Source organism: Leptinotarsa decemlineata, unplaced genomic scaffold, assembly GCF_025532065.1.
Source record: "Leptinotarsa decemlineata unplaced genomic scaffold, Ldec_3_MD MMD2_tig00000882_RagTag_RagTag, whole genome shotgun sequence".
Classification (NCBI taxonomy): Eukaryota; Metazoa; Arthropoda; class Insecta; order Coleoptera; family Chrysomelidae; genus Leptinotarsa; species Leptinotarsa decemlineata.
In genome coordinates this window covers 8698191-8969587 of record NW_027412556.1, presented here as the reverse complement: position 1 = coordinate 8969587, position 271397 = coordinate 8698191, and the positions used below count along the sequence as shown (strand labels likewise).

Genomic DNA, 271397 nt, shown 5'->3' with positions numbered 1-271397 from the left:
AGCTGTACAGGTATTCAATAAATTAATGAGTGGTTTCATAGAAAGGAATGGAAGTTTTAATCGAATTTCAGATATAAAAAGAAGTTTTTTTAAGAAAAAAAACACTACATAAGTACTACAGGAGAATCTTCCAGGCGCTCTGAATGCGGCTTGTGCGAAACAAGTGATCCACATTGAATTTGAATTGCTGGAGATTAAATCCGTTTGGAAAAACGTTCCCAGGAAGTTTATTCCACATAAACGCAGGTCTCCAAATAAAAGAGTTCCTAAACAGTGAAGTTCGAGGTGTTTTGAGTTGAACCTCTGAACGATGAGCGGCCATAGTCCGTCGTGTATTTCTGATATGTACCGCTCTTGGTGAAATCAAATGTACCAAGTCACTTGAACACCTGCCGTGAGGGTTTCTATAGACGAGAGACAAATCTTCAACCTTTTGTCGATGTTCCAGACTATCAAGGTAGCAAGTGATATTCGTGTCTCCAATCAGGTGGATGGCTCTCTTCTGGGTGAAATCTAGCAGTTTCAGGGTATGCTTAGGGGCAGAGCTCCATACATGACAAAAATACTCCAAAGGACTGATCTGAGCTTTATAAAACACCAAAATTTATTGAGATGTGTACAGTTTTCTGGTTCAGAACAGTGTTTCAAGCTTTTGGGAAGCAGCCTTTGCAATTCCAGTGACATGTTTGGGTGTATAATTAAAAAAATCTATTTATTATCAGTGCGAGTATTTCATATTTTTGTTACACACCTTATACATAAAACTATAAGAAATCTCTTGAGATTTGTAATATCAAATCAAACAACAACAAGAAATCATAATTTAGCATGTGAGAAATATATAACTGGTTATCAATTTTACTCGAATTTATTATTAGAAAATGGTGAACAGTTTAAGTACACTTGGAACACATGATTTCTTCAATTATATGATCAGAATGTTATAAACAGGGAATGAACTTGTTTTCCAAAAATTATATCAGTAATTTCTAGGTACTCTGCAATGAGTACATAAATTCACAAATTTTAAAGTCATTCCTTTTGGAAAAACAGCACAATTCTATGAAAAAATGCACCATGATCATACATCGACAATATATTTATGATCAGTTCAAAATATGATATATACACTCTTGTATTTCTGATCATACAGTAAAAAAAAGGATGTAGGTCATTTAACAATTGAAAAAATATACAGGAAAACCACAGATCACTAATATTTATCTAATACTCGTGAAACCACGATCATTCAATCATTTATGCTTAATTTTATCACCGATACAATGGTTTTGACGCCAACTTTAGTGGTCTCTCCATGTCCACTTCATGTCAGTTCAGAATCTCTCAGGAAAAGAGGGATTGTTGAATTAATTAAATTTCGCCCAAATCGTTTTCAATCGCTTCATTCACAATGGATTGAATGTCACTGGAGTAACTCATTTGGAATATCAGGCAAAACAAATATATCACTGTTCCTTCAAAATGAGATTTTATATAAACTCAAAATAGGTGAGATTGTCACCTATAGAGTGCAATAGTTTTTTCACAAAGTCGGAATTCATTTGATTTTTTGAGCAATCACTTCGTTGTTTGAGAGATAGTTTGAAATCCAACTTTCGACCCTGATTCGATTTCCCAACGTCTCTGAGCTTCACGATCTACCTACATAAAGCTTCGATTTTGAATAACCCCCGAGACAAAAAATTGTTGTTTCAGATCTGGAGATCTTGGAGGCCAATCTATCGTTCGCAAGCCAATCGCATGGTTGTAGCATTGTAGGAATTTTGCGCGTGGTTGTCTGGGCTGACGCCTCTCTCAGTATTGTGACGCCTGATGATGCAATTGTATAGCGAAACACATGTCGCAGTTTTGTAAACTATCAAGTGGAAATGTCACATTGAATTATTTTGCGTTAATACGTTATGATGGATTTTCATCAAGTATCGGTCCGTTCTACCATATTTCTCGGGAAATTTGCTTCGACAAATGAGCTTATCAAATGACAATTTCATTTGCCATTCAGAAATTCTTCAGATCTAATGATCGTGCAAAATCTGAAACTCGCGAGATTTTCCTTTACGCTTTCGTTCCCAGAATCGGAGAACATGAAACTAGGGAATCCTTTGATTCAATTCTGGCCTGAATTACGTTACTTGTTGCATCTGAAAAGCACTATGTTGTCTTGGCAACGGGTCTTTAGAGCCGGGGTTTAGAGTGACCCAGTCACGTCGCCTCGCCTGCTTTTCACATCATTAACTTCGGAAACGTATCCGAGATTAATTGTTCTCGCTCGTCATGTTATTGTATTTGACGATAATAGAAATCCATAATGTCCCACAATAATTACATTAATAATGCCTTCGATTGTGACTGTTCCAACCAAACAATTCAGTGGTCTCACGTAAAATTAATGAACTCTCCAGAAGTTGAATCACAAAGTTATGGAAAATAAATGAAATAGTTCACTTGAGAAGAAGCATTTTCCTCCATTCATTCGAATTCATATCGAAGAGAAAATTAACATTTTGGGTTACGTTTGGTCCAAAATGAGTGGGTCTATTCGACCCTCCATCGCAACCCGCAAGGGTTTATTGTGGCTCACACCTATTTACACTCGACCAAATGAGTCCTAACGACGCCAATTAGTTTGTATGGTGAGGAGTCTTTCAGGTCTGCCGAACTCTAAAAACCTGATTCGGCCCCAGCGGGGCAGGCACGAAGTATGTGCTTTGCTGTTTGGAATTTCCCAAACAGAACCGACACACACACACTGTCTTCTGACAGTCCGAGTCTGACAGTGACCTGTTGGAAGGCCTGTTAGACATCGTAGTTCATCCCTACTGTAGTCCAACAACTGTTTGGTATCAAGCTTTGAAGGGTGAATAAACGCCTTGGAGTAAGCCAATCCTGGAAGACTCTGCCAGAAGTCCATTAATCTTCTCGCCATCCAGGTGTTCAATCTGTGTTTGGCAAATCCTAAAGCGATGCCAATGATAGGTTCTGGTCCGATGAAGCTGCTTGCAAAGCTCCCTTTGCAAAGGAGTTGACAACCTCATCGCCTTCCAGGCCAGTATAGCGAGAAATCCAGACCAGAGACAATCTGTTGAGTCTTCCTCTCGAGGAGAGTCTTTTTTGGCGATTTGCTACCAATTTAGATGTTGCTCGGTAGGAGCCAAGAGCTTCCAACGCCGCTTGACTTTCCTAGAATATTTTTATTGACTTGTGTGTGAGGTTGGATTCTTCTAATCTCTCCGCACACAATTCATTAGCGTAAATTTTCGCCATAAATACAGTCGCATAGGTTCCTAGGCAGGTTAATATATCTGTCCTGGGTCTGCGACTGAAAACACCTGCACCGGAACCGGTAGGTGTTTTTGATCCATCTGTGAACCAACAACTATCTGCTCTTAATATTTCTTTTCCCGGAGGATCCAACCCTTTCTACTCGGGAGCAGTACTTTATAAGGCAGTTCGTAGTTGACAGTTGAAGTCAGAGGTCATTTCCAGAATGCTGTGACTTCCAGTGTCAACCAACAGTCTGTTGCACGCTGCATTTTGGGCATTCACTGATTAAATTTCAGTTTCTTTGTTGGGAACCTTAAGTAAATTCACTTTACTTATAGATGATAATTTGTTTGGTATAAAATAACTCTAAACCTGAGAGAATACATCACTCTCGCCACTGAGCAACGCCTACTCCTCTCATTATATCCAGAAACTATTAGCATTGAATAGGTACGGCGAGGCAGGTTATTGTTTCAATTTTGAACCTTAAAGAGTATCATCCAACTCAGGTCTTAGATTTCTGGAATATATGAAAGACAATTGATAGTATCTTCAATACCTCAGTCTACTCAATGGGGGATAATTATATTCCCGACTAGGAGAAGCCTGAATCCATCAATAATTTGTCCCAGTCTGCACCTACCAACATAATGCGGCATTACGAAATTTTTAATACTATTTCTGGCACTTCTGAGGTATTGACGTGATATCAGTATTGTCTTTCGCTCCATAGGATATCTTCAACGTCGTTGAGAATAAGAGGTGCTAAATTTATTGTAACTTGCCCCCTCAGAGAGATATAAACTGATGAGCCTCATGTAGTCCTTCTGGAATACCAAAGTGAGGTCAAAGGCGTCGAAAAATTTTCCGATCGGGGTGAGTCGAATATCTCACATATTCGGGTGAATCAAGATTCACTATTCAAACTTCAAACTATGAGACTCTTCGAGCCTTGCCCTAAATTGGCAGAAATATCAGCTGTACGAAAGTAGAAGGCTATCCTTATTGGTTCACCTCATCTTCCCAAGTTCCACGATTCTCAGATCTAGTAATCACTGACTCCAGAGTTGAGGGGAGTATTTTCGACCGAATGAATTGGTGTTTCGTGTGTGAGTCTTCACAAGTAACCCCGGAACGAGTAAATGAATAAATCATATACACAAACAAAGTTTGAATTTCAATTCAACCCAAGTCTGACTCGACCTTACCTGGACACCAATCGACCTAAAAACAATTGCTCAAAATCAGTCGCCAAGCTGAATGTACCTTGAATCCAATCCAACCTGAACCCTAAGCATCCATTTCGTTTCCACAGTTGAAATTTTCTTTCATGAACTCAACATGTAACGTCATGTGTCGTGTAACTTTTTCAATGTGCTTCATCAGGGATTTTCATGGAAAAGTTATTGTCTGATTTCTGGATGAGGAAATCAAAATATGAATATAAAACAACAAATGCTCAAAATCGGTCGCTAAGCTCAATCTGAATAAAATTCCAATGATTGGAAATCGATTCCGCAGTTGTATCGCCAACAGCATTTTCATGAATAACTTCAGTGAAGAATCCTGCACTGACACCTGTCGGATATAATTCAAGGCTCTTTGTGGTATCAGCCAGTTTTCTGATAGGTGTCAGTCCATCAACCTACAGTGTAGGTGAGTAGAGACTGGCCTGAACGAATTGTTCTTGTAGATAATTTGATTTATAGCCAGTCTTCAAGTACGCCCACTTACTTCATGATATGAGTTTGGATACCTCGTTCACAGGTAGATGGGGCGATGACAAACATGTTGTTTGTGTTCGATTCAGCCTAGTTCGAAGAATGGTGCTCTGAAGAAATTCGATATTCAAATATGAAAAATCATCGATTTTATGTTAATGATAGACATAACCTTGCACTGACGAGTGGCCAAACAGCCCGAAACCGGTCTGCAAGTGTGTTCCAATAATTGAATCTTCAGTGAAGAAACCTGCACTGAAACCTGTCGGATATGATCCAACGCCCTTCGCGGTATTAGCCAGGGGAGTAGTTGTTTTCTGATAGGTTCCAATCCATTAACCTACAGTGTAGGTAAGTGAAGACTGGCCTGAATGAATTGTTTTCGTAGATAATCTAATCAATCATCTCATTCTCACAGTTGAGATTTTCTTTCATAGGCTTAACGTATAATATCAAAACTCGTTATGACATTTTAAGTGTTTGTCATCGGAATTGTCACGATAGACTTTTTGCCCTATTTTTATGGAGAACTGAAAATTATAAATATCGATGAAATCGGTCGTGAGCACTAAAGTGAATGTTGGGCAATTTTTCTTCCAGTTAGTATTTAGAAGAAATTCCTTCGTGTAACCCTGACATCTCCCGTGGGTTGGGCTACTTATCGGGCGCGTACCCAGATGGCGGATAGAGGAACGGCCAGGGGATAGGAGGCCCTATCCGGGAAGCCAATGTGGCCTTACGGACGGGGTCGCCGGACTCCTGTACAGTGGCAAAAATAATTAGAGTGAGGGGAACTGAAACCCCCCAAAAGCGTTTGCAAAACATGCCACCGTGGACCAGCCTACCCAAGCTAAGGTGTAAGGAATCGTGCCGACAGCTGAATGGCCGCAGGGTGATATGAGGTCACGAACGATCCCTTTGGGGAATTGGGTAAAAACTCATTGTAATCAGTCTACCTCTGGTAGACTGCGGGGCTCTGCTAGAGGTGACCAACTCTTCCCTTGCTACTCGTGGGAACACACATGAATGAAACAACACAAAAACAGAAACAACAAAAACCAATCCCGAGGCTGGACAGAAATGATCACCTCAATCTTAGGCGGTGACTGGGAATGAATAGAAATATCCATCCCAATCTACCGCTTAGAATGAGGCTGGACATAGCAGATCACCTCCAACAGCAAGGGCACTTCCTGCAGCGTGTGCCAAGAGCTCCGCCTTGAATAAAGGCAAGGAACCGGCTGCCCCTGGAGAAAAGCTCCCTCACTTGTGCACCTCCACGGAGGGAACCCCAAGAAGGTTGAAAAACTCGCGCAACGACATTAATATCGCTGCACCTTCCAAAACATTCGTGGAGGCAACCGTGAGACACCTCAAGGTTGCTTAAGAGAGTGTGTGTTCGGCGAGTCTTGGCCTGCACCTGCCAATATAAAGGAGATATCTCCTAGTGACCTGTTCACCTTCTTGGAAAGGACAGGATGGACGATGGTCTAGGAGGACAACTCCTCGGGAGAATGTACAGTGGGTCACATGTGGCCTAAGTGCTGTGAGTCTACACTCACCCTCCCTACTCTACAGATACAGAACGCTGACATCTCTGTAAAGATTTTTTGTTGCCGTATCAAATTTTTGTTTTTCCTTTCTTCAGCAGCTTTCCACTTTCTTTCCAATGATGGAGAAGTAGAAAGCCTGAAAGATTTTTTCTGAAATGAATTAGTTACGTGTTAGGAATCACACGTTGAAAGGTGAGACCTCGTTAGTCTTCAGCTCGCACAAGTTTCTCAACTTCTGAGAGTTGTCGTTCGTATGGGGGCGACAGCTGATTAACGTTAAAACAGATTTTAAACAGATATTCTATATCGCTGAGTGTAAATGAACAGTTCAAGAGTCATATGAATACCTAGTTTTTCATATATCTCTATTTACATTTCTGAATAACTCCTATATTGTTAAAACGTCTCGTAACGTCGCCATGTCTCCAATGAGAAAACCTCTGTCACTAAGTTGTCATTAAATTTTTGACAGTGATGTGCCAAAGAAATAACTCGAAATTATGGTTGTGAAAATTTTCTGTTTTTAAAATACTACTAACCATGGGAAAATTCCTATCCGTTTACTTCGCCTTCGCTGCTATTTCAATGAACGTTCATATTTTCAGAGAAAATCAAGTTACTGGACCGGGGCCGCTGATATCAACTTACATATTTTTATTTGCCTTCGTTTTGTTATTGTGGGATCTCACCCTTTATCCCAAATCACTGCGGACGCTTGGAACCATAACACAATTCGCCATCGAGGTGAGTCGTTAAATTCGTATATTTCTCCATTAAGTATAGATTAATGGGCTTGTTTCATACTATTGAAAATAATACTGGTTTTCTTATAGACTGATCTAGTTAGGGATATAGTATACGTATCGAGCCTAATCGGTCCCAATACCTCTTTATATTTGCAGAAATAAGAAAACTTCGAGAAGCAAGAGTTTAAATTGGCCGCGTGTCTGTTGACCAATAAAATTGATCGTGTCTACAGGGGTGTTGCCAAGTGTCAATTATTTTAACAAAAATACGAAGTTATGAAACATTACAAAGAGTACATTGTCTCATACATTCGAGACAGATAGCTGACCGAGTGGCAATATGACTAGTATATAACGTTGAATTTCTTATTTTTGGTGGGTGGCATGAATGCATAATTGATTTATTTTATTAGAGTTCATGAGCCTTCGAGAACCATTTAAAAATATAGCTGGTTAAATTCTATTTAGAACCATGGTTTTCGAGTACATTTTATTTCATATGGAGAATTTTTTCATGAATTTAAACTTTAACGGGTTCATATACACTTCCATTATTAAAATTTCTGTGATATCAACAGGAAAATGTCTACTGCCGGAGATATTTCAAAAATAACGTTTTTATTGCGTTTTGTGTTATTTGTACCCCATGTATAATTAATTCTCCCTTCCAATGCATTTCTTACACTTTCTTTTTAGACTTAGTTGTCGGAAGTGAGTGTAATTTTACTTTGAATCACGAATTAATCAGAAACTGTGTATACTGAATTTTACAATTTGGTAATGTTTATTATTTGTAGTGTTCCCATTGGTCAATCGAACAAGAAGCGGGACTAAGCCCATGACGTCACGGGCCTAGAAATTCCGAAGTTCAATAATTAACTACGGGAAAACAACGCTATTTGGAGATCTGAAACAAAGTACACTATTTTTCAATTTGAAATTACTACCAAATGAACTGTAAACCAAAAATCATAAAACAATCCCATTATTGGGCAAATCGTTACAAAATATCAACAGTGAAATATTATTGATTCGTTTGTACCATTTGGCTACCCCGATTCACCAAACTGATAATTCATTACAAACCTTTTTGGGAACGAAACTTTCGGATTTCACATCACCATTTTTATAGTTCATATGTGGAGAACTTCAGAAGGAAGAAAAAAGGAAATTATCGCAATGCATTTGGTACAACAAAATGATTAGATGTCTTGAACAACTGATACCACTTTGGGGACTCGCTTCAACATAAAATCTGGTCAGGCTAGAGTCCAAACAGAAGGGATGAATATCAGGGCAGTTCTCTTAGTTTCTTTTGGCTGGCTGTTTGCACCAAATGCCCCAAAAAAAGTTTGGAGCATTTGATGCAATACACCCATGTACTTCAAGATATTTTTGGGGACTTTTTTGGCCTTCCTATTTCCACAAACTTTCACGACTCTTATGGTGATTCCTATCCGATTCCATATCTTGTATCTATACCTGGTGACGTTTTCAGAACCATCGGATTCACTCTGAGAGAATTACATGTCGATTTTATTTCTTTAGTTTAACAAAAAACTTGAAATGGGTTAATTTGAGAGATATCGAAACTTGACTTTGACATATTTGAGAAAAACTCATTATTACAGTTTATTGTATCAAAATCAAATTAACTCTCTAAATGTTTGTTTTCTTTTTCAATATTCTTTCTCCATATTTTATTGATTTTCTACCAGAATAAGAGAGAGATACTAAAGTCATAAATAATCACCTTCGCTATTGGCTTGGGTTGGAATATATATATGGTTTTCCAATAGTGACTTTCGAACTTTGACAATTGATAACAGACATCTTGTTGAAGCTGCATGTCTCAAATAAATCTGCTATATCCGTCACCATTGACGGATATAGCAGGACTATTCATGGTGGATGAATTTGAATCCACTGGGTCAGTGTAAATGGTCGACGAAACGCAAAATCTGCCGAAAACATCGTCGCTGTATGTGAGAATCCGAGGCAGTTGTTTACATCTCGCTCACAAGAACTCGGCCATTGACATACCACAACTTGGGTAATTTTGCATCGTGATATGGACCTGCACCCGTACAAAATTCAACTGATCCAGGAACTGAAGGTAAACGACTATAAACAACAAAGTGTTTTCGCTAAATGGGCTCTAGAGCAGTTGGAAACTGACACTAATTTTCATTGAAAAATCATTATCAGCGATGAGGCCCATTTCTGGGTGAATTGGTACACTAACAAACAGAATTATCGAATTTGGGACGCTACCAATCCACGTAAGATCCAAGAGCGTCCACTGTTTGGTTTGAATCTTTCTTTGAGAACGACGTTGGATAGACCATCTTTGTCAATGGTCTATGATTACCAACTTCTTTTGGCCTGAATTGAATGATCTGGATACCAACAGAACGACGCTACGTGCCACACAACTCGTGCCACATTGAATATTCAGCACAAGCGATTTGAGGGCATGTTCATCTCACGTGTAGGTGATGTGAACTGACCATCGAGATCGATTTGGCCCCGTTAGGCTTTTCCTTGTGGGGTTTTCTGAGTCACAGGTGTATGCCAGTAAGTCATTTGAACGATGTTATATCCCATACATAATGGCATCAATATTATAAATATGATGGAATCGGCCGATACTTGATGAAAATCCATAACTAACGTATTCTAAAAACTCTTTATTGTGTGTTTTTCACTAGATAGTTTTACAAAAACGCAACGCCATACAATGGCTTTCTCGGGCATGTCTTAATAACTAATTCTATACCTTATTCTACAATTTGAGGTACCTGAATTTCAAGTAACTGAATTTTTACCTAAGTTTGTAATGAATTTAATTACCTGAGCTTATGTTCCGTTTTCCACATTTGAAAAAATATTCAGTAACGGAGAGTTATTTAATTCTAATTGACCATTCAGTAAATTACCCGAATTCCTGAATCTATTGATTTCTAAACATTCTAGAAGATTGAGTTTCAAACTCTTCTCTCCTAAATGTAACACATCGTATTCCTGATTGAACTCATGTCCTTCTACTAATAGGTGGTTTGCAAATGTGGAATTGGTCTTTCTATTTATAAAACTGCTTCTATGCTCTTCAATTCTTTGGGAAAATGTTCTTCCAGTTTGGCCAATATACAGTTTCGGACAAGAGCCACAAGTCAGCTTATATACTCCTGATCTATCCAACAACGAAGTTTTGTCTTTATTGTTTTTAATAAATTCACTTAGATTATTATTCGTTCTGTAAGCCACGTTTACGCCTTCTTTCTTCAAAAAACGGGCGATATTCCTGGTTGGTTCACTCAAATATGCCAATGTCCTATAACTGACGTTATCGCATCTTGCATATGGGTAGACCAAGTCCATGGCTTGCTTTTGAAGTTTTTTCGTAAGAATAGGGTTTATAAAATCTACTTTATATCCGTTATTAACCGCGATTTGAGTGTCTCTTAGACAAAAACCACGTGAATCCACTGATAAAACAGGAAATTGTAGATTCACTCCCCATTTGTCTATCTCAAAATTATTTCCAGTTTGACGAAAAATTCTATTCATGCAATGAAGAACTAATAATGGGAAACCCTTTGAGTCCCTTGCTGGCGGAAATTTTCATGGATAACATAGAGTATGAAATCCATAATAATCAGTTAGTTAACAGTTTTTTGTACTGGTACAGATACGTAGATGATATCTTAGTATGTTTTACTGGTACCGATAGGCAATTAGGCAAGTTCGTTGAATATGCCAATTCCATCCACCCGTCAATAAAATTCACCACGGATAGGGAGGTAAATAATTCAATAAATTACCTTGACTTAACCATTACGAAAAATAACAATAAACATGAATTTGCAATTTTTCACAAACCATCGTACACAGACATTATCATACATAATTCCTCCACACACCCTTACCAACATAAAGTTGCTGCATTCAATAGTATGCTTCACAGATTATTGAATATTCCACTGTCTGATAAGGAGTTCCAGAAAGAGCTGAATTTGATCAAACAAATCGCGGTTAATAACGGATACAAAGTAGATATTATAAACGCTATTCTTACGAAAAAACTTCAAAAGCAAGCCATGGACTTGGTCTACCCATATTCAAGATGCGATAACGTCAGTTATAGGCATATTTGGGTGAACCAACCAGGAATATCGCCCGTTTTTTGAAGAAAGAAGGCGTAAACGTGGCTTACAGAACGAATAATAATCTAAGTAAATTTATTAAAAACAATAAAGACAAAACTTCTTTGTTGGATAGATCAGGAGTATTTAAGCTGACTTGTGGCTCTTGACCAAAACTGTATATTGGCCAAACTGGAAGAACATTTTCCCAAAGAATTAAAGAGCATAGAAGCAGTTTTATAAATAGAAAGACCAATTCCACATTTGCAAACCACCTATTAGCAGAAGGACATGAGTTCAATCAGGAATACGATGCGTTACATTTAGAAGAGAAGAGTTCGAAACTCAATCTTCTAGAATGTTTAGAAATCAATAGATTCAGGAATTCGGGTAATTTACTGAATGATCAATTAGAATCAAATAACTCTCCGTTACTGAATATTTTTTCAAATGTGGAAAACGGAACATAAGCTCAGGTAATTGAATTCATTACAAACTTAGGTAAAAAATCAGGTACTTGAAATTCAGGTACCTCAAATTGTAGAATAAGGTATTATAACATTCAATGTGTAGAATTAGTTATTAAGACACGCCCGAGGAAGCCATTGTATGGCGAAACACGTGTTGCGTTTTTGTAAAACTATCTAGTGAAAATCACACAATAAAGTGTTTTTAGAATACGTTCAATATTATATCTCTCACACACACACTTTGTTTTATTCAGATGAATTTAGACCCTATATTAGGACCTATATATTGTTGGTTATGATTCAAAACGTTTGGTTCTATATTAACATTCCCACCTTCTTGTTACAGTTCCTCATTGCCACCTTCTTGACAGAATCTATCATGATTGACTTCTGGTTTCCCTTGGAGACAGTGGCGATGGATATCTTACCAAAGTCCGCAGATTTTATCGATGATATGTTAAACACTGGAGAATGGAGATGCGAAAGTCTTTGTGAAGTGTTGAGAGGGCAGGCCTTAGGTTATCTTGTTAGCTATTTGCTCAGTATGTCTTTCCTACTATCGGTGCTCCATGCGACGAGAGTGATTGATTTGAGGGCACTTGGGTAAGTATAACTGGACCAGCAGACCAGTTAATATGGAGAAAGTACAAGAACTCGAATACAAATGACCTGAAAACGTACTTGTGAATCAGTACTTTCCGTAAAGATTAACGAGGCCCCTTTAACGTACCCATTTAGAAAATCATTGCTTTGGGTTTTCCAGTAATAGTTTTCACCAAACATCTTCCACATACGCTTCTATTACATGCACCACACTTTTATTATATGCGTTTATGCGTTTATTATGTGTACATATATCATGTGTATTTCTTTTATTTGTTTTGTTTTTCAGTGAAGGTCCTAGTTGCTTCTTTGCCGACATATCTTTCCGATTCAAGAAATTCTGGAGGAAATTCTGGAGACGATTGGGATTCGGCAATAAAAATGGAAGTAGCGAAATACTTGGAGATACCGATGATAACGATGATGAGCCAAGCGACAGTAGAAGATCAATCATAACTTTCAGCCAAAAGAACAAGACTAGAGTCAAAAAAACTGGTCGGCGTGGAAAACGTGAAACCTACGTCAAACGTAAGGCGTCTGTGTCTAGAGATCGCAGCAGAAGAGGTAGTCGAGCAACTTGTTCATGCCCCCCTACAAATGATCCTCCAGTTTATTCAAAATTTTCATGTAACATTCTATGAAAACATTCATTGTGAATGGGTACTGTGTGACACGTGTCTTTGGAAATGGTGTTTATAAATTCATTGTTCCGATACCATTATCGTTTCATTTGATGATTATAAAATCCTGAAATACATGTAATGCCAATTTTGAAAAATTACACTTTCAAAAACTTAAATTGTATCACTTAATCTTCTCAATAGTTGAAAATATCTTTGGCAGAGCTTTCTGTAGATATTAGAATTGAAAATGTATAGATGAACAAGCACAGTTTTGTATTTATACTCCTTATTCCAATATACAATGTGTCCTAGGATGGGCCAGAAAATTTCTATATTATCTCCAACTCGCTTTAACAAAGCAATATATTGCTTTGCTGATGACAGCATACTTGTCCATTCCAGGACATCGGCTGAGGATGCATATCTTCACCGGCAGCAGGAGATTGCCTATGCTAATGAGGATTTAGAAGTGATTTCGAATTGGAGTGAAAGTAACCAAGGTCAGTTTGATGCCACAAAAAACCCAGGCATCGGTTTTTTCCGAAAAGATAAATGTCTCTGAACCGGTTATAATAATCTCAAGACAAACAATTCCGCTTTCTACTTCGATGAGTTTATTGGGCTTTAACTGGAAACCAATATGTCTTGGCACAATCATGTTATTTTAGCACCTCAACATGAGTTTTGATCCCCAAATGATCATCTTCGAGAGAAAAATTAAACTTCCACTTGAAGATGATCATTTAGTGACCGAAACGTGTCGAAGTGTTGAAATAACGGTTTGGTGTTGGGATGAAACTCCAGTAATAACGTGAGTAAATGCGACACCCAACTCGCGGACAACTTTCTCATGTCTAAATGTTAATGAAATATGTGACAAACACGTTCTTTTCACATGTTCGTAACCTCTGCTATGTCTAACTTTTATTTAATATTTATTCAGCGATCACCTAGCACCAATTGATAAACTTTGGCGATGTTTTCGTACATAATATCGTTAGAGGTCTGTAAAAATGAAAATGCTTCTAACATTCATTTCAATGGATTCGATTTCAGAACAACGGAAATTGACCACTTCATGATATTCCACGTCCCGTAGGTGACTCTCAATGTGTCAAAATTAAAGTGTCAGTCAAATATGTTTCAAATCATCAGTTCAAAAACAAATCATGGGAAAATTACTAGCAGTAGCACTAGCACTCATATTGGTATGTAATGGTCAACAAATATTTCGAGAAACTGTTCCAATCGAGGCAGGTCCATTGCTATCTCTTTACACATTCATGGCTGCCATATTCCTATTGCTGTACGATTTGAGATTGTATCCCACATCTTTGAGGAAATTGGACGGATTTGGACAAACTTTTATAGAGGTAAGTATTGGATTTTTCAACTTGAAGAGATTCACTTTCAAAAAATCCCATTTGAAGATTCGAAAAACTTTCTCGATTTAGGTTTACTAACGCCTCTACTTCACTGTCTGTTGTAATTGAAATAATGAAATATATGTATCACTTAAAAATTTCCAGACCATATAGTTCAGCTTCTTTTTGATAAAAATGTTACCAAAAACAACCAACAGTGAGTAAAATCAACTTTATCTTTGACACTACATTGGTACGACCAATCAGCCTTACATCCTTCCTGTTGAAAGGACTAGAGAGGATACTGGACGGACACATCAGGAGGGTGGCATTATATTCATCCTCCCTGAATAACCACCGTGATGCTTATCAAACCGGCAAATCGACAGAATTAGCAATAAACAATCTTCTAGAGAAAATCTCTCAATCCCTTGACAAGAAGGAGATTGCGGAGTCCGTATTCCATGATATTGAAGGAGCATTTGACAATTCACTACCTAAATCTATATAGGATCATCTCTGGCTAGGAAAGGTATAGAATCGACCATAACTGGCTAGATATATGCCATGCTGGTAAACAGAACTGCAACCACGACTCCTCAAGGCGAGCCCTTAGGTTCAGGGTCAACAGAGGCTGCCCTCAAGGTGGGGTACTATATCCCCTTTTGTGGCCGCTCCTGATGTATAGTGTGCTTGATGCCCTCGACAGAAGAAAAGTAGATTTGCAAGCTTATGTAGATGACCTCGTCATCTTGGCAAGGTCCACGTCGAGAAGAGTAGCTCGTAATAGCATCCAAAGCACGTTGGACGTTGTTCACAGTTGGGGCCTGAGGTAGCAGATGTCTGTCAACTTGTGATAATCCTATTCACCAGGAGAAGAACATTGGACGATCTAACATCACTTTCCCTCAATGGTAAGGTCATTCCATTTGGAACGGAGGTGGAATATCTTGGCATTGTCCTTGATGAAAAAACTCACCTGGAACGCTGACTTGGAAAAAGTTTTACACAAAGCCAGACTGTCTCTATCGACATGTTGAAGGATTTGTGATAAAACTTGTGGTTAAGGTCCCAAACAAATTCATTGGATTTATGTGATTATTATCAGATCAATGATCAGGTATGATGCAATTGCCTGGTGGCCGAAGGCTTTACAGAAAACGGCCCAGGCGAAGGTCTCTGGCTTACATCAGTCCCACACCGCCATGGAGGTCCTTCTAGATCTACCTCCCCTCCATATTTTTCTGGAGAGAGATGCTAGATGGACTGCATATAGACTTGTGCACATTGCCAATTGCACAAATCAATTTAATGCAGAGTGCAACAGAGTGTTGGTTGGCACTGGAAGTCACAGAATTCTGGAAATGACCTCTGACTTTATGCCTCTAACTGTCAACTACGAACTGGTTCACAGATGGATCAAAAACACCTTCCGCTTCCGGTGCAGGTGTATTCAGTTGCAGACCTAGGACAGAGATATCAACCTGCCTAGGAACCTGTGCGACTGTATATCAAGCGGAAATTCACGCTCTTGAATTGTGTGCGTAGAGATTGGAAGAATCCAACCTCATACACAAGGCAATACAAATATTCTCGGGTAGTCAAGGGACTTTGGAAACTCTTGTCCCCCACCGAGCAACGTCTAAATTGGTAGCAAATTGCCAAAAACGATTCTCTTCGATAGGAAGGCTCAACAGGTTGTCTCTGTTCTGGATTCTTGGCCATACTGGCCTGGAAGGCAATGAGGCTGCTACCTCCTTTGCAAAGGAGGGTGCTGCAAGCAGCTTCATCAAACCAGAACCTTTCTGCTACTACTACAGAGAAATAAGCTCATACAAAACTGATAAATTTCAAGGCAACAGTTTTGTGAAAATTTCTGATCTCAGCAGCCGTTTTTATCATAACTAAAAATCTTTCCGGAAATATGGCACAAAATTATGAAGTGTGGACGGAAAACCATATACTTGGTTACGCTTGCTATCAGGCTCACTTGAACAAAATAGAAATCGTACTTTCAAACATAGATATATGATATATACGAGGTCTGTTAAAAAAATAAGGAAAATTTTCATTTTTCTCATAAAATATGTATTTCTTGATCGATCTCAATTTTGACCTTTTCAAAATAGTTTCCCTCACATATAACACACTTAGCGTTTTTCCAACGCTCGAAGCAGTTCTGATATGCACTTTTAGTATGTCCATGAGCTCTGCCAGCGATGAGGTTTCTATCTTCTTAATCGTCGCACGTTCTTGCATGAGTTTTCCAGACTAGGGAGCATAAAAAAGTCGCAGGGGACCAAATCTGGTGAATAAGGTGGCTGCGCGTGATTACACCTTCTCAGCCTTCTGTGAAAAGCTTGTTGTACCACTTTTAAACATTTCTCTGACTCAGAGTACAATCACCGTATGCAACTATCAACATATCTAGTGTTTTTGAGCACTCAATTCCATTTTTTTCTCAAAATTTAATGTAAATTCTTTGATCCATTTTTTCGATAGCAGAAAATCTCCGAATACGCAAAACACCTCCACCTTTTATGCCTCTTACCAACAAACTAAACATCCTAAACAGCTGAAACTGTGAACATATGTTTAAGACGAGTGTACCAACAAAAACAATAAAAAATCGCTAATCGAATATACGTAGCCCGTAAAATTCAAACATTCACCAATTTTTTAACAAATCTCGCATGTTTATATATGTTTATTTCGCGTTATAAACCAGTATGGACATGTTATTGTTCCACTAGTATTAGAATTACTGAAATCAGTTATCAAATATAAATCAAAATTATTATTAATTCATTTCTGTTTATTGTATATATTTATTATTTTTAATAATCAAATCTATGTGTCTATTGGAGACAATAAATATTATTATCATTACTCAATTCAATCATATTTCATGAGGCCGCATAGCTTTATCGGTTCGCAGTCCCACGTATAATGTTAGAATTTAATAACCAAAGCATATATTGCTTATATTGCCATACCCGAATATATACCAAAATCTATGCTGTCATCATACTACAACATTATAACATTTCAGTTCTTGGTATCAGCATTTCTGATGGAAAATATCATGTTGGATTTTTGGATCCCACTTATAGCTACGATAACCCAAGAAATGCTACCAAACTTCGCAGATTTTCTTGACGAAACCATGTTAGACAAAGACTGGAATTGCGCTGACTTTTGCGACTTCATCAAAAGTGACACCTTCGCAACTGTGATTAGCTACGTACTGAGCATATTCTTCCTGATAGCCGTCCTTCATGCCATTAGAGCGATCGATTTGAGAGCATTTGAGTAAGTTCATAATCTGAAAGAAGATTATCCCATAACAATTTTCTAGATCACAGTAATGCAGAAATAAGTTATGCCGTTGATAAAATTGCAACCCACTGAATTTTTACAAGATCTATATTTTTATCGTGAAAAACAATCCTCCCACTCTATTATATCTTCAGTAGATAGCTGGAGATATTTTAATTGGCTTTCAAATTCAATGACCTCGTAGTATTACCCTATAATATAACCCTATAATATAACCCTATATTATAACCCTGAATATAACAATAAATGTTATATTCGTGGTCGTACTCACAGTTACTGAGATATTGATTTAGAAAACATTTCACTTTGTCACTGAAAAAATCTCCAGGATTTTTTCCACGATGAAATAAGGGTTAGATAAAGAACTCCACCAACTACCTACTAAACGTCTATTAGTCCTAATATTAGTTCATAAGCAATTGGAAGTTTAACTCAAACACTAGCTTCAGATTATTTTCTGTATGCTTGAAAAATGTGAAGTTATTCACAGCCATTTTGATCTCCTAATGGAAATAATAGTCATAGAGTTCATGAAATTTGAGAAAATAGTGAAAACAGTATTATTTCACCTTAATAAGATTTTCAACTTCTTGTTACAAAAAATAAGTGGGTCAGGAATCACATGTTGAAAGGTAAGATCTCCTCAATGCTTACCTCGCAGATGCTTTGACTTTGGTTTACGGGAAAATCCATATGCAACCGCTCAACTTTCAAGATTAAAGTCAGACATGGTTCAAATAGTTTTGTTTTTGTGTCACCCGAAGATATATTGATATTATTTGATTGAACCTTCATAAAAGATTTTCTGGCGTTGAACACACTAGTTGATTTATGTTGATAAAATTCTGGAAAATAACGTACTTTTGTTTCGATTGCAGAGACGGGCCAGGCTGCTTTTTTGGTGACATCTTCTTCAGGGTAAAAAGGTTCTTCAGGAGAAAGCTTAGATCTTTAGGATTTGGAGTTAGAAAAAGAGTCAAAATACGAGAGAGTATTGATAAGAAAAATGGAAAAAATAAAAGCAATAATGTGGCTAACCTGAGCAAAAATAAAGATCCTTGCCTTGGAGACGATAAACTGGATGAATATGATAGGCCAGATAACGAAGTTAATGACAATTATCAGATGGGTGACAATGATTCGTGTGGGGATTTCAGTGAATTTGACATGGCGAACGATTTGTGAAAAGTAGTCTTCTAAAATAAAAATATGGGTGAATGTGTAGGTTTTCCATTGATTGTGAAGTGAATAAAATCTCATGCGGCTCTAATTTTTCTATTACTGAACCTTTTCCTCAAACCCGAAATATCTACATATAGGAACCTTTCAAGGCTTCATTTCAGGCTTTCCCTTGGTGGATTATGAAATATTAACATTCATGGGATCAAATGAAAAAGCAATATCTACATATCTACGGTATCAAATGTTCTTCAAAAGTGTCGTGGAAGCTAAACTATCTGGAAGTGATACCAGATCCCACGCTGGCGTGGAACCAACATCCAGAAATGTTTAAAAGAAAGGCGAAGACGCACCTACGGCAAGACATAGGAGCTCAAACCAGACATGATGTATTGGATCTACAATATATGATGGTTAAACCCTGATTAACATATGAATCTATTATCTGGTGGCCAAAGATGAAACAATGTTTGGAAATAATAGAAACAATAAAACCACTCCTATAGCTGCATTGGAGATACTCTTGAATATTTATATAATACTTTACATCTTGTAATGATTGGTAAAGCAAGAGTGGGCCCACTGGCCAAACTTATTCCATGAAAAAGTTATTAAACATATCTTACATATGATTTTTATTCAACAATATGCTATGTCGATATTAGTTAGTATGAAAAAAAACTCCTTCTGGTGACACTCTTTGCAGAGATCACCACCGTAGTTGTGGCTTGTGGCACAGATTACTATTCTGTGGTGGTGGTGATATGTCAACTGTCACGTATTCATATTTCATATAACCTCCTCATGTTTTCATTTTAAACACGTAAACAAATTTTTAAAAAAATAAATTCTTCCTGAATCTGACACAAAAAGATATTACCTCTACAGCAAGCATGTGTAAAGGTTTCATTCTGTTATGTATTCTATTTTTAATAAGTTCAAGCAGTTTAACTGCCCATGAACATTCTCATGAGGGACATTCTCATGAACCGCCTTCCTACAAGTATTCAAAAGAAGCAAATAAAAATTCAGATTCACACCACCACCATAGGGAAGTTCCGGTAAAAGAAAAACAGGTTGCATTAACCACTCAAGAATTATGGCTACATGCAATGGGATCAACTTTGCTAATAAGTGCTGCCCCTTTCCTAATCCTCTTTTGTGTTCCCCTGGATAACACAGTTAGTAGCCAACCTTTGTTAAAGATTTTGTTGGCCTTTGCATCAGGAGGTTTGCTGGGTGATGCCTTTCTTCACTTAATTCCCCATGCAGCTATGGCTGTGAGTGACCACAGTCATTCTCATGCCCATACACACAGTCACGAATCTGGCGATCATGCACATGATATGTCTGTTGGACTCTGGGTTTTGGCTGGCATAGTGGTTTTTTTGGTAGTTGAAAAATGTGTGAGAATTATAAAAGGCAGTCACGGTCATTCACATGAAAAATCGTCAAAGGAAAAGGCTGATACTACTAAGAATGGTAAAAGTAAAGGCGAGAAGGGCAAGAAAAAGATTGAAGGGGAGGACAAAGAAATCAAGGTTGCTGGGTATTTGAATTTAGCTGCAGATTTCAGTCACAATTTCACTGACGGACTAGCTATTGGATCGTCCTATTTAGCTGGGAATACTATTGGTAATATCACCTTGTCCATTATGTATAAGAAATGAAACAATTTTACTGTTGAATATGAGAAAGTACTGTTTTATTTGGCATTAAACTCATGTGAATATCATGATCAATGTGAAAAATTAAGCATGGCTCAACATATAATCCAAATCTTATATTTCTTATATTATTGTTTTTCTGTGGTGATTATTATACCTCAATTGTAATTTTCAAGTAGTATCTCTCTTGCGTACAAGCAATCAATTGCTTCTCTGATCACATATGTTTATTCTACTGGAGTTATTTGATGTTTAATTGACTTTCGTTAATTCTTTGTTGAATGATTATGATCAGTATCATTATTAAGGAAAAGTCAATTTGCTCATATTATTGAATTCATATTGTTTTTTTGTTTTAGAACTATTTCTTATTAGGAGTAACTTTCACTTACCTGTTTTTTATTTTGGGTATGGTGAATATTCATTTCTGGGACGTACTCTGGTTTTTAAAAAATGTTTCAAATTCAAGTTCAATGTAATAATATCAAAATTTCTAGAATATTCTATAAATGAATATATATTTATAATTCATCTATCATAACTAAAGTACAATGAACTTTCTAATGTATGAAAGTAATTATGAAGACTGTATCAAAGAGAGGTACTACATATAAGAAAATAAATGTCTCGAAATAAAATTACGAATCTTCATCTCTCGTGTCGTATCTATACAGTAGGTAAAAAATTGTATTGGAATAAATAAATGAAATAACAATTATTGGTATATCACTCTCATCTATTTCACAGGTCTTATTTCTCTCGTATATGTTACATGTGGTTAAAAATTTCAACTTCATAATCATTTTCAGGAATTGTGACAACTATAACAATACTTTTACATGAAGTGCCACATGAAATTGGAGATTTTGCCATTTTACTTCAGTCCGGTGTTTCAAGAAAAAATGCCATGCTTCTTCAACTTACAACTGCTCTAGGAGCTGTAGCAGGTGAGTTATGATAAAGCTTATGACTCTTTTCTGGATAAAATTCAGCAGCCTAGTATACTTTCTAGTTCAAAATAGAATCTGACATCATTATGTCTGTTTCTGCCACATACCTATTTAGAAAAATATGATATCTGAATTTTTTTAGCTTTCAATTCTTATTTATAGTATTATATAAAGACATACGTATATGCTTTATCAATTAACCTAACTTGGTGCGAACATATTATACCCACATGCAAATTTGACAACAGTCAGATCTACCTCATCCGCAAAACGTTCTCCCATCTATCATATTCAAGTTCAATAAAGCTCTACAAAACCTACGTTCGTCTAATTATGGAGTATGCAGTTTCGGTGTGGTGTCCTGTTCTGGTGCATGATAAGAACTTTTTGGAAAATGTCCAACTGATAGCTTTTGACCAACGTCGACTCCGTGGGGACTTCATCATATCTTTCCATATAGCCAAGTATAATTATGCTAATCAGAAAAAACTTTTTGTTTTCAATAATGACTCGCGGTTACGTGGTCACACATTCAAATTAAATGCTAAAAAACATGCTTTCAAAGAACATTGAACTAAAAAGTTAAAAATTTTTTTTTTAAATAAGCTTAAAACAATAACGAACAAAAAATACTAGTATTATTGGGAAAAAAGCAACGGGCGCTTGATATACAAAAAATATGGCACTGAGCACCCACGCTTACAAACAAACAAACATAACATAAGATATTTATTCACCTTTAAAAATTTTCACAGAAAATAGTATGTTACAGTAGTCACACAACTGTTTTTTGTTTAGGTACATCACAAACTACAAAAAATATTTAATAATAAAAAAATATGTTAGTATATGAAAAATTCGATATTTACATATATAAAATCGGTCACATTTATACATATATAAGCAGTTATCACAAAATATGTAGTCCACACTCTTGATTTGCAAAAATATTAAGTATTTAGACCCATGAATGAACTATCATATTGTGGATTCAGCAGCATTGATTGTTTCAGTTGGTATTATAATTTTTTAGTTGTGTAATACTTCCATTCCACTGGTATTTGGTTGTACAGTTTCATTGGCAAATATTCAGTTTGTATTTTTGTTTTTTCCTTATTTACTTTTCACATTCTATATTGATTTTTATTTGTGTATCATGTCCATGAAGATCTGTTCCCGAAATATATTTATCTTTATTTTGATGTATCCATAGAATTGCCTCCATTATATATATACAAGGTAATGTCAAGATTTTCATTTCAATAAAAATTGGCTTGGCGTGAGCTCTGTTGCCCAAATTGGCCATGGTTCTTATAATCTTCATTTGGCTCACCAGTAGTTGACGACAAGCCGGGCTTGTTCCCTACAACAGAACCCCATATACAAGATGGCAATGTACTATCCCATAGTAAACAGTCTTCAATACTTCACTAGATAGTACTTCCCTGAGATTTCTCAAAACAAATATAGCCTTGGATAGCTTTTTTGAGTTTCATTTATATGCATTTTCCAATTCAGTTGAGCATCAACATGAAAACCCATTAGCTCAACTGTTGTTTCATCATCAAGCGCTTGCCTACTTTTCGTGAAAGTGATGTTCTTTGTTTTATTTTTGTTTAGGGACATACATACATACAGGTGAAGCTAATAAAAGCGTGTTGATTAATCAAAAAAAAAGACATTCGCCACAAGGCAGGTGAACTGTATTTTCGAAACACGGAATACTTACCCAACGATGTTGTGAATTCGTTTCTATGCATATATTAATTATTTTTCTTTCTTTTTGCATGCATTTCATTAACTTGTTGACCTCTTTAGTTTTTAAGCTTCTATAGGACTCTGTGCTCAGCCTTTATTTACATGTAATAATAATAATAATGTTTGTATCTACAGACATTAGAAAATATTGTAAATTGAATTGAATCAGAACCAAAAGCTTCGTGGACTTGAGCTGGTTCGGTATTTGTCTAAAGCACCTTATAAGGTCACAGGAACAGTTAGGATTAGATCAAATAACGTTTCAACTTATATAAAGTCATCCCAGGGCACCACAAGTTGAAACAATATTTGAAATATCAGACATATTGTTGAAAATTGTTTCATCTTGTAAGACCCTGATGATGACTTCATGAAAGTCTCAGCGTCGGCCAAAAACGATAGTGAATTGGCTTAATCCAATCCCAATTGTTCCTCTGAACGTTAAATTCGTTGAGGTTTTAAAACAGCACTCAACTGAAAGCCCTTTTTTTTAATACGAGTGTAAATAAAATATTTCATTCAACATATAAATTTGCTGTTTAAGTTCCTATTCATCTAAGAGAAACCTTGAATCTATAATACTAGCATTTATTTCAGGAACTGCGTTATCTCTTCTTGCCCAAAACAGTTCAGGAGCCATGGCGGCGTCTTGGATCTTGCCTTTCACTGCTGGAGGATTTATATACATAGCTCTTGTATCTGTGATTCCTGAACTTCTCGATGAAGAAAAACCTAGTATTGTTCAAACTTTTCTACAAGTGGCTGCTATGCTAGCAGGAGTGGGAATGATGGTGGTGATCGCCGAATATGAATGAGTTTTCAATAAGTAATTTAATTCAGACTGAAATATAGACAATTTTGAAATATATTTATTTTTTGGTCAAGAATAATAATTTTATGGTCACCTCAGAATCTTTATAATGGACTACTTTAGTAATGATACACATATACTCTTACTGTTGTGATCTTCAAACAAATAAGTCATTATTTTGTCATTATTTGCTGTTACTTGTGAGTGTAAAAATTAGAAAATTATTTTTCTCGCTGCAGGATGAAAAGTTCACTTTTCGTCGTCTGTATGCCTCATTCTCTCCCGGTTAGATAACACTAACTTTTCCTCTCGGAAACCTAGCAACGAAATGTTTATCAAACTGTCTATGACAACTTGAAATGCGCGACGACAGTTACATTTTCAATCTGTGATTGAAAAACGCTGAATCAACGAAAGGATCGACTTTTCACCCGCCTTCGGCTTGGGCGACAAAGTTTCCCGGACGAGAATCCCGTACTTTTTTCCCTAGGTGGTTAAAATGCATGAATTGGGCTTCAAATTGCTTCTGCGTCAACCATATTCTACAGATCTGGCCCCTAGCAACCTTTTCCTGTTCTCTTGACAAAATTTCACGGGCGAGAAAGACGTACTTTTCTCCCTAGGTGCGTATTTTTAAATCGGAGAATTCAGCGGTCATACGTTCATTTTTATAGTACGATTTGTCCTTAGCCTCAAAATAAGCCTCAGTTTCAACAGTTACCTCTTCATCGGCGCTAAATTTCTTTACAGCAAGCATTTTTTTGAGTTCTGAGAACGGGAAAATGTCGCTTGAGGCCAGATCTGGAGAATATGGTGGATGCGGAAGCAATTTGAAGCCCAATTCATGCAATTTTGCCATTATCTTCATTGTGCATAAGTTTTTTTTTTTATTTACCAAAGAAATATTACATGTTCTCAACAAAGTGATCATCGAATTCAAAGTATTATCAATGTTAACCTCTAAGAATTTAGTTGTATCTTTTTGTTTGAGACAGGATCATCCCTAAGTAATATATTTGACAGTTCACATAAAAAAAAGACATGTCTTTTCTATGTCGAGTGTCAAGAGATTTGCATCACACCAGTTCTTAACTTTCATTAAATCAGTGACAATTTCTGATCAGTCTTTGGGAACTTTATTGTGCCAAAACAGAGTTGTATCATCTGCGAAGAGAGTAAAATTTCCAGAGGTAACTTCCTTTATATACAGTAGAAATAGGATGAGGCCCAAAACCGACCTTTGCGGAACACCTGAATTTTCTGTTATTTAACATGAAGGATGTTGTAGTTTTCACTAACTATTTTCGATTTCCTATGTTAGATTTAAACCATTCAAAAGCTGAGTTATCAAAACCATATTTATGAGGCTTCTGCAGTAGAACAGCATGGTTTACACAATGAAAGGCTTTTGACAGGTCACTGCTGCAGAGGCCTTACCTTTATTTATTTTTTCATGAAATACTTTGGCTTTGATAATATGTCGTGCTCATTCATTGAATCCTTTCTGAATGATAGAACGCAACGTGTCGTCATGGAAGACATAAAATCGTCTGAACTTGGGGTAGGTCATGGCGCACCCCAGGGATCAGTATTAGCTCCCCTTCTTTTCACTATATACACTTCAGATTTCTCTAAGGTCTTGAAAAAATTTCAAATTCAAACATATGCAGATGACACAAACTTATATTTTTTAGTGATAGAATCGAGAATATTATGAACCAACAAAGTTATTTGAATGAAGATATAAAAAAATTAATTGAAATATCCAAGGATGATTCACTCACTATCAATCCTACCAAATCAACAGCCATAATATTTGGAAGTGATAAAGCTCGTCAGAGGGCCATAGACAATATATAATAATGATAATAAATGAATTTATTGACAGCTGAAATAACATGATACAATATGGAGAAAAACAAAATACAAATTTGTCAATAGGATACAAGATTGAACAGAGTTCATTCTATCTCTTGCACCTTACAAAAAAAAAAGAAAAAGATGAAAAACAAAAAAAAAAGAAAAAAAAAGGACCTAAAATTAAATTGGAATTGTAATAGCGGGTACAACATTTAATTCATGAGGCGGATATCGATACAAACATAAGGATACTACAAATATTTTAGCTATGACCTACAAGAGCCAATATGTCATAGAGTATATTCGGGTATTATTGATCTTTCAGAAGGTATTTTTTCAGGCAGTACTTGAAACTGGAAACAGATTTCGACCGAAAGGAAGGTGGTACGTTGTTATAGAATTCAGCTATCGTATATGTAAGTGACCTTTTGAATAGTTCTATGGAGTGTCTAACAACATGGATCATTTAGCGCCTGATGTTCACATTATGAACATCAGTTCGATAAGTTATTTTGTTATAGAGGTAGGGAGGTGTTCTATTGACAATAACTTTATGAAATATTGTCGAAGAATGAAGAATCGGCCTATCGTACATTTTCAGCTACCTAGCTTTTTTGAGTGTATGAGAAATCGGTTCTCTTATATATCTTTACAACTTGATGATCAGTTGGTGATATATAGTGATTCGATAAAATTTTAGGTTTGATAATTGATCACAATTTCAAATTTATAAAACATGTAAGTAATCTTATAGGACACTACATTCAATACTGAGAAAATTATATTCCAATGGGCATTACCTTAATAAAAAAATTGAAATCACATTATGTGATTCACTTATATTATCGATATTTAACTATTGTGATATTGTTTATGGTCATGTCTTGATTATCTGGCCCGCTCTAGAATACAGAGAGTTCAAAATGCGTGTACTCGGTTCATCTGTAATATCAAATATAGGGAGAATGTGACACCTCATATTAATGACATCGGATGGCTGAAAATGCATAATAGACGAGAGTTGCATCAAGTTTATTTCCTTTTCAAATTATTTTTTAATAAAATACCAGAAGATTTAATGAAAAAGCTCACTCCACGTCTTCAAATTCATAACAGATACCTTAGGACAGTTACCACCCTTACCATACCCAAACATTTCACTGTTTTTTATGAAAAATCATTCACATATCAGGCTGCTACCACTTTCAATATATATCATAAATATATAATACCACAACCATGTTTATCGTTCAAAAAGAAAATTTGGAAGATATTCGAAAAACAGTGATCACAACAATCTGTAAGACAATTCATCTATCAATAATTTTCGTTTATTTTTTTTTTGTTGTAACTATATATATGTATCAATTTGTAAATGTACAAAATACTGGTTGAGTGGAAGAGTAGCGTAAGCTAAACTCCGCCAGTATAAATAAAGACAATTTATTATTATTATTATATGGAGAAAAGAAAATATTGTTTCGCTTACATATTTTTCTTGAAAAGCACTCAACAAGGAAGAAGACTGAAAGAGAGACGAAATACATGTAATACTCCACAAATGTTTCTACTGGGTTGGTTCTTTATTTTGATAACTGATTATTTACAACTGACTAGAAATTCATAATAGTCATAAAATAACTTTACACAAGACAATTTATTGATACTACCCTACTTTGGACTAGATTTTCACCATTTACCTGGGTATCACTTGCCCAAATTGAGTTTTATTTGATCAAAACAATAGTTTGCCTGTTCTATAGATTCATTATTTTCATGTTTTCTTCCTGAAACAAAGCTTCATTAAATATACAGATATGACAAAGGAAATCACAGGAGAATGCAATACCAGTATAATTACATAGTTTTATACTCATATTTTGCCAATAACAGTAGAATTCAAAGAACGCAAACAGATAATAGAACAGTAGGATAGTAAAAGTCGTTGAAGAACAACTCCTCATATAAAAGTCCCTTCATCTAATAGAATACGTCATTATTCTTGTCGAGAAAAGATGAGATGAACCGATTTAGTCGTAGCCCAGTCGAGTACCACTAATGAAATCTATGGCAGACTGAAATGAATGTATTGGGTTACAAAAGACACGGTTTTGGATGAAATGCATCAGTTGTGCTGGTGCAGCTACATCAGACTGAGCAGGATCAAGAACCAATTTTTTTTTCAAGACACAACACAAGCACTACAGGAAAATCCTTATGGCGCTCTAAGAGCGGTTCCTGTGCGAAAAAAGAGATTCACGTTGGATTTGAACCGCTGGAGATTAAATTCATTTGGAAAAACGTTCTCAGGAAGTTTAATCCACATGAATGCAGTTCAACAAATGAAAGAGTTCTTGGTGGAATTAAGATTACATTACATTAAGATTACAAGTGATGTTTGTGTCTCCAATCAGGCGGATGGCTCTTTTCTGGATGGAATCCAGCAGCTTCAGAGTATGCTTAGAGGCGAAGCTCCATACATGAGAACAATATTCCAAAGAAGGTCTGATCTGAGCTTCATAAAATATCAAAAGTTGTTGGGTTTTGTACAGTTTTCTGGTTAGGAACAGTGTTCCAAGCTTCTGAGAAGAAGAGATGAAATGCTTGTTCTTGTTCTGAACCAATTCCAGTATTACAAACAAATACTGAAATCACTGTCCAATTTACTACCGGAACCATTGCAAATGTTACTTATGAGGTTGGGAGGTACTCAGTGTTGGAAGGATTCCATAGTGTGACATTTCAAAAAAAATCAATTTGCCCAAAAATATTTTAAATTTTTGAAAAATAAAGATTTTGGGTTTCAACTTCTCTATCTATACAAAAAAAAGTGGAAATCTTCCAAAGAAAGGAAGAAAGAAATTCATTTCAAACATTGAAAGTTTGAATGAGAATATATAAAGTTTTTACCCTCATTGCGAAACACAAAAATGAAACTGGCGATTTGAAGATTTCGATGAATACAAGTAATATAGAGACTTGATAATTACCTAAATGCCAAGCTTCCTTGCAGAATTTTTCAGCCTCTCCCAAAATCCCTTTATGCAACAAAACAAGTCCAAGATTTGCATGGACTACTCCTAGATGAGTTTTGTCGTCAAGGTTTTCTCCTATGGATATGGCTTCTTTCAAATATTTCACTGCATTTTCATTATCTTCTGCTCGAAAGCTTGTGATGCCCAAATCGTTCAGTAACAAAACAATCTGTTCATTTTCTCGTCCATTAACTTCTCTACAGATTCTGTGTGCCTCTGTTAGGAATCTCAATGAGTTAGCTACTTCTCCCTTATCTAATAGAAACTGTGCATACCAATCATTGATGACACCATATAAAATGTTCGCATCTATGCTGTCATTTCTCTGCCTGTCAATTTGTTCAAGACACCATTTATATCCGATTTCCGCCTTCTCAATATTAGCTTTCAACTGACATATACGGGCAAGTTTTAGGCTTATGTGAATGACCTTAAATTGAGGTAACGTTATGGAGTTTGTTCAGGTGATTTAACAATTGAACTCTTCACAAATATTACAATTTCATAAAGTGACCGACTCAATGATAAAAATTTGGAAAATAGGCGTAAACAGGCAAACTTTCACTTGCGAATTTTACTTTGAAATCAAGGAAAGCAGCAGGTGATTTTCACTTAGCTGTATCATAAAAACTGCTAAAAAAAAAGGAATATTCATTTGAAATACACACCTCAAGATTTTCATGTTTCATGCCTTTGCTCAATAACATTTGTAATACACTTACAAACAATTTTTCAGCTTTATCTAACTCATGCTGATCAAAAGCTAAATTTGCCATCAAATCATAGCAATAAAGAATACCTTGCTCATTTTGCTGTTGTTGGGCCAATCGAAGAGCAAGATGAAGCAATTGTTCAGATTTTTGGAACTGCTCCCTTTGTTTACATAACACAGCTCTCTTCAAAGTCATTATCAATTCAGAATCTTCATTTTCATCTTCCTTTGTAAATCCAAGCCAAGTTAGTAAACTCAAAGCTATTGCTATATTGGTAGGAATCTTGACAAAATTTGAATTTTTGATGAATCTAGATTCTTTTAAAGGAACTACAGTATTCCAAGCAAAAGTTTTCCAAAAAATATTTCTTGGAGGAACCGGAGAATGTGAGTAATATGATGATATAGATCTAGCAACGAACCGACAAAAGTTATTCATTTTATTGTTATTGGAGTTGATTCTCAACTTCAAATTTAACTTACAATTCAAATCATCTCTAGGTTTTAAAATGAAATTTCAGAAAAAATAAATACAACTGTCATCAACTGTCAACGTCAAGTCCTATCACAGAATTGAAAAGTATTCTGTGCTCCAACACCTTTATATCTATTCACAGAACTATAGAACTATAACTTAGATACAGTTCTGTGTATCTATTACAGTTTACAAACTAAAAGGTTTGTTTGTTTTTGAGAATGCAGTGTTGACGATGGAGGGGATTTTTGAAAGTACTCAAAATAGTTCATGGTTCTTGGCCGCGCTGTTCTATAAGGTGTTCTGTGATAGTTTTGTGATACATATTATATCATCTCAATATCATCAACTCAATAATAATCCTTCAGTGCCTGGTGAAAAAGTACATATTACTAACCTATCAGAATATTTGTGGCAATATACCTGCGCACTACAGATAACTCGTTACTCGTTAGTACTTTTCCAAATTTTTTTTTCAAAACAGTTATAGGAAGCAGTTCCACTATCGAGAGATATTTGTATGCAACCTCATCAAACATCGAAATGCAAAAATGTTTGCTTTCAAACGTATGCTGTCATTCTCATTAATCGACTATAAAACATCTATTATGAGTTATTTATGGATGAGATTGAAAGAAAAAGTTGCAGAATGAATATTATCTATGATGGCCGTTGATGGAGCATACGCATACACCCATCATCATAACCACCACCACTTCTTGTTTTGGAACATCTTTTGAAGACAGCTTTGAAATTATTTCGATGTTTGACAGATCTGAAGTCACCGAAGAATTATTTTAACCAATTTTGAGTTTTCACAAATTTATGAATTGAAGGGGTTATATTTTTAGGAGTGATTAATTTCCCACAAAACAAATTTATGATTTTGATGAGTTTCTAGGCATTGCAGACACGACTATTGAGCCATATTTTGGTGTGAAATTGTTTCAGTTTGATTGGAAACATTTAATTTTCTCATTGGAATAGGTAATGACGTCATATTTGTTAAATATTTCCATCTCCTAAGGATATTTCAAATGAAAGAGGTAGAAGGGAGAACTGCCATTTACATTACTCTTACAATTTTATTCATAAATAAATCATTAGGGAGGTTATGTAGTCTTTTGGTGAGGAACATGACACATGACATACTTTCAAAAGCAAACAATTTTGAAATTTGATGACGTTGATACAAAAGCATGATTGAAATAGTTTCAAAATCACCCTATCGAGAAAATATGGCTTGGTAATATGACATTTGTCAAGTGTCAAATATCAAAGTACAAATTGAAAATTACCAAGCAATTTTTTGGCTAGGTACGGTTTACTAATATTTCCAAAATTAATTAGATATTAAAATGTCTGCAAGATACGATAGGGCTATAACCGTTTTTTCACCAGATGGACATCTTCTGCAAGTTGAATATGCACAAGAAGCCGTCCGAAAAGGATCTACTGCGGTAAGTTAGAAACAAGAAACAATCCTAACCTGTTCAGGAATGACTATCACTTTAATGAATAAAACATAATTTTTTCGCAGGTTGGTGTTAGGGGAGCCAATTCTGTCGTACTTGGAGTCGAAAAAAAATCGGTAGCAAAGCTTCAAGAAGAAAGAACTGTGAGAAAAATATGTCTATTAGATGAGCATGTAGTTATGGCCTTTGCAGGGTTGACCGCCGACGCCAGAATACTGATCAATCGAGCGCAAATCGAGTGTCAAAGTCACAAATTAACCGTCGAGGATCCTGTTACATTAGAATATATAACACGTTATATAGCATCGTTGAAACAGAAGTATACTCAGAGTAATGGCAAGAGACCTTTTGGTATCTCTTGTCTTATCGGTGGCTTTGATTATGATGGCAAACCACATCTTTACCAGACAGAGCCGTCAGGTATTTACTACGAGTGGAAAGCAAATGCTACTGGTCGATCTGCAAAAACAGTAAGAGAGTTTCTGGAAAAGTTTTATACTCCCGAAGAGGTAGCTACAGAGAAAGGCACTGTGAAGTTAGCTATACGTGCACTATTGGAGGTGGTCCAATCTGGGCAGAAAAATTTAGAAATTGCTGTGATGCGGCATGGAGAACCCTTGGAAATGTTGGATGGAGAGACTATCGAAAAATACGTAACTGAGATAGAGAAAGAAAAGGAGGAAGAAGCCGAGAAAAAGAAAGCTAAGAAATGAATTGTCATTAAGCGCTATTATATTTCTCAATTTTTTAAAATTAATTACACTTATTTCTAAAATAAATTCAAGTAAGAGTATTTTCAATTGTCACAGAGGTGAATGTTTGCATACAATTGGTGGATTTGTTTTGGTTAAAATCCTTAACGAAATATATTCATACTATTTGAAAAAGGAATATTTTCAAGCGAGATTAGGTTTCAAATACAGAGTTTAGGAATTGAAGGGGTTATATTTTTAGGAGTGATTAATTTTTGGGAAAGAAAGTTTTTGGCTTTCTACTACTCCATCTTGATACAAAAAAAAAGGGGATGAGGGAATCTTCCAGTATATATCAGTGAGGGTGACAGTGTTCCATTTAAGTGCAATTTATTACCATTCATTCAAAGTAGAAGTCATGTGAATGATATCTGATTTTTATCCCACAAAGAATGTTTGGAATACAAACTGAGTAGAGAAAAGTATCTTCTGTATAATTCAGTGTTCATGTAAAAGTATTCGATTCGAAAGAAATTTTTTCTTTTGTGTGATTCAATGTTTATATGAAAGTAGCTGTTTCAGGAGGACTTTCTTTCAGTTTGTGTCTGGAAGTTACTTCTTTGCATGATATACATGCAAAGAAGGCTTTTAAATTCTCCAACAATACTCAAAAAATGTGAAATTCGCAAAAACTAAATGGAAAAGAAATGAAAATATATCAATAAAAAGTCTTCACAAAGATATGAAGGAAGAAAGATCCACATGAAACTACAGTGAACATTGAATTACTTAAAAAGTTTCTTATTCAATTTGTGCAAATACAGAAACAGTACAGTGTAATATATGAAAGATATTGATGTGAAATTTCACTTACAAAATCTAGGTGATTTTCCTGAACTTTCTCAAAAAATGCTTTAGTCACTCTCTTCTTTGATTTATGTAAAGAATTTGACATTAGACCACTGTCCGCTTTTTGAATATTTTCACCACGTTGGTGTTGGAGATTGCAAATAAATAGTCATGTTGGAAAATGTCAAAAGTGAAGAAAAAATGGTTAAAGTTGTGGTACCTCAAGGATCAATACTGGGTCCAATACTGTTCACTATCTTTGTCAATGACATTCATTAATCATGCAGGTGACACAACAATAGTAATATCTGATGGAAATTTGGACAAAACAGTACACACTGCCAGCAATGTCGCGTATGACTGGTGTAATACTATTGATCAATGTCTCAATATAGAAAAAACAAAATTCACTTTTCTTATTCCGAGAAATACTACATATTAACATATATATTGATGTTGGTTTATTATGGTCTGCTAAAGTCGAATATGCTACACGGCTTGATATTTTAGGAAGGCCCAACTCATATTGACCAAATATTTATCATTCAAAAAAATGGTCAGATGTATTAAAGGGGTGGACCAAAGAACATCATGAAGGCAAATATTCGTTGAATATAAGCATTCTTTCTTTAAATTGAAATAAAACAAAGTGTGTGTGAGATATCATTGGAAATTTTTTTATCGTTTGAAAGACCTATTGATACCATTATGTGTGGAATACAACATCGTTTAAATGTACGCCACGACTTCGATGGATGAAGGGCGTCCAATTTTCCATGACTCTGAGGCATAATTCAGGCTGAATTTGACCGATGGCATGAGCATGAGGACTGCTGTGGTTTGTGGCTCATTTGTATATACCTGAGACTTGGGAAAACCTCACCACAAAAAAAGTCAAACGGTCGATAGTTTACATCACTTCCAAGTGAGATAACCATACCCTCAAATCGATCATTCAGAATATCCAATGTAGCATGGCACGTAGCGCCTTCCTTTCGAAACCAAATTTTGGTGTCCAGATCATCCAATTCATGCCGAAAGAAGTTGGCAATCATCGACAATTGTCAGTGATGGCCTGGCCAACGTCTTTTTCAAAGAAACATGGACCATAAGGAGAACCTCCGTGTTACTAACTCCAATCTCCAAATGAAATATCCGAAACATTTTTATGATATCCCCCTTTATCTCAAAGAATTCATAATGTTAGATGAAGCTTAGTATATTGTAATTTCAGTGGTGGTAGTACTGGAATACTATTTGTATGTCTTGCTGCTATTCAGGTATATGTAAAGGTAAAATATACAAACAGGTATATATCTGTATACCTGAATTTTGAATATATAAATGAACAAAATTACTGAAAACAATAATCGTTGATTAGAGTTGTGCCTGGAAGGTTAAAGTGTGTAAGCTGATCAGTCTTGATTGAATCTTATCTCGAAGTTTTGATTGTGAATATACAGATTCGAACATGGAAGTAACTCTCATCCAAAAGGTAGTAAATGAGCTACAGTGTCCAACCTGCTCTGGTCAGATGGTCCCGCCACTGATGCAATGTGTCCTAGGACATCACTGTTGTAACAAGTGTTTCTCAGATAATAAATATTGCCAGAAGTGTCAATTCCCGATGGGAAACAGGAGGAACTATTCGTTGGAAAAGCTATGTTTCTCTTACTCTTTGAAATGCTCCTTTGCTCCCGATGGATGTTCATTCACAGGCACTTGCATTATTGTTGCAGAACACGAGAGAAGTTGCGAAGTTTTTCAAAAACGGCAACGAAATTCTGCTATATTATCTGGGGAAGCTATTCGTCCCATTGGGGGTAAGTTAATATTTCTATGATGTGTATTTTCACACAAATTTTCGTATAGGAGAATGTTCTTTTCGACTTTTTATGTACAAATACTAAAATTGAGTTATTGGTCATTTACAGATTCCAACGGACAATCTTTGGTAGAAGCCCTTTTTGCGATATTAGAATGCCCGGTTTGTTTATCGGTGATTTTACCACCTATAGGAGAGTGTTCTAACGGTCATCAGCTTTGCCACGACTGTTTTCAGAGAGTGGACCACTGCCCCATATGCAGAATACCGAATACTTATGTCATAAATATTATGCTGGGAAATATTTTTGAAATGATGGTGATATCTTGTAGAAATGCCGGCGGAGGTTGTGAAATCCGGGGAAGTGCCCCATCTGTCCTAAGACACGAGAAATCTTGTGATTATGTAGTGAAGTTTTGTCCACTCAGGGTGGATGGGATTTGCAAGTGGCAGGGTGCGATGCGTCATTTGCTAGAGCACTGCAGAAATACGCACTCTGACAGGCTTACCTTGGGAACCGAGTATTATTGTATTTCTGATAAATTCGAAACCGAACTTTCGTATCGTCTATTCTACATTGATGGTATTATGTTCAAATTTGGGTGGTACGTTCGTGATGGAGTTTATAGATTTTCTGTGAATACATTTGGATATGTGGGGATTGAAAATCGATATTCTTACAAAATTTCAATTTTTCATCGTACTGCCAATTATTTCGTATTATTTCCGAAAAAAGTATGTGCTGATCTAGAGGATGGTGATGATAAATTTTTGACTAGAGATTACATACAGATGTCACAGGAAGCGTTAGTTGATTGTCTCAGCGAGTGTGGTGAGATCACTTATATCGTCAGGATTTACCATGAAATGTAGAAGAAGATCATCATGCGCTTTCATTCAATAATGTTTTATTATCTGCACCTTCAAATATAGGTATCAAATATTTGTCATTAGGTATAGTTATTATAGTTATATTTAGTTATTATAGTTATTGTTTCAAATAAACGTTGCTGTTGAATATTTGTCTGATTTTTTACTCCGAAAATTGACAAAAATGGTGAGTCTAGTAAACAAAAGGGTGTTGACAAATATAGTGAGTGCTTGGCTTATGTCTGATGATACAAATATCGTGTTATACATATTAAAAAATTTGCTGCCATCCTATAAAGATAACATTGACATTGTTGTAAATTATGCTCTAAAGCAGGGGTCTCCAAACTTTGAAGCCTTCGGGACATAATGATTTTGTCAGTATGTTCCAAGGGCCAATTTCTGCCCTCAACTATATTTCTAGACTAGGATAGTCGCAAAGTGCGTGACCTAAGCAAACTTATGCTTTTTTTGCATTTCAATTATTATTGTGTATTGTGACACTTAACGACATCTAGTGGCGAGTAGTGGTACTATGCACTATCATTTTCAGCTACCCGCTAGGTGGCATTAGGCGTAATTAAATATTTGGATTTACCGCGTTGGTTCGAAAAAGTTCTGGTTCTAGCTAGTGTATTCCAATCACCTCGAGATGGCAATAATAATTGCATATAAAAAAATCGACAGTGAATGCAGAACGTTCCAAGACAAATGGAACTTTCAGTATTTTGTGATTGAGTCCAATAATAAGGCGCTATACTTAATTTGTAATGAAACCATAGCTGTTCTCAAAGACTATAACATTAAACGACACTATGAATCGAAAGATCTTCAAAGTTTGCGGAAGGAAAAATTTGAAGCTTTGAAACGCGGACTCAAATCGCAGCAATCTCTTTGTTTACCAAAGCGAATACTGAACAAGAGTCTGCAACTCGCGCCAGCTTTCGTGTGGCTCTTGAAATCGGAAAACGTGGCAAACCATTCACCGATGGAGAAATGATAAAAGAATGCTTTATTGCAGTAGCCGAAGAAATATGCCCCGAAAAAGTAAATTTTTTTAAAAGTGTCAGTTTGTCAGCAAACACCGTGGCTCGGAGGGTGCAAGACATCGCAGAAAATATATCATCTCAACTGTCTGACAAAAATGGACATCATGAGTGGTTTTCTCTAGCATTGGAAGAATCAACGGATGTGTCAGATACTACTCAGGTGTTGATTTTTATTCGCGGAGTAGATAAAAGCTATGAAGTGTATGAAGAACTTCTTGATATTGATAGTATTCACGGCACAACTGGGGCAGATATTTTTAAGGGAGTTGAAAATGCCAATGATAAAAAGAACCTTCGATGGAGAAATTTGAAATCTATGACAACTGATGGAGGCAAAAATATGTATGGTAAAAATAAAGGAGTGGTTGCACTTGTGTCAAAGGCTGTAGAAAATGATGGTGATTCAAAACCATCAGTCTTACATTGTATCATTCATCAACAGTCCTTGTGCGGAAAATGTTTGGATATGCCTTAAGTTCTAAAACCAGTCATATCAGTTGTTAACTTCATCAGATCCACTGGGCTGAATCACCGACAATTTCGCGAGTTTATTCAACAGATTGGAGAAAATGATTTACCGTATCATACTGCCGTACGCTGGCTTAGTTGCGGAAAAGTCCTTAAGCGCTTTTTTGAACTTCGAGAAGAGATCGAAATTTTTTTAAATGAGAAGCACCGCCCTTTTGCCAATTTAGAAAATAGTTAATGGATTTGGAAGTTAGCCTTCTATGTCGATTTGACAAATCATATGAACGAACTGAATTTGAGATTGTAGGGAGAAAATCAGCTTCTCCCTGATTTATACACCAATATCAAATCTTTCAGGCAGAAAATAATACTATTTCAATCGCAATTACGTAAAAAATGTTTGACACATTTTGAAACATGTGAAATATTCAGCCACACTACAAAGACTAAATTTCCCGTCAATTTTGCAATCGAAACTTTGTGTTTTGAAGATAAATTTTGATACTCGTTTTTCAGATTTTGATGTCATTGCGAATGAAATTAAGCTTTTTCAAAATCCTTCTGATTATGAAATTGAAACCCTGGCTCCGGAAGTCCAAATGGAAATTATTGATTTACGGTGCAGTGATATGCTTGAGAACAAATTCATCTTTGTTGGAATTTTATAAGAGTCTTCCACTGGAACAATTTGATAATTTGCATAAATTTACTCGTGGGTTGTTTTCTGTTTTTGGTACTACTTACTTGTGTGAGAAAATGTTTTCCAAGATGAAGTACACAAAGAATGTTTACAGATCTCAATTAACCGATGAGCATCTTAAATCTCTTTTGATAATTGGTACAAGTAAAATTGATGCACAACTACGAAGTATTGTCGGTGGAAAATCACATTTACATAAATCTCATCAGTGTTTTTGTTTTACTGTGATTCATTTCAATTATTTGTTAGTTATTAATATGCTTAAACTCAGATACTTAAGTTTTCTTTGTCATCATTTCTGTCGTTAAGTTTTGCAAGTAAATAAAACCGAGTAATTATCATTCTGTGTTTTCTTCTCCAACTTATCACAGCAATAGTAACAACAATTAGGTAATAATTGGCTGTAGCGGGCCAGATTGATGACAGTAAATCATTGGGTGTCGCGGGCCGGATTGATACACTGGCGGGCCGGATTTGGCCCGCGGGCCGTAGTTTGGAGACCCCTGCTCTAAAGAAAGTAACGCCGGTCGACACTGGTAGCCATAAACCAATCGTGACGTAGCTAAGAGCGCGCCAATGTACGATGTTCCCTGCCACTCTAGAAGCAGCGAGAATAATGCTACCGATTTTGATGGAACTTCGGCGAAATTTTCACTGCATTCGATTACGATATATAAATGCTAGATACATCGGTACATATTAACTATGAACTGAAAATGAATAAGTTGGCGGCAGTACTACTGTAATAGATGGACGCCTATACTAATGATCTATTCAAACTGGTTTTGAATGAATTTGGTGTTTGTCCAGTGAATTCAAACATATGTTACAATATTCATTGCATAATCTAACAAAACGTGACAAAGTAGCTACTTATAATAACCATAATTTGTGGCGATGGTAGGAAACTTGGAATAATTCAGTTTCTAATAGGTCTGTTTGGAACTTTAAAGTAAATAGAATGAAACCATGAAGGACAATCTATTACTCTTGATAGTATCTTATAGAGAGTAATCAAGTCAGATCTTGTTCTATTACTTTCCAAGCTGGTAGTATTCAAATTTTGCATAACTTGCGTATTATCGTATCCACCAAATCGCAGATTCATTTTGAATGCTATACACCTCAGAAATTTTCTATGCACCTTTTCCATTTGATCGATGTGAGTTCGATAATATGGTGACCACACTGGTGAGGCGTATTGAATAGGTAACCGAATATCCCAATGGTAGATATAATGTTCTAAAAGCCATAACAGATAGGATTTAAGTATTTCTATAAATAAAACCCAATAATTGAAAAGACTTACTGACTACGGAGTCAATATGTTGTGTAAAATTTAATTGATGATCAAATATGACCCCTAAATCGCAAATTTCAAAAACCCGTTTAAAGCTTGTCTCCCACTTGTCCGTCAGAGCACGGCCCATCCCGTCAAAATAAGGATAGAATTGGAACAATGAAAATGAATGGACCTCAGAGTAATAATAAGACATAGAGTTGCTTTGTCTATATCAACACAATACATGTATTTTGAAACGGGTATCGTACTATCCTTTTCTGTACAACTTGAGGGGGGTGGCAAGTAATGAGGGGTTATGGAGAGTTTGTTTAGATTTGAAGTAAGTTGGACCATAAAACAGTGGCAGTTGGTTTAATTGATAATCGCAGGGGTATTATATATTTATAAAATAAATCATATCATGTGAAAATGTATTCTGTTTAAATAGTTCCTACAGGAAATCTGATTTATTATTAATGATTATGGAAATGAGGCCAGTTTTTCAACCACCTACCAGATTTTCATTCATGTATGGCTTTATAGTAAAGCGCGTGGTTTACTGGGTTGAAATTAAATTATTTCAAATGAACTAATTCATAACAATGATAAAAGTTAATTTTAAAAGTAATGAACTTTGCTTCGAATGAAGAAATTTGTGATTTATTCTCAGATTTGCTGAACAAGCGGTAAGGTTTGTGAGGTCTGATATAAAGAATTTTCGATTAGAAATCATGAATATTTATAATTACGATTGACGTTTGGTATTATGTGATTTCATTCAAAATTGGTATCTAGAGGTCTTTGTGGACCGATATTCATGCTGACAAATTCTATAATTACGAAAAATCATTAATGTGATTGGAAAAACTGTATTCAAAAATGAAAAAGATGTTTTTCATATGTGTGCCACAGGTCATATTCATTCTGTGATCAACAGAGTAAAAAGCTTTCTGCTCAATGTTCAGTTTGTATACTAAATAGTTATTCTTGTTCAATCGGTGTTAAATCTGTTATTGCTCACTCAACAACTAACTTACGTCACACAAAGAATATTATTTTCGTTTTGGTTTTTCTTTCTTTCCACGAGGCTCTCGCGTTGCATACAGACAATATTCAAAAAGAAATGACGGTTGTCATTTTTTTAACATTTTTTAATTGGGATATGGCAAATAATGAAATAATAAAAACATAGGGTCAAAAACAACTTTATTTAAAAACTTTAAAAATATCTCCTTTCATAATGTCGGTCCACAAAGACCCCTAGATACCAATTTTGAATGAAATCATGATTTCTAATCGAGAATTCTTTATATGGGACCTCCAAACCGTACCGCTTGTATATCAAATCTGAGAATAAATCACAAATTTCTTCATATGATTTTATGAAGCAAAGTTCATTGATTTTGAAATTGACATGTATTATTGTTATGAATTAGTTCATACGAAATAATTTAATTTCAACCCAGTAAACTACGCACTTCATTGTAAAGCTATACATAAATAAAAATCTTGTAGGTGGTAGAAAAACTGGCCTCATTTATATAATCGTTAATAATAAATCAGATTTCCTGTAGGAACTATTTGAACAGAATACTTTTTTACCTGAAATGATTTATTTTATAAATATATACTATTCCTCCGATTATCAACTAAACCAACCGCCACTGTTTTATGGTCCAACTCACTTCCCGTAAACAAACAAAGTTATGCTGCCTTCAATGTAAGGATGCAAAAGGCCTCTCTATTGTCTTTTGTTACTCTGAGGAATGGACAAACGCCTGGGGTCATACGGAAATACTGAAAAAATTTCTCCTCGTCTTCTTTCAGATCGTTGAAAATGCCCTGTTTTGAATAATGGGATGGACCCACAGCATTCTTTTATGTGACTATTTTCTTCTACATTCAATAATGCGGCTACTATAATGACGTCTTCTTTAATCATGTTAAAGAGCCCGCAACTCATGTTTTAAGGATTAAAGTGTAAATTGAAGTTTATTATTTGTAAAAAAAGTTAAAAAAAAAAGTAGTGAGTTAAAATAATCAGAAAAAAATTTGTATACTCCATTATAATTATGTAATCTGTGCGAAAAGGAACAACAAAACGATGTTGTTATGGAGTATGTAAAAGTGATACAGGATACAAATCATTCAAAACAATTTAACTATAAAACTATTTTATAAATTTTCCAAAGCCTTGTCTTGAATATCGCAAAAAAATAATCAAATCATCAAGCAAATTACATATTAAAGCATGTGCAAAATATGCGAAATGTGAATTATAGGTGAAAAAATGTGAAATAAAGTTATTAATAATTTTATGCACTCCTTTTTTTAAAAGTCAATTCCAAATATTGTCTTTCTCTTCTGGCCCGCCCTCAATTCTTTTTCAAAAATAACTTATTTTGTTACCTCCAACGCGAAGCAAAATACCAAGAATTAGTTCATTCTGCGAGATCACAGTAAGCTGTACCTCTGTCTAAACAAGTTGTGAAAAAGATTGTGAAATAATAATAACCTCTCAAATTCCTCCTTGGTTATTCGACTGGAATGTAACATTGAAAGAAAATAAGAAAAAACAAAACAATGTTCATTCGATGCGACCCAACAATATCGTGTTTTTAGTGGAATATTTTTCCATCGTATAACCATCTGCATATGGCTTATGTCTGATGAAACAAATAACATGTTATACATATCAAGGAAATGCTACCATCCTGAATATAATAGTATTTTCTTTGATATTGTTGTAAATCATGCCTTAAAGAAAATAACGCCGGCCGCCACTGGTAGCCATAAACCAATCGTGACATAGGTAAGAGCGCGCGAATGTACGATGTTCCCTGCCGCTCTAGAAGCAGCGAGAATAATGCTATCGATTTCGATGGAACTTCGGCGAAATTTCTACTGCATTCGATTACGATATATAGACATTCGAATAGTTGAAGGTTTAGTTGAAGTGTATATTGTATTTGAAGTGAAATGAAGTTAAGTTTGATTATTCAGTGCAGTCAATTATTGGTAAACCCACGGGGGAAAACGTAATATTTGGCGTCGAAAGTGATATAATGGACCGTTTTATGGAGGAAACAAGGAGTGTCAATTACGACATGATAGTGAATTACTACTGAATATTCAGAAAAAGTAGGAAAAAGACCATCAGATGAACCTTCATTTATTGGAAGATTTAAAATCTTACCAAATGAGGAGAACCTCAGTGTTACCAACTCCACCTAAAATATCCGAAACATTTTCATAATATCTTCCTCTACTTCAAAGAATTGATAATTTTAGATGAAGGTGATGTAAGTATGTTGTAATTTTAATGTTGGTACTACTGCAATACTGACTGTAGGTATGTGTTTATGTAACATATACCTAACTAGGTACATAAATACCTAGATTTTGGATATATATGAACAAATTTACAGAAAACATTTATCGTTGAGTGGTGTTATGCCTGGAAGGTTAGGTGTGTGAGCTGACCAGTCTTAAGTGAACCTAATCTCGAGGTTTTGATCATGATATAGGGAATTAACAACCTATATAAAACTATTTTCACTCTGAATTTTTATTTTATATATTGTTTCGCTTTTAACATGGAGGCTACTCCTATCCAAAAGCTCGTAAATGTGCTACAGTGTCCAACCTGCTCTGGTCAGATGGTGCCGCCACTGATGCAATGTGCCCTAGGACATCACTGTTGTAACAAATGTTTCTCAGATAATGAATATTGCCAGAAGTGTCAATTCCCGATGGGAAACAGGAGGAACTATTCGTTGGAAAAGCTATGTTTTTCTCACTCTTTGAAATGCTCCTTTGCTCCCGATGGATGTTCATTCACAGACACTTGCATTATTGTTGCGGAACACGAGAGAAGTTGCGAAGTTTTTCAAAAACGACAACAAAATTCTGCTTCATCATCTGAAGAACCTATTCGTCCCATTGGGGGTAAGTTATTTTTATAGTATTTGGTTGATTTTTATCATTGAGTTGAAGAGATATATCAATTCAATGAAATAAATGGTGGCATCTATCAGATTAGATTTATGGAAGGTGGATTTGAATCGATTCAGCCATTGACAGTAAATAGGTTAATCTACATTTATGATGTACAGTGTCATCCCCAAAATATGCGCCATATGGGAAACTAATTTATTATTGATAAATGATTTGATATTATTGGATATTAAGTTTTTGCAACAATACTATATAATTTCGAGTAATTTTCGGTGGTAACCAAAAATAACTTTGCAGCAAAAACTTTCAATATTAATTTAATTTTCAAAAAAAATTACCGTGGTTAACACGATAGTTGTGTAATTTGTAATATGACAGGCTTTCATCCTGAACCGTCGTTTACAGGATGCTGTCTATTTATCGTTTTAGCAAAAGTTTGTTTCTCGTTGTTTCCAACAGTAAAAGAATAATATTCACTTAGATGGCCGTCTTTAGTCATGTCACACAATGAAATATTTGAAGGCTCCTCGTATATTACGTGTGTTGTACTGTATTTTGTTGGTGCATGTTTAGTTCCAGGGGACGCACAAACTTTTATTAAGAATAACTTTTTGTCGAAAAACCCTTAATAAATAAGTTTCCCATATTGTGCATGCTTTGGGCCGAGAATACCTAGCACAGAGAAGCGACAAAGGCGGTTATTTTGTGTCCCATTTTCGTAGACTTGGTTGTCTCCACGTCATTCTCGGGCTTAGTTGTCTCCATTAGTCTGTGAGCACTGAGCAAACATAATGAGGTAGGTAGTTAGTTACAAAAGGTACCTACCTAACTCGGTATATATTAAATTTATGCTATTTAAGCAGGAGTTTTCAGAACATAATTAGTTTTGAAGAATCCATCGTGAGAGAAACAGTAGTTGTGTGTTTTTGAATCGACACTGGTCGAAAATCTTCGAGTGAGATTCTACGAGTCAACCTGATATCAACATAAAACTAGATTTTGTGTGTATTTATAAGAAGTGAAAATCGAAATGCCTGGTTACTATTGTGTTTTCTAATATAGGTCTGCATGTTGATAGCATTGTGATAGCTCTAACTTTTATGAATTGTCAAAGTTATTAGGGATCACGTTAGAAGATTCTGAATTTGAACTCGGTGGTTAAAAAATTGTTTATATTTTTGATCCAAGTCATTTGATAAAAGCCATTAGAAACAATTTTTTAAAACATTAATTTCATTTTGAAGGCAAAAGTACATCTTGGTCTTTTGTGCGCTCTTTTAATGAGCAAGACATAGGGCAATGTTATAGATTCGCACCAAATCTTACCAAATCACAAATCAATCACAAAAATCTTGAAATTTTCAATTCAGAGGACAGAAATGTCACATATCGAGTCAGAAAATGTTGGATTATTTCCATGAATAGTGTAAATAAAATATGAAATAAGCTTTCCAAATTAAATTATAAATATTCAAAAACGAGACCACTCAATTCAGATTTTTTTGGTACTGTAAGACAACAATGCGGAAATAATGTTAATCCGACCCCCTAACAATTTCAAAGGGCATTTCGGAGGTTGTTTTGCCAAAATTATTTTCATTCCAATCATATGAATTGTAAGAATGATTTAGATGATTTATTAGTCAGTATACAATCCACAAACTTAAATGATATATTTATATCAGATGAGGATCACTTTTCTCCAGCCCTTCCGGATTATGATTGTAAAAATGAAGATGTATGTACTTAGAATTCATTCATTTACGTTTGTGGATACATTTAAAAAAAAGCTCTTCAAGTTCATACATGTTATGTGTGTCACTCTTTCAGCACGAAGTGCAGGACTTTGGTTGTAAATCGTCTGTTGAGCTATTTTAAAACTTATACTACGGAAAAAACATGTTTGGATATTTGCGCTCACCACTAGATGAATTCATTAATTTTATATATCAGTTGGAATGTTTATGTAACAATCGATTTACAAAAATTTCTACTGGGGGTGCAGTTTCGAATATATTGTTCAGCCTAATGAAAGAAGTAGATTTTCTTCATACTTGTGAAAATTTTCCAAAAATGTACATAATTAAGCTATTCATAGGAATGAAACTTTTTTATAGTATCAAATATACTAATTAAAATATCAATAATACCAAAGGTAAAACTGTAAGAAGGAAACTTGAGATTCTGTCACATTTTTAAATTAAGAGGTTTTGGTAAAATATCATGTTTCATTATTTTTTCATTCGGAACCATACTTATTTAGAACCCTCAGATTGTATTGATGTTGTTGATGAAAGTTTAAGTTGAGATTACATAAAATAACAATAGTCACTTCTATTCATCCTTAGTGGAATTATTTATTTCAGAGGATATAAAGTGATTATATAATATAGGCATTATTCTATTATCTTAACTTTATTTTAATTTTCTATCTAATGAATTGTATTTACAAAATAAAGTAATTTGATTTATTTCTTAAAAGCCAATTCATCATAAATAATAATAAATTGGCAACATAGTTGAATATTCTCTATTAATCCTGCGAAAGTTGTTCAATTAGCAATATAAAAATTGAATGGAGTAAGATGCCCTTCACACTATAATTTTATATTTCACAGTGAGCCCACGTACTATACTAGAACGTAAGAGTGTGTATTTTTATTAGTGTATATCGCTGAGAGGTCATTTTTCTCAGTGAACCAGGTTGATTATCACTCAAAATCTTCGGTTCGGAGTTGGGACACCGAACATCAAAGGATTCGACGTTAATGTCGCTTCTCTGTGGTAGGTATTCTCGGCTTTGAGGATGACACTGTATAATTGCATACACGTTTTCATGTTGGAGAATTTTTTAATCTATTTTTTTGTACAAATACTAATTGAGTTATTGGTCATTCACAGATTCCAACGGACAATCTTTGGTAGAAGCCCTTTTTGCGATATTAGAATGCCCGGTGTGTTTATCGGTAATTTTACCACCTATAGGAGAGTGTTCTAACGGTCATCAGCTCTGCTATGACTGTTTTCAGCGAGTGGACCACTGCCCCATATGCAGAATACCGAATACTTATGTCATAAATATTATGCTGGGAAATATCTTTGAAATGATGGTGATATCTTGCAGAAATGCCGGCGGAGGTTGTGAAATCCGGGGAAGTGCCCCATCTGTCCTAAGACACGAGAAATCTTGTGATTACGTAGTGAAGTTTTGTCCACTCAGGGTGGATGGGATTTGCAAGTGGCAGGGTGCGATGTGTCATTTGCTAGAGCACTGCAGGAATACGCACTCCGAGAGGCTTATCTTAAAAAGCGAGTATACGTGTATTTCTCAAAAATTCGAAGACCAATTTGCGTATCACAATCTGTTCTACATTGATGGTGTTTGGTTCAGGTTTGGGTGGTACGCTTGTGACGGTGTTTATAGATTTTCCGTAAATTCTTTCGGGTATGTGGGAAATGAAAATCGGTATTCGTACGAAATAAAAATTTTTCACCGTACTGCTAAATATTTGCTAACGAGGTTGGTAGCTCAATGTGTTGATCTAGAGGATGGTGACATTTCATTTTTGAATAGACAATGCATAGCTATGTCAGGAGGACGGTTGGTAAATTATTTCAAAGAGTGTGGTGAAATCACTTATGTCGTTAGAATAATCGACCACAGAATGTAAAAGTATACGGTCATGAACAGCTTAGATACTGTTTATAGTTTATATCACTTTGCAGTTTTTGTTGACTCCGCAAATAGTAATTATTAAACAAAAGTTTGTTTTGTAACGTGCTCATCGGGAGAAAACTTTTTCAACCCCAATTTTGCAGCAACTCATTATTTACATTTCACATTTATGTCATTTTTTTATGTAAATCCTATTATAAAATATTGTATGTAAAATAGTCTCTATGTATATTGCAATAATAAACAGTTTGATCACAGTTGAAATCCAGTGTTGTTATTTTGGAAACTAGTGCTACAAATGACTATTTTCTTCTTTCTATTCGTGATAGAAATTACATCCTACTTTTTACTTGTTTACTATTAATGACATCAATCATTCAACTAATCTAAAGGATGAGACATACATACAATGTGTCCGCAAAGTATGGAATAAATTTGATATTTCCAAAACCAAAAGTGATCCATAATAATGTAATCATCGGTATTTATTTTTAAATGCAACACCCTGTATTTGGTGTCAGTTTTAGATAATCCGTAAAGAGCTGATTCCGAAAACGTGTGATACTTGAGGTCTAACGGACAAAATTTGAAAGATGTTGGCTAAGAAAATAAATTTTATTGATAAGTAATAAAAGTAGAAAATAATTGATATGGCATACCTTCAAAATCGAACTTCTACAGAAATTAAACGGCGATGATCCAAATAGAAGAACAGAATTTAGTGAAGCTATGATGGATAACTATCACCGAGACCGTCTCCTTGTAAAAAATATGTTCTATTTCTGATGAAGCCACTTTAACATTAAATGGTGGGGTCAACCGTCAGAATTGTAGGTACTAGGTCAAAGAAAACTCCCACTGGATGCGTGAGCAGCATATACAATACTCGCAAAAGATAAATGTATGGGCTGGCTTTGTAAGAAACAGGATCATCGGACCTTACTTTTTCGACGGTACTTTAAACGGGACAATATACCTTCAGTTTTTAAGGGGATATTTTGTACTTACTCTAATTCATTTATTCCCCAGTAGAATTAATCCTGGAAGTTTTGATGTTCGAAGGTATCTCGACCAAATGTTTACGAACCGATGGATTGGTAGAGATGGATGAATTGAATGGCCAGCGAGGTCGCCAGACTTAAATCCGTTGGACTACTATATGTGGGATCATCTGAAGAATGTTGTTTATAAAAACGAAACCAGCAAATATTCAAGAATTGTATTGGAACAGAATAAACAATATAAACATCCATAAACAAGGTTCAACAAGAATTTATTCAACGTTTTGGTTACTGTCAAATACAGCAAGGACTACAATTCGAACATTTGAAATAAAGTCATGTTTATTAGTGGATTACTTTCCCATTGGTAAATTAATCATTAGAAAAAATAAAGAATAATTTCTATTTTTATTAGATATCAAAAAAGTATTATAACATTTTGGAATCAGCTCGTTACGGATTATCTGAAACTGATACGAAATACAGGGTGTTGCATTTAAAAAAATTACCGATGACGTCATCATATTAATATGGATCATCTTGTATGATGAAATTTTGTTGTGAAATGTAGAATATTAAAATTGAAAATAGACGTGTTTCAATGTTGATGTTCGATTTCATCTATTTTCAAGTACTTTCTAGTCTAGAAAATCCGATGAAAACTTTGAAAAACATTTCGAAACATCGACTCAGCCAGTTTGCCACCCTGTGAAGCAGAATTGCTCCAACATTTATTAAGGGTTCGTTATGTGACTAAGCTAGGGAGAAATGCGCACTGAAAACATCCGACATCTTTATCTCCAGTTGCTTCCGCTTTGACCATCAACGATGATAAATATGTTATTATTCAAAGTAAGTATTGAATAGAAAAACTGTATTATTATATAACGAACAGATGTTACAGATGATAGAATATTGGAAGACAATGACAATCCCCAAGACAATGATTCAAATAATTCTGACTGTGAGAGGGAAGATGATGATGATGATTTTTGAACCTTCCATGATATAGTTTTTATTCCATTCTTTCCAATTTATGCTTATTTGAATTATATTTTCATTTTTATGTTGAAATTTTTTCATTCCAACATGTATTCACAAGAACAAGTGTTAGTAATACATTTTTGCAATTATTTCCTGTCTCATTCTTGAAATTTTCTGTTATACACTAGCAAATACGTTGCCGTCGCTTTCTATCTCTCTTGCACTTCAAACTGTCTCTCTCTAACCACAAGCATTATACCGCAATACTTTTCATTACTTTTTTATTTATATTCTATACTTAATAATTGAATTAACGTCTGGCAAATTGATTTTAGATTATTTTATGTTTGCAGATCATAATATAAAAATTACAGACATTCAAAAACACTTTGAGTTTTTTATAAAAAAAAAATAAAAAATCGCGTATGGCACGTAATCAACAACAATAAAAATGCCTGACAATATAAAATTGATGTCTGGTGGATCTATCTAAAGACAAAAAAATAAAAAGTACGCTTTAAATTTTTTTTTTAAAGTTAAGGATTTTTACCTATGCAGGTAAGATGCGCATTAATAAACGCAACCACTACCGCCAGCCAGATAGCCGGACTCTAACCGAAAGAGCAAGAAAGACAGCATATCAAAAAACAAACTGTTCTAAAATTCTTGTTTTCCAAACGTTGCTAGCTCCTGTACTACTACGCCACAATAATCGAAGAAGGCAGTGAGCTGCAACTAGACATTTGATCGTACTTGGCGTTCTTTTTTGGTCTTGACTATTCTGGGCTCTTCCATTGGAACGATTGCAACTTTGCAACTTTTCTGATAGTAATTCGACGATTCTCTGGCGTCTTCTCGACCTTCTGTGAAAAGATTGAACTACTTGTAAACATTTTTGTCACTCAGAGTACAATCACCGTATGCCACTGTCAATGTTTCAAATTTTTTGAGTACCCAATTCAACTTTTCACATGAAATTTGATGCGGATTCTTTAATCCATTGTTTTTCGATAGCAGAGCACCCAAAACACCTTCAACTCTTATGTCTTTCACCAAAAACTAAACATGCTATACAGCTGAAACTGTGAATATATGTCCCAGGCAAGGGTACCAACATAAAAAAATAATAAAATCGCTAATCGAATGTACATAGCGTGCGAAATTTGAATATCCATCTTGCTTTTCTACAGACCTCGTACACTGTAAATAAAATATTTTTAAAAAGTGGATTCTGTGTCCCGCAACTTTATTTTACAGGCTGAACTGAAAAGTTTGTCTTCACCTGTACAAAGTTCTCTATCCATCATTTCCAGATTTGGAATTTTATTTAATTTTCATAAACATGCTGAAAAACATATTTTGTATTGGTATATCGCATTGAAATTCACGGTCATAATTTCCTTCTTATCATTTCCTTTACAAAACAATCTAGTATTATCTTCATGTCTTCCAGACACTATACCACAGATATGTCAATTTTACTCTCGATAAGGAAGGAAAACGGGATCTTCTGTGGAAAACCACAATCTCTCATCGAAATCATCACTTCCCATTCAAAGTATAAGAAATGAATTCCTGTTCACGTAATCTGTATTTCGAGTAAGTCGCTTGAATCGGTTGTTTCTTCAGCGAAAAAGGTGAATACGTTTTTTTATTAATTATACGTAGCTACTTACTGATATTTTGAAAAATATTTGTACCTTGGAATTTTTCCAGTATTAAATAATAATTACTATAAGAATCAACATAATATTATTTCGATACTTGAACAATAATAATCTTCCAAAAAATCAATTCCATTCACCAAAACCTAAAACTCAATATTCAATTCACAAAAATTAAAAACAAACATGATTTCGCAATTTATCACAAATTAACCCATACAGACACAATTATACAGCGTGATTTTTCTGAAAATTTCACCTCTCACATTTCCTTACCTGTTCTATCGATCTAAAATATTTTCAGCATTGCGGCGTTGCCACATCCATCAAAAAGTCCTAGCAACTTAATTTTTTTAAATGGAACACCCCATATATTATTACTTTTTCGTTAATAATGTCCTATACCTATCTCTATCTGTTTTCGAGATAAAAAATAAATTGTGATAAATATGGTCCAAAATATAGCCTTAATTGAAATTCAGTACATCAGTACTCTCAATTCATGAAAAGTTGATATTTTGAGTAGTATTTTTCGTTCGTTATTGTTTTGAGCTTATTAAAAAAATTATGTTTACCTTTTTAGTTCGATGTTCTTCAAAAGCGTGTTTTTTAGTTTTCTTAAAATATGTTTATTTATTTGTAATGCTACCTCCCAGACTATTATTTTAAATGATAAGTGTCCGTCGATACTTTTTTTGTTAAATATAAACTTAATTTGCCATTTTTGCAAAACAAGTTGAAAAGATCTGTTTTTTGGGACATGAGTGGGTTAGAAAGGTGTTGAAATTACGTAAGTTTCACCCGTACAAAACACAAATTCTTCAAGAACTAGACGATGATGATTCAGACCGACGAACTGAGTTTTGTGAACTCGTGACTGAAAGAATTTGCGTTGAACCGAGAATGTTAAAAAATATTTGTTTCAGTGATGAATGTTCTTTTATGCTGAATGGTAATGAGAATTAACAAACTGAGTGATGCGAACCCGCATCGATTCAGAGAAGGTCACACTCAATATCCTGAAAAACTGAATGTTTGGGCAGGAATATTGAGCGATGCTATAATTGGTCCCTTGTTCATACCAGTCAATTTAAGTGGCGACATTTATCTCGATATGCTGGAAAACACCATCGAAACTCTAATTGTGCATGAATTAGAGAACCAAAGGGATGACCAAGGCAACCTAGCTGTGCTCCATCAACGAGATGGAGCACTTCTTCACTATGCAGCTTCAGTTAGGCACTGGTTGGATACTAATTACCCGAACAAATGGATTGGAAGGAGAGATCCCATTGAGTGGCCACCGAGGTCACCAGACTTGGCGCCACCTGCCTTTTTTCTATGGGGTCACCTCAAGTCAGTTGTTTATATAACTCAACCTGCGTCACTTGGGGAATTGCGAGAAAGAATTACGCAAGCATGTCGCGCCATTACTAGAACAAAATTTACCAAAGTTCATGCAGAATTTGAAAATAGGCTGTATTATTGTTTACAAAACTACGGAACCCACTTTGAAGATTTACTCAAGTGACATTTTTAATGAATTTGCAGTTCAACATAAACCTCATTAAATATCCATTTGAGCCAAAGTTTTACATTCATTGCTTCACCTTGTACAATTATTATTTATACCTTTGGATATCATTTTTTACAATCTTTTCAATTATGTATCACAAGTAGGGGTTTGCAATTTAAACTTTTTGTTTTTTGGTGGGTGGGGCCTAGGGGGTTGATGGGGGAGAGTTCTCTTTCATGTCACTTTAGTTCTCGCTTACTATCTTAGGAACAGTTTCAAGCATTTTTCAATATCAGCTTTCGTTCGTGACATATATCCCATTGTAAGTTTTAAAATTGACACACTGTATATATAACAACTCAAACGACACTCTTCAACATAAACAAGCAGAATTATATATTTTTTTTACATATAGTCAGTGGGCATACTTGAAGACTGGCTATAAATTAAATCATCTTAAGGAACAATTTGTTCTGGCCACTCTCAAATCTCTACACTATAGGTTAATGGACTGACACCTATCAGAAAACATCTACTCCTCTGGCTGATACCACGAAAGTCATTGGATTATATCCGACAGATGTCAGGATTCTTCACTGAAGTTGTTCCTGCATATGCTGTTGGCGATACAATTGCCGCAATAGATTTTCAATTATTAGAATATACTTGCAGACCTGTTTCAGACTGTTTGACTCCTCGTCAGTGCAAGGTAGTGTCTATCATCAACATAAAGTCGATGACTTCTGATAATTGAAAATCGGTTTCCTTCAGAGTATCATTCCTCGAACTAGGCTGAAGCGGACAATGAACGACAGGTTTGTCATCGCCCCATATGCCTGTGAAGGAGGTAACCAACCACATATCCGTGGTGTTAGACAGGGGAGTAGTGCTTTTCTGATATGTGTCAGTCCATTAACTTACAGTGTAGGGAGTTGAGACTGTTTTAGGCGTTGGAGCAGAATTATAGACTTATTAGTATCCCTATGCCAATATATAATTTTAATAAAGAACTGTCATATTGAAGGTAATGCTAACACTTTCAAAGCACTGACACACGACCGGCAGATAGTAGACTAATAATTAAATAGACAATCAACATAGCATATACGACTGATAACTGGCTCGTGTCACATTTTAGCTTATAGACACATCAGCAAACAATATATAGCATATACCACTGACAACACCTTCGGTAGACCACAATTTCAACATCGACAATGACAACAATTCGGGTGTTTACAAACTGAAATGTGGCTCGTGCCATATGAACCAAATGCTGAATGCCACATGTGCTAAAATGTGGCTCGTGTCACATTTTAGCTTGTAGACACATCAGCAAACAATATATAGCATATACCACTGATAACACCTTCGGTAGACAACAATTTCAACATCGACAATGACAACAATTCGGGTGTCTACAAGCTGAAATGTGGCTCGTGCCACATGAGCCAAATTCTGAATTCCACATGTGCTAAAATGTGGCTCATGCCACATTTGCTCATGCTTGTAGACACAACAGCGAACATAATATAGTTTATACGACCGATGACACCTTGGGTAGACATGAGAAAAACAACAATTTTAACGTCGACAAGGACAACAATTCGGTGCCACATGAGACAAATGCTGAATGCCACATATGCTTGAATGTAACTCGTGCCACATTTTAGTGTCTACAAGCAAAATTGTGGCTCCTGCCACATGTACCTGGTGGTATAACTACCTGTTCAACAATTAATAATCTCTATTAAATGAGGTCAATATTGTGTACTTTTGGGCGTCGTCAATCTCAGCCCCAGCTTAGGTATTGCCTGTTTTCAAATCGACTATCTCGACCCTAATATATATAAATTATACATATCTACCTTATTCCATTGCTTATGCCTTATCAGTATCATTCGTCTCCAAGGAAACAATAACACAAACGGATAAATATGTAGCATTTCTGTGATGTATGAAGATGGTGAAATAGAACGCCAAAACTTTCTTTTTTCAAAACTACCCTTCACTAATAATATGCCCCTCTTAATTTGAATATTATTGATATTTTCGAAAAATATTGATAATATCTGATTTCCTGTTTTTTTTCAGCATGTCTACGACAAAGAAAAATCTGCTACTGTTGTACGATCATCCCAAAGAATCAATACTCTCCACTAGAGGTCCTGAGAATGTTCAGTTTGATGTTCCAAATTCTTATTTGGTGAGTTAACCCAAAAAAAATATTTGAATTCAGAAATCCACTGCAACATTCTCAATGCCCATTTTCCATTTGTATTTTGAGGATCAGAAATTGAGTACAAACAAATTCAGTGTTCCTTTTGTTCGTTTGCGTTTGAAATTTCTGGCAAATTGTTGTTTGCCAGTAGTGTCAGTCTGGCAGTTGTGCATGCCAGTAGTTGTCAGTGTTACAGTCGTTAGTTGGTTAATGTATATCAGAAAAAATGATTCGTTCAACAGAAACACAAAAAATAACAAATCCAGAGATGATTTGTTATAAATATTATAAATATACGGGCACAAATGAACGTTGTTCTCCATAAACTAAAGCAAATTCAAATCCAAGATAGAGTGGATGTGAACATTGACATGCCCTACGCACGTGATATTGAAAATCCCAAGAATTGGCCAGGGTCGTATTCAGAACCAACATCTTGTTGATCGCAAATGCTATATCATATTTAGGAAAACTTTTTTATAATAACGAGTGAAATGCATAAGTTTTGCAGTTTAACGGGAGAAATGCAGATAATATGTGTAATATGAAAAGATTTTCATTGGATTTTTCACAGCGCACTCAAGCATTATATAAAAAGAGACATAATTATTTCTTTATTGATAATTTTTATTTTATGCAAAATCAAAAGGAATATTAATCAAAATTATTCAACCGGATGAATCTGTCTCTTCATCAGTAGTGTAATCCTCACCAATCTGAATTATCAGTGGCTCGATTTGTGCCTCTATTATGTTATCAAGCTTCCATATCTTTGTCTCGACTTCCGATATCACATGCCGAACACACTTCTCCCATTTTTCTGCTGTGACTCTTTTCAAAGCCTCATCAAAAAGTACTTTGAGATCTACAAATTTGAACGTGGTGTAATGCTGAGCTACAAAATTCTTCACATCCGCCCATATCAACTCGATGGGATTGAGCTCGCAGTGGTATGGAGGCAGGCGAAGGACAATTTTGTTTTGGCCTGCTGCCATCTCATCGACTATATATTTACTGTCTCCTCCATAACACAATTTCCTCTCTATCCAATAATAAATTATTGCGCCCTCGTTTTTCCCATACAAAATTCATATGTTTCAATACTCTATGGAATGTTGACCGCTTAAAACTTGACAATAAAACATCTTCATTTATTTCTGTGAGTACTTTGTCTATCGTGGGTATTTCATTTCTGAAAAAGTACTCATGCACTTTCCTCCTGATTGCATGTTTATCAGCATCATCTATTGATTTTTTAATGGTTTGACGATTCTGATTACAACCCTGTGCTGGTACCGAACTCGTGCCAAGAAGGCGAATTCACCAATGAACGCTGCTCTTTCCATCTGACACTGGGCGATCACGTGAACATCACGCTTCGGTTTTGTTTTGTTTAACTCTATCTTGGATTTGGATAGACTTTCGTTAAAATCAACAGGATTTTGGTTTTTCGTTAATCACTTCTTTCATACATGCAATATTGCCAGATCTCTTTAAGGATTTTCCTACAGTGCTTGTGTATTCATAAAAGATATACACTCTATAGACTATCTATAAAACGGATATAAATATCACGAATGTCCTAGACCTTTGAAAAAAAAACCGCGAATTGATAATTTGCTTTTATTAGCTTCATGTAACTTTCAAGCTCGGGATCTGTATTTGACAAAATTATTGACATTATTGCTTGATCTATTCGCGGGCCGATGGCGCTGTACAACCTTATCGATATATTGACTTTATTGCTTGATTTATTCTCGGGCAGATGGCGCTGTACGTAAACTCCTTGATATGATTCACTTAACATGTATTTCTCCATTTGAAAAAAGTATTTTTAAAAAGATTAAAAAACACGTGTTTTTTAGTTTTGTTAACTACATTTGTTCATTTCGAATAGCTAATATCTCCTAATTTTCAATAGAAATATATGTATAGAGAATTCCATCAATCATATCGAAATATCAATATTAAATCAATTTAGATTTGAAGAAAATATAAATTGAGAATTTATTCAAACAATTTCAATTTCAAAATTTTAATATTTTGTTTTTGGAAAAATTATTGCATTGAATTCTTGTCAATGAGAAAATGGAGAAAAAATTCTGGAAAGTTTGGTTGATTTTTAGAAACTGAAATATACTGCGATGTAAACCTTTCAAACCTCATTAATTACTTACTACTTTTATTTTCAGAATGATGAGTACAAGAATATTAGTGTACAAATAGCAAATAAATTTGGGGAAGATGCTTCAGAAAAAGTAACAGTGAATGAAATTTCTCTTCCGCCATTTGGAGAAATTCTTTCCTTTCCAAGAGATGAGAACTTCTCTCTCTTCATTCCCAGGCATAGGCGCTTGGCTGGAAAACTAATTGATATTTTTCTAGGTAAGGAAAATTCCAGTTCGAGTTCAATTTTCGAAAAAATTATGAAAATTAAATATTGGGCCAAAATAGTGTCGTATCTTTCTTATGAAATGTTCCTTATTATGTATTATATAAGTTACATGAAATTAAAATCAAATTCATCTAATGGATATGTATGGATATAAAAAAAAATTGTTAGTGCTTGCAATTTTTTTTATATAAATAGTACTGATTTTGTAGAGGTTTCGTCTGAAAGTTGGAATGAAATATCATCTGAGTAATGTAGAAGGATGGAAATATATGAGGTTTTTCAAATATCATTTTTATTGCGTTCTTCTGAATTGACTTGACAGATTTCATTATTATTTCATTTTAGGAATGAGGGACGTCGACGAACTTCTTTCCGTTGCAGTTTTTGCTCGAGAACATGTGAACCCACTTCTATTCAACTACGCATTTTCCGTTGCTCTTCTGCATAGACCAGACACGCAAGATCTAGACGTTCCATCGGTAATCCAATCTTTTCCAGACAAATACGTTGACAGCAAGGTGTTTGGACGAGCAAGAGAGATAGCTACTACCATCCCGGAAACGTCTAGAGTGAGAATTACTATTTTTATACGCCACTTGGCATGTAGTTTATTTTTTGGCGTGATGGGGGGCGATGATAAGTCATGCAATCTTTCACTATATTAGTGCATCAAAAACGCAACATTCAGTTCTTCGCTTCATCTTCATAGAGTCGTGTATGACGAAGAGATATTTATTCACTTGAAATATATTTTCCTGAAACCATTAGTTGGCCAATCGATATTAATGTAAAAAGAGCTCCTCGACGAGTTTTCCTCTCATGGTTTCTGGACTCTCTCTTTGGATTGTACTCGTTGGACCAACTCGCGACCAATGATACTATCTTGACTGTCTACTCTGAAAGATGACAGATGAGTCTACTGATTCTTCTCAAGCAGCTCCTCACTTCTTAGAGAGGATCCTCGTAGATACCAGGTCATTATGTCGACTCTACAGAATGAATCTTGAACAAAGGGATGTCGATGCGAAAACAGAAAAAGGAGTTCTGAAATATGACAGATGACTCTACTCATTCTTCTCAAGCGGCTTCTCACTTCTTAGAGAGGATCCTCGTAGATGCCAGGTCATTATGTCGAGTCTACAGACTCAATTTCGAACGAAGAGATATTGTTGGGAAAACAAACTTGCATTCAAATGATAACTGAATTGCCAAATTACATAACAAGCTTGTCAGTGGTGGGTACCAAAAATATATCATTCGTTATTCAAACAGTTGAATAGGATATATGTATAGTGATCATGTCAAATACATATACTAGGTAGAGATAGAATTTTGAAACTTACAGAATTGGTTTTTAGCCGATAAGTAAGATCAAAAGTTGCATGAAAGCCCCAAAAGGTAGAATGAACAAGACTATGTTTTCTAATAAAAAAAAATCCCTCGAATCCATATACCTTCGGCAAGAGAAATCCAGTTCTCAAATATTTCATATTGGCCTCTTATCGATATTCCAGGATATCTAGACTGTTTGTTTCAGTCTTAACCAGACCTGTGAATTTTGTTATTTAACCCAACAGTGATATTCTAGGAGTTGCTAAGGTAGTAGTTGCTGTACACATTTCTAGTTCGGAAGATCATTTTAAGTTTCTGAGATTGACTTTGTTGATCCAGTGGCTTGATTGACAAATTGTACCAATTCGATATCCAATATATTAATCAATGCAGGTAACGGAATTGTTCATCCTAACATATACGTTTCTGTTACATTCACCATCTGAGAGAAAATTGATGTCCCTTTCTTAGCATTAAACTCTCATCACTCCATATTCGATTCATTATCTTTCAGTGGTAATGCCAGGTTCTGTTTTTAACCATTCTATTGTGCCCAAAGCCTTGGTTTCTTTCAGCTACTCTTTATTGAATCCTTCGGGTTCCAGATATCCTTGGGTTTTAGGTATGGTCTCCTTGTTTTTTCTGATTTCCTTATATTTTGTGTTTTTTTCTTCATATTTCATCCATATCGCTACGCTTCAGTTTATATTGCTTCTTTCACACTGATTCTTTTTTTCGCTATTACTACCATATTATGTGCATACGCAATTATTTGGCTATTATATAGGAACATATTTTTATGCCCTCATGTTATCTTCTGTTGAACACATGTGGTCATTTTTGACAGGTACCCATTGAAGTGCCAAAGGATTACACAGCATCAGACCTAGAGATTGAGCATCGATTGGCTTACTTCAGGGAAGATATCGGCGTCAATCTCCATCATTGGCATTGGCATCTAGTCTATCCAATCGAAGGACCTCTTCAAATTGTCGACAAAAATCGAAGGGGAGAGTTGTTTTATTATATGCACCAACAGATCATTGCAAGGTAAATATTATTTTCAGTATAAGGAATACACAAAGCGACTCGTAGAAAGTAATTCAAAATAACCTCCTTATAATTTCTCAGATACAAATAACTCAGTTGATGATATCTCAGCGGTAAGATCTCAGTGGGAAAAAGTTAAGGATAAACAATTCTCGTGGCTATTCTCAATATGCGACTATCTTTGTCAGGCAAATAAGTGATATTACTGTGTGGCTTGCGAAGTAAGTCACCTGTGACGTACTTCTGAGAAATGCCATGACTTCCTGACATACCAAACAGTCAAACACTCGGGAGACGTTATTCTGATTCTCTCAGGTCTATCGAGAACCTCTGGAATATCCTCTATGGCAGGCAGGAAGGCTAGAGCTGAATCGTTTTCTGAACTGCTCAAGAGGTATTTGTCACCTCTCTACTTTGCTGCTCGAAGATCCTGTGCAGGGCATATTCATAAAATATCCTGCTCTAGGAAAGAAGGTGAGTCTCTCAGGATCAAGTTTTGGTAAACTGAGAAGCTCTTGCTCGAGGAAAGTTGGGGTATCTTATTCGAAGTCCACCTTTTCTGTAGACTCTAGGACGAACTCTTTGGTTACTTCATGGTACATTGAGGGTCCCACGAGTTGTTAGGAAAAATAGGTCCATTATGGCAGACTTCTGCATTAGCATGTGATCGCACGGTATGTCAAAGGTTCCGTGAGATGGCAGAGTAATACGCCCTTCGAGCAAAGATAAACATACCATTTATTATACACTGTTTGGAACCTTTGATGTAGTAATGAATATTACTGGAGATTTTCCCAACACCAAACCGTTATTTTAACACCTCGATATGTGTTTCGATCACCAAATGATCATCTTCAAGGTTAAAGGCCTCAGAAATATCAAGCGCAACAGCTCTTGACTCTCCATGTTTTTCAATTGCGTTAACCCGAATGCAAGGTTGCCAGTCGATCTTTGTTTCCGGAAGCTATATTGATGATGGCTCAAGATGTTGAAGCCTTTCAAATATTTGAGAATATGGTGGTTTACACAGTTACAATTTTATCGGTATTTTTGAGCTATAGGAAATACATATAGGATAGTTCTTTACTTTTCGTGATGATTAGTCATTGTGAAAGAATTGAGTTATCACAAAATATCACCATCAATAAAACGTCTGGCTAATTTAGTCATTATTGTTGATTCCACAGGTTCCACCCAAAATAGTATAACTAAAAAAGGGCCTACTAATGTGAATTTAATAAGAAAAATTGAATTCGTTCTTATTCATGCGTCTGTTTTACTGTTAAGTTTCACAGTATCGATTCTGTTCACAGATATAACTTTGAACGTTTCTGCAACCAAATGAAGCGCGTGGAAAGATTCCTCGATTTCGATGAACCGATCAAGGAAGCCTACTTTCCCAAACTTGATAGCTTGGTAGCTAGTCGCAATTGGCCTGCTAGAGTTGCCAACCAACGTCTCCAGAATTTAAGAAGGGAAGTTGATCAAATATATCTTGATATAGACGAAATGAAAAGGTGGAGAGACAGAATATTTGACGCTATTCATTCCGGTGTTGTAAAAGGGGTAAGTAGGCGAAAAGAGAATAGGATAAAAGTGGAGGTAGATCAAACTACTATATTATTACGTTTTCCTCGTGGGTTTGACAAAAATTGACCACACTACAATCAAACCCAACTTTATTTCACTACTATATAACACAAAAGCTTCATCAGCTCACTTCGTACCAAACTTCCAACTAGAATTCCCCCATCTGCCTGTTGGTAGTATTTATATACTCTGTTGGAAGTCTCTGGAAGCCGACAGGAATTTTCAGGGGATGATCAACAACAATATATAGATTCCAGCAAAGTAACTTGTTGAAATTATCTTTAGATGTAGGTGTGTGTATGTTTGGCTTAGATGTAGGTGAAATGGCAAATTGTGAATAAGCAAAATTTGGGAGCATATTACACATTCTGTGTTTTTTCTGAAATGCACTTTTTTTTTAAGATTTACATATCTGCATAATGTATCGCTATTCTCTCCACGAATCGGAGTACTTTTTCATCGACGTAGAGTTTCATATTATATCTTCAGTTAATGATATATTGAATCTGTAATAAGAAGCTATAATGAAGTTAATGATGAACTACAGAGCCATAGAAAATCAAAAACCCTCAAGTTCGAAGAGTGAATAATTTTTGAAAGATATCTTTAGTGTAGGATTCATAGTTTCTTGCAACAGCAAAAGTATTTAATCTTCCACAGTATGCAAAATAAGCATAGCTAAGTCAGTAGAGAAACTGATAGGGTGTAAATGAGGGCAAACTGAAAAGTTTATCCCAAAAAGTTACTGCATGATATAAACAACAGAGGAGTCCAATTCATCAGTAACTCGATGTATTCACAAATTTTGTCTACAAGTGAAATAAATTATTGGAATATGTCAATATTCAACTTTTTCAAAACGGCTAACGTTTCGGAAAGCCAAAAAAATCACTTGTGAGAAGCACATCAAAACAGGTATATTTCCTTTGAGAAACGTCAAAAGGAGTAAAGGTCCAGATGTCACATTCGATAGTTCACATTGTCTACATCAAGATGCATATAATATTCTTAGTTTATTCTCTTGGAGCCTTTCTCAATGTCGAATACTGTTTCAAAAACTCTCGGCCTACGACACTCTTGATGAAGAAATAATAAAGAGATCCAAAAAAGAACAAAACAGAGTCTTTATACTGTACTATGAAAAAAAAAAAACGAAAATCGTGACTATACACTCTGCCACAAAATTATAGCATCATCTATATAATTGGTAATATTTCTTTGAGATATGGTTTATATGAAACATTGCTTTTTTACAATTCAGAAAAAAAAATAACGAAAACAGGGTTTTTATTCAATTGAATTTGTCAAGTAGATACACTAGGAGCAAACTGTGGAAGAGTGGGATGCTTTGCCTCCTATGAACTTTGTAACATCCTGATAATGTTGTGGTATGTTCCAAATCAATTTTCTCAAATAATTGTCATACAAATTTTGCCATTCTACAGTCACCAGCCGTAAGGCGTCAGAGTTTCATTTCTTAACTTTCTGTAATGGTAATCCCAGAAATGTTCAATTGGGTTCAACTCTGAACTGCATGTTGGCCAGTCTGAAACTGGGATGTCAACCTCCTGCGAGTACTCCGTAAAGACTCCTGCATTTTTGTCATTCATTCTGGGCATAGTCGTTCAAAAAATATTTGTATTGATGGAGTCTAAATATGATCCTTTGGTTTCGAAAAGAAAACACAGATTTCAATAGAAAAATTATTGATTCTCTTTTCATTTCCTATCAACCAACAGAAACGTTACGTGAAATAACTGTAACTGATTCATATTGATCATTCTAGGAGAACAGAAATGACATAATCCTAACTGAGAATGAAGGAATTGACATCTTGGGAAACCTGCTAGAATCAACGATTTTGTCAGTGAATAGAGCTTACTATGGCGATTTGCACAATATGGGGCATACAATCGTTTCTTACATTCATGATCCAGATGCCAGACATTTGGTGAGTATCGAACGCTTTGAACATGCCCCTCAGTTGATTGTTAATGGCAATAATTATCATTTGATCGAAAAAAAACTTTTTGATATTTGTATATAACTAATAATCTTCAATATGTATGGAAAAGAACGGTATTCAATGCTTCTGAATTAACTCATTTGAATATTATTCGGTTTCTTGAAGAACCTCTGCTTTCTAGGAATCATTTGGTGTTATTGGAGATTCCACCACTTCTATGAGAGATCCTTGGTTCTATTGCTGGCATGCGTATATGGATGACATCTTTCAGAATTTCAAATCTACTCTACCCAGATATACGGTGGAACAGGTGAGAATAATTTATTTAGCATCCAAGCTCAAAAATTGATGACTAGTCATAACCCAACATTCACAAATTGATGTATAAAGCTTCGACCAAAACTCACTGCAAATACTTTGATCACTGGGAAATAATTTATGGAATACATTAGAAAATTGGTATTGAAATATTAGGGTGGCGATGGAAGAATTGTGTGGCTATTGATGGAGATCACGTTGATGAATAAGGCCAATTTTGAACAAAAATACGTTTTCTTTCTTAGGCCCGGGACTGTAAGTGAAGTAAAACCACAAATTGAATGAAATTACTTTGGTATGATACAAGTAAAAAAGGTGGTGAGGAATCAATATTGGTCCAATAAGATAGTTATGAATATTTATAAAATTATGGTAATTGATGACTCATTGATAAGAATTGGTTGAGGGAAAGCGTAATGGTACATTGACCTACCCTGTCAAGTTTGAATAGATATAGATCAACAATATTGATTAATTGATTGATAATTTGTTTATTGTTTAAGAATGAAAGTTTTGTTGTATTTGCTGTGAAATATAAATGTATAAAATGTAAATGATTAAAATGAAATATGAACTAAATATACATACATATGCAAAGGTTACATGATAGGAACTAGAACAACGAATAAAAATATGTTTGTCACACACAGTACAATCGCAATTTCCACACATTCTAAATTACAGGGCATCGTCAAAATATTTTTGTAGGTCATAATAGGCTTCATCACTTGATTTTTGTACATTTCTCTCTGAATATGATGAAAGGAGTCTCTTTGATTTCATTGGGAAGTTTATTGTATATCCTAGTTTCATTATATATCAACGAGTTTTGAACCAAATATGTTTTTGAAATTGGTAGATTTAGTTCATTTGACAGCTTTGTGTGGTATGTGGCTGTAGCTGCAGATTCAAAGTTCTCTCTATTTTTATGTATAATTGACACGGTTTCCAATATAAATATTGAACATAAATCATGCCATTTCGCTTTACATAAGTACCTGATAGCCCTTTTCTGCAAGACAAAAACCGACTGCATAAGTTATTTACTGCAAACACCCCAAAAGGGTATACCATACCTTAGATGAGAGTCTATTAAGGCATAGTACACTACTTTTGCTGCAGCAAACCTCAGTCGTTTGAGATGTTTCTCAGTGCGAAACATCCGGATGCCAATTTTTTGCAATATGCTGAGAGTATTTTGAATTTTCATCTAAATAAATTACGAAAAATTAGAGTTATTTTTTATTGTGTTATTGTCTAGGGGATATCAGTATATTATACTTGAATGTTAATACATTTGTTTTGCTGGTATTCAATGCTAAAAGATGCAATTCTTCACTTTTTTCATCTGTTTCTGTTTAAAATATGCTTTTTCCGTTAACCAACGGTCGCACCCCTACGAACGACAACCCTCAGAAATCGAAACTTGTGCGAGCTGAGGATTAACGAGCTCCTACCTTTTAACGGTTCATTCCTTGTCATGCCATACTGATGTGGTGTCGTCAGCAAATAAGGTAAAGCTTTGTATAATCGATATATTGGTCAAATTATTAATGTATAACAGAAACAGTATAGGACCTAACACAGAGCCTATATGTACTCCACAACTTATCTCTCCAACGTCCGAGTTAGATGACGTTCTTACAAATTGTTTTCTATCAGAAAGGTATGAACTAATCCAAATATGACTGTTGTCATATTTGAATCTGATACATTCAAAAGCTTTGGATAAGTCACAAAGCACTGCCGCAATATAATGGGATATTTCACCCCCCTTTTAAATTTATCAAACAGGAAGAACTATTAGTAAATAGAAGTAAGTAGAAAATATTAATGCAACATTTCCAAACTATAAAGTTCAATCATGACTATAGTGTATTATATCTTCATAGATGTCATGAAAACGGTCAGATATATCCACTTTCAATTCCATGAATTCCTAATGAAAAACTAGTAGCTTGAATCGATTGATATTATCGATGTTTCCTCTTACAATCGTTCGAACATTTTCAACATATGAATTCCATTTCATTGCCATTTTACTTGAATTGCTGGTAGAAAATAGTATCTCCATTTGAATTACTTAATTCATTTTGATTCCTTCTGTTTTTGTTGTTGGAATTTAACTGACCCTTCATTATTTATTTCTCATACTGTTAAACACTGAAAGTTCTAACTCATAAGATTTAAGATTTCTCTTATTCGAACTCCTTATTTTTCCAGATTCTGAAATAATCTAAGGAACAGGTATACTTTTTCCAAATAATACCACCAGACTTGTCAAGTGAATATGTTCAAATTGGTCTTACAATTTTTTCAGTTGTTCCTCCAAATTTTTATCCTCATCATCGATAACCTGTCTATTCACCACAATACACCAATATACGAGTACTTTTCTTTGCAGCTGGACTATCCTGGAATCACTGTTGAAAGCGTGCAAGTTGAAACTGAAGGTAGTCCAGATAATGTTTTTGAAACATTCTGGCAACAGTCAGACGTCGATTTGTCCAGAGGAATGGATTTCCAACCTAGAGGGGCAATTCTTGTTAGATTTACTCATCTTCAACACACAAACTTCTCATATAAAATTACTGTTAACAATCAAACTACTGAAAACCGAGAGGGAACTTGTAGAATATTCCTTGCACCCAAGTATGATGAGAGGGGAAATCCATGGTTATTCCGAGACCAGAAGACGATGTTCATTGAACTGGACAAATTCAAAGTAACATGTGAGTATGGTATTGATTCAAAATAAAAACGACAACCATTAGTAGATGAGCTACAACATTATTTTCTGGTGGTGGTAACTTCCACTGGTGATGATAGGTAACAGGTAGTAATGTCCACTCAGCAGTAGTTATTAATAATATAGTTCTATCACATCTGAAGTACACCGTCTTTAGGTTGAGTGAAAGAGACCGCTTGTTCAGCTCAGAAATGAGCTGGAAGAAGAGCTAACTTTGTCTTCTCATGGATACTTGTATGTATTCTCATTTCAAATTTTCACCTGAATCTTTACTACCCATAAATAATAGTGATTGTTATTATCACTATTGTTACTATCATATATTAGTCTCAACTGAGATAGAAGGGTATCCAGCACAAATCCATTTTTGTAGTAAGAAAACAACTGAAGCCAGAAAAGTTAGGAGTGCCAAACGAGTTTACTTTCTTTTTTTGTCTGGTTCCAAAATAGTTTCCAGGAAATATTTCAAAGTGAACCTCGAACCGTTAGTCTATTGAACACTTTTCATGAAACTGTAACAAGTATTTATAGACTTTTGAACAGAACAGGGTGAACTGAAAGTTTATACTCCATATATGCTAGCAATATTAAAAAATTGTTCAATAATTTAGCCCATTGAAGTAAATAACTTATTTATAGCATTCTGGTTTGAACAAGTGTTTCACAATTATCAGAAGCTCACATTTTCATGTTGTTTGTGTCGAATAAATCCTTTTTTCCCAGGCTGACCCTATTGAATGTATTTTTCGAAGTACGAATGATGAAAACAAATGAACTAGGACAAGTTGACATTTGCGAAAAGTGAAATTTCATTTGAGAAAAATCTATCTCACGTACAGATAAGTCCAACCTCAGGTGACATCATAAAAAGACAACTCGGTTTTGAACATCGCGAAAAGCGACACTAAATACATTTTTCATGGTGCAACTCGGATTATTTGAATACTGATGAGTAAGGATAATCTGAAATGAAACTGCTAGAAATTTGAATTGACCAATCAGATTTGCTGATAATACAGAATAAAAATAATCTTCTCTGTGAACCTGCTCACGTAATTTACTTGGAAAAGCAAGGCTAGAGAAGAGTGAAACGAAGACAATCTGTTTCAAATGCAGATGAAACTTTGCAAAAAAACAACTCACTAACTGAAGAATAGCGAGAAATAAAAAAAATCACATATGTCACATCAAAATTATTCAATACTAGCGATTTCTAGCATCATAAATTGATTCCGACGAGTTGCTGAATATGAACGGAACCAGTAGAAATACTCCACCAGCTTTGATTCTAGATAATAGGTCTCATGCATATTTTTTTCTAATTCTTCTAATCGATAATATAATGCATACAAATACTGGAAACATGAGATAGATGCCAAAAACATGAGTAATTAGTCAGAAAAAAAAATTATAAAATTGTATACCAAATATTGAACATTCAAACGGTCGACCATTTGGCGGGAATATGTGACGTCAAAGTACATGTCAACAAAGCGATCCAAAGCACAGAGAAGTAAACATAGTTGATTCTATATTATATTAATTGATAATTTCAAAAAATTAAAGATGTAAAGTAGTGGAAAATCAGTTTATAAGTACTGCATAGTTCCAAAGTGCAACAATACAACGAAAACTGCTCCTCAAAAAGTATTTTTTCTTGTGCCGAGGAATGCAAACATTCGATTAAAGTGGTGTAAAGCTATAAAAAGGGACGAATTTAAGAACCCGAAACTGTCTGAAACGAGCTGCTTATACTGTTGTGAAGATCACTTTGATGTAAGTATTTTTATATTTAAATTGGTATATTTATTTTCAGTGTCATAGTCTAAAACACTAATAAACATATTCACTTCTCGAATTTGAAACTTTTCTGACTGCTGTTATTCTTCATTTTCAGGTTGAAAAGGATACAGAGTACTTCATTCAGTACCAAATAATGAATAAACAACAAGGGGAACCTGTTACATTACGTCTACGTGAAGGTATTGTGCCCCACAAATTTCAGTGTCAGAAAGTAAATAGGCCAAAACCTGTGAGAGAGGCTACTCTCAAAAGACAAAGACTTATGTTGCTTCAAGAGATTCTATCAGAAGCCGCTCCCAGAGAAGTTATGGAAGAAACTAATTTATGTGTAGGCCCTGTGGATACAGCAGATTGAACAATCACCAGAAAAATAAATTATTGTGAAGCTGGTCCTAGTTCATCTTCACACGACGTTTTCTCAACAGAAAAAAAAGCCTTGCTTGTGACAGAGCCATTCAAGTTAACACAATAAAGCCAACGACAATGAAATATAGAAGCAAAGGTGTCACTGTTGGTCCTAAGACAAAAAATGTAGCATTATCACCGTTTCTAGTACCAGTTGAAAACACATCAACTTCACCTATTAAAACCGCCCAGATTGCCGGTATGAAAAGGAAGTTATTCCCAGATACAAAACCAACAGACCTTTTATCTATTACATCGCAATCTTCATCAACCTCTAGTGAGTATGAACAAGAAACTACTTCTTCCGAAGCGAGTTGGTCTCAAGATAACAAGGACAGACAATTTCAAAATGTAATGCGTAGTGCAACATTGACCGCTGTGGAAAAAGAGCCTTAAATGATTGTTTGAAGGTGATTGACAATGTTTCGTGATGAATTTCACTAGTTCGGACTTCCATTGTCTACTATATAAAATGATTTGAAATCCCTGAAACAAGTAAAAAGGAATAATTAAAAAAATAATAGCTGAAGATAACAATTATATTAAGCAAACAATAAACCTGAAATGAAATGATAGTGAAATAACCTAAAAGTAAAAATATAATAATTGAATAAATAAAAATTAAAGGAGTGACAAAAAAAATAATGAAAAAGTGTAGAGAGTCCAAGTCACATTAGTTCACGACGTTTCGATTGTTGGTTTCTACAATCGTCTTCGGGTGATGACTGACCCAGTCATTTTTATTTGAGGTTATGTACACTTTCTCAATGTTAGTAAGCAAATAACTAGAAAACTGAACGAAAAGCTGAAATTAAAGACACTTATACACAATGATTATTCAAGTATCTTGCAGCTTTGACGCCTCTAATCTCAGCTGAAGTGAAATCGGGATGATTTGCGAAAAAACTTGTCATCATGAAGACATCTATTCTTGGCCAATTGTCAGATTATGCCATGACAAATCCAGCTTCAGTCATTGTATTTATTTTCTGGGACGTTCACAGTAATGATGAAATGATAATAGCCAAATAACTGCTTGCAAAACTCTAATCTGGTATCAAAATAGATTAAAAAAAAAATTAAAATGAGCTATTTTATATTACATGCATATGACCTATTGTTTTAGTGCTTTGTTTTGGTTGTAAAACATATTGCACATGAGTAACTGGAGAATTCAAAGATATTGGTTAAGTCTGATGTACAAGTGTTAACATTTTTTTGAAATGAATTCCTCAATCATTGAGTGTTTTACCTTTATTCATATCGAACAATTCATTGTTTCAGTGTGGAAGGGGTCAAATACCATCTTCAGGAGATCAATAGAGTCATCTGTTACGATACCCTTCGAGAAGACTTTCCGTAATGTAGATGCTGGCAGACCGGCTGGTGGCAACGCGTTGGACCAATTCAACTTCTGTGGATGTGGTTGGCCTCAGCATATGTTGCTGCCCAAAGGATCTATTTCCCCATTCGAATGCCAATTATTCGTTATGATATCTGACTATGCAGGAGACAAAGTAAGTGGAATATGCAGCTATTTGTCTAAATATTTGGGAGCTGATATTATCTCTTAGTGTTTCAATTAAATATAATATGAAAGTTGCATTCTTTGAGAATAATAGTTTCTCACTGAAAAATTTAGGGATTTGCCATACTTAGGTGCGTTGATTTTCATCCATGAAAGCTGAAGCAGAAGAACTGTGTGTTAACAATTTTGGACAACGATAGAAGCTTTCTGATTGAAGAGAGATATTTTTGATGGTAACTTCACCACTCTCACTCCTCATGGAGGCTGACAATCACTTTGGACTTTCTTAATAACATGAAGGGTGGAATATGATGTTTTGAAATTCCTGAAAGTTCTTTCAGCATTTCAATAATGAATAAGAAAAACTGTGAAACAGGAACTGTGACAACAGTTCTGGACAACGAAAATACTAGTTAATTTTTAATTGAAGGGAGGTATTTTTTGTTATAGATCCCTCATTTCTACCCCAACATAGGGTCGAAATCATTATACTTATTTAAAACATCATATGCTACCCTTCATGTTATTCTAAAGAAGTATAATGATTTCCACCCTATGCTGGGGTAGAAATGAGGGAGCTATTAAAAAAAAATACCTCCCTTCAGTTAAAAATTAACTAGTATTTTCGTTGTCCAAAACTGTTGTCACAGTTCCTGTTTCACAGTTCCTCTTATTCTTTATTGAAATACTGAAATCATTGAAATCATTTTGTAGTAGTCTTTGGAGCTCAAAATCTCACCTGTTGATTTGTAAAAATTACATACGTATATTTTGATTTTTTCACGTACTTACTTCAGGTTAAAACACATGCAATGGGAAAGATAACGTTTGAAATGTTCTGGCATGTTTCGTTTCACATTTGGAGTGATTTTGCGGTCCTCGTCGACAGTTTTTTGGTGGAAGTCTTCTAGATTCGCTGGTTGTGTTTCATAGATTTCACTTTTTAGTTATACACAAAAAGTCAAGAGGTGCTGAATCTGGTAATTGTAGAGAGAGAGAGAGAGAGCACTTTGAGTTTCTGACTGTAAAAAAGCGAAAAATGGTAAGAGTGTATCTCTCAACTTCATTTACAACTTCAGATTTGGAAAAAGATCAACAAATATTAGAAACAAAACATGCTTACTGCAGAAGACAAGTATTTACAAAATTCTTAATTTTCCAATGAAGATGGCTTTGGAGTCTGTTAATTTTTTTCAAATACATTTTCTCGCTATTGGCAATCCGCTAGAGTCGGTATGATAAGAACAAATGGGTTTTTGTGGTGATTTAGAACCATTTATCCATATCAATTTCGCATAATTTCGCGTGATTTTTTTCATTGCTTAATAAAAACGCCACTTCAGTAGATCATCCTGGCTTTGTGCATTTCACAGGTCATTTCTAATGCACTTAATATACATCCTTAGGCAGATACACTACGAATACACCATGAATGCCTTTGATGTACGATTGCTTGAGGCGAGAGCTCCGCTTGTGTTCCTTTATCCTGAAGTTGAAGCTGTGTTTGGTAGGTCCAATGTAAACTAAGCCAGAAGAACAGGAATTTTTGTAAAAACTGGCAGATGTCAGATGTGTTCCTTGTTGTTGGCTAGTCTGCTAGTCTTCCGTAGTTGATAAGTTGGCTTGTAATTGGTATTGATGTTATGGCGTTCAAACATTTTTTTGAAGGTTGAAGGTTACCAGTCACATCTCTTATTTTTTTTTGAAATGCAAATAATAATCAATCATTATTTGGCGAAACTTTGTTCAACCCATAGCTTTTCATTTTCTTTCAGATCGAACAATCCATTGAAGGACAGTGCAATGATGCTGGTAGCTACTGCGGCATCAAAGATAAACTATATCCAGATCGTCGATCAATGGGATATCCGTTCGACAGACAACCTAGAAATGGCGTCGATACTCTCCAGCAATTCCTGACTCCTAATATGAGAGTTCAAGACGTCTCCATACGATTCAGTAACAGAACGGAACCACCAAAGGCGAGAAATTAATTTTCGAAATGTAGAAACTCTCACAATTGCTTTTGTTCAAGAAATAAATTCATTGCTCCTGCTTTCAATGTGTTGCTTTCGTTCAAGAAATAAAGTCATTGCTTCTGCTTTCAATCAGTTGTTTTGTTTGTTTGCGATAATATGGAATGCTGATGATTTGAACGTTCTACTTGACGCTCATTTCCAGTGGAACTTGAATGCTCTCTTTTTTTGTGGAGGCTCCCACATTTTCCTTCAGAGAAATGGAGAAGTAAAAACCAAAATCTTCCTCTTCCCAATCCCGAGAATATACCCCTTTCAATTCAAACAGCTCGATACACTCAACCCAGCGGTTCTCCAACTTATTTAACTCGACTCAAAATATGTTATTTCCTCCGTAGCGACAATAACCTCTTGATTCGACTCAAATTTCTGACCGGCGAGAGACTTTTCCAAGTTTGGAAACAAAAAGACGTCGCACAGGGTCAAATTTGAAGGATATGGTGGATAGAGCAGCAGTTTGTAGTCCAGTTTGACCAATATGGCATGGCGTCGGTGGAGATGTGAACCGATGTGTTGTGTTGGTGAAAGAGCACTTTTTTTTCGCCAAATAGGGTCTTTTTCGCAATTTGGCGTCGAGTCGGCCCAATAAATCCCCATTTTTCTATCATTTCTCATTTTTCTGTTTCAATCGGGACTTGTTGATGCTAACTGAATTTTTAAGTGTCTTTGTCCACTTTAGAAAAGTTCATCCAGTATTCTTCCTCATATAATCCTGTCAGATGAGTCACATTGCGGATATCTTGTATGTATATGTGTAGTATTGGGGCAACATGATCTAATGAAAACTCTTCTCGGCACTTGATGAAGGGGCGTGATTTTTATATTGACTCACCCTTGTATCGTTACCCCTTTTTAATCACATTTGTCCTCGTCCAGTATTCCCATGCTATTAATTTCACTCTCCAGCTAAAACACGTTCCAAATAAGAGTGACATTCAAAAACCGGCTGTCTTTATTGTGAATTTGATATGAAAGAAGTGTGGCCGAGTTTGTTCCTATTATAGATTCACAGAGCTTCAAAGGGAGCAGTTTCGCTTTAGGATAGATTGTGTGCAAATTTTTGGGTTTGTGTATATGTTCGAAATTTTTGAGAAAATTACTGACCCTCATCGATTATTATAATCGATTGCATCATTGACTTTCTCGTTACTACGAATATGTACAACAAAAATCTCAAAAGTGTTTCTGTGGGTGATTTTGAATTGCAGAGGCTGCTTCCCAAAAGCTTGAAACACTGTTCCGAACCAGACAACTGTACACACCTCAGCAAATTTGGATGATTCATGAAGCTCAGATTATAGACGTTCTTTGGAGTATTGTTTTTCTGTATGGAGCTAGCCCCTAAGCATACCTTGAAGCTGCTGGATTCCACGTCACATCACTTGCACCCTTGATTGAATATATGTTTAAAATATGTTCAAAATATGTTTTTCCGTTAATCAGCTGTCGCTCCCATACGAACGACAACTCTCAGAAGTTGAGACACTTGTGCGAGCTAAGGACTAACGAAGTCTTACCTTTTAACGTGTGATTCGTAACACGGTTGACAGTTTGGAACATCGAAGAAAGGTTGGAAATTTGTCTTTCTTTTACATATACTTCCACGGAAAATGTTCAAATCACTTGGCACATTTCATTCCACCAAGAGAGGTACATATCAGCCTCGAACTTAACTGTTAAAGTACTCTTCCATTAGGAGAAATACGTTTATGTGAAATGAACTTTCCGAGAACGTTTTTCCCAATGGATTTATTTCAGCGATTAAAACACAATGTGAATCGCTGCTTTCGCATGGAAACCGCTTTCAAAGGGCCTTATGGATTTTCCTGTAGTGCTTGTGTTTTGTCCTTGAAAAAAAGTGTTTCGAAATACGAAAATGTGTTTATAAAAACGGGCACATCATGAAAATCAAAGGTTTAACAATGAACTGAAACTATACTGTCCAGGATGAACAGATGCTATGTGGCCCAACTGTCAGCTCTTCTTTCAGAAGAACTTTTGCTCTCCAAAAAGCTCATTGCAGGAGGTAGACTCCACTGCACACAAAACTGCTGAAATTTTCTGAAGTTGCTTTCAGATCTTCAGCAGATTGAGATGAACACTTGATACATTGCCCTGAGGCAACAATAAGGTATTTCCGATCAAAAAATGTCCTGTGGTCGATGTTTTGAGGGTAAAAGAATCACTGGAAAGAGTATCAAGAAGATGGGAGTTCAAAATTTATTCTGTGTGAGTAAAAACTGAGAATGCTTGCATAAAACATTTCAGTATCTCTATTCAGGATGATAATCATACAATTTTACGATATGCATTTCATCCAAGACGCATTTCACCAAAGTCACCAAAGTGATAAAGACTAGTTTTTTCGTTCAATAATCTGGCTGTAAAATGAAGGTCATCTTGAAAAACAACTTCTATGCAGCATTTCGTCGTTTGGTTAAGATTGTAGTATTATTGAAAGGCATATATATGTGAAGCTAACCTAGAATCACTCTTATGTATTGTAATACGGTCTTTCAAACGACTTGATGTTTGCCCAATGTGAGGTTGTACTAATCAGATTGACACATAATAGGAGCTTTATCTCTACCTTCGGAAAACTTGAATTTATAGTGAGAATAGTTTCATTTAAAAGTAATCGTTTTAAACAGAAGAACAAGTTTTGGTGTAAGATCTGCAATATATGATAAAGAAATGAAATAAATCAAGTTTGAAGTCGTATCACCCAAATTATTAGTTATGTTATTATTATTTGTTAATATATTATTCTTCAAGGAATATAATTCATTAACTAATAAAATCCCTTGGCATCCTGAAATCAATATGCTTGGTTTCAATCCAACATAGATATTACTATCCTAAACAAAAGTAATTTTGACAAAGCTAGTAAAATTTGGCGAAGGATCACGTGATACGCTGTTCAAGATTCTTAAGCCGATAACGGGGGATTTACCTCCAAGTAGGCTGAGACCAACGATTTGACATACAGGATTGCTTACTTGATCGCCACGTTGAAAAGCGCCGAGCAGATGTGACTGTAACACTGGTGACATAAGACTGTGTGTTATTTTAACATTTTTTGAGACTTATTTTCAGACAGTATTACATTGTTTTTGTATATATTGATTACATTTTTATTTAAATATACCAATTAGGTTTCTGAAACATTGAGTTTGTTATTATGAAAGTCGTATTTTTTGTGCGTTTGGACATTATTTAAACTGGTGTAACGAGTAGACGCCATATAATTTTTTTTTGACTCTTTAGAATATATTGCTGAATAGTTTGCTAAAAAGCGTAAAAATGATCTACCTGGTTTGGGCGATTATACTTATAAAATAAAAGCAGATCATAATTATAATATACCTTCTTGGATCCAGCAACTTTCTTTGTGAGGTCTTATTAAACCCACAGATAATTAGTTAGAAAAAATTAAAATGTGGAACAAGCTTTCCGAAAAACATTATTTAAATGGATTTAGAAAAGGGCCAGGAGTTGTAAAAACTCTTTTAAAAAAAATTGCAAAAAGGGAAGATTTTCCTATAAATATTATATTTGAATTTTGCAAACCGAGAACAATTATCAGAATGAAATATAATAACTTAAAGGCCTACGAAAATAGGTCACTTGGAAGAAAAAATTCTGATAATTGAAAAAAAATCGAAAATTAAATAAAGTAATACATTAGTCCTTCAAATTTATTTTTCTACATTCATGCAAAAAAAATAATTCAAATATATCAAGTGGATAAAGTAGTTCCTTTTGGCTCTAATATAGTATTATAATATATTAAATTGAAGATTCATCAATTTCATCATTTATGGAACAAAGTTTAAGTTAAATTATTCTAACTAAATTTCTCATTTTCTTAATAAAAAATAAAAACCGTATCATGTATTTTCTGTCAGATGAATAAAAAAAGTTGTTACACTTATAAACAATTTATTACTCATACATATTTTTAATTATCAAGCGTTTATTATAAAAGATGGAACAAAAGTTCATTACAGAATTTTTGTGAGAGTATAATAAGAGAGAATAATAAGAAACTGATGAAACCTCTTACTTTTAAAAAGGCATCCACAAAAGAAAATTTTTTACTTTGTATTAATCCATTTATGTTAATTATTCAATCCTATATAAAAATAATATTTTAATAAGTGATTTTAATGAAATTTGTTTATTTTAATTTAAAAGTGCAGTACCGAATCAATCCAGAGTTACCACTGTTACGTCACGAAATTACGTGACGTATCTAACAAAATCGCAAAAGTAAGCAATCCTGTATGTCCATAATCGTTGGGCTGTGACCAGGTATTATTTTGACACAGTAGTGTTGGATTTTATGGAACCTTTTTTTATGAAGAAAATAGAATTCCAACTTTCTATTTGTAACACTTTTATTTGTAAATAACGTTACTGCAGTTTCGTCCTATAAGGACATTTTTAAAGCTATACATTTATTTGTGACGTTAGTTACAAATGAAAGTAGTAAAAACATAGAAAGTTTCAATTCCCTTTTCTTCATTCTGATTTTCTACCACGTAGTAACGGCTACATCCATCAATTTACTTTTTTATAAAGACAAAACAAGGTGGAATTGCAAGATTGTTGAAGACATTGATTCAACAAGAAAAGCTTTTATTCTTGCTAGAAAAAAAAACTAGCAATATTCATGAATATCTTCAACTCTCTGAGTTTACTCGTTTTCTCCAGATATCTGGGAGATTTTCCACTGGATTTAGAATCCTAATTGTCGTCTGAATTCAGCATTGAAGGCTCAAGTGATTTTTGTGTATTCACCAATTGTTTTCTATCCTCGCCTCAAGTATGAAATCAACAAAATTTCATAAATTTATTTTTGGGAAAGAAGCTGTGCGCTATCAAATATATAATCATGTCGGAGCACATATGCCAAGGGTCGTATTCGGGCGTGTCCGAACTGCCCAGGTCTGATAATGTTGTTAATATTTTTATTCGTCCTAAAAAAAGTTTTATTGTTCATACTCTCATATGTTTCAGTTATTTTTTGATCAAAGAAGGAGTCCAAAAGTACTACTTTGGAGAAAATGGTATTCTTATGCTTTTGCTATTCAGAATTGCATCACAAAATTATTTATTCTTTCTGTTTATTCGGGAGGATCACAAAGTGACATCTAGTTCTATAATTCCAAACTTTTGAATGGAGAAAAACATATTTGCATACTGACAAACACACAAGTGAAGTACACTCGTCTCCTGAAGAAACAAACTTGGTTGATGAAACATCGTCGAGAAGAGTTTGGAGTTCTGGTGTTTGGAAACTGTACGTGTTTTGGATTCGATTATTCGTTCATTTTGAGTTTGCAATAATACGAAGATGACAGATTTTCCTTCTAACATTTTCAATTCATCAACATTGATAAAGATTATTCATTGATGACCGCTACAACAGCAGCGGGTCATATTTGAGTTACGGGTGTACTGAGATACATAACGACCTTGTTTTGATCAATATCTAAGAACTCCGATGGTCAGACATGAGGATAGTCATTGATATATAATGAAAAGAGGGTTGGAGACAATATGGATCCCTGAGGAACACCAGCGTTGATGATAAATGTATTCGAAAGATATCCATCGACAGCCTCTTGCAGAAAACGTTTTTTCAGGAAGCTGGAGAGCCATACACTGAAATGATCCGAAAAGCCATAACATCGAAGTTAGGCTAACAAAACCTCATGCCACACACGGTCAAAAGCCTTAGAAAAATATCAAGGGCAATATCTACTGAATCCCATTTCTGTGATCATCTTATCACGAAAGTAATTGTTTAAATTGCAGACAACTTAGGAAATTATCAATTTTACCGAAAAGAGTAATGGGTCCTTCTATGTATCTAATTCATTGTAAATTAGAGAAATTGGTTGTACAACATTCGACCACTGCCTAACAACCCACATTTTATTCTCTCCAATCGCAACTCCAGCCGAGAGAAAAGAAATTTTCATGGAATTATATATTACGATTTAATATAATTACCTTCGACGGCTATATAACGCTGGGGGCCAGATGTAGATGATATGGGGGTTGTGTATGCAATTTGAAGCCTAATTCATGCCAATTTGCCATCGTTTTCATTGACTTGTTACACGGTATATTGTCTTGTGAAGGGTGATTTCGTCCTTCAAACGCTCTAATAATGCTATGTAATAGTCGCTGTTGATGGTTTCTTTCTTTTCAAGATGGTCAATGAATGTTGTATCATGCACTTACCAAAATACTGATACCAGAACCTTGCCAGCTGACTGTTGCGTCTTTGCACGCTTTGGAGCCGGTTCACCACGTGCAGAGAAATCAGATGTCGACCATACCGAGTTTTTCAAACGATAGTTTTCTTATTGTATTGTTTTTTTGCTAAAAAGCAGTGCTTTATTAACACACGAAATTATTTTCAAACTACAAAAGTTGCTTCACTCGAAATATTTTATCGCACAAGCTAATAGTTCGACAGTTGTGGAATGTAAATATGTTTTTTGAAGGCTAAAGCTCCGTGTCCACTAGCAATTAAACTTGCTAGATTTGCTCTCGCAAGAAGTGACTTGCGCGGTGTGTACATGGCCTCCTCAGAGCGATATTGCACCAAATTTATTTGTATGCATACGACTTGCAACCTGCTGAGAGCTTGTTGTACAGGTGTACTCTCAGACATTTCATTTGATCAGTTTAATGGGAAAGCAAACTGTCAATTTGTTGTACATAGAGGGCGCTAAGTGTTTGTCATCAAAAGATACATTGGTTATATGGGAACATTTGTGATTTTTCGTTTTTATTCAGAGACATGGGTCGTTGTGATTCTTTCGGGTGCAAAGAAATGGGAGTTTATAAGTTTCCTGAAGATACTGATATGAGAAGAAAATAAGAAAAATCTTTCAGGACAGTAAAGTTCAAATGTACTGATCATTCTAGGTTATGTGGTAAACATTTCAAAGATTCTGATTTTGAGACTACTCCAAAGACAACTGGTGAGTAGCATTCATTCTACTTACTTATATGTGATATTCATTTCATAAAATTTTATAGGATTTTTCACTCCAAATGAAAGTTTTTGAAAAATCAGCTGTGCCTTCCATATTTCGCTGTACTTCGAATTCTACCAGTCCACAGATGTTGAAATTAGAAAAAAGGAATGTTAATGTGATTGAAGCCAGCTAGTACTGAATCATCTGAAATTTTTGAAGATAAAGATAACCAGCTTCCTCTCAATGGTTAGTATCCAATAAATGAAAGTTACTTCTTTGCATGATCTACACATCCATGTATAGAGTTACTTATTTTCAAATTGATTACTTCCTTCCTTTCTATGGAAGATTCTCTCATCCATTTTTTTGTATCAGATGGAGTAGTAGAAAGCCAAAAACTTTCTTTCCCAATGAATTTATTATATTGACTGCTCAACCACCATATTCCATTTGATTTTCAGATATAAATTATCTAGACCTCCAACACGAAATTGCCTCAGAAGTTACTTTCCACCCCGAGGAAGATAATCCTGATAAGGAAAGCCACCTAATCAGCCAGTCCACACAAACACCAACTTTATTCAGATTATTTTCCAATGATGAATTTCTAATGAACAAAAAATCTGTTCTTTATCATACAGGTCTCTCTTGAGGGATATTCTCGAAATTGAAATGTCTATCATAAGCCTTAAATTTACCTTAAAACTTTCATGTTTTTGAGGTTAGAATAATGTTCATTGATTATTAGTGAAAAAAACACAGAATATGTGTTTTTTTTTCATTAATATATTTCTTGGGAGCAAATTGGATGCAAAAAACTGTCTTTATAATGAGAAAGTTGTTCAAATATGCAAAATTATGAACCTTTCCACTATATCAGCTTTCTTTCCTCCTAGGGTTGCACCTCTCCTCTGCAACTCCTCCTTCAACTGAGCGATACGCCATGTAGAATACATCTTGAATTACAAGCAATTTAAATAAGAAACTTTCAAATAAATCAATAAATAACGGTGGAAACTTTGACAGCTAATGACCAATGTGACAAACACTCAGCGCACTCTGCCGGATGAGTTTCCCGTAATCATCCACATTTCAAGACTGTTCCGAAAGTTTTCTGCAAGTAAATAATTATGGCGAAACGTGATTGGAAAAGAGAAGATATAACCCTTCTCATTGACAACTTTGAATTATATCCGGGATTGTGGAATGTACAATCCAAAGAATTAAAGGATAGAATAAAAAAACAAAATGCCTTACAAAGCTTGGCGGATATCTTTGAAACTACTACGTCGGAAATACAGAGGATGTTACACAACTTGAGAACACAATTGAATCAAGAGTGTAGGAAAATACAAAAAAAGAAAAGTAGACAAGGAACTAGTGAAGTATATAAGAGCACTTGGGAAGTTTTCGACTCATTGAAATTTATAATCGATGCAAATTCACGAAGTGATACAGAGGATAATCTGGTAAGTTCAAAAGTCAAGTTTATTTAGAGTTTTACTGTACTCTGCAGAAGTCATGTATATAGAATTATTTTGTTATATGAATTTATATTGCCATGGTACTTTATCTTCGGATCATATGAAATAATCCTTGAATTCTTCACATACACTTTTCGCATTAGCTGTGAAATTGTGATAGTTGTTATTATGAAGTGACAACATATTGTTTACTGAAAGACCCTCTTCGTGCCACTCGTCATTTGTAATTCTTCCATCGTCAGCTTCCACATCAAACATTCTTGCAGGTGCATATTTCGCTTTCGACAGTTTGCGCGACCTCAGAAAATTATGAAGAATGCATATAGCCGTAACACATTTTTTAACCGTGCTTGAATCGAGCTGAATAGGTTTTTTTAGTACTCGGAAATGGTGTGCCATATTACCAAACACATTTTCAATATCCCTTCGTGCACGAGGGAGTCCGTAGTTGAATACACGGTTTGGTCCAGGTTGATTTCTAAACGGATATGGTTTGAGCAAATACGTTTTCATTGCAAATGCATCGTCAGCTACAAGAACAAACGGTGATGAATTTTTTCTACCAGGCTATTGCCTTGAGGGAGGCAAATTGATGCTGTTACTTTCTAATGCTGTGGATAGAGAACAATTGTTGTAAACTCCTCCATCCGACACTTTGCCATTGCAACCGACATTCACATAAGTTAATTCGTATGTTGCATCAGCCACTGCCATTAATACTATACTATGTGTATCTTTATAGCTGAAATAGTGACTTCCACTACAGGGTGGAGCTTGAATAACAATATGTTTTCCATCTGTGGCTCCTATGCAGTTTGGATAGTTCTAAATATCTTCAAACTCTGTGGCAATATGAATCCACTCTGCTTGAGAATTTGGCACATATAAAATACGAAGTATAACTAAATTATTTATTTCAGACTAAAAATACAGAGACTTCAGAGACAGAGCAGCAACAATCATCAGAAACGGGAGAGAATATCGGTAAAGAATTATCAAAAATGGAACCGAATTGTTCAAAAATAAGCCTTAAAAGAAAAAGTAAGGAGTCTGAAGAGGATGCTATTTTAGCTAAAGCTATGACAGGGTTGGATAGACCTTTAGATAACATTCAAATCTTTGGAGACTATGTAGCTTCAGAGCTCCGTTTCCTGCCTTCAGAGTATCTTAAAAAAATGAAAATTGTGATACATAGAGATATTTTACATATTGCAGGATTAGGTAATCAGAACGACTCTGGTCCTTCAACACCAGTTTCTCTCCCTCTCCAGCTTCCTATGAGAGTACAAGCTCTTCACATTCATTGCACATAATGCGCTAAAAAGCGCAGTGTTAATGATGAACGCTCCTCTGGGCTAATAGCTAGCCGCATTTTGATATCCTTCTTGGTAATTCGAAAAATTTTTGAGCTGCTTTGGATCTTCAGTTCTCAATTCGGCAAGTAACTGTTTGTATATACCTAAACTGGTTCTACGTTGAATCCACTTTCTAACCCAACATTTTCTCCTTTTACCGTTTCCCTTCCTTTTTTTCGTTGCAGCTATTTTCTGCTGCGTCAACATTTTCTCACTAGGTACTCAACAATTATGTGTACACGGGATCGAAAATAGTCAGAGCTGATTTACTTGCTAGAGTGATTTGCTAGATTAAATTTTCAAACAGTTGAAATTTAATGTAGACAGGCCAGCAAAAACTATCGCAACTTACTTGCAAGTGGACACGAAGCTTAAGGTTAACTAGAAATCAAATGTATTTGTATGCGCCATCTGTGTGTTAGCCAACGAACTGTTTAGACCATCTGACACATTCAACGAAGTTACTCGTGCAATTGACCTCATCCCCGATCGTTCTGGCAAAGGGATGTTCATCTCGAGACGGGGGAAACAGCGACACAACTCGCAACCACGTGCTCCCTACGGATGCAGCTGCTTGCTCACCTCTTTTTTTTGCTATACAAACGATAAAGCCCACCAAACTTGCTTTTCCTAAAGCCACCAATTCAAGACGAGCATCCCTCACTTAGGAACTTTTATGCTTATCGGCCACGTGCGACTGAATTAGCGCCATTTATCGTTGATGTCAAGGTTATAAATCCGTTTAAATGAAGAGAAGGTTTTATCGTGATTTCTCTTTGTAGAGACTATTCTCATTTAATTATATCCTGTTTCCCGATAGTGAAAAGTGGTAAATGCTCATCATAAATGCAAAACGCTAATATTTTGCTCCAAGAAATTTTGTGATTTCGTTATGATTTGCCACAGCTTGTACAGGCGGGTTTATAATACTTTACCGGGTCTACCCTATTTTTCTATCGCAGAGAGGCTGCAAACTGAATATTTTATGTGAGTTTGAGTAGTATTATTGGCTGCTATGTTTATGTACATTTATTCATAAACCATTATTATTGTTACAACATTTTGATTTAAACTATTCACACAATGATAAATAGGTGTCATTTTTCGAGAAGAATTTACGTATAAGTAAAAATAATGGTGTGTTATCAACAGATATATCCGATGAATCTTCGTCGAATATTATGATTGAAGGTTCAACAATCTTTTCAACTAAATGATCTAATTATCACAAGTTTACATGTTCTTTTATAGCCTGTTCAGTATATTTTTGCCAATTTTTCGAAATCGACATTTTTCAAGGACTCCTTGAAAATTATTTTGACTTCTTTCATTTCAAATGTCGCGTAAACTCTTGCAACGAAATCTTTTACTTGAGGCCGAATGAGTTCAATGGGATTAAGTTCGTTATGATAAGTGGACAGACGCAAAATAATAATACACGTCTGCAACATAAAGCTGTCTGAATGTTATCAACTGAGTAAGGTGTTGTATTGAGGCGTTCTGAAAACTAAAAAATTACTCAAAAATTCCAGAACGTCAGGTTATTTTGCAAAACGCAAAATTGTATGATAAAAAAGGAGTTTTTGGGCTAACTTCAAGAACTGAATGAATGCTTCAAAAGAAGCCTTGAAGCAGTTCTGCTCCATAATGATGATTTCAATGCCTCCATTCCTATCGCGTACACCTCAAGGAAACCTACAAGAACCTGCAATTGATTATTTGCAAATCAAAATATGAAGACAAAGGTTAGCAAGTGTGCAGTGATTTGAAAATCTTGGGCATATTGCTTGGACAACAATCTGGGTTTACTAAATTCCCTCACTTTTTGTATCTGTGGGATAGAAGAGACCAAGAAAATCATTAGACCAAAAAGTGTTGGCCTCCGATGGAGCTTAACGTTGGCGAAAAGAACATCCTGCATGAAACTTTGGTACCTCCTCATAAAGTTCTCCCTCCACCACTTCACATAAAGCTGGGATTGATAGAAAGGATTTGTATCGCTCTTCAACATGGTAATGCTGCTTCGGTCCTTGGAACTATTCGTGCTTCACATAATTTTGATGAGATCATGCATTGCCCTTTTTACAGTACGGAACTAAAATTTCTTCGAAACAAGCCGAGATATGTTGATATTTATCAGTTTCCTATCAAGGTTAATTCGCTAGTGGTTGATCTACCTTCTTTTTTTTCAATGCAGTCAATAGACAGGTCATTCTTGCCCTTCAAATATGAGTTGCAGTCCTCATGATTCTGGTATCAGTGGAAGAGCTTCATGGAGCAAGAGTCGAATCGAACCCATATACGAAACCCTCCATCACTTGGAAGGATCGATTGCAGCTTGAGAAATTGTTCTGATGCAGATTCTGAAAAACATGTTTTTCCTTACGAATCAGTAGAGAGTTGTCCTGGAAATCTTGAGGAGAAAATTGGATTAGATAATTCAGGAAACACTTGCTACATAAATAGCATTTTACAAGAGTTGTTCATGACGAAAAATTTCAAGAACGAGGTTTTAACGATGAACGAGAACGAGAATGTTTCCTAGTTATTCACCAAACTCATACACTTCTTCATGCAGTTGCAGTTTCGTAAGAATGTATCATCTTTCCTCCCAATCGACTTCCTGGAATCTTTGAAGTCTACTAGATACTCGTTAGGACAACAAAAAAAAGGTTCCGAATTCTTGGGGTTCTTGTTGAATACTCTTCGTGAGCAAAAAATTAGCAGCATCAATACTCCTGACCGCTCTGGATTTATTGATTCCGTACAGTCTATCTCGTCCTGTGTTTGTGAATCTACCATTGGAAAAAACACCACTTGTTTAATTTGTAGTGAATGTTCAGGAGGTAGTTAAAACGGATGTCATTTTCTGGAACTTCAACTAGCGTTTTCTAATATGACTAATAACCAATTCGTGCAAGCTTATTGTTAAATTATCTGAAAGTGGAACTATTAACAGGTGATGATCGACTGTACTGCCAAACATGCACCAAACTAACTGACTACAGTGTAGCACCAGGCACCAGTCCATCTAATAATGACACTGATGATTTTCAAACATGACTCAACCTCTGACGGAAGCACCAAACTCTCACGAAGGTTCGAAATAGATGAACATTTCAATCTAGCAGACCACTTCGTGAAATATGAAACTGGTTTAAATTTGACGATAGTCATGTCACTAAATGTTCTGGCGATGTTTTATGAAAGACATTGGCAGATAAAGATCTTCAGATGATGTGGTGCTGCAGGTTTTTCCGGGGTTTCCTGCAGCTGAAAAAGTAAATGCGCCACTGGAATCAATGAAGTCGCCCCGGAGCGACTTCATTGATTCCAGTGGCGTTGTTGTTGTTTAATAATGTCATGATTTGTATTACTTTCTTGATGAGTATAAAATTACATTTATGTTAAAGAGATGGAAAAATTGCTTCAGATATTAGGTTTCAAAGTTTCCAGGCCTCTCAGAGGCAAAGTTGAAGGACAGTGTTTTCGTTGGACCAGATATCAGATGGCTTATGACTGATCCACAATGCATCCGAACTATGACGGTTCCTCAAAGAGAATGGTGGGTTGCCTTCAAAGAGGTGACAGAGAAATGTTAAGACAATTAAAAAAGACCCTTACTACAAACAAATCGTCAAAAGAATGTTAGAAGCATTTTGAGCTTTAGATTGCCTAATGAGTTTAAACATACATTTCATACATTTTCTTCATTCCAACCTCGACCACTTTCCGGAAAATTTAGGAAATGCGAGTGGAGAGCAAGGTGAATGATTTCACCAAGATATTCAGGAGATGGAAAAAAGATACCAGGGAAGATGGGGGCGTCTCAATGATGGCAGACTACTGTTGAACGCTTCAGAAAGACCTTCCACGTGCTTCCAACAAACGAAAACATGCCGAATGTTGTCTCACTGGGAAAAAGGAATATGTTAAGTATTTACTACTGGATTTATTTTTGTTTCGCAGTTCTAAATATACATTTTTTTATCTTTCATATTTTATTTTAAAATGATAACTTGTTCAACGTAGATACCTACATGATCAGAAAATGTGACGTTCTGTGACAAAATGTAAAGCATTTTTGGATTCAGCACACCCACACACCACACCACATCCACACACCTGAAATACGCAAAAAACAAAACAGCTCTCAACTTTTTTCTCACTGACTTGTGTAATATTTGGTATTGTGGAATACATATCCATAAAAACGAGCTGGAAGATACCAAATACATCATTTTTTTATCCAGTTTCATCAAATGGTACGTCTTTTTATCGAAACCACTGAATTATATCCGCTTTCTCCATTGGTATTCTTTGAACTTTCCTGGAATTATAACTTGCATGTTATTCATAATAATCACAGGGTTGGGTGGAATAAGGTCTAACATTTGCTCAAAATATTTTTCAAACACATCGCCGTCAAATCCTTTATGGTAATCGCTCATGGTAAACCTTCAATACATCCAATGTGGATGATAATCACTCGTTTTACTTATCCACAATGCGACTTCAATCCGGGAGACCAGGTTTCTGAAAACGCTTTGAAGTAAACAATGTTGAGTTGCCACATTTTTCCAACGGTATACTTTTCGTTAAGTCAAGTTTTGTCCATGAGTTTGCAATCTTTCACAAACCATCTTATGAGGACATCGTCCTCACACCGTCGTCCTCACCGACACAGAAAAATTAATAAGAGTCGTAGAATATTGGCATACTTTGAGGAACTCCCAAAAACATCGCTTGTTTTCTGAAAAAGAAAGAATCAGAAGTGACTCACAAAAAGAATAATAATTCAAGAAAATTCATTTGAAACAGTGAAGACAAAACGTCAGTGTCGAATAGATTAGACGAGTGGTCGTTGCCCAAAACTCTATATTGGTCAAACGGGTCAAACGGTAGAAACATTTACTGATTTTGGACTTCGAAAACTCCAAACCACCTGAAGCAAACTTGTTCGCTATTTGAGTCAAGCAACGTTGGTCGTGGCTATCATTCAGATACGTATCTGGTTTCCAAATGGACTTTTGTTGCAACATTCTTGATAATTCTAGAAGATATAGTACGTTGAAAGATGAGACTTCGTTAATCCTTGAATCACACAATATTCAATATTTGGGCGTTGCTCTTTGTAGAGGGATGATAGCTGGAATGGAGAAAACAACATTCCAAACATAGTCTTCAGAATTTGAGGCTTGCAGTGATTATTTTATACATCGGAAAGTGATCAGTGACAATCACTGAGAACATAATTATCGTTGGATGTGTTCTGTGGAGTTTTTGTTGGTACTGAAAGTGAGCACTGATAGATTTGATTCATTTTGAGATCAAGAGATTGTGGCAAATCAGAAGCAACCAATTTTCTCAGCTACTCAGAGCAGATCCAAAAAATGAAACAGTTTTATTCGAGGATAACAATAATGAAGAAGTGGATCAAAAATTCATTTGTATAATCCAAAGAATAGCAATTTGAAGCAACTTCTGTCATTTCGAGAAAGGCCAAAGTATGGAAGGTAGTCAAAATTATTGGGAATGATTCGTCTGACCCGCATATTACGTTTTCCATTGATACAATTACGTATCGTCTGGTCACTTGATGAATAAATATTTATAATGATATGTTTATTGAAAGTAAACGTATACATAAAAGGGCTTCAAAGAACTTCAAAGAGAACATAATAACCATATTATTGGAGTGAGAAGTCCTATTCATAACAATTAGTACCTACTCTGACTCTTGATAATGTTCATTGTCCTCTGTCTTCAACATTTCGGACTCCAAAACCGCGTTTAATAATTCCAAAAGATTCTGATAATCATATTCATGACTATTCAAATATGTTGTATGAGACAATAATTTTTGCACAAAAAAACCGAGTATATAAGGGATATGAATATGATATGGCAATTATAGTTTGAAAAGAAAGAATTTCTAGATAATAGTGCCAAATCAGAACTATATTGAAGTTGTTTGTTCTCTCAAACAGCAGTTAATTCATGTCTTACCTCGTTCTACTTGTAGGAAAGTTTTTGATAATGAAAATCGCCAAGTAATCATGTATACAATGACAAACCATTATTATTTGATTGAATCTCTATATTATTCATTTGTATGCTTTTTCCTACAAATAGTCCGGTCAAATTAGACTAAAGAATGTGAAGGTACATAAATTTACAACAAGCTGCAAATGCGTGTAATTGTTCAAAACATAGTTGAAAATAGGATTTTGGAATTCCGAATGATTGCGATGCCTGGAAAAAAATGTATTCGAGGTTAAAGGTCAAAAATCTCGAAAAAAATTGTATTTTCGCGATTTTCAGGAAAACAGTGAATTTAATCATAAAATAACCTGAGACAAAAATTGTAGATCATAAAATTCTTTACAAAAAATGTATCGGTACTTTTTTTCTTAGAGTCACCGTTTCTGAGATACGAAAGGTCAAAAAGTTGTAAAAGTTGTTATCGTCATTAAATGCATGCATAAGTATGCCACGTATATACATCTCTGAAGTTGTAATTTAAGTGAAAATATTTTCCTATTGGTATACATAAGTATAAATATAAGAATATCAGGTAGAATGAAATCCAATCCCTTAATTTGTACGCTAGTGTAACCTTGAGCCAACATCTATTTTCTTGCTGAAGCCAGGAAAAGTTCAAAGTCAAACCGAAATATATTCGTCAAAAAGTTCTTCTACTTTTGCAAAGAGTCAAAATCATGTACTATCTTTACACGCAATAACTGGCTGCATTTTACAGGAGAGGTAAAGCAACAGTCTTTAAAATGTTTGAAAAACAAGATTTAGTTCAATGTGCTGAAATTTTCAAAAAAAGTAATTCGACTCAACAAAAAATTATCACCAACGGGATTCAGTTTCTTCTTTCTATGTACAAAGCTCCAAAAAAAAACACTTGCTTAGATAAGTATCGATATGCATGTTTCGTAAAAAACACTAAAAATAAGAAACAGGTGCAATTAGTTTGTCTTCCTCCAACCTCAGTTGCTGCTCATCAACATCTTTTTCGGGTATATTACCAAGTTCAAGTGTGGCTTGGTTATCAGCTAGACCCAAAAGACTGGGGTTGGAAATTGGTCGACAATGCATTAGAACCTATTCAGACTTTACTCCCACCTGCGCCGGAAAAACTGCTGAACACAATTGTTTGCAACTGTAAAAAGGGATGCAGCGCTAAATGTGATTGTAAAAAGCTCGGACTGTTGTGTTCTCTGGCATGTACACATTGTCAAGGCCAGTCATGTTCTAATGCTGAATCACCAATAGTGGAGGATTCATTTGATACCACCGAGGAAACATGCGATACATTACTCTTGACGCAGTTTACCTACACCCAGGATGAACATCAAGAAGAAGAAGAAGACCAAGAAGAAGATCGACAAGAAGAAGTATTTGAAGGTTATGACTCAGATGAATAAATTTTTACATTTTTTAAATTTCAATCGCTTCTATTTCCAACCCTTCCTAATATATTTTATTATGCAAGCTTTCAATTTGACAGAATCACAACAGACATGTGGAATATGCCTACTGGGGAAACCACGTTAAAAAAAAAGCGCTAAGTACACTACCTCATAGGTGGCGTGGAAACGTGTGCATATAATAACGATTACAACTTTTACAACTTTTTGACTCGTCGTATCTCAGAAACGGTGGCTCTAAGAAAAAAAAGTATCGATATATTTTTTGTAGAGAATTTCATGATCTACAATTTTCATTTACGGTTATTTTATGATAAAACTCACCGTTTTCCTGAAAATCGCGAAAACCATTTTTTTTTGAGATTTTTGACATTGACCTCGAATAAATTTTTTTCCAGGCATCGCGATCATTCGAAATTTCAAATTCTTATTTTTAACTATGTTTTGAATAATTACACGCGTTTGCAGCTTGTTGTAAATGTATGTACCTTCCAATGTCTAGATTGACCGGATTAAAAATAACAGCGAGTTTTTATAAAATTTGATAAGATTGAATTGAATCTGAAGTGAAATGAATCTAATGAAAACAGCACAAACAGATCGAAAAATAGAGATATAGGTTTTCACTTCCCATTTTAACATACACAACAAAATTCAGAAATCAATCAGAACATGGGATAATACCGATGATCAAATGATCCGGTTATAAAATACCTGAATCCCGTCGAACACACGTCGTTGCCTATGGTCTTTTACCTCGGTCAGTAGAATTTTGTACGGCTGCAGGCCTTAGTCACGATGCAAAATTTGCCAAGTTGCTGTCTACGAAATACCAAGTTCTTGTGAGCGACGCGAAAACGACTTGTTTGGATTCTCCTGCACACTCCCACAGACAGCAGCAATGGCGATGTTTTCGGCAGTTCAGTACTTCAAACTGTGGTGATATGGTCAGGTTAGGTAAGGTTAGGTCCGAAGTGAGTGGGTTCATTCGACCTTCCACCGCAACCCGCAAGTGTTTATTGTGGCTCACACCTATTCACACTCGACCAAATGATTCCATCTTCTTAACGAAGCCGATTAGTTTGTATGGTGAGTGGTATTTAAGGTCAGATGGTAAGAGATGGTACGGCTCTGCCGAACTACTTTGTGCCTGCCGGGGCAGGCACAAAGTATGTGCTCTTCTGTTTCATGATTTCCTAAACAAAGGCGATACACTGTCTTCCGAGTCCGAGTCTCTGCATATGATGATTCAAATGACAGTGACATGTAAGAAGGTCTGTTAGATATCATAGTTCATCCCTACTGTAGTCCAACAACTGTTTGGTATCAAGCTTTGAAGGGTGAATAAACGCCTTGGAATGGGCCAATCCTGGAATATTTTGCTAGAAGTCCATAAATCTTCTTGCCAAGCAATGCCAATGACAGGTTCTGGTCCAATAAAGCTGCTTGCAGCACCCTCGTTTGTAAGGGAGTCAGCAGCCTCATTGCCTTTCAGGCAATGAGACCAGGCAGACCAGAGATGAGGTCATCCTATCGAAAAGAGTCGTTTTTGGCAATGTGTTACCAATTTAGACGTTGCTCGGTAAGAGCCAATAACTTCCAACGCCGCTTGACTGTCCGAGAATATTTTTATTGACTTGTGTATGAGGTTGGATTCTTCCATTTTCTCCGAACACAATTTAATAGCGTAAATTTCCGCTTGAAATACAGTCGCATAGGTTCCTAGGCAGGTTGATATCTCTGTCTTGGGTCTGCGACTGAAAACACCTCTACCAGTACCGGAAGGTGTGTGAATCAACAACTATCTGCTCTTAATATTTCCTTCTCTCGGAGGATCCAGTTCTCTCTACTCTCTCTACTCGGGAACAGTATTTTATAAGGCAGTTCGTAGTTGACAGTTGGAAACATAAAGTCAAAGGTCATTTCCAGAATGCTGTGACTTCCAGTGTTAACCAATAGTCTGTTGCACTCTACATTAAATTGATTTGTGCAATTGGCAATGTACACAAGTTTATATGCAGTCCATCTAGCCTCTCTTTCCAGAAAAATGTGGAGAGGAGGTAGATCTAGAAGGATCTCCATGGCCGCTGACGGTGTGGTACTGATGGTACGACTTATGGCCAGACAAGTCTGTCTCTGTAAGCCAAAGAGCTCCGCTTGGGCCGTTTTCTGTGAAGCCTTCGGCCACCAGTCAATTGCTCCATAAGTGATCATTGGTCTGAAAATCATCTCATAAATCAAATGGATTTGTTTGTGTGGTGATATTAGATCATGTTCAAATCAGAGGCGTTGAGGTGATTTTTAAAATATATGAGGAGAATTATGCTTTCAATAGTGGGATTATTCTATTGTAGACATGCAGCTGTCACTGCAAGGTAAATAGTTGAAAATCAGAGCGAAAAAGGTGACTACATTCAACTCAAGCAGCGGTTGATACTGAAGTCAAATTTCAAACGAGGCTTTAGTTAAAAAAATCCTTTATGATGCTGACTTCATTGCTCGCACTGTATGAGGCAGTACTAAAAGATATCGAAGTCGGTAGATTATCATTGACAAAGGCACAATTGAGACATTATCCGAGCCGTTGATCTCATATCTCATCTTGATGTGGCTGTTTTAATATCGTCAGCGTAAATTTCTCCGGTTGAGCGCCATCCATGATAAACAAAACTCGATGACAGGCATCTCTTTGATCGAGATCGCAGCATGCGGAAACTACAACGTTCACGCTTATATCAAGTAGTAAACACGGGAAGGCGCAGAAACGGTCTGCGCACGCTATTAGACCATCGAGCGGGCTTTGAAAATGAAGGGCTCGATGCGCACAGCGCAATCCGACCGGTGATCAGTGTTTCTAATGAAACTAGTAGAGTTAGTGGGTGATTTTTATAAAACGTCGGGTACACGTGATTTTTTACGCGCTTTGTGAGTGTTAAAACGGGATCCCTTGCTCTGGATGTATGCCTCGCTGGAAGCTTTTGCGAATTATAAGGGTGAGTGACCCGCATCCACCATGTTTTTATCGTGTTGGGAGGTTTTTGAAGTTTTGCTTGTTTGTTTACGTTTTGCTATGGGTACTTGTTTGAAGCAGATTCAAATCAGAAACCTTGAAAGATGATGCAGGAGTGGTAAGGGATGACAGAAACTATTCTTTTTTTGCTGTTGACAGTTGAAACCGGTGTTAGTATGGGTGTTATGTGTTCAGCTCGGGTTCTATAGTTACAAAAAACATTCATGATGAAGTTCTCAGGAAATGAATGAGCTCTACATCTTTTCCAAGGGGAAATATGAAAATTCGGAGTAGTGTTCATATTTTTTCGTGATTCACTGTATTTAATTTATGCTCGAACAATTTTATGTAAAATTCGATAATCAGTGAAAAAAAATATGTTAGGGAATTATTTGTCTCTTGTTTTTGTCAAACATTTCATAACTTTTCCATCAATACCCTTCTGTTTAAAGAAATAGATGTAAATTCAATATTTAGTGTTATATTTGACTCATCTGTCAAAATATGTTATCGTTGTAAATAATTTTCGAACTGTTTATCAAAAATAATTGTTTATCTGAAAATATCTACCTACTAAACTGTTGTTAAAATACCTTGAATATCTCTGAAAAGTGGATGGAGGGTACAGTTGTGATGCATTTGTGAATTGAAAAGGATCAATTGCAATTGAGAAGTCAGGAATTGTTAGTTTCAATTATTTGAATTTGTTTGAAACAGATTCGATTCAAATATAATACAGGAGGTGGTGGGAGAAACTGCTAGTTTTTCACTGTTGTTGTATTAAATCGATGTTAATAGGTGGGGTTCAAATCATTAGGAAATGGATGAGACCTGCTTCTGGCAAACTGAAAATGAAAATTCAATTTTCACACATAGTAATTGATTTCACACTTTTGTTACTTTTTACTGCACTCATTCAAGTAGTTTATGCAGAAAAAAATTATGTTCAGTGTTCAGTTCGATGTTATGCAAAAACGAGAGATTTTGATACTCTTTACGATAACATTTCCACGAAACAAAACATTTCTCTTCCATCGGCACCTTTTACAGAATATGTCAAACATCTACTATAATATCTCACCTCGAATCTGACTCATCTGGAAAAATATGTTATTGTTGCTGAAATTTGCGAAATGATGTAAATGGTGTAACAAATGAAAATCCGAATGTGCATTTGCAGATTTGAAAGGGTCAGTTGTGATGCAAATTAGTTACTTTTTATCTATCAAGCTCATTTACAGGTATCTATCAAGCCATGCTTCAATGGTGAAGACTACTGAGGGTTTCTGTTTTTGTGTTTGATAGAAGAAGGATTGAATTATTTAGATTTTACTTTTAAATATGTTAAATTACAGAAGTAGGAACTCAAATTACTAGATAATAATCTATAAAACAATTCGAGTAGGTATAAAATTTCTTTTGTGTCGATCATAAATGGCATTCTTCATTTTTGCCCTGAAAGTATGAGCCTTTGAAATTAAAAAGAAAACCATTTCAAGCTGACACTGTAGATATAATTAGAATTGTTTATTTTAACATCACGAAACAAGTTACTTAACTTTTTTTATTTTCAATTGGAGCTTCAGAATGAAATCTGAACATTCTCTGTTGATTTAGAATTCATGCGTCAAAGAACTGAGTAGGTATTCTGTTGAAAAACACCCCAGGAAAGTTTTTTCAAAATTCCAATATTCATTTCGCGTCAAATACCTGGTAAATATTTCGGGATGTTTCAGCGGTGTTTGCTTCAATTTGAATTCATACAAGAAAATTGTCCGAAAATCGCTCAACAACATCATATAGTAATAAGCTGAAAAGAAGCAAAAAAATGAAATTTGGAAAAAAAAATGAAGAGCATCAATGCATAGAGAACAACATTTTTTATCGAACAGTACAAACCTCGATACGGTAGAATAAATATTTATTGAGATATGAAGCTACAAAAACACATGACACTGAAACGGAAAACGTTTTTAAAACATCAAATCATATAGATACTGAATATTACTGGAGTTTTCCCAGCACTAGACCTTTCGAAGATGAAAACTTGGTGATCGAAACACGAGTCGAGTTGTTAAAATAATGGTTTGGTGTTGGGAAAAAACTTCAACAACTTCAGTGCATTTCAAATTTATACTGTTTCTATTTGTGATTCTTCGATACATCACTAAATTCCTTCCTCGTCTCTGATGAATTCGCGAGTGAAAAAATGATAATTCCCAGCTACCAACTGCAACCCTTTCACATTTGACAATCAAATTGCGAGGGTGGGGAGTTTTGAAGCGAAGGGAAGGACTACATATAAGCTTCGCATGTGATCTAACCATGCATCTATAAGTGCTTGTGTCTGGATCGATGTTGGGTCCTAATGATAATGAGGGTCGTGAAGAAGTCCAAAAATAGAAACATTTCAGAAAATAACTGATAATGAAATCCATGGAGTTAACTTCGAGTTTTTGTCCTTTTTTGTGGTATACATATATTTTTTTCACTACTAACCTGAGAAATTGCTATTATTAACTCCATTCCCCTAATGAGAATTAATATTTCTCACCCTTGGTAAATAATGATAATAAAAAACACCTAGGTAAATAATGAGAACAATTTTAAAGATATTCACAGAAACTTTTGTCAATTTATTTATCAACTAGAAGTAGGAAATTGAACATTGGAAATATGCTTGAAAATTATTTGAAATTATAATTAATTGTACAATTGTAACAAATCATGTGTATTCCAGCATTTCCTGTATCAATGGAACTGACATTTGGACCAAGTAAATTCAATTCTGTGTTACAAGCAATCCTCGTATTTTGAACGCATTCATTACCTTTTTCCACGAAATTATCTTCAACATGGACGTTTTATAAAACAGCATCTTGACTTTCAGAAGAAGTTATATTTGAAGCTTTATTGGGTAAATTACATTCATGCACTAATTTGGCGATTCTCTTTTTATCAGCTATTGATTCCTCAATATATCCTTCAGCCACTGCAGCCGACTTTCACCCACCGTGCCGTTTCAGGCTTAGTAAGTCTCCTCCGTTTTCTGCGAGAAGTGTTGCCGAGCTACGTCTAAGAGAATGACTAGTATAACACTCAGGATTTTCTAATTTGAGATAATTAGCCACGACATATGGTACTTTACTAATAATATTGTGCCCAATATTTTGTTTAATATGTTTACCTTTATGATATAAAATAAATAGTTCTGTAATGTCAGTTGGCCTATTAGCTAAGTATTTTTCAATAACATTAACCCATTGTAGCTCAACAATAACAAACTTCCTTGAAGTTCTGTTCTTTGAATTGGGAATATTTATTATGATAATATCATCGAAAACATGTAAATCATCTAGGAGTATATTGCATAATTCATCTGTTCTGAAGGCACCGGCAACACCAATTACCATAGAGGATCTTAGAGGAATAAGTATCCTACCCATGCTTTCCAAGATTCTAGAAAGATCCATTGAAGTACAGATAAGACAGCATTTAGCCGACCACTCACTATTGCCTGTTGTTCAATCTGGCTTTCGTAAAGGCTACAGCTGTACGACAGCCTTACTTAATATAGTCGATGATATCATTGCCTCAATGGATAAAGGTCTGTGTGCAATATTGGTACTGCTGGATTTCAGCAGAGCATTTGACACTATCAACTTCAAATTACTGCTTAATATTTTGCAATATATAGGTTTTTCAGAATCGGCTGTTGGCCTTATACAAAATTATTTAGACAATCGTAAACAGTGTGTAAAAATTGAATCAAAGCAGTCCGAATATATGACATTGAACTCGGGGGTGCCTCAAGGTTCAATCCTGGGCCCTTTACTTTTTTCTGTGTATACCATCAATTTAATAAAATCTTTAGAACAATGTAATATTCATGTCTATGCTGATTATACACAGATTTATCACACTTTTCCTCCGCAGTTAGCAGATGATGCTTCTGAAATAATTAATAGGGAACTGGCGACGTTCATTAATTTTGCTTCTGAACATTGTTTACTAATAAATTGCGCTAAATCTAAAGTAATGTTATTTGGTTCTATGTATAATCGGGCTAGATTTCAGTATCCTATTAATATAGAAATTAATAATGAGTTGATCCCTGTTGTTGAAGAAGCTAAAAATCTAGGCATTATCATAGAGGCAGACCTAAGATTCGAAAAACATGTTAATCAATTGATTCGACTGGTATATGGTTCACTAAAGCTGATTTATGGAAACAGGCATTTAATTCCTCGAAAAATCAAAATGAAACTGTGCAAAACATTAGTTTCATCACATTTTAATTTCGCTGACTCTGTCTATGGTCCAAACTTAACAACTATTTGCAAAAATAAAATTCAAAAAGTGCAGAATTCCTGTTTGAGGCTAATAAACGGCGTGAGGAAAAATCAGAGAATATCACATAAATTAATTGAGATTGGATGGTTGAATATGGAAAATAGAAGAGTTCATCATGCGGTCACTTTATATTACAAAATTATTCTATCTAAAATTCCTTCATATTTGTACAACAAAATATCTTTCAGGACAGACATACATAATTTAAATCTACGATTTAAAGGATTATTATCCCCACCTAAATTCAAAACTGAAATGTTCAGACGATCTTTCACCTACCAAATTTATAATTTATATAATTCCGTTCGTGAAAGTTAGAAGAACCTCAGTATTACTTGCTTCAGATCAGAATATAAAAATAATTTATTCAAAACACAAGTCTAGATACCCCTCTGCCCCGCTGCCAAACCAACAAACATAACGATTTTCGTCACTTATCACTCATTTCTCTCATTGTCTATTTGTCAATTACATGTACAAACGCATATGAATTCTTCGACGCACTGTATTAGGGTTAAGTGGAAGAACATTTTCGTAGTAAAACTATCGTTTGTCTGCAGAAAATGAACTTCGCCTTTTATTTTCAGAAATGTTTTTATTTTTTTTTGCATACAATGTTAAAATCTATATGTATATTATTTGAAAATAATAAAGACCTTTATTATTATTATTATAATATCCTACATATCATTTCATTAAAAAATTAAACACAATCTAACAATAAAAAAGTACCTATACCTTTTTTGATGAATATTCGTCATCAAGAGTTTCAACTATAAATTTGTCAATTTCTTCCTTTGTAAATACTTTTGATTTCTTAGGTTTATAATTACTGTTTTTTCCGTTTTAAAAATGCTACAAGCTTGAAAAACTTTGAAATGTCAATATTTTCTTTTATTGCAAGTGTCGATTTTAGCATGGAATAATTTGCTCACAATGTCGATACCTTTTTGCCTTCAGATTTCTCTTTGAAATACGGTAATAAAACTTTTTCTGTTACTTTACCAACTTTCCTTTCTTCACACCATGTTTTTACTTGGTTATATGCATTCATGTACAGTCTCTTTGATTTTTCTGGCAATAAATCACTACTTGTACTAGCTGCCACCACTCTAACTCCAGGCGGGGTACACATCATCTCTAAATCATCGTCACTTGAATTTTCACCCATTTTTCAATTAATTATATTGACGTTTTACTTATATAGATCTTTTGATTTCTTCAAAATGACATCTAAATTTGAATTAAAACCGCATTTGGCAAACTGACAGCAATAAAAATCATTGTAGGTACAGTGTTTGGTTGTCGTGGAAACGCCGGGAAACGTTTTCATGGCCTAAGTAGATGTTGCGCGCTTATCATCGACATCGCGTATTCAACATGGAAACTGTACCGTTTCAATTTGACATTCAACAATTCATAGCTGCCTTGGGTTATCATATAACCAAGGAATTTTTTTCTCACTACAATGCAGAATTGAGAAATTCTAAGTTCTGAACATACAGAAGCGATGAGAGAAGTGGAACATTGAAATATATCAAAAATGCAATGAGATATTTCCTAGATTCCTATCAAAATTTGACACATGCCAAATTTTTACATAAATAAAGCCAGTCTGATAGAAACATGCTCCACTCTACTTGATATTCCGATATATTCAACAAATTGTTAGAAAATCACTAATGCCAAAATTAAAATTGTTAATACCGCGGCTGAGAAAGCTATTATTTACCTCGCACATTATATCCTGAGGCGCGTAGCGCCGAGGGATATAAAAATGCTTGGTAAATAATAGCTCACTTTTCACCCTAGGTATATAATATACTATTATGTATTGGCCGAACGAATTCAATCATTCAATATTCGTTAATAATAAATGAAAATGAATGTTCATTCATTCAGCTATATTCCGAAGACTCCTGAAAGATAATGTAATATGATAATAACAATATTACTTATACGAATAAAGTATTTTAGTTTCAAATATTCGTCAACTTTGAATATATGTAACATTGTATTCAAATATATTAGAAAATACCACTTAAAGAACAATCTGTGCGCCATAGTTTTTCGAATCTAAATACTTCTTCGTTACAGGTACTTGGAGTAGAGGTAAATTTAGATGAATGAGCCCTTTCCTAGATACGTTTCCCCTTTTCACACTGATCCTAATAAACGATAATGAAACCGCTTCCAATTAGAGCTCGTACCTGGCCGGGATTTTTATCGTCCATTACGAGGATTTTAATTAATTTTCACGTTCAACATGTAGATGTTGGAGTTTTTATAGGGAAATTCTGGGATTTATTGAACAAATGGTAGACTTAATTGGATTGAAAAACGCTGTGATAGTTGAACCTTTGGTTCTATGGATTCAAATTATTGAAAGACGCTTTTGACTTTCCAATTTGTGTTAGTCGAGTTGCACAATTGATATTTCTCTGTATTCGCACGAACAATTGTCGTTTGATAGAATATTTTTGAAATGAACCTTTTTTTCTGATTTTTTACATTTTTTTCCGTCTGCTTTTTAAATCAGTTTTTCAGAAGGGAGTTTTTTCAACGGTTTATCTTTCTCGAAAAACTGAAGTGAATTTTTTGTCAGACAATCCAACATCACCTAAAACTATCCTTTTACGTGTTGTAAAATAACACATAGGTATTTCTTACCTGCTTGCGTACCTGCTAAAATCTCCTTACAAAAATATATTGAAATTGTTAAGTATCAAAAACGTTCTTTTCTAGTACAGGTACTGAAGCAGGTACCTTCACCATCTGTTGAGGATGAATACGTTTGCTTATAGACCTGTTTCAATACACAAATTGATAATTGAGCTGAGTATTATATAAATTTGTTTCGTTTTTTTCTTATTCAGTATAGAATTTTTTCATTCTGCCAGGAATCTCATTGTTTATTTTCGAAGAACAAAAAATATATTGGGGAAGAGTGACTTTCAATAAGGGAAAAAATAATTTTCCACATATACCAGAAGTATATGTAATAACACTTTCATCAGATATTGCCAAGTTAGCAACATCTATTCAGATCCATTCTTCTTCAGCAAACTGTATTTCTGTCTGATCTGATGACTTTCCACGTTCAAAGAGAGCGCTCTTTATTGCCATGAGAATTTTTTTAGAATCTTGAAGGAAGAAATTAATGAATTATCTGTTAATAAAAAACATTTTTGATAAGGAGCTTTCAGTAACATGCTCTAAAAAGAAGAAAATAAATTGCGAATTAATTCTGACCGACCAAGTGATTACATTACACAATATTACGCTGTCCGAAAAATGAAGTGAATTTTAATTTTTCTCAAAATATATTTGTATATTTATTAATTTCTATTTTGCCCCCTTCAGAGTACTCCGCCTCAGATATAATACAGAGGAAAGAGTCGCATACACAGGAAAAACTCGCGTGGAGCCAAATCAGGTGAATGAGCCACCGCATTCACCTGATTTGGTGCATGATTACGGTGTTTTGTCCGAAAAATTACGAACAAGCAGTGAAAAGTGAGCAGTTTCATTATCGTGGTGAAAAAGCCATGTCAGTACTCCTTATTGACCATACGAGCATGTGACAAGAAATTCTGTTACTCTACGCTACAGTAATCGAAGAAAACAGTATAACCTTGACATTTGCTCATGCGGCGGTTTTTCTAGTCAAAATTTTGCAATTTTCGAAAAAACTTCGCTGCCATATGCCAACCGAGATGCCGACATCCTCAGCAACTCCTGTGATAGCCACTAGACGAGTCTCCATAATGATTTTCTTCACTTTCTCAACAATTTCATCGTTTGTTGATGTGCTGGTGAGAAGCTTGTGTCACTTGTAAATATTTTTCCGACTGAAAGTACAATCACCATATGCCACTGTCAACATTTCAAGTGTCTTTGAGTACCCGATTCCATTTTTACATAAAATTGATGCGAATTCTTTGATCATTTTTTGTCGATAGCAGAACATCGCCGAACATGCAAAACACTCCTGGTAGTCAGGTGGTTCAACGTGGGTGCTTTGTTCACTCACTGGAATTGACTGCCGTGTTGGTCGGTGCTTCAAGACCCAGTCTGAACGATCGATTTTGCTAAACAGCTAAACTAAACATGCTAAACAGCTGAAACAGAATTATAGGGAATTCCTTGACGGAACAACAACTACTTTCTTTGTATCACTCTCAGGTTGCATCCAATTAATATGACATATGCATGTGGGGTTACTCTACATTGGCATCTGAAAAATTCATAGTACAAGATACTGCGAATAGTAGCTGGAGTAAACAGCACTTTTTCTTGTAGGAGTGTATTCAGGCAGTTTAGGGTTATGGCTCTTGTAAGTCTTTATATTTTTGAATTGTCTCTATATATTTTTAAGAATAAAGATAAGTTCTTGCGGAATTCAAAAGTCCATGATGTGAATACGAGGCAAAAATAAAATTTTCATATTCCGTACTGCAAGTACAAAATTTCATCAGACTTGCATCTGTGATGGCAAAAATAATTTATAAATATACAGGGTGTAACTAAATAAGTGTCAAACATCTGAGGAGTGGATTCCTCATCGAAAAAAAGATAGGATCTTTCATATGAAGAAATTTCATTGGAGCATCCTTCTTAAGATACAGCCCCTTAAAGAGGGTACATAAAATTTGTATAACAATTTTTTTCACAAGCACTAAAGAAGTTACAATACTGAAATTAACCTGACGTTTTGTACTACCAAAAAACACTTAGCCAGTTATTTATTTGGTTTACCCCATGTCTCTTGGGTTTTTTGCCCAAAATAAACCAGTTCTCAGCAAAAAATTATAAATGCGAAAATACGAAACTAATCAATCTAGTAAGTCGCTATTAGCGATAGTGACAATTGAATTGGTATGACGCTGTCAGTTTGTGAAAATTCGAAATTGAATTAATACTAATTGTGTGTTGTTGTTCTATTCTTAATTTGTTACTTCAATAATTCACTTGTTATTAAAATGGCATACACAAATAAGGAAATGGCTTATATGCATTACGTTTACGGTCTGTCGCAGGGGAAGTTTCTAGAAGGTATGCTGAAATGTATCCTCAACGGCAGCATCCTTCACATAGAATATTTGCTCGACTTCATCAACGATTACGAGAATATGGTTCATTCAACAAAAGAACGCAGGATTGTGGTCGCCATCGAGAAGTACTAACACCACAGCTTGAGGAAGCAGTACTTGATTTGATTGAATAACAACCTACCTACTACCAGTACTAGAAAGATTGCTTTCCAGCTAAATGTTGATCATATTACGGTATTTCGAATTTCAAAGGAACAAATCTTATACCCTTACCATCTGTAACGAGTACAGGCACTGTTACCGCGAGACTTTCCGAACCGTCTTGAATTTTGCAATTGGATGCTGGAAATGGTTAGAAGAAATCGTGACTTTCTGAAGACGATAGAATTCACAGACGAATGTAATTTTTCTCGGGACCAGATTATTAATTTTCATAATTACCACATATGGGCTGATGAAAACCCTCACGCTATTCTCGAAACTAACCATCAAGAACAGTGTGGCTCGGTGTTATTGGGGATGATTTAATTGGGCCTCATTTTCTTCCTCCTTGATTTAATGGAGAGGCATACGTTCAATTTTTAAGAGAAGTGCATCCAGTACTGCTGGAGGAAGTTCCTTTGGGCGTCAGAAGGGATATGTTTTTTATGCATGATGGGGCTTCCGCCCATTTTAGTCGAGTAGCACGTCAGCATTTAACTGAAACATATACAAAACAGTGGATAGGTCGAGGAGGACCATAGAACTGGCCCGCTCGATCCCCGGATCTCAATCGTCTCGATTTCTCTATTTGGGACCACTTACAGCATTTGGTTTATCCTACTCCTGTTCGCGATGTAGAGGACTTAAGAAACCGCATCATCGATGCGTACAGGGTAATCAGAGAGACTCCAGGAATATTTGAGCGAATACGTGGCTCAATGCGCCGACGTCTAGATGCATGCGTAATGTCTGAAGGTAGACATATTGAACATTTACTATGATTTCTACATGTTGTGTGTTTTGTTATTAATAAATTAGTTTTGTTTATCACCCTTTAATCGTTTAATGCAGGTACTGTCTACAAAATAACAATAAATCCAGTTCGCATTTATGACGATGTATCTCTGTAGTTGTTCGTAAAATATGCATTTTTAAATGGTAAACAAATAATAAGACAGAAAGTTACATTGGAAATAAATTTTAGGGGTTGCGTTTTCCACCCCTTACAACCATGGAGTAAACCAAATAAATTACTGGTTAAGTGTCTTTTTGGTAGTACAAAACGTCAGGTTAATTTCAATATTGTCACATTTTCAGTGCTTGTGAAAAAATTGTTATACAAATTTAATGTACCATCTTTAAGGGGCTGTATCTTAACAAGGGATGCTTCAATGAAGTTTCTTTATATGAAAGGTCCTATCTTTTTTTCGATGAGGAATCACCTCCTAAAATGTTTTACACTTATTCAGTTACAAAAATATATAAAGGAGGCACGCAAATTCAATGAATTTAGTAGAGAGCTGAAAATATTCTTAATTCAAAGATGTTTTTATACTTTAGCCGAGTTTTTTTCTTTTTTAATGTATGACGTTTGTAAATGTATGTTTACGATTCTTCAATACTTTTTACTTATTTTGTATTTGATCTCTTATTATTTCATTTCATTTTCATAATCATTTGTATGAGTTAATTATATACACATAATATATGTACCTACATCAATTGTCCTCGAACTTATGATTATATGTGTGAAATTTGACGATTCCTATACAATAGATTCCTCAAGCATACACTGTTTATGCGTGAGGAGGCAATTGTATAGCGAAACACGTGTCGCGGTTTTTGTAAAACCCTTTTTAGTGAAAATCATACAATAAATTCTAATAATTAGATTTTTCAATATGGATTTTCATCAAGTATCGGTCAGTTCTATTCAATGATTCTCATACATGTATTATATCTTTCCAATGAAAAAAAATTACTACCTAATATTATTATTATGTACGCATGAATATACGTAGCTCACGAAATTTGTATATTCACCTGATTTTTTGAGCGGCCCACTATTGATGACGTACTAATAGTCGATTTTCAAATGGTGAGCAGTAAATGATCCCTCAAAACAAGTAACTCCATGACGTGCTACCTTTTTAGTCATAAATGAATGTAAATTATTGTTAAGTTTTCCCCTCGCCTCCGACCTAAATGTTTGTCTGTCTCCACGTGATGAACTTAAGAATTTACCGAACGGTTTCTCATTCGTTTTTCACCAAAGAATGAAGTGATCAAGGTAATTCAGTAATGTTTCGTGCAAATTGGGAAATTGGTTGCTACCTGTGCGAAGCCCAGGAGCTTCCATCGATGCAAAACTGAACATTTCGTGTACTTCATATATGCCCTTTACACCACACAACTGATAATAATACCTCAGGAATGTTTACTAAATCGAAACTATCGCGCGACAAAATAGATTTAAGTAGCCTCACACATCGATGCGACACGCGTGATGAAGAAAGGTTGTTAGAAATCACACGTTAAAAGGTAAGACCTCGTTAGTCCTTAGCTCGCACAAGTTTCTCAACTTCTGAGAGCTGTCGTTCGTATGGGGGCGACAGCTGATTAATGGAAAAACAGATTTTTTTTAATTGCGTTGCTTTTTTTCGGTTGTTTTTTGTCATGTGTTTTCTTCAGTTAGATAGGTAGTTGTTTATTGCGAAATTGAATTTGATAGTTAGTGAATGTCATCATACATCGTAACAAATAAAAAAAAGCAATCCACCTCCAACATTCAAATAAAAAACAAAAACAGTGAGCCAGTAACAAGCTTAGATCAAAAATTAAATATTTTCAGTGATTACTTTGCCAGCATAGGTTCTGATATGACTGAAGAAATAGACAAAGTTGGATCTCTAGCTAACAATTTCCTCAAAGACCAAACCATACAATCAACACTATTTTTGAAGCCAGTAACGCAAAACGAAGTAATTGAAATGATATCAAAACTCAAAAACTGCTGTTCACCAGGTCCCGATGGCATATCCTCATTATACATAAAAAATATACATAAATAACTGATAGAGCTACTAGTACACACCATCAACTTAACTTATTGACAAGGAAAACTACCACATCAGTGGAAAGACTCATCGGTGACTCCTATTCATAAAGCCGGCAAACGCGATTGTGTAGAAAATTATAGGCCCCCATCTCTGTTATAAATAATTTTGCGAAAATTTTTGAATTTACACTTGAAAAAAGATTGATGAATTTCTTTTGTGAAAATCATGTAATATCACAAAGTCAATTTGGTTTCATAGCAAACTCTAGTACTGAAAGTGCTGTATTAGATATGATTGAAAATATAGTAATGGCATTGGATAGCTCTCAAAAATGTTTGACGATTTTTTTGGACCTTGCCAAAGCTTTCGATACCGTAGCACATGACAAGCTTCTGAATAAATTATACACATACGGTATACGGGGACCAACTCTACTTTTACTGAAAGACTACTTAACTAATAGAGTACAAAAAATAAAAATCGATAACCAACTCAGTAATTCTACGGAAGTCAAAATAGGAGTTCCCCAAGGAAGAGTACTAGGACCAATTCTGTTTCTTATTTATATAAACAGTTTAAGTACGATACAAAACTTCAAAGGGCATCTCATATCATATGCAGATGACACGGCTATTGTTATTACAGGGGACTCATGGGAAAATGTATACAAGGATTCACAGAAGGTATCAAGCGATGTAAGGCTATGGTTAAATTATAACCTTCCAAGTCTGAATGTTAGTAAAACAAAATTTCTAACTTTCTCTTCACTACAAAATGATTAGCCGGAAAAAAATACTCTGAGTATACATCAAACAGGGTGTGAAACACAAAATTGCTCTTGTCCATTGATAGAAAGGTTGATAAATATAAACTATTCAGGTATTATAATAGATCAGCATCTGAGATGGGACGCCCACTACACTGAATGTAATTTTCAACTGATACACACTCTTCTATGACTCTATAACTTATTACTTATTGTTTCTTATTTTCTCTTCCCCATTATCCTACCAACCTAACTAATATAAAATAATTCTTATGATAAATTTCAAATTCATCTACTCAATATTATCAATATTATCATTATTATTTTTCGAAACTCGCACTGTAAAAAAAAGTAAATTAAGATACCCAAATGGAAGAATGGGACATTACGATACAAGCATTCATTACTTAGGTATGTTTGATGTTTCCTTCGTGTTTACGATGTATTTTTTATAGTAGATATTGTACCAAACAAAATATGGAATAAATCAAATCAAATCATTATCATTAGTTACAAGCTGATGCGAAACTATAACAGAATAAAAGGTGTCAGGTGAAGCAAAAAAAACTTCTAAATTCCAACATTAGAAATTCAGAACCATCCTGGATGTTAATGCACATATAAATTTATTCAGCACTCATTTCCAGAACATCATTATCTGTCAGTTGTCGATTAAGATATTTCATCGGCAAGAAAATAACTAGCCTCCCTCTGCGAAAGCTATATTTATCTTCATAATATTTATAGCATTATACCATATGTTTTCACATTCGGCCAAATGAAAGTTGCAAAAAATGTTTGGGTTAATTTTCCAGTTTGTTTCATGATCTATGTGAACTCGGTTATCCAAATATTTCGACGACATTGAATTTGGAAATATCGTGGGAAACTACTGAGAAATGGGAAGTAGATTGTGATATTTTCAAGGGTTCTGTATACAATAAAGTAAAATAAATAGTTGAATAAATATGTGTCATATACAATCTATTGATCACTTGATATACCATTGAACTTCGTATCTCCTCGAAATTAATAAATGTTTTTGTTGAGTTGTTATACTCTGTGTCCGTAAAATAAAAGTGATAAATGTTTAATATGAATACAAAACACTAACAGACATTGGCACCGTAAATTGAAAATATGACAGGTACGTATACCTATAGAACAGCCACTTAAATATGATTTATTGCTCCGCTGCTTGAGGAAATAGACTATAGTGTTTTATCAGCTTGTAACCAATAATAATAGTAACATTTACCCGAAGAATAACAATTTCAATTTCAAAATAGGTGAGTACCTATCTGCCTGAAGACAACACAAAACAAAAATGCAACCTTCACCTTCAAAATGATTCGTTGCTTGAAACAAAACAAACGCAGTTGCAAATTTTCTTCATCATGCCGTCGCCATCGGTTTGTGACGCCGCTTGAATTCATTTTATCATGTTTAATTTTGCGATAACTCCCGATATATTTTTTTACATTGACTGGTGTGAAATGCAGTCATAATGTGCTCGAAATATTTAAGGTAACTAACGTATTGAATTTGATAAGAATTAATATTGTATCCATCTAAACTGGTATTCAATTACCACATAATACGTGGGCATTTTCAAGAATGTAGTGTAGTGATGTTCATCACTAGCCGAACTTTATATTGGTTTTCAGTTGAAAAAAATATCGTTTGATATAGACTTAACAGATGTGGAAGAGAAGGGATTAATAGGGATCAGTATTAAATACTTTTAAGTGAAATTTATTATGCCCAAAGAAATATGAGAATATAAATAGTGTTTGATATATGAAGCGAAGAAGAAAGGAAAATATTCGAAAGAACAACTGTTGTTCGACCAGATATCAAATTGAAACTACCACATGTGTATTATATTGTGACTTGAAGATCTGTATGAGTGGTTATGAAAAACCAAAGGAACTTATAAAATTATATAAATATTTCCACATAAGAGTCAAGATGAAAACATAAATTATGCTTGAGTTATAAAATTCCTTTTTCATACCTAGACTCCAATATGTTTTAGAAAACCAACGTTATTTCAATAATACGGCGATAGTGTCATTTTAAGTTATTGTCAAATAGGGCCCATTGGCACAAAAAAATCGTTTTAGGTTATAGGTACTTACTCTCTACTTCAGTGTCGAATAGATCGGGAATATAAAAGTTGACTTGTAGTTCTTGACCAAAAACGCCGGACAAACGGAAAAACCTTTTTCCGGAAGAATGAAAGAGCATATAAATAGTTTTTGGAATGGGAAGACAAATTCAACATTTGCGAATCATCTTACACATTGATAGTATTTGAGTTATTTCGAAAATTATTTCTTTTGTATTTCCGTAAAAACCACGTGGAAACGTGGGTTTATTTCATTCGTGAAAAGTATCTACTATCAGGAAACACTTAGAAGGTGTAGAACTCAAATCCAAATTTAAATGATTGTTTTGAAAACGAGGACACCAGGAAAGCTCCGAGTGAAAGTTATATTCTCATTTCAGAAAAAATAAACCATGAAATTTCAATTTACTTTCATTCCGTTGCACATTTATTAATTTTCTATTCCAGGTAAAGTACTTTGCGATAAAGTTTATAATACAGTGTTTGGATTTATGTAGGTGTAATTGGAAACCTATTTTGAATAGCGTATTTGACGCCATAGCATTGGTAATCATATAGTTTTGCGGCAAAAATTAGTTATGATCAATTACAACAGCTAGTTCATAATAATATGTTCAAAGTTGTAAAGTTTTCACTTTCGATTTCATGTTTGGTATCAGTTAGTCTATTTACTGTTGTTAGTGAACACCACAAATGTGACTGAGAAGGTACCTAGATTTGAATTTTTTTTCTATGATAACCAGATTATTTCAATTTCCAATCACGTCATCAGTGGAGTGTTCTCAATCATCATGTGAGTTTTTACGAGGATTCCACTACTGGGAAGAGAACTTTTATACATCCATACGCTAAGAGGCTTCGTTTTTAAACTTTTTCAAAATTTTGTCATACTCTCCGTGCATTTTTGAAGGTATCAAGTTCAAACCTGGCACCATACTTTCTTTCATTAACGACTGATAAACGGCTATAAAAATATTAAACTTCCTATAGGTTCTTGATTCCGTTTTTTTCACGACGTCAAAGGCAACTCAAACAAAAAACACAGACTACTGTGAAAAAAATTGTTTTATATGGAGTTTAGATTCTTGAATTTTCTCCTAATATTCAGTGACGAATAGAACGAAGTTATTGGGAAACATAGTATTTTTAATTCAGACTTCATGACAAACGAAATTACCTACAAGAACAAACTAAACTTATAGAAATGATTGGAAAGTGATTTTTCAACAAATTTTGAAAAGTAAAAATGAAAGAAATAGCAAAAATAATTCAATTTGGATGTCTTGTCACTGAATTGCATATTCTTTCACACATTTCGGAGGTATTTTTTTTAATTTCTGGCTTTCTACTTTTCCTGCTTCAAACAAAATAAAACGTGGGAATTTTCTAAAGAAAGAAAGAATTCTATACAAAGATAAATTGGCGAATGTAGCTGGGGTAGGAGATCATCAAATACAAGTGGTAAAAACATGGAAAGTTTTATTTCTCATTTTTTTCTATACAAAGATGTGTATACACATTTTTGTGTAGACACATCGTTGTTTAAACTTCATACAAAGTTGGGCATACACTTCTTTTCTTCTTTGGAAGATTTCAACTTTTTTTGTATGGAGAAATTTATATTGGACAAACCGGGAAAACTTTTTCCAAAAGGGTAAAATACAATAGAAGTACTTTTTAGAATGGAAAGACCAGGTCAACATTTTCGAATCATTTTTCGACAAAGAGGCTCGAGTTTAATCACGATTATGACCTACTGCATTTGGAAGAGAAAGATTCAAAACTCACCCTTTTGGAATGTTCAGAAATCAAAAGATGTAAAAATTCGGGAATTTTGCCTGATGATTCGAAATATTTGAATAGTTGAAAAAATGATATTTAGGAAATATTAATTTATATTTTGCACATACGAGTATTTGACTCCCTTGTCTGGTATAATTAAATGAATGTTATTCAGAATGTTCAACTTCACACTTGCTGACTAATATTCAAATTTCTCCAAAAAGATGAATGTCTCCAAACCGGATATAATGTCAGTAGAATCAATGGGGAATGTTCCTCAATTTGGGTTATTACAGCAAATGCAAGTTTGAACAAGTTTAAACAAAATAAAACGAAAATTATCTTTATAAATCAACAATTAAGGCAAAATATAAATTATAGTTCAATACCACCTCCACAAGCCACATAAACAACAGTTGTTTTGTTATTTATTTATATAGAGGAAGATAGGTTAGGTGCACAAAATGTCATATGTCACAGAATGTCTTGGAACTCGGAACATAAGTGAACAGAACAGCACGGCTCTGAAATATGTCATCTTTGTTTGTCTCATACAGGAAACAGATTCATTGTCCTTTATTAGCTATAACTATAACTATAATAGAAACGAATCCCTTCAAATGTTGAATGCATTATTTCATTCCTATTCTTTAAGTATATGAATAATTTTTCAAAGAAAAAGGTTGAAATGATAAGTTTAAAATGCGTTGTTTTAGAGCTCTTTTATGAGAACTACTTGATTTTCGTCAGGAGGAACATTCCCCATTCCGCTTTCTGCTTCGATAAGTTTTTTGGGGGTTGAAACGGATACCAATCAATATGTCTTGGCACCATCATGTCCCTGGTATTGCAAACGCTGCTTCCCAAAAACTTGGAACACTGTTCCGAACCAGAAAACTGTACACACCTCAGCAACTTCTGTTTTTTCATAAAGCTCAGATCAGACCTTCTTTAGAGTTAGGTTAGGTCCAAAGTGAGTGGGTCTATTCGACCCTCCACCGCATCCCGCAATGGTTCATTGTGGCTCACACCTATTCACATTTGACCCAATGAACCCAGCTTCTTAACGAAGCCGATTAGTTTGTATAGTGAATGGTTTCTCAAGTCAGATGGTGAGATTACGGTTCTGCCGAACTCTAAAAACTTGATTCGGTCCCCAGCGGGGCAGGCACAAAGTATGTGCTCTGCTGTTTCATCATTTCCCAAACAGAAATGGCACACACTATCTTCCGACAGTCCGAGTTTCTGCATATGATGATTCAAATGATAAGAAGGCCTGTTAGACATATCATAGTTCATCCCTACTGTAGTCCAACAATTGTTTGGTATTGAGCTTCGAAGTGTGAATAAACGCCTTGGAGTGAGCCAATCCTGGAAGATTCTGCCAGAAGTCCATAAATCTTCTTGCCATCCAGGTGTTTAGGCAAAGCCTAAAGCGATGCCAATGACAGGTTCTGGTCCAATGAAGCTTCTTGCAGAACCCTCCTTTGCAAGGAAGTCAGCATCAGCCTCATTGTCTTCTAGGCCAGTATGGCTAGGAATCCAGACCAGAGGCAATCTGTTAAGTCTTCCTATAGAGAAGAGTCGTTTTTGGCAATTTGCTACCAATTTAGACGTTGTTCCGTAGAAGCCAAGTTCTTTAGAGTACTGTCCTCATAAATGGAGCTCCGCCCCTAAGCATATCCTCAAGCTGCTAGATTCCATCCAGAAAAGAGCTATTCGCTTGATTGGAGACAGAGTGTTCAGTTGACTTGGCACATTTGATTCCACCAAGAGCGATACATATCACAAATGCATGACGGATTGTGGCTGCTCATCGTTTGAGGTTCAACCCAGTACATCTCCAACTTCACTGTTCACGAACTTCTTCATTCAGCGATTCAAATCCAATGTGAATCGCTACTTTCGCAAAGACACTGCTCTTAGAATGCCTTAAGGACTTTCGTGTAGTGCTTGTGTTTCATCCTCAAAAAAATATGGAGCACATTTTTCATTTTCTCCCGAGTAGGTCATTGACTTACTCAACCCTAAAGATCTGATTCATTGGACACTTTGATAATTAATGAATGTGTCGATTGTGAAGATTAGTTGCAAACTGTGTTATCTTGTATACATTTTCATAACAAATCAAACGAGGTTGTTTAATGTTTACATGTAGACCGAATCATGTTACGCGAAGGAAGTAAAACCCGATACGCTTCAATTAGATGATGACTTGTTTCAGATATTCTACGAAAATGTATGTGACATTGGTACATCTGTCAGGTATATTTTTTATTCAGTTCATTGCCACTCATCCTGACCATGTTATTATATTGGAAAACAAAGATATCACAGAAAGTGTGTTGAAGATTATTTGGGTAACTACCTACACAGAATCAGGAAATAATATGACAGAGTATTGATAAAACTAGCAGAAAACTCGGCGCAAATATACATCAGCAAAACAATTGAATGCACTGCAGAAATATGATTCATTACATCATTATAACCTTCAACGTGGACAGTATATAATAAATATATTGAAAGGGTTATATTTCAGGAGAGATCAGTCACTCGTCCTTCGAACACTATTCGCAATAGTATTTTTCTCTCAATTTTCCAGGATTTGTGGAGTTATTGCCATGCAAGCCCTCATTAGTGTTGCAATTAGTCAATATTGCCAAAAGTTGAGCCAAATACCTTGTTTCTAATGAAGCCCCATGAAAACATAAACCGTGGATTACCGGCAATATTAAAATTATGATGAGAGAACGCGATAAAAAACTTAAAAATTCAAACGAACCAAGAACATTCGCGATTTTGAAGACTACAAATACTTTAGAAATTTCACTAATAAATCAGTAGAGAGGGAGAAAAAAGCCTATTTGAATTTTCACATAAGCAGGCATACTAATAATGCATGGGACACCTTAAAAAAACTCAACATATATTATAAGAAAAAGAAGAACGGTATTCCAGATCATCTTTCAGATGTGAATGACATAAACGATTTTTTCCTAAACTCAGTTCCCACTGCCGGTAAAGGCTCGGACTTTGAACAGTCCCACACAGCACTAGATATTCATGGAATATTCCCTGTATATCATAAAACGAATATATACATGCTTTTAGAATATTCATAGAATATGCTTGAATGCATATGGCAGGATTATTCCCGAAAGAATGTGCATAGAATGTCTATAAATGGATTATTCTCCCTTGAATATTCTAAAAATATTGTTGATTGAATATACCATATGGTATATTCTTAGAATATATCCCCACGATATATTTTGGAATATTCTATACAATGGAATTTTGAATTATCTTATAATAAGGTATTCAAATAATTCAATATTATTAAAAACAAAAATATTTGAAGATCTTAATCGAATGCATAACCTAATGTATATAACCCTGATAGTGTTAACCAGCCTTTGAACTCAACGCGAAGATTCTGGATGAATGGCTCCAACAGCAACTGTTGGAAACGACAAAAAATTTGAATGGGCCAATAAATGAACCAATTGCATCAATAAATTGGTTAATTCTCATCCTATTTGTCTTTTTGTATTTAAAATTATTTAATTACAAAGCGAAAAATCCTGGAAACAGAGAAATGGGGAAGTGAAGAATTGGAGTAAACGTTTCTCATTGGTCAATTGAAGTGTAGCGCGCGACAGTCGAATAAGCTCTGTGAAAGCGACTGTCCCTTAATGCATGGTACATTTGCGTTAAATTCGACATTTGATTCAACATGGCGGTTGACGTGGCAGGTTCGTGTGTGTAATGCATGGTGTGTTGGTGTTATTATCAAAGTATAATTCTGTCACGTTCAGTGTACCATTTATAATTTGGGGTTGTCCAATTTGCAGTAGGTACAGCGAATAGTTTGATTTTGGATCTTCAAACAGGAGAGTTGGATATATTCAGTCTTCAAGAAAAGTAAGTAAAATGCAATAGTATCGATAATAAAGTCATGGTGATTAACATACTATACCTCATTTTAGGTTCGAGGAGAGTTGGTGTGTGGGATTTGTTGGATTGACTAAGTACATGTTTGAACTAGAGTGATTTCAGTTGTGTATCTTCAATAGAGAAAAGTAAGTGAATAACACATTCTTTTTTATCATTTGTTTTCATAATTTTTATCACTCGTTTTCAAGATAGTATCAATTTGCCCAAAAGGAAACAGAGTGGTACTTGGTACAGGCAGGTGCGCCAAGGAACTGAAAACGTAGTGAGTACTTTTCAACAAGACAATGCAAGATGCTCTCCAAATCATAAAATGTTGTAAATGTTTATGAGTAACCTATGCGAAAAATATCTATTTGATTTTTAGTCCAGTTTTATTGTGCCACTTTCAAATAGTGATAATGAACGTTAATGTACATTTTGTTCCAGGTATTACTATTGAAACACTGGCTGATGCATTGTTGGACAAATATAAGGAAAACTATTCTGGTGAGCAAAGTTTGGATAACTTTAAGTAAGTGAAATTCATTGAAGAACCCATCATACCACTCATTTTAAATACTTCATTTGTGGGTTTATTTTTTTCAAGTGAGAAACCTAACCCAACCTATTTCTTGATGTAATACACTTTTTCTTTTTTAAAGAAATGATATATTTATTATTTTTTAATTAGTGCTGATGAATTCACAGAGTTGTTATTTTAGTATACATTTGTTTGAGAGTAGGAACATCCTAATTTGAATACATTTCTAATATTTGTAATATGACAGTATTCAGGAATATTCTATTCAGTGAATAAATATTTTGAATTAGATTTTTTTATTTTTAATATTGGTTGAAACGTCAAATATTTCAGTGTATATTGTTTTTAAAATATATTTGTTTATGAATATTATGTGTTTTATTACTTGTGTGAATCTTGTATCAAAATGCAATATATACATGCCTAATAGCGGTTACTCGTCACATTCTTGGAATATTCCAAATATTTCTAGAATATTCATAAAATATATATATATATATATATATATATACACAATAGAGAAACACCATAGAATATTCTTTATATTCCTACAATAAACTAAGAATATCCTGAATATTTTATGAATATTCCTCGGGTTCTATTTCTGGAATATTCTTAATAGAATATACCTTAGATATTCTAAGAATATTCCCAAGGAATATTCTTAAAATATATCAAAGATTCGCCAGGAGCACTTCCAGGGAATATTCTCCAGAAGATATATATATATATATATATATATATAATATATATATATATATATATATATATATATATATATATATATATATATATATATATATATATATATATCCATGGCATATTCATAGCATATTACAATATCCTTAAATGTATATTCATGAAATATACCTGGAATATCTATTGCTATGTGGGGTATTACAATGGTCGACTTGTTGGTCCCGATGTAAGTTGGAGTTTTAGCAGAATCGAGAATAACGACATTTTCAAGTATTTACTGGCAGTAAAGACAACGGCTGCAGGTGCTGACGGTCTCAACATAAAATTCATCATATTATGTTGTCCATTCATAATTGAATATATCTCTCACCTCTTGAACTTCTGCATTGAATATTCAGTATATCCAACTCAGTGGAAATTGACTAATGTGATCCCATTACCGAAATGTGAGGTGGTCAGTGAGCTCAAAGACCTGAGACCAATCAGTATTTTACCCGTTGTCTCAAAATTATTAGGAAGAAGTATAAAAGATCAACTTGTGGAATTCTTGGAAACATATAATATTTTGCCGGATACTCAATCTGGATTCAGAAAAGGACATAGCTGCGCGACAGCCCTTCTGAATGTGACAGATCGTATCTTCCAGGCAACTGACTCGGGAATGATTACTGTTCTAGTTCTCTTAGACTATTCGAAAGCTTTCGATACTCTAAATCATTCTGCGCTGAAACATATTCTGAAATATATTGGACTCTCAGAAGAATCTGTTTTGTTTTTTGATAGCTATCTAAGTGGTCGAAAGCAACGAGTTGTACTCAATACTAGGATTTCTCAAACAAGATAACTGACATGTGGGGTTCCACAGGGATCCATTTTTGGACCAATTCTCTATGTAATTTTCACAGCATTTTTCAAAAATGTTGTCTCGCATTGTTATCTACAAATGTATGCGGATGATACTCTGGTGAAGTATTCCTTCCACCCATCAGACATAATGAATGGTTGTCAGAAAATCAACGAAGACTTTGATAGAATTTTCAAAATATCCAAAGATCATTCTCTCTCATTGAATCCATACAAATCTAAGGCAATGCTGTTCGGGAGGCGAAATGACAGACTTCTTCACCAAAAAAATGTTTGTGTTACTATCAATAACATTTCTGTACAGTTTTGTGATGTGGTGAAGAATCTTGGGCTCTGGATAGATTACTCCTTACGATTCGAAAAGCATATATCGGAATGCATTCGTAAAAGTATCTGGAAACTGAAAATTTTGTTTGGATCTCGAGCCACTTTGAATTTGAATCTTAAAAAATGCTTTGCGAGTCTCTAGTTCTTTCTACTTTTACTTATTGCGATACAGTCTTGCGTAGCTCTTACCTTACGGCAACATCTACGCAAAAAATCCAGAAAATCCAAAACTATTGTCTCCGTTTCATCTATGGCATTCGTAGGCGTCAACCTATCAGTGAAAAGTTACGAGAAGCCAGGTGGCTAAATATGAAATCTCGGCGAAAACTTCACTGCTCCACCTTATATCACAAAATAATCACTACCCAAACTCCCTCCTACCTTTATAGAAAGATACTGTTCCGCAATGACGTTCACAATCTTGATATAAGATCAAAAGGTACTATAACACCACCAATCCATAAATCATCATTGTTTGAGAGAAGTTTTTCCTATAATATATCGACTACTTACAATGCTATTCGGAATGATTTCAAGAATATGAAACTCTCCTCCTTTCCAAAAAATTTGTTTGACTTTATGAAATCCTCTAATATCTAGAAAGCGGTTATTTGAATCAGCACATATATCTATAGTTTCACTCAATTTTCATTAGTTATCTGCGATCTTTCGTTCTTTTCTTCTGTTTGTTCAAAGGTTGAGTGAAATACCATCTTTGTGCACTCCAGGTGCTCAAGATGAACTCCGCCTTTTCAGTTTGCATAGGAAATGTTGTAGCGTATTTGATAGTTTTCATTTTATTTTGTAATCCTGTGTTCTACTGAATAAAGAATATCATTATTATTATTATGAAATGAACAGAAGAGTCAGGTCAGGTAAACGTGTTGGCTATTTAATAGGACCATCCTTTCCTATCCATCGTACCGGCAAATTTAAGCACTCTCATGATTTTTTCTCCACTATTTTGATTTGTTAGAAAACATCGGAAACAAACATCTATGTTTCATAAAAATTGATCGATTTCCGGTATTTTCATGACAGAATATGTATCGCTCACACCAGATGTGATAAAAATACCAGTATCACTTTCAACAAATGAAATATTGGAATTGGTTCATGAAAATCGTGACATACTGTATACTTTCAGACTGTCCTACATAAAGCATTCCATTTGATCAATTTACTTCGACCTAACCTTTGAGCCTTCATGTGACCGCCGTGATGACTAATATTTACTCATACGTTCGGTAGGTACGTGAAATTGTTATTTTTTCAAATAGAACATTGACGTTGACAGGTGCAGGTTAACAACGAATGAAATTATGCACCGAGCGTAATGCAAACTTCCTCAACAATTACCGATCTGGGCGAATGACGCTCGCTAATTGAGCGTGACGATGTGAATGGTTAGGAAATTATTGCGACGAACTGCTTTTATATATTCTACGGTTATTTTATCAATTCAAATTTTCAACTGGGAACGTGGGGTTGATTGATAAGGTATGGAGTAGGTTAAGGAAGGTTTGGGGTAGGTAAAATTAACTTAATGGGGAGATATATCAAGTATTCCATTCAATGCTCCACCACACTTAGTATATGTATTAAGAAGTCAATATTTTTACCATATTCAACGGTATCACTTATTTGTGAGATTTTCATTAAACAATTCACAAGCCCAATACTTCGTGGATTTTTAAATTTTCCACAGACCACCTTATACAGACACGAAATGGGAAACATCTGTGTATCGAAAACCCACTTACACAGGACGGTATCTGAACCAGGAATCCAACCACCATCAATCGACTAAGAGAGGTATCATCAAGACTCTACTAGACTCTGCTTTCGGGCTCTGTAATACAAAGGAAGGCATCGAAAAGGAACTAGGTATCATCGAAAATGACCTTTAAAGGAATGGTTACTCCAAAGGGATGGTGCAACAGACTTTAGCTAGAAGACAGCAAGAGTCTCACAAGGAAGAGAAGCCGCCACAACCAGTACTTGTACTTCCCTACAAGATTGGTTTCAAGTATAACATCAGAAGCTGCTTTAGATCTGGGAACACTATCCGTAGCAGCCTCACAAAAACCAGGCCACCAAACGCGGACTGCGATTCCAAGAATTGCATTTAACCGATACCCTGCGAGTGCGGAGAATCATACATTGGTGAAACTAAGAGGCCATTGAAAGTTCGAATTTCCGAGCATAAGAAACACACACAGCGAGGATAAACTAGCAAATCAGGAATAGCAGACCACGTTTGAACTCATCAATATAACATCAAGTGGGCTCAAGCTGAAATCATCCACAAGGAAGAACACTGGTTTAGGAGAAAATTCAAAGAAGTCGCATATATGTTGTTTAACAACCAACACGACCAACTCCCTCCAAACGGTCAGCTTCCGCTAAAACCGATGAAGCGAAAAGAGGGAAGAGGTGATAGGGGAAAGCACTCGAATGACCTATAAATAGTCAGATCTCGAAGGAATACGTCCAGTTATCACCCGAAGACGATTGTGGATACTAACAGCATCAAACAAATCGCTATCGACAACGGTTATAAGGTAGATATTATCGACTTCATTCTGCAAAAACAAGCCATGGACCAGGTCTACCCAACTTCAAGAAACGATAGCGTCCATTGTCGTAATTTGGTGAACCCACTAATAGTATCGCTCGTTTTTTTAAGTAAATCTTTGGATGTGGCTTACAGAACAGATAACGATTTCAGTAAATTCATTATGAATATTAAAGACAAAACTTCTGATAAATGTGATAGATAGATCAGGATTCTGGAGTATATAAGCTGACTTGTGGCTCATGCCTATAACTTTATATTGGCCAAACGGGGAGATTATTTTCCCAGAGTTTTGGAGAGGATAGAAGTGGTTTCTTGAATGGAAAGATCAATTCTACATTTACAAACTATCTTTCAGCAGAAAGACATGAGTTGAATCACGACAATGAGAGAAGTTTGAAACTCAGTCTGTTGGAATATTTAGAAATAGATTTGGAGAATTCGGATCATTTACTGTATGACCAAATATAATTGAATAACTCCGTTACTGAGTTTGTGAACTTTTTTTCTTATGTTAACGTTAATTGATTCATTCTTAAACTCAGGAAGATATCTTCAACATTAATTGTTGAAATCAATAGGTAAAATAAGGGTGTAAAAATATATATGAGGCATTGAATATGTGGATTTTAGTTACTAGACAAGCATAAACAAGCTATTGCATAGCGAAACACGTTTTCATTACACGTTGAACTGTGTAATAAAAATCTCATAATAAATTGTTTCTTGAATACGCATCATAATACTTATTTTACTATTTAAACAATCCTAATTTGCGCAGATAATTCCGACCGGGCCGCAACACCTGCGATAATGTCTGCCGCAGTAGCAGACGAAACTTCAGACATGAAAACTTCCGGACCACGGCTTATGGAAAATTTGTTAGACACCATGACCTGATTCGTTCGGTATTTTATTATTTATCGCAACTGCCTGAACCTTGATAATTGAATCATTCAGTATCGAATGCAAGTAACATCTATTTACAGTAATTCTATCGCCTGCAATTGTAATCTCTTCGGGGAGTACATGGTCTACTCGTAAATTCGCTCGGTAATAATGAACCGCTATTGTATTTTCCGGTCGCACCGGAAACGTGCCTGTTTCCTGAACCAGAGACGCTAACACTTGGCATACCTACCTACTATTTGATATTCTGTGAACAGATAGATTAGAAATTCTAGCGCATCGCGAAGGACAATCGTCCGACGTATATTAGTTGATTAAATGATTGTCTATGACTGCTTATACCTCGTATATACGACGTGGAAGTACTTTTATGGAGTATATAATAATAATAATAATAATAATAATAATAATAATAATAATATGTTTATTTGTCAATTGTTCACATGCTAATTTACATCGATTATATTATATATAATATACAAATAAATACAAATAAACACCAACACAGAACATCGCGAAAGCAGAGCTTGTATGCGATGAAACTGCCAAAATTTTCGATTGAAAAATATACGTATTTTATGAAATAAACTATAGCAACAAACAAAAAAGAAATACAGAAGAAATAATCTAGACAGTAAATAAAACTTTTGTATGTAGTAGTTGATAAAAATAATAATAAACAAAAAGAACTACAAACCATTGCAAACAACAGGATTTGCCAATACAAAAAAAAGAACAACATACTATGTTACTAGGATGTCAGGCTCTTAGTAACAAATTAATTTGATGTCGTTCGTCCAAAACGAATTTTTTAAATTTTTTAAAATGTTCTGCCTGTCGAATGGACTCCGAGAGTATATTATAGGCTCGACTAGCTGAATGCAAATGACTTCGACGACCAATTGTTTTGAGTGTCAGTTCTGTTTTGATCAATTTTTTTACTTTATTTCTAGTGTTATGTACGTGGTCTATATAATCGTGACGTTTATGTTTATATTGAAAATACACTAACTGTATGTAGTACAACTGACTAATATCAAATATTTTAGCCTCTTGATAAAGAAGGTTTGTAGGATACAACATGTCTCTTTTAAATATTATTTTTAGGAATCTTTTTTGTAGAGTCTCAAGTTTGGACTCTACATGTTATGTGTGCATCATTAAAGATCTCCATCAGAATCATAAACGAAATTTCTCTGTGTTACAGAATCTTGTGAATATTGATAGAAAAATAACCTCTATTATAACAATTTTCAATTGAAGGTGATTCATTAGCAACGTCGCACTTGAAGTGACCAAGAAAGATTTACAAAATAATTATTATGTTCCTTTTATATAGAAAGAGAACTACAAAGTACACAAATAATTACCTATTGTATGCTTATGAAGTGTCATAATTCATTGACTCGTCCGAAGAGGAATTCCCAGGCACACTTAAATCTATTATTATTTGGTCGAAAACAGTGTCTATCATCCCGTCCAATCTCCACATTTTCTCTTCTTTCTTGATCACATGGGCTACAGCATTAGCCCAATCTTCTTTCCGTATCCGTTTCATTGCGGGTCCTATTGAACGTTGGACATCATAAATTTTATATGTCACGTTTTCACGAGCCATGTTACCCTTAATTTGAGCCCAGAATAATTCTATCGGGTTTAACTCGCAATGGTAAGGAGGAAGTATCAAAATGGTGATGTCTTCAGCACGAGCTATTGTATCCACCACATGCTGGCGATATTTGTCATGATGCTGTTTAATGACACTCATAAGCTCGGCCTTAACCATGTCCTCGGAAAATGGAATTCCTTTTTGTCCTAACCAACTCTGCATGACTGCTTTTCTGGTGGTCATAGTTGGCAGCTGTGCTACTAATCGGCTGTGATTAGAAACGTTATCCATTACTATTACCGAATTTGGCTCGACTCGTGAATGAAGGGATTCAAACCATCCTTCAAAGTGTAAGGCGTCCATGTCTTCGTGATAATCTCCCGTTTTTTTGATAAAAAAATTAGTGCACTATCGTCTAAAAAGCCACTCTCGCTACCTAAATGGACGACAATTTTTAGTCGTTGCCCTTTGCCCGTGGGTCTGCGTAACCCTGTTGATAAACCGTCCACAAATGCTTGACGATAACTAGTTACAGTAGTATCTTGCCAGATCTTAGATACTGTGTGACCAGCATTCACCCACGTTTCGTCCAGATAATAAATCTTTTTGTGAGCAGAACGCATTTCTCTAATAGAGCGAAGATATCTCCATTGCGAAAAGACTATATCTTCTCTTTTTATTAAGACAGATTTACGGGATCGTTTGGCATATATAAATTTTTGATGTTCTTTTATTATTTTCCTTAACTTCTCTTTGGTCATTTTTGGGATGAGATCATTATCCATTACTTTTGTCCTAATGGATTCGAGGGTTGGCGCTTCATTCTCAAAAAAGAAAGAATGAATGGTATAGCGTAAAAAAAAATTCTGGTACTCGTCCAATTCGATTTTTTTTCTACCACAACAATGTACTTTTGGAGCTTTCACTGAACACTGGACTACAGCTTCCACGGTACGGAGTGTATTTTTTTAATTTTCGTACACTCTACAGACAATCTGTTTTTCTTCTAACTACATAAACTTCCACTTTCTTTGTAAATTACTTGGAGCTGCTACGGCATCCATCTTAATACTATAAAATTAATAAAATTCAATCATATTATTCAGCTATTTGTCAGTTGTTTACTTACTTCAAAAACTATTTTAAATTTGATTTATTTTGAAAAACAATTTATTGTGAGATTTTCACTAGAACAGATTAACAAATCCGCAACACGTGTTTCGCTGCACAGTAGCTTTTTCGAGCGTGTTCACTAACAAACTGAATTCTACATACCATACAAAAAAATAGTTTAGATATTGAAAATAAATCATAAAAGTTCACGAAACAAAAGTGAAACAATATTTTCCACTCCCTATTTGCGCTTCAAATCGAATTTACGTATGAATGGATCCAACTTTTATAGTGAATGGACAGATGTTTGCCAGCGACCCTTGCTGGTCGATGTTTCTGGTGTGTAGAGTCATATGCTGGTAGCGCTGGAACACATCAAGTGATGCAGTTAATGGGAGTAACGAACTGAGAACTGCCATTAGACGCTTTTATCATCCAGCGTGTGCCACATGGATCTTCCGTTAATGTCAGTGATAAAATTTGCTTTTACAATATAATATTATGTACATCAATTTAAAAAATTATTTTTGTTTTCAGTTAAAAAAAAACTTATAGAATACGAGGGTTGCCTTTTATGTTTCGGGATTTGGAAACTCTATTGTTGCAATCTGGCAACTGATAGCTCTATCGTATAGCTGGACATTTTTGAGCTTATACGTACTTAGAACGTTTTGACATACATGCGCTATTTGTGGTGTTTACAGCAACTTAAAAGATTCATCTCGGCTCAAAAATGGAATTAAATCGTGAACATTTTCGTGCGATTATTTTTTACAACTTTCGACGTGGATTAACTTAGCAACAGTGCATGGATGAACTTAATTCAATTTTCGGCGATGAAGCTCCATCAAGGACCAGTTTTTATCGATGGTATGGTGTATTCAATCTCAAGACGAATTTCGTGAAAGTCATCCAAAATCAGTTGTTCTTCCGAAAACCATTGATGATGCGCTCGAACTGATATTGCAAGATCGTCATGTGACCTATGGTGAGATTGAGACAACCTTAGGCATCAGTGGGACCAGCATACATTCAATATTGCATAACCATTTGACTGTCAAAAAAATTTGTTCGCTTTGGATCCCACACAATTTGTCAATCACTCAAAAAAAGGTTCGAGTCTATTGGTCGAAGGAAATGCTCATTAAATACGATCGCGGTGCTTCGAAATACGTCTATAACATCGTGACAGGTGATGAATCGTGAATTTACGCGTATGAGCCCGAAAGTAAACAGCAGTCGACTGTATGGGTGTTTCAGGCCAAATCCAACGAAAATTGTTCGCGCACGAAGCACTTCCAAGCAAATGGTCCCTGATTTTTTCGGAAAAACTGGACATGTCGCAACCGTACCACTAGAACAACGCAGAACAGTCAGTTCTGTGTGATACACAACCATTGGTTTGTCAGTTGTCTTCCAAGAAATCAGGAAAACCAAACGACGAAGACACATCGGCTCAAACAACTGCATTTTTGAGCACCCAAAACATCGATTTGATGAGTCATCCGCCGTATAGTCCTGATTTGACACCGAATGACTTGTTTTTATTCCCGCACGTAAAAAACAAACTGAGAGGTCAACGTTTCTCGACACCTAAAGAAGCTGTTGCTGCATTCAGAATGCATGTTTTGGAGATATCTCAATAAGAGTGGCAGAAGTGCTTCGACAATTGGTTCAAATGCATGCAAAAGAGTATAGATCTTCATGAGAAATATTTTGAAAAACAATAAAGTGATTCAAGATGATTAATATTGATTTTTGTTCTATAATTCCGAATTGTAGAAGGCAACCCCCGTATAAATGCAACGTTCAAACTCAGCCAGATTCAACAAGAAGAATCTTGAGCGACAAAAGTGTTCAACCTGAAATGAAACGGGTAGCAAATTGTAACACTGTTTTCTTATGAATGCAGGGATTTCAGGCTCTTCTTCTATCTAGTTAACATTTCAAGTTGCAGAGAGATTTTTTCAAGGACAGAACACAAGCAATTACAGGAAAATCCCTAAGGTACCTTTGCGAAAGTAGTGCTGGAGATTGAATTCATTTGGAAAAACGATCTCAGGAAGTTTATCACTCATGCAGACAGTCCTCTAAATGAAAGAGTTCTTGAACAGTGAAGTTCGAGGTATACTGATATGATCCTTAACACGATGAGCAGCTACAGATCGTCGCGTATTTCTGATATATACCGCTCTTGGTGGAATCAAATGTGCCAAGTCACTTGAATACCTCCCGTGGAAGTATGTATAAAGGAGATACAAATCTTCAACCTCTCTTCGATGTTCCAGACTATCAAGGCTGCAAGTGATGTTCGTGTCTGCAATCAGGTGGATGGCTCTTTTCTGGGAGTAATCCAGCAGCTTCAGGATATGCTCAGCTCCATGGCGCTGAAGAAATATCTGGCGATGACCAGCAAAAATCTATGCCTAACAGTAGGATTTCTGACTGACCACTGTCAGCTAAGAAAACACCTCCATGATATAGGGCTAGTGGACACACCTCTATGCAGGATGTGTGAACAGGAAGATGAAACTGTCGGGCATGTCCTATACTAGTGTCCGACGTTATCGTCAATAAGAGAGTGTGTTCGGCGAGTCTTGGCCTACACCTGCCGATATAAAGGAGATGTCTACTAGTGACCTGTCTACCTTCCTGGAAAGGACAGGATGGACGATGACCTAGGAGGACAACTCCTCGGGAGGATGTTTAATGGGTCACCCTCCCTACTCTACAGATACATATGCTCATCTCCATATGCGTAACTTCATTCATGATCTCAATGAAACAAGAAATGTTGCTCAGGTGTGTACAGTTTTCTGGTTCAGAACAGTGTTCCAAGCTTTTGAGAAGCAGCTTTAGCAATTCCAGAGATGAATCATTCTCTCACTTGGTTCGAAAACTTGATGACTGACTTTTTAGTTTTCTTCATATCTCATGAAAGACGTAATGCGTAGTTTTAACAGTATAGTAACAGTTATCCATATGAATTAACGAGTAATATAATCTTCGATAAAAACATTGGAAGTAGGGAATATTAATTCATGAAACAAACGTTTGTTTCATGTCGTTTTGTATTGGTGTTGTGTCGGAAGTTTATCCGTTGCAATATTATTTTTTTCAATATGTATCTAATATGTCTGATGGTTTTTAAAATAGTAGTATTATCAACACGAAGAAGCTCCTTTGGGATCCCTGAAAAAGAATTTATTCGAAAAATCGGCAAGAAAACAATTGTTTCTTTTTTTCAAGAAAACATTGATCGTGTTACCCAGATCACTAAACTAGTTAACTGAATATGAATTAATTTTTCCATTTCTCTCATCTCTTTACAACTGCACATCGTTTGTCTCATGAAACAATTATAAAAATTGGAGTGAAATGTTAATATATCTTTCGTTTTTCAGGTCTTCTTTCGAATTCTACGGGTTCAGGTAAGCTATTCGTTATTTCAATCAAAATTACTAGTTTTTTGTCTAGTATGAATCCCTATTTCATTAGTTCGTACGTCCACTGTGCAATACGTTATGATATGATTTGAAATCTCAATACGTTATGATATGATTTGAAATCTCTGAAATATCAAATTAAAATTGAAATTGAAAAAAATAGCTGAAAATATCAATCATATTAGGCAAAATACCCTGAAAAGAAATCAGTCATCACCCGAAGGCTATTGTGGATACTAACAATCGAAACGTCGTGAAGCAATATAATTATTTTCAGCTATTCTTTTCAATTCGAATTTTCATTTGTTATTTCATACATTTCAAATCATATCATATTAGACAATGGATTCGGCCATTACTTGATGAAGATCCATAGTACTTTCATAAACTACACCTTACGTACGTAAGGTGTAGTTTATGAAATTACATATGATTTGTGTTTAACTCTGGTTGAAGAGTTACCACTATAGTAGGTAATTGATTTTTTCGTGGAGGAATACTTTGCATTTTTATTCTAGACGGTTATTATCTATATCTGATACAATTAACTAAAATCGTCAGGGTATGCTGTGTATATTTCATTTCCTAAAACATTCTCTACATCATTAACGTAGGGTATGAAGGGGATAGGACCTAAAATTGACCCCTGTGGCACTTCCATTTCGAGTTTGAGTTTTTCTTATGTTTTTTCAGTGTCACATCATTCCATTTATGTTTTATGCTCACATACTGAGTTCTATTATGTAAAAAACTTGAAATCCATTGAAGTGTAACCCTCCTGACTCCGTATATCTCTCATTTCAGTAATGATTTGTCATGATTGACTCAACAAATGATTTTATAGACAAAAAAACTGTGAGGCTACAACCGTGTGCGAGGTCATCCACCCAGTGATTGTACGATTGTACTGCTGCAAATATCCAGACAGGGTAGAAATGAATAGCCCACTATAGTCGCTACCATTTCAAAGTTGTCAGTTTAATCGTTTTATCGTGTATAATCTGATTTTACCTGGCATTCGATTCAATTCTTCAGAACCTTTAGAAATCGATCAATGATTGAAATATAACAACAGTATGCTTTTCTCCAAAATTCAGGGAGATCGTGACGCGAAATGTCGAATCTTTATGTTGAACAGGCTCTTATTTAGAAATCAGATCGGAATTTTAAAGCGAATTGTGCATTCTCCTTCAATACATCTGTAAAGTCATGGAAAATTTATCCTTTCCCAGTTTTTTATATCCCGTGGCTTTCATCGAACCACTAAAATAATTGGGAAATTTTGTTGCCGCTCTGGGAATTGTAATTTCCACTGATTGTATCTTCTCATGGGGTTGGAAAGCCAGGGAACTTATTTGACGACATCCCAGCAGGTTACTCTTGATTTTCAATTTTTTCCTAATTGAAGTGGATATTGACTTTTGAATGTTGTTGTGAAATCAGATTTAATATGTGTGATTGAGGACTTGTTTATTTTGTGGCAATTCGTGATCACTTTATTGAAAGGACACCACTAGTTAATTTTAGATGAAAATATTAAACTAGAAGAATGTTATTGTGAATTCAGGAGTTTATTGTACTTTAGTTTCAACCAAATAATCCTTTCAAGGCGTTATATTTGAAATTTTTATTCAATTCTGGTAACCCGTTTCCAAATTGTTTTATATCAAACACGATATATCGTTTTTTATATCAGCAATAAATGTAGTACCGTGCACATGATACGGTTGTTGAAGAATCTGGTTTCCATATAAAACTTCTTTACTATATACAAGTATAGGAACATGAACCTAATATTTATTCATGTGCACGGTCACACATTTTGTAATGATTGTAATAAAACGCTCTTGATAATACGTCGGATACATAAACCAGATATCTACACAATGTGGCGGTAACTGCCATGTGTGTTCCGATACTACTATATTATTGTTTATCATATTTTATTAATTTCTTAGTACAGTAAGTAATGATATGAGCAAAACTTTATACGTAGAATATTATTTGTTTGAAATTCTGGATGAAATTTTTGTTGTCTCACTGACAGGATAGATTAAATTAATGCGCAGAAACCAAATTTGAATTAATTATTCAATAAGCCAATAAACTGTTGGTGGGCCATCGTCTTTAAGGTTCTTCCACTGCCAAAAAGCATAGACATAATTCCCTAATTTCCCGTCCATTAATTTTTCATCACACAGGGTGTATTATAAGGGAATGGACTGGCCCAACTGCTTAAGCAACTGTTCTAGCGACAAGTGAGGTGAGGACAGGAGAGGAGGGGAGTGTACTGGGGGTAGTAGAGAAGGTGAAGTGGACTGGGTTGGACTATAGTCGAGTGGAGTGGATTGGAGTAGAGTAAAGTGAAGTAGAGTGGAGTGGATTGAAGGGAGTAAATAGAAGTTAGGTGAAGTGGACTGGATTGGACTGAGTGGATTGGACTGGAGTGGATTGGAATGAAGTGAGGTAGAGTGGAATGGAGTAGAGTGTGATGGAGTGAAGTAGAGATAAGTTAGGTGGAGTGTACTGGGTTAGACTGAGTGTATTGGACCGGAGTGGATTGAAGTGTAGTGTAGTGGAGTGGACTGTTGTGACGTAGAGTGGTGGGGAGTGGAATGGAGAGAAGTGGAGTGGGGTGGAGTGGAATTAAGTAGAATGTAGTGGAGTGAAGTAGGTATACGTTGGGTGAAGTGGATTGGGTTGGACTATGGTTGAGAGGAGTGGATTGAATCGGAGTGGAGTAGAAAGAAATTAGGAGAAGTGGGCTGGGTTGGAATGAGTGGATTGGACTTGAGTGGATAGGAGTGGGATGGATTGTGGTGAAGTGGAGCGGAGGGGAATGAAGTGGAGTGGAGAGGAGTGGAGAGGAGTGGAGTGGAGTGGAATGGAGTAGAGTGTAGTGAAGTCAAGTAGAGTGTGGTGAAGTGAAGTAGAGATAAGTTAGGGGAAGTGGACTGGGTTGGACTATAGTTGAGAGTAGTGGTTTGGAATGGAGTAGAGAGAAGTAAGGTGAAGTGGACTGGGTTGGACTATAGTTGAGTGAAGTGAAGTAGAGTGGAGTGGGGTGAAGGGAGTAGAGAGAAGTTAGGTGATGTGGACTGGGTTGGACTGAGTGGATTGTACTGGAGTGAACTGAAGTGAAGTGAAGTGGATGGTAGTGTAGTCGAGTGGAATGTGGTGAAGTGGAGTAGAGAGGAGTGAAGAGGATAGTATTGGAGTGGAGAGGAATGTAGAGGAGTGGAATGAAGAAGAGTGTAGTGGAGTGGAGTAGACATAAATTCGGTGAAGTGGACTGGTTTGGACTATAGTTGAATAAAGTGGATTGAAGTGTGGTGGAGTGGGCTGAAGGGAGTGGAGGGAAGTTCGGTGGAGTAGACTGGGTTGGACTGGAGTGGATTGGGGTGGAGTGGGGTGGATTGTAGTGGACTGCAGAGAAACGGTAAGGAGCGAAATGGAACGGACCGAACTAGACTGAACAAAAAATAGTGAAACATGTATGGAGGGAGGGTTTTGTGAACTGTCAAAAGAAAACTTTTCAGTAAAGTGTTATTGGAATATGTTGAATGATACATTTTTATCAAGTCGGTTCCATCGCATATCTTTCATTCGTTTCAAATAGTTAATGAAATGAAATCATAACATTAGGAAGTATTCATAAGAAAAGTTGATTTTTTGCAAATTTCGTTCATTTCATTTTCAAACCCTTTCTAAACACCTCATTATCAGACTACTTCAAGAAATCTATTGCCGTAGATCCTGTTTGGCAAGTAATCAAACTGAAGTTGTAATACTGAAAGGTTTTGTATATGAAAAACGGGTAGTTACATTGTGTTATGAAAAATATGTAAATACGCTGAATCTTGGGTATATGACACATTTGAAATTTCTCTCTGATTTTGTGAAGAATTTAAAAATTGAATAATAGTCAGATGAAAATTCGAAACGTTTTTGAATAGGTATTATAAAATATTTCAACCTCAGCAGGCGCGGTCACAACGAAAGGTTAGAGGGAGGGTGGTTATAATAGTAAAATTAAAACTCAACTGCTTCATACGTATCTCAATTTCAGTTTTTATTTAATGATTTGATTATTTAGGTGTAATCCAGAATTTTTCAGTTTTCCAAAGTTAAATTCCTTCTGGGCTATTCAGCAGTATCAATGGAAATTAATATCGAATTGAAACTGTAAAAACAAAATAATTCACCAGTCTCACAAACACGTGTCAAATTTTCCGAACAGCAAATCCCTGCGATTTATTCCTAAACGTTCTTCCGTCCTGTAGATGGAGCTGGAGCTAGTGCTGATATTGATCCCTCGAATCTGCCAGATTACTGTAACGAGGGATGGAGAAGCGATCTGCAACCGCTGACAGTTATCCCCCGAATCGGGATATGATAATCCCAGTTCCCACGATCTGCCACGTGTCGTCATTGATCCCACGTTTTGTTCTCCCCCGTCAGAGGACGCCGCTTGCACGCTCTCCAGAGCTTACTGTGATCCTGAACCACGAAAGTTGAGATAAAGCACAGGGTAATTTTTCACACTAACTTGATTTCTGCTGCCTCTGACGTTTTGTTTGTGTTTCACATTCCAAGTGATAAGTGCCGTGAGTTGGTATTTTTCATAATAAAAGTAATGGTTTCGTTGCGCCATCAGTTGTGAATGCGACACACAATGGATTATATTCGAGGATTTGTCTTCTGAATTACCTTTTATGTGCCTTTTATAAGGACACGTTGAAACAGTGAACATGGCAAAGAATAAAAAAATGTGTTGATTGTATTTCAAATATCTTCATTTGACATTAGAGAGAAAATGTAGTCGTCTAATAAATGGAACAACAATATTAGGGCTCCTACAATCGAATTTGATTGATGACTTGTTTATTTTTTGTAAATTCATGTTCACTGAGGATACACTATAAAAAATACAAAAACACACTTTTGTTTTATATAGTTTTATATTTTTTGATTAGTTTCGGTCGTTACATCATTTTCAAAACTAACTAGTTTTCAAAACTAACTAGTTTTTAAAATGGTGTAATGACCGAAACAAGTCAAAAAATAAATATCATGAAAAATAGACAAAAGTGTGTTTTTATAGTTTTTATAGTGTATCCTCCGGAAAAATAATAAATAATAGAAGAAAAATCTGTTCAAAAATTGGTTTTGCAATAATGATGCCTTTGCTAGAAAAAAAACCACAAATGAAACAAAATAAAGGTCATAACCAGAACTACATCTATATCAATGAAAAGTATTATGAAGTTTTTTGGCATTCCTGCATTCAACTTATATCTTTTGATGTACAGTTGAAATTACAATGTCAATACAATGAATTAGTTACGAACACCAATTTTTCAAAAGTTTCTCAATTTGTAGACCTAGAAAAAAAGAAACTTATGAACCTATTCGAATTCTATTTGTCAAAACGAAAACAGGAACTCATCCAGAGGCTCAAATAATATTTAACTAATATTTAGCTATGTATTTTTTTAAGGACAAAACACAAGCACAGGCCAATCCTCAGAGCGGTGCCTGTGCGAAAGTATAGCGATTCACATAGGATTTGAATCGCTGGAGAATAAATTCATTTGGATAACGTTCTCAGGAAATTTATTCCACATACACGCAGTTCTTCAGATGAAAGAGTTCTTAAGCAGTGAAGTTCGAGGTGTACTGAATTGAACCTCAAACGATGAGCAGTTCACAGTTCGTCGCCTCCCGTGAAAGTATCTTTGACAACTCTCCAACCTTTCTTCGATGTTCCAGGCTATCAAGGTTGCACGTGATGTTCGCGTCTCCAATCAGGCGTATGGCTCATTTCCGGCTGGAATTCAGCAACTTCAGGGTATGTTTGGGGGCAGAGCTCCATACATGAGAACAATACTCCAAAAAAATTCTGATCTGAGCTTTATAAAACATCAACAGTTGCTGAGGTGTGAAAAGTTTTCTGATTCGGAACAGTGTTCCAAGCTTTTGGCAAGCAGCCTTGGAATTCCAGCAACATGATTATGCCAAGACATATTGGTGTCCATTTTAACCCCCAACAAACTAATCGAAGCAGAAAGCGGAATTACCTAACCTGACATAGTTCGGAGACATTTATTTTCTTGGAGAAAACCGATGCCTGGGTTTTTGTGGCATTGAATTGAACCTGGTTACTTCCGCCCCTCATTCGAAATCACTAGATCCTCACTAAGATATGCAACCCCCTGCTGCCGGTAAAGATGTGCCTCCGTAGCTGATGTGCTGGAATCCAAATGGAATGACGAGACAAGTGTGCTGTTGTCAGCAAAGCAGTATATTGGATTTTTGTTTTTTTCTAAAGACTCGTTGAAATTCAATAAAAAGAGGGTTGGAGACAATATGGCTCCCTGGGAACACCAGCGTTGATGGTGAAAGTATTCAAGAGGTATCCACCGACGGCCACTTGCAGGGAACGTCCTTTCAGGAAGCCATACACAGAAATGATCCGACAAGCCATAACATCGAAATTTGGCCAGAAAACCCACATGCCACACATGGTCAAAGGCCTTAGAAATATCAAGCGCAACAGCTTTTGATTCTCCATGTTTCCCGATTGCGATATTCCAAATATGGGTAACATACGATAGAACGTCGTATGTTTCCAAAAACCATATTGATGATCGCCCAAGATGTTGAAGCCCTCCATATATTCGAGGATATGGTAGTTTACGACTTTCTCCATGATTTTTGATATCACTAATAGAAAAGCGTGAAAATGTTTCTTGTCCTCTTTAGGAATAGGCTGAACGCGAGTATATAATTGAGACAATATTTAATTGTGATCAAAATGCAACTCAAATGACGCTCCTTCTTCAGAACTGCCGATTTCCAGAAATCCTTGCCAACTCATATACATTTGACACTGTCCTGAATACTTTTCTTTCATCGCAGTGACTCTTCTAAAATGTGTGACGTGTAAAATCTTTCATAAAATTCCAACATTGATTCTAGTTATTCTAATTGTATATATGAGTTTTTTTGTCATGAAAGTTGAACATCCAAAGAAGGATAACAAAGTGAATACAAACTATAGGTATAGAAGTTAATGCGTTGGATACAACAGGAACAAGGACCAGAGCACCAGCCCGGGTGTTGCGACCGTAACCACGTCGCCTTTGAAAATATCTACCGCAGCAGTAGACGAAACGTCAGGCATACAAATTTGCAGACCACGGCCAAAAACCCGGAAAATAGCCTTCATATATATTTGAGAAATATATACCTGGTACCGACGAACAATGGATCAAAAATTCTTCCTCAATTCATGAAGTTGAAATCCGCAGGAATTTCCACGACTAGTGATTGTAATAAGTCCTGCAAGAAAACATGAAGAATTGTGTAGGTTCTTCCACTAGGCGTTATCTTTTTTAAATTAAGATGAAACGTGATGTGTGTGAGATATCATCGAATGTAGGCTTTCACGTCTGGCGTCAATATTTTGGTTGGTTTCCAGCTTTTGTCACGGTCTTCTTTTGCCAGTTCACATCACCTCCACGTTAGATGACCATGCTCTCTTATCGCTCGTGTGTGACACGTAGCCCGTAATGTTGAAACCACATGTCTCTGGTGTTCAGATAATCCACAGTAGGCCAAAAGTAGTTGGTAATCATCAACCTATGGTGCTCGCCGTTAACAGGGATGGCCTGGCCAACATTCTTCTTAAAGAAATATGGAGCATTGACGCCGCTAGCCCAAAATCCACGACACACAGTGACTTTTTCAGGATGCATTGGACGCTGTTGGATCTCACGTGGATAGGTTTCGTCCCAAATTCGACAATTTTGTTTGTTCACGTACCTACGAGGTCCGGCTATTGAATAACGAGACTGCGCGCCTAGAGGGTGCCCTGGAGGGGTGGGTAAAAAAAGGAGAAGTGCGTTGGGTATCTGGCAATATTTTCTATTCACGTGCCAAAAACGTTTTCACACTATTATAGTATTTTGTGTGACAAAAAACAGGAGCAACGTATCAATATCAAATTTCTCGTTAAATTGAAAAAACTCTGACTGAGTGCTATAAATTGTTGCAAGAGGTCTATGGGGACAATATAAATCAAGTGCGCGTGTTTTTGAGTGGTATAAGCGCTTCAGTGAGGAATGAGAGAGCACTGAAGATGACCAGCGCCTAGGTCGCCCTGTCACTGTTTCAATTCCGGAAACAGTTACCAAAATCAACCACATTGTGCGTGCATATCGTAGAATGATCATTCGGATCATTGCCGAGGCTGTAAACGCCGATAAAGAAACGGTTAGAAAAATTTTACACGAGGAATCACATAACAAAAGTCTGTGCGAAGTTGGTGTCAAAAAACCTGACTCCTGACCAAAAGCTCTTGCGTAATCAGATGTGCACAGATTTCCTTGAAAGGTTAGAAGAAAATCCCGGATTGATGATAAACATTAGGGGAGACCTGGGCAAAATGAAGTTCGGGGCAGCACGGGAACTAAGCTTGTGTGCGTGAATAGTAATCGTGTTCGGAGCGGCGACAGCGCCATTTGCACGAACTTCACTCTCCGCTAGTGTGTCCAAGCAGAGCGAACAGGTTAGAACTCGTTTTTGCGTTGCAGAGAGAAAAAAGTGATATTGCAAGTGTTTTACGCGATATTTGATTCGAAAACTGATGTACAGACATGTAAGTACCTGTGTTAATGTATTATTTCAATCCCGAGCTTATTATAGTAGTCCAAAACATTAAATTCAAACCAGATTTTTTCGCCGGTAAAGTTTGAGGTTAGAATTGCGTCATCTTTTTTACCTACGTGTGGATCGGGGCAAGATGACCGGAGCATAATGGGATAATCAAGACTGATAATCAAGTGACTGAAAAAGGTAAAAAACAAATAAAGAAACCTGGAAAAAAGACTGCAAAGAAGATTGAAGAGACAACTGACAAGGAAAACCTGCAGAAAAAGCGTCAAACCAAAAGGTGCAAAAAAGAAACTGAATCGGAAGATAGTTCATCCCAAGAAGGGGATGATGACTGAGCTTGCATCTATTGTGGGTACTTATACTCAGATTCAACCGAAGGTTGGGTCATCTGCGGCGTGTGCCACGGTTGGGCGCATAATTCATGTGCCGGAGTAGATGAGGAAGATGAAGAGGCACATATTTGTGAACGCTGTCTACCCAATTAAAAAGCGTACTCGTTTTGCCCCACAGCGTTTCCCATCTTACCCCAGTTATGGGGCAAAACGGGAAATTTGCCGAGTTTATTTTTTCATTATTTGCCAAAAAAAGTTCTGTGATTTAGCATGCTACAACGTTCAATTACAAGAGAGAAATGTATAACGGTTACCTCTTTTCTCAAAGAATGTTATTAAAGAGTTTAATTTTCCTTGTATAACGAGTTTTGTCTCAGCTATCTCATCTTGCCCCAGTCTCCTCTATTACTTGTGACGAAATGTGGATTTTTCAATACGATGTTGAAACAAAGCGGCAATCGATGCATTGGAAGACACCTGAATCGCCCAAAATCAAAAAAGCATGGATGTCCAAATCTAAATTCAAGGCAATGTTGATCGTTTTTTCAACATTAACGGGATCGTGATGACTGAATAGGTTCCAGAGGTCAGACTGTCAACTCGACTATTCATTCGTCAGTTTTGCACTAGCACAATGCACCTGCCCATAACGCACTATCTGTGAAGCGTTATTTGGTCGATAAACCCACTCCAGTGCTCTAACACGTGCCATACTCGCCAGATTTGGCATCGTGCGACTTTTCTGTTTCTGAAGATGAAATCTGATTTAAAAAGGACCCGATTTTAGTCAATGCAAGTGGTAAAACAAAAAATGGCAGAGCTCCTAAAAGCCTTCACCAAAGAAGACTTCTAGCGCTGTTTCGATCAATGGAAAAAGCGTACGAAAAGGTGTGTGGCGAGAGGAGGGAAGTTTATTGAAGGGAAGCATTCCAACGTAGAATATTTTTTTTTATTCTTTCTAATTTTTTGATCTTTCGATGAAAATTTGGTACGTTGCAGTTCCGACGCAGAATTCGCCAAGTCGTGATCTGCGAAAGGACGAGTTCTTGTGAGCGACGCGAAATCCACTGCCTCGGATTCTCCTGCACACTCTCACAGACAGCGGCGATGTTTCCGGCAGATTTTTCGTATCGTTGTCGCAAGGGTATTAATTAATCGTTTACTGAACCAGAGGACGCAAATTCATCCACCACATTGCGAATAGTCCTCCCGGTAGGTCGATTATAACGACTGTAAAATTGGCGAAGTGCGCGCTGATTTGGCCAAATAGACTGAATAAATGACAACTAATTTGACAGATGAAGCTTCAACAAAATGACTCTTATCAATTGTCAAAGTTAGGAAGTCTCTATTCGAAGACCCTATATAACTACGAAATTAAACTGAACAATCTGCACGCAGGAAATTATCATTGACTGTTTCAATTCACAGAAATCAATCCCCATTCGCAGATTCATAAATTGCGAAGTTGCGAGATTCTGGTGGTTGCTCTCCGTTGGCTATTTAATTAAGGCCTTCCACGCTGTGATGATTGATGTGGTGGTGTTCTGTTGTTTCCAGAGGTTGCGTGGACCTGGATTGTTCGTTGCTAGGCATAATCACTGGATTATACGCCGGGGTGAAGGACAATGGTCAAGACTCATCAAAGCTCTTTGTTGAGCATGTGGTCAGTTCTGTTTGAGATTTTCTTTGAACAGCTTGATACAAAATTTCGTAAATATAAACCTTTATTCTATTTTCTTTGCTGTTCTGTACCAAACATGGACAAAAATATAATATATCATGAAATGTGATATGAAAGGTGAGGAATTTGAACAGTTTTTCGTTAAAGTTGTTATATTTTGATAAAGTATCATTAGTTCAGAAAAATTTCTAGGACAGCTTATTTGAATTGCAGGATTTTTTACTTTTCCCCAAAATTTTCGAAAGGCATTGGTGATATTCTCTCTATAGTAGTATTTCGCCTAATGGTTTTGTAAAAGAAATTCATTTGAAAATTTTGAATCCGCTCTTTATGGTAATATCAGGTAGTCTCCAGATTGATTCTTCCACTCTTTGATTTGCATCATTCTTCGAAGAAATTTCTGGAACTATGAAGTGCTTTCCAACTTGAGATTGGTCTAACAAACCGAAACCAGTCGTAACAAATAATAAAGTTAGTAGAGATTTGACAAACTTATTTTTTCATCCTATATTCAATATGAGTTTCTACAAAATGAATCGGTCGTCAATCACAATTATTTCAATTAAAACCTATTACGGCACTGTCCGAAACATATACGAATGAAAAAATACGAATTGAGTACAAAAGAAGTCGGCTCACAGAGACAGGCTTAACTGGCCATCAGTGGTGCCATCAGTATCACACCGTCAGCGGCCATGGAGGTCCTTCTGGATCTACCTCCTCTCCACATTTTTCTGAGATCAGAGGCTAGATGGACTACATATAGAATTGTGCACATTGCCATTTACACAAATCAATTTAATGCAGTGTGCAATGGACTGTTGGTTGACACTGGAAGTCACAGCATTCTGGAAATGACCTCTGACGTTATGCCTCCAAACTACGTTATGCCTCCAACTACGAACTGTCTTATAAAGTACTGTTTCCGAGTAGAGAGGACTGGATCCTCTGGGAGAAGGACATATTAAGAGCAGATTGTTGGTTCACAACTGGATCAAAAACAGCTTTGGGTTCTGGTGTTTTCAGTCGCAGACCCAGGACAGAGATATCAACCTGCCTAGGAACCTATGCGACTATATTTCATGCGGAAATTCAAGCTATTGAATTGTGAGCGGAGAGATTGGAAGAATCCAACCTCATACACAAGTCAAAAAAATATTCTCGGACAGTCAAGCGACGTTGAAAGCTCTTGGCTCCTATCGAGCAACGTCTAAATTGGTAGCAACTTGCCAAAAACGACTCTTCTCGATAGACAGTATGTGTTGGCTCTGTTTGGAAAACGATGAAATAACAGAGCACACACTTTGTGCCTGCTCCGCTGGAGACCGAATCGAGTATTTAGATTTCGGCAGAGCCGTACTGTTACCATTTGATCTGAAAGATCCACTCACCATACAAAACTAATCAGCTTCGTTAAGAAGCTGGGTTTATTTGGTCGAGCCACATTGATCCAATGCGGGTTGTGGTGGAGAGTCGAATAGATCTACTCACTTCCGACCTAACCTAAACTAACATAAGAAGTCTTTATACAGATATCGTAAATACTATCAAAGCTATACTATCCTTACATTAAAAAAAAAACAAAGTGTGTGGGAGATATCATCGAAATTTGTATTAGTTTGACAGACCTATTGATGTCATGACGTGTGGAATATTTCATCGTTCAAATGTCCTACAGGGCTTCTGTGGGTGGAGCGCATCCAAAACGTCCGATTTTCCATGACACTGTCGCAAAAATCAGTGTGAATTGGACCGATGGCATGGGTTATGTTGGCTTCGAGGACCGCGATTGTTTATGGCTTATTCACAAATACCTGCGACTCAAGAAAACCCTACAAAAAAATGTCTAACGGGGTCAAATCGCACTACTTCGGTGGCCAGGTCACATCACCTCCTCGTGAGATGATCATGCGCAATGTGGTATTTAAAAATTTTTCCTATCAAAATAATTGCTGAGAAACCGTTTCGAAGGCCAAAATCTGTCTCCGTCTTCAGAAATGGACAAGAATTTCAAATATATTTGCAATTACTCCTTTGCTGATTATTTATTTCTCAACTTCTTCGACTGATGTCGAGGGAGTTTTTATATTATTTATATTGATACTTATTTAAAAAAGGATTTGAAGTTTCAATATCCTCCAATTATAATATGAGAGGGCTTTCAATAACAGATTGTGCTATCATCTTCATGGCTCTAGTAAGACTGAACGTTTTATCTTCTTGTTTGTTCTTTTATACGGTTAGATTGCCTCAGTGAATTTGTTGATGCTTCATTATTTAGGGTTTAGACAAGTATTCTTCTTCCCCTTCCATCTCATTAGATTTGCATGTACTTGGGTAACATCGGGTAATATTCTTTGTGTTGGGGTTTCTTTAAGTTCATTGTTTTTGAGAATGTGTATTGTCTTATGGAGTATATTGAATGTTAGGTCTTGTTGTGTTTTGATTTGTATTTGTTCTTCGATAAGTGTGAATAATAGTGAATATGTGAATAATAACGAAGTAACTGCCATGTTACTCTTGGACTACAGTAAAACATTCGATACATTAGACCGCAATATTCTGTGTAGGAAAATATCATTTTTCGGATTTAGTGAAAGGACTGTATATCTATTGAAAAGTTACCTCAGAAATCGGACCCAGTCAGTAGGTCTGGATGCTTTACCGGTTGACATCACGGCTCTATCCTTGGCCCATTCTGTTCTCTCTATATATTGTATATCTGACTTCCATAAAATAATTGAACATTGCACAGTTCATCTTTATTAGGTGACACTCAGTTATATTATCGATTTCCTCCAAGAAACTGGCAGGTGGCAATGGAAAAAATAACAGCGATCTACAAAAGTTACTGGATCTATCTATAGCCCATAACCTGAAATTGAATTCTAAAAAATCTCAGCTGATAGCTTTTGGGCTGAAGCACAAAAGGTGGAAAATTGAAGGAGGAATTGAAATTAAACTTGGACAAGACTTACTACAAATAATTACAGAAAGCAAGAACTAGGGTTGAAGCTGAAACTTTTCGAAACCCTCATATTGTCTAGATTAGCATACTGCGATATAATCTACGGACCTGTTTTGATAAAATTTGATATAAATCGCTTACAAAAAGGACAAAACAATTGCATTCGTCTTTCTTATGGTGTGAGAAAATTCGACCATATATCCCCCAAGTTTGAGGAGTCAGGTTGGTTACCGATTGCTGAAACCTGGCAGGTCCACCTACTCGTCAATACACATAAATTCCTCATTTACAAAAAGCCAAATTATATTTATGAAAGATATAAAATTTTCAAATCTCAGAATAATTCGAAGACACGAAACCGTCACACTTTTATTATTCCAAAACTCGACAGCCTGCTTTTCTAGTAGTTTTATTTCCAACTCTATCAAACAATATAACGTTCTGCCCAGTGAATTTAGACACTACTTCATATATAATTTCAAGAAAAACTTGAAAATATATCTGAAGTCGTCTGGATAGATAATATATTCAAGGTATGCCTTGCTCATATGGTTTTCCCTTTTTCTCACTTTTTTATATGTTTTACTATATATTTTACCTTATTGAAGCTGAATAGATTTTTAATATTTACTTTGAAATTTATATCCTTTGTTTTTATTCGTTTCACAAAGATTCACGAACTACTCACTTACCAATGTATACTAGGTAGTTATTTTTATATTTCTATACAACACATGCTCTCCCTTAGGTTAAGTTGTAAAACAGTCTCGGCTGAACTTCACCCTTCCATTGATTTTTTGTCTTTACTTCTTGTTCATAAACAATGTTTGTCAATGAATAAAGCCCATTTATTATCATTATTAATTATGGTTTTTCAATTTATGGATGTTCAGGTTTTCCCGGATGTTAAAAAAAATATATATATATTTCATATTAGAATCTCATGCGACTTATGACAGGGCCCCCATCTGGTGTCTAGGACCTCTATACTCATCATGCGAGACATCATCCTGGTAGGTCATACAGATCCCCTTATTTTTCGACTAAGGCCACTTGACCTAAGGGAAGCAAAGGTCAGATGATTCGATGCTTTCAATTTTGCACAAGCATCGGCTCATCTTGTTGCATTGATAATAACACTATGTAATTTACATTTCGATTATGCTTCCTATGCACGCCCCTGATTTACCTCCTGTTCTGCGGTTGGTAATGTGTCAGGATATACTTTGACGTTCTGTGATCACCGGTCGTTTATCGAGCCATATCATAGAAAAACATTGACACGTGATACTTATGGGAACTGTTTACATTTCATGCCAATAAAGTAAGCTCACACATTTTTTAACAAGTTTTATATTTCATTTTTTGAGGTGCGACCGGTTTGTCAATAAGCGACAGGGAAAACGGGGTTGTTGATGAACCGAAGTCGGGTTTCTGATGGGATGATCAAATAACGCTCTGGAAAGACTAATGTCTAGGAGCACACTGATGATTTTTTCCTCTATTTCATATTTTGGTTGACATGAAAGGGAGACAGCGCCATATTCAGGAAACAGCATCAATTGAACGGAACTTGAGCATTAATGAAGCTCCTATTTTCTTCATTTCGATGGGGGAATGTTTCTTACTGCTCTGAATTAACCCGTGAACAAACGAAACCAGTTTTTTATAGCTACCCTCACAGCGATCTTGAGTCAAAAACTTCGCTTCCTTCCCAAATTATTCTTCATCAACCACTGATGATATGATTTGAATATTTGCACAGATCTAACTCTAAAACAGAACATTACATTGGAACTGTTCATTGCCATTGCGTGACCAATTTGTATTGATGAAGTATTCGATGCTCATTTCGTTTAATTTTAGGACGTTGATTTGTGAAACGTGCGGACGGGCGTTGTCGTGGAGTAAGATCAGACATCTTCTGTTTTGACCCGTGCTGAATGCTGCTGATGCAATTTTCGGTACATTCCATCGATTTTCTCACAATAGAACTCTGCTAGGATGGTTTGGCTCGGTTGCAGGAAGTTATAATGAATGACACCAGCCGCTGTCCACCATAGAGTAACTATTGTCTTTTTTTGGTGGGTTTTTGCCTTTGGGAAGTGCCTGGGTGGCTCATCGGTGTTCAACCACTGTCCTGAACGTCTCCGGTTATCACAGAGGATCGATCCACTTCTCATCACACGTGACGATCCGACCTGAAAAAGAATCGTTTTGGTTGTGCAAAAGCAAAGAAAAACAATCCTGGAAACGTGACAATTTCTGTCGATCGTTCAAATCGTGGGGTACCTATTTATCGAGCTTTTGGACCTTTCCAATAGGTGTTGATCCATCAAAAACCATGCACCATTTGTGATGGATCAGTCTCCACCAGGGTCCTCAAATCCGCGTCCTGGGTTACTGTAGTTCGACCACTACGAGGCTCATCTTCGTGGCTAAAATCTCCAGTACGAAATTTCGCAAACCAACGTCAAACAGTGGGTTCATTATTGTCAAACGCCTGGTTAATTTTTTGGGCTGTTTCGGCAGCCCGAATTCTTAGAGAATTTGAATTCTAAAAGGAAAATTGGCTAAAAATCGCTTGTCGACTTCATAGAGTAACAAGCTGAAAAAAGAAAAAAATTTAAATTTGGAAAAAAGTAAACAGCATCAATGTATACAGGGTGTTTCAAATTCGATCCTCACCATTGGGATCTCGAAAACTATGAGAGATACGAAGATGGTTGAATTAGGGAAAAGTTGCACATTTACTTGACTAACAATATGTCGTTGAGAAAGTTCTGAAATTCCGAGTATATCTGGAGATATCCGGAAAAACACAAATTTCGGAAAATGGTTTTTATTTTTTTCTGGTTTGATTTTTCGAAGGAATCGAAAATAAATTGCACTTCCACATTGCCACTTTTCCCTGCTACATAATGGTGTTTGTTATCCTACGTTTCGTCTTCCGGCCACCATCATCCACTTTGATTTTTCCCATGGGCGCTACATTGGATCCTTTCTGTTTTGAATATAACCAGATTTACCTTTTGCAATGATGTATCATGAGTTATCTTTTTTTTTTGAAAAATTGGAGATATTGAAATAAAATAATTCTTATCATAATAGGCTTTGACTTTGATGTTTCTAAATTTGACTTTCAATTTGTTACACTTAATTACATTTTGTTATTGCACAAGTTTTAAATTTTTTTTATTTTTCATTTCCATTCAATGAAGCGTTTCACATTTTGGGACAATTTCTCTAATAATATATCATTTTCAATTTTTTTTATAAAATTGTCGTTTTAGGTGGCTATTGAAACTAATGAGTTAATAAATTGTCTTAATAGCGCCGATTTATAGATTATACATTTCTCATATATTTCTTTCTTGAATTAGTAGTCTGTATTTCTTAATATTTATTCTCAAACTCATTGTATACAGGAAATTTCTTTCATCATACGGTAGCATTGCTGAATTCTAAACCGTAACAGTTATGAAGATGATTAAATAGGAAAGAGGTTAGTATCGTGGGAAACAGTGTGATGGTCGAATATTACAGGAGTTTTGGCCCTTCTCGAGCTATACAGGAAAAACCGAAAATACTGTTTTTGTTTTTTTGCGAATTGTTACTTAAGAAAATATAAAAAATGGAAAAGGAAAGTTTTATGGTATTTGAAATGTACTATTATAACGATGTAACAATGAATTTTTGATTAAACGTTTCGTGTCAACGCGGCCATCATCAACCTTTTATTACAAATCACAATTCGATGGTACGTAAAACTAGTTATTTTTATAGCATTTTATTCAGAATAACTAGCATCATCAGTGACAACAATTTTTAATTATGTTCCTATCTGATTTCTTCAAATCCTATTCAACTATTGACATACCTTAGACATTGCCCAGTAATTTCGAAAAAAAGTTACCGCAACACAAGGAACATTTCTATTTTCCTTTTTGGATTTCTCCTGGAGACAATTTTTATATGGAATAATTTTAAATTTCTCAATCCTAGAAGGAACAAAAATATAAATTTATCATTAAAATAAGATCATTGCGAAATTTGGTACAATTAAATAGCATCTCACTTCATTTGCCATTCTTTAAACGTAGGCTCAGTTTCTATGGTAGAAAAAATAAATGAGTTTTTGATATCTGTCAAGACGTTTATGCACTCGGTTACATATTAAAGATGTATTCAAATGATGAAAGGACTGATATTTTATTTAGTTACACAAAATTAAATAGAAATCCTCTTTTGGACAGAAATACAGGGTATTTCAAATTCGATCCTCACCATTGGAATCTCGGAAACTATGAGAGATACGAAGATGGTTGAATTGGGGCAAAGTTGCGCATTTCCCTGACTAACAATATGCCGTTGAGAAAGTTCTGAAACTCCAGTATATCCGGAGATATCCGGAAATAACTGAAATTTCGGGTAAGGGTTCTTATTTTTTTCTGGCTTCATTTTATGAACGATTCGAAAATAAATTGCACTTCCACATTGCCACTTTTTCACTGCTACATAATGGTGTTTTTCAGATTTGCTATCCGACGTTTCGCCTTCCGTCCACTATCATCAATGTTTTTTTTCTCATGGGCGCTACATTGGATTCTTTCTGTTTTGAATATAACCAGATTTAACCTTTTCAATGATGTATCATGAGTTATCATTTTTTTTTCGAAAAAATTGGAGATATTAAAAAAAATTTCTTATCATAATAGGCTTTGACTTTGATGTTCCTAAATTTGACTTTCAATTTGTTACACTCAATGACATTTTGTTATTGTACAAGTCATTGAATTTTTGGCGAAAAATGGCTTTCACGAATGAAGAAAAAAAAGACATGATACAAATTTATTACAAATACGATAGAAACAGTGTTAGGACATTTGAAATGTATTTAAACTTGTATCCCAAAACACGACAACCGCATCGAACTATGCTGAAGTTGTTGGATGAAAATCTCACCGAGTTTGTTTCATTTGAGAAGCCGAGGAAAAAATACGGAGACAGAATGGACCAGGACACTCGGAAACTCTATCGTATTTGTAATGAATTGGTATCACATCCCTTGTTTCTTGTACAATAACAAAATGTCATTGAGTGAATTGAAAGTCAAATTTAGAAATTTAGATAAGAATTATTTTTTTTTATATCTAAAAGTTTTCGAAAAAAAATATGAGTATGATAATTCATTGAAAATGTAAAATCTAATTCTGTTCGAAACAGAAAGAATACAATGTAACGCCCATTAGAAAAATGAAGTTAATGATGGTGGCCGTAAGCCTAAACGTCGGATAGCAATTCTGAAAACACCATGCAGTAAGGAAAAAGTGGTAATATGGAAGTGCAATTTATTTTCGAATCCTTCAAAAAATAAAGCCAGAAAAAAATAAAAAACATTTTCCGAAATTTCTGATTTTTCCGGATATCTCCAGATATACTCGGAATTTCAAAACTTTTTCAACGGCATATTGTTGGTCATATAAATGTGCAACTTTGTGCATTTAACCATCTTCGTATCTCTCATAGTTTCCGAGATCCCAATGGTGAAGATCGAATTTGAAACACCCTGTAACGTACAAAATTTTCTATAGATTAGTATACACCTCGATACAGTAAAAGGAATATTTACTGAAATATGGAACCTCATCGTGAGTTTTCCATAATTCACAGCAGAATTTTTTCAGATACAAAGTGGAAAAAATATTTCATCGTCATCAGTAGAGTGTGTCGAAATTTTTAAAATTGGTCAAAAACATCGAAAATACACTTTTCCAGGAGAATCATGCTTGTTCACCGAAAGTGATAAGCCCTGATTGTGATAAAGATGGTCTACGCAAAAGACAGAAAAACCATTTGTTCAGTTTCTCTCAGGCTTGAAAATTCAACCATCCCAGTGAACATACGATCGAAAAACTCGTATGTTTGTTGATGATGGATCTTCAATCAATATGTAATGTTGATGTGTAATATATGTTGTTAACAAAAGAAGACAATATTTAATCGATTTGCCTCAACATTTATGGACCTGGATTTTCAAACATTAACCCAGTTCATAGACAAAATATCGTTCTGTATCAACCGAAAGAGATTACGATGTTCGAAATCACAGAACGGATTGGGTTGATCTGCTGTTTTCGAAATTGCTTTCATCTTGACGACTGAATTGAGGAAATTTCATCCTCAGAAGGGTACAAGATAACGAGGTTGTTATGAAAACACATCATTTCGATCTCAATTCTAGATTTTTCTTATGCCAATAAGGAACAGGAATCTCTAACTGACTATATCTTGCAGTTCTGATATTCCAACTCTTCTTTGCCATCTGTCAAATATATTTGTTAGTAAAATAAATACATGATTTGTAAAAAAAATCAGAAATCAGTTCATTTCTATTATGGAGAAGAAGAAAAATTTTGGTCAAACATCGAGATTGTGATAGACGAAAATCTCTGAGAATAGATAGTGTTGATTGCTTCAACACCATTCGATAAATATTACTGGAGTTTTTTCCCAACACCAAACCAGTATTTTAACACCTCGATACGTTTCTCGATCACCAAGTGATCATCTTCAAGAGGAAGACCTTCCTCATCTTCAAGAGGAAGACCTTCCTCTTGAAGATGATCACTTGGTGATTCAAACATGTGTCTAGGTGTTAAATAATGGTTTGGTGTTGGGAAAAAACTCCAGTAATATTTATTGCTACACCAAAGGTTCCAAACAGTGCATCACAAGTACCATTCGATAAGCCAATGAAAAACCCAATTCAATGCTTTTTCAGGGATACTCTGGAAATGTTTGAAACATGAAGATACACATAATTTCAGATTGAAAACTCTGAGCTGAATAGACAAATTTTAGGTACTGCAAGCGTGAACAAAAATACTTCCAATAGTATAGTCACTGTGAAACCGTTTGTTACATGCAAACTCTGGAAATATCGTTGGCGAATTCATAATCTCTATGATGTTAATTGAATTTCGTGAATGAAAGTCTGCAGTATAATACGAAACAGTTCTGCTGGAGCGAAAATCAGTGGCGGTCTTGTTAAAAATGAATTCGTGGGAACAAAATCTTGATTTTTGCTCTAATAAAGGGAGCTAATCAATTTCACTAGTTCGGACTTCCATTGTCTACTATTTAAAATGAGTTGAAATCCCTGAAACAACTAAAAAAGAAGAATTAAAAATGAATAACTGAAAATAACAATTATATTAAGCAAAAAAAAAACTGAAATGAAATAATAGTGAAATGAAATACAAGTAAAAATAGAACAAATGTACAAAAAATAAAAATAAAGAAATAAAAATGAATAATGACGTTTCGATTGTTACTATCTACAATCGTCTTCGGGTGATGACTGGACAGATTCCTCCGAGAGATGACTATTTATGGGTCGTTCGAGTACTTTCACTTATCCCCGCTTTCCATTTTTTCTGCTTCACTGGTTCAGCGGGAGATGACCGTTTGGCGGGAGTTGGCCATTTTTGGCTTGATGATGGGTTTCCATATGTTGCGTATCTCTACGCTAGCTTGGCTGAATATGTTGTTGGACAACATGTATGCGGCTTCCTTGAATTTTCTTCTAAACCAATGTGTGATCTGTGTGTGTGATCTGTGTGTGTGATCTGTGTGATCTCAGCTTGGACCACTCGATGTTGCGTTGATGGGTCTGCTATTCCCGATTTGCTGGTTTTCCCTCGCTGTGTGTGTTTCTTGGGCTCGGCAATGCGAACATTTAATGGCCTCTTAGTTTCACAAATATAGGATTTTCCGCACTCACAGGGTATCCGGTAAATGCAATTCTTGGAATAGCAGTCCGCGTTTGGTGGCCTGGTTTCGTGAGGCTGCTACGGATAGTGTTACCGGACCTGGAGCAGGTTCTGATGTTGTACTTGGAACCAATTCTTCTTATCCTTTCCGATAATCCTCTGATGTAGGGAAGTGCAAGCACTGATTCTGACGGCTCCTTTTCCTTGCGAGGTTCCTGCTGTCTTTCAGCCAAAGTCTTTTCTAACCATCGCTTTGGAGTAGCCATTCCGTTAAAGATGATTTTTTATGATGTCTAGTTCCTTCTCGAGACATTCCTTCGTATTACAGAGCCCAAAAACACGGTCTGATAGAGTCTTCATGATACCTCTTTTAGTCGATTGATGGTAATTGGATTCGTGGTTCAGATACTGTCCCGTGTGAGTGGGTTTTCGGTATACAGATGTTTTCCACTTAGTGTCGGTCCTCTTCACCAAAACGTCTCAGAATGGCAATTCGTTGTGGATTTCTCCATTGTGAAAGTGATGGAAGGTCCGACGCTATTTCAGGAAGGCGTCTAGTTCAGTATTCCCATGGTTCCATATTATGAAGGTGTCGTCAACATATCTCAACCAGACTCGAGGTTTCTTGTGGGCTTCTTCAATGACAAGAGTTTCAAACCACTCCATATATATGTTGGCTATGACTTTTGAAAGTGGCGATCCCATTGGCAGTCCCTCATCTTGTGTCCTTCAGTGGGAAATAACAGTTTTGTACACAGCATCCTACTAATTCCATAAGGACTTCTATAGGTAGATTCGTTCTCTCTTTCAGGTTCCCGTCTTCGGATAGCTTTCTCTGTATGATTTGGAGTGCTTCTTCGACTGGACCGTTGGTGTAAATTCTTTCCACGTCGAAAATAATTAGTTGATCTTCCTGTGTGACTTCAATTGACCCTAGTAGTTCGACAAAATGCCTTGAATTCTTCACAAAAAACGATGTTTTTCCTTGTAATGGTTGTATTAAGGGAAGTAAAAATCTAGACAAGTTTTGAGTAGCCGAATCTCTGGAGCTGATGATTGGTCTAAGCGGAACGATCATCTTGTGGATTTTGAGTAGCCCATTTAAGTGAGGGGGCTTACTGTGGTGCGGTGTTAGCGATGATCTTTCCTTGTCCGAAAAATAGACTTAGTGTTTTTTTTCATAACAATGAAAGTCCGAAGTAGTGAAATTCATCGTGAAAAATTGTCAATCACCGTCAAACAAGCTAATCAATATTGATCCAAAAGACATGAAACCGGCCTGTTTTCCAAATGTGTATTGAGCAAAACCATGTAACATATATTAGAAAGTAAATGAAAACGCGTAAAGGTTGTGGCTGAAGCTGGCATTACTCGTAAGAGAGAGAAAACGACGTTGTTATTCATTTATATAATGAAATAATAAATGTATAATAATCTTCGAAAACTGGGTCAAAAGCTCAATGAAGAAATGAAGACTCACCAACGAATAATTCTAATGCCTGTGGACAATTGGTCAGCTCACTCAGCAACTCTTAGAAGAAATTTAAGCAATATCATGCTCTTTCCTCCTATGATGACTTCGTTACTACAACCAATGGACAGAAGAATATTAAAGAAAATCAGAAAACCATCTGTTAAATCTCATAAGGAGCTATACAACTTGAGTAAATTAAATTGATGTGAACATTTTGGAAAAATAACACTACTTTTGAAAGTTATGGAACAATTAACCCAAATTTCTACCAAGAATTGTTTTTGGACGTACACTGAGACTACAGAACTCCCGGTCACGGAATCTAGAAATACTTGAAGAAATTTCACTAGTTCGGACTTCCATTGTCTACTATATAAAATGATTTGAAATCCCTGAAACAAGTAAAAAAATAATTAAAAAAGAATAGTTGAAAATAACAATTATATTAAGCAACAATAAACCTGAAATGAAATGATAGTGAAATAACCTACAAGTAAAAATATAATAATTGAATGAATAAAAATTAAAGGAATGAAAAAAGAAAATAATAAAAAATAAAAAGTGTAGAGACGTCATCACCCGAAGACGATTGTAGATACCAACAATCGAAACGTCGTGAACTAACGTGACTTGGAATCTCTACACTTTTTTATTTTTTATTATTTTCTTTTTTCATTCCTTTAATTTTTATTTATTCAATTATTATATTTTTACTTGTAGGTTATTTCACTATCATTTTATTTCAGGTTTATTGTTGCTTAATATAATTGTTATTTTCAACTATTCTTTTTTAATTATTTTTTTACTTGTTTCAGGGATTTCAAATCATTTTATATAGTAGGCAATGGAAGTCCGAACTAGTGAAATTCATCACGAAACATTGTCAATTACCTTCAAACACTTAAAGAAAGTTGACGAGGAAGAAGATAAATTGATAGCAGAGAACTTGTTGAAAAACCCACACCAGAAAAACGAATTCCACATTCATAATCAAGATTCAAAGTGTTGAAAAAAACAAAGACAGTTTTGTTTTATTACGTTTTCATGGAGATGTATTTATGTCACTATTTATGGTAAAAATCTGTATATAATGAAATTCTTGTTGACATTGTTCAATTTCCCTATGAACAGCTTCTACTGCATGATATTTTTGGTGAAATAGAGTAATATTGAATTTTTTTGTGATCCATATCTAGGTAGTATTCTCACTTGTACACATTCAGTTGAGGATAAGGGAATACGGTTGAATATTCACTGTTTTGTAGAAGGTGTTCAAAATCCGAAACCTCCGCCATTGTGCGAGAGATTGAAACAAATACAGAAGATGTAGACACTAATTAAATTTCACTCTCTGCTTCAGCTTTGTGTAACATGTTTGCTGTAAATTAACGAAGATAATCCAGTATAGGAAAAGAGGTGGGTGAAAGCGAATAAAACAAAATGAGTCTAATAAATTTGGGATTTACATGTTAGTCGAATATAGTGCTGAGAATGCAGATGTTTTGCGACTCGTTTGTTCTGATAGAATGGGCTATTTCTCTTATAAATGGACATTTATACTCTCACGTTGTGAATTATACAGCCTGTTTCGAAGAAGATATTCATATTATGAATTATTACATGCCAAGGTCTTGGTAATTTTAATTTTGTTCGTACGTGAATCGTCTCTTTATCCTTCAGCGACATTGGTAGACTTCCAGCCACCGTGTCTCTTCAAATTTGTGATTTTTTACCGTTATCAGCAATTCCTAATCCGAGATTTCAAAAACTGTGGATACCAACAGTCAGAATTGAACTTTTTTTTGTAATTCATGAACTGCTATGTGGAGAATGGAATGGCAGTGAAAAATTATTGCCTATACAATAGCAAGGTTTTCTGCTCAATTACAATAAAATTTCTTTTAATGTGTGTTTTGAAATATGATATTTTCACAAGCAACATGTCTTCCTTTTCGTCTTTGGATCAATTGACATTTTTGTTAGTTTTTTGCATCTACACGCACAGGCTAACCCATTAATTGTTGCTACTTGAAAATAAAGCAAATTGATATGGTACTTTTATATCCTACAATCGTAAAATTATTGTTACAATTTTTCATTCCGATATATTCTTGATTTTATTCAATAATTATTGTCACTTCATAAGCATTTCTATCGTAAATAAATGTCATTAATATTATTGAATAAATCCGGTACTGGTCGTTTAAAGTATTGGAAAAATATCCTGAAACTATTTTGATGAAATATGAAAAAATTGAGTTATGGCAATTTTCAAATTATTATAATTACGCACTCGAATTGACTGCCGTGTTGTTGGGTGGTTCAAGTCCTAGTCTGAACCATCGATTTTCACTTGCTATCGTCCAACCCGAGTTAGGAATCACACGCAAAAAGTAATACCTCGTTAATCCTTAGCTCGCACAAGTTTAGACTTCTGAGGATTGTCATTAGTAGGCGTACGACAGCTGGTTAACGGAAAAAGAGATTATAAAACAGGTTTTGAAAAGTTATCATTTAATGGCCTGTATAGAAGTTGAAAATAGTGAATAACTAATGATTTTTAGCATTGAAAAGATATCACTGGAATAAGTTCGAATAAAAACATATAAGTTTTCAGTTTTCGATATTTCTGAAATCGATAAACTGAATCACCAATTTGAGTAACACTATGTTGTTCATACAATGTGTGGAGGTAAAGTATTCTGTGAAAATTTAACAATTAACTGTTACTTTCTTTTCATGCATACTATTTTCATCAAGTTACTTTCAATTCCGTCACATGAAATCACCAAATAGAATTTACACTTGGAATGTGAAAATTGTTTCATAATTCTGGGATAACCTGAAAAACAAGTAAGTTGGAAATATTTAGAACTGAATTATATCCATCCAACAAAAAAGCAACCCAATCAATGATAGATGCGTTATGGAAGCATTATCACATAGTCCGGCCAATTTACATTCGAAGCTACCTAAATTTCCACCAAGCTGAAAATTAGTAAGATCGTTTTAAACAATTTTACTGATTTTCAGCTTATTGGTGGCTTAGTAGTTTTCCCGCACATTTATTCAGAATAGGCGCACACTACACTAGGTTATGTACATGTGATGATAACTCTGTAGCGGATTTGAACCATTTATTTTTTGTATGTAAAAACCATGTTCGAAAAACACAAAACCTACTGTCCACACTTACATCCCTCAATATTAAACTCCCGGTAAACATTTCAAGCCTCCTAGCAATGGAAAACAAGTTGATCTGTGATGCACTGATTAGGTTTGTGATAAAAAGTAAAATACTTATATGACTGACTACATATCTCCAACACTCTGTGACAAAAGCATAATTCCAATGCCAATCCTTCCATACATACACACACAGCTTAGTGGGAATTTAGGTAGCTTTACTCTCCTTTAGTCTCCTTACGCTGGCCAATCATCTTCAACTGCAATCGGCTGGCGGAATTCATGTTACGCTAGTTGCACACACACCGATTTTGGACGGCCGACTTTGTACTGGTCGGCCAAATTCCAATAGTGAACCACATGTGGGAACGGGACATGGCACACACGCCGACCGGTGATCGTCGCCGGTAAAATACCGTTGAGCAGCCGTCCACTGCCACTGCATTGCCGGCACTACCGTGAAGTAGTGGCGTACATGACTAAATACACTCTTGCATACTCACCGGTTTTTTACCGAGCGATATTTTATTGGTAGCGGGTGCTTGCACACTCACCGGATTTTTATCGGTCAAACAATCAGTTGCTTTGTTGTCGTAATTAGCACGCACTACCAAAACGAAGTTAATGCGTAATAACTACAATTTCACTGAGCATTCGAGACTGGAATGGTCGGTAAAAAACCGGTGAGTATGCAAGAGTGTATTTAGTCATGTACGCCACTACTTCCCGGTACTGCCGGCGATGCAGTGGCAGTGGACGGCTGCTCAACGGTATTTTACCGGCGACGATCACCGGTCGGCGTGTGTGCAAGGTCCCGTTCCCACATGTGGTTCACTATTGGAATTTGGACGACTGGTACAAAGTCGGCCGTCCAAAATCGGTGTGTGTGCAACTAGCGTTACAGTGTTGGAGTGATCTGTTATGTTCAAACGCATGTGGTTTATACAAATACGCTATTTTAAAATTTCGAAAATATCAAGTACTGATAAGGAACTGAAGGAACTGCTAATTTGTGTCCCTACACCAACTAAAAAAAATTCCTATACCCAGTCGCATATTATTGAAAAAATAAATAACATTTCAGTCGTTCCTCATTGTGACTCTGTACAAGCAGCCTTGTCTGGAATATCACGTGTACTATGCATGATAATATTTTGGAGAATTCTGTTGCTTGGTTCCACAGAGTATAATAGATCATTATCATGGCTTGCTGAAAGCATATAAAGAGGTAGATCATTATCAGACAGTTTTGACCTATTTTTTAGGTTTCAAATCGTTGTACTTTGCCACACGAATCTCCCTGTATATCAACACGATGCTAACACGAGAGTTCAAAGCTAGGAAAAGTATCGCTTCGTATCCAATCTGTTGGTAAAAATGTTTTATTTTTCAAAAAGGTTAATAACTTCGAGTACTTTTCTCCGTATATCGTGTTTATAATTCGATCTCGTGAACAAAATAAACTCGTGACACGTCAGTCAATCTGTGACATAGTCAATATACCAGTAGTCCAAACACAAAGCCGTTGTGTATGTTTATTAAATTAGCCAGAAGTGTCGCATATGGTCGCGATATGTTCCGTCCCATGTTGTACGGAAAATTTATATCACACAATTTGAGCCGACCCGTCTATTGTGATGGCTTTTTGCATATACCAAGTTCAGCGATGGTGTCCTTTTCAAGGTTACGTCGCCCTACATTTATATAGCGAAGTAATGAACTTGTTATTGTAGCGAATATTGAGGTGCAGCAACAAAAATATTGGGTTAGTCGAAAGTTCTGTAATGTTAGCTTAGGTTATTCGTGTTTGGAATGAAAACTGAAACGCCCAATTTGCCTACATAGGCAGAAAATTATACTTTTCGTAGAACTATAAGGAACATTAGGTCTTTCAAATTGTTAATTTCTGGCGATAGAAGTCAAAAAGGGTTTGAAAACATTAGGATTTTCATCCTCTCCCCAATAGTTATCAAGAAAAGGCATCATGAATATTACTGGAGTTTTTTCCCAACACCAAATCGTTATTTTTAACACCTCGACACGTGTTTCGATCACCAAGTGATCATCTTCAAAGAGGAAGATTGAAACTGATTTAATCTTCCTCTTTGAAGATGATCACTTGGTGATCGAAACACGTGTCGAGGTGTTGAAAATAATGATTTGGTGTTGGGAAGAAACTCCAGTAATATTTATACAGTTAGTGTAAGAAAATAATCATTAAAATACTCATTTACTATCATAACAATGATAGAGAAGAGAAAAACATAATAGATCCAATTTAACAATTTCATTGCACTACTTTACATTGAATTTTAAATTTTTCAAATTAGCACTGAGCAGGAAGCATCTGTGATTTTATTTCTTTCTCAAATTGATGAATATTATGTTTCAAAAGGGGTAAAATTTCATTCAGATAAGAAGGGGCTATATAAGAAAAACATCCTTGAAATTTGGAAATACGGTGCCTAGATATGTTGAATGAGTTAATTCTCAAATTGACCATATGTATGTTAGAATGCCTGTTTAATAAACTATATAAATTACTAGGTGTTTTAGTTTGAAACAACTTAAACAAAACAAAATTTATCAAATATTAGACTCTGTACCTCACATTCAGCTCCTTTATTTTTCACAAAAATTGGGTGATATGTTCACCATATGGTATACAGCATACGAATCGCATGCAACCATTTTGTATACGTTGTAACTTCTGCTTGTTATATTGCGGCAAAAAATTGTAATACACCAAACAACAATACTCGATATGGGGGTAAATAAGAGTTTTAAGTAACCTGAGTTTCATTTCTTCTGATAACTGATACTTGAATTTATATAGCAATTTGAGTTTGAAGAATGATACTTTGAAAATGTTTCTCACATGTTCATGGAAAGACAAAGAGCTATCTATGATTACGACAAGATTTTTAGCACTGTCTATCCAGTTAATGTCTGCGTTATCGAAAGTGAGCCTAATGTTTCACTGATTTTCTACTATTTGTCTATGAGACCCTATGCATAAGACAAAAGATTGATTTTCAGTCTCGAGTATAGGAATGTTTTGTGCAAATTTGTGTTTATATTAACCACGCAACTTTCTGTATCGGTGTTATGAGAAGACAAATATAACTGTATATCATCTGCGTATAGATGTACTTGACAATGTGATAAGAAAGTGGGGTAATCAAAAATAAACACTGAAAACATCTAGGGTCCTAAAATACCTCTCTGCGGTACACCTGAGATTGTTTCTTTTAGGGATGACCATGAGTAATAATCTAGTTTGACTCTCTGTGATCGGCCTGTGAGATAGCTGGTCATCCATTTAAGAGAAATGTCATCGAATCCTATGAACTTGGGCTTGCTGATGAGTAAATCGAAATTAACTAAATCGAAAGCTTCACTTTGATAAAGCAGTACTAAAATGGTGACTTTTGATTGGTCTCTGAATCTCTCAAGATCGTCGATTACTTTCAAGAGGGCAGTCTGTGTTCCGTGCCAGGAAGTTTTTGTTCAAAGCGTGGAACATTTGATTTTTCCTTTTTCCATTTTGTACTTTTTGCGAGGCACTCTGTACACGAATGAAACCTTTTTATCAATTTTAACTTGTATATTTCAATATACCAATTATTCAAATTTCCATTTTCACAGATCTAGGATTTCTCTGAACAGATTGCAGGTTGTTTATTTTGTTTATTCCATTCATTTTATGATTATGCAGACAAACTACTGTCAAGTATTCTTCTTCTTTTATTTGGTCATAGTGATTAACGTGAAGTGGGAAGTGAGGTACAGACAAAGATATTTACCCACGTTTGCGAGACTGTCATACTCAGGAATGGAGAGCCCCTTTTGTGTATACGTTTGAACGGACTGTTGAAACAGGTCGTAAAATTGCTAAATTATAAAATCCGTTCCAGAAGTGCTGAATTTTGATTAATAAAACCTTAATAAAACCGTCGCATAAACATCGCTGGAATTGTAGAACGACCTCAACGGTAAAACAGATTTACTTGAAGGGGTCATAACTGGTGGAGAATTATGTGTATATATGAATTGAAAGGGTTATATTTTTTGTGTATATAGTTATGACATTGAAACCAATGTCCAAATATTCCTAATGAAAGAGCCCAGCAGAGACAAGACCAAACGAGCACGCCAAGTTTGAGCAAATGCCAAGTTTTGCTCACTGTTTTCGTTGACCACTGTGATGTAGTGCATCACGAATTCTTGCCACATGGTGTTAAGGTCAATAAGGAGAATTATCTTGAAGTTATGCGACACTTCCAAGAAGCAATATGAAGAAAACGTCTGTTATTGTGACTTTCACATCACGATAATGCACCTGCTCACTCATCATTGCTTGTTCGTAATTTTTTGACCAAAAACAACATCGTTATCATGCCTCGGCCACCGTATTCACTAGAGTTGGCCTTCTGTGACTTTTTCCTGTTCCCAATATTGAAGAAACCTATGAAAAGACGGAGTTTTACGATGATTGAGGAGATAAACACCGAATCAATGAGAGTACTCAAAGACATACCAAAAAGTGCATATCAGAACTTTTTCAAAGATTGGAATAAATGCTGGCACAAGTACATTATATGTGAGGGGAGAAACTTTGAAGGGGACAGTATAGCGATTGATGAATGAAGGGATATTTTCTGGGAAAATTGAAACTTCACCTTATTTTTTTAACAAACCTCGTATATTGTATCCTTTAACAGCATACTTCCTTCAAACCAGGGTTGGATATGTTGAACTATTACTGGTTGTCATACCTTCAAGTTTATCTTAACGCGTGTTTACAGGAACATTCTGTTAAATTGTTTCACGTTCTTTTCCCTTAAACGTTCGTTTGTAAATAGCCACATTCTTTGAAAACGATTAGTTTCTAGGAATGCACAACCTTCGTGTAAGAATGGGAACTGAGAAATGTTTTACATTTGTTACACTTACGTTGATGATCAAAATATAAATAGCTTAGAGCATCTTTGGGAAAGAAAGTTGTTGGCCTTCTAATTCTCCGTCTTGTAAAAATCTTCCAAAGAAAGGAAGGAAACAATCAGTTCCAAAAATTAATTCTATAGATGTGTAGATCATGTAAAAGAGTAACTTTCAGACAAAAATTGGAAGAATAAGGCCCTTTTCGAATTACACGAAGAACATTTTTCTTCTTTCCGTTTATATTCCTAACATTCGTAATGGAATCGAATCGGATATCATTCACAGGATTTCTACACAATATAATTATTCCAAGGAGATAATTTGGCATTTGAAGAAGCCTTTTGTGAAATCGGTTAAATAAATAATTAAGAGCTTCAATATAATTGAAATGTTATCGAGATTGTAAACTTTCACGGCCACGTTTTTTTTTTGGCTGTGGTCTGCAGATTTTAATGCCTGACGCTTCGACTACTACTGCGGTAGTCATTATCAAAGGCGCTGAGGTAAGAGTCGCAGGGCCCGAGTTGCTGCTAGAGTTGTTGTTCCCGTCGTTCCGAACTCTGTAACTACGATGTAGTTACATCTATTGAGGACTGTTTCGTGAAAATCTGGAAATTTGGTATAAGCGAATAGCGTTCATATGTTTTGCAGAACAGTAACTTACTGTATAACAATATTTTTCAAATCAATGACTTGAATAATGCAGAACCAACTAATAATGCAGAACCAACTGGAGGCCCTGTCTGGGAAGTTAATGTGGCCTTACGGACGGGGTCGCTGGACTCCTGGTCAGTGGCAGATATAAGTAGGGTGAGGGGAACTAAAACTTACCGAAAGCCTTTGCAAAACATGCCACCGTGGACTAGCCTACCCAAGCTAAGATGTAAGGAATCATGCCGACAGCAGGGTGATATGCAGTTATGAACGATCCCCTTTGGGCGAAACCTCATTGTAATCAGCCTACCTCTGGTAATGCGGGGCTCTGTCAGAGGTGACCAACTCTTCTCTTGCTACTCGTGGGAACACATATGAATGAAACAAACACGAACACAGAAATAACAAAAACAAAGCCAATCCCGAAGCTGGACAGAAGTGCTCACTTCAATCTAAGCCGGTGGCTGGGGATGTACAGAAATGTCCACCCCAATCTACTGCTTGGAATGATACTGGACATAGCAGATCACCTCGTGATGTAATACAAAGGCCAAGGCGTGAAAGCATTCGCGGAGTCGAGGCCAAAAGGAGGAAGAGAGCGAAGGAGGCAGGAGTGGTAGCAACTATAAGTGCACCCTTCTCCTTCCCCACTCAACCTCCAACAGCAATGGCATTTCCTGAGGTGGGTGCCAAGAGCTTCGCTTTGAATAAAGGTAAGGAACTGGCTGCCCCTGCAGGAAAGCTCCCTCACTTGTGCACCTACACGGAGGGAACCCCAGGAAGGTTGAAGAAGCCGTGCAACGACAGTAACGTCGCTGCACCTTCCAAAACCTTCGCGGAGGCCACCGTGAGACACCTCAAGGTTGCCAAAGAGAGAGTGTGTGTTCGGCCAGTCTTGGCCTACATGTGCCAATATAGAAGAGATGTTTCCTAGTGACCTGTTAACCTTCCTTGAAAGGACAGGATGGACGATGACCTAGAATGACAACTCCTCGGGAGGATGTACAATGTGTCACATGTGGCTTGAGTGCAGTGGGTCACCACTCACCCTCCTACTCTATAGATACAAAGAATGCAGAACATTCGGACTTTGCACCAGGAAAATAAACCATCGAAAAGTGGTTTTCTGAGTTCAAACCAGGTGAAATGAGTACAAAAGACGACTCCACAAAAATGCTGTTACCAATGAGAACATAAAAAGTCCAGTAAATAATTTTGGATGACCTCAAAGTGAAGTTGATCGAGATAGTGGAGGCTGTGGAGATATCAAAGGAACGTGTTGGACATATCGTGCATACTTTTTTGGGTATGCGAAAGCTCTGTTCAAAGTGGGTGCAGCTCGAGCTCACAATAGACCAAAACATCGAATTGATGATTCTAAGCGGTGACTGAAGCTGTTACACCAGCGTCAATATTTGACAATGGATGAAACATGGCTCCATCATTTCATACCTGAGTGGACTGCACGTGGTAAGGTAATGGTATCAGTATTTTGGGTTTCGCATGGTAGAGTATTTATTGACCATCTTGAAAAAGGAAAAACGCAGAAAAATGGCCACATTTGAAGAAAAAGAAAGTGCTGTTTCATCAAGATAATGGTGCTTGTCACAAATCAATGAAAACGATAACGAAGTTGCATGAATCGAGCTTCGAACTGCTTCCGCATCCACCGTATTCTACAGATCTGACACCTAGCGACTTTTTCTGTTCTCAGACCTCATTGAAATGCTCGCTGAAAAGAAATTTAAGCGCCGATGAACGCTATAATCCTTAAGTCATCTTCGAAAAAAACCATATTGAATAATACATTCAAATGTTATTGAAAGATTTTTTTATACGTTGGCCTTCGAACTTTTCAGCCCAAGTATTATATCCCTTTTTCAAAACTGCAGTGTCAGATAAAATAATGGTAGCTGATTTCTGGAAAATACCACTTTGCTGTACTCACTCAGTAAGCTTCACTTCCTCAAAGTAACTGTATCGAATTCACATTCACACGGCCCCGACGAAATTCAACGAAATTCTGAGTCGGTGGATATCCGGTAAAAGAGGGTTACAAGCTCCGTTCCAGTCTGACTCTGAAATGAAAAGCGGTGGACAGAAACGAAATGGAAAACAAGTCAGTGATGCGGTGAGCACTAGACCTGAACTGACATACTTTTACGTCGAGAACTATCCTACAAAATAGTCAGGAAAGAAGCCAAGTCGAAACGGTTCATTCAGAGAAACACAACAGCGAAATTATATATTTTTCGAGCGGGATTGCGATCATAAACTTACTGGGAGTACAAAGAGCTTCCTTTGAATCGCTCATAAATGTAGTCGGAGTATTATAAAGTTCATACTTTACAATGTTCAGATAGACGCTAGAAGCAAATTCTTCTTACTTTGTAATTCCAGCGTGGACTTTCCGGTGCATTTTAGAGAAAAGAGAAATGAAAATTCAATATATATAATCAACTATCCGATCAAAACAAAAATGTATGTGCTAATATATACTAACTGAAATTCATGGTAGTGAAAACCAAGAGAATGAATACTCAAAACGCCGAGTGATGATCGAAGTATGGTAAGCTTATGATGCGATAAATCGAAGCGTATTAGTCATGATTCAGAAAACTTCACTTCTTTTGAGAAGGCATTCATCAAAATGATTCAGTATTCTGTTTCAGTGTGTTTTGATAATATCCCAAACAAAAATAATGTAAATTTCATTAGTTCGGACTTCCATTGTCTGATATTATATAAAATGATTTGAATTACCTGAAAAAACCAATTAAAAAGAAGAATTTTATTAGTTCTTTCTGGGATTTCCAATAATTTTATATAATATCAGACAATGGAAGTCCGAACTAATGAATTTCATCAAGAGACCTTGTCAATCACCTTCAAACAAACGCCAAAAATGGTGTGACATTCCATAGATTTTGCCAGTTTGTCTGAAGGTGGCAAGCAAGTTATTATTTGTTGTAGTAAAATGTCCCTTGAAATTTTTATATTGTCATCAGTGCATTGATTGCTTTCTTTTTGATGTAACCAACTCCAATTATGTTTTAATATGGGTTGAGGACAAGTGTAAATTAATTTATCCCCCTAAAAGTGTTGTTGAAATTTGCGAAATATGTGAAAAAATAATCAAATATCACTTAAACTCGTGTGGAGGAAAAATATCAAAAGATTCAAATAAACAAAGAATTCTGTAGGCGTTGATATTTTTTTTTATTTGCGAATTCATCAATAAGATGAGACAAACCACAAATCAGAACCAATAAGAGCTGATACATATGTAGATATTAGATTCCATTCTTTAGCAAAGCAAACTTATTTCAAAGAAACAAAAAGACAGCTTTTCAATAAAATAATTATTTTCGTGGGATGATGAATTTTAACGTTTGTTCAAGTATATATTTGATTTATTGAATATGAAATCTATTTTACCATTCACTTTAGATATGTATCAATAAAAATAGATGAGCGAGCACTTGCACGCATTTATAAGCTAACTCATCCACATTTCATTTGTTTCTACTCCCATGCTACAATTTCGTAGTCATTCAATACCTGAACAGTTACTCCAAGTAATTTTTTGCTCCCTAGGAGTTCTTGTGAGTCTCTGATAGTCTCTGCACCATCCTAGGCTTATTGATTATTCTTTTTTCCAACAAACCTAATTGCAGAGGCGCTAGACTGATCTATTTGCGGCGCTAGACTCAGCTATTTGTGGCTCAGTCTAGCGCCTCTGATGAGACCAAAAGTGGGTAGAAACGTCGACAACTATGGATGAGGTCTTCGTAAGGGAAGACGATTAAACGAAAAACGTCGAGAAAAATATTTGAAACCAAACTATTCCACGACGTTTTGATTGTTAATATCAATAACCAGCTTCGGTATTAGGGGTTTGAAGGAATTTTATGCGATGAGAGGAATGCGAATCCGGCTCGAAGGACCAGCAACGTAGCCGTTTGTATGAATATAAATAGCGGAATCAAGTTGAAAATGCACTAACATGTGTTTCGGAGTCGATATGCACCATTGCATAGGCTGATAAGTCCAACGCGGCTAGATCTTTCTTCAGTCACGAAATTGGTGTCCAAGTGAATAGTCTACTACTTACAAAAAGACAGCAGCGATATTGCCATGCGAAGAGAATCAATACGACTATGCTTATGATGAGTTATGCTGTAAACTGCTGCTTAGCACCATGGATAAGCGGTCTTATTCTGCACAAATTGAGGTCTCAGTTTCCCAAAATATTCTCAACCTCCATAATATCACAGGAGTATTTGTTTGTGCAAGAATTCAATTTACACGTATGAATTTTAACATTTTACCGTTCAAAAGTTCACTTTACGACCGAACCCCACTAAATACGTTCTCATCAATTTGTCCCATTCCACTTCCCAGCTCTCTAAATGATTGCTTGTATTCCCACAAAATTTGGTGGCCCTCACTTAAACAAAGAACAAGGGAACAAAAGCCACCGCTCACGAATGTGCCACAAATTATTGAATTGCCAATAGTTCACTGATGGAATATCACGAAACGAAAATAATTCTGCCAAATTCGCATAGACAAATACCATAAATTGGTGAGCAACGTCGAGTGTAAGACGGAAATCATCAGGAGTTCCGAGATACCGCATTCCGTGCTGCAACTCTTCTTGATTTATTTTCTGGTGCACTCACAAATCCCATTTCTTATTTACAACAAATCATGAAGCAGAAATGGAATGAAAACCCATGAACGTACGTCCTTTACAGAGCCTCCTATCGACAATACAAACCACTCCATTAACCATTTATCATTTTTCATCCGAACAGAATCCACACTTTTTCTCAAGAGCTTGTGTTCCTTCTCTCCTATTGCGGAGTAATAAAATCCGGAGAGCAGGGGTCGCTTGAGACTGCTATATAATTCAGTGGGTCAATACGTTAGCAACTGGACGTAAATATCAGGTTCGTTCTGGTTGCTGGTCACTGTAATGTACCATAGACTTTAAATGGTCATTAGATTCACTTAATTACTGGTTAGGACCCACTTCGTCTTTGAAGAGCTTCTGAAGTGGATAATACTACCGTGATAATTCGTGCAAGGAATGACAAAGGAATATAGCAATGGATTAATTGAAGTTTCATGGTTATGAAACGGAAAAATGTGAAGAAAATATAATTGGCCATATTTCGTCCTGGTTGGAGATAATTTCCAGGTTGTGTACAAGTACTGATATCGGTATATATTCCAACCGATAGAAACCTAATTTTATTTTCTCCGCAATTCAGAAAAAGGCATTTGTAATAGTCATCAAGGAATTGAATGGAATTAGTAAGTGTTCATGGTGGGTTTTGAATATTTTCGTCTTTCTGAAAAAGAAACAGCTGATGATCATATAAACTATATTTGCCGCATCCCAACGGGTCTAGATCCTCCTGATTGGTAGCTGATAATGAACACTTTAGAAAATCCACAATTTCACCTCTGAGATAAGCGGATGGTTCAATTTCAACAACAGCAATAAAGAAAGCAAATCTACTATCTGTATAATTTGCGTCCCACTCCACCGTCGCTTTTCTGGGAAAGGCACTACCCACTATTCCCACACTAGAACCCCAATGCCGAAAATAACTTCTCGGGTACGCCTAGTCAGGCGAATTTTGAAACAGCTCAATAGTAACAAGGCGTCTGGTCCTGATGAAGTGCCCGTCATCGTATTGGCACCAATATTGTGCAGACTTTTCAGACTGTCTTACTGCTCGCGTTCAGCCTATTCCAAAAAGGGCGAGAAAAATCTTCCCAATAACTAAGGACCAGTCACTTTGCTATCAGTGATATTAAAAATCGTGGAGAAAGCCATAAACCAGTATATCCTTGAATATTTGGAAGGCTTTAACATCTTGAGCTATCATCAATATGGCTCTCGGAAACAAAGATCAACAGGCGACCTTCTATCGTATGTATGAGAAACATGGAGAGTCAAGAGCTGTTGCGCTTGATATTTCTACGATCGTCAACCGTGTGTTGCATGAGGATTTGCTGGCCAAACTTTGACGCTATGGCTTGTCGAATCATTTTTGCCTATGGCTCCTCAGCTTCCTGAAAGAACATTCCCTGCAAGTAGCCGTTGATGAATATCTGTCGAATACTCTCACCATCAACGCTGGTGTTTCTCAGGAATCCGTATTGTCATAAGGAGATTGCACATCTTAATGAGGATGTAGAAGTGATTTCGAATTGGGGTGAAACCAACCAGGTACAGTGTAATGCCACAAAACTCAGGCATCGGTTTGAAAAAAATGTCTCAGAACCGGCTATATAAATAATAAATCAATAAAAATCATCTCGCTGCAATTGCAAAGGTTGCTTCTCAAAAACTTGGAATATTGTTTCGAACATACATACCTCAGCAAATTTTGACGCTACATAAAGCTCAGATCAGATCTTCTTTGGAGTATTGATCTCATGTATGGTGCTCCGCCCCTAAGAATAACCTGAAGCTGCTGGATTCCATCCAGAAAAGAGTCATCCCCCTGATTGGAGGGGCAAACATCAGTTGCAACCTTGATAGTCTGAAACATCGAAGAAAGACACTCTTTTATAGATACTTATTCGGGAGGTGTCTAAGTGATTCCACCAAGAGCGGTACATATCAAAAATACGCGACGGACTGTGACTGCTCATCGTTTTGAATTTCAACTTAAAAAAAAATATATTAAAAACAATGGTGCAACTTAAAAACGATTGGACCGATGTTCATGCTCTCTGATTTATTGAATTTATTTTCGCCCGGTATCTCAGAATAACTATTGACATGTTCGAAAAATTGAGATAATAGATTGTAGATGACGACGTTCGGTTTGCTTAGTTATAATAGTGGTCATGTTATAGTTCAAGTAAACGATATAGTGTCCCCTAACTTACAGCAGTTCCCTTTTATTAAAATAGTTAGGGAGCTAACTAATTCGATTGAAAATACTTCTAAATACTACTTACTCGCACTTGAATAGGTGTGAACCACAGTAAACCCTTGTGGTTTGCGGTGGAGGGTCGAATAGACCCACTCACTTGTGACCTTACCTAACCTAACTACTTACTCACACACATATATATATATATATATATATATATATTTATATATATATATATATATATATATATATATATATATATATATATATTTATATATATATATATATATATGTTAACTCGAAGATTCTCACGGATAAAGTATGATGAGCTGTTTTCTCGGGTTTCGCTCCGTGTTCTGTGTATTTTCTCCCCATAAGGATTATTTTCACAACGTTTCGGCAAAGTCTCATTTGCCATCTTCTGGTGATGTCTGACCAGACATCACCAGAAGATGGCAAATGAGACTTTGCCGAAACGTTGTGAAAATAATCCTTATGGGAGAAAATACACAGAACACGGAGCGAAACCCGAGAAAACAGCTCATCATATATATATATATATATATATATATATATATATATATATATATATATATATATATATATATATATATATATATATACAATCGATCGCTTCAAAAACACTTCACTAACTTTCTTCGAAAGCGTCTGATAATCCCTCTTCCATATTATTCATTTTACTATCACTGTCGTCATTTAAATCAATAATGAATTAATTTCCACCATTGACATAAAAGTGTTCAATCTTCATTTAGTCTTTTTCAACTAAAATTACTTTTTTAATCCTTTTCTGCCAGTCTTTTTCGGTAATATTAGATACTTCTTCTGTAAATAGCTCTATCACCTTCTTATCAAATTTTGGAAAATTATTTTTACGCCTGATGCTTTGTTTCAATTTTCTCCAAATCAACTCGATAGGATTGAAAACACAAAAACAGGGGGGACCTCTCAATATGGTGTGTCCATACTTTTCAGCAATACTCTCAAGGGCATACACGTTTACAAATGTTTTTGTCTGTAAAACTTCAAGTAGTTGGTTTTTAGTATAGTAATCTTCAAAATACACATTGTTATCCATTAAAAAACTTTGTATTTCATATTTCCTCGAATTTTTATTCGGTACTTTGATGAGCTGTCGCGAATGATAGAAAGCGTTGTCAAGAACTATTACACTATTCGCATCCAAATTTGGGATTAATGTGTTTTCAAACCATTCCTCAAAAATATTAGCTTCCATGTTCTTATGATAGTCAACATTGCAGTCCTCAAGTTTTTTTCCACATAATTTCAAAGAATTTGGAACCCATCCTTTACTTCCTCCGCAATGCACAATGATAAGTCGCGATCTTTTGTTTGCAGGCATGTTAGGCTTACACATTCTCGAACCATCAGACCACCCTTTCGTAACTGTGTCGTGAGTGTCATACCAAGTTTAGTACAAATAAAAAATTTGCCGTTGTTCTTGTCTATATTTAGTTATTTGTTCTGAGTATTTGTTACGCAATTCCACTATTGTTCTGCTTTCCATAACTGCTTGACGTTTGTTTATTATTTTGAATGTAAATCCTAGTTTCTTTATCCAATTCTGAAGAGTTTTGTCACAGCAGCTCTCGTTATGGCCGGAAGTATTTAATTTCTTCCTTATGATTTAAGTTGTAGGAATCTCATTGCTTTTGTAACAGTCGTGTATTGTTTTTTTTAATGATTTCATCAGATGAACATCTAAAGGTTTCGGTAATACCGCATCAAATCGCGACTTGCGTTCATAAGGTTTGTTTTTGACTATTTTACGTACGGTCAAATCTGATGTTGCTTGTAATAGGTTTTTTCCGTCGAAATCAAAGTTGATATGTAGATTCTGATATACATTGAAACATACTGTTCACCATGGCTATTGGAATCACTACACAGGAAAAAGTCTGCGATGTTATCACACTTGTTATTACTATTAGAAGTTGTCCAAGGACACCACATTTTAAAAAAATAACAAACATTTTAAGTAATTATAACTTCACCAATATCAAATTTCAACACTCAAATCGCGATCAGTTCCTGAACTGAACATTTGACAACACGACTCTTCTAACCATCCTCACGTTATATTGGTCACTGTAACATGACTTCAAATTTAATTTTATGACTCTTCAGCCAATCATATAACTCGGTTAGTAAAAATTATCCAATACGAACCGCCAATTCTTCAGTCCAAGTGAACTTATGCGTAGCGACATTATCCCTTTTTATTGGTTTCTGGCCAATTATTATGTACGTTCGAGGAAAAAGAAAACCATTCATTTCCCGAATAAGGTTCATTCATCAATGAACATTACTGATGTACTCACACACTTGGAATAAATATTATAATGACCCTTTAGACCAGATTTACAAAAATTGTATTGGTTTTTTTGGTCTTTGAGTTTGCCGAAGCTTTAAGAGTTACTATGTCGGTTACTTCGACTATACCCGGCTAAGGCAATTGAAGTTATGACATCTGTGATGACGCGGGCATAATCACTTGAATGAACCCTTTTTCGTTTGTTTCACAAATTTTGTTTCTTTCATTCCATACTAGAAAAATGAGATACTCTGTATTAATCCTAATTGCCACTGAAATTTTTCAGTTGTTTAGGAACTATTGTCGAATGAATTGAATAAAGGTGTTGCACTTTTCCATATATTTTGATTTCAATCAGTTCAACAATCCTTGACACACTCCTCCCTTTATTTATAACATCCCTGCCTCCGCAGTGTTCATTTTAACGATATAGATTGTTATCAGTTAATTACCGTGGTATAATGAATGGATAACTTAGGAAGGGGTGTACATTTGAACAACAAACAGGTACCATATAAATTAAATCCACTTTATCATTCCATCAATCGGAAGTTTAACTGAAGTGGTTGAGAGAATGTAGTAGTAAACCGAATAAAGAACGAACGTGTGCTGAAAAAAAATAAGGTGATTGTTCACAGTTCCAGCTATTCAAATTTAGCTTATTTTTCGAACAGAGAAGTGCATATAATTACTTCGAGATAATCATTCTTTTTTCGTGAACATTAGGTTAGGTAAGATTACGTCCAAAGTGAGTGGGTCTATTCGACCCTCCATTGCAACCCGCAAGGGTTTATTGTGGCTCACATCTATTCACACTAGACCAAATGAACCCAGCTTCTTAATGAAGCCGATTAGTTTGTATGGTGCGTGGTCTTTCAGGTCAGATGGTAAGAGTACGGCTCTCCGAACTTTAAAAACCTGCTGTTTCACCATTTTCCAAACAGAGGCGACACACACTGTCTTTCCACAGTCCGAGTCTCTGCTTATGATGATTCAAATGACAGTGACCTGTGAGAAGGCCTGTTAGACATCTCAGTTCATCCCTCTTTGTAAATCCCGGAAATTTGACATAATTAACGACAGTAACCAAATATGTAGCTCAGATAAAGAAGTAGCAGATGAATTCAACTCCTTCTTCATAAATGTAGGTGAAAACATGTCGAAAAAAATAGAAAAACCGGCCCAGCCAACATCGGAAATTAAAAGAAGTATTAAAAACTCGTTATTCTTGCACGCTGTAACTGAAACTGAAATTATGAATATAATCTCCGGTTTGAAAAACAATACTTCACCTGGTCCAGATAAAATTTCAGTATTCTTCGTAAAAACATTTCAAATCTATCTATTAAAGCCATTATGTCATATCTTCAACTCAATTTTTTTGACTGATAAAATTCCTTCCACTTTCAAAGATTCTATCACAACTCCGATTTATAAATCTGGGGATAAACATAAAACAAATAACTACAGAACAATAACAGTTATTGATAACTTTGCTAAAATATTCGAAAAGATCTTAAAAAATAGACTAGTTGATTATTGTAACATAAATGGGATCCTCTCCGAATCTCAATATGATTTCAGAGAAAATTTATCGACTGAAGGAGCAGTTTTTGAATTGGCAAATAATGTTTTCAATAGTTTTCAGGATCAGGCAAAATGCATCACTATATTTTTAGACTTAGCCAAGGCATTCGACACCGTCAATCATGATATCCTCTTTCAGCGGTTCCAGAACATTGGATTTAGAGGAATGCCTCTCGAAATTTTCAAAGATTACTTATCTAACAGAATTCAGATAGTTAAAATTGATGATTCATATAGTAATCCGCTACCCGTCAGCATGGGCGTACCTCAGGGAACAGTATTAGGCCCTATTTTATTTTTGCTTTATGTAAACAATATTTTTAATATCAGCAATTTTGAAGGAAAACTATTATCCTACGCCGATGATACTGCGGTAGTATTTGTGGGACGAACTTGGAATGAAACATGAAAACGCAAACAAAGGAATGAAATCGATATATAATTGGCTAAGTAATAATCTATTAAGTCTTAACATAGATAAAACTAAATTTATAACTTTCACTTCAACAAGAAAAGATCAACCTGACGAAAACTTCATTAAGATTCACAAATTTACGTGTACAGAAAACCAAAACTGTGGATGTTCCCGAATATATAAAACAAATTCTATCAGATATTTAGGTGCCATGATCGACCAATTTCTACGCTGGAATGATCACATAGATCACATAGTGAAAAAACTCCGCAAACTGATTCGGAAATTTTACCAACTAAGAAGTATCCTAAGTAGAGATGTCATACTGACGGTGTACGGTGCCTTGATGGAGTCGATGATTAGATACTGCATCTTAGTATGGGGTGGCTTATTCAAAACATCACTACATAATCTTGATGTTATACAAAATACATTGATCAAAATCGCATTGAAAAAGGATAGGAGATATTCTACAGAGTTACTTTATGAACAAAGTGGTTTGTTCAAAGTCAGAAAATTATACGCTCATCAATGCTCATTATGGATTTGTAGGAACCACATTAACAGCATTTCACATAAATATATTACGCGAATGACCTCCAACCAAGCAATTACCATACCACGCTGTAGATTGAGTCATAACCAGAAATTTGTTACATATTTTGGCCCGAAATTATACAATAAGCTACCACTCCATTTGAAAAACATTTGAAAAATATTAATAATTATCATAAATTGAAGGAGGAACTGAAAGTTTTCATCAGAAATCATTATGATCAATTGCAGGATATCTTTAAAAATGTTTAAGTTAAATTACCTGCTCTCTCTTTCTCTTTTCTTATTTCCTCACTATAGCCTCATTCTCCATCTGCGGTTTTTAACCTAGTGAGGTGGATAGTATTATATAACCAAACGACCTATTTTAGTTTTTTCTTTTTTTGTATTTATTTTATTATACATTATATAACACACCTTATATCAGTCTGTAGCCACGACACAAGCCTAGCTTAGGTGGCTACAGATTGTGTAATATATGGTTATATGATAAGACATTTGAATTGTAAATTGTAATTGAATTGAATTGTAAATCGCACGGAAAACAAATCATGTAACTGAATAATTGATTGACATGAAAATTGAATAGAAATTAAATTAAATTAAGAAAATCCCTACTGTAGTCCAACAACTGTTTGGTATCAAGCTTCGAAGGGTGAATAAACGCCTTGGATGGCTCACTCCAAGGCGTTTGCCAAGGTTTGCCATCCAGGCGTTCATTCTTCGTTTGACAAAGCCTAAAGTGATGCCAATAACAGGTTCTGGTCCGATAAAGCTGCTTGCAGCACCCTCCTTTGCAAGGGAGTCAGCAGCCTCATTGCCTTCCTTTGTGAACATTGCCAGTAGTTGATTCCTTGATTTTTAATGGATAGATAGATAGATATATAGATAGAATTTATTTATCCTTTGTGCTACATTACATAGATGGGATACGTCAAATAAAATCTTGATCGGATACATATAAAAAGTAAATACAAATTAAAAATTCGTCAAGTTTATAAAAGCAATTTGTTGATAAAAATGACTCGAATTTTTGTTTGGAGGCAATTTGTGGCAGTGTCTTCACACGGTTTGGCAATTTATTATAAATACTCGTTCCAACAAACACAGGAGACTTTTCATATTTTGTATAGAGGTGTTTTCGAGTTGTGAGCATACAGTTTTTTCTAGTACTATATTTATGTACTTCCGATCGTAGGTCGAAGTGCCTTTTATTTTCATGGATATATGTCATCAGTTTCAAAATAAATATGCTTGCCACAGTTAATATTTCATTCTCTTGAAATATTCCTCTACACGACATTCTGTAATCAAGGTTAAAAATAAATCGTTGCAGTGCCTTTTGTTTTACGAATATTCGGTCAATTTCAGTGGCTAATCCCCAGACAGCAGTGTTGCAACATACTATGGAGTGAAATTTTGCGTAATAAACCGTTAGTAGAAATTTGGTTCAGTTTCTTAGATGTAAACTCTGTGTGTTCTCTCCATGTGGAAAAGGAATCGATCATTGTTCCTAAAAACTTTGTACAAGTTGTTGATCTCAGAGATTCGTTGAGAAAATTGAAGGTGAAGTTAAGTAAACTTCGAGGAGAATATGCAAATTCAATACAAACAGTCTTATTGACATTAACAATCAATCTGTTTTCAAAACATCACTCACTGAATTCTTGCAGTACAGTGTTGACTTGGGTATTCATTTCATCTGGTGTTTTGATCGATCAGATGTTAGACGTATCATCTGCATAAAGGTACACATTACCATAACTTATGTTATCAGGAAGATCATTGACATACAGTAAATATATCAGTGGACCAAGAATATTACCCTGTGGTGTTCCTGTTGTAACAGAATACTCGTCAGATGATGTATTATTCTGTTTCACTTTGAAATATCGATTAATTAAGAAGGACACGATGAGCCTATTGATATTGCCTCTGATACCAATGTTGAAGAGTTTTTTAGAAATTATTTCAATTCGAGTATGAAAAGCTCTACTTGAGTCGAAAAAAAGTCCCACAACGACTTTTTTCTCATTGATTGAATCATGGATTTGTTGAACCAATTTGAGTGTTGCTGTTTCCGTTGAATGATGTTTTCGAAAGCCATGTTGGCACATCAAGTCGAATCTTTTCAGGTAGTCATTTATCCTGCGCGATATAATGTTTTCAGAAATTTTAGAGAAGACGCTGTAATCGATATGGGGCGATAATTCTCTATGTTAGTGCAATCGCCACTTTTCAATATCGGAATCAATAGTGCGATTTTAAGAAGATCAGGATAGCCTCCAGAAGAAATACATAGGTTTATTAGGTGCGCAATTGGTTCACATACAGAGTGGTCCAACGAAAAGTATGCACCTTGATTTTCTCCCTTTTTTGTAACTTAACGCAAAAATGCTCGGACAGGTCAATTTTGCTTTTGAGGGGGACACATTTTAGATGTATTTTTCTACCTGTGCCTTCAACCCCCTAGCGAGGGTGAGTAACAACCCTAAAATTTTAAATAGAAAGTGAGGTCGAGTGATATATCATTTGAAAGGGTACAAAATTATCTTTCCAGTGATACCTAATTTGTTGTATTTCACTCAAACATGTAGGTATTCTGAAGAAAAACAACTACAACCCAGTACTTGGAAATGTGTAATTGCCTTAGTAGAATCCTACTTCAGCAAGTGCTGAAAATGTGACCCATTTGCTTCCATACAATAATACAGATTTTGTTCAAATCTATTCCTAACATTCTGTAGCATATCGGTGCGATGAGACTCTAGGTTCGATGAGTTTGATATAGGCGTGTAACCACTATTGATTTATTTATCAATCAGAACATACATTAAAATATATACAAGTGTTAGATAGCTGCGATATAACATTAATTTCGTAATCGCTATCGTCAAATTCACAGTCAATAAACACTGCCTTGTCGGCTGACCATGCCAGACTCCTGTCCAAAACAACTCGTCTCTTAACTCCGCGCGCCCCTCCACCGACACTTCACTAACAACACGTTGGCGGTAAAACTGAATCACTACATCGGGTGTTATACTTCTGCACTCTGCTGTGATTCGTTGGCGAAGACCTTCTATGGACTTGGGCTGCGTAGCAAAACATTTATTTTTCAAGTGTCCCCAAAGGAAAAAGTCTAAAGGTGATAAATCAGGTGACCTGGCAGGCCACTCGATGGGGCCTCTCCTTCCAAACCACCGTCCAGAAAACCGGTCATCTAAAAACTATCTAACCGGAGCAACATAGTGAGGAGTTGTTCCATCTTGCTGGAAATGAAGCCGATCATCATTATGATTTTGGTCATTTTCAATTATTTCTGTCATGAAAGGATCAATTGTATCTTCAAGCATGTTCAGGTAGACCTCACCAGTTAAATTCTCAGGAATAAAAAGTGGCTCTACGATATGACTACCTAATATGCCATACCAGACATTGATTTTTTGAGGGTACTGGGTATGGACCTCTCGGAATAAGTGTGGGTTACTGTCATCCCAGTAACGGCAATCATGCCTATATATTCACAGCTCCATTGAAAAAAATGTACTCTCATCGGAAAAGCACGTGTTGAATGAAAGGTGCGGATCATCAATTAGTAGCTGGCTCAGTTGTTCACAAAATTGCAGCCTTCTATCAGGATCATCTTCATTGAGTTCCTGTACTAATTTAATTTTGTACGGATGAAATTTATAGGCATTTAATATCCGTATTATGGACGAACGGGAGACACCTGAGGCTGCAGCAAGCTGACGGGTATTTTGAGTATGATCCAATTCAACATGTCCCAAAACAGCGACTTCCACTGCTTCATTTCTGATCGGTTTCCGTGGCTGGTGTTTCACATTACAGACAGATCTGGTATCGACAAACTTTGGGACTAACTTGGCAACGTACGAATCATTCACATTTTTCCCGGGATGACTGTTATTAAAGAGGCGAGCAGTAAGTCTAGCACAACTATTATGTTGATAATAAAGTTTAACAATTTCAACTCGTTCAGGAATGGAATAAACCATTTTTTACAGTAAAGTTGAAATAATTTCAAAAGCAACCGAACTGAATCAATGAACATTTGCCTAAATTCTTTTTGCACACTTATCTGCTGTTGTCATTCGAACCAAAAAACGCACGAGAGAAATTGAAAAATGTAGTAGTGATAAAAATGGCGTTTTTTCCGCATTTTCATTAACACCAAAAATATCGAGTAAATGTTCTTGATTTTTAACTATTCAAGTAAATACAACAAATTAGGTATCATTGGAAAGATAATTTTGTGCCCTTTCAAATGATATATCACTCGACCCCACTTTCCGTTTAAAATTTTAGGGTTGTTACTCACTCTCGCTAGGGGGTTGAAGGCACAGGTAGAAAAATACATCTAAAATGTGTCCCCCTCAAAAGCAAAATTCACCTGTCCCAGCATTTTTGCGTTAAGTTACAAAAAAAGAAGAAAAGCAGGGTGCATACTTTTCGTTGGACCACTCGATATAATATCAATATATTCTTCGATAAGTTTGATAGAAACCTCATCACACCCTGTTTTTTTTATCAGGTAGCGATTCCACCATATTTTTTACGTCTACCTCTGTGGCTGGTAAGAAAAACATTGTTGTGTTGACATTTGGCATTGTAGTTCCCATCCCTAGATGACCTGTTTTGAAATGGATTTTAATTTTTTCATCTATAATATTCGAGAAATATTCTCCGAATGTTTCTGCGACTTTTAGCTTATCAGTAATTAAATTATTATCATGATTTATAGAAATACTTTTGATTTCATTAATTTTAGAGGGCTGTTTATTGATATGCCAAAGTGATTTTCTTTTGTTGCTGGATTCATTGACTCTTTTTCATAAAATGATTGATTTGTTCCTGACGAATCTCATTTTCAACAGCTTTCTTATTTATTTTATATGCATTATTACAAATTTCAGAGTTCCCGTGTTTCCTCAAATGATTCAAGTACTTGAGGTCATCAATTTTGCGCCACAATGATGAAGAAAAATAAATTTTTTTATTGATCTGCTTTTGGCATTTATATTTTCAAACTTTGGGGAAGGCTGTCTCAAAGCACCAGTGAAAATGTTCCCAAAACTACGGAATGCTTCGTTTATATTGGCAAAGTTGACAAAAGCAAATTTATTGAGGAATTCCATATTACCCTTAAGAAGCAACTTGAATTCAGCTTTGGAGAGTTCATTACGTTTCGAAATTAACGTTTTTCGTTAGATTTGATAGTATTTTTAGATAAATTGTTTATGTCTTTTGTCCAGGTAACCATTCGTGAATAATGATCTGATATACTTAGATCAAAATTACCAAGAAGCAAACTAGTCCTACAAGTGTTTGTCAAAACATAATCTATACTATACTAACAGTTTCATGCTTGCCTGAAGTTCCGATTCTTGTTGGTTCGTCAAAAAGAGATATCAATCCATAAGATTCGATTATGTCGTACAGCATAAATGTATTACCATTTTTCGTTAAACTGTCGATATTGAAGTTTTATTTAAATCATAGTTACGAATCAATATTAGTGGTGCAATGCTATTACTTTCGAATATTCCGATCATTTCAAACTCAATGACCGTCCTAGTCGCTTACTTGGAGAAAAAGTGTTTATCGAATCAACTTTGGGAGACGTGAATATTGAAACACGTACTAATATTGAATATCTGATTCATTTCTCACAATAAAAACGTATATTTTGGTAGCCTGTTTTCAAGATCGTAATCATGTTCGAGACATTCATTTATACATCGTATTTATTTTAGCTGAATATCACTATTCTATGGATCTTATTTTTGGGCTCACACTTTTGTTGTTGTTTATGAGTTGAACGTCAATATCACTAAATGGATATTTTATCTGACGTCAATATGACGCTTTTTACCACACTAAAAATTTCCATCATAATTTGTATGTTATTTTCGAAACGTAAAAATGATTGAGGTTATGCTACGTATGAACAGTGCTAAAATTTTTATTATTTCATCCTGATACGACATATTCTGTGTCGGTCCACCGAGAAGAAAACAAATGACACTTCCATTCAATCCTCAGTCGATAAAATGATGAAATATAGCATCATAATCGACTTTCCTTTGACTTGCGAGTAGATGCCGACAAAAAATGTGCGAACCTCTGGATAAATCAGAGAATGTGAAATGTCTTTGATTCTACGCGAGCTATAACGCCTAATCGCACTTTTTATTGAGGTCGTATTTTATGTGAATCTTTGGTGCTCAACTTAACGAAGTTCTCCTCATTTGTGTCACTGGGTTTTAATGGACACCTTTTGTTTCAAACTTTCATTAGAAGTAGAGAGATTTGTTGACAACATTGGCGTACATAATTGAATCAATATAATTTTATACATATTTTGATACTAACAAAGTATAAGGGTCAGATATTAATATTGATTACAAATGGTATTTTTTGAACTTTTTTAAAGTAATTTTTTTAATTTAATATACTACTATATATAATGATACATGATTGCTTTCCTTCAGTTATGAACAGATTTGTACATATTTTCAGTATGTGACGTCTGATATAATAAGTAAGATCCAAAACACTAATAATATATCATCATCATACATCATACAGGCAATAGACAAACTTTTTAGATTCCTAATGATGTGAATTGTTGTTTCTCAGTTTTTCTTATTCCGATTAGAAAATTCTTCATTTCACATTTTAGCACATATGAAAATTTTCTGAATATTTTCTTTCTCGTTTGTACATGATCCATATCTTGATTAATTGGACACAATTATCTCATCTTGTTTTCTGGCATTCTTTAGGGTTAAAGAGCATCTAGATTAATCAATGAAAAAGCGAATTATCGTCTTTCATCTGCCGCTCACTACTAGACCCGGGAGAATAGTGTGGTATAATTTTTTTTTGTTGGAGGAAATACATAAAAATTTTCCGAGTCATGTTTTTTGAAGGATTTAAATATACTAAAAATCTTTTACATACCGATTATTATTTGGTCTAGAAATATTCATAGACATTTATATTTTTCAGATAGATATATCCTAATTTTCTTTTCCGCTTCAGTGTAAGCCAAATTTCGTCCAGATCTGCGTGATGTATTCTCCAGCGAATAATTCCATAATTTTATATGTGATTTCACAACTTCACTTCTCTCTCATCCTTGAATTGATGTATCGATGATATTGACACTCCTGTTATTTGCGAAGACATTTCCACCACAGAATCGATGATATACGAAGAATTTTGGTGTTTAATAATCTTCTCATTGACAGGAAAAGCAACCTTGAGGTGTCTCACGGTGGCCTCCGCGAAGGTTTTGGAAGGTGCAGCGACATTACTGTCGTTTTAAGGTGATTGACAATGTTTCATGATGAATTTCACTAGTTCGGACTTCTATTGTCTACTATATAAAATGATTTGAAATCCCTGAAACAACTAAAAAAGAAGGATTGAAAATGAATAGCTGAAAATAACAATTATATTGAGCAAAATAAACCTGAAATGAAATAATAGTGAAATAAAATACAAGTAAAATAGAACAATAGAACAATTGAACGAAAATAAATGAAAATGAGGAAATGAAAAAAAAAAAAAAAATAAAAAGTTGAGAGATTCCAAGTCACGTTAGTTCACGACGTTTCGATTGTTAGTATCTATAATCGTCTTCGGGTGATGATTGGACTGATTCCTCCGAGAGATGACTATTTTTAGGTCGTTCGAGTACTTTCACTTATTCCCGCTTTCCATTTTCCGCTTCACTGGTTCCGTGGGAGATGACCGTTTGGCGGGAGTTGGCCATTTTTCGCTTGATGATGGGTTTCCATATGTTGCGTATTTCTACGCTGGCTTGGCTGAATACGTTGTTGGACAACATGTAAGCGGCTTCCTTGAATTTTCTCCTAAACCAATGTTCCTCTCTGTGCAAGATCTCAGCTTGGGACCACTCGATATTGTGTTGATGGGTCCAAACATGGTCTGCTATTCCTGATTTGCTGGTTTCCCTCGGTGTGTGAGTTTCTTGTGCTCGGCAATACGAACATTCAATGGCCTCTTAGTTTCACCAATATAGGATTTTCCGCACTCACAGGGTATCCGGTAAATGCAATTCTTGGAATCGCAGTCCGCATTTGGTGGCCTGGTTTTCGTGAGGCTGCTACGGATAGTGTTACCAGATCTGAAGCAGGTTCTGATGTTGTACTTGGAACCAATTCTTCTTATCCTCTCCGATAATCCTTTGATGTAGGGAAGTGTAAGCACTGGTTGTGACGGCTTCTCTTCCTTGCAAGGCTCCTGCTGTCTTCTAGCCAAGGTCTTTTCTACCATCGCTTTGAAGTAGCCATTCCGTTGAAGATCATTTTTGATGATGTCTAGTTCCTTCTCGAGACCTTCCTTTCTTGTTACAGAGCCCGAAAGCACGGTCTAATAGAGTCTTGATGATCCCTCTTTTAGTTGATTGATGGTGGTTGGATTCGTGGTTCAGATACTGTCCCGTATGAGTGGGTTTTCGGTATACAGATGTTTCCCACTTAGTGTCGGTCCTCTTCACCAAAACGTCTAAGAATGGCAATTTGTTGTGGATTTCCTTCTCCATTGTGATGGAAGGTCTCACGCTGTTGATGTGTTTCTGGAAGGCGTCTAGTTCAGTGTTCCCATGGTTCCATATTATGAAGGTGTCACTAACATATCTCAACCAGACTCGAGGTTTCTTGTGGGCTTTTTCAATGGCCGGAATATCAAACCACTCTATATATATGTTGGCTATGACAGGTGAAAGTGGCGATCTCATTGGCAGTCATTCATCTTGTGTAAAGAATTTGTCCTTTAGTTGGAAATGATAGTTTCGTACACAGAATCCTAGTAATTCCATAATTACTTCTATAGGTAGATTTGTTCTCTCTTTCAGGTTCCCGTCTTCGTATAGCTTTCTCTGTATGACTTGGAGTGCTTCTTTGACCGGAACGTTGGTGTAAAGGCTTTCCACGTCGAAACTAATTAGTTGATCTTCCTGTGTGACTTCAATTGACCCTAGTCAAAATGCCTTGAATTCTTCACAAAAGACGATGTTTTTTCTTGTAATGGTTGTATTGGTTGTGGAATTGGCCGATGGTTGTGGAATTGGCCGCGGTGGTAGTATGTCCGACTAACGATCGGGAGGTCGTGTGTTCGATTCCTGCCCCGACCAGATATTTTTCTCGAGAGAATTTATCTGGTTGAAGCTGGAATGATTCTTCAACCGTGTTAGGAATCACACGTTAAAATGTAATACCTCGTTAGTCCTTAGCTCGCACAAGTTTCTCAACTTCTGAGAGTTGTCGTTCGTATGGGGGCGGCAGCTGATTAACGGAAAAACAGATTTTAAACAGATTTTCTACTGAGGGAAGTACAAATCTAGACAAGTTTTGAGTAGCCGAATCTCTGGAGCTGATGATCGGTCTAAGTGGAACGTCCTTCTTGTGGATTTTGGGCAGTCCATACAAGTGGGGGGGCTTACTGTGGTGCGGTGTTAGCGATGATATTTCCTTGTCCGAAAAATAGACTTCAAAATCTGGTACAACTTCCTTTCGATTTATGCAGTAGGGTCCCATACGATCTTTGTGTATCGTCCCTTTTGAAGAACCTCTTCGATCTTCTGTTCGTAGAGAACGGTATCCATTACCACAGTAGCGTTTTCTTTATCTGCAGGTAGGATCTTGATGTTGTTGTCTCTACGTAGGCCGTTCAGAGCTCAACGTTCTTCATTGCTGATGTTAGATGTTGGAACTGGTTCTCGATCCAGCTGTTCTCTAATTTTCCATCTGAAATCTTCTGCCTCGGTCTGGTCAATGAGGGAACTGGTGGATTCCACTGCAGTAATTATCTCCAAAGTGGGCACAGATGTTGGCGTAATGGCGAATTTTAGGCCTTTCCTCAATAAGGATTCCTCTATTCCCGTGAGCGAACGGGAACTCTTGTTGATGACGTTGGCGGCTTCATAGTTGTCCTGTTTCCAGTCTGTATTTGGGCATTGTTTCCAAAATAACTTTCCCCACTTTCTGTTGTGGATATTCTCTATGTGCTTGAAGATCCGCCAAAATCGGAGAGGATAAGAGGAATTGGTTCCAAGTACAACATCAGAACCTGCTTCAGATTCGGTAGCACTATCCGTAGCAGCCTCATGAAGACCAGGCCACCAAACGCGGATTACGATTCCAAGAATTGCATTTACCGGATACACTGTGAGTGCGGAAAATCCTATATTGGTGAAACTAAGAGGCCATTGAATGTTCGCATTGACGAGCACAAGAAACTCACACAGCAAGGGGAAACCAGCAGATCAGGAATAGTAGACCATGTTTGGACACATCAACACAACATCGAGTAGTCCCAAGCTTAGATCTTGCACAGAGATGAACATTGGTTTGGGAGAAAATTCAAGGAAGCTGCTTACATGTTGTCCAACAACGTATTCAGCCAAGCTAGCGTAGAAATATTCAACATATGGAAACCCATCATCAAGCTAAAAATGGTCAACTCCTGCCAAACGGTCATTTCCCACGGAACCAGTGAAGCGGAAAATGGAAAGCGGGGATAAGTGAAAGTACTCGAACGACCTATAAATAGTCATCTCTCGGAGGAATCAGTCCAGTCATCACCAGAAGACAATTGTAGATACTAAAAATTGAAACGTCGTGAACTAACGTGACTTGGAATCTCTCAACTTTTCATTTTTATTATATCTTTTTTTATTTCTTCATTTTCATTTATTTTTGTTCAATTGTTCTATTCAACTTGTATTTTATTTCACTATTATTTTATTTCAGGTTTATTGTGCTTAATATAATTGTTATTTTCAGCTATTCATTCTTAATTCCGCTTTTTTAGTTGTTTCAGGGATTTCAAAACATTTTATATAGTAGACAATGGAAGTCCGAACTAGTGAAAGACATTACTGTCGTTTCGCGGCTTCTTCAACCTTCTTGGGGTTCCCTCCATGGAGGTGCACAAGTGATGGAGCTTTCCTGCAAGGGCAGCCGGTTCCTTGCCTTTATTCAAGGCGGAACTCTTTGGCGCCCGCCGCAGGAAGTGCCCTTGGTGTCGGAGGTGGAGTAGGGTGGAGGCCAAGGCGTATGCGCTGCAAATGCGCATACGCCTTGGCCTTTGTGTTACATCACGAGATGATCTGCTATGTTCAGCCTCATTCTAAGCGGTAGATTCAGGTGGACATTTCTGTTCATCTCCAGCCACCGCCTTAGATTGAGGTGAACACTTCTGCTTAGCCTTGAGATTGGTTTTTGTTTTTGTTGTTCCTGTTTTTGTATTTGTTTCATTCATGTGTGTTTCCATGATTAGCAGGGAAAGAGTTGGTCACTTCTGGCAGAGCCCAGCATTACCAGAGGTAGGCTGATTACAATGAGGTTTCGCCCAGTTCCCAAGGGGATCGTTCGTAACCTCATATCACCCTGCGGCCATTCAGCTCTCGGCACGATTTCTTACACCTTAGTTTGGGTAGGCTGATCCAGGGTAGCATGTTTTGCAAAGGTTTTTGGGGAGTTTCCGTTTCCCTAGCCCTACTTATTTCTGCCACTGATCAGGAGGCCGGCGACCCCGTCCGTAAGGCCACATTGGCTCCCCGGACAGAGCCTCTAGTCCCTCGGTCGTTCCCCTATCCGCCACCTGGGGACGCGCCCGATAGGTAGCTCAATTCACGGGTCCATAGAGAGTATTGAAAATTTCAATTGGAATTAAAAAGTTAACACATTTCTGGATATTCAGTAAAGAAAAAACTGATAATTATTGAAGCTAGTGTTAAGAAATTATTTCATTCTTTTTCAAATGTCTGATGGTAATGATGATATTCAAAAGAAATTATATACATTTCTCTTAGAAGACCACATCAAGAAAAGTTAAAGTTTTAATATCTCATGAAAAATCTATGTACTAAGAGTTGTTTTCGCGCTCTTGGAACTAACAGAAGATAAGTAGAGTTTTCATAGAAATTTACCTTTCTTTCATTTCATGTGTGTGTGTTGAATAAATGTCTTTGGTATGACATGTTGAGTGAGACAATATTCCAGGTCGAAATTTGAACTTTGTACCCTGAACTTCGAACGCTGAATTCTACAAGACAGATAGTATCGTCAGGTAAATTTTTGTGGCTTTCGTGGCCGAGATTTTCAGTGTTATTAAGTTCATTCGGGTCTGAAGGCCGTCGTAGTTTGGAACTGTCTCTGGATTCTAATGATATTGTCGGACTCTTCAAGGCTTGCGTCACGGGAAGTTACTTTCAGTGGAAAGGAGATTTCTACGAGCAATTAGACGGCGTAGCGATGGAAAGTCCACTCAGCCCGGTAATAGCTAACTTTTTCATCGATCAATTTGAGAAGAAGGCAATCGATGCTTTCGATTCCACACCAACCGTTTGGCTACGATTCGTGGATGACACCTTCGTCACCTGGAGACCTGAGAGGGACAGACTGAACCTATTTCTAGACTACATAAATGCTCAACACCCTAGCATCAAGTTTACCATGGAGACTGAACAGGAACAACGCATAGTTTTTCTAGATGTACCCGTCGAAAGGCGTGGCATACGGCTGACACATGAAGAATACCGAAAACCGATACATACGGACAGATATCTGTATACACTTTCGAATCACCAGGTCAAAAGCGGGGAATTATCAACACTTTGACGGAACGTGCCCATAGAATATGTGAACCAAGGCACCTACAAGAAGAATTGGAGTATATTCAACTGGTTTTGAGATCGTATGGATACAGTGTAAACGAGATCAACAAGGCCATGAAACTGAAGACTTCCACAAGTCAAAATAGGGAAGTAACTCAAACGGTTGCACGTGCATTTCCACCGTAGGAAAGCATAAAATAAAAACAGTGTTCAAGCCCACCAGGAAAGTACAACATAGCCTGAGATATACGAAAGATAAAAGAGATTCAGCTGCGAGGGTATATCGTATAGCATGCACCTGCGGAAAAATTTATATCGGTACCACCAAAAGATCCATGGGTACAAGGCTGAAAGAACATCGGAGAAACAGTAGATTAGGTCAAATAGACAAATTGGCAGTAGCGGAACACAGGCTTGGTGAAGGAGATCACACGATAGTGTTTGGAGGTGTGAAACTACTTGCTCTCGATCATGGATACCACAGTCGGCTTGCACAGGTAGCCATACAAATCCATAAACATACAGAAAACTACAACAGAAAAGAGAAGGTGGTTTAACCGCTTAACCGGATTTGGAATTTCATACTAAAAGATGCTGAAGTGGCAATAGCGCAATGCAATGTTACCTAATTATCAGGTAATAACACTTTGGTCAATAGCAACGCATCAATAAGAGAGGCGGACTACCTGAGTCAAAATGAATACAACCTACGTAACAGAAATCACCAGTCATAGGTTAATCATCAAGATTAATAAACCTCTGGAGAAGCCAGCCATTCGTGCTGGCGAAACGTCAGGATGCACTTCCAAACTACGACGGCCTTCAAACCTGAATGAAAATAGTAACACTGAGTATCGGCAGTGTTAGGGTACATTATAATTAGCCCTGACAACACTGTGAACCAATTTATGGATCCCCAGACATCGTTCAGGAAAGAGACGAACGGTGGATTACAAAAGCCATAAAATACTATTTGAAACAAACATACACATAAAACACATTTGAGCACTCCTAATGAGTACTCCTAATGAAAATTATACTGCTATCCAGCAGGATGAACGAAAAGGAGATTGTGCTGCATTCTAAAAATGCTCTGGAGCCGTTTCTGAAGAGGCATTAATACTGAATACTGAATACTGAATGAATTTCTCGATACTTTCTGTTGATTATCTTGACCTGCCTCGATAATTATAAACTTTGCTCCGGTCACCAGAAGCAAACTGCTTAATGCGCATCCGCGAAAGTTCATGTATTTGCTTGAATGGATTTGAATTATTTTATGACGATTTTCCGTATTCGACAGTATTCAGCCTAATATTGAACAGTCAAATAAAAGTCAAAAAGGAAAGAGAAGAATGAAGTGAATTATATGCACTCCGGTAAACCTAGTGAAAAAAGAGCGACAGCATGCATCCTCTGAAATGTGATCAGGGATTTTCTAATTAGTTTACCAACATCTTGTAATTGAGCATTCTAATTACGGAGGCACTGTAGAAGAGGGGCCTGAGAAATGATTGTGTCTCTTCATCACATTTCCAACTTATTTGTCAAAACCAACCGAATAAAAACCCTCCAAGCTGTCACCTATACTGTTATTATGTAATTCACTGTGTCTCGTTCTGTAATGGATTTTCATTGGCCATATGGCGCCAGTGCTGGCTAATTAAATGCTTTATCGAATTGAACCGGTGTTCATTACACGTATCACTACATGAAATAACATTTTGAAGCCTTCTAAATCCCAAACAGTTACCAATCAAAACAAGCGTGTTTTCCAGGATGTGGAAACAACGGTTAGTTGAAATACAGAAACAACTTGGAGTCTGTATTTTGCGAATGAACCGAATAACAATGGTTTGAAAACAAATCACAATTCTGTATTTATTTATCGTTTGCATATTATTTGTTCGTGATACTCCGAAAACATAACGTTGTTGTTTTTAGGATTGTTGCCGGTGAAAAATCACGTTGAAACTGGTTTTCAGAGATCATGAGACAGGACATAACAATCGAAAAATGACAAATTTGTTACTGTTACACGTACAGTTTCATGTTACGTACACTCTATAGAAAGTACTGTGCAGCATTCCACAATTTCCAGAATAACCCAGAACGTAGTCTGGCTTTAGTTTGGAACATTGGGAACATCCCAGATTATTGTGAATAATCAGGAAGGATATATATGAGGTGGTAACCCTTCAATAACCATTCACAAAGAAGGTTTCTGTCTTTACCTGAAGGGCAGGCTTTTCAAGATGTTAGAGGTGAATGTTTCACCTTTTAGAATTGTCCAGAATATTCAAGAGTATCCGAAAGCATCCTTAAATATTCCAGAATAACCCAGAACGTAGTCTGGCTGCAGTTTGGAACATTGTGAACATCCCAGATCATTATGAATAATCAAGAAGGATATATCCACAAAGAAGGTTTCTGTCTTTACCTGAAGGGTAGGTTTTCCAAAATGTAGGAGCTGAATATTTCGCCTTTTTGAATTGTTCAGGATTTCCGAGAGTATTAGAAAGCATTCCACAATAATCTAGAATATACCAGAACGTAGTCTGGCTGAGTTTGGAACATTGGCAACATCCTAGATTCTTGTGAATGATCAAGGAGGATATTTGAGGTAGTAACCCTTCATTTCCCATCCACAAAGAAGGTTTCTGTTTTTACTTGAAGGGCGGGCTTTCCGAAAAGTAAGAGCTGGAAGTTTTGCTTTTTAGAAATGCCTAGAACATTTGAGAGTATTTTGAAGCGTTCCACAACTTTCCAGAATATCCCATAACATATTTTGGCTATAATTTGGAACATCCTGGAACACCTCAGATCATTGTGGAAGCTGTGTGAACCTCTTTTTCCCATCCACGAAGATGTTTTGCCTTTTAGAATCTTCTAGAACAGTTCAGAACATTCGAACGTGTTTAGGAGCACAATCCCAGCTAGTAACTGGAAATATAATAATGGCCTTGGAATTCACTCGATCAAAACACGGTCATTCTCTTGATTCATCACGTGCTAAGAATCGCACGTGAAAAGGTAAGACCTCGTCCAAGTTTCAACTTCTGAGAGTTGCCATTCGTAGAGAGGTGATAGCTGGTTAACAGAAGGAATTTAACAGATGACAACATTCTGAAATTTCGTCGAAATCTGTTTATTATTAAAAAAGTTATGTGTGAAAATTGTTGATGCAAAGATAGTTCAATATATTTTTCAAATTTTCCTGACACATACATTTTCCGTGATGATGAAATGTCTAAAATTGAATTGGTGGGAAAATCGAATGACATTTTTAAAATTTTATTTTTTCATAACTTTTTTGTTGACGATAGCATTTCAATGCAATTCTGAGATGATTCAAAACTGCAGGAATCAAGAGGTTTGGTAAGGTCGCTAATAATTTGATCCATGAAATTTGGTGTTTTTTCTGAAAAGAAAATGTTACTGGTTGCAAAATTTATGTTTCACAAAGATGCTTCTATTTCGAATAAGTCGCATTGTATAGTCATTTCGAGGATATTGCGTCTGGAAGTTTGTTGCCAAAATGATTAAAAAAAGGTTTTTTTAATCCGAACTATCACTAACCCAATCACTGACAAAAATTTCATGTAGGTACATCTCACGTGACATCGTAATATCGTATGGCTGCGGATGCACATCTTCACCGGCAGCAGGAGGTTGTATATCATAATGAGGATCTAGAAGTGAATTCGAATTGAGGTAACAGTAACCAGGTTCAATTCAATTCAGATCTCTGAAAAGATAAATGTCTCTGAATCGGATATAATAATGTCAGAACAGACAATTCCGTTTTCTGCTTCGAAAGGTTTGTTGGGGGTCAAAATGGACACCAATATGTTTTGGCACAATCATGTCGCTGGAACTGCAGAAGCTGCTTCTTAAAAGCTTGGAAAACTGTACACAACTCACCAACTGTTGATGCTTCCTAAAGCTCAGATCATACTTTCTTTGGAGTATTGTTCTCATGTATGGAGCCCCTAAGCATACCCTGAGGCTATTGGATTCTACCCAGAAAAAAAACATTCGCCTGATTGGAGACGCGAACATCACTTGCAGTCTTGATAGTCTGAAACATCAAAAAAAGTTTGGAGATTTATCTGTCTTCTATATAGGTCCTGAACCAGCTCTGGGGGTACCAAAATCATTGGTACGAAACCAGATTAGGACATGGACCAATAAGAAGCATACAGAGTACTGGACAAAAGTACCTGGCAACAAACACAGTAGAACCTTCATTAGGGAACCGTCCAAGAAAAGAACCGAAGAACTACTTCAATATAGTAGGCATCGGCTCAGAATAATTACAGGGTTACTAACCGGTCATTGTCCGCTTAGAGGACACCTGAATAAAATGGGGCTATACAACGGAGACCTCAGCTGCAGATTTTGCAACGAATGGGCAGAAACAGCTCTACACATCTTACGCGAATGTGAGGCACTGAATCACAGGAGGCAGGTAATATACGGATGTATCAAATTACGCCCAGAAGAATATGACGAACATCCAACACGGAACCTGTACAAACTAGTACAGGGAATGAGACCGATGGAATGGATGTCATGAGAAGATGGGAGAATAAACGCAATAAGCCCAAGAAGTTGCAGTCTTTTCTGGAGACTTGGACTAAATGGACAAGTCAGGCAGCTCCCAAGGTACAAAAAAAAGTCTGTCTTCTATAGATATTTATGGATTTAATTTCTAGCGATTCAAATCCAATGTGAATCGCTACTTTCGCGCAGGCATCGCTCTTAGAGCTCCTTGAGGAGCTCCAAGTGCTTCTCTAGTGCTTGTGTTTTGTCTTTGAAAAAAATAACGTGACGTAATATTGACGCTATGGCAACGTGTGGAGCGTTCTTTTCTTGAACAAAATCAAGATTTTCGACTACCTTGGTATAGGCGGTATATCTGCCCCTTTTAAAATATGTTTTTCTGTTAATCAGCTGTCACTCCCCTAGGAACAACCGCGCTCAAGAGTCGAGCTAACGATTAACAAGGTCTGAAATTGTACGTGTGATTCCTAACACGGAGGGTACCAAGTTGCATATTGATTACATAATATTATTTCAGAGTTTGGTTGGAAATTGTTGAAAACAATAAATTATTCATTCACCTTTTTAGTTTTACCGAAGTACAACAATTTTTTCGGATCAAATTCACAATATAGTTCAACTCTTCAATCTCCTCTACAGCAAAATTAATTTTCATATATTCAATACTCCATCCGAAATCTAAGTGCTTTGAAATTTTCATACCATTGTTGGTTCTTACGATTATGGAAATTCAAGAAGGTATTGATTCGTTACGTATTTTGATTCAGGCTACGGAAAATTCGAATTCCCTTTGAAAATATCAACTTTGACGGAGTTTCTTGCTGAAGTTACTGAAAAGCGAGCGTACTATCATTTATTTGGAACAATTCATGTCGAATTAATTTTCTAAAGTACACTTTTTGTTACAGGATTTTCATTACTTCCAGACAAATTTAATTAAGGTAAGCCAGCTTCTCACTGCTATTATTTATTTCAAATCTCGATCACGTTCTTGAATTTGTGAGATGAAGCTTTTCCAGTGATTCAGTTGGATTATTGCAATTGAAAATAAAAAATATTGAGTCCTTTGTTATGATTTCGAGTCAAATGAATGTCGTCAGAACCTTAATAATTCACATTTCCATTTTAAGTGTTGTAGATTTAATCCCTTTGGATGTTGAATTTTGATTTAAGTTAGTTGATTGTCCTCTACATATACAGGGTATCAATTTGAAAACTTCCCACATTCAGGAACTATTTTCAACCCTTATGGTTCAACTCTCTGGGAGGGGTAGATGTTTCCTTAGAATTTCAATGAAAAGGGGGTTCAAGTGGCACATCATTTTCATTGGCGTTCGATTCTGCTTCCGATGGTACCCTGACTTATTATTTTTTCATGAGAGTTTTCCGAAAAATAGAGTTCCAAACTTGCTGTTCTGAGAAGCATTATTGTATTGACCTCTTTTAATGGAAATGATCATTGTCCTTTCACAAAATAGAATTTGCGAGGAAGACATTTGAAACATGAAATCTACTTACGCTTATCTCATAAACTGTTCTAAATGTCATCCATTTCGCTGTGAACAGTAATAAAATCTGTTTTGGAATTCCCCTCTTCTATCATTATGGAAAACGTCACTAGGAATTGTTAGGAATTGACTGGCATGCTGCTGTAATTCGTCTTTTGAGTGCTTCAATATCCGAAGGATGTGTTTCATAAACAACGGATTCAAGATGCCCTCAAAGAAAGAAATCTAAGGGTGTTGAATCCTGTCATCTCGGAGGCCATTCAGCTCCTCCCCTTCTGCCAATCCATCTATTCGGAAATCTCTCGTTTACCCACTGTCGGACGGAAAGAAAATAATAAGGTGGAGTACAGTCCTCCTGCAAAAGTTCATTAACTCTGCATCCACTTAAGTTTCTAGCTCGTGAGTTATAAGAGGATCGATAATCTCTTCGAGTAAATCAAGGTGCAGATTGCCAGTGAAGTTTTCTTCCAGAAAGAATAGACCAATAATGACATTTCCATTGATACCAACCCAAACATTAGATTTTGTGGGTATTGTGTATGTCCTTCCCGAAAAATATGTGGCATTGCTGTTTTTGTGTATGGGTTGGTTTATCCTTAGTGAAGTTGTCCGGGTCTTTGTGAATAGGTACAACTATTTATTCCTGGTCTTCTCCTCTGGCAGTGGGCTGTCTTTTACCTGATCGCCAGCGGTAACTCTTCAAGAATATCCTGGAACAACTCCGGGATATCCTCCAGGGTACTTAGGAATCTGGCAAGGGGAAATCGGAGCTTTTTTCTGTTAGTTTAGAATGCTTCATTTCGGAAAATGCTCATCAAGAAATAATAAGTTAGGTTACCATTGATAGCAGAATTGAACGCCAATCAAATTCACTTGCCACTCGACCCCCCTTCCCATTTGAAATTCTAAGGGTAATATCTACCCCTTCAAGGGGATTGAACCACAAGGGTTATTTGAAAGTGTCCCCCTTGATGATAAAATGAAACAGTTTTTCCAATTCTTCATATTGTTTACTGGAAAGAAGATATTGAGGGTGGGAAGTTTTCAAAGTGACACCCTGTATGAAGATTTATACATTGAAAACTGCAGTTCGTGTACCTGTCGAACTCCTAATAAGGCCGTTGCTAAAGAAGGATACTTTGAGTCGTGGCATATTGATGTAGGTGCAAAATATCAGTCACATATATCGATATTACAAAACAGTTTCCGGGGACACTGACACACTCCTAGGTCGAATCGATTGTGTTTTAATACATTCAAAAATGTTTTTAGGACTGAAGAAATGTATGCCACGCCATGTTTAGCCATCCCATTACCACATCGTATGACACTCCTTCAATAGTTTCAGATTCGGTTTCAGTTTATTTCGGTTAAAAAAAAGAATATACATTTTTAATAGTCGGATCATTTCAGCCGTTCGAAGAAAAATGGTTCGCAAATTAAGCGCTTATGGCTTGTGTTGTGCTTTCCATTTTCCTTTTCACGGAATACTTTCATATGAATTATTTCATTAAAGATGTGAACACGGAAAGAAAAACTAAAAATCAACTGCTAATTAAAAAGAAAGAAAAAGCGATAGACAAATGAAAAGCAGAGAAAGTTGGTGAAATAAATTGTTGTGTTCTGAATATTAGCTTATTTCATCAACATAGATACATAATGCGATCAGACAAATATAGTAGGATGATAGAACCAAGGTCCATAGTTACTTAGTAACTTACAGTTATGAGATATCTTATAAAATTAGTTCAGAGAATTAAACCTACCATTTCTTATAGTGATGCGTTTTTCAGTAGACTCATAATGAATGTATCATTTGTAGTGATACATTTTTTTTATACTTGCTTTATAAATTTTGAAGTTTGAAATTTCCTTTGTTTTTTTTGGCAGTATATTATACAATTTCGGTGCAAAATAATATTATTTTCTTTGTGTATGGCATTTCTTGAATCGGGGTAGTGATAAATTTTGTGCGTATCTAGTATCTTTTGATCTTGCCGGGCAATAGTTTGATACTATTTAAAACTATTTAAAATTCCAGAGGGAATGCATAGATATCTCCATTTAGCAGTGGGAAAAAAATTCAACTGATTTTATTGATTTCTGGAAAAGAAAGGTTTCGGTTTTTACCTCTCCATCTTCATAGAAAAAAATGTGGAAACTCGAAAGGAAAAAAAATAATTGATTAAGTTTTAATGAACATGTGTCAATCATGCAAAGAAGTAACTTTCAGAGACAAACTGGACAAAATCCAGAATATTTCCTTCAGCTTTTCCTTTCCTTCAGCTTTTACGAGTTTATTGTCTTCTCCTAACTATTTCAGCACTTTGATTATCAAAATCACCATTGATCTCACCTAATGTGATATTTCGCAAAGAAATCACATTTAAACTTCATCAGCTATTACTGATATAGTACTTTCTTCTTTATAACAATTTTTCCGAAACGCGAAAACAGTTTTCTTCATTAACTGAAGACGTCAACTTGGTGGATGTAATGCGCCCCTAGAAGAGTTTTGCAGTTCTGGTGATTGAGAAAAGTGCTTCTTTTGGATTTATTCTATGCCAGGAGTTCCAGTTTTAGCTTTCATTATGGATTTACTTATTATTACCGCCATTTTTTTGTATTTTCTGCAAACCCTTTCATTTGATATTGGTATCATAGTACTGCATAAAATTTAACTAGTCCGCCATCTTGTGTGGTCGGCAATATTGAATTCAGAGTCATATTATTTCATCATTTATTCAGCAAACTCTTCCATTTGATGCCCTTGTTATAGAGGTTACTGTGGTAATGATAAATTCCTTTTTAGTAACGTCTGCAATATTGGAATCGAAAAAAACTAAATGAAATTGTTATCGTGAAAAATATTTTTTCAACACTGGAACTGAAGTGCTGCCTCTCGAAGCCTGCTTCTATAATCAAGATAGCATCATCAGAGATGACTACTAATCATCTCTGATGATGCCAACTAGCCAACTAGCCAATACTTGAATATCTACAAGCAAATAATAGTCTTCTCCGTACTATTTTCGATAAAATAAATTTCACTCGATGTTCCCCTTTCTATGGATACATCAGAATTCATGAAATGTATGTTTTAATATTTCCGTGTCTTGCCAAAAACACGAAAATCTTTTCGAAACACATTCGATATACCATTAGTCACTGCTAAGTGTCGGAAAATGGTTCACACGAAAGCCATATCGTCTCGATCGCTCACATAAAAAAGTCCCGCTTCGGTTCACCATTCAGCAAGCCACCGAATAGAACGAAATGTAAGGAACTCAAATGACAGGTATTTAGACCCAGATCCATTCACCCAACACCTCAATAGATCGTGAGCAATCAATTCCCAAAGACGTTTCAAATAAACGGGGGCGAAGTAATTGAATAAGAATTCAAGTTGTCAATGTTGTCACGGTCGTTCTTTATTTGTTTGAGAATCGAGTGAAATATTTGAAATTCTTCAAGAAGGAATTGTGGGTGAACTTTTTATATGAGAAATTTATTGAGAAATACGATGTTTCATAGAAAAAGGCATGAATGTTTGTTTGATAATACCATAAGTGTTTATGATCGCCATATCAAAAGTTATTGACTCAGGCATGTAAATGTCGAGGTTCCATTTTTTTGGGGATACATTGTTCTTATCGTCCTGGTATATTTTGATCTGCCAATAGTCACGATCCCGGTCCAAGCTAGGATTTTGGATGGTGTACGCATTCCATTGATCTATGGGTCGTTGAAAATAATACTGACTATATTTTTTCAAACAATTTCGATGTTGGTGTTGGAAAATACAATCAAGATGAAAAATGGGTTTGTAGACAGGTGCTAAGTAGGTAGGTGCATCTGTTACGTCAGCTATAACTGACGATACGTTAGATTCACTTGCGCAGAGCTTTATCGTCTCTGGTTTGGCTGAATTATTGTTTGCGAAAAGGAGAAGATTCAGTGTCTGGTTACTTCATGGTCCTTAAAGAGTACCACATGTAGATGACAACAGTCTCGTTCTGTGGCGATAGGGAGCCTGGTGAAAACACTGAGTGTATTCGGCGTCATACATCCCTTCGGATGATGTTTAGCTGAGTTATCGTGTAAGACAAGGCGGTTGCTGAACTGTTCAGGGATAGATTGTTACATCTCCCGATGCAAAATCTGGTATAACTGCTCAAGGCTTTGGTACAAAGCGGATTCACGAGATACCCCGCTCTTCAAGCTGATAGGTCGCTCTCCAGCTGCACCTTATAGCCTCCAATTGCACCCTGAGCAGTTCACGAAAGACAGTTTTAGTTATTCATTCGACGCACACCTCCTTTGGAGATTCAGAGTCGGATTTTCTGATTACTTCATAGTCCTTGAAGAGTACCATATGTAGATGAATACGGTCTCGTTCTGTGACGATAGGGAGCCTGGTGGAAACACTGGGTGGATTCAGCGTCATGCATCTTTTCGGATGAGGTTTGGCTTAATCATCGTTTGACAAAAGGCGTTTGCTGAACTGCTCAGGGACAAATTGTTACCTTTTCCGATGCAAAATCTGGTATAGCTGCTCAAGGCTTTGGTGTAAGGCAGATTCAGGAGATACCCTGGTCTTGAAGCTGATTGTTCGCTTCCCAGCTGCACCTTCTCTCCTTCAACTGCACCCTGAGGGATTCAGAAAAGTTTTAGTTATTCAGTCGACGTACAGCTCCTCTATAGATTCAGACTCGAATTTTCTGGTTTCTTCATGGTCCTTGAAGAGTACCACATGTAGATGAATACGGTCTCGTTCTGTGACGATAGGGAGCCTGGTGAAAATACTGAGTAGTGGATTCGGCGTCATGCATCTCTTCGGATGAGGTTTGGCTGAATCATCGTTTGACGAAAGGCGTTTGCTGAACTGCTCAGGGACAAATTGTTACCTTTTCCGATGCAAAATCTAGTATAGCTGCTCAAGGCTTCGGTGCAAGGCAGATTCAGGAGATACCCTGGTCTTGAAGCTGATTGTTCGCTTCCCAGCTGCACCTTCTGTCCTTCAACTGCACCCTGACGGATTCAGAAAAGAGTTTTAGTTATTCAGTTGACGTACACCTCCTCTATAGATTCAGAGTTGGATTTTCTGGTTTCTTCATGGTCCTTGAAGAGTACCACATGTAGATGAATACGTTCTCGTTCTGTGACAAGGAGCCGTCTGGTGAAAACACTGAGTAGATTCGGCGTCATACATCACTTCGGATGAGATTTAGCTGAATCATCGTTTGAGAGAAGGCGTTTGCTGAACTGCTCAGATTGTTACCTCTGCCGATGCAGAATTTAGTATAGCTGCTCAAGGCTTTGGTGCAATTCAGATTCAAGAGATACCCTGCTGATTGCTCGCTTCACAGCTGTACCTTCTCTCCTACAACTGCACCCTGAGGAGCTCATGAAGGAAAGTTTTAGTTATTCAGTTGAAGTATATCTCCTCTGGAGATTCAGTGTGGGATTTTCTGGTTACTTCATGGTTCTTAAAGAGAACCACATATAGTTGAAGTTTCGTTCTGTGACGATAGAGATTCCGAAAATTACTGGAGTTTTTCTCCAACACCAAACCGTGTTTCGATTACCAACTGGTCATCTTCAAAAGGAACATCAAACTGATCAAACTTGATCTTCATCATATGGTGATCGAAACACTTGTCAAGGTGTTAAAATAACGGTTTGGTGTTGGGAAAAAACTCCACCAAAGGTTTCAAACAGTGAAGCACAAGAACTACTCCTTGGGATATTTAGTCACAAGGAAATAACTTTTTTTTACAGGTTCTATAAAATAATGATGAAAAACTTTCAAAATATGGTTTCATTTAAGTGCCCTAAGAAGATCAAAATAAAATTTTAAATCACATTAACCACATTCATTTATGACTTATAATAAAAGCTTGTCGCGATGCCTAGAAGAAATCTCTTCATATTCAGTCAGATGAAATGTAAATGAAATTTAAAATCACATTAACCACATTCATTTTTGAGTTCACAGAATTGAAATTATATGTAGAGATTTCTTCTAGGCATCGCGACAAGCTTTTATTATAAGTCCTAAGTGAATGTGGTTAATGTGATTTAAATTTTCATTTTAATCTCTTTAGAGCACTTAAATAAAAGCTTGTTTTAATAGTTTTTTATCATTACTTTATTTTATATTTTTTAGTTTCAGTCGATAATTATCGATCAATACGAAAGTTCATCTATAAAACAGTCTTGAAGCACTCAGGCGGGCTTCACGTTGATCGTCGGATTCGGCTACTCTTAATCGTTGAATGTATATTTTAACCCTGTCAAGTCTTTGGCGTTTCAAGTTAACGCTTTCATTGGCAAGTTTTTCATTTCGTTTCAATTTCTCTTTCTCTAACCTTCTCTTCCTTTGTGTTTATTTATTTCCCATAGTGTTCCCATGAGTACCGAAGAAATATTTGTCAACCCTCCCAGAGGGTTGACAAATATCATAGACAGACAAAAAGATCTATTAGAGTAAGATATAAGGAACACATAGCACACTTAAAATATGGAAGACCTGAAAAATCAGCAGTCGCCCATCATATTTTGCAACAAAACCATTCCATAGACTTCAGTTCATTAAAATTAGTTAGACAAATTAACAACAACAGGCAACTAGATACCTATGAGAGTGTAGAAATAAGTAAACACAATAATACTATGAATAACGATGACGGACCTATACCAAAGAGCATACTATATAGCTTGTTAAAATAAAATAAAATAATGTTGTTGGGTTTACTGATTACTACATAAGGACACATTGCAAAAATAAATTTTGATAGGCAATATTGTGAAATTAATTTTTATATAGCTGAAAATTGTTTTATATAAACATATATTGTAAAATAATAGATAAGGCAAAATTGTAAAATTAATTTAGGTCGGTATACCTGTATGGTTGGTACGCCTGGATGGTTTACCTGTATGAGTTACCTTTATAGCATAAATAGGATTAGCTTGCACTAGTTCTTAGTTTTAATCTTCCTCTTTGAAGATGATCACTTGGTGATCGAAACACGAGTCGAGGTGTTGAAAAAAATAACGATTTGGTATTGGGAAAAAACTCCAGTAATATTCATTACTACACCAAAAGTTCCAAACAGTGCATCATAAGTAAGTTATACCATATAATGTCAATAATAGAACTGATTAAAACTGTTTTCAATGTGAAGAAGGGCAACATTTTGAACCATATTATTACCTTTCAGATTGTGAATAATGTGAGTTCTAAAACTTAATATTAGCGATTTCTAAGAATAGTTCCTAAATGGGATGAACGTGATGAAATGCAATTCTGTGAAAATCCCTTAAGTGTTTACCGTGTTCACCGACAAAACAGAACTTTGAAGCTACTTCAAATTCGTATTTCCCCACTTAGTACGGCCGTTGATTTCAATAAAAAAGTTCTTTCCTGGAAATAAATGCTTCATACGTGCCAATCGGGAGTAGCGTTAACGGTTGGGATGCTCTTTATCTGGAAGGACTCAAAACGTTTACATGAGCTTTTATAGTCAGGTGGCTGAGCACATTTCGTTAGCAATTTGTGTGGCTGAGCTTACATGTTAGGTGGCAATGTTAACAAATTTTCCTCACTTTTGATGAACGCTGTTAATCATTTCATATTTGTCAAAGGATACTCGTCGATGTTTCGATAACCAGCAAAATTGAAATATATCTCAGCTATTTAACGTGATATTTTGAAAGTACACGTAAGATGAGTTACATTTTTCAGATATTAAGTCAACTAGGAATTGATTGTGAGTTATTCCCATTTTATCATCGGGGATGGAATTCACTTTCTGAATGTTTCTAATACAATAGAAAAAAGGTCTGTATTTTTCCTTGGAAAATACCAAATACAAGTCACTTTTAATATTCGAAAATGCTGGACAAAACTATTTTCATTTCACGCGATGAATCAGTGATTTTTGTGTCTGAAAATCACAGAAGATGGAAGAGTAGAAAGCCAAAACCTCTCTTTTCAAAATAATAATCTCAACAGAGTAGATTAAACTCATTCGTGATATGAAGTCGTAACGTTATGAATGATTCAGGCGTTACTTTACTCACGCCGGCATTTTGTTCAATAGTGAATATTATTGGTGTGTCAGCAAGTATTGTTTTTGTTTTTTGTAAACGAATTCAAAGACTACGAACACTTTGAAATATCCAGTAAAGAGTCAGGTATGCCAATCCGATACGAGAAGGAGGACTAGTACAACAAGTGAGAAAAACGACATATTTCTCATGAGCGCAGAAGTTTGTTCAAATCAAGCGTGTGAGGAATATGTAATTTTCTCACGCATTGTATAATGTACTTTTTCTACGGTTGCGTTGTTTTCAAGTATTGAAAATTAAAATACATGTATAATAATACTTGTATGTCATTAACTCATTTTTATATTTTATTCAAAATAGTAACTAACAGTTATATTTGAACAATTTTGTAAAGTAATTTTTGGTTGGTTGTTTTGTTTCAAGTCAGACGGAAGCCAGACTACCTGGTTTTGGCTCTATTTTCAGGGCTCTGTAAAAATTATAAATAATCGAGATACAGTTTCATGACTCGGGACTTTTTTTACGCAAATTCATTGATCTTTTCAAACTTTTTTTCAAATTTCCAAAATTTTTGAAATTTTCCGATATATTAAGAAAAAACTAAAGCCTCATTTTTTTTCACTTAATTTTTTATAACTTTTTTAATTTTTATCGGCGTGTTTTCGGACCTTTCCTTGAACTTTCTAGGCAAAAATACGAATCGAGTGACACCTTGGTCGTGATTTTTGGACAGGGCTGAAAAAGGTTACAAAAAAAGTACGTGTGAACTAGATGTTGTGTTCAGGTTCTAATGGCGCTGGAGGCTGAATGGATTCTACTATACTTTTAGAAATTTTCATTTTGTTAGCTATGGAGTTGTAGATATAAGATTCAGCAACATTGCTGGATTTCCAACCCCCATGGCGTTTTAAAGTTGAAAGATCTGCCCCTGCATTTATTTATCCCCATAGGCTGTTTCGTACATTTGCTATTTTTGCAATTGAAAAAAACGTGTTTCATTTGTGGATGGTCGAAGCTTCACATATTTTTTGTAAATTTGGTAGAATTCTCCCGTGACTGTGAAATTTCTAGGAACCTTGGTTTCAGTATCGGGTAATTCTAATAAAAGGGCCAATTAAGATCTTCCATGTCATCAATTTTTGATTTTCGAAGTTCATCACAACGGCATGCCCCTGTAAGGCCAATAGCTGAAGCAGCCTGAAATCAAAACCAAATATTAATTTTTCGATAACAATTTAAAAATTTTGAATTCATATCTTTATCAGCAAATACTTTTCATTAGGTACATCTTTTAAAAATTGTTGAATTTTTTCAGAAGTTAATGTTTTTGACTGTTTTGGAGCATATTTTTTAGATTTGCGTTTTAAAAATGTACTGATCGAGTACTGAGACCATAATGTTGATGATCTCAATCTTCTTGACAACTCTTCAAAATAGACTAACAAGGTATTTTCGGAACAAATCCAAATCTTCGTATTCCATTATATTCAATGATTAATAAATCTGAACTGTTTATACTATAATAATCAATAATAAAACCATTTTCGTTGGGTGAGTTCACAGGAATAATTATGCAGTGCTTTGGTTTTGTTGTTATGGAAACGCCGACAATGGGCTACTTGTATATTGCACTCGAATTGTCGGCGTAGCGTTGTCAACATGGAGAACGTGTCATATCAATCTGACATGTAACAATTCATGACTGACTTGGGTTATCGTGATGACACTGAGAAATTATTTCTCACTGTAATGGCAGATATTTCTCACTGCGTGAGAATTCTTTCGTATTGAACGTACGAAAGCGATGAAAGAAGTGGCACATCGTATAGCATCCGTAGAAAAAACGCGTTTTCTTCCTTAGACCCTGAACTTTTAGCCCAGGTGTTGGGTGTTATACATAAACATGAATTTTGTACTATTTGGATACGGAAGGCGTTAGACATACGAAGAAAATCACCGTAAGCCATGTCACATAGGTTAAAAGGTGATAGATTTATCAAGTCAGATAATATTTTTTCAAAGTTCTTTCGTTTCGATGGGGTTATAACAATTTTAAAGCTGCGTATTCCTCAGAGTTCAAACTGCATTTTCAGACCATGAAATCCCTTTTAAAACTACGCTTTTATCGAAACCATTTTGCACTACAAACGGTGAGAAGTCTCTCAGAAACTTCTTCGATCCATTTTATTGAAGCAGTTATCCGAGTAACCGTAATCATTTTCCATCGCTGGAGGAGATTTACGACGAGAGTTCCCATAAGTTGGCAACACTTTCGGTGCCTAAGGGTCTCTAGATAGTTTTGAATCAATATCCGGCGAGCAAACGTAAAATAATAAAGGAAACTCGTCTTCCGACCCAAAAATACCACTTTGCAGAAGTTATTCCTTCAGTCAATTTTCTCTGCCGACTTGTACGGACCTCGGGATATTGCGGATTATGAAAATCATAGAGGTTGTAAGAACGTTTGACGGAGGAGATGTAAGTAGGTTGGTGAACCACATGATTGGAGCAGATTTCGAGTCGAGCTTCACGTGAAAGCAAAGCCCTTCGTATGTCAATGTTTGTTAACGGATTTCCTCCGAGGGGGTCTTTGAGTTGACTCAAGGAAACCAATTCATTTTTTGAAAGGTAACGTTCAGTAAATTGCACCGAGTGAGGTAGAAAATTGACGGATAGTGAATATAATTTCCTGGTTTCATTTGTGACCGTAATAAATATTGTTTAAAAAACGCGCTTCTCAAGAAAATCGAACTAAAAAGTAAAAATATTTTTTTAATGAGCTTAAAACAATAACGAACGAAAAATACTAGTATAATTGTGAAAAAAGCGACAGGCTTTTGATATACAAAAAATATGGCACAAAGCGCCCACGCTTTTTTCACTACTATACTAGTATTTTTCGTTCGTTATGGTTTTGAGATTATTAAAAAAATATTTTTAACTTTTCAGTTCTATGTTCTTCAAAAGCGTGTTTTTTAGTTTTTCAAACTATATTTATTTTTCATTCTTCAGTTTCGTATGCTATAAAAGCGTGTTTTTTAGTTTTTTTTAAAATATATTTATTTTATCTAAACTTTGGAATCAATCAGCCGTATATTATCAGTATACTTCCAACCATGAGTAAAATTTTTGAAAGAGTTATTTATTTACAAATTAATGAATATTTCGATAACAATAATCTATTATCACCATCGCAATGTGGTTTTAGGCAGGGTTTTAGCACGGCTACAGCTCTTGCTACTGTTACACAAGACATTGTTGAGGGATTTGATAAGGGAATGATTAGCTCTCTGGTACTACTAGATTTTTCGAAAGCATTCGATACCATCAATCATGAGCTGATTTGCATGAAACTCAAATATTATGGTTTTGATAGTGCTGCCTTATTTCTCATCTGGTCTTATTTACTTGGTCGATCTCAAAAAGTATTTGTTGATGGTCATCACTCCTTGCCTCTTGATATTCTATCAGGAGTACCACAGGGTTCCATTTTGGGACCTTTATTGTTCATCATTTATACTACTGACATTATCTCGTCCATCAAGAAATGTAAAATACAGGCGTATGCTGATGACATACAATTATACATGCACTTTAAAATAGATGAGTGTGCTGAGGCACAAAATCTCTTCAACACTGATCTTGATTTGATCAATGGGCTATCAAGTGAACATGATTTGAAAATTAATCCTAATAAAACAATGATGATGCACTTTGGATCGCAGAAGAATCGTAAATTTGCAGAAAATAGTTTCCGTTTAGAACTAGGTTATACTATGTTGACTCCTGTCAATACAGCTAAAAACTTAGGGGTCATGCTTGACACTGATCTTAGATTTACTAGTCATGTTAAAAATTTAATGAAAAAAGCTTATATGTCATTGAAACTGTTATAGTGTAATCGTTTTATTTTGAGCCAACCTCTAAAAAGAATGCTCTGTGATAGTTTGGTGCTGAGCCATTTCAACTACTGTGACTTCATATATGGGCCATACTTATATGATTCAGATAAAAAAAAGAATACAAAAAGTGCAAAATTCTTGTTGCCGCCTAATTTATGGACTTCGTAAGTATGATTCAATTTCTGAAGCCTTTAAAAACTCCCGCTGGCTCAATATGAAAAACCGTATGATTCATCATTTGGGTTGTTTTGTCCATAAATTGATCACCCTTCCCCATTCTCCTCTTTTAATACAAAAACTAATTCTGCGTGAAAATATTCACTCAAGAAACATCAGACATAAAAACAAATTAACTATGCCACAACATCGCACTGCACAGTTTCAGAGATCATTTCTTTTTGGTGCTGTAAAACTCTATAATTCATTGCCTGAGCAATTGAAGAGATTCAATATCAGGAAATTCAAATACAAATATAAAAATTATATCTATGATAGTCAGTAATGTCAACTTTTACTTTTTAGACAACAGATCAATTCAATTAAATTATTTATCAACTATCTTTAGAAGGTAATCACAAATTATTATTTTATTTACGGTTCTCATTTCGTGGTACCATCACTGTTAATTGCTTTTATTTTTGTATGTTTGCGTGCATTATGGAGTGGTGCTTGTTGGTTGAGTTAGAGTAGCTTTAATCTAGACTTCGCCAAGGAGTACCAGAATCTCCTGTAAACTATTTTCATTTCCAAATATATCTTTGTATTGTTTTTTTTTGTATTATCAATAAAGCCGATTTATTATTATTATTATTAAAAATGACCATTGATATTTTCGGTTATGTGCAGCGCCATCTGCCCGCGAATAGATCAAGCAATAATATCAATATGTCAAGAAGGTTCCGTACAGTGCCATCTGCTCGCCAATAGATCAAGCAATAATGACGATATATCAAGGAGATTACGTACAGCGCCATCTGCCCGCCAATAGATCAAGCAATAGTGTCGATGATTCTGTCAAATACAGATCCCGAGCTTGAGAGTTACAAGCAAACTTACAAACAAACATACAAGTGAACTTAATATGAAGCGTGTAATAAAAGAATTGGGTTTCACATTCTAGAAATGCCAAAATGTAACAGTTCAAAATTTTATTACACTTTAAGTTAATTTTGTATATTTTAGGTCCCCATACAATTAACGTGAAATGATATTATATTTCCTCTTGAGAACCAAATATTTCAAAAAATCTAAAAGACTGATCATGTTCCAGATTATAAAATCAACTTTCAAATGAAGACTACTAGAATTAGAGATGCAACTCAGATAGTCGACATTTTTCTCAGCTCAGTATATTTTGACTCATTCAGAAAAATATAATGTTCAATTATTATGTTATTAATTCAAATTGAAAGGGCTTTTTACCTTTCCAACCTCAAACATCTTCCAGTTTTTTGACTGAGAATTGCTTCTTTACATGATTCAAACATCTTTATAGAGAGTTAATTCTGAAATCAATTACATTTAATTTTTTTAAATTTCCACATTTTTTTGAAGATGGAGAATCAGAAAACCAAACCTTTTTTCCCACCAATAATTCACTCATGAAAATGAGGATGAAACACAAGCACTACAGGAAAATCCTTAAGGCTCTCTGAGAATGGTGCCTGTACGATTCACGTTGGATTTTCATTGCTGGAGATTGAATTATTTTGGAGAAACGTTCTCAGGAAGTTTATTCCACATACACGCAGTTCTCCAAATGAAAGAGTTCTTGAACAGTGAAGTTCGAAGTGAACTGAGTTGAACCTCAAAACAATGAGCAGCCACAGTCCGTCGCGTATTTCCGATATGTACCGCTCTTGGTGGAATCAAATGTGCCAAGTCGCTTCAACACCTCTCGTTATAGTATCTATAAGAGAGACAAATCTCCAACCTTTCTTCGATTTTCCAGACTATCAAGGTTGCAAGTGATGTTCGTGTCTCCAAGCAGGTGGATGACCCTCTTCTGAATGGAATCAATCAGATTCAGAGTATGCTTAGGGGCGGAGCTCCATATATATGAGCGTGGCTCCAAAGAAGGTCTGAGATGAGCATTATGAAGCATCAAAAGTTGCTGAGACTTTTACAGATTTTTGATTCAAAACAGTGTTCCAAGATCTGGAGGAGCAGCCTTTGCAGTTACAGCGACGTGATAGTGCCAAGACATATTGGTGATCGAAGCACATATTGATGAATCTACAGAGTTGAAATCAACGATGTTACAGAAATATTCATAAAATAATGGAAATGACTCTCACATTAAAAATATCACTATCCGCTCATCACAAGTTTTTGTGAATTGAATCGCTTCAATGAGAACATCAGTGGTGTAATTGAATGCATGAAATCAATCACTCTATCATAGATCAGTAAAACAAAAATCATATTTGGGACATTATCATTATCGAAAGTTCCACTTCTATAGGTGAGCTACCCGAGTTTCAAAAACCTTCTGATCACATTATTTTACCACCTGTCGATATTTTGTAACCCAACACTGGTAAAACCAATATACAATTTTCATTTTCCACTCGACTTCCCCATTCACTCATTTCGAACAGTAAATAAAAGAAAATGTTAATCATCGGTTTAATCAAAACGGCATACATAGGAAATTATTGATTTTCATGAGATTAGTTCACTGATTAAACATTTTATTGAATAGATATCATTTTCCCGAATTGTAATATTGTCATGCTACAAATTAATTGAAGATTTAATTACGAGTTATCAATAAATTCCCATTTGAGTGATTTTATGTTCGAAATATATTTCTATAGCTTTCAGCTCCTCAAATCATTACACCATCATTACAATTCATCGATAGTCATAGTTATGTATTTTTTGGGAATATTAATTTTCTACAACACTAGACAGCGCTGTTTCGACCTGCCATAGGTCTCATCAGTGTTGATTCATAAATGCTCTGATTTTCAGCTAGTGTTGAGAAATATAACATTTTATTTTGAAACAAAGTAATGAATTATCTTGAACTTTCGAAGCTATGGTCCGCGGTGTTGCTGTTTTTAAGGATAATTATGTCATCGCAAAGGCACCAGATCAACATCACAGATTATACAATAAGAAGGCTCTTGTATTATGTATCGTAATTTGTCGTAGTTTTTCTGATCCTATTCAATGTTCGTGCTCTTATTGAATTCGATTTTTGGTCCATTCTCTGCATTTACACTCGTGTTGACTGGATCCAAAATGATGCACTTGTAATATATGCGTAATTCCGTATATATTTGATTGCCAGATTGATAGACCGACGGCCCATACATCCAAAGCTCCATCGTTTGTTCAAAAAAAGAAAAAACAAATTTTGTTGAATATTTGTAATGTAGATATCGCTGAAAATCAAATCATGTCTGATGAAGCAGGTACACAGGAAAATACCTCGATGTTGGAATTCAAGTTAATGAACAGGTTATTCGAAGATCAAAAGCAAAACAGACCGTAAATATTATATACCACCGAAAAAGAAATCGTTATAAAGAAATAGAAAATACAGAAAATATTTGAAAAAATTACTACTAAGTTCCCCCGAAGACAGTGAGAGTTTGAATACATCAGACATGACCTCTGCTGGTATATCATCAGATTCTACTTTGTCTGGAATATTAGTTGAAAACTGGAACTCGAAAAACAATATATTTACGTCAAAAATCCGAAATTATGTCTTGGAATTCCAAGGTACTCTTTATTCAGCGATTCAAATCCAATGTGAATCGCTACTTTCGCACAGGTACCGCTCTGAGAGCGCCTTGAGGATTTTCCTGTAGTGCTTGTGTTTTGTCCTTGAAAAAAAAAATCAAAATTTATATTGGTACCTTATGCACCCTATTAGTCAGTTTAAGCCCCCTCGAATTGTTTTTTTTCCAGACTTGAACAAAAGGCTCAGTGGTCATAGATTTTCCAACGATGAAGAAGGGATGTCGGCAGTTAATGGCTATTTGGAGGAGAATGGCACAATTTTTTGACAATCCCTCCACAAGGGCTTTTCAAATAATCAATAATCGATGTTTGGTACTGCCAAGACAGAAGTACTAATTTTCCATTGAGCTTCAAGCCATCCTTTCACTGCCGTCCCTCAGACCAGTAATCCAGTCAATCTCAAGATCTTTGCTAACAAATTCGGTATCATAAAGTACGTTGAAAGTTAGCCCCAGATCGTTTTCGGCTTAATGATTCCGAGAGTTTTGAAGACAAAGTTTGTTGAAACCTCATCTCGAAGTATATTTTAATAATGTTTCCCAATCTAAGGCTCTCCTCGGCTTAATAAACTTCCTCTTGTTGACGTAATCATTGATTTGGGTGGAAACTTCGGGAGTAGTTCGGCGTTATCTTTGGATAACTGATTCAACGGTTAGTATCAAAGGAGAATGAAACACGGTGGCAAACATGCCAAACTGAATAGGGAAAGGGATATCTAGTAGTTGGGTCACAAATAACGGTGGATTGATTACTGAAGTGAATAATCCGTTGTTAGTTCATCAAATAACTATTTTACCTGTTTTCCGACGCAATCCTCGAAAGTGTAAGCCGATCACTTCATTGTTTGCTTTTGTGATATTTGGGGATGGAAATCGATCAGTGAGAAATGAGAGGTCATTATTTTCATATCTACGACATACAGCATCATAGAAATAAAAGATCTAGGAGTTACATATCATGATACATCATCATTCAAGACTATCATAAAAAATATCACAAGAAATGCAAAGGAAATGTTAGGGTTCATTATCTGGCAAACTAGCCATTTCAGCGATACACATTCTATCAAACTGCTGTACCATACATTGGTTAAAAGAAAACTGGAATTTCGATCAAATATAAAGTTCACATTATATGAAATGGAGAAACTTCAGAACACATTTTTAGAGAGAACTACAAAGCAAAGAAATAATTATCTATGATATGCTTATGAAATTTCAGAATCCATTGACTCGTCCAAAGAGGAATCCCCAGTCACACTTAAATCTATTATTATTTGTTCGAAAACAGTGTCTACCATCCCGTCCAATCTCCACATTTTCTCGTCTACCTTGATCACATGGGTTACAGCATTAGCCCAATCTTTTTTCCGTATCCGTTTCATTGCGAGTTCTAATAAACGTTGGACATCAGAAATTTTATATGTCACGGTTTCACGAGCTACGTAACCCTTAATTTGAGCCCAGATAATTGCTATCGCGTTTAACTGGGCAATGTTAAGGAGGAAGTCTCAAAATGGTGATGCCTTCAGCACGAGCTATTGTATCCACCACATGCTGGCGATATCTGTCACGATGCTGTTTAATGACACTCATGAGCTCGACCTTAACCATGTCCTTGGAAAATGGAATTCCTTTTTGTCCCAACCAACTCTGCATTTCTGCATTTTTTTTGATGAAAAATTTAGTGTTCTATCGTCTAAAAAACCACTCCCGCTACCTATATGGGCGACAATTAGTCGTTGCCCTTTACCCGTTGGTCCGCGTAACCCTGTTGATAAACTGTCCACAAATGTTTGACCATAACAGACAAAAACAGACCATACTGTGTGACAAGCATTCACCCACGTTTCGTCCAGATAATAAATCTTTTTTTGAGCAGAACGCATTTCTCTAATAGAGCGAAGATATCTCCGTCGCCTAAACTATATCTTCTTCTATTAAGACAGATTCACGGGATGTTTGGCATATATGAATTTTGAATATTTTTTCATTATTTTCCTTAACTTCTCTTTGCTCATTTTTGGATAGAGATCATTATTCATTACCTTTGCCCTAATGGATTCGAGGGTTGGCGCTTTATTCTCAAAAAAGAAAAATGGATGGTATAGCGTACAAAATTTTTCTGGTTCTCGTCCAATTCAATTTTTTTTCTACCACGACAATGTACTTTTGGAGTTTGCACAATCCCAGTCACCTTTTTTTCACGTACAATGCGTTCAATCGTCGACACGAATATTCCCTCTACGGACAATCTGTTTTTCTTCTAACGACATAAACTTCCGCTTTCTTTGTACATTACTTGGACCTGCTACGGCATTCATCTTGATACTATAAAAATAATAAAATTGAATCATATTATCCAGCTACTTGTCAGTTATTTACTTACCTCAAAAACTATTTTAAAGTTGGTGTATTTTGAAAAACACTTTATTGTGAGATTTTCACTGGAACAGATTAAATAATCCGCAACATGTGTTTCGCTGCACAGTAGCTTTTCCAAGCGTAGTCACTAACAAACTGAATTCTACATACATTGTGATTTATATATACTTTTCGAAATATTACTATCTACCTAGAAACTAATAATATTCTAGGAACTAATTAATGACAGTTATACCTGAGTTTAACGAACATTTTTATCTGAGTTAAATGACTAGGTCAACTGATTATCTCACAATGAAGTGTGAATGTGATGAAAATCTATGATGATGTATTTTGAAAAACAAGTATCGGCCAACTCTATATTATATTTTAAAGTTAATGAATATAACAGTCTATTTAATAAATATAATAAAATATATTTAATAAATACAAAACTTTTACAAGAAACAGAACACACTACACCTATGCAGATAAGGACGCTTGATAATGAAGAAACCGAATGACAAGTATTTGCATTTTAAGGACGCAAATGTAATAAACCTACGAAGTGTTGATCAGTATACCGATGTTTCAAAGTATTTAACGAACTGGTTCACCTATTCGCTCGTACATCCTATAAATATGCAGAAGCTATCTTGTTACGGGGGGCAAATTATATGGAATCATGTTACTTCTCAATTATTCACAATGGCGATGCATAGGCAATAAAAATGACCCCGGTAAGAATTCAGTTCTAACATTTAACATTGTTGCCGTTAGCTCTCAGTTCAATTTCTATATGAGTTACCTTCAATTGAAAATTGTGAGAACAGCTCATTTGAGAAATGAATTCAGGATACTGTCTCTCCAAAATATGCGCAAAATATGTATGATATCATTTCTTTACCGGCTCCTCAATAATAGACTCAACTCACCCCATTTATTATCTTCAGTTAAATTTTACGTTCCAATAAGTAAGGCAATATGAAATACGATGTTTCATATACAGAATTTCTGCTCTTTAGGTGCCCCACTTGCAGGTATATTACGTCTCGAAAATGAATTGTTGAATATATTAATAGATATAGATTGGACATATTCCCTAACAAATAAAAAAAAGAGTCATTATACAGCTAGTGGAAATGTTTTGTGGGATCATCCTCGTAAGCAACTGACTTGACGTACTTGTGATGCACTGTTTGGAACCTTTGATATAGTAATGAATATTACTGGAGTTCTATCCCAACACCAACCTTTCAATCTTCCTCATGCATTTTTTCATTTCTCAAAACACTATGTTACCTTTTAAGATCTTTATTCAAAGGATATTAACAATGTAATTAAGTTACAAGTAGATTTTATTCATTTAACATCATAGTAATGGGAATCTTCCGTTCCATAGAAAACTATACCTGAAATGTACAAGAATATATGGATGCTCCCTGACTAACTGCTTTGACCAGTACTTACGCATTCTCCTATTGCCAATCGACGTTGGGGATCCGAAAATTCCTTGCTAGGTTGAAATAGTTGTTATTGTTTGTTTCTCAGTTTACTTCGCCTATCATTTTTCAGCCGTTGTCTGCCTTATTCTCTATACCTTCCCAAGAATATTTCTTGCATAGATTGTTATTCATCACTTCCAGAAGGATTACTTACATATTAGAGCCATATCGCCTGAAATACAATACTAGTTATCTCTGGTTTCTGAATACTGTTTGATATTTTCGATAAATATTCTGCATAATATGAATGTTCAAATATTTGTACTGAAAGGGAAGGATGTGGCGACTTACCTTATATGTTTCTATTCCATCGCATGAATAAGGATTGGTAAATGGTTGAAAATAGGTTGGAACAATATTTTGTAAACATTCGTAAACAAGGTTAAGAGACAGCTGTTGGTTGACATCTGCCGAACTTTCGTAGTGTCGTTCCGACGAACTACACCGAACTAGTTCTACAGTTGTTCACGGGTGGAGGATTGATCGGTTACTCAAATTGTCAAGGGTTGTTTAGGGTTGCATTGCTTTGAGAAGGAGTTTTGATGGGTCATGGACTTGTTGATATTGTCTCAAGTGGCTGTGGAGGAATTGATAGATATATGATGTTGTGCACAGCGCCCCCTTGGTGCTTGTAGCGTAGATTGGACGCACTGTGGCAACAACTGGTTAGCTGTCAGATGTGGCAGTCTCTGAGTATTCGAAAGTTGGCCTTCGATTGAGCTTGGTTCGGAGTTCAAGCGTACCATCAGACTGATTGTAGGATATATATGGTTGTATTTGTGCCATCCTTCACGGGGATTATTTCTACAAGTCAGGATTGTATAGTGGAAGACTGATTGGTCATTTTGGTGTGGATATTTGCAGTCTGAAACTTAAGCTCTTTTGAGGATTTGTGGTGGTTACCGAACTCGTGCCAGGTGGAAGGATTTCCGAAATTAGATTCATAAGAAACAGAAGGCCCTCAGTCACTCATCAAGTCCCAGTAGGACTTCCGTGCAGAACACCGCACACGAAGAAACGTATAGAAAACCCCTTGGCCAGGGTCCAGCTTGTCGTGCCCTACAGGGTGATCTATCTTGGTGGTGCTACAGGGTGATCCATCTCCGCCGTACTACAGGGTGATCCACTTCTGTCGAACCACGGGGTAGCGTAACACCATATACCGGGTGGCCCAAAAGGAGCACGCAAGTTATAATTGATTTAATTGAATATTTGTGATATACTGAGATATTTGAATAATTGTTGCCCTTCTGTTTATTGATACCTGTTTGATATAGTGTTTGTTTATCGTTTATTGATTAAGAGTTTCTTTATTGATACCTGATTGATATAGATATCTGTGAAACGGAAATTGAGGTATATTCTTCCTTTCACGATTGCTGATTGACACCGATGCGCCTACGCCTGAGCTCACGCGACGCAAACGAGTTTGTCTTACCTTCCGATACTAGTATTTACGATTTCACCTACTCAATTTTCGTGGTAGTTTTACTCGACGTATTGGAGGTTTTTTTTCGAGTGTCGTTACTACCGTAATTTATGGCTGATTGAATTCGTGGTTATATACACCGCGCTCTTGTATTGACATTTGAACATCGCGTAGTAGTGTGAATATCGCATTGTTGTCTTAGAAGCGTTGTTGGTTAATCCATGTAAGTCAGGATTACGGAATAAATCATATTGGGGATCTTTATCTTTTATTTTCAATATTAATTGGTAAGTTATTGATATTGTGAGTTACTTAGGGTATCTGGAGGATTGAATTTACCTGGCGCCCGTTAAGATCTATTTGAAATTTGCTAAGTTGTTTAACCCACTGTTTAGCTTAGCCGCGGATACCCATCTGTCTTATTTGTTACCGACAGATGATTTAGTCTCCTCTTGTGGTTTGTGAGGTGACACTGCAATTTCTTTAATGCTCTTTCAGCCTTGTTTCTATGAGTTTTTTTGTGGTTTCGATGTATACATCTCCATAAGTGCACTGTATGCGATAATAATAATTATGATAAATCTTTATTTCCCTTTGACAGGTATATTTATGCCTCATGCCACAGAGGATCGAAGTCCTTAGAAATATCAAGCGCAATAGCTCTTGACTCTCCATGTTTCTCGATTGCGTTATTCCAAATATGGATGACATACTATAGAAGGTGACCTGTTGTTTTTTGTTTTGAAAGCCATATTGATGATCGCTCATGATGTTGAAGCCTTCCAAATATCTGAGAATATTGTTTCAATCACTAAGTGATCATCTTCAAGAGGAAGATCGAACTAGATGATTCTTGAGTACACAATTTTTATGCTGATGAAATTGTTTGACTTTGGTTATGTTGGCAAATGCACTATTTCGAAAGGCGCTTATTTTGATTGAATTGCAGAAGGATTCACTGATATATTATAGTTTGGAGTGGATTCATGGAAAGGGACAAAACTTGAGAAACAATCTTATGAAATGAAAAAAAGTTTTCAGCAACAACTGGGTGGAAGTAGCTCAATCAACAAACTTTATTAAATTTTTTCTACTCATTGTTTTTCACCTAGTAATTCATTATTCGAATCGTCTGTAACCTTCACATGGTCATGCCACGTTCGTGTATTATTGATCGCAACGTTGAGGATGAGTTCATCGAATAACCGGAATTTGTGTTTAATCCTTTCTGAAGTTCAGGTTTCGGTTTAGTATCGGTGTTGGAAATTAAACCTATTAGAGTTGAAGTTGTCTAGGGTATTGAATTAAGTGGAGGGTAAGTTGATCATAGAGAATACATTCATTGGGAAGGGTCAAATTTCCATTTCACGTACCATTTAGACATTTTTTGAACGGGATGTCAGTATTTGAAGTCTATGGTTACTGTTGGTTTTTGTGGATGAAATAAATTCAACACAAAAAACCATTCATGGATATTTTGTCTGATAATTACCCAATTTTCTGAGTATATTGAAATCTGTTACCATGCCATGTATATAGTTTCTTCGCTTATGCTTCAAGAATTTTGCCAGAAGTACCGTTTCTTTAACTTTCCTGTTTTGAGACTCAGTAAAAAATCTTTTATCATAACTTATTACCTCCACATATGCCCTACCAGCTTTTCAACAGTGGAGACGGGAGTAGGTATTAAGAAAGAAGAAAGGAGTAAATTGATTTGCAAATCTTTTATTGATGAAAGTTATGGGAAAGAGAGGGTCGTTCAAATGTAAAGAAATACAATTATTTTTTTTAACAATAATAGAGGTAAAGGAAAATTGTAACGAAAATTGTCGGTTCTAACTTCCGTGACCAATCTACAAAATTTAATTTATTCACAAGGAAAAATAAATGATATCAAAATTAAGGGTTTTGTCACAATGATATATTTTAGTTGTCTAATTCAACTGATGAATTATCTACCCTCTAGTATGCATACTATCGGTGTACAGTTGTTTATAGGTAACAAATGTTTTAAAATTTGAACACAATAAACTAAACTGATGTAATCGAAACTAAGTAAAAGTAGGTACTTTTCAGCTAGATGAAGTGGGTTACGCAGTAACGCTGACAGTTTTGGTAGTGTTACTTCTGTGATGCCAATACGTCCCGTTCAGACCGAAATGAACGATAAAAAGGAACAATATTACCTTCTTTGAGTCATGAGGCTGACGATCATCCGCTCTCATGTCACTACCAACAATGGTGAGTCATCTAGGTGTCCAAGAATTGGAGATTCGCCAACCGCTATTCTCAAAGTTGGGGAGATTTTATGGGGGTAAATTTTCGTTATGTGGACACCCGGCGATTTTGAAAAAATTTTTGACTGTACTCACGTATTTTGATGCGTAGATTACGAATTCGAAATAAAAAAGCGCCGCTCTCTCTTATTTAAAAAGTTACGGCCCTTCAAAGTTCAGAAAAGGGCAACTTTTCAACCTTCTTTTTCACTAAATGAACTATTTAAAAACACAAGCATTTATTCACTAGGTCACCTTTACACCTTATTCCTCCTTTTTTAACACTTTTCACTTCAACAATCAACATTTTTCTTATAAAAAACTTAATTTGAAAACGATTGCTTCTCCAGGTGACATTATTCTATTTTTAGGTTAGTTACTTGTGACATTTCAGAAAAAAGCGTTTGGTATTTGCCGTCGCCTACTATTTCAAATTCGTAATACACCACCAAAAACCAATTTACGATCTAAAAAATGAAGGTAAAAAACATTTGAATTACTTCAGGAATATGGACTGCATCAGTCGTACCAACCATATCATTAACCTTAAAAACGTAAAATGCAGTGATATGTAACCAAAAAGCATCTCCGTACATTTTTTAACATTTTTATAAGAAAAATGTTGAAAAGTGTTAAAGAAGGAGGAATAAGGTGTAAAGGTGACCTAGTGACTGAATGCTTGTGTTTTTAAATAGTTTATTTAGTGAAAAAGAAGGCTGAAAAGTTGCCCTTTTCTGAACTTTGAAGGGCCGTAACTTTTTAAATAAGGGAGAGCGCCGCTTTTTTCTTTCGGATTAGTAATCTACGCATCAAAATACGTAAGTACAGTCAAAAATTTTTTCAAAATCGCCGGGTGTCCACATAACGAAAATTTACTGTTCTTCCCGTGTCTGGTCCAAAACCAAGAAAAGAAGGAAGAGACGTTTTCTTTCTGAAGTTTCCAAATGTCGAAATGACATGAACTGTCATAAAAGACAGATGAATTATTTGTAGAAAAAACTATATCTTGTAAATAAACTTTGTGAATCTGCCGATTTCAGCAAGGATACGAAGACTCGTTTCATATTTCTGACATATACAGGGTCATAATGAATCGTAACACGAAATAAATTATTTTTGTTATATTTTAAGTAAACTATGAACTATGTGGAATTTTATAGACTTTCCCTTCCTCAATTATAAAATCTACTGGGGGTTTACTAAAAATTGAAGTAGTGAGTTTGAAGCCGTAACAAACTTCTCGCTTTTCACTTATTTCATCATATTCCCAATTGTTTGTTCATACTCATTCTTCATTTATTTCATAATGTTGCTAAAATTTAGAATGATACAGGTGAATGAGACTCATATCATATGTGGCGCAATGAAAACTTTAATACTTTTTTCTCCTTATTCGAATTCATAGAAACCTTGACTGGGAGTAACCGCATAGTCACATCTTATTATTTTACTTCGACATGTAATAATGAGTATCAGTTTTGTCCTGTTTTATGAATCTACTTTGAATTGAAAGATCTGTTCCTTATTGGCGAAGGTTTTACCTGTGAGAAATTTATCGAACTGTTCGAAACCATGGTAGGTCTCGAGAGTATGCTATCGGTGAGGCAAAACTTTGACATTGAATTCGTTTAATTTTTGGACGGTGATTTGTGAAACGTGCAGATGGGCACTGTCTTGGAGCAGGATCGGACCTCTTCTGTTGACCAGTGCCGGCCGCTGCTGATGCAATTTTCAGCAGATTGTGTCGATTTTCTTACAATTGGACTCTGCTATGATGGTTTGGTTCGGTTACAAGAAGGTATAGTGAATCACACCGGATGCTGACCACCATACAGTAATCATGGTCTTTTATTAGTGGATTCTCGCCTTCGGGAAGAGTCTGGGTGGTTCATCGGTGTCCAACCACTGTCCTGAACATATACTGTTGTTGTAGAGGATCCCCTTTTCATCAAGCGTGACGATCCGATCCAAAAACGATCGTTTTGGTCGCGCGAAAGCAAAAAAGAGCAGACTTCGAAACTTTACCCGCTTTTCGAGTTTTTGACCTCTCCAACACGTTTCAAACCATCAAATCATTACGTTTCAAACCACCACATTCACCGATCTGGGTGTTACCTTCGACACAAAACTTTCCTTCGTTCCACATATTGAGGCCACTCTGTCTGCTGTGAACAGGATGTATGGATTTATTGCGCAAATCTCCTGAGATTTCTCGGATTCCTCTACATCGTAAACCCAATTAGATTTCCCCATGATGCATTATCAGTTAGAGGTGTTATGAAAGAGTTGTCGTCGTGATTGTCACTCCACAATTTTTCTTTTTGAACTGATTAATAATTTAATTATTCACCTACATATTTTGCAAAAACTCAATTTCAATTTACCTAGACCAACCTCTAGGGTAGATAACCCTTTTTATCTAGCGATACCACGTCCAAATATTCTGAAACGTTCAGCTCTGCATAAAAAGTGTGACACATGCAATTCAGCAAGTTGTCAGTTCGACGTTTTTTACTGTTCCATCTCTGCGATTAGGTCTTTTTACTTCAGCTAATTTTGTATGTATTGTTTTCACCTTATAACTTATTGTAATTGTATTGTATTGTGATTTGACCTATATCCCTGTTCTGTAATTGACTGTAATCTCTAGAATTGGCTGTCACTTCTAAAACAGTGCACGAATAAATAAATGAATTGAAACCGCCTGGGTGTAGTTTATCTGACGCTTATACAGATGACGTTATTCACAGTTGGTGTCTGAGGGAGCAGATATCTGTCAACTCCAGGAAAACTGTGATAATCTCCTTCACCAGGACGATTTGATGCCACTATCCTTCACTGGTGAGGTTCTTCCATTTGGAATGGAGGTGAAATATCTTGGTATTGTCCTTGATGAAACACTCACCTGGAATACTCACTTGAAAAAAATGTTTCACAAAGCCAGACTGTCCCTATGGACATGTCGAAGGATTTATGGAAAAACTTAGGGTTTGGGTCCCAATGGGCGAAGGTTTTACAGAAAACGGCCCAGGCGAAGCTCTCTGGCTTACAGAGACTAGCTTTTCTGGCCATCAGTGGTGCCATCATTACTACACCGTCAGCGGCTATGGAGATCTTTCTAGATCTACCTCCTGTCCACATTTTTCTGGAGAGAAAGGCTAGATGGACTGCATATGGACTTGTGCACATTGCCAATTTCACAATACAATTTAATGCAGAGTGCAACAGACAGTTAGTTGACACTGGAAGTCACAGCATTGTGTAAATAACCTCTGACTTCATGCCTACATCTGTAAACTAAGAACTGCTCTATGGAGTACTGTTTCCGAGTAGAGAGGACTAGAATCTCCTGGAGGAGGAAATATTAGGAGCCGATAGTTGTTGGTTCACAGATGGATCAAAAACACCTTCAGATTCTGGTGCGGGTGTTTCCAGTCGCAGACCCAGGAGAGAGATATCAACCTGCCTAGGAATCTATGCGACTGTATTTCAAGCAGAAATGTATGCTATTGGATTAAGTGCGGTGAGATTCGAAGAATCCAACCTCATACACAAGTCAACAAAAATATTTTCAGACAGTCAACCGGCGTTGGAAGCTCTTGGCTCCTACCGAGAAACGCCTAAATTGGTAGCAAATTGCCAAAAACGACTCTCCTTGATAGGAAGACTTGTCTCTGGTCTGGATTCCTGACCATACTGGCCTGGAAGGCAATGAGGCTGCTGACTCCCTTGCAGAGGAGAGTGCTGCAAGCAGCTTCATCGAACCAGAACCTGTCATTGACATCACTTTAGGTTTTGCCAAACAAACATTAAACACCTGGATGGCAAGAAAATTCATGGACTTCTGACAGAATCTTTCGAAATTGGCTCACTTCGAAAAGTTTATTCACCCTTCGAAGCTTGATACCAAAATAATAATAATGATAATAATAGCCTTCATTACCCAACAGTTGAAAACCATTTACAGGGTTAACTGAGTATCTTAAAAGAAGGTAATATCGATACTTATAATTACCAAGTTACAATTTGAGAAAATGAATGAATATTAAAATATAATAAAATAAAATCAAAAAAAATACCAGAAAATTGAAATTCTCCATGAAATACTGAAATACAGCGTCAACAATATATTCTAGGGAATCAAAATTGATATCACACAAATTTTAAATTGAATTGAAATTATTGCAAATGCTAAAGATAGGTGACTCGAAATACAAATTGGTTCTGGCCAGTCGGCTGTAAAAAGTTTTTGTACCTCTAGTTCTAAAATGAGGCACACAGAAATGTATAGGAGATAACACGTCCATATCATCCACATTATTGTGCAGTAATTTATACAGAAAAAATATAGTGGACTATAGTAGGAATGAAAATTTATACATTGATGAATCTTTTGAAACAACCTAAGATACCATTCCTAATACCCAGGAGTTGACATTTGAGTCTTTCTTTGACACAATATCAAAATCTATCTACCAACTTTCCAAAATTTGAATTCATCAGTCCCTGTTTCGATTCAGTTCAATGTTGGTCAATACATATCAACATCCAAACATTTTCAATTTTTTTTTTGTTGAAATGGCTCGAAAAAATTTATAACTATACAATTGTTGAAGGCGTCGATAACTAAGTCACCAGAAAAAGGTGCTGCAATAATAATAAATATAGTTTAAAAAACTAAAAAATACGCTTTCAAAGAATATCGAACTGAAAAGTTAAAGATATTTTTTTTAAATCAGCTTTAAACAAAGACGAACGAAAAATAATAGTATTATTGCGAAAAAAGCGACGGGCGCTTGATATACAAAAAATATGGCAGAAAGCGCACACACTTTTTTCACAATAATATTAGTATTTTTCGTTCTTTATTGCTTCAAGGTTATTCAAAAAAAATATTTGTAACTTTTTAGTTCGATTTTCTTCAAAAGGGTGTTTCTTACTTTTTTAAACTATACTTAACTTTCATTTTTTAGTTTCGTATGCTATAAAAGCGTATTTTTTAGTATCTTTCAACTATATTTATTTTATCTAAACTTTGGAATCAATCAGCCGTAGGTATATTGTTTAGAAAAATGACCGTTGATATTTTCCGATTCCGGAGAGGGAGCCTGAAAATCAGCTACCAAGCCCAAGACAGCAGGCGAGCAAAGGAGGCAGCAGACGAGCGTGTTGATAAAAAAAAAAAACTTTTTTCAAATGAAGAAATTCATGTGAAGTGAGTTCGAATTCTATCAAAGAGGTTATGTACAGCGCCATCTGCCGCGAATAGATAATTTTGTCAAATACAGATCCCGAACTTGAGAGTTACAAACAAACAAACATACAAACATACATACAGGTGAAACTAATATAAAGCTTGTAAAAAAGGTTGCCTCTTGAATAAAAATCAGTATAATATTAGTATTATTTTCATTATTCGCAGAAATTTCATTATTCCACTGAATATTTTCTACGAAAATCCTCATGCTGTTCGTCTTTCTGTGCCAGTGACAAAGTGAGAGTTTCGAAGCTACCTCATCATATTTGTCGAAAATTATAAAATGCACTTTTTTATTGCCACAGAAAAATGAACGACATAGTTCAAGTGGTACATTCTAAAATTATAGTGCAAAAAGGATTTGCGAACAAAATCAATACGATTTCGAAAGAGTGAGTGAAAAGTAATGGGAAACTACATTCCAAATGAACTGTTGATTTTAGTAGTCAATGTGTTGAAGAACCAGGAAAACTACTGTACACTCCCTCAGTGAAAGTATTCATTCGAAATCAGAAATAAAAAAACATGTTCTGTGCATGTCAGAAACATAATCTAATCGAAAATATCATGCCAAATTGAATTGTCAACGTTTCGCAGTATATTCCCAGCCACATTAACCTACATTTCAAACTAATCAACATTATCACGAGCATTTCCATGTCCAGAATGGTCCACAACGGACCTAATGGAATGAAGGGTCGCAAAATGTTCAACGAGCTGCATAAAAAGGCAATAAACAACTATTATTAACATCCCTAAATCAACAGATTATAAATAATGGACGCGACGAGATTTTATGGCGAATTCGTGGATCATAAACGACAGTCAGGTCAAAGCAATTAATTAGACGTTTATATCGATTAATTTATCGCGTATCCTAAAACGAAACCCCATAAAACCATCCGTGTAATCCGCACCCTTACGTTAAAGGAAGTTCTGAGGAAGCGTAAACCGATAAAGAAACTATATATCACTATAAATTTCCTTAAATGTGATACGTGGTGCTCTCAGTCGTAAAAATACTGCGAATAAACTGTCATCTACTATTTCAATGGACTTGATGGCTGATATTGGATGAAAAGTACTATCTGTTCCATAACACAACCGGAGTGATGAATAGTAATAATTGTAGTAGCAATTTATTGCCTATTAGAAAGGCAAAAAATCAAAAGAGAATGATAACATGAAAATTGTTCAGAAGAGTAGAAAATACAGGTTCTTTCGGACTAAAATACTGATCCTCTATATAACTATAGACCAGACGGTTTGCTATCAGTGATATCCAAAATCATGGAGAAAGCCGTAAACCACCATAACCTTGAATATTTTGAAGGCTTCAACATCTTGAGCGATCATCAATTTGGCTTTCGGAAACAAAGATCAACAGGCGACCTTCTATTGTATGTCATTCATATTCGGAACGCAATCTAGAAACATGGAAAGTTAGAAGCTGTTGCGCTTGACATTTCTAAGGCTTTTGACCGTGTGTGGCATGAGTATTTGCTGGCCGAACTTCGATGCTATGACTTGTTGGATCAGTTTTGTGTTCTCCAGGGATCCATTTTGTCTCCAACCCTCTTTTTATTGTGTATCAACGACTTTTTGCAAAAAACCAAGAATCCAATATATTGCTTTGATGACGACGACAGCACAATTGTCTCATCATTCCATTTGAATTCCAGGACATTGGCTGTGGATGCACATCTTTACCGGCAGCAGGAGGATGCATATCTTAATGAGAATTTAGAGGTGATTTCGAATTGGGGTGGAAGTAACCAGGTGCAATTCAATGCCAAAAAAAACCCAGGCATCGGTTTTCTCCAAATATAATGATTACAGGACAGACAATTTCGCTTTCTACTTCGATTAGTTTGTTGGGGGATTGAAATGGACAACAATATGTCTTGGCACAATCATGTCGCTGGCATCACAAAGTCTGTTTCTCGAAAGCTGTTCCGAACCAGAAAACTGTACTCACCTCAGCAACTTTTGATTCTTTATAAAGCTCAGATAAGACCTTCTTCGAAGTATTGTTCTCATACCTCCTGAGCATACCCTGAAGCTGTTGGATTCCCCATCCAGAATAGAGCCATTAGCCGATGGGATACGCGAACATCACTTGCAATCTTGACAGTCTGGAATGAAAGGTTGGAGATTTGTTTCAGTCTTTTGTAGATACTTTCACTGGAAGTGTTCAAGTGACTTGGCATATTCGATCCCACCAAACTTCCTGATACCGTTTATCCAAATGGATTGAATCTTCAGCGATTAAAATCCAATGTGAATCAGAGCGCCTAAAGGATTTTTCTGTTGTGCTTGTCTTTTGTCCTTGAAAAAATAACCTCAAGGATGTGAATCGCTAGCTCATTCCAAGAAGAGAAGTTCAAATAAGTATTTGTTCTGAATCTTTCAACTATTGAGCTACACATTGTTGAAATCTTTAAAAAAATATAGTTTTTTCAGCATAACATCAATAACTTTTTCGATATGTTCATGAAATGCATCACGTTAACAATGCTTTGCAACAGTTTTAACGCTGTGGAGTAAAAAATATACGAAAAATCGGATAAACAATAAACATTCATTTCGCAATATTATTCCCTAAAAAGAGTTGCATCGGATTTTCGAATCACAAGCCCTTGAAATTTCAAATCCTTCGCGAATGCCAAAGTTTCCATAGAGAAATGATTTTTCGCTGATATTTGATATAAGATTTTATTGTAAGATATCTACAGAAATGGAGAATTCCACTGAGGTGAATATTCATACTAACTTAGCGTGTTTCTCTTTTTTTTGGTTGGTACACCAAGTTAATTATATCTGAGGGGGACAACTTTGAAAAGGACAAAATAGAAACAGAAACAGCATATGTTGGACAAACATCTCGTTAACAAATGGCAATACTCAAGAAACATTGTTCCTTCGTGCACCTGTGAATGAAACATTAAAAACAATTCACCGATAATTCAGTTTCATTAAAACACTTCGAGGAAGGTGTCAGAAGGTTTTATCCGAAGACGTGGAAAGGGTCCATCTCCGGCCTCAACAATGATAAATGTTACCCGTTTATCCCCGGCTTAATTGTGACAGGATAAGGTTAGAAGTTATAAAATATCCTATCCTATTTTCATCGGGAATTAACTGGAAGTTAAATGGCCGCCCCTCAGTCAAACGTGGTATTTCATCCCTTTTATACCGGTGATAACTCCTATTTCCTTTCCCACCAACTTGAAATAATTTTCCTGGAGAATATAGTCGGATACGTTGTGTTAATTCGAGATGACTAAGTAACTTCAATTATCGAATATATATCTGTATTTACTCAGGACTTTTGGGTTTATGAATAACAAACCAATCTCAGCTATTAGACTGTTCGGTTAAGGGTTGTTATTCATGTAATCTGAACTTGCAACTTTGCCGCTTCGGCTTGTCATATGATATGCTCTAGTTATAATAGTACTTAAGGGTCAGAATAAGCTCAATCGTTCATTCAATATCAAGTGCTATTTTTTGAAAAATGTTCAATAAAACACATCGCTACGAAGTTAAATGACTATTTTTCCAAATCACCATAGACAAAAACATGTGCGAATGATAATAGCTATTTGTATAACAAGGGAGGAAAGTGTTACTTTTCCTCCCGAGAATGAAGTTTACTGCCCGACGCGTAGCGGAGGGCAGTAATCATTCAAGGGAGGAAAATTCACTTTACCCCCATATTATACATATGATTTTTCCGCCTCCCTCAAATTTTTGAATAATTTTTTTATGAAACTACCAAAAAATAATTCATTTATGAAACTTACAAACAAAATTTATTAAAGAACTAAAACTGAGAAGTAGGTACAGTATAACTCATAGGGACGGTATTTTCATACTTGCATCCTACATATTTTTAATTTCTGCTAGAGTAATTATTTATGGTTATGTTAAACATGCAGTTTTGAGCAGTGGTTATTTGAATACCACTAGAACTGAGAGCTGGACCCAACGCAGTTTTCGTGATATTTCCACTAACTATATTATTATACAGCTGGTATCCCTCGGAAATACTCGTACTTGGCTGATTACAATCAGTTTCATTAACTTTAGTTACTCCCATAATTAGGTTCGAAATTTTTTGCTTTTTTGCAACAGATTGCTGCACATGTCCTTCAGCGATATTTGTAGACTTCCAACCTCCGTGTTGCTTTAAAGTAAGAATGTCTCCTCCAGAATTTGCAAGTAAACTTGCCGAGGTTCTTCTGAAACTATGCCCGGTATAATTTATGGCATCAGGCATGCCAGGCAATTTTTGTAGGAATTTTAGCTATAGTATTTTTCCCAACCATTTGGTTGATACATTTTCCTGCTCTATAGCAGACAAATAAACGTGTCTGATCTATTTTAGGGCGTAACAAATCACCAAGTTTCGACAATATAACTGCAGAAACTTTAAAAGAAGTTTCTGAGGAAATATCTGAACAATTGGCATATCTCATTAATCAAATATATAAAATTGGCAAATGTCTATCTGAATTCAAAATTTCAGTTGTTACCCCAGGCGACAAATCTCATATTTGTAACTATAGGCCGATCTCTCTGATTACGTCAATTACAAAAGTTTTTGAAAAGTCACTAAAATCAAGAATGAATGATTTCCTTGATAAGAATAACGTGATATCACCCCTGCAGTAAGGGTTCAGAGAAAAATTATCGACCAATGATGCAATTTCCAAAATTACCAGTGAGATATAAGAGTTGATGGATGAACTTGAACTAACCGCATGTGTTTTCCTGGATCTTGCAAAGGTTTTCGATACTGTGGGTCACCAACAGCTGTTGGACTCCCTGCAAGATTCAGGAATATGAGTTGTGGCAAATGAATTTTCAGATTATTTGAGTTGCCGCAAACAGTATGTGAAAATAGGAAATGGAATCAGCGAAGAGAAATTCATAAAATATGGAATACCACAAGGTACAGTGCCAGGGCCACTACTACTCACTACCGTGAAACTACAGGTCAAATTGTGAGCTTCGCTGATGACACTGCTATTCTGTATACTGCAGAAACCTGGGAGAGTCTAAAAATAAAAATGGAAAATGATTTGTTGAATATTATAAATTGATTTGACCCTAAGTTGCTCACCGTAAATTCTGACAAAACTTTTTATATACCTTTTTCGAGTTACAGAACTAACTTACCTGAGTTCCAGAAACTCACACTGGGCAGAACCAATCAACAGATTGTCTTCAAACCAGCAGAGAGAGTCCGATATCTAAGGGTTACAATAGATTGTCATTAAAGATAGAATCATCATATCGATGAAGCAACTGAAAGTTTAAGACCATTGCTATATAGATTCAAATGCTTCAATAGAATATAAGATACTCGTTCCCTCAAAACTCTATATTATGCTCTTGTGGAGTCACGACTGCGATATGGTATCCTTAGCTGGGGTGGTGTACTTAATACCCATCATCAAAAACTTGAGATGGTACAGAAAAAAAAAATTGAAAATAATTTACCAAAAAGAATATACATATCCGTCAAAAAAGCTTTCTGAGGATGCAGCTATCCTCAGCGTCAGAAAGTTATATTTACACGACATAGCAATTTTCATAAGTAAAAATAAATACACCCTTCAACAGCTAGAGCATAGTTATACCACAAGAAAAAAAGCAAAAATGTTGGTACAAATATAGACAACAAAAAAATCGGTGGGACAACGTTGTTTCAGTTTTTTAGCAAATACATTCTCTAACTTTCTAGACGATATGCATAAACATAAGCTGATAAAAGTCAAGTCCATACCACTAATGAAAAATATATTCAAAAAGTATCTCCTGAATGTAGATCATGAAATCGTATTAAATATAATTGATAACAAATAACTTATCCAAATTTCCTTATTTTCATCGCTATAGAAATGAACTGAATTTTCGATTCTCCTCTCATTGTCATTTAGTTTTTCTCAGGTCCAGAATATTGTAAATATTGTAAATACACACAGTGAAATAATGTTCGAAAATTATTGGTAACACACTAAGTAAAGAATTCCCATGCACAAACGAAGGGTTTTAATGGGTTCTCTCGATGTGTATTACCCATATCTAGGACATTCCATTTGATTTATTGTTTTCAATTGAAAATTGGAATCTCCCTTATTCCAAGAAAAATTCAAATGCATATTATAATCAAACCAAGAAATAAAGTTACCTCGTCATCTCTTGGAAATATGAGGCATTTGGTAAAAATGAGCCCAGGAGAATATGATGAAGACTAAATGAAGGACCGTGGGAACTGACAGAGGGAACAACATTTTTGGAAAGGGTGTCTCTGGAAGAAATAGACGAATTGAACAGTTTTCCGATAGAAAAAAGATTGACAGGTGTTATCAGAAGCAGACATTTTGAAAGCTGATATATAGTATTGTTTCATAATTTCGAACAGTCTATTGAATATCAAATACTATTTGAAGAAATGAGTGAGACTCCCGCATCACTAAAAATCGTTCTTGGGAGTAATTAGGGTACAACTGTTGATGCTTGATACTATTTTTATGACCTTCAGTATACAACATATTTAATTCAATCATAGCTACAATTGCAACAAAGTAGCCTTTCAATCTCCTCTCGTTATCAAACTTTACGTGACGTTTTATCTCAGTGTTTCTCTGAGATTCTAAAGTGTGAATTATTCTCATTTTGTACCATTTTCAGCACAAAAGAGGACAATCTCCTAGCGAGCACCCCTATTTCCATATCTTTTATGCAGTGACAAGTTAATAATAACATTACCTTTCGAGCTCTCGCCGCATCTACTGCATGATTGATATCATAAGATTAAATTGTTAGGACAAGTATAGCCTTTGTTGTCTTGTGGAAGCTTTTGAGATCGTGTACACTTTTATCATCATGAAATTCTGGAGACATTGACAGAATGAAGAGGTTAGGGTCGACTTCACAGTAAACAACTTTTCATTACCGCATGAAAATCCCATCATCTCATATTGCTGTTTTTCAGACTTTATTAACAAGCAGTGAATCAATAAAATCATATTCCGAAATCAACTGATTTTTTGTTGAAGAGAGCAACACCCGGGCTAGTAAGCCGTGGTCGAATTCCAAACGTTTCGTCTACTACCGCGGCATCGTCAGTGGAATGTGCGTTGACCGCGAGGGCGAAAATAATAACTCGCTTACGATAACGAAGTGTTTCTGATGAATTACTCCTATTGGTCTACTGACGATGCCCAACAGGCTGAAACAGCTGTCCACCGATGGCTCCTAAATCGAAATCGGATTGTGGATGAAAGGAATGAAACTCATCTGTTTGAATCCATTTTTCAGCAGCTTGACTGCATTAACCATTTTTGATTAAAACTCATTTTTAGAAACACGTGCAGATTCCTTTTCCGACGGAATTCCTGGAGACTTTCCCAAATTTCTTCAACGCAGTTGTCGGTGTTGAAGTTTACTCAACCTACCAAAGCCAACATATAAATTTGCCGAGCTAATTTGGGTATCACACCTTTAGGTGGTTTCAATTATGTCTCGTTTTCATTCAGAAGGTGATTTTTATGAAGTACTTTTCTTGGTACTTCACATTTTATCTTCAATCGAGGAATTGTTGAATGTCGTCAACGGCGATCCAGATTTGCTCAAAAGGTATTGTGTGAATAACATTCATGGATTGCACCTGCTCACTCGTCAATTCTTGCTCGCAATTTGTTTACCAAAAACAACACCGTAATCACGCCTCAGCCACCGCATCCACCAGATTTGGCCCCTTGCGACATACTGTTCCTAAGATTGAAGAGACCTATGAAAGTACAGCATTTTGCGATGATTGAGAAGATAGAAATCGAATCGGTAAGAGAGCTCAAGGACAAACCAAAAAAGTGCGTATCAGGTGGTTATGTGCTCTGCTTGGTAGCTGAGCTGAAAACTGTTCAGGTTCAGAAGAGGGCATTAAGGTCATACATGAAACAAATATCAGAATCTAAAGGAAAAATAATTGAGTTACGAAAACAAAGATCGAAAATCGAACTTGGAAAAATGGGAAATAGAAAGAAAAGTTGAACAAAAAATGAGGGGAAAAGAACAAGACAGAAAACAACTAAAACAATAGGAAAGTTGAAGAAAGATACAATCAAAGAATATCAAGTTTAAATGATATTTTCTTATTAGTCAGTGGGCTATGTTTGAAGACTGGCGTAAACAAATCTGAAGAACTGAACTTTAAACATTCAAGCCAGTCTCGAATATACCAACACAGTAGGTTGAATGGACTGAAGCCTATCAGAAAGCAACTACTCTTCTGGCTAATACCACGAAGGGCGTTGGATTATACGTCAGTGCATGAATCTCCACAGAAAATTTCCTTTATATGCAATTGGCAATACAACTGAGAGAGTCGACCTTCAAGACAGTCTCGTATATACCTACACAGTAGGTTGAATGGACTGACGTCTATCAGAAAACAACTACTTCTCTGGCTAATACCACGAAGGGCGTTGAATTATATCCGACAGGCGTTAGTACAGGAATCTTCACAACTGAAAGAGTCGACCTTCAATTTAAAGCACTGACGCCTGTCGGATATAATCCAACGTCCTTCGTGGTATTAGCCAGGAGAGTAGTTGTTTTCTGATAGGCGTCAGTCCATTCAACCTACTGTGTAGGTATATCCGACACTAGTTTGAACGTTTAAAGTTAATTTCTTCAGATTTGTTAACTGCCAGTCTTCAAGCATAGCCCACTGACTAATAAGAAAGTTTTTCTTCCTTATTCAGAGGAATCGGTCAAATATTGAATATGCAGTTGGTTAGTACCTCGTCCACTAGATGGAGTGACATTTTGTTGTTCGCTCCAACTTAGGAAGAGGAATTAAATACTCTGAAAGAATTCCGATTTTCAATTATAGAATATCATTGACTCTATGTCGATGATGGTCACTATCTTGCACTGACGAGTGGCTAATGAGCCCGAAACCGGTCTGCAAATGTGCCCGTTCCAAAATTGAAGGTCGACTCTTTCAGTTGTATTGCCAATTACATATGCAGAAAATTTTCTGTGAAGACTCCTGCACTGACGCCTGTCGGATATAATCCAACGCCCTTCGTGGTATTAACCAGGGGAGTAGTTATTTTCTGATAGGCATCAGTCCATTCAACCTACTTTAGATTCGAATGATATTTTCAGAAAATTTTGTGGGAATAAACAATTTCTCCAATAACAAATGATGGAAAAATTTCAACGAAAGCGAAATGGAACATTAAAGGATGAAGACAAAATCAGAAAAGTCCGAAATGAAGTCAAGGAGGTTAAATAGGAGTTGGGAAAAATGAATGAGGGAATGGAGGAACATAAATTGAATATTTTCCAATCTTCCATACCATTGTTGGAGACGAAAATCACACTTTTCGTTGATCTGTTTCAGATATAAAATAACCTTTTACGTGATGCCAGACTGGATTGCCACAATTATTTTTCTGAGGTAGCTCAAGCTTCTTACATTCCAGATGCTTGTCATTGCCATCACCTCAATGATTCAATAGGCGAAAAATGAGACAAGTCAGTTATATTTTTTCCTAATGAATAGGCAAATCTAGTTATCACGTTCATTACACATTTTTGAATGATTCCAGAAAATGAATAACAAATTCAGTGAATCTCCAATGAAAATTGTTAAGAATTTGAGTTTACCCAATCCCCACATACACACTGGTCATTGCTTTTGAATATTTTTGGCAACTCTACTGGTTTGTGTATGTAGATGGTGACTTGATACAATTAAGAAACATGGCGGTTGGAAATTGAGTAGAGTTGCCATAGGTTGAGTTCATCAACCCATTTCTAGTAAGAGTGAAAAATGTAAAATCAGCTTTCAGATTGTGCTTCTTCTGGAACTACATTGATAAGTACCACGAAAGATAAATACAGTTATAAGTGTATATGTTAATGTTTCCTTTTTTCTAATTGATGATAATGACAATACATCACTATTATACTTAATGAGTATGCCATGATCGTTGTTTACTCATCGAAAAATATTTTCTGAATCTGGAGAACATTAATGAATGTGATTTCATCTGATTTGGTAGAAACATAAGCGTGAAACAGCTACACCTATTACACTATACAACAACTTCTTTTGATACCTTATCTAATACTAAGGTGAAGTTTTGTTTCATGTTTTTCTAGATACAGTTGGGTTAGGTTAACTCAAAAGTGAATGGGTCTATTTATCCCTCACCGCAACCCGCAAGGGTTTGTGTAGGCTAACGCCTACACAAACTAGGCCAAATAAACCCAACCGAAACCAATAAGTGGTGAGTTATCTCTCAGGTCAGTTAGATGGTGAGAATACGGCTCTGCCAAGCTCTAAAAACCTGATTCGGTCCTCAGCGGGGCAGGCACAAACTATATGCTCTGCTGTTCCATCATTTTCCCAACACATGCGACACACACTACCTTCCGACAGTTCAAGTCTCTGCATACGATGATTCAGACGACAGTTACCAGTGAGGAGGCCTGTGAGACATCGTAGTTCATCCCTACTGTTCATCCCCACCGATTGGTGCGACCTCGCTGTCAATGGAACATCCAAATCATGGAATGATACTGAGGCAAATCATGGAACAATAATTTCGGGCTTGCACCAAACCACAAAAACGTGCACCAGTGCAGGAAAATCTAACGTACCTGGTCATACTGCATATACGTCCGTGGGAAACGTCAACACAGACACTGACAATCACTCTCAAAACAGTGGCCAAAAAAATAAGCAAGCTTCGGAGAATGAATGAACACCTTGGACTGAGTTACTCCTGGAAGATTTTGCTGAGAGTCCTCAAATCTTCTTGCCATCCAGGTGTTCAATGTTTGCTTGGCAAAGCTTAAAGGAAGCTATGACTGGTTCTGCATCCTCTTTCGCAAGGGAGTCAGCAGACTCATTGCCTTCCAGGCCAGTGTGGTCAAGAATCCAGACTAGAGATTATTTGTTAGGTCTTTCTACTAAGGAGAGTCGTTTTTGGCAATTTACTACCAATTCAAACGTTGCAAGGAACTTCCAACGCCGCTTGACTCTCCACGAATATTTTCTTTGGATTCTACCGATTCCTCCACACACAATTCAATAGCATAAAGAGTCATTACAGTTTCCATGTGGTAACATATAAAAGAAGCACTAGGTAGAGTTCAGTTTACTATTATTAATACCTGAAAAAGCAATTGTATAGTGAAATTCGTGTTGCTATTTTGTGAACGGTTTTGTAAAAATACCACATTGAAGTGTTTCTACATTCATTTACTGAGAATATAACCTACTAATCACATTCTGTGACATTCCAAAGATAACTACTTTTTGTGAAATGATTTTTGAAGATTGTAATACTTGCTGATCAGATCACATTGCATTGCACCACAATTCTCATTTCATTGTTTCTTGTTTCAGAATGAACGGCGCAGCGCTAGTCTTCCTGTTACTCGCAAGCCAAACATGGTCTCTATGTCCAACAAAATGCACTTGCTACCTGGACCAAAAGGGTAGGAAGGCCGTCTCGTGCAAAGAAGGAGGAACCGTTGGTTCTTTGAATCTAGACAATGTTACCCTTGACACCGAAGTCATCAAGATCACAGCTCCCGATGACAACACTAACTCGCTCACAATGAGCCCAGTCTTCCAGAACTACAAGATGTTGGAGGAAATTCATATCACTAAATCCAACATACCACAACTAGGCATGCATTTCTTCTGGGGTCTAACGAAACTCGACGTACTGAATCTTTCCCAGAACAACATAACCCAACCTTTGGACCACAACTTCCGGGGTTTGTCCAAGTTGAAAGAGTTATATTTGGACGACAATAGAATAAGTTCGCTCCCAAGCGGGACCTTTCGACATTTGCATTCTTTGAAGTTACTTTCCATTCAGCGGAATAGAATTGAGGAACTGACACCCCGAATTTTCATGGAGATAAGTAAACTCAAAGTGCTCAAGTTGAGCGGGAACAATCTGCGGGAGCTGCACCCGGAAGTTTTTAAAGACGTACAGGTAAATTAGTTGATTAATACACTTTGCTACGAGCTATGTTAGCATTCCCTTTGAGTCTCTGTAATCCAACAAGTGGAAGATACTGACTTCGACTCAAGTTTTCCCAATTTCAGAGTGTATTCAGCTTTGAATTGGCGCAGATAAATTCGTTTAACTTGTTTTGAAATTGAGACGAAAACGGTAATTAGCCTTTGATTTCAAGTGGAATGGAAAATTGGTAATAATGATCCAGACTTGTAATATCAGACAGATTTAATTGAGCTCATAACAAACTTGGCGATTTCTCCAAAATTCAATATGAAGTCGTTGAAAATATCGTTTCTTCTCGTATCCACTTGTTGCCTGATTTTTGTTCCTTGCTACTTGTGATCATGTGGTTTCAAATGCTACATGAAAGAAGGTTTCACTTCATGTCCAGCCAGAAATATTGAGGAAAATATAGTTACTGAACAATAAAATAGCTGGATGGTTGATTGTAAAAAACCTCATTTCGAGATTTCAAGTTGGGTATAGTTTAGAGTTCTTAGGGGAAAGGTGTGCATTTTGATGTGCAAAGGGAACTCGGTATCTTACTATGAGTGTAATCTTGTTATTGAATAGATAGTTTGTAGGATCATTTGGATCCGTATTACTAATGCTTCTTTCAAGACGGAGGGGAAAATGCACTCTTCTGTACACTGGTTCAGCAGTTTAGTTAGAGGGATTAGAATTAAATTTGATATGCATTTGATCACTTCAACATTCAGTCCATATATATCTCTGCTGGGTTTATTTTTCAATGACTTTATTACACCTCTAACTTCATTGTAAAATTTTCAAAATTCAAATTGTTTAGTTTTTTGAGAGGGTCCAAGTTTGAACTATCTATTTTTTGGATTCGGTTTTTTGCATTATTTACAAAGTAGGTATTGAAGGTGTTTGGTGAGACTGGTAGGTCTTTACTTCGTTGTTCTTTGTTTTTGTTTTCCTTTATGATATTCCACATGCATTTATTTTGATTTTTCGATTTTTTTATACGATTATCATTACATTCCCTTTTAGCACATGCAATAGTTTTTCTGTATATTTTTTTCAAACTGTTCAGTTGTTGTTTGAGATTATCAGAAGGATGCTCTGTATATATTTCATTCATGAGGTGTAGCTGGTCCCACATGTTTCTTATTCCGCCATTAAACCATGTATTATTTGCTTTTTTGTTTCTAATATCATATCTTGGAATAAAAACTGGATTCATTGGCAACTTTGTACGGCTGGATAAACTACTAATACTGAATGGTCATATTCTATTTAAATAGGTTGACCGTTTGAATTTGAAATATAATACTTTCTGGCTATTATTTTTCTCGGTATAATTGAAAAAAAAATACCACGATCGCTACTTTTGTACAGAGTTTTGTCCAACTTTGGGTAGGCTTCAGTTACATCATCATGAATGTTTGTTTTTTCTTAACAACATTCATTTCATTTTATTGAGTAAAATAGTAGATGATTTGGAATTGATGAAATATTGAAAACAAAGTATATTTTCCAATTCAACAGATACAAATATAATTTAATTTCAAAGTGGAGCCCAGGTTGGACACACTGTATAAACGTACTAGGAACAGATTCTCTGCTTGTCAACTTTTTCACAATTTATTCAACTCACTATATCTGTCTGTCTCTTTCTCTCGGTTTTCTTGGCATTCGCTTCCGTACGTAAACTGCCTATCTCTGCCGCTAACGATATCCTCATGCACACACATGAATTTGGTCAACCCTATAAACTGTACTTCTTCAATAATCAACTCTTATCAAGTGTTTCTTTTGTTGTAGGAGCTGAAAGTACTGGAATGCCGAGGATGTGCCTTACGCAGACTGAACAACGAAATATATCACTTGTTACCCCAACTGATCCATCTCGACTTAGGAGACAATGAAATAAAAACTCTACCAGCGGAAGAGCTAACAGATTTGATCAAACTAAAACATTTCAAACTGGACGGCAACCATATCACTATTATACACGACTCGACCTTCATCCACCAACCAATGCTGAAAAAATTGAATCTGGCAAGAAACCATATCACGAAGATTTCCCAAGAAACCTTCCGGGATGTTCAGAATCTGACAGATTTGGATCTGAGCTACAACAAACTAGAGGAGCTGAGTTTTTTGGCGCCGGTTTCGGACCTACTGGAAGTGTTGATCTTGAGCGGTAACCATTTCAAGTTGAAAACTCTTGATGAGCTTCTGACCCTTACGGCATTACGGGAGGTGAGGCTCTCGGATTGTGGCTTGGCAGATATACCCTTCGAAATATTTCCTCCGAATCTAAGATCGTTGGATCTGAGCGGAAATCATTTGTCAGCGCTAGCAAAAGCTGTTTTGCCAACAGACCTGAATGAGCTGGATTTGTCCAATAATCGCTTCAGAGGTTTAGACGAAGATCTCTTGACATTGATTGATAGCACCCCGAATGTGCAACTGGACAATAACTTGTGGTCCTGTGACTTGTGCCATATTGTTCCCCTGCTAGAGCGGGTCAACCGAAGTGTGCTTTTCAGTGAAATAATTTGTGCTGCGCCGTACACGGTCAAAGGAAAAAAGCTGGGGACGATTCAAAGAAACGAATTGACGTGGTGCACTTCCCCCGGGTACACAGCTAGTGACGCAAATTTCTTTCTGATCGGGGAAGATGGAAAGGTTGGGATAATCGCGGCGGGAACATCCGTTTTCCTCCTAGTTCTCACCGTCCTCGCGATAATTGGGGCGCTGTGCTACTCCAAACGTCACGCTGCCAAATATTACACCCACGAGGATAAGATTGCTGTGGAGGGGGAATCGATATTCGATAATAACCACAGTCCTTTGTTTTGCGACGGAGAGCTGAGCTTCAAGTTTCCTCTCGACGCTGGCGAGAAGAAAATTTCCATAGCCACCATTGATGAGATTAAAAAAGAGCACACAATCACCAACGGGACTTGAACGGGTTTCGGGAAATCGAATTGACGAGAAACGAACGATATTGACAGTGTGGCGTCGGGGGACGTTTCCAAACGTTCTCCGTCGGACATTTGTTTCAATTCCGTGTTTTGGAGCTGGTGAATCCGCCGGGATTTTCAGCACCAGGAATGAGTTTGCGAATGTTTCGATGTAAAGTCATATCTGTGAATGTGTGGTATTGGATTTTGCTATTAATTTATTGTCAATACTCAGATAGATCGTAGTATAGGCGAGAAATAGGTTCATTCAACTTCCCTGTGGATATGGGCATCTCTTCAGGATGTTTACACATCGATGACACTATTTTTGTTCAAGTTTGAAGGCCGTCGAGTTTTGGATTTTTTTTCTGATGTTTGATTGTCAATAACATTCGTTGACCCTTTCCTACTTGCCAATTTCATATTCGGTTGAGGTGTCTAGCTTTTTTTTTTCTGTTGAAATCATTCGTGTGCTTGTGGATCGCTATAGCCACCTGTACTAGTCGGCGATGGTATCTCTGGTTGGGGGCAGTGAGTTCCGTGTATCCAAAGATAATCCTGTGGTTCTTTTCACTAAGTGCGTGTTCCGCCACAGCCGACTTGTCTTTTTGGCCTAGTCTGCTGTTTCTTTCATGCTCCTTCAGCCTTGTTCCCATCAAACCTTTATCCTAGTCAAAGGAGAGGAGTCATCTTAACACCCACTGACCAGGCTCTAAAAATTTGTAAACTAGGACATCTAGAAGAACAACAAGAACATCTTCAAGTGACTTTGAGATCGGATAGATACAGTGTACCTATGAAACTGAAGAGTTCTACGATTCAAAATCTAGAGAAGTCTCAGATGGTTGCACGTTCATATCTCTCGTATAGCTCTAAAGTCATAGACATAATTGAAAAATTCCTGGGGAAAAACAACATTGAAACGGTTTCCAAAACCACTAAGAAGCTACAACATAGCCTCAAGTCGACTGAAGACAAAAAAAACACTATCATCAGCAGGAAGGAAACCACAGAATTCTATTTGAAAACGCGAAACAATGCCCCAAACCAGGGATACCAGAGTCGACTGGTAAGGGAGGCGATAGAGATCCAAAAACACATGGATAATTTCTATAAAGAAGAGAAAGTTGTCAGCTTTATGGATTAGTTGGCATATATGAATATATATCGATGTTTTGAAAATACTTTTTCCAGACCAGAACAAGAGCAGTGTCTATAGACGTTCTTTTCTGTTACCAGTTGATGATGGTTTTAGTAATCTTTTGATGATTCCAACTCTGTTAACGAAATGCCCTTTGAAAGACGTATACAGTTACATATTGACCATATTTTGGAATTTCCAATAGATTTTTTATATTCCTTTGGAAGCTGCTAAATTTTTCCTGCTTTTGGCAAGTTTTACAAAAAGCAACTTTCAATTTATTATATCCTCGATTATATTCATGAAACTGTCATGGTATCAAACTGAATCGTTAGTTTTGAAAGTCGTGTATTTTCCGGAAAGATACATTTCAGAGAAAGCAAGGTTTTGGCTTTTTACCTCCATCGTCATTGAAAGTTTTCGAAATTGATAGTTTTCTTTCTTTCTTTCGAAAGATTACAACATTTTTACGTAAAGAGATGGAAAAGTAGACTGTCAAAACCATTATTTTCCATGAATTGTTAGTGTTAGCTGGAAATGCTACTGAATGAATTTGTTTCTTCTCATTGAAGTAGTGCATATGATGAAAAGGGATGATTTTGTATATTTTTTAAGATGATATTCGATTGTTGTTAGGAAACATTGGGTCTGAATGGTACCAAGATTACTTAAAATAAGGTACTAATTTCGTATTAGTTATTGTGTGATGTAATATTTAAGGTTTATATTTTTTCAGATGAACTCTACACTTAAGATTATAATAGTTTTAATGCTAGTATTACTGTGAATATTTATGGACTATACAAATAAATATATAATTGTACAAAATATGTTGAATAAAAAATATTGTTTTTAAGAAACGTATGTTTTCTGTCTCACTCAGAATGAGGTCGAAAATTAGGCGTATCTACCAAAGAAATATGGAAAATTTCGACTTGGAACAAGGGGTTGAGGTGCAAAGTATTACTGTATTTGTGTTGAGCTTTTGGAAAGAAAACCTTCAGATATAGAAAACTTCAGTTTCCTGGAAAATTTGAAAGCATATTTTTGTTATTGTTGCCCTTAATATTTGCCTTTATGGAGGTCATAAATTCAACAATTTTCTTTGAGTATATTCTTAATACTCCTTACTTTTATAACAATTTTTTTACATTTTCGTTTCAAAGAACTGAGATAACTTTTGAAGAACTGGCAATGTTTACATCGTTCCTCACTTAAATGTTACTTTTCAACAAAATTACATTTTTTCATATCCAACCATTTAGAGGACAAATCATAAACGTAAAAACTCATAAACGAAACAACTACTTTTATATGGACATTGAATTACACTGTTGTGAATCATCCCTGAAAAAAAATAACGCTGGCCGCCGCTGGTCATCGTAAATCGATTGTGACTTGGTCAAGACTGCGCTCAACTCAACTTGCGCTCAGCGATTGTTCTAGACTTCGATTATCATATATAAACACTACCAAGGCGCATATCCAGATATCTGACAAAACGTAAATCACTTTCTCCCATACATTTTGAACTCAAAGCATTCATTATGGAACTGAATCAGATATGATTCATAGAAATGCTACACAATATAATATATAAAAAACTACGACACGAATTTATACAAACTGTCAATCATTGTTCATTTAAGTGATATAAAATAATTTAGATTTTCATTAATTCATTTCCAAGTAGCAAAAATATCATCAATGTAACTTCATCAAACTTTTAAATCGATCAGGTTAATTTTGTTGAAAAAATCGAAGCGAATTTTGAGGAACACACTATGAATTACTGGGTTTTTTAACTCCAACGACATAATTTTGGAATCTGAAACTACAAGATACGTACCTATGAATTCCATAGCTTTCTTTTTTCCAACACAAATTTATAATTTTTTTTGAGGACGGAACACAAGCATTACAGAAATATCTGTGAGACCCTCTACGAGCGGTGCCTGTGCGAAAGTAAGGATTCACGTTGGATTTGAATCGCTGGATATTAAATCCATTTGGGAAAACGTTCTCAGGAAGTTTATTCCACATAAACGCAGTTCCCCTAATGAAAGAGTTCATGGACAGTGAAGTTCGAGGTGTGCTGAGTTGAACCTCTAAACGAAGAGCAGTCATAGTTCGTCGCGTATTTCTGATATGTACCTCTCTTGGTGGGATCAAATGTGCCAAGTCACTTAAACACCTCCCGTGAAAGTATCTATCAAGGTTGCAAATGATGTTCGCATCTCCAATTAGGCGAATGGTTCTTTTTTGGATGGAATCCAGTAGCTTCAAGTTATGCTTAGAGGCAAAGTTCCATACATGAGAACAATGCTCCGCAGAAGGTCTGATCTGAGCTGTACGAAGCATCAAAATTTGCTGAGATTTATACAGTTTTCTGGTTCGGAACAGAGTCCAAGAAGCAGCCTTTGCAATTCCCGGGACATGATATGTGCCAAAACATATTGATGTCCATTTTAACCCCCAACAAACTCTGGAGACATTTATATTTTTGGAAAATCCAGTGGCTGGATTTTTTGGTATTGAATTGAACCAGGTTACTTTCACCCCGATTCGAAATCACTTCTAGATCCTTATTAAGATATGCAACCTCTTGCTGCCGGTAAAGATGTGCATCTGCAGCCCATGTCCTGGAATCCAAGTGAAATGACGAAACAAGTGTGCTGTCATCAGCAAAGTTATATATTGAATACTTGTTTTTTTCCACTGAGTCCACTGGATCCCTGGGGAACACTAGCGTTGATGGTAAAAGTATTCGAGATATATCACTCAATGGTCACTTGGAACGTTCTTTCAGGAAGCTGGATGGTCATACACAAAAATGATCCGACAAGCCATAGCATCGGAGTCTGGCTATCGCACCCTCATGCCTCACACGGTCGAAGTCCTTAGAGATATCAAGAGCAACAGTTCTTGACCCTCCATGTTTCTCGATTGCGTTATCCTAAAAATGAGTGACATACAATAGAAGGTCGCCTGTTGATCTTTGTTTCCGAAAGCCATGTTGATGATCGCTCAAGATGTTGAATTCTTCCAAATATTTAAGGATATTATGGTGGTTTACAGCTTCATCCATGATAGCAAAACGACTGATCTACAGTGATTTGGAAGATATTCACTGCCCTTTTTGGGAATAGGCTGAACGCGAGCAATCTTTCAACAAGAAGGTCAATTTTACAATTTTCTGATGATCAACATATTTTTTTTTTATTTTTGAATTCACGCAGTTTGCCACTTCTCCACCTGGACAAAGTTCTCCATTTGATTTTTTTTTTCATATTGAAAATTCATCAAAAAAGATCAGTGACATTCATTGAATAATAATCTCTCGTGTACCAAAAGAGTGTCTTTGTTGTTGTTGATTGCAAAAACATTCACTTATAAGATAAAAATTTCCCTTTTATTTTCGTGCTAAACTGTACAGGGTGTTACTGAATAAGTGTAAAACATTCAAGTAGGTGATTCCTCATCGAAAAAAGATAGGATCTTTCATATAAAGAAACTCAATTGGAGCATCCCTTGTTAAGATATAGCCCCTTAAAGGGGGTATATAAAATTTTTGTAACAATTTTTTTCACAAGCACCAAAAAGACACTTGGCCAGAAATTTATTCGGTTCACCCTATGGTTGTAAGGGGTGGAAAACGCAACCCCTAAAATTTATATCCAATGTAACTTTGTGTCTTATTATTTGTTTACCATTTAAAAATTTATTTTAAATAAAAAATATCTCTTGGGTTTTTTGCCCAAAATAAATCATTTCGCAACAAAAAATTATTTTACGAACACCTACATCGTCATAAATGCGAAAATACGAAACTAATCTATCTAGTAGGTCACTATTAGCGATAGTGACAATTAAATTGGTATGACGCTGTCAGTTTGTGAATTTTCGAAATTGAATTATTACTAATTGTGTGTTGTTGTTCTGTTCTTAATTTGTTACTTTAATAATTCACTTGTTATCAAAATGCCTTACGTGTACGGTCTCTCGCAGGGGAATGGGTTAGAAGCTTCTAGAAGATATGCTGAAATGTATCCTCAACGGCAGCATCCTTCACATAGAATATTTGCTCGACTTAATCAACGATTACGAGAATATGGTTCATTCGACAAAAGAACGCAGGATTGTGGTCGCCATCGAGAAGTACGAACACCACAGCTTGAGGAAGCAGTACTCAATTTGATTGAAGAACAACCTACTACCAGTACTAGAAAGATTGTTGATCATATGACGGTATTTCGAATTTTAAAGAAACAACTCTTATACCCTTACCATCTGCAACGAGTACAGGCACTGTTACTGCGAGACTTTCAGAACCGTCTTGAATTTTACAATTGGATGCTGAAAATGATTGAAAGAAATTGTGACTTTCCGAAGACGATAGAATTCACAGACGAATGTAGTTTTTCTCTGGACAAGATTATTAATTTTCATAATTACCACATATGAGCTGATGAAAACCTTCACGCTATTGTCGAAACTAACCATCAAGAACAGTTTTCTCTTAACGTGTGGCTCGGAGTTATTGGGGATGATTTAATTGGGCCTCATTTTCTACCTCCTCGATTAAGTGGTGAGGCATACGTTCAATTTTTAAGAGAAGTGCATCCAGTACTGCTGGAGGAACTTCCTTTGGATGTCAGAAGGGATATGTTTTTTATGCATGATAGGCTCCCACCTATTTTAGTCAAGTAGCACGTCAGCATTTAACTGAAACATATGCAAATCAGTGGATAGGTTGAGGAGGACCACAGAACTGGCCCGCTCGAACCCCGGATCTCAATCCTCTTGATTTTTCTATTTGGGGCCATTCACAGCATTTGGTTTATCGTACTCCTGTTCGCGATGTAGAGGACTTAAGAAACCGCATCATCGATGCGTGCAGGGTAATCAGAGAGACTCCAGGAATATTTGAGCGAATACGTGGCTCAATGCGCTGACGTCTAGACGCATGCGTAATGTCTGAAGGTAGACATATTGAACATATACTATGATTTCTACATGTTGTGTGTTTTGTTATTAACAAATTAGTTTTGTTTATTGTTTAAAAAGTAGTCAGAAAGTAATAATATATATGATAATGAATGAATAATAATGAATATTCTCATGCAACACATAAATGTAAGTATAAGAATATAAAAACTATAAAGCATAAAAATATAAAAGTAAATGCATAGAAAATAAAAGTATGTATCAACTTCGTAAACATTGTCAACTATACAGTTCAGAGCTGAATGTAAACATCGAACAAAAAGTTAAAAAATCACATAGTTCAAATATCAGTAGGTACTGAAACACAATAATTAAAATTAATTGTTTATATAATTTAAATTTCTGTCTGAATAGAATTCGTCTAGAGAATTAAAGGCCTTTGAAATCATAAGCTTTTTTACAGACTTTCTGAATTTAGTGGTACATGTTATGCCTTTGATCTCAATTGGCAAATGGTTGAACATTTTCTTTCCATTATATATTGAAGACCTCTCAATTTCTGATGATATTGGAATCGGTATACCTATATTGAGCTTATTTCTAGTATGTAGTCGTGGTGCAGTGAAAATGTCCGTCCTATATTATTTTTTGCATCAGACATGCCATTTCCATTGTAAGTATGGAGGGCAAGGTCAAGATTTTATGCCTTCTGAATAAAGGTCGACAGGAATTCCTGAATCCAACTCTACACATATTTCTAACTCCTCTTTTCTGTAGTACAAACACCCTATCAAACATGTAATGGCAACACGTTCCCTAAATACAGATACCGTATCTCAGATGGGAATCAATGAGAGCAAAGTACACATTTTTTACCATATCAGTGCTCAATTCATTTGCAAAGCATCCTGATGAAATTTTTCTACATAGGTTATTTATGTGATCTTCAAAATCTAAATTTTTATCAATTTGTAATCCCAGAAATTTTGCTGACATTTTGTTTTCTATTAATTGAGTACCCAGGTAGATATCTAGTGTGGAGCACTTGAGGGTGATGATGCTAGTTTTTGAGATATCATTTGACAAGAGATTAGCATCACACCAGTCTTTTGTTTTTATAATATCCATGCTGCAGTTCCCTTTCATTCTTGCAATGCCAAAATAAAGTAGTGTCATCAGCGAATTGGGTTATTTTTACGGTTATATTAATGCGGGCTAGGTCGTTAATATATAACAAGAAGAGAATAGGGCCTAGACCCGATCCTTGTGGAACACCACATTTCCCATTTAAAAATCCATCGCCCACTCACCAGATCGGTTAACTCAATTTGTTTTATTCAAATTCGTTTACGAAACGATTCAAGTGGGGCGACTTCTCATTGGACCTCACTAAAAAAGATAAATTCTCTTCCATTCACTACCTTTGAAGCGAAGTACATCTATTCAACTTCATTAGTCGAAGTGAATTCAAACGGAACTCATTTCTACTCTGATTTATTTGACCTAATTCAGTCGAATCCAGTAAAAATTCCAGAGGAACGATATTAGCCAAAGCTCTCTATACTCGGTACCTCTCTGAAAAAACAACAAGAGGAGCAGATTTGGAAAAGGCTCGTCGGTCTACTTCAGGTCTGAATTTACATGATGAGATAAAAAGTAATTCAATCATCTGGTTCGAAACTCCTACATTGCTATAAGAACTTCATCCAATTACATTTTCGGTCCGATAACCTGATGTTTCGTGGGAATTTCGGTATACTTTTCACATTTGAAGCCAAACAGATGTTTACGTGTTTGTGTTGAATGAAGATTTATTGGGAATTAGGCCGATTTTATCAAGGGTTTCCGTGGTCGAATCGAATCGTGCCACGGAATGTTTTCATCAGCATTTCATGAGAGGGAAGTTATGATCGTTTTCAAATCACCCATAACACAGGCCAACAAAAAAAATGTTTTTGAAAACCTTGTTTACTTCAATAGCTGATGTCGTGTCTTCGAATACTTAAAAAATAATAAAAATGAAAACAAGAGTGGACTGTAAGAATTGTGGCATAAATCCCTGCTTCTGAAAGGGCCCTTTCTTGGAGTGTTCTTTCTTCAGCTTCACTGGAATGTACAACAAAACGAAAAGGTAAAATGAGTTTCCAAACAGTCGAAGATGACACAGAGTCTAGAGCACACACGGCGAAATAAGTAATTAGCAAAAATAATGGCGATTCACGTAGCGTACTTAGCATGACATCGTAGGTAGGTCTCTATTGATTTGGTTTAGATTAAGAAGCATACTTCAATCGAGTCTTGAGCATGCGCCCTTAGAAGTTGCTCCATGCCAACAATAATAATACTAATAAAAATAGAAAATTATAAATAAAGACGCAACATTACCGGCCCCCAAAATGCATATGATTAAATATGCATTTTCCAATTCGAAACAAAATTATAATTTTCTAAAAAAAGTCAATATTAATGTCAAAAAACTGAATACATTTAAATTGAAAAAAAATAAATAAATTTCAATCAATTCGTCTCCTCAATTGGTAGAGGACACAACTTGACCAAAAGTCGTGTTAGTGTACCATTTTTTGTTTTGATCACAGCAACACGAGAAATTCCGTCACTACCCGGTTTCAAAGTAGTGATTCGACCTGAAGTCCACTGAAGTGGGGGCGTAACATCTTTTATCAAAACTAATGTACCCGGTGCAACCGGAGTCATCGGTTTAATCCACTTGCTACGTTGATGTAATGTATGCAAATACTCAATTTTCCATAGACGCCAGAAATCTTGATGGATTCGTTGGAGTAATTGCCACCGCGATACACGATTCAAAGGAGTTGACGTGAGATCGGAATCAGGAACGGCAGACAGGGGTTCTAAAGTTGAAAAATGGCCGGGACTTAGAACTGAAATATCATTAGGATCTGAACTTGAAGGTGTTAATGGTCGAGAGTTCAATATTGATTCAATTTGAACCAGCACCCTATAAAGTTCTTCCTGAACCTGTTCTCTGATTGTTTTATTCAAATGACTCCCAAATACCTTCGAAGTGCGGTGCTGAAGGGGGGTTGAAGTGAAATTCAATATTCTCAGAGGACGTAAAAGTTTAAGTTGACTACAAGCTCCAATGAAATTTGTTCCGCAATCACTGCTTATCGAAGAACATCGTCCTCGACGAGCTACAAAACGGCGAAGAGCTGCTGAAAATGCGGCTCGAGTGACGCATTTTTAGCAGATCTGAAGCGAGTTCGATTTGAATCGCCTTTGTAGCGAGACGTACAAATAGACATATGTATGCCTTGATAGTTTTTGATCTCCTACGTTTATTCATAGCTATAAAAAGTGGACCACCATAATCCACACCAACGTTAGAAAAGGGCTTCATTTGTGAAATGCGTGGTAGAGGAAGATTCCCCATGGGAGGTTGTAATGATACATGCCATGCATCGAGACAAATTTTGCGAATTACGCGTTTGGATGCCTAAATCCAATATTGTTGAGATAGTAAGAACTGTACACTTCGTATACCTGCATGGAGATACTTTTTATGAAAATAATTAAATAAGTGAAATCTGAGTTACTAGGTAAAAGAAGCGGATGTTTCTTATCGTAAGATAGGTTAGAATTTGTTAATACACCTCCCACTCTGAGAAGTCCCTCATTGTCCATAAATATATTCAATTTTTTGAGCGGCTTCGAAAAATTATGTGATTATGATGCCATAATTCAGGCGACACTTTATCCTGAATATATGTGACTCTATTACTCACAAAAGTTTTCCATCTGTGTGGAGAAGCATTAATCCATGCAGGAGTAATTTCCGAATCTGTCCATGCCCAAATATAACTGAATTTAAGTTTCCCTTGATATACACTAAGGACAAATGACATTAAAGAAGAGAGGAGTACAGCTGATTCCTATAGATTTTTGTGTGATGAATCCAAATCTGGTCTTAGTTCTTTTGTATCACCCATAGTTTCTGAACCATTTACTTTTTTTATATGATTTAAAATCTGTACGGTATATGGTAAAATTAATGAAACATGAGAAAAATGTAATCAATATCATGGTTTTTATTTACAGTAAGTCACTTGAAATAATGATACAGTGTTATAATGTAGGTTCCACTGGTCAGATAGAATCGGTTTATACTTCTTTTCTCTTTTCTCTTTGAAGTTTCTTGTGTAGCTTTTCCTGCGATGAGTCGCATGTTGAGCTTTACGGTGAAGTGGCCAACAGTAGTCTCCCACCATGTTGATGTTCCAGCGGCCCTGATAACGTTTTTCCATCAATATCTTGGTGAAAACGCTCACCCTGCTCCTCACAAACATCTCCCAAATTTTCAGGGAAGTCCTCAAGATGACTGTTCAAAAGTGGACTTTAAGGCTCAACAAATATCCTAGTTTCTTAAAATCCTTTAACATGTTAGCTGCAATGGTTCGATATTCTGGGTCTTTTGCATTTCCTTAGAATTTTGTAACAACTTGCTTGAATGATACCCATGCTTCTTTTCCATGTATGATCATTGTGGTTTCAAAGTTTACGTCGAACATCATTTTTCAAATGTCGGGTCCTACAAAGACGCCTTCTTCAAGTTTAGCCTCTGAAAAGTTTAGAAATTTCTGACAGTGATATTTGAAACAAGGTCCATCTGTAGGCAATACCTTCACAAACTGTTTCATGAGGCCTAACTTTATATGTAGAGGTGGTTAGATAATGTTTCTAGGATCTACAAGGTTCTTGCGAAGAATATTTTTCTCGCCGGGTTTTGAAGACTTCCTCACAGGCCAGTTCTTTCTGCACCAACGTTGATCCCTTGCTCTAATGTCCCATTCACATAAAAACATGGAAATTTGGTAAAACCACCTTGCTGACCTAGAAGGATTTATGCTACTTTCAAGTCACCACATATCATCCAACCATGAGCCGAATAGCCAATTTCATTCAACACTATTTCTAGGTTTTCATAGGTCTTTTTCATATGTACAGAATGGCCAACAGGTATAGATGCATAAGTGTTCCTATAGTGTAATAAAACAGCTTTCAAACTAGTTTTAGAAGAATCATTAAACAGCCTCAAGTCTTTTTTTTTGTACTCAACACCACTCTTCGATCAGACTTGGAATGTCTGAGCAGTACACTGAATCACCTTCTTGTTCAAAAAATTCGGAAAACCGCTGCTCTCTACCTATACACATATATGCAAGTTCCAACTGCCAACAAGTTCTTTATTTTTAGTGTAGAACCAAGCAATTCAGCTGTTGTTTTGTTAACCCAATATCCCTAACTCAGTCGTTAAGCTCAATCTGACTAAACAGTTTAGGCTCCTCATTTTGTTGTAGCACATAGAAACTCTTCATCATCTTGCTCATCTATATCTGACAGTACATCAGAAAACATTTCAGTTCAAACAGAATTCAAATCATCTGGAGGTTCTGGGATCGGCAAATCTACATCGTGCTCTACTGGTCGGATGGCGGAAATTAGGTTAGGGTAACTTATTACCTTCTTGTTTTTCGAGTTATGGCCAGTAATATCAATACTACAAAAGTAGTAATCATCAGTGTGGTTTCTAGGTTCCCTCCATACCATAGGCGTACTTAAAGGCTTTTTTCTCCTTTTTTGACTATTTTCTAAGATCTTCAACACAAACATAACATACCTTATGCGGGGCCCAAGGGTTATCCTGATTACAAAGTTGAATTCCAAAATATGAGAAATAAATCTTTTTCACAAAGTCTTTAATGTTTCTTTAATGTTTTTCAATAACAAACTCACCACAAATATGACAAAAACTGTCAGCAGAGTTCTTACAGCCGAGATTAGACATTTTAATGAGCATATACCTGCACGTCGTCTTGATTTCAAACAGGTTGGAGCCTGGCTCCCTTACCCTTTGGACTGATGTTTTCCAGAAGGACAAACGGATGGTGAGTGTTGATAGTATGGTGGCATGAATGTCCTCAGACATCAGTACTACCCTTCACGGTGTACCCCTACCTGACTGGGGTGGGTTGGATGAAAAAATTGTTAATCTTTTAACGCAGGGCATAGGGGCCTCATTCGACAGAGTATCGGGGACTTCTATATCGGGAGGGGTCGTCTACAGTATAATCCATAGCTTCCCTGACTAATTAATGAGCACATGTATTGGAAACCAGAAAATAAGGTTAGGTTGACGATAAACAAAACATCAGCTGTGAACAGAACAATATAATCCCCTTTTTTCTGGACAGTAAATGTGTTTCAGCAGTGCTGCCAACTCTTCCACATCCAGCATAAATTATTTTACAATTTTATTTGTAGTATATAAAAGCTGTAAAATTCTGTAATAAATCAAAAAATTTAATATATTGATGTGTAAATGTGAAAAAATGGTAAGTGATATGGCTCAATAAGTGTCATATTTGGATTTAGCACCCTAAAAAAACAGAATAATAAGGTGTTTTGAGTGAAAAAGTTTTTTCATCGTTGGCCTGTGTGATGGATTCGTATAAGAACTTCATGTAACGAATCCCTCGTTAAAAATATTTTCAAAATGGAAACTTTTGCTTCAGACATAGCCAATAATTGAACTCTCTGCTCGTCAATTGAAGATTTGAGTTATTGTTTTCAGAATCGCAATGATTTGGGTCGAAATTGTCCAGTCATCGAGGTGCATCTTGGTTCAAGTTGGAAGCAGAAAGTCACTGATATTAATTCTAGCACCCGTAACAACTTAAAGTGATTTTCAGCTACCGAAAAATATGGATCACTGAATTTGCATCAAATTTTGTGTACAAAATGGAATTAAGTGTTCAAAAAGAGTCAAAAAATTGAGTTAAGTGGCACAAGCTTTTCACAGAAGGCCCAGAAGATATGAATGACTCTAGACGTTCCAGCACATCAATAACCGATGAAAATGTTTATTATTATAAAGAGTAGTCAAATCACTATTAGAAAAGTTGCTAACGATATCGGTATATTGGTTGGTTTATGCCATGCATTTCTTTTGTAATTTTTGGTCATGAAGCCTGTGGCAGCGAAGTCTGTTCCAAAATGCTGAGTTTTGAAAAGAAGAAGACTTAAAAACAAAATGTATTGCCCAACACATGAATCAACTCACAGGATGATATATAATATAATAATGCAGTATGAATAAATACTATTTAAACTGAATATACAGGGTGTAACTGAATGGGTGTAAAACATTTGAGGAGGTGATTCCTCATCGAAAAAAAGATAGGATCTTTCATATAAAGAAACTTCATTGGAGCATCCCTTGTTAAGATACAGCCCCTCAAAGGGGGTACATAAAATTTGTATAACAATTTTTTTCACAAGCACTGAAGAAGTTACAATATTTAAAATAACCTGACGTTTTGTACTAGGAGTAAAAAAAAACTTAGCCAGTAATTTATTTTATTTGCCCCATGGTTGTAAGGGGTGGAAAACGCAACCCCTAAAATTTATTTCCAATGTAACTTTTTGTCTTATTATTTGTTTACCATTAAAAAATTCATTTCCTATAGCCTGTTTCATTCTAAACAAAAAATGCTTAGACTTACAATATGAATTAGATCTGATATATGATTGGTGTTCCAATATTCGTTTGAATCTCAACATTGCTAAATGTCATGCATTGTCTTTTTCCAGAATGGAATGTCTAATACAATTTACTTACGAAATTGATAAAAATACCATAAGTCCAGTTAATGAAATGAAAGACCTTGGTATTAATTTTGATCAAAAATTCACTTTTGTTTCACACATAGACCAAGCTGTTTCATCCACTAGTCCAATGTTGGGCTTCATGATGAGGAACACCAGAGAATTTAGAGATACTAAGGTGATAATCACGCTATTCTATGCTTATGTGAAGTCCAAACTAGAATATTGGGCGATGATCTGGTATCCCATTTATAATTCTCACATACAGCAAATTGAAACTGTTCAAAGAAAGTTCTTGAAATTCTTGTATTTTCGCACTACAGGTATTTACCCCCAAAGGGGAATTGACTGTTCCATCCTTTTGAACCAATTCAATATTATATCACTGAATACACGTAGACTTCTCATTGCGGTCACATTTCAATATAATTTAATGAATAATAACATCTCCTGTACTCCACTCCTACAAAAAATTAATTTTTATGCACCACGCCTCAACTCAAGATACGAGAAAACATTTCATTGTCGGAGTAGTACAACAAATGTGAATCTCAAAGCACCAGAAAATTTAATGTGTTATAATTTTGATTTAGTATATACCATGTGTGACATCAATGGAAACTCTTTGAACTTTATCAAGGACTGTATCTTGCATAGAACCTTTCATTTATAGTTTTTTTATATAATTTTCATTTGTTTCATGTCAACCTTGTGAAGGCTAATTCATTTATAATATGTCAATTGAATCTAATTATATTATTTCATTTATATTAATAATATCATTTGTAATTTGCCAATTTAATATGTATTATGTGAATTTAATTTAATTGAATGTTATTTTTTTAGTATATTTTCTTCAACATTTCCTGTAATTGGGTGTACACCTGTTGGAAATAAAGTGCTTTCTATCTGTCTATCAGAGAGAGGATACCAAATCAGAGCATTCTCTAACTTGGAGCGAACGAGAGATGTAAAAAGTATGGTTAAGGCGGTAATATTGGGGAGTGATTTACAGTTGCGCAGAACACAGCCAAGCATTTTTCTATCCGATTCCGCGACAGTATTGGTGTGGCTAACAAATGTCAACCTGCTGTTGAACGTCACCCCTAGATCTTTGACAGCTTCTTCCTTGAAAGTATAAAACTACTCAATATTATTGGCATTACGTGTGAAAGAGCAAACTTTACACTTTTTAACATTATTTGACAATTTATTGATTCGACACCAGTTATCTATCAGGTCTAATTTTGAGACTGAAGATAAGAGCATCTCTCTAAACTTGTGCTAGATGAGAAAATCTTCAAGTCGTCTGCAAAAAGTAAGTTGCCACACAAAAGCTCGGACCAAAGTCCAATCGTCCTAATGGAGGAGCCTAGGAGAGCCAAGAGTTCGGTCGAATGTCAAGGTTTGGCTTGGCTTTTGTATCACAAAATAGCACCTATCCATTCTTCATTGTGTGTTCGTATTTTTTTTACCACAGACAACACCGTAATCATGCTTCAGCCACCGTATTGACCAGATTTGCCACCCTGTTCCCTGGAGAGGCCCATCAAAGGGCGCCGTTTAACGACGATTGAAAAAATGAAAACCGAATCGCTAATAGAGTTCAAGGACATCCCAAAAGGTGCATATCAGAACCGTTTCGAGGATTGGATAAAAATGTTTGCACAAGTGTGTTATATCTGAGGCGGACTACTTTGAAGTAGTATATTGAAATATACGGTGAAAATTCAAATGTCATATGCTTTATAATAGCCTACAATAGTGAAGAAGAAAAAATACATTCCATTTCCAATTCTGAACACATCAGAAAAAGTAAATCAGGTATACATTTCTACTAGATTCCAGAAATTCATTAATTTTCAATCAAGTCTCACATGAACATATTTCTAGCTTCAATATATTGAAATTTTGTTGAAGCCAGACAGCGGAAATAAAATATGTAATAATTTTCAATATGAATCACACTCATACCCCTGAGTGAATTTTAAAATCCAATCCTCTCCAAATAATCTCCCGAGCATCTCGTTGAAATTCATACAACAACCGTCAATCCGCCTTCTGCGATCCACTTCCGCTATATTGTATTTTGAGAATGTGGTTGAACTCGAGAACATGATATGGAAGAAATAGATGAATGGTAATGAAGTTGATATCAGATATGAAGTGTTGCCTTGAATACCTTAGAGCTCTCAAGCGACTTATAATTTGGTCGACACACGTTCAACGCGGGTTAATGTGCATCCGAAAATAATTTACTCTTCACTTGGTTCACAGTTTGTATTAGGAAACATGTGGGCCTCGTTACGCAATAATTTTTATCAGCATTTAGAGCTCGAAATATAGAGGGAGAGTTCACTCGACTTTAATATTGGATGCGCTGTAAATCAGCCGACTGAGTGGGCCGGGGCCACATAAACATCGAGGAACTCGAGTAGTACAGTAAGTGAAGAAACTATTCTGTGTGGTGTGAAAATGCCTACGAATAGTAAATTAAAAAAGTTCTTAGTGGCCAAAGAAGGGAAACAACATATTAAGATTCATGCAGGCGAAAGCAACGGCAGATGGAATAAAAATTTCTCTTGCGAAGGCCAGAAGAAATAGTAATGAAAAGTACAATTGTAATCGATATTTTATTTTAACTTGGAAGGTTCAAGAGACATTGACTATCAGGGTAACAGCAAGTCTTTGCGAAAATCAATTCATAAACTTGGATTTAAATGGAGAAAGAGGAAAATGTTATTGGAAAGCCACAACCTAATCGACTATCAGGATGTCAGTGGAACTTCTAAAGTCGTATTTGCCAGATAGTCAACAACATGTAAGGATTGATGATGGAATTTTAAATAGTCTAACCATTCTACGAGGTATACCACAAGGTATCATTCATGGTCCTATTTTATACACATAATATACTTCAAACTTTCATCATTTTTTCCATTGTAATTATCATTTATATGCCGATGCTACTCAAGTGTATTTTTATTTCAGTATGGACGAAATTGAAAAAGCGAATGTTATGATTAATGCAGATTTATCGCGACACGTGACATTATCGAAAAAACATTTTCTAAAAATGTATTCTTCGAAAACTTGCGGAATTGAAATTCAAAAATTGAAAGCTACAAATAAATTACGAATCTGTAGCGATGATCCATCAATCAATTTATTCCATGAAAGGCAGTGGTTACATTGGAAATTTACACAGAATGAAGTAATTACAAGAAATAAACAAGAACCCTACAAAAGATAATCTTGTTCGTAGAGATTGATTATTCACACTCATCTTAAGGTTATTATGTGCGCTTTCTCGACTAAGTGAGATTAACATGTTTTTAACACTTTTATTTGTAAGTAACGTTACCGCAGTTCCGTTCGATGAGGACAATTTCATACATCAAAACATGATTTCTTTGCTTTCATAGAAAGGTTTAGTTATTAGCGGAAAACTCTACAATGTTTAAAGTGTGGTTAGTATATAATGCATAATAAAGTAATATAAGTTATAAAACACATTTCTCATAATGAATATCAGCAATGATTTTACATATATGATGTGTGGTTAGTGAGTATAATCAATTTATTTTTTTTATATTTAGAGACAGAAATTGTACATATAAAAATTGGGATTGGTGATTCAGTCAATTTATTATTCCCAGAATTGAAGAACTAGATGATACATGTGTACACATATATAAACATATACATATTTACACATATACACATATATATTTACACATATGCACATATACATATATTTCCTGTTATGATTGATGGGAATTCCTCATATCAATAAGATCGTGTATTTCCATTCGATCTACGCCCCTGAATTTTTTTTAATATAAAAAAAGGAGATTGTCTGAGTTCTGAACTCAAGATGTAGAAAAGTCTTGGTCCGAGGTAAGAGTGACATCTTTGCCCAATAACTTTAAAGAATATAGGTATAGATAAGATTTTGTTTACGTTTGCTCTTGTATGATAGGAATACGATACTAAAATTAGGCTTCATTTTTGTATTGATGTATTGAAATTTTGTGAAAAAATAGCTGTCTGATATAAAAAATTTTTTTTCGTTATTTAGGAGATCTGTGGAGTAATATCGATCTTTTTTGAATATTATTTTGATGCCATACGAGAGCCTAGAGTGCATAATAAGTTGTGATCAATTCAGGCATATCAAGCATCTTTGATAATACTCTGAATTGATAATACTCTGACGTTATCAATTTCAGCGATCATATAAAAAACTCGTCTAACAGCAAACGAAGCTCTGAAATTGTTAAATCCTCATCGAAATGGAATTAATTTAAAAACCAAAAAGATGTTATCCGACTCGATGGTTCACGATGTTATACATGTTACATCAAAATCCTTAATGAATCTCTTGTCCAAGAATTGCATCAGCATGTACGCAAATAACTAAAACTCCCCTGGGAACTGACTCATATTTCCAAGAATTTTCTGAAAGAACGCAGTTCTACATCAGCAAGTCCAAAATTTATAACTATGAAAACCGGGACGAGATCGTTATTCTTGTTTATGTATTTGTTGTATCTTCATTTTTGTTTATTCATTCAAAGTACACTTCAATGTGAGATTTCCATACAACAGTTCACAAAACCGCTACACATGTTACGCTATACAGTAGCATCATCAGACGTATTGAGTGTGGAAGCTATTGTGTAGCGAAACTACTCAAACATAAACTCTCCAGTGAAAAATCGCACATAGAAGTGGTACTCATGGCTAATTTCATCATTTTACATATGTTTATTGTCTATATTTTTAATTGCTGAAGAAGAAATGAAGGAAGACTTCATCAATTATTTATTGTACCACGTCCTCAAACTATTCAATATACTTGATTGAAACATATGGAGTGATAACAAACATATCGAATACATTCAAACCGTAACAATCATTTGAAAATTTCGAGGTTTTCACTAACTTGAAATTTATTATATATTGTTTGGAACCGGCGATCCTCTGTTCCATAGAACCATCTTGATCCTCTTCATCTGCATCTCTTTTGTCAAACCACCAGTAACGAAAGTTGCACATATGAAAGTTTCTGAAAATCCCATCGACTGCATTTTCAGTTTCATTATCATGCTGGAACACGAATTCGGCTTCAAAGATATGTGATACTTCTTTCTGAACTTTGAATATTTCCGGAATGTAAACTTCGATGAAACTTTTGTAAAATGGCAATCGTGCGTAGGTCGTGGCATAGTATTCACACTTTCCTTTTTGAGCATATTTTCCCTGCAGCACGAGTCCCGCCAATTTATTTCTTACAACCAGTGGGCTACCATCATCCCAAACACCCGCAACCGCTTGTGGGCTGTCCTCTGTTCCTAAACTACTGCAAAGATGAGCCTCAGGTTGGAAGTTTTCGCAATCTGGAGTATCGCGTTTCGCACAATCTGAAAATCAATATGGGTACACCTTTGAGAATTTTTTCATTTGTCTATGTTACATAAATATTTGTAACTGAGCAACACATTTGTATTTCAAAAACGTCAGTTTTTATATTTCGAATCATGAATATTATAACTAGTTACTAGATTTCTCAACACAATATTTCTCACTACAATATTATGGCACGAAACTAACAAAAAAAATCTACATAATGCCATCTGCTCAGATATCTGTCTTCATATCCTTTTGCTGATATATTCCAAGCTATGATGAAATTAAAGTTCTAATAAACGAAACTGAAATAAAAGTAATAGAGAAAATTGATCATATCGAATATATTTCATTATACATATACAGGGCTATTCAAATTCATTTCTGTACATGGGAATCTCGTAAACGATAAGAGATAGAGTGTCGGTTGAATTATGGCAAAGTTGCGTATTTCAGAGACCTATTCAACGATGTAAAGAAATCGAATACAGCTCTTTTGGTTCTGGAGATATACAGAAAAAACCAAAAAAACCCAAATAATTTTTTTGCCTATATCTTCTTCATTCGCAGACATATTGAAAATCTGTTCACATTTTGGTATTGGCACTTGATTTGGGCTCTCAGAATATATCCATGAATCTTTTATACAGGGAGTCATCTGACTTGGGCCACCCCAATCTTTAAATTTTTGAATACGGACCTGTTTTTGTTGTAGTTTTTGGATCATAGACGTTCACTTCATACTGAGAAATCAAATTAAATTTTATATTTCGGGATTTTTGTGAATTATTCCCTTTTAAATTACGGCCCTGGAAATTGGTTGATTGAGTTGAGTAAAAACACAATAACAACTTTCACGTCTTCCTATGTACCGTAGAGGTTTTAGAGAAATTTTTTTCATTTTAAGGTACCTATTCATATTTCTTCCATGGCTCTGAGCGTTTTCTACAATGAACTTCGAATAAGAAAACCTTTTATGATTATCTGAGATATATCTACAACAAAAATATATAATATGTGTTTTGATGAGCAGAAAAAAAAATGGTAGCAATAATAACATCCGAAATGAACACTATAATCATAATGAAAATTGAAATGAAGTAAGTAATCTATATACACAAAAAAATTAATTGTGCAATAAATCTTCGAATTGGAGTCCTTCCATTTCGAGAGAAATGATGGGACAATAAGTTGGTCTGCAAGATCACCAGATCTTACTAATAATGGACTATTTTCTATGGGGGACATTGAAAAATAGAATTTACGCTGGCAGAGAAATAGAAAATGTGGAAGACTCGAGATTGAGGATTTTGAATGATTTCGCAACAATACAGCAAATAAATGTATTAAGGGCAATGAATAATATGAAAAACGGAGTTTAAAAATGTCTTTGCGCCAATTATTTTTTTTTTGGGTACCTATATAAATTACTTCATTTCAATTTTCATCAGAATTGTAGTGTTCGTTTCGGATGTTATTATTGCTATCATTTCTTTTTCTGCTTATTGAAACACATATAATATATTTTTGATGTATATATGTTTCAAATATTCATAAAAGGTTTTCTTATTCGAAGTTCATTGTAGAAAACGCTCAGAGCAATGAAAAAAAATATGAATAGGTACCTAAAAATGAAAAAAAACTTTCGAAAAACTCTACGATACATAGGGAGACGTGACAGTTGCTATTATGTTTTTATTCAACTCAGTCAACCAATTTCCAGGGCCGTAATTTAAAAAGGAATAATTCACACAATTATATTCGAATATTACCGAAACATCCCGAAATATAAAATTGAATTCAATTTCTCAGTATGAAGTGAACGTCTGCGTGTATAAAAATTCAAAGATGGTGTCGCCCCAAGTCGAATGACAGGTACAATCCCCATTTTTTTGAATAGGAAGTATAGGCTTGTGATATATTGTTTGGGATGGTCTCTTCAATCTCTATACAGAAATGTTATCGCTTTTAGGTTTATTGTAACAATTAAGATAAAATAAATTAAAATCATGGTGTTACCGAAATTCGATAAAATTCACTCAAAACTTATTGCAATATACTCAAAACTTATTTTATGTTGAGGTACTGATGATGAGATAGTAAGCAAAAACCATGGAAATGTTATTTTTGAATGGTATCCTTTGAAAAAATTTAAATAATTTCCGTGGCAACGTTAGTTCAAAACGCATTGTCAAGTTGTTTTGTATGTTACAACATTAGTTGTCAGTATTTTAATTTAAGTCCAAAGTTCGTTAACTTCAAGTCTGATAAATGGTTAGACTAAAGGAAAAGCATAAAATAACAGTTTTACAAATGATTGGTTACGGAAGTAACCAACAGGAAGTAACTCGCCTATTTCATGAGAAATTTCCTAATTTACCGCCCATATCTCATGGAACAATAAACAAAATAGATGTGATGCTTGAGTTTGAGGAAAACCCACATACATCGAGTAGACAGGCATCCACTATATTCAATGTTAGCCATATATCGATAGTAAACATATTGAAAGAAAATAAAATTCATTCCTGTAAAATGATACCTACTCACGAGCTCATGGAAGACGTTGATGGACACATTTGGTAATAATATCATCCAATTAGAAGACGTTATGTTTTCTGATGAGTGTACTTTGTCTCTTGAAAGTCATGCTAATCGGCCTAATTGCCGCTCCTGGTCAACGGAAAATTTTCACTGGATGAGAGAAGAACACACGCAATACCCACAAAAGGTTGATGTTTGGGCAGGAATTGTAGGAAACCATATCAATGGTGCCTTCTCCATTGAGGGCAACTTGACGATAATTATTTGGCACTACTTCAAAATGATGTTGTTACAAATTTAGCAAATTTATATCCTAGACCAGGAAACCCTTAATTTCCAGTGAATACGATATAGTTTCAGCAGGATGAAGCATCACCACATTACCAAGTTTATGTTCGGCAATACCTCGATGCAACATTTCCCAATCGGTGGAGAGGGAGGCTAGGATCGATTGAATGGCCGGCACGATCACCTGATCTTTCATCATTAGTTTTTTTCTATGGAAATATATAAAGAGTAATGTGAACAAAACTGAACCTTCAGATTTGAATGACTCAAAAGAAAAAATAACGCTTGCGATCAGGTCGGTCACGCCTGATGTTAAATAATATTAGTCAGTTTTATTTGAGATTAGGATATTGCCAAGACGTTCGCAGTGAACATTTTGAACATCTACTTCGTTAAAATCCATAGTTCTTTTTCGTATTCTACATTTCATTACGTTTTGCATTACATTTTAGTTTTCGAGTGTATTTTATCGAATTTCGGTAACCACATCATGATTTTAATTTATTTTATTGCAGCAAACTTGAAAGTGATAACAATTTTGAATAGAGAATAAACAGACCTTCCAGACGATATATCACAAACCTATACTTCCTATTTAAAAAATTCGGGGTTGTACCTGTCATTCGACGGGGGTTAAAGGTAGGGGGGGTATTTTTACTTACATTTGATGTGTTTCGGGATTTTTTTTGAATACGTACAGTAACCGAAATAATGAATTTATTCCATGCCAATGACCTAATAAACGTACTTAGAACACTATTGAATAATTTCAAATACTAGAAAACTATTCTTAGCATAGGCCAGCTGAAAATAGTTCATTACGCTCTGGTACAATCGCGCCTAGAATATGCAATTCTAGGATGGGGTGGTATTGCTTCTTGTCATTTAAAGAAAGTTAAATAATGTTCGAAAATAATTTAAAAAATATCAATGGTGAAACAAGCAGTTACCAATCTAATGATCTCTTTGGAGAATACAAAATCTTTTATTTGAGGCAATTGTATGTATACAGTTTCCTTTAATATTTATATGAAACAAAAGTAAGCTACAATGTATCACAAATTCATATAACACAAGAAGTATTCAACACAAAAAAATTGAAACAAATTTTGCTCCAGATCTCTTAGTCAGAAAAGTCATATTCATTTGAGTGCAAAATTATTTAATTATCTTCCTGATAATTGTAAAACATAAACAGTCGTCTTCGGGTGATCACCCAAACATGATTGTGGACAATAACAATCGAATCGTCCTTAATTAACTTGGCTTGGAATCACTTAATTTTTTCCATTTTTTTTTGCCTAACTGTTCTATTTTTGCTTTTGATTTCACTGAAATTTCATGTCAGGTTTTCTTTGCTTAATAAAATTTTCAGTTATTTTTTTCCCATTTTTCTTTTTCATTGGATCTTTTAGGGATTTCAAATCATTTTATATGATATTAGACAATGGAAGTCCGAACTAATGGAATTCATCATGAAACATCACCTTCAGACTTATTTATTTCATCATTATTCAAAACGCGCTTCACTATACACGGTACCTTCATCACTTACTAGTTTATCAAGCCATTCTACAATGTCCCTTATATAAAAATAGGTATTGACAACATCTATGAGATAAATGAATTAATCCGTTGAACAGGAAGATTTTGAATAAACATTAGGTATAGTACAATAAGAAACAGGTAGAATATTGGCATTTCATGTCGAAACAGAAAGATAAATGATGAATTCTGACAAAACAGGTAGAAAAACTCTTTCATTGTTATCAACATATTTCATAACAATTCAGTATTTTTCTGGCCGCAACACATCTTTATTCATACCTCAAATATTGATCATTTTGCTTTATAACACTTCAGACGTGATTCCGGTGCTGTACTTTATATATCTCGTGACGTCACACTATCTTTCGGCAATCGGGTTGCTTTAAGAACGCAGATTTTGCCAACGATAAATGCTATCGTTTTGAAATGTAATCTAGTTTGTAAAAGTTATTGTACTATGTGTTATATATGTGTGTCTGAACATGTATATTGGACGTCTAGGTGTGTAAGCAAATGTGTAAAATGTAAAGAGTGCGTCAATTCTGAAACTTAAAATGGGCTATGTCTCATGAACGAAAGCTGATATCGAAAAATGCTTGAAACTGTTTCTGAGATAGTAAGGGGGAACAAAAGTGGCATGAAAGAGAACTCATCCTCATTAACTCCCTAGGCCCTACCCACCAAAACACAAAAAGTTTAAATTGCAAACCCCTACATCATTGAGAATACTATAAAAAATGCTATCCAATGGTATAAATAATAATTGTACAGGGTGAAGCAATAATTGTGAAACTTTGGCTTAAATGGAATATTTAATGAGGTTTTTGTTGAACTGCAAATTTATTAAAAATTATAATCAGGTAAATGTTCAAAGTGGGTTCTGTTGTTTTGTAAACAGTAATACAGCCTATTTTCAAAGTCTGCACGAACTTTGGCAAATGTTGTTCACGCGACATGCTTGCGTAATACTTGATCGCAATTCCCCAAGTGACGGAGGTTGAGTTTTATAAACAACTGACTTGAGGTGACCACACAGAAAAAAGTCAGGTGGCGCCAAGTCTGGTGACCTCGGTGGCCACTCAATGGAACCTCTCCTTCCAATCCATTTGTTCGGGTAATTAGTATCCAACAAGTGCCTGACTGAAGCTGCATAGTGACGAGGTGCTCCATCTTGTTGAAAGTGCAGCAAATCTTCGTCTACAGCTAGGTTACCTTGGTCGTCCCTTTGGTTCTCTAATTCATGCACAATTAATGGTTCGATGGTGTTTTCCAGCATATCGAGATAAATGTCGCCACTTAAATTACCTGGTATGAACAAAGGACCAATTATAACATCGCCTAATATTCCTGCCCAAACATTCAGTTTTTCACGATGTTGATTGTGTTGATTGAGTGTGACCTTCTCTGAATCGATGCGGGTTCGCATCACTCCAGTACCGACAGTTTTGTTTATTTACATTACCATTCAGCATAAAAGTACATTCATCACTGAAACAAATATTTTTCAACATTCTCGGTTCAACGCGAATTATTTCAGTCATGAATTCACCAAACTCAATTCGTCGGTTTAGATCATCATCGCCTAGTTCTTGAAAAATTTGTGTTTTGTAAGGATGAAACTTATGTAATTTCAACACCTTTCTAACCGATTCATGTGAAAGTCCTGTCGCTATAGATACTTGACGTGTTGATGCAGTAGGCTCCATTGCAAAATTTCCAAGGATCTCAATTTGGGTCGCTTCATTCAGTAATCTTGGGGCATTACTTTTTTCATTTTGCACTGATCCCGTTTCTCTTAACTTTTCGAATAATTCGTGGACGTACACGTGACTTACATTTTTGTCCGGATGCCTTTCATGAAATATTTGAGCTGTTTTTAAATAACACTGGTTCTGGGAGGAAAATATGAAAATTATCTCCACGCGCTCAGGTATACTGTAAACCATCGTGACAACTACAGCTGAATGACAGTACAGATCGTACAAATAATGAAAACAAATGACATTTGAAAGTCTCAAACATACCAAAAGTTATTGACTCTGACAGAACCCAAAAAACAGATATTTCCAACTTATTTTGCAAAAACGGCAAATTAAGTTTTTATTCAACAAAAAAGGTATCGACGGACACTTATTATTTGAAATAATAGTCGGGGAGGTAGCATTACAAATAAAAAAGTCATAGTAAGCCGGCTGGTATGAAAGTTCATACAGACTTTTATAATAGGCTGTATTATTGTTTCAAAACAATTGAACCCACTTTGAACGTTTACTTAATTGATATTTTCAATAAATTTGTAGTTCAACAAAAACCTCATTAAATATTCCATTCAAGCCACAGTTTCACAATTATTGCTTCACCCTGTACAATTATTATCTATACCATTGGATAGCATTTTTTATAGTATTTTCAATGATGTATCACAATTAGGGGTTTGTGTTTTGGTGGTGGGGCCTAGGAGGTTGAATGGGGGGTGAGTTCTCTTTCATGTCAGTTTAGTTCCCCCTTATACTATCCTAGAAACGGTTTCAAGCATTTTTCCGATATCAGCTTTAGTTCGTGAGATACAGTCCGTCGTAAGTTTCAAAATTGACACACTGTATATGTTTCAAATTGGAAATAGTTTTGACTTTTGTCAGATTGTTAATATATTTTTTAAATATTGACTATTTCAATCCTTGTTTTACCACTTCGAAACAAGTATTAAGTTGCTTTTGGATAACTAGTTAATTATTCATTCATTTATATGATTTGTACTTGTATTGCCGTTATTTTTATTCATAAATAAATGAAATTATCATTATCATTTCAATATTCCTCTTCGTTATATTACAAATAGCAAGCGCCATCAAAATGTATGAAAAATGCACAAAATTAGATTCGACTGAACGACCTCATCGTATTTACTCTAAAATTGCCGCGGCACCTTCACCAGAAACTACTGACCTTCCGTTTGCCACTACTAATTTTGGTGAAGGTGGATCAGGATTTTCCACATGATATCAAAGCAAATAAATGAATTTATTGTATTCTTATTATACATTATAGCAGGGGAGTCCACTATGCAAAATGGGGATTTACTCGAGCGTCATTGAGACATATTAGGTTGCAAAGCTTAAATGATAAGAAGAAAAAAATGTTATATAATATATACCTTTTCATCGGTGGGGGCAGCGGCTATAGATTTTTAAATATGTAAGAAAATACTGTTGCACGGACATACTCGAGCGCGTCAGATATTGATAGCATCAATGTCCTACGTATTTTTAATAATGTTCGTATGTTAAAATGATCGTTTGTATGATGCGGGTGGTTGTACGTAAGGGTTGAAAGTGAAAAGAAAAAAAAATTATCCGAGCGCGTCAGATTTTCTAAGGGGGTGTTAAGTGCAGAAACAAAGCTCTCATTCAATAATCTGACGATTTCGATCTGACGCAAACTCGCGGCCATTATTATAATGTGCAAAAATAATTCGCCATTTTGAAATATTCAAGCGCGTCAGATTAAGATACATACGGTTCATCTCAATGTTTTAAACGTGCTGGACGATTATCTTGAGGGAATCGCTTAATGTGACAAAAACAATATTTTTTAATTTGTTTTTTCAATTCATTGAAGTTAATCAATTGAAAAGCTCAGGAAATAGCATGCAAATGAATAATTGTATATTTTTCAAGTAGAATACTTGTATTTATAAGAAAATAATTGAAAAGAAAATGCTCAAAAAAATTTAATTTTTTAAAATCAATCTATTAATTAATGAAAAAAACAGAATTGAAACTCTCTATGTTTTTTACCACTTTTTTTGTAACTAACGTTACTGCAGTTTTGTCCTATAAGGACATTTTCAAACTTATATATTGTTTTAATTTCTCTTTTATTCATTATGATTTCCTACCACGTAGTAACAGCTATATCCATCAATTGATTGATTAATTAATCATCATCTTCATCTTCATCATGAACGAGCCTCTGTGATCAGCTGTTATGGCGTTACGGCAACAGAATTCAGAGTGGGGACGGAGGGAGAAAGTAATAGATAGAGAAAAAGTGAATAGAGAATAGAGGAACAGAAACTCGGAGAGGGAAATATAGGTATCACACAGCTGCACGCATTATACTTTATCGACGAATTTTTATTTCGTCAAATTATATATTTTTCGTTATCTTTGAATTATCTCCTTCAAAATGAAAAAAAAAATCAGCTACGCTCGAGGATGTCGAAATGACGTTATTTTTTTAAAACTTTGCTGCCCTCCCCTTTCTTTATATCACTGTCAAATTGTCAGATTACTGGAATATACACTTTTTAGCAGGTAATCAACTTGCCCTACCTTAATCTGACGCGCTCGAGAATTTCTGATGATCAATTTTTTTACAAATCTGATCCTTTATCCCTCACAGGTGGCCTTATATATGGGGATCATATTTGGTGTAGGTACTTAACCGGGTACAAGGTATCCATCTGTATATTAATCTGCCGCGCTTTAGTAAATCCCGAAATCCCCGCTTGGGCTACTCTATTATTACTACATTCATATCTTCGGAATATAATTCTCACCTTCATCACTCTCTAACCTCACCGTGCCAGAATGAAGGAATTTAGCTAATACAGACATATCATTAGCACCCCATCCAGAAATGGTTCCAGATTCTTGATGGTTGATTACATCTTCTAGTTCATCTTCCTCTATGATGCTGATTGGTGCTACTGCCTCACTCAAGTTGAATTTTGTTTTCAGTTTAATAAGAGCCACATCGTGTGTGATTGAATGTTTCCTGAAATATAAAGATATTTTAATAATGATTTACGAATGGGTTTGGCCCCATTTGTGAATTGTTCTTTCAGGAGAATAGGAAAGTGAACTTGAGTTTTTCGAAGTTTTTTATTTCACTTCTGATTTTTCAGGGTCCTGTGGTTTGGTTTAGTTCATTTGGAATTAGAATATATCTGGTATTGATATTATTTTATTTAAATACAATATACCTGTGAAGTTTCTGTTGGAAAAATGGATGAATAAGGAAAAATAAGGGGTGTTCCATTTGAAAGTACTGAATTATTATTGTTTGAAAATTGATATAACTTGACAAGTTCCTTATATAGGGCGTTCTAAGGAAAACTGTGATCCATGAATGGACGTATAATAAAAAATTTGAAAGAACACGTCAATTTTCATTTCTAGGGGGACTAATTCTAGAATGGAAATCATACCCGAAACTTCACCCCCTGCGGTTAGCAACTACCCCCCTACTTTTTTTAAATGGCATGGGGAGGTTGAGGTTCTTGCTAAGACCATCACTTTGAAGACAGCAAGAACTCCACAAGAAAGAGAAGCTGCCACAACCAGTACTTGTACTTCCCTACATCAGGGGATTATCGGAAAGGATAAGACGGATTGGATCCAAGTATAACATCAGGACCTGCTTCAGATCTGGAACCACTATCCGTAGCAGCCTCACGAAAACCAGGCCACCAAACGCGGACTGCGATTCCAAGAATAACATTTACCGGATACATGTATGAAAACTCTAATCAAGCGAAAAACGACCGCCAAACGGTCATCTCCCGCCAAAACCAATGAAGCGGAAAGAGGGAAGAGGGGATATGTGAAAGCACTCGGATGACCTATAAATAGTCAGATCTCGGAGGAATAAGTCCAGTTATCACCCAAAGACGATTGTAGATATTAACAATCGAAACGTTGTGACATAACTTGGTTTGAAATCTTTTATTTTTTCAATTTTTTCAGCTTTCATTAATATTTCAATTTTTATTGACTGGTTGTTGTTGTATGTTACTCCTTTGTAATTTCAGGTTTTTGTTTAATAGAAATGTTATTTTCGGTTGATCTTTTTGATTTTTTTCAGGGTTATCAAATCAATTTATATTATATTATTATGGAAATCCGAACTAATGAAATACACCACGAAACATTGTCAACCACCTTCAAACAAACGTTGGGATACTTCATGTTTTCTGTTGTGAACAGAACTGATAAGTTTGAAACTTATCTATTAACTGTTCAACGTATTGATGGCTCACGTTGTGGTCTGGATGATGCGTATTATAAATTCTTGCAGCAGCTTTAGCACATTCATTATTTCGATAAAAGGTTGCAACAATTCCTATTCTTTCTTCAGTAGAATAAATCATGTTGGAATACAGTAAAGGATGACTGAATAATAATTCGTGAAGAAAAGAAGTGACAGTGGCCAACTAGCTAATCTTTTGCTCTGCGACAACTAGATTCAACAAAATCTACCAGTGCAGAAAAAAACTAACAAAATGTTCACTACTGATTCAATTTTTTCTACAAATCTTGAGGATCTACGACAGTGAATTGCTCGAGAATTCTAATTCCTGACTTCGAACATCTTGAATAAAATACGGAAAGTTTTCGAGAGTGGACTGTATTATTGTATGGAACTATATGGAAATCATTTTGAACACTTTATACGTTGATTGTGTTGATATTGATATTACTTTTGTTGATTCCATCAATTAAATGAGCGACAGCGAATTTTCTGTTTTTTATTTTTTGAATAAAACGTTCAACATTTAATATCTCAATAACAAATCAACCAATTTCGAAAAAAAAAATACTAAGATAATAGAGGGATAGAAGACCTTTCAAATGATGTATCACCCGACCCCTCATACCGTTGAAACAAATAGGGAGGGTAGTTGGTGACCGCAGGGGGGTGAAGTTTTGGGTATGATTTCCATATCAGAATTGGTCCTCCTACAACTAAAAATTGACGTGTTCTTTGAAATTCTTTATTGAATTTCAAACAGAAGTCTTGCTCGGAAAAAGTGAGCATTTTTAAAAGTTATTCCACCTGAGAGCACTAGTATAAAGGAATCTTGTTGACTCACCTTATACATATATACATATGTTCAAATAAACCTTGAAGGGTCAGCAATTAATTAGTCTAAACTCCGATTTGAGTCACGTCTGGTGTTTTCAGGCTTCCACTTCGAAGCTATTTTCAAGAATGTTTGAATGAACTGAGGTTTCAATTTGCCTACTGCTCATGTTGTGGAAGGTGATGGCACACTTCAAGGGTTTTGTGACAACTCCCCAAGTCTTGTCGCTGGTATCCGCAATTATCTCAATCTGCACACGGAGTCGATCCTTGCGGAGACAATTGACGAAATCTGAAGTGTAGACGGTTTGAGACCCCGGCGTCAAGTCATGGAATCCTCATACCGTGTCACTCGCTGAGGAGTGGGCAGATTGTAGCCCTTGCGGAGACCATTGACGAGACCCAGGAAGTAGGCAGATTGAGACCCTGGCGTCAAGTCACGAAACCCTTGGAGCGTGTCATTATCTGAGGAGAAGGCAGATTGTGGCCCTTGTGGAGACCATTGACGAGACCTGAGGAGTAAGGAGATTGAGACCCCGGGGTGAAGTCATAAAACTTCGCACTGTGTTACTATTTGAAGAGTAGGCAGATTGTGCCCCTTGCGGAGACCAGTGACGCCACTCTGAAAGTAGGTAGATTGAGACTTCAGTGAAGAGTCAAAAAACCCTCACACGGTGTCACTATCTGACGAGTAGCCAGATTGAGACCCTAGCGTCAAGTCGCGGATCCCTTAAAGCGTGTCACTATCTTAGGAGTACGCAGATTATGGCCTTTACAGAGATCATTGACGAGACCTGGAAGTAGGCAGACTGTGACCCCGACGTCAAGTCACGAAAGCCTTGAAGCGTGTCACTATTTGAGGAGCAGACAGATCGAGACTTCAGTGTAGTCATACCTTCTTGTTTTTGTCCAATAACTGAAAACCCGAGACTCGTTTCAGAGCAGGTGTCCTTCATTATAATTATTATTTGATAAATACTTATGAGAAAACCACTACTCACTTGTGCCCATAGAGGGGATGTATGAATGCTTCTTCAACTGTCGATAGCTGCATATCATCGGTAGGATTTTCCATATCGACAAATCCTGCATAGATTTCTAGGTCGTCAGAATTATCCACGACACAGTGTGCAGCAGTGATGATCCAATCTTCGCTGAGAATAGCCCCTCCACAGAAGTAAATATTCCTGAACATGATTGAAACTATGTACGGAATCTCATCTACTTCCACCTCCTCACCTCCATATACTCTCAGATTTTGTTCGAGTCCTCTACAACTTTCTGGAAAAATTATACACGAAGGAAAGTGTATCAGTCAGTGTTCTGTAGACTTGTATAGCGGAGGACGTGAACATACACTATTTTGCTACTTGGGTGAAACTACATGAAACTACATAAAAACAATTGATTTTTTTGCCAACGCAACGTTTCGAACTTTGTTAATTCCGTTTTTGGAGCTTTTAGTTCTCACATGACTTCTCAATTCTTACAGCTTTGAATGTTTTGGGCCAGAATGATAGTTGGTCTAAGTTATTTTACTTTTTGAATCCTCACTAGAATCGTACATTGAAAGATAAGACCTCGATAATTCTGAGCTCGAACAAGTTAGGACTTTTCTGAGTTGTTCAGAAAACCGCATTTTCACAGATTTTTCACAATTATATTACGTTTTATTATTGATATGGAAGTAAACAATTTTGCTTTTTGATTTGAAATATATCGAACATACATCAAAACATCACAAATGAGAAAGGAAGTTTTTGGCTTTCTACTACTTCATCTTGATACAAGATGGAGTAGTAGAAAGCCAACTTTCTTTCCCAAAAATTATTCACTCCTAAAAATATAACCCCTTCAATTTATCACAAATGAGTATTGATGAAACATTATGATGCATCAAGGTTACCAACAATGTGCCAGAAATACTGGTGTGATTTAGCAAAAATATATGATACTGCAATTATTTTTCTGCATATCCTTATATCTTTTCATATTTTGGTGGTTGATGAATTTGTAAATTACTCACCTGTAGTGAATAGTCCTATGAGAACCACATTTAATATCGTAACCCTCATTTCATAAGATTTTTCCTTTTTCTCGAATCACACTCATATGCAATTGGTAAGAGTTGCCTGATTTTCCAAACCCACTGTTAAAAAAAATCAAATCTCAGATATAAATATATTTTATGACTTCTTTTGTTTGGAACACAATTAAAATGAAATTGATTGGTTCTTATCGCTTGTACTGACGTATTGTAATAATTGGATATTCATTCCATTTCTACTACGATTTTTATTCTTTACGACCGGTTTCGATTCATTAAACCATTATCGAGTAAACTTCTAGAATATAAGGTGTATCGAATTGAGACTTGGTATGGGTGGTAGCTTCCGATTTCAACATGTTTTTGTTTCTGGAGCGATTCTGAATCAGACTATGACATTTTCAAAAACTTTTATGCCTACTTCATTTCTTTAGTCATTTGTGATGGCCATAATTTAAGGTTAGGTACTATACGGACCTTAGATTATGTTGAGAAATCACAATCAAGGTTTCAATGATAGATAGATGATAAGACATGTTGGAAAACTTACATTTTCGTGTTCAATCATCATTTTTCGATTCGTGACTGATTTTGACAAGCACTTTCTAAAAAATTAAAGATTTTGGTCGAATCCAACAATACTAATTCATTTGCGATTATATTGGAATTGAGAACAACTTGAATATTACTGAGAAAAACACCCAATTCAATATAACTGGGAGAAATATTGAAAAATAATTTTCACTACAGGAAAATTCTCAAGATGCTTTAAGAGAAGTGCCTGTACGAAAGAAGCGATTCACTATGGATTTGAATCGCTGGATATGAAATCCATTCTCAGAAAGTTCAGTCCACATAAACGCAGTTCTCCAGATGGAAAAGTTTTGAGGTGTGCTGAGTTGAACCTGAACACGATAAGCAGCCACAGTTCATCGCGTATTTCTGGTATGTGCCGCTCTTGATGGAATCGAATGTGTCAAGTGTTGTATTAGTACATATTTTATGATATAAGGTTAGAGGGTGTTGGCAACACTGGAAGAAGGAAGTCAGAACGGAATATTGTAACATGGTGTCTGGATGTAAAACAAGACAGGAAAATAAACTTTATTTATAATAGTAATGTTGATCTTGGTCTTGATTATTCGGGTAACGAATAGAACACCAAGTCACTTGAACACCTCCCGTGAAAGTGTCTATAAAAGAGACAAATCTCCAACCTTTGTTCAATGTTCCAGACTATGAAAGTTGAAATTGCTGTTCGTGTCTCCAATCAGGTGAATGGCTTTCTCCTGGATGGAATCCAGCAGCTTCAGATTATGCTTAGAGGTGGAGCTCTATATATGAGAACAACACTCCAAAGAAGGTCTGATCTGAGCTTTATAAAGCATCAAAAGTTGGTGAGGTATGTACAGTTTTCTGGTTCGGAACTGTGTTTCAAATTTTAAGTTCTGTAATTCCAGCGACATGATTGTGCCAAGACATATTGGTGTCAATTATCGAAGCAGAAAGCGGAATTGTCTGTTTGGGCATTATTATATCTGGCTACTTCCACCCCAATTCGAAATAACTTCCAGATCCACATTAAGATATGCAACCTCCTTCTACCGGTGAAGATGTGCATCCACAACCGATGTCCTGGAATCCAAATGGAAGGACGAGACAAGTGTTCTGTCGTCAGCAAAGCAAGATATTGTGATCCTGGTTTTTTCCATTGAATTGTTGATATACAATAAAAATGGGGTTGGAGACAATATGGATCCCTGGGGAACATCTGCGTTGATGGTAAAATTATTCGAGAGATATCTATCAAGAGCCACTTGCAGGGACTGTTGTTTAGGAAGCTGGAGAGTCATACACAAAAATGATGAGACAAACCATGGCATCGAAGTTTGGCCAGAAACTCGTCTTGCTACACACGGTCAAAGGCCTTAGAAATATCAAGAGCAACAGCTTTTGACCCACCATGTTTCTTGATTGCGTTATTTCAAGTATGGATGATATACGATAAAAAGTCGCCTGTTGATCTTCGTTTTCGAAAGCCATATTGTTGATCGCTAAAGATGTTGAAGCCTTTCAAATATTTAAGGATGTGGTGGTTTACTGCTTTCTTCATTTTCATGCGTAGTATTTCACATTCACAGTTGATATCATGATGATGATGATGTTGCTGATGGGAAGGCTTACTTGTTTAGCCAAACGCGCATCAGGAGTCAATTTTTTTGTGCTGGCGTGGTGGGTGGGGTTTTATCAATAGAAACATGTCACGCCAGACGTCCAATTACACATAATAAATCACTTAGGTGATGACAGTGACATAGGATCTATGAGAATACAAAGGACTTTACTCAATTTCCGTTAAGTTTCTGTTTTCTTTTTTTTCAAAATTATATCTGCTAAAACTGAAGAAGCTGATTGGTGTAACTATCTGAAAGATGTATTTAAGTAAATTTAAGTAATTTTGCTCAGTTGTATGCTCAGAGAACTTCCATTCAGCAATGTCCAGTCCATCAGTACTTTTCTCATGGATGCAAAAGCTTCAATTAACGTTTTGCTGTGGTTGGGAACAGCTTCTTTGGAAATTGAGATATCTGTTCACAATATCGTTATGGTTACCATCGAATATTTCTCAGAAAACAGATGCACATATCAGCCCAGATGGTTACATGTTCCTGAGATGATCAGAAGGCCGTCTACTGGCTAATACTTGCAGTGAGCAATCAATATAGGGCGCCTGTCTGACATACGTCACAACACACCAAGTTCTCAAGCCACAAACTCGTATTCTCACGTAACTGGCGAAGACAGTCGAATATTTCTCAGAAGACAGATGCACATATCAGCCCAGATGGCTACATGTTTCCTGAGAGGATCAGGAAGCCGTCTACTGGCTAATACTTGCAGTGAGCAGCCAAGATAGAGCGCCTGTCTGATATACGTCACAACAGACCTAGTTCTCAAGCCACAAACTCGTATTCTCACCTTACTGGCGAAAACAGTCGAATATTTCTCAGAAGACAGATGCACATATCAGCCTAGATGATACATGGTTCCTGAAAGGATTAGGAGGTTGTCTACTGGCTAATACTTGCAGTGAGCAGCCAAGATAGAGCGCCTGTCTGATATACGTCACAACAGACCTAGTTCTCAAGCCACAAACTCGTATTCTCACCTTACTGGCGAAAACAGTCGAATATTTCTCAGAAGACAGATGCACATATCAGCCTAGATGATACATGGTTCCTGAAAGGATTAGGAGGTTGTCTACTGGCTGATACTTGCAGTGGGCAACCATGATGAATTGCATCACAACCGACCTAGTTCCCAAGCCAGAAACTCGTGTTCTCACCTAACACGCGAAGATAGCCGAATATTCGTCAGAAGACAGATGCACATATCAGCCCAGATGATACATGGTTTCTGAGAGAATCAGGAGGTCGTCTACTAGCTGATACTTGCAGTGAGCAGTCATGATAGGGCGTCTGTCTGAAATACGTCACAACAGATCTAGTTCCCAAGTCACAAACTTGTATTACTTAACTGGCGAAGATAGTTCTAGACTGATGAGGGTCAGTTCCTCATTAGATAGCGGAAATTATAATATGGTTTCGAAGGACGTTATTCTTCACGAAGGAATTTTACCTCAATATCGATCAATCAACTGTAATCTCGTCAGTATGTCGTTACGACTGCCATAGAAGATATAACAGAAGATATTCCACAGGTATGGCTTGGATGGCTACACTTTACGTGCGAGCTCTTTTAGGAAACTGTATTCATGCAGCCTGGTTTGAATAGTTGTGTGCCACAATGAACCCTTACAGGTTTCTACGGAAGATTAAATAGATTTACTCACTTTGGGGTCACCTTTCTCACCTAGCCTCAGTGATGCCCACTCCGCATGGACCAAGGAGGCGGTGGTACAATTTCCATAGGGACCACCAATTTATATAGGATGAAGTTTCATTTCAGAAGAATATGCATCAAAACAAACCATGATGATTATATGATCACCACATCAAATTTAATTCCAAGAGCGTTTCGTTACACGGTAGCTCCATCAGTAATACCGAACTATTCTACAATGTTCTTCATCTATGAAGAAATAAAAAACTTCGTGAAATTCTAATTTTTATTAGTTCCCAACTATAACCTTCATCAATTAGACTATGAAAAATTACCACACACTTCGGGGAACCGATGCAGAAATATCAAATTTGAAGTTAGGGAAGAATGAATTATACCCTCTTCTTTGTTCTACATCGGATTTGATAACCTTTGTACTCAATATCCATTCTTCTTGATTATCCAAGCTTTCATCATAATCGCTCCTACATGTATCCTCCAGTGAATTCCCAGCTTTCCAACGTTGAGGATATCTGAAGTTGAAAGATATTCTGAACAGCTTGTTTCCTTGAGGTGAATGGACCGATTGAAAAACCAAATCGATTTCGATGAAATCGTCTGTGGTGATCATATCTCTTGCTAGCGGATCGTCATCAGGAAGTAAATGTGGGATATAGGATCCTATAAAACTTCTTATGGATGGGACGCTGGCATGAACTGAGGAAAGGGATGGTTGATTTTCATTCCTATTTTGTTTTCCGTGTATGATGAAACCTCCTAACTTATTCATTATCACCAAGGGGCCTCCACTGTCCAAGTATCCAGTAAACATAGTTGAATTTTCCGTTGAACTGCAAAGCTGAACTCCAGAAATGACCTCATTGTTGGTTGATAAAAGTTTCGCACATTCTAAAAAATTAAAGGAGAATGTTATTTGTGATGTACTGTTTGGAACCTTTGTTGTAGTAACGAATATTTCTACACCATAATTTCAATTTTTCTCCTGAAGATGATCACTTAGTGATTGAAACGGTTTGGTGTTGTGATTGAACTCGAGTAATATTCATCACTTCACCAAAGGTTCCAAACAGTGTTCTCCAGTGATTGGGAGTTCAAATTACATCCACATAATTTTGAGTTACACTCAATTCCCAAATTATCGGGAATTTGATGAAATAACAAAGATATGGATTGGTTTTGAGTGCCTTTGAACTTTTCTTCTTCTTTCGAAATAAAATTGTATCACTGTCATCCAAAATGTCCCTCACAAATGAATTTCACTTCAAAATTGAGGGTGATTCGGCAATGAACAATTAAAATATTTCTATTATAAGTCATAGATGAAGTAGTGTATTTCATTTGAAAGAAATAGCGGACCTATTATACAAGCTATCGCCTCTATACAATGGACGTCGTATCAAGGTCAGCCAGAAATGGATTTCTGAGTGAGATGAGGAGATAGATGGTAACACTGGTACATATGGTGTTTTTTCAGTTTTAAGTTTTTTTGCACCTGACGTGTCAGTTGGTGACCAGGCCGAAACTTCCGTCAATTGAGACATTGTGAACGTAGAATAAAAAAAACGTTTTTTTTTCGTGATATTTTTAAGAGCTGTTTCTCAAGATGAACTGTTGAAAGTGAAAAATATATGAGTCTGTTTCAAGTGACTACGTTCATAAAACATGCTAGTTAGTATAAATTGATCTGATTAACGGAAAAACAGATTTTAAAACAGATTTGAACCAACAAAATCAGTATAGAACTTCAGATGCGTTAACTGAGGAAAAATTAACCTTCGTTGCTGAGTAAATCTACAGTTCCAGAAAATAATGTATTAGATACAGCCGCATCAGCAGATTCATTACAGCCCCAACTTGAGATGAGAGCAGGTTCTTGATGCTCTATGAGACTTTCCAGTTGACTAGGAGTGAGTATACCAACAGACTCAACAGCTATATTGAAGTTGAGTTTTGTCTCGAGCAGTAAAAGAGCGACATCATACTGCATAGACACGTTTCTGAAACAGAGAGAAATCAATCATTATCATGGAGAAAGATTCGGTATTCACTTAATTCTCAACATTTCTACGGTTTACCACTAGATTATTGTTGATAAAGTTGGGAAGTATCTGTACTACTACCAAGAAGGCCTAGTTTATGTCAACTCAAGGAGTTCTGACTTTTAATTACTGTTGAAGATTAGAAAAAATTAAAAAGTTGCCACTCATGGAATGATTAGATTAGGTTTGACCGTCCATCCGACCAAATAAATCCAGCTTCTTGACGAAGTTGACGAAGAGCAGGAGCATGGAAGATGTGCTCTGCTATTTCATAATTTTCCAAACAGAAATAACACGTACTGTCTTCCTGAATTCCAAGACTTTGCAGACATCAGGGACCTGTAAGTAGACATGCCCAACAACATAGTTCCCCCTGCCATCATAATAATTTCAATGGACCACTTCTGATAGATTTTGATAGAAGTCCGTATTTCTTTTTGCGGTCCAATTGTTCAGTGTTTGTGTGGCGAAGCCTGAAACGATGCCAATAATAGATTCTGATCCGATCACACCACTTGCAGCACCCTTTCTTGCAAAGATGTCAGCAGCTTTGTTATCTTCCAGGCAAGTGTGACCAGGAATTCAGACCAGAGATGATTTATTGAGTCATCCTATCGAGGAGAGTCTCTTTTGGCGTTCGCCACCAACTTAGATATTGCTTGGTGAGAGCCAAGAGCGTACAGGACCGTTTGACTATCTAAGGATATTTTCATCGATTTATGTATGAGGTTGGATTCTGTCAAATCTCTCCACAAACGAATCGATAGCAAAAAGTTCCTCTTGTATTAACGCCACATAGGTTCCTAGCCAGTATGATATCTCTGTTTTAAAACTGTATACACTTGAAGCAGAGCCTGCAAAGGTTTTTGATAAATCAGTAAACCAACAGTTTTCTACTCTCAATATTACCTTCATCCCCTGGAGGATCACATCTCTTTTATGCTAGGGAGCAGCACTGTATGAGACGTATTGTGGTTGAAAGTTGGAAGCATTAGGTCACAATTCTGTGTGCAGTCCTTCTAGCCTCTCTCTCCAGGCAGTTTTGTAGAGGCGTCAGGTCTACAAGGATTTTTGTGGCCATCTGTATCTGTTTGGAGTCCGAGTTCGAATATTTTGCACTGATCGTTCGACATGTCCATACGGAAAGTCTGGCTGCTTTACATTTTTGGAATGACGTTTCAGATGAGTTTTCTATTGAGGATAACACCTGAATATTACTTATTAGACTACCACCGTTTTGGTGGAATTTGTAGACAACCGCTTCCTTTGCTACCAACTGTTAACAATGTCCAACAGGCCTTTTGGTGGCTACCTTTTTCGAAGTGGTCTTTGTGACGGTAAAATGGTAACCTTACAGATCTACTTTTTATCTGTCGAAGACATTGAGTAGGCTATTTATTAGGAATAATAACATTGAGGGAAGTTACTTCACCTTGCTGTTGTGTTTTACGAATATAACGTAGAATATAACGAGAGATTTCTTTTCTCAAAATGACATGATGTTTTGAATGGAGGAGACCTTCATCTTGTGATGTTTGCTAGATTGGTGCTGAAGAGACATTAAGACAAGTGTTTTATTCCGAATCATAAAATGTCCGGCATTGGGGACGACAGTGTTTCATGAAAGGGAAAGTTTTCATATAGTATATATGAATAGAAAAAAGTATTATTTCTATAGTGTTCATATGGTAGTTGGTGTTCAAAAAGTACTTTTTCTCTCGTGTAACTCAATGTTTTTCTTCCAGTATATGCCTGAAAGCAATTCCTATGCATGATATACGTATCTTTGTGAATAATTCACTTTGACTTCAATTGATTTCTGTAAGTTTCCCATATTTTTGTATAGAAATGGAGAAGTTGGAAGCCAGAAGATCTATCTGTTTTGAAAATATATTTCACAGTGGTTATTATGGTGAAACTTGGAAGGAACTAGAAACGAGTTTTTAAAAGTTATCTGTGTGCGCTGGAAGACAAAGAATGGGAGGAAGATCATAGTTTTTTAATTGGCAATGGAGATAAATGTTGAATAACCACATATTTTGATTGAGAAAATCAAGTGTTTTAAAATATTTACCTGTCAACGTAA

General features: G+C 35.8%; 10 protein-coding genes across 14 annotated transcripts in view; 7 read left to right on the top strand and 3 right to left on the bottom strand.

The window, feature by feature from the left end:
• Positions 1-6992: 6992 nt before the first annotated feature.
• LOC111513328 (uncharacterized) lies at positions 6993-13322 on the top strand. The gene is made up of 3 exons (XM_023169529.2): positions 6993-7303; positions 12267-12523; positions 12813-13322. Exons 1-3 carry the CDS (start codon positions 7100-7102, stop codon positions 13162-13164), a joined length of 813 nt encoding a protein of 270 aa, XP_023025297.2. The 5' UTR covers positions 6993-7099; the 3' UTR covers positions 13165-13322.
• An 884-nt stretch (positions 13323-14206) lies between these two features.
• Positions 14207-19119, top strand: LOC141482160 (uncharacterized). Its single transcript, XM_074174941.1, has 3 exons — positions 14207-14519; positions 17563-17822; positions 18728-19119. Exons 1-3 carry the CDS (start codon positions 14316-14318, stop codon positions 19032-19034), a joined length of 771 nt encoding a protein of 256 aa, XP_074031042.1. The 5' UTR covers positions 14207-14315; the 3' UTR covers positions 19035-19119.
• Positions 19120-19799: 680 nt separating this feature from the next.
• Positions 19800-24296, top strand: Catsup (zinc transporter catecholamines up). Its single transcript, XM_023170538.2, has 3 exons — positions 19800-20663; positions 21505-21642; positions 24001-24296. The coding sequence occupies exons 1-3, from the start codon at positions 19922-19924 to the stop codon at positions 24216-24218; spliced, it is 1098 nt and encodes a 365-aa protein (XP_023026306.1). The 5' UTR covers positions 19800-19921; the 3' UTR covers positions 24219-24296.
• Positions 24297-27636: 3340 nt separating this feature from the next.
• Positions 27637-30377, bottom strand: Ttc19 (Tetratricopeptide repeat domain 19). 2 transcript variants are annotated; one of them, XM_023170539.2, is made up of 3 exons: positions 29778-30377; positions 29065-29539; positions 27637-27861 (listed from the first exon to the last, which is right to left on the bottom strand). In XM_023170539.2, exons 1-3 carry the CDS (start codon positions 30258-30260, stop codon positions 27782-27784), a joined length of 1038 nt encoding a protein of 345 aa, XP_023026307.2. In that variant the 5' UTR covers positions 30261-30377; the 3' UTR covers positions 27637-27781. The 2 variants fall into 2 exon arrangements, with proteins under 2 accessions (XP_023026307.2, XP_023026310.1); XM_023170542.2 differs by having other exon boundaries at positions 29909-30047.
• Positions 30378-31555: 1178 nt separating this feature from the next.
• Positions 31556-32550, top strand: LOC111514306 (proteasome alpha4 subunit). The gene is made up of 2 exons (XM_023170543.2): positions 31556-31756; positions 31837-32550. Exons 1-2 carry the CDS (start codon positions 31655-31657, stop codon positions 32482-32484), a joined length of 750 nt encoding a protein of 249 aa, XP_023026311.2. The 5' UTR covers positions 31556-31654; the 3' UTR covers positions 32485-32550.
• Positions 32551-50611: 18061 nt separating this feature from the next.
• On the top strand, positions 50612-71769 carry LOC111510528 (phenoloxidase 1). Of its 2 annotated transcripts, none has more exons than XM_074174940.1 (11): positions 50612-50761; positions 54399-54510; positions 56718-56910; positions 57266-57489; positions 59100-59302; positions 60616-60868; positions 62679-62843; positions 63040-63168; positions 65581-65908; positions 69418-69650; positions 71437-71769. In XM_074174940.1, exons 2-11 carry the CDS (start codon positions 54400-54402, stop codon positions 71653-71655), a joined length of 2058 nt encoding a protein of 685 aa, XP_074031041.1. In that variant the 5' UTR covers positions 50612-50761; position 54399; the 3' UTR covers positions 71656-71769. The 2 variants fall into 2 exon arrangements, with proteins under 2 accessions (XP_074031041.1, XP_074031040.1); XM_074174939.1 differs by lacking the exon at positions 50612-50761 and adding an exon at positions 51729-52144.
• A 19965-nt stretch (positions 71770-91734) lies between these two features.
• LOC111510530 (uncharacterized) lies at positions 91735-232968 on the top strand. 3 transcript variants are annotated; one of them, XM_074174936.1, is made up of 5 exons: positions 91736-91972; positions 125100-125126; positions 186800-186832; positions 227404-228004; positions 229820-232968. In XM_074174936.1, the coding sequence occupies exons 4-5, from the start codon at positions 227405-227407 to the stop codon at positions 230969-230971; spliced, it is 1752 nt and encodes a 583-aa protein (XP_074031037.1). In that variant the 5' UTR covers positions 91736-91972; positions 125100-125126; positions 186800-186832; position 227404; the 3' UTR covers positions 230972-232968. The 3 variants fall into 3 exon arrangements, with proteins under 3 accessions (XP_074031039.1, XP_074031037.1, XP_074031038.1); XM_074174937.1 differs by lacking the exon at positions 91736-91972 and adding an exon at positions 106038-106350; XM_074174938.1 differs by lacking the exon at positions 186800-186832 and having other exon boundaries at positions 91735-91972.
• On the top strand, positions 180964-181329 carry LOC141482238 (uncharacterized). The gene has a single exon (XM_074175242.1). It carries the CDS (start codon positions 180964-180966, stop codon positions 181327-181329), a length of 366 nt encoding a protein of 121 aa, XP_074031343.1.
• Positions 232969-249514: 16546 nt separating the features above from the next.
• LOC111510533 (trypsin-7) lies at positions 249515-263547 on the bottom strand. The gene is made up of 4 exons (XM_023166451.2): positions 263388-263547; positions 262363-262642; positions 259056-259273; positions 249515-250128 (listed from the first exon to the last, which is right to left on the bottom strand). The coding sequence occupies exons 1-4, from the start codon at positions 263434-263436 to the stop codon at positions 249551-249553; spliced, it is 1125 nt and encodes a 374-aa protein (XP_023022219.2). The 5' UTR covers positions 263437-263547; the 3' UTR covers positions 249515-249550.
• A 3976-nt stretch (positions 263548-267523) lies between these two features.
• Positions 267524-271397, bottom strand: part of LOC111510532 (trypsin-7) — a 5390-nt gene continuing 1516 nt past the window's right edge. The window contains exons 2-4 of the mRNA XM_023166450.2: positions 271386-271397; positions 269046-269269; positions 267524-268160 (exon numbers count right to left, since the gene is read on the bottom strand). The exon at positions 271386-271397 is cut by the window's right edge and continues 271 nt beyond it. Of these exons, the coding sequence (XP_023022218.2) occupies positions 267583-268160; positions 269046-269269; positions 271386-271397 (814 nt within the window). The 3' untranslated portion in view covers positions 267524-267582. The remainder of the gene's footprint in view (positions 268161-269045; positions 269270-271385) is intronic.

Excerpts from the sequence above, each read along its gene's own strand:
- LOC111513328 (XM_023169529.2), top strand. The coding sequence starts at position 7,100 with ATGGGAAAATTCCTATCCGTTTACTTCGCCTTCGCTGCTATTTCAATG. Across the intron at positions 7,304-12,266 it reads TAACACAATTCGCCATCGAG|TTCCTCATTGCCACCTTCTT; the intron begins GTGAGTCGTTAA and ends TTCTTGTTACAG. Across the intron at positions 12,524-12,812 it reads ATTGATTTGAGGGCACTTGG|TGAAGGTCCTAGTTGCTTCT; the intron begins GTAAGTATAACT and ends TTTGTTTTTCAG.
- LOC141482160 (XM_074174941.1), top strand. The coding sequence starts at position 14,316 with ATGGGAAAATTACTAGCAGTAGCACTAGCACTCATATTGGTATGTAAT. Across the intron at positions 14,520-17,562 it reads TTGGACAAACTTTTATAGAG|TTCTTGGTATCAGCATTTCT; the intron begins GTAAGTATTGGA and ends ATAACATTTCAG. Across the intron at positions 17,823-18,727 it reads ATCGATTTGAGAGCATTTGA|AGACGGGCCAGGCTGCTTTT; the intron begins GTAAGTTCATAA and ends TTTCGATTGCAG.
- Catsup (XM_023170538.2), top strand. The coding sequence starts at position 19,922 with ATGTGTAAAGGTTTCATTCTGTTATGTATTCTATTTTTAATAAGTTCA. Across the intron at positions 20,664-21,504 it reads TTTAGCTGGGAATACTATTG|GAATTGTGACAACTATAACA; the intron begins GTAATATCACCT and ends AATCATTTTCAG. Across the intron at positions 21,643-24,000 it reads TGCTCTAGGAGCTGTAGCAG|GAACTGCGTTATCTCTTCTT; the intron begins GTGAGTTATGAT and ends CATTTATTTCAG.
- Ttc19 (XM_023170539.2), bottom strand. The coding sequence starts at position 30,260 with ATGAATAACTTTTGTCGGTTCGTTGCTAGATCTATATCATCATATTAC. Across the intron at positions 29,540-29,777 it reads TGAAACATGAAAATCTTGAG|GTCATTCACATAAGCCTAAA; the intron begins GTGTGTATTTCA and ends CCTCAATTTAAG. Across the intron at positions 27,862-29,064 it reads CAAGGAAGCTTGGCATTTAG|GAAGAAAACATGAAAATAAT; the intron begins GTAATTATCAAG and ends GCTTTGTTTCAG.
- LOC111514306 (XM_023170543.2), top strand. The coding sequence starts at position 31,655 with ATGTCTGCAAGATACGATAGGGCTATAACCGTTTTTTCACCAGATGGA. Across the intron at positions 31,757-31,836 it reads TCCGAAAAGGATCTACTGCG|GTTGGTGTTAGGGGAGCCAA; the intron begins GTAAGTTAGAAA and ends ATTTTTTCGCAG.
- LOC111510528 (XM_074174939.1), top strand. The coding sequence starts at position 51,738 with ATGGTAATGAGAATTAACAAACTGAGTGATGCGAACCCGCATCGATTC. Across the intron at positions 54,511-56,717 it reads ATGTTCCAAATTCTTATTTG|AATGATGAGTACAAGAATAT; the intron begins GTGAGTTAACCC and ends TTTTATTTTCAG. Across the intron at positions 57,490-59,099 it reads CCATCCCGGAAACGTCTAGA|GTACCCATTGAAGTGCCAAA; the intron begins GTGAGAATTACT and ends CATTTTTGACAG.
- LOC141482238 (XM_074175242.1), top strand. The coding sequence starts at position 180,964 with ATGGAAAGTCCACTCAGCCCGGTAATAGCTAACTTTTTCATCGATCAA.
- LOC111510530 (XM_074174938.1), top strand. The coding sequence starts at position 227,405 with ATGAACGGCGCAGCGCTAGTCTTCCTGTTACTCGCAAGCCAAACATGG. Across the intron at positions 228,005-229,819 it reads AAGTTTTTAAAGACGTACAG|GAGCTGAAAGTACTGGAATG; the intron begins GTAAATTAGTTG and ends CTTTTGTTGTAG.
- LOC111510533 (XM_023166451.2), bottom strand. The coding sequence starts at position 263,436 with ATGAGGGTTACGATATTAAATGTGGTTCTCATAGGACTATTCACTACA. Across the intron at positions 259,274-262,362 it reads CATCCCCTCTATGGGCACAA|GAAACATTCAATCACACACG; the intron begins GTGAGTAGTGGT and ends TTTATATTTCAG. Across the intron at positions 250,129-259,055 it reads GAGGTTAGAGAGTGATGAAG|ATTGTGCGAAACGCGATACT; the intron begins GTGAGAATTATA and ends ATTGATTTTCAG.